We start from the raw sequence: 266,313 nt of genomic DNA on the forward strand, positions 1-266,313 counted from the left end.
GTTAGCACAGCTGGAACCCAGGGCTGAGCAGCTCCAGTTTGCTTTTCCAGAGGGCTGTGCTCCCCACGAGGCCCTGCTGCAGCCCAGCAGCATCACCTCTGCCCCCAGCCTGGCAGCCTCACCCCAGCCTGGCTTTATGGCAGACACCCTGCAGCCCACATGTGGCCAACGAGGTCCTGGCTCCCCAGCAAAGCCTCTGCTGGAGCTGAAGCAGATTTGGGGTTCAGTGGCAGCAGCCTGCATCTGTGGAACACCACGGGAGAGGGAGAAGGTGGAGCTAGAGGCACTGGCAGGAGCTGGCAACCAGGCTGAGCCTGCATGGGAAGCCTGCACCGCTCTGTGCTGTGTGGTACAGAGAGCTGTGGGAGCATCTCTGCTTCGCTCTACCACACCTGAACAGGACAAGAAAGCAAGAAACTTCCCCAGTTTATGAACTTTTCCCAGAAAGGAGGCCTCCACTTGGTGTCTCAGCACCAGCTTTCTGCTGTGTGGTTATTGCCTGCTTCTTCTCTGCAGGAGGAGGCAGCAGGTGGAGCAGGAGATGTTGCTATCTCGGAGCCTTGGTAATGAATTCCCAGGGTTTGCTTCCCTCTTCCTTCCCCTGCTCCATCCCAGTGCTGGCAGGTGGATGAAGAGGAGCTGGGTGCCTTTATCTACCTTCATCACCTCAGCAGGGCCCAGGCCATCTGCATGAGGCACTGGCACAAGTGGTTTGTTCAGGACATTCTCCTTACTTCATCTTCTGGAGGGGGAAAGACCCTCCTGAACTGAGCTGACCCCCCTGAACCGAGCTGACCCTCCTGAACTGAGCTTAGGTTGGACATGATGAAAAATTTCTTCCCCCAAGGGGTTGTCAAGGCCTGGGACAGGCTGCCCAGGGCAGTGCAGAGTCTCCATCCCTAGACGTGTCAAAAACCGTGGTCCGGTGGCCACAGTCGGACTCGGAGGTCTTTCCAAGCGGAAGGATTCCCTGAACCCAACCAAGGAGGGGATAAGGCAGCAGGGGTAGCACCGGCCGCGCCACCGCAGCCTCAACGCGCCCCGGCAGGAGCGTGCCGCTCGCCCCCCCCCACGCACGTCGCCGGGGGAAGCCCCAGCAGCGCGCAGGCGCCGCCGGCCACCTCCTCTCGCGGCGGGAGCGCGCATGCGCCCTCCGCCCCCTCACCGCCCCCTCCCGCCCCGCTCCGCGGGCGCGCAAGCGCCGTGCGCCCCCCCGCCCGCCCGTCCGGCCCGCCCGGCGCATGCGCCTCGCCCCCTCCGGCGCGGGGAGGGGGATGCGGACGGGGGAAGATGGCGGCCTCGAACAACCCGCGGAAATTCAGCGAGAAGATTGCGCTGCACAACCAGAAGCAGGCGGAGGAGACGGCGGCCTTCGAGGAGGTCATGAAGGACCTGAGCCTGACCCGCGCGCACCGGGTGAGCCGCCGCCGCCGCTCGTCCTTTCGCTCGCTCTCCCGCGCGTTCCTGCCGCCGCCGCCCGTAGTGCGCGCCCCCGGCGGAGACGGGCAGGGAAGAGAGGGGAGGAGGAGGGGCGGCGCCCCCCGGGGGCTTCCCCCGGGCCGGGGGCAGCAGCGGCGGCGGGCGGGGCGGCGGGCAGCGCCCCCTGGCGGGGGCGGCCGGCGCCCTCCGGAGCGGGGCGGGGGGCCGCGAAAGCTCCCTCCTCACCCTCCCCGTTCATCCTCTCCCTCCGCCCTCCGCTTCCTCGCTACCGGGCCCGGAGCATCTTCCGGATAGCGGCACCAGCCGCCGGGCGGGCCGCGCCGGGTTAGCCGGGGAAGGTGCGCTCGGCGGGGCCCCGGGGCAGGACCCGGTGTGTTTGTGGCCCCGGTCCCTCCGGGGCAGCCCCCTCACGAGGCTGAGAGGGGGTCTCCGGCTCCTTACCCCGGGCCAGGCCCCGATCGTGTGTGGGGTCCCAATCCTGCAGCAGCCAGCCCGAGGAGGTGAGCGCAGGCCTTGCTTCAGGGCCCTGCGGAGCATCCCCGGCGCCGTCAGGGGCTGCGGGGCCAGCTCCTGCCCCAGCTGCTGCAGGCGAGGCCCAGCCTTGGGCCCGCAAACCCCGAGCCTGAGCGGAGCCAGGATCCGAGCAAACCGAGCCTGGACTCTGCTGCCGCAGGGGCCTGCGGGCACCGGGAGCTGCCGGGCTCGCTGTCTCCGCGGTTGTTGCTGTTAGGCTCCAGCTGCCGTCGGTGCAGATCGCTGCACACCAAACCCTCCCCTGCCTTCTGCGGTCTCTGCAGAGCCCCTCGGTAGCGGCGTGGGGAGTGCTCTGCCACCGCCTGCTGCCTGCCGTGCTGGAGGGATAGGGATGCCAGGGCTGCTCTGCCTGGCTCCTGTCTCACCTGCCTGTGTCCGCAGCTTTGTTTTGCTTTTAACCGTTTGAAGGAAACCGATGGGCGGGTTTGTGGCTGAGCCTTGGCAGGCGCGGGAGCGAGGGAACGTGTAGGGCTCAGTGTTGCCTTTTATTGCTCTGGGTCAGGACAGGGTAAATATTTGTGCTGAGTTGGTGATGCTGCTGCTCAGGTGTCGAGGAAAGACACACTGCTCCTGTCTGCTCTGCTGGGGAAGATGTGAGGCCAAGGCGTTGTCCATGCTGAACTCTGTTGATGTTTCCTAGAGGAGTTAGTTGAGAGCAGAGTGAGGATGAGCAGATGTCCACAGGTGCTGCAGTTGTGTTTTCTGTGCTGCTCTCCTGCCCCTGCAGCTCCGTACCCTGGAGTCTGGGGGTCACTGCTTGGCCGCCGCGCCGGAGCTGGGCGTCACTGACAGTTCCTGGAGCCTGCAGCTCTGGCTGGGCCTGCAGCTCTCTGCCACAGCAGCAGTCAGAATCCTGACTTGGTTTCCCCCCAGCTGGGTGTCACTAACCCAGGTTTTGCAGGTGGAAACCTATCTCATGTTCAGCAACCTGCTGGTGAAAGAAGGCCCCAAGCTGAATGAGTTGTGTGAGGACTGAAGTGATGGAAAGGGTGACTGAGGAGCTGAGGAGAATGTGCCCTTTGTAGCCTTTCTCTTCAGTTCCATGATGCCATCGGAGTGTGAGGCCAGGGGAAGAGCAGAGAGGGGTTAAGTGCAGCTTGGTGTCTGCTCCCATTTTCCCTTGGCAGGCAGTGCTCTGCTGCTGGGCTGAGCCTTACTCAGAGTGTGGAAGCAGCCCAAGGCTGCTGCTGCCTTTTCATTGTTGGTCATTGTCTCTGTGCAGTGTTTACCCTCAGCTCTGCTCTGCTCTCTTGGTAGTTACCAGCAGGAGCAGGGAGCTGCTGCTCCACCATTTCTGCTGCAGACACAAGCTGCTTGCTTTCCATCTTGCTCACCTTCCACCTATGTATGCTGCTGGGGTTTTTAAGTTGTGCTACATCTTTCTTGCCCAGGACAAAGCAGAGTATGGCATTAACTCCTCCTCCATTGCCCTCACCTTCAGCTGAAAAAAAACCCCAAGAACTCCTTTCAGAAATTGTGGCCTTGGTCTCAGCAGCAGCAGAGTCCTGCCTCAGCTGGCAGCTCCAGGACTGCATCTGAGCTCTGCAGACCTTGCAGAGCCAGGAGGTGGGTGGCTGAGCCGTGCAGGTGGGTGGCCGAGAGGAGCTGGAGCTGCTGCATTGTCTTGTGAGTGGGACCTTGGTGTTTGTGATCCAGAGCTTTCTGCCAGTCCCATAGTAACAAAGTGGGTGAGCAGAGGGGGAGGGTTGGTTGTGTTTTTTTCTTCTGGGTGCTACTGACTACCTTTTGCTTGAGGTTCTGCTGCTTTCCCTCTTCATGTGAAGCACCAAACGCTGGGGCTGGTCTCTGGTTTGCAGGAGCTGTCTAGCAGGACCTGCTCAGTGTCTGCTGTGGGGCAGCCCAGTGGTGCCTGCTCTGTGCTGGGGATTTACTCACAAGAGGCTGTTGCTGCCCCTCCAAGTTGTAAAGAACAAAAGGTGGAGGTGCAGGACAGCTCAGGTGGTGCTGAACCTCTCCCTGCATGACTCTCCAAATGTGAAAGAATGGAAGGTTTGGAAAAGAAGCCTTGGGCATGGCTGGTGACCTGCAGGCTCAGGGTTTCTTGTTCAGTTGGGGATGTTCTCAGCTTCCCAATTTTTTTTTTTGGTTTTTTTTTTTATGTGCATCACCCTGGAGGTGTTCAAGGCCAGGCTGGATGAGGCCTTGAGCAACCTGGACAAGTGAGAGGTGTCCCTGCCCATGGCAGGGGGTTGGAGCTGGATGATCTTGAAGGTCCCTTCCAGCCCAAGCTGTTCTGTGATGTTGTTGTTAAAGTCACTCAGTTTGGAGGGATTTCAGACAGAACTGTGTTTGAGCTCCCTCTTATGGACCTTGCAGTCTTGTCTTGGAGACACCTCCAAACCCTAACTCCACAAACCTGCCAGCCTGGAGAGCTGTGCTGCTGTTACTGGAGGGAGAGGAGGGCAGAAATCCAGGCTGGTGGAGGTGTTTGGAGATGTCCTGTGGAATTCCAGCACTGCTCAGTTTTTCCTGCAGACAGAAGCCTCCCATGCAGGTAGAGGTGTCTCAATGAGCTCCTGCTAGCAGCACCTCTCAGCAGGAGGGTCTGTAGCAGGCACCTGTGCCCCTCAGAGGCACAAAGCTTCTTGTCTGTGTTCCCAAGTCAGTGATGAAAAGTTCTGCCAAGCCCCCTGATGGTGCTGGGCAGGGCTTGCTGGTGTGCTTGTAGGAGGAATCCAGGCCATAGGAAGGACAAGTTTGGTGTCTGGGTGTTGAAGTGGTCCTGAAAGGCCAGGGCCTGGCTCTGCCTGCAGCTCCCTGCTGCAGCAGCACAGACCCATGGTGGTTGGTTGTGTTACTCACCTGTGCTGCTGGCTGGGCCACAAACTGCTCTGAAGGTGCTGGAGTGGTGCTGTGGTGCCCACAGTGCTCTGAAGGGATGATGACAGACGAAGGAGTGGAGCAGCAGAGCCCAGCTGCCCCATGGGCACGGAGGGCCCCTGGCCTTGTTGAACGCCTCCCTGAGCTGTCCAAGGTAAACATGGAGCCACTGCTGCTGTGCCAGGCTGGAGACCTCCTTGGTGCCAGGCTGGAGACCTCCTTGGTGCCAGGCTGGAGACCTCCCTGCCTCAGCTGGCAGCATGCTGGGTGTGCTGCTGGTCAGGTTGTGCTGTGGGTTGGTGCAAGGGGCAGGTTTTGTTTGTTATTGTTCAGTCGTTACCAGGCATTGCAGCTGCTCGCTGCAGCTCTTGGCCACAGGCTGGAGAGCAGCTTCGTGGAGAAGGACCTTGGAGGCCTGGTGCACAATAAATTATCCATGGGACAGCAATGTGCCCTCCTGGCCAAGAAGGCAAATGGTCTCCTGGGGTGGATTAAAAGGAGTGTGGCCAGCAGGTCGAAGGAGGTTCTCCTCCCCTTCTGCTCTGCCCTGGTGAGACCACAGCTGGAGTACTGGGGCCAGTTCTGGGCTCCCCAGTTGAGGAGAAATGGGGAAGCACTGGAGAGAGTCCAGCACACTGCAGTGAGGATGATGAGGGGCCTGGAACATCTGCTGATGAGGAGAGGCTGGGAGCCTTGGGGCTGCTGAGCCTGGAGGAGAGCAGCCGCAGAGGGGATCTGATCAGCCCCAAACTGATCCCAGTCCCCCAGGTGGGGCCTCAGCAGTGCTGAGTCCAGGTTGACATCACCTCTCTGCTCCTGCTGGCCACACCTCTGCTGTTCCAGGCCAGGCTGCTGGTGGCCTTGGCCAGGTAAGCACAGCCCTGGCTGCTCTCTGGCTGACCCCCAGCTTGAGGCAGGAGCCAGACCTGTGAGCAGCCAGCAGCCTGGCTGGGTGCATGCAGGAGGTGCAGTTCTACTTTGCTGTGCTTGAAGGGTTTGCTAAGCAGGGTCAGGGCTGTGGGAGTGAGACCCAGGGGGAGGTCTCTGTCAGGATCCCCAGTGGTGCTCATCAGGCCAGAGGAGCCTTGCAGAAGGGCCTGTGGCAGGCAGGGCTGTTTCTGCCTGAGCTCAGTGGTGCTGTGTCAGGCTGCAGCTGAGTGTTGATCACTGCCTTGTTTTGCAAATTATTCCTTGGAAACTGAGACTTCTTCCCCCTGGCCTGGGACAGCCCTGTGCAGTCCAACACCCATAAGAGTGGCTCTGGAATGATGAAGCAGGGGAGGGTGCAAGGAGCTGCCCTGGCTGCAGGCAGAGCTCTGCAGCACCTCAGGAGCCCTGGCTCAAGGCAGATTTTCTCAGTCTCTATTTTACTTTCCTGCCTGCTTGGTCTGACACTTTTCTTGCTGACTGGGAAGATCTTCTTGTGGTTGTCAGAGTGGCTGCTGATCACTCCCTGGCAGTGAGCTGTGAGTGGCAGATGCAGCCCTGGGAGATGCATTCCCCACTGATTTTGGTACCCAACCCTTACAAGTTGTGTTGGTGTTTTCCTTGGGTGGCTGAAGGCTCACAGGGGAGGGAGTTTGGGTTGGTTTTCCAAAATAGCTTCATTTGCAGGCAGATGGGGAGAGCTCTCAGCTCAGGAAGCAGCTCAGCTGTGACCTGCCTGGCTCTCTGTGGTGCCTCCTCAGCCCTGCTGGGGCAGCCACATCTTGCAGCCACGTGAGGCTGTGGGGAAGATTTTTCTAGCTCTGGAGTCCTTAAGTGTTTCAAGATCCATAAGCTGGATTAAGGGTGGAAAAAACAAGCTCAGTGGCCAGGGGGAAGACAGAGATTGTTCCTGTACAGACTTCCCAGCTTGTCCTTCCCTTGCAGAGTCTCAGCAGCTGCTGCTCACAGGGAGCTGAGCTCCTCCTCGTTCCTCCTGCACACGCAGCGGACAGGGATCCTTCCTCTTGCAGTCTTTCAGTCGCCCTTCCAGGAGCCCTCACTCCCCCTCACCACCTCTGTGGCATTTCTCCACAGCAAGAAGAGCATCTTGAACGCTGCCCAGGTTCCCCCTGGGCAGATGCAGAGCCCTTGTTGACCTCCTCGTTGTAATTAGATTTCCCTCCTGCGCACCGAGGCGGTTGTGTGGCACCGGCCCTCTGCCTTCGAAGAATCTGGGCTCTCCTGGCAGATCTGTTTAACACCCAGGGAACTGCCATCCTCAGAGCTGCTGGAGCTGTCAGAGGAGGGTCTGAGCTGCAGTGGGAGGAATTGTTAGAGGGAAGAACAGGCTGCAGAGGTCACTACGATCCTGGGTCATCCTGAAGGGCACTGTGAAGAGGCTCCCTCAGAGTGAGGAGAGCCCCAGCAGCTGAGTCCCATCCCTGCCCACAGCAGGTTTGTGCCTGCAGGAGCTGTGCTGGTGGCTGGCAGCCCCAGAGGAGTGCAGGCAGGCCCTGCTTGCCTCCTGCTCTCCCAAACTCCTCAGGTTACATAACCAAATTTTCATTCTTTGGCTAAAAATAAAAAATGGAACAGAAAAGCTATTTTTAGCTTGCTTAATGAGGGCAGCTCTGCTTGCATTTCATCTCTTCTGAGGCACTTCAATGGGAGGGCTGGAGATGGGGCAGAAAGTTTTGTTGTTATTGTTGTATTGATGGTTTTTTTAGCCTGGACATCCATTCCCTGTTGCTCTCTGAAGCGTTGTCACCAGCAGGCAGAGTTTGGCCTGCTCTGAGGGAGGGTTTTCTGTCCAAGTGCATTGGTAGCTGAGAGTGGAAAGAGAGATGCTGAGAGCCTCCTGCTAGGGTTGGATTCACCAGGCAGGCAAAGGCTTCCTTCTGCTATCAGGAACAAGCCCCAGGAGTGAGTCCTCTCTGCTGTGCTTTGTTGAGTGGTCAGCAAGGTGCCATCTTCCTGCTTTGGCAACCCTTGCAAGACAAGGAGGGTGACAGAACTGCCTCCAGCTGTGGTGTCCCCAGCACAAGAAGGACACAGAGCTGCTGGAGAGAGTCCAGAGGAGGCCACAAAGATGATCCAAGGGCTGGAGCAGCTCTGCTGTGAGCACAGGCTGAGGGAGCTGGGGGTGTGCAGCCTGGAGAGGAGAAGGCTTCAGAGGGACCTCAGAGCTGCCTGCCAGGACCTGAAGGGATCCTGCAGGAAGGCTGCAGAGAGACTTTTGCTGAGGGTGTCTGAGACAGGCCAAGGAGGAATGGTTTGAAGCTGAGGCAGAGCAGGGTGAGACTGGAGCTGAGGGAGAAGTTCCTCGGTGTGAGGGTGGTGAGACTCTGGCACAGGCTGCCCAGGGAGGCTGTGGCTGCCTCCTGCCTGGAGGTGTTCAATGCCAGGCTGGATGAGGCCTTGAGCAGCTGAGTCTGGCTGAGAGCTGTCCCAGCCATGGTGGGGAGCTTGGAGCAGATGATCTGTGAGGTGCCTTCCAAGGAGCCCTGCTGTGGCTCTGTGCCTTGCAGGGCTGCCAGGGCAGAGCTGGTTGGTTTCAGAGGCTGTGGTCGGTGCTGCAGCTCCGCTTGGCGCCCAGCCCGGCGCTGGAGCAGTGCTGAGGAGCTGTCCCTATTTTAAGGCTCTGCTTGTGCTGGATCCTGTTTTCACTTGCTGCTCAGTTGTGACTGCTGAGCTTTAAACAGTAAACCTTTGTCCCCAGAAATAGCAGAGTGTTTTCAAACAGCCAGTGACAGGCTGTGCCCTGGAGGTTATTCCTCACTCTGATGACTTTCTGCAGATCCCCCCAGGTGTGTCCTTAGCCATTCTCTGCCCTCCAACCCCAACAGAATCCTACAGTCACAGAGCAGCTTGGTTTGCAAGGGACCTTCAAGATCATCCAGTTCCAAGCCTCTGCTCAAGGAGGTTGCTCCAGGCCACATCCAACCTGGCTTTGAACACTTCCAGGCTTGGAGCCTCCACAGCCTCTCTGGGCAGCCTGTTCCAGTGCCTCAGCACCCTCCTGGCGAACCATTTTCCTCATGCCTCATCTCAATCCAGCTGCTTCCAGTCTGGAGCCATCACCCTTTGCCCTGTCACTGCAGGCCTTTGTACAAAGTCCCTCCCCAGCTCTCCTGTAGCCCTCTTCAGATCCTTGCAGGCTGCTCTGAGGTCTCCCCAAGCACATCAAACAGTTCAGATGAGTTTGGTTTGTGGAGCAGTTAAGTTCCTCCCCCTCCCTCTTTCTCTCCTAGAGCTAAACATTGTGGTTTGTTCTCTTGGGCTTCACAAGACAAAGGATTTGTGGTTTGGGGTGTAGCAGGGGGGTGGGGGGTTGGGGGTGAGCTCTTTTCACTTTCACATGAATTCTAGAAGACACCTGGGGGTGGAGGGCTGAGTCTGGCTGCAGTTTTTATGTCCCTGTTTCCTTGTGGTTTTATAGCTGAGGCAATCTGGGGAGTTGGTTGCAGCTCCTGAAGGAGAATCTAATGGTGCCTTGGAATTTGTAGATGACTCATAACAGGACAAAACAATCCCGTTAAGTGATTTGAGGTCTTAAATAATCTCTTCAACAGGAAGGTGAAGAAAACATCATGAACTCATGAGTAATAATTGGCTCTCTTGGAGTGCTGAGAGCGCAGCGATGGCTGGGAGTCAGCTGACTGCTGCTGAAGCTTTGCTGATCAATGTCCTGCTCAGCCCCCAGCCCTGGAACCTGCCTGGGCTGCAAGGCTGCTGGCAGAGCAGTCTGACAGTCCCCAGTTGGGAGAAGTTTGTCTGGAGTGGCTCTGGGGCAGTGACACTTTACGCTTGAGCTGCATGGGCTGGGGCTGGGCTTTGGGCTTTGCTTTTCCTCCCCTGTTCTGCTCATGGCTGCAGGATCAGTTGGGTGGCCAAGAGGGGTTTGTGGTGAGCAGCAGCCTGCCTCAGGCTGTGGTCTGTGCCCTGGCAGCTCCTTGCTCCGTGGCCATGCTGGCTGCAGAAGTGAAATGGCCTTAGAGTGCCCAGATTCAGACAGCAGGAGCAGCTTCCTCAGAGGGCTCCTCAGAGGGTGGTGCTGGCAGCTCTGAAATGAGGTGCTGGAGGAAGTTCTGCTTCTCCAAGCACAGAATGCTCTGGGACTGCACTTGGTGGAGGCTTTGAGGCAGCTGCAGGGGACCCAGGCAGCTGTTCCATGGATGCACAGACAGCAGAGCTCAGGGCTGCACTGGTGAGCAGTGGCACTGCAGCCTGTGCTACACTGGCAGTACCCTTGGAGTTAGGGAGGGTCCCAAACTCCTCTGCCCCAGCTGCCCAGCACTTGTCATTCCTCTGAGGATGAAAACCCCTCCTGCTGATTCCCAGTTTGCTTTTCCATGGCATCTGGGGGGATTCTGCTTCCCCTTCCCTCTCTGGAGATCCCAGTTCCTAGCTGGTGTGAGCTGGGATGCTCAGGCTGCAGCAGAACTCCTTCGGCTGTGCTCCCTGGAGGCCTCCCCTCCAGTTCCATGTCAGTTCCAGGTCTGAGGGGAAATGTGGCTGTTGGAGTGTGTTGGGAAGCCTCTCACCCCTTCAGCAGGGTGTTTGGTAGTGGCACAGCTGTGTTCTGGTGGCCTCCAGTTTGCAGCTCTGGTCTGAAGTGTTTCAGTGTGGCAGAAACAAAGCTGCTGCTCTGTGGCTGCTGAAAGCTGATGGATTCCCACAGACTCCTTCCCTACAGAGGGAAAAAAAAGAGACAGAAAACATTTTCCTTTTTTCTTGACTTGTTCTCAGGGACTGCTCCTGGTTGCCCTGCAGAATTTTGGGATGATGGAACTCAGCACTGCCTGAGGTGGCAGCTGGGCTGATGGCAGTCAGCAGTGATGGAGCAGTTCCTGGAGCAGGGGTACAGAGCCAGCTCGCAGCACAGGTCAGGGGTTTTGGTGGCAGTTTTCAGTTGGTTTGCAGCAGACCCTGGGCTGGGCAGCTCTGTGCTCTGCAGGGCCACTGCCCTGGGGTGCTGACAGCATGGGGAGGCCAAATGGGGTTGGCAGAGGCATCAAGGGAAACTTCTGCTCCCCTTGTCCACACTTAGCCCTGGCTCACCAGTGTTAAACTCTTCACTTCTATGACAACAAACCTCCTCAAATTTGTTAAAAAGAAACCCACTGCAAACCATTTTGCTCCAAAGCTGCTGCTGGAATATTTGTAAGTCCCAGGTGACCCAGCAGAGCAGCTGCTATCACTGTGGATTAGACCTTTCCTCTAAACCTCAGCCTTCATTTCCTTTAGCAGCCTTCCTGGGAGGAACAGCTGTGCCTTTGGATCCACTGCTGCTCTTGGAGCAGTACCTGAGCCTGCAGGAAATCAGCTCCTGCAGCAATCTGGCTCCATGGCATTGCTTCTGCTCCTGCCAGCCTGGCCGAGGGAGCTGAGCTGGAGGGGGGTAGCAGCAAGCAGGGAGTTTGCTCTTTGGTAGTGTTAGAAATGGGGACAAGGGGCAGGGGCAGCATTTTGAAGCTTCAGATTCCAATACAGGGTTGAGAATATTGACAGCAAAGAAAGGTAGAGCAAGGGGAGGCAGCAGCCAGGCTCCTGTGGTGGTCAGAGCAGTTACAGAGAGCATTTGCTGATGGGAGCTGGGGGATTTGTAACCAGCAGCTCTGGGTGCACAGCTGTGAATCACTGCAGGGATGCTCCCTGCTCTCAGACTGTTTGCTTTTCTCATCAACATGAGGATTGTGGATGGGAAGAGCTCTCCCTTTGAAGAAGATACTTCCACTGGGATTCCACTGAGGAGCTGCCTTGTCTTGAGGGTTTGTTTGACTTGGTGTTTGATTTGGGGCTGGAGAAGGAGGCCAGGGCAGCAGTGTGGGAGACTCACTGCCTTCTGCCTGCTCACTGGCATGTCTGACCTGCAGAGTTTCTCACTGCCCTGCCTGTGCAAGCTGAAGAGTCAGCTTCTGAGGATCAAGGGCACTTGGGCTCCACTGCCTGTCTCTGACTTCTCTGCAGAGGTGTCCAGCCAAGGGCCTTGCATTGAGACCCAACCTGCTGAGAGCTTGGCTGGGTTCATTCCTAGGGACACAGCAGGGAAGAGCAGTGACCTCTTCCTCCAGTCTGTGCTTCCCTGTGGCCAGTCCTGGCTCTGCCTGCTGCAGCAGGAAGCCTTCCTGAGGAATTTCAGACCTGGCCAAGTGGGAAACTTTGAGCTGCTTTGAACCCCAGGATTTACCTCTTATGCAGCCTCTAAAACTTGGAGTTAATCCTTTAAACAGAATCTAATTTCCATTTAAGCTTTACCAACACATTTCTGGTGTTAATCTCCACTTCTTTTGCTGCTTACTGAGCCCGAGGTGCTCAGAGCTGACTGGGGGGAGAAGCTGAAGGGGGGAGGAAGGCCTGGGGTGGGAAGTGGCAGGCAGCTAGAGAGCAGCTATCAGGAGATCTCATTTCCTGCAGCCATCAGATACCTGGAGGGGGTTTATCAGAGGACACTCCACCCTTGCAGGATCAGCTTCTGCTCTATCAAAAGAAGCCTTGAAAAGAAACAGTTGAAGAGCAGCTCTGGCTCCTGGCTGACTTCCTTCCAGGCTCTCATTTGCTGCCTGTCCCTCTCCTCAAAGAGGGAGGTTCAGAGTGGAGAGGAGGGAGAAATGTTTGACACTGAGGGTGGGGAGAGCCTGACTCAGGCTGCCCAGAGAGGTTGGAGCTGCCCCATGCCTGGCACCATCCCAGGTCAGGTTGTTTGGGGCTGTGAGCAGCCTGCTCTGGCTGGGGGTGGGGTTGGACTGGGTGAGCTGTAAGGGTCCCTTCCCAGCCAGGGCTGTCTGTGGTTCCATGGCAGCAGGTCTGACAGCACAGGGGTTAAACTGCTGCTGCTCAGCTGAGGAGCTGGGGCTGGGGGCAGGCCTGGCCTGCTCTGCTCACGCTTGATCTGCACAGATTGCAAGTGGCAGTTGTTGATGGTCTCCAATAAAGCTCCAGAGTCTGGGGGCCACTCAGTGCTGCAAGGCAGGAGGCTGAGAGGAGCAGCCCCAGCTCCCCAGGCTGCTCTGGGGGTGGATGATGGATGTGAGATGATAGCAGAACAAGCAAGCAGTTTGCTCACTCTCTGGCACAGGTCTCCAGGAGTGTTTCTGGGAGGTGGTGTTGCTGAAATTAGTGATGGAGCACAGGCACTGAGCAGGCTGCAGGCCTCAGATCTCTGCTGTGTCCTCATTCCCACCTCCAAGGCCAGTGAAAGACAGCTGGTCATGACCCCCCTGCTGCAGGCTGCTCTGGGGCAGGGTCCTGCTGGGGAAGCCCAAAACGTTCAAGTAGCAGCAAGCAGCTCCCCCACACCTCCCTGGCTGCCTCCTAGCAGGTTCTTCAGAAGAAGGCAGCACCTGTTGGAGCAGCTCCTGCCAGGCCTGGCAGCAATCCCAAGCAAGCCTTTGCTTTACAACAGAATCATGGGCAGGGGCAGGGGAGTCCTGGGGCCGTGCTTTTGGGAGGCTGTGACTCTGCAGGGTCCCCACAAGGAGCCTTCCTCTGCCCTGTGTCAGAGCTGGGCTGCAGCTGTGTCAGGGGAGCTGGAGGGCACTTCTGTGAATGAAGCTGGAGCAGATTTGTTGCTGTACACAGGACAGCAGCTTAGCAACCACTCTGCAGCCAGGCCAAGAGCTGAGCATGGAGGCTTCAGCCAGTGCTTTGCTGCCAAGCTGGGGAAGTTCTTGCACTGCAGGAGCAGCCAGGTGGCACCCAGTGAGCAACCAGGGCCAGAGTGGAGGTGTCTGCTCCTGCAGCTTCTGCAGGCTCCTTTCTTTGCTCCTTTAAGGGCAGTTTCGGGAGTTCTTGGCAGATGTGTCCCTGGGAGCAGGATGGTTGTGTTCAGAGCATTGCAGGCTCTGCTTTGTCCCTGTGGAGTGGGGCTTGGGTGGCAGCCTGCTGGTACCTGGGGGTGGCTAAGGGGCAGCACTGCAGGGTGGAAGGAGAAAGTCTGTTCAATACTAGTGCTGGAGAAGGGTCATCAGCAAAGGGTTCATCAAAAATCCTGCCTCTTACTAAGGAGCTGGTGAGCTGCTGGCTCCCCAGGTGTGCTTTGAAGAAGTGGCTGTGGAAGGAAGCTGCTGTCTGAGGAGAAGAGAAGCAGCTTCCTGTCCTGCCCAGCTCTGGCACACCAGGAAGGTGCCCTGCTGGGAGAGCCTCCAGAGAGGTGTCCCTCAGAACCCTGCAGGGGTACCTGCTGCTCACTGAGGCTCTGCAGCTGTTCCATTTGTGCTCTTGTGTGCCTGTGCCTGTGCCTGGCTCTTGGGTGCTTGTGGTGCTCTGGGTGCCTTTGTGTCTTTGCTCTTCCTCCAAGCCTTCCCTTGCTGCAGGGAAGCACAAGACATCCAAGTGTGGAAGGCTGCAGCTTGCTGCATCATCTCCTGATGGCTGAGGGGTTGGATGTTCATGGAACAATGTCCTCCAGGACTTCCTTACACACATGGACAGCTGCTCCACATGGATCCTGGAGTCCTGGGCAGGCTGGCTTCAGAATAGCAGCTGACCTAAGAGCCATGTGCCTCCAGGGGCATCTTGGTTGGAAACGGGATCCGGTCACTGCCTATGGGCTTGACTTTTCCTTCCATCACTTGAGGCCATCACACAGGCCCCAGGCTGCCAGCTCAGCTCAGCTCAGCACAGCACAGCTGGCAAACAGCCTCCCTGGGGCTTCTGTGAGAGCCTGTGGGGAAGGCTGGCCCTGGGTTCATGCTGTTTATAGATGGTGCCCATTCTTGGTGCTAACAGGGAGGGTGTTGAGCTGAGCCAGGTGAAAGAGCTGAGGTGTTAAGGAGCTGCCCTCACACCTCCCCTCTCCTTCCCTTCCAGTTACAGCTGCAGAAGACTCAGTACCTGCAGCTGGGGCAGAGTCGTGGCCAGTACTATGGTGGCTCACTGCCAAACGTCAATCAGATTGGGAACAGTGCCATGGATCTCCCCTTCCAGGTGAGTTTCACAGGGCCTTGCTTGCTTCCTGCTGGTGAATGCAGTGCTGGATGTTGGTTTTCCCTCCCAGGAGGCCATCAACCAGCTGCTGGTTCAGAGTGGAGCTCCACAGCCTCACATCTCCCCATGCTGAAAGGTTTTGCTCTTTTGGAACAGGTCTGTGGGGGCTGTTCCTGTGGTGTTAGAGCTTGGATCTCCTGGCCCTGGTTGTGATGCTTCTGTCTGTGCAGGGCTGATGCAGTTTTGAGCAGTGAGGGTTGGTGGTGGAGAGTTTGGTTTGTTCAGTACCAAACTTTGCAGGAAATCTGTGCAGGCTCAGGGCAGCAGGCAGAGGCAAAGAGTGCAAGGGGCTGTGTGGAGAGCAGGGGCAGGTGGGGTGTGGAAGGAGGGGGCCCATGGTGGTGTGCACCATCTGTGGGAGCAGACACAGTCAGGGCCTGCTGCTAGTGGGCATTGTTTGGGCAGGGAGTGCAGAGTGGGCAGGGTGAGGGCATGGCTGCTGCTGCTTGACTGAGGGTGCCCCAGGTGCTGCACATCTCTGCATGAGAGCTGCTGCTGCAGTGCCCCAGGGACAGTTCATCTCCCCAGGATCTGGGGAGGAGAAAATTTGGCACTTCCTGGTTTTGTGATGAAAGCTTAATTAACAGATCTGCAGAAATTGCTGCTGCCATCCCATAACCAGGCCTGAAACCCACAAAGGTGGTCCAAGGGCTTGAGCAGCTCTGCTGTGAGCACAGGCTGAGGGAGCTGGGGGTGTGCAGCCTGGAGAAGAGAAGGCTCCAGGGGGACCTCAGAGCTGCCTGCCAGGACCTGAAGGGATCCTGCAGGAAGGCTGCAGAGAGCCTTCTCCTGAGGGTGTCTGAGACAGGCCAAGGGGGAATGGTTTGGAGCTGAGGAAGATCTTCAGTAGGTGGGTGGTGAGTCAGGGATGAGTGCTTTCCAGGTTGGATATTAGGGCTGGGGGGGACCTTCTGGTGACCTTTCAGTACTTAACAGGACCCACCAGAGACCTGGGGACTATTTTGAGCAGGGCCTGTTGTGACAGGACAGGGAGGGGTGGTTTGAAACTGAAAGAGGGAGATTAAGTGTGGAGAGAAGGGAGAAGTGTTTGACACTGAGGGTGGTGAGACCCTAACGGCCCAGGCTGCCCAGAGAGGTGGGAGATGTGGAACCATTGCAGGTCAGGTTGTCTGGGGCTGTGAGCAGCCTGCTCTGGTTGCAGCTAGGGTTGGATTGGGTGAGATTTAAGGGTCCCTCCCAACCCAGAGCTCTCTGTGGTTCCATGACTTGCAGCTAAAGCAGGATGAAATTCCCCAAGGGTGGCTGAGTGGTGAGGTGGAGCCTGTCTGGTTGTCCCTGGTGAGAGCCTTGGTGTCTGAGAATCTTGGTTCTTTGCATTTGCAGCACAACGGAGCTGTGGCAGAAGCCTTGGGAGCAGTTCCTGTCTCTTTGGTAAAGCAGCCCTTAGGTCTGTGCAGATACGTATTGAGTGTCCTGCCAGCCAATACGTATTGCAGACACTGCCCCTGGTATGCTCAGCCCTGCTCTGCTCACTCCCAGCTCCACAGGACTCTGCTGTCACACACACCATGGGCTGATCCCTGTGCATCCTGGCCTGGAAGCTGCAGAGCCATCCCCCCAGGCTGTGCTCTGCTCTGCCCTGTGCCAGGGCAGGGGGCACTCATTTGAGGCGGGCACTGTCCTCAGCATGTGCACCCAGCCTGCATGTGGAGCTCCATGGGGCAGGGCAGAATGGCTCCCACGTCCTGCTTGGCACCAGGAGGCACCCTGGTCACTGGTCAGTAGGTACCACTCCTCTCCTCCCCCCTCATCCTCCTCACTCCTGTTTGTCTCTGGTGATGCCTTGCTGAAGGCTTTGGGGACGCTGCTGCCCCATGGCATTGAGCCCTTCCTGGCTGCATTCAGCTTTGGGGGTTGATGATGGTTTGTGGAGTTTGGGTTCTGAGCTCAGAGCCTTGGATGTCTGTCAAGGAAGCCCAAGGGTTGCAGTTGCTCCCTCCCAAAGCTGGGCTGCTCAGCCCCCTCCCACCCACCACAGCTCTCACTGCGTTGCCACCTCCCACCGAGGGCACATTGCCTGCAGCCCAGAGCTGGGGTGCTGCTGAGAGGAGCCAGAGCTGCTGGAGCTGACACTCCTCTGCCCAAGGATTTGCATCCTCTCCTCATTTCCCTAAGCAAGTCAGCCAGGGATCCACTTGGGATCTCTGTTCCTGGAAAGCCAGGGAACAGCACTGCCCAGACTTTGCTCCCTGTGAATTGCAGCCCTGTGGCAGGCCTGGGCCATGCTCTCTGCTGCTGCTGTGCTCACTTTAGATCTTTGCTATGTTTTTTTTTTACTGTGAAAATTGTGCCAGGGAAAGGGGAAAACTTAAACTGAACTATTTTTGTGTTCTGCTTTTTTCTCTGTATGCTCAAATTTATTGGCTCCCTTCTGCTCTGTGTGCCTCAGAGCCACAGCCCTTTTAGCAGCCCTGTGGTTGAGAGACCACTGGCATAGGAAATTGCTTTTCCTGTTGACCTTCCAAGCACGCATGGAGCTGCCAATTTGCTGCTTTTGGGGTAGAATTGATGCAACAAGAGGAGAAGGAAGAGTTTTGAGACCTTTTGTTGCTGTTTTGCAAGGCTGAACGTCCCCAGCTCTGTGTGGTGCCAGTTAGGTAGAGCTCAGGCTGCTGGGCAGTGTTTAGAGCAGAGGCTGAGCCAACAGCTCTCAATTCAATGCAAATGACTTCAGGTTGAGGGGAGGCTTCTGAGCCTGGCTGTGAAGGACAGAAGCAAACCAGGAGGAGCTCAGTGGCTGGGAGGCCAGTCCAAAGGCACTGGGCTCTCCTGCTAGTCCCACGTTGACTTAAGCAATATTCTGCTGCACAGAAAGTGTTGGCCCTGAAACAGGAAAATAAACAGCAGAGCCACTTTGCATCCATTAATACTAACAAAGATTTGCTGTGCTTAGAGGGAGAGGAGACTGCTGCTTGCTGAAGGGGAAAGAGTTTGGGCTAGCAGAAAGGCTCTTTGAGGAGTTATTGCAAACAAACCCTCTCAAAATAAATGTAAAACTTCTCAGAAACAAGAATTTAAAGCAGGCCCAAGCTGGACACTTGAAAAGCAAAGGCTGCAATTCAAAGCTTCCTGCTGGAGCCAGATGGTTTCGTGGCTTGGCAGCCAGGCCAGAGCCTTTGCCACGTGCAGCACCTGAATGGAGGAGGAAATTTTGGATTTCCAAACAGATGGTGTTGAGGGACTCAGCAAAGCTGTTCACATTGGCAAGGAGTGCAGGACTGGGAGCTTTTCTCCCCTCCAGAGACCCATCCATTGCTGTGGAAGCATGAGCAGGGCTCCACCATTCAGCACTTCCTCTCCCCCCACTGCAGGTATGCAAGGGAAGGGCTTTGGGGAGTGCAGGAGTTGAACAGCTCAGCCTGAGAATTCATTTGCTCTCTTTCTCTGCCATCCTCATTCTCTGAACTCCCTTCCTGACAAGCAATAAATAGCCCAGGATGCTGCTGCTGATAAGAGTGGAGGTGGAATCAGGCCACCTGGGTCTGCTGGAGGAGCAGAGGGAAAGGCAGAGCCCCTCGGGAGCAGGGGGCCTGGCCCTGCTGGGCTGAGGAAGGGAACTGCTCTGCTTTGTTCCTTTCAGTTCTCTCAGCATCTCCTTCAAACAGCCCTGCTGGAAGGCAGCTCTGAGGGAAGGTGGTGTGGTTTGGGTGGGTGTTAGGCTCCCTGTGCATCTCCTTCCTGCATCTCCTGCCCTTGTAGGTGCCAGCATGTTCCTCTGGATGCACGCTGCATGCTGCACCGAGGGGATGCCCAGGCAGTGGCTGGCAGGCTTCCTGCTCCCCCAGGGGTGGTGGGGTGGAGATGCAAAGGTTGGAGAGCAGGGCTGATTCCTGAGGGCAGGGCTGGCATGGGCTGCCTCTGCTTCTCCTTAGAGAGCCTTGGGAATTGCTCTCCACAGCCAGGGGGAGAGTGGAGGAGGAGCAATGGAGGTGTCTGCCCTTGTCCGTGTGCAGGTTTGAGTCTCGTTCCTTAGAGGCCTGCAGCCTGGTACACCGTGAGGGGGTTCTGGGCAGACTGCTCTCACCTTCCCCTGCTCCTGACTTTGTTGTCTCTCTCAGACTCCCTTTCAGTCCTCGGGGCTGGACACGAGCAGGACCACTCGGCACCACGGGCTGGTGGACAGGGTGTACCGGGACAGGAACCGCCTGGGCTCGCCGCACCGCCGCCCGCTCTCGGTGGACAAGCATGGCAGGCAGATATCCTTTGGGTGCTGAGCTGGCACAGTGCCACCAGAGCACAGCTGCCTTCTCCCTGCCCTCCTCACCTGCCACTCCAGCTGCTTCTCACCTCGGGGAGCCGTGGAATGGTTTGGATTGGAAAGGCCTCCAGGATCACCCAGTCCCCAGCAACCCAACACCACCGTGGCCCCAGCTGCCATGGCCGCAGGTTTCTTGCACACCTGCAGGGGTGGAGACTCCACCACCTCCCTGGGCAGCCTGTGCCAATCCCTGACCACTCCTGCAGTGAAGAGTCTAACCTAACCCTAACCTAACAACCTAACCTTCCCCTGGCTGTTTCCTCTCAGCCACCTGATACCAGGGAGAAGAACCCCATGTGCCCTGCTCCCCCTGAGCTGTGCTCTGGTCCCTGGGTAGCTGCTGCTGTGCAGAGCAAGGGGTTCCCCTCTCAGCAGGTGATGCCTTGGAGCTGGGAGGGGCTGAGATCCTTGGATAGAAAAGGCAAACAGCCTGGGTGAAAGTTTGCCTCCAGAGCTGGGTAAACCCACAGCAGGAGGATCTGTTGCTGCTCTGTGTTCATTACAAGTTGATTCATCAGCTCAGCCCTTGCCAAGTGCTGCTGGTGACAAGGAATTAACTGCTGATTAGCTCCTGACTGCCTTGGGATGTGCTGTGATCAGAGTGGCTTGAGGGGGCTGAAGGGGAGGTGTGAGTGCAGAGGTGACAGCTCCTCAGGGTAGAGCTCAGGAGGGCAAAGGAGGAGGGTTGCCCTGCCAGGTGACAGCAATCCAGAAAAAGACTTTGAATGTCCTGTTGAAGTCAGTGTGGTGCCCTTTTCCTTTCTCCTTTTCCTTTCTCCTGGGAGCTCAGTGCTTCTCACAGGGTCAGTTGAGTTACTCCTTAGGAAAAGATCTCCAGCAGCCTCCTCCTTCAGTGAGCAAGAGATGTTCTGCCCCTTAACTGAGGCCTCACGTGGACAGCTGTCCCTATGGCACTGTGTATCTGTCACCTCCATCAGACACCAGCTGGAGAAGGTGAGTGGCACACTGCTGGCCCTCAGGGGCTGCTTGCTTGGGCTTGGTGTTGGCCTTTGGCCTGCCCTGGGACTGCAGCACTTGGGTGTGCAGCAGAGGCCTTTGTTGTTCCCCCAGCAGCTGGGCACCCGAGCTGCCCTGCCCACTGCCATGCCCTCCTGGGCTGAGGAGGGACCTGGTTTGCTTTGCTTCTGCTCACCCTTGTGAAGCCAGAGCTGCCACCTGCCCTGCTCCTTCAGAATGCAGAGCTAGCCAGGGGCTGCTGTGCTCCAGAGCTGCTGAGGAGTCAAAGCTTTGGCTCCTTCTGCCTTGCAGGTGCTGCAGTGGGAAGCAGCACAGAGCTGCCTGTTGTGTGTGTGGTGCAGGTCCCTACATGGTCACCTGTGCTGATCCTGAGGGATGTGTTCCCATGGAGGTCCCCCTCTCCATCCTGGATCCCTTCCCCACCAGTCAGGGCTGCTTGCTTTGCAAGGACTGCTCTGACCACAGGATGGAGAAGCAGCTTCCAATTTGGAAGTAGCACTGTTTGATCAGGCCCAGCCCTCACAGGGCAGAGCCAGTCCTGTTCTAGTGACAGCACCCAGTTTGTCCTGCACCCCCTGCGTCCCCTGCACCCCAGCACCGAGGCAATTGCTCTGCAGGCTGCAGCTCACTGGTTCTGCAGCTTGTTTGCTTCCCCAGGAGGCTGTGCCTGCCCTGTGCCTGCCCCGTGCCAGGTGTGGGTTTGGGGGTTTAGTGCAGGCTGCTCAGGTTTATGGAGCTGTTACCTTTCTCTCAGGTTAATCATTCTTGAGAGCAGTTGGCAATAGAAATTTCCTTAGATTTCTGCCTTCCTTTCAGGACAAATTCTGACTCTGCCTTGCACCAGAGCACCATGGCCCCAGCCCAGCCAGAATCCTTTACAGGAGGCTCACAGGACATGCAGCAGAAAAGAGGTAAACAGAGGAGACCCAGCAGCAGTCTTGGTAACATTCAGAGCAGTGTCCTTCAGGAACTGATGGGCAGCTGCAGAAATTCAGCAGGGAGACAGCTCTGGAGCCCTCCCCTGCCGGCAGCCCCTGCCGAGGCTCCGGTGAGCAGCTCAGCCCCGCGGCGGTGATCGCGGTGCCCTCTGCTGGCTCCGGCTGTGAGCTGCCTGCAGCAGCCCGACCCCTACCTGACCCCGGAGATGGGAAGGTGCAGCACCCCTGAACCCCACCTGACCCTGGAGATGGGAAGGTGCAGCTCCCAGCTGCATGTGCAGTGTCCTGCAGCTCCTCCTGTGCCTGCAGAGCCACAGAGCCATGGAGAGCACTGGGCTGGAGGGATCTTAAAGCTCAGCTGGTCCAGGGGCAGTCAGCAGGGACCCCCCCAAACTCGAGCATTTCTTACTGAATTCCTTTTGTTTTCTGTTGTAGTTCTGCTACTGACTGTCCCTGGAATGGAGGAACCAACCTCTGAGGCAGACAAAACCCTCTCTAAGCAAGGATGGGACACTAAAAAGGTGAGGATCTCACATTGCAGAGTGCAGAGATTTGATATTTAGGCTCTGAAAGTTGTCAACCAAAGCAGGCTGCTGGCAGAGGTTAGAGTTTAAAAGTTGTGCTTAGCACCAAATCACCAAAGATGAGATCAGAGACATTTGATTTGTAGCTGTCTGTGGCCATGTTTGATCCTGTCAGGAAGAACTCTTCCATTTGGAGCCTTTTTGAGACAGTAAAGCAGCAGAGGTGCCAGATATCTTGTAAGGGCTTCAGGAGCTCTGGTGCAGAGCAGCTCCTGTGCAGGAAGGGATTCAGCTGACCAGAAGCTGCCAGTTTCAGCCCATCCTCGTTCCCAGCAGTATCTTTGCCTTTACAAATCTCTTCTTTCTGTTGCAGACTGGGTCATCAAGACCTAAATCTTGTGAAGTACCAGGAATCAAGTAAGTTTGGAGCAATTGTTTCTTCCAGAGCATTGAGATCTGTTGTGTGGTCAATGTCATCTTGCTCTTGAGCTTCCTGAAGAGCCCTTAGATGTCCTAACCCTGCAGGAGATCCCAGACAAGCCAGATCCTCTCTGAGTGCCCTGCTGGCTGTTGGCTCTCTGATTGGTGTATCAGAGAAGAAAGATTTCTGCCTGTGGCACCTTCTCTTTCTGCAGAGCTGCCCTCAGGAGCTGCAATTCAATTTGCCTCTCATTTTTGTCTCTCCCCTGTTCAGCATCTTCCCTTCAGCTGACCAGGAGAACACTACAGCCTTGATCCCTGCCACGCACAACACGGGCGGCTCCCTGCCAGACCTGACAAACATCCACTTCCCTTCCCCTCTCCCAACACCCTTGGACCCTGAGGAATCCACATTCCCAGCCCTGAGTAGCTCCAACAGCACTGGGAATCTTGCTGCCAACCTGACTCACTTGGGCATCAGCACTGCCAATCAGGGTAAGATGCCAGCCCTTGGGGACTTGACACTCATCTGCTGTGGGCCTCTCCTCTTGGGGTGTGGAAGTTGGGTGCTGAGTGTTGCTTTTTGGGCTGATGTGGGGCTGAGGGTGGACTTGCTGATCCTAAAGGCCTTCTTCAGCCTAAGTGATGCTCTGCTTCCAGCAGAGCTCTGTGAGGCTGCTGTGTAACAGCTTGCATGGAGTTAGGCCCTGCTGAGCTGCTGCCTTGTGCTCTCCAGACTTAGCAAAGCAAACAGCAGCAGCCCACAGAGATGAGGCTGTGACTGCTTTGCAGACCCCTCCTGGTCTGTCAGAGGCAGAAGAGGTTCCAGAGGTGCTCTCCTTGCTGGTTTTCCTGCCTGCCTCTGGAGGCCATCCTGTGGTTTAATCCTTGGCACAGGCAGTGTTTGGTGCTCTCCTGATCCTTCCAAACCTCCCTTGCACAACAGCCTGAAGGCTTTTGAACTTCTGTGCCCTCAGCAGCCCCAGGAGAATGTGGGGACACCAACTGCTGCCAGGTCACAACCAGCTGCCAGCAGGTTAGGGCTGCCCAGGTGTGCACTGGAGCTTCCTGAGGTCTGTAATGGGCACAGGGGCAGCCAGGCAGTGCCCAGGAGCTGCCTGCTCTGAGCCAGTTTGCCTGCTGGCTCCTTGGCAGCCTGGACTTCCTGGCTCCCTGGCAGCCTGCCTGGAGGCCTTGAACGTTTGCCAAGTGCCTAGGAGCTCGCAGGCTCTCCTGAATTCCTCCTTTCTGGCAGCTCTGGAAGAACAGCTCGCTGGTTGGATTGTCCTGAAATCACTTTCCAGGGTGTCTTGGTTCCTCTAGGGTGAGGCAGAAGGCAGGGGAGGTTTGAAAACTTCCAGGGTTTTGTGTTGGATTTGACCAAAATGCCAATCCTGCACTTGTTTACCCCTGCCCCCTGGCAGCTCCTCAGGGTATGAAGGATGTTTCCTGCCTCCCTGCTCACTGCTAGACCATTCAACCCAGAGCCCTTCCTGTGGAACCAGTTTTTCTTCTGCATTTTCCATCAAATAGGCTTTTGCTTTTCTAACACCCTGAGTGCCCTCAGACCAGTTCTGTTGCTTGAGCTGCTCTCCTCTCTCTGAGGCTGGAGCCCTCACAACTGCAGCAGAGCCTCTTCTGGGGCACTGCCTGCAGCCTGGCAGCCTGTGGGGGCTGGACCTCTGCTTTGGGTCACCTCTGAAGCTGCTCTGCCTGTTCCAGCCTCCAGTCAGTGTCTCTGCACGGACCTGGACAGCCGTGCCTGGCTTTGGTCCAGGATAAACCACAGGGATCTTCCTCTCATCCTGATGCTCTTCAGCCTGGCAGCAGTTTTAGAGCAGATTCAGAGGAGTCATGAAGAGGATCCCAAGGCTGCAGCACCACTGCTGTAAGGCCAGGCTGGGAGCATTGGGGCTGTCCAGCCTGGAGAGGAGAAGGCTCAAGGAAGACCTTAGAGCAGCCTGCCAGGGTTTGAAGGGAGCTCCAGGGGAGGGACTTTGCACACAGGCCTGGAGTGACAGGGGAAGGCGTGATGGCTGCAGAGGGGAAGAAGCTGGACTGAGATGGGACAGGAGGAAATATTTCCCCAGGAGGGTGCTGAGGCACTGGAACAGGTTGCCCAGAGATGTTGTGGAGGCTCCAAGCCTGGAAGTGTAGAAAGCCAGGCTGGATGAGGCCTGGACAAGCTGGGCTGGTGGGACCCATGGCAGGGGTTTGGACCTGGATGTTGTTGAAAGTCCCCTCCAAGCCATTCTGTGCTGCTGTGGCAGTGACTTGCAGCCTCGCTCATGAGTTCCAGCCTGGGTCCTGTTCACTCTTTGCACGCAGTGGTTTCTCCACTCCTGACAGCCGTTGGCATTGCCTGGGCAGTGAGCCCAGCTCCAGGCTCGGTGGGGCCCTGCTGTGTGCCCCCTGCAGCTGCTGCTCCCTTGCTCCCCGGCAGGAATGTCGCCGCCGGCAGCGCCGTCCCAGCACCGCCCCCCCACCGGCAGCCCTCTGGCCCTGAGCGCCGACTCCAGGCGACCACAGGCACAGCAGATGTCTCCTACACTGTCCCCTCTGTCACCAATCACTCAGGTAGGAGCTTAACTGCACAAGGAAAGCCCTTCAGCCACAGGGCAATGGGAAGCTCTCCTTTGAGTCTCTTTGTTAGGTCAGAGCCTTCAAGAGGGAGAGGTTTGTGGAGGGCACAGAGGGCATTTTCTGTTCCCCAGGCCTGGGGCAAAACCTCACCTTGGGGACACTTTTTTGGTCTCTCTCCTGGCATTGTCCCAAAGCCATTTCTCTGATTGCTGAGAGAAGCTTTTCCAGTTGTGGCTCTGGGTCAGCAGCCTCAGACCTGTGGAGTGTCTGGAGGTGATCCTAAGCCAGCCAAGCTCAGCTGGCACTGAACAAAGCCTCACCTAAAGGTTCAGAAGCAGCCTGCAGGCTGCTTTAGGTGAGGTTTTGTCCAGTGCCAGCTCAGCTTGGCCAGCTTGGTGTGGGCCCCTTGGGGTGCAGCTGGCAGTGCTTGGAGGCAGCCTGGCTGACTCTGGCTCTCTTTTGCAGGCCGTGGCCATGGATGCTTTGTCCCTGGAGCAGCAGCTTCCCCCCTACCCCTTTTTTACCCAGACAACTTCCCAGCAGCAGCAGCAGCCCCAGGTGGCCAGCACCCTGCCTCAGAACACTCCTCTGCTGCAGAGCTCTGGCTTGCAGCGAGGCCCTCAGCTGCCTCCTCTCTCTGTCACGGTGCCCTCCTCCATGCCCCAGTCCCCGCCGGGCAGCCAGAGCCAGCCGGCTATGGGCATCGACATCAACTCGGTAAGGACCTGGCCCTGCCTGGGCAGCCCCTGGGGTGCAGGGGGGTGGCCAGGGGGGAGCTGGGCAGCCCTTGGCATCAGCAGACTTCTGGCAGTGAGACTCTCAAAGGCTGCTTCGCTCTGAAGCTTCAGGAGGCCTGGAATGGTTTGGGTTGAATCCACCTTTAAATGGTTGTCTCTAGGGGAAAAGGAAGGTTTGGTGTCTGCTGGGTTTGGTGTCTGCTGGGTTTGGTGTCCCTGTGACCCCCCCTTTGATCAGAGCACAGCTTAAGTCCTCAGCATTTCTCTCCTGCCCCACTGCTGCCTTCTCAGGCTGTCAGAGGCAAGGTTCCCCCAGCATGTGGTGAGCTACAGCCTGGCACCTGCAGAAGGGAAGCTGCCAAGGTGCTTCCTCCAAAAGCTGGGGAGAACCCCAGGGGTCTTCTCTCACTTTAGAGCCCTTTCCTTTGAGGGACTGTAAGGCCATGCATCATTATATTCAAAAGTGTTTGTGGCTGCTCTCAGGTGCCCAGCAGTGTTCCCACACCCACTGGTGAGCTCTGACCAGTCTCTCTGTTGTGACAGGGTCTCAGTGTCTCTGCACCTGGAAATCCAAACTGCAGAGCAGCAGCAGGGCTCCAGAGCAGCTGGGGAAGGATTTCACAGCCCATTCTCTGCTCCCTCTGCCCTGCTGTGTCCTGCGCTGGTAGCAGCTGGTACCACTGGGCAGAAACTCTTCTCTGTTGCTCTAGCACTTGCCCAGGGGTTTCATTTGTGGGTGGAGCACTGAACAGTTTGTGCTGAGAAGAGCTCTTTGGAAGGTGCCACTTCCCTCCCAGGACTGGGAGGGGAAGAGGGAAGGACAAATCCAGCAGTGGGGAGGGCACCAACCTGCCTCAGGTGTGTCCCAGTGCTTTGACTCTAATCCCTGGCTGGGGATGATGCTGATTTTCATTCCTTGCTTTCTGTGTTGCTTTCCTCATCCAAAACTTCTTTATGACCTTAACTTGCAGGGTGCTGTGCTTCTCTCTGCAATCCTCTCCTCAGTTAACTGCAGTCTAGAGCTGGCTGGTCAAGGCTGGGCAGCCTCTCACAGCAGCACTGAAATCCTTTGCATCTGGGGAGCTGCTTGCAGAGGCTGAGAGGCAGTGCAGAGCAGGAAGGGGTAAACCACATTTCTGTGGAGATTCCCAGGGTTTGGTGTCCAGGAGCCCTGAGCTCAGTCTCTGCCCCACTGCAGAGCTGTCTGATGAAATCCCTGTGCTGTTCAGAGCTTTTCCACTGCAGGTTCTCCTCAGTCACCAGAGGAGGTGTGGTGAGGGAGCTGAGGTGGTTGCTGATGTTCATCAGTGCCATCATGGCAATGCCATCAGGGTGATTGCTGATGGCTTCCAACCCAGGGCTCCTCATGGCCCAAGAAAGGGAAAGCTCTGCAGGTTGTGCTCTCTGGACAGCTGAGAGCAGGCTCAGTGTCACTGCTGTGAGCTGCACACTGTGGTGGGAGCTCAGCCAAGGTCTGCTCCATGTCCTGGGCTCAGAAGCTGCTTTTGGAAGGCCTCAGTGACTTGAGTCAGGAACCCCCAGGCTGCCCAGCACTGGGCAGAGGGACCCAGGATCTGCAGGGCTGGGTGAGCACAGGGTGAGGAGGTGTGGGGATGGCAGCTGGACTGAAGAATACCCAAAGGAGTCTTGAGTTCTTCCCAGCCCTGCCCTGCCCTGCTGGCTGAGCAGCACTGCTCGAACTGGGCACAGCAGAGGGCAGGGAGGAGACCTCTCAGCTGTGGTGGTGGAGCAGTGCCCTGCTCTGGGCCATCCCAGCCCCCTAGGCTCTGCCCTGTCTGCAGCACTGCTCGCAGTGACCCTGCCTGATGCCCAGCCAGGAGCTGCTCCCCCAGCTGCACCCCCAGCCAGGGGCACTCTGCAGCCCCCCCAGTGCCCTGGTCTCTAACTCTGTGTTGTTCTGTAGGCCTCCCTCCAGCAGTACCGCAGTAATGCTGGCTCCCCAGCCAACCAGTCTCCCACCTCTCCTGTCTCCAATCAAGGCTTCTCTCCTGGCAGCTCCCCTCAAGTAAGGGACTCTCTGCTTCCACAGCCCTTCCTCCTTGTGTGTGTCTCTGGCTGAGTCTCCATCACTGCCCCACAGCTGTCTCATTCTGTGCCTCATGCTCATCCCCCTGCAGCCTCATTCAGCTCCACAGGTTCCCAGTAGCTTCTGAATTCCCTCTGGATTGAGCCAAGCTGCTGTTCAAACACTGCTGAAAACTCAGGGATTGCTCTGGGGGGGAGCTTGGGCAGCACCTCCAGCACAGCCCCATCAGTTAGCAATCATCCAGGAGCTGGCAGGTAGGGCTGAGAGGGCAGGGAGGAGAGAGAGGGAAAGCCAAGAGGTTCTTGCAGCAGGGTGACTCTGGTGGCACCAAACATCCCTTCTGCGGGCAGATGCCTTCACAGCAGGACACTAGAGTCCTTCACGAGGGAACATGCACTGAGAAATGCCCTGGAAGCTGTGGCTGGCAGGTGCTGGGCCAGGGAGCACTCTGCCCTCTCACAGCTCCTGTGTGCAGGTCCCAGCCTGGGCTTTGTGCAGCCCTGGGAAGGGGAATCTGTGTCTGGCAGCAGCAGGGCAAAGCAGAGCCTTTGGAGTACTCCTGGTGTGTGCCTGCTGCAGCAGCTCCCTGGGGCTGCCCTCTGAATCCCACCTGTAGAAACAAGGTGCAGGGAATTCTTCCAGAGCATCACAGCAGAGCCTGAAAATCCCTTTGCTGCCTCATCATTTGCTGCTGAGGCTGCCAGAGGATCCTCTCCAGATAAGTGCTGCCCCTTCTTGGTTCCAAAGCAGAAGCTGCCTCCCCCCTTGCCCTTAGAGGCAGGTCCCTGGCAAGCTCAGCCCCAGAGCCAGGACTGTGCATTTCCTCAACCTTTGTGTGACTGTTGCTTGTCTTCTGCTGCTCTGCCACTTCTGTGCTCTGTGTGGCTCAAGCACAAGGAGCAGACTGACCCCCAGCCCAGGCTGGCCTGCAGAGCAGAGCTGGTGCAGTTTTGCTGCAGATGTTCAGACCCAGAGCTCATCCAGTTTTGAGTTTTCCTTGATTTTCTTTCCCCTTTGACCTCTCCCTAACTCCTGTGGTCTTATCCACTGCTCATTCCCAAGGCCTGGGGTGCAGCCACCACTCCCAGTGCAGCACATCCTTGACTCTTTGGGTTTTGTCCCTCTTGGGCTTCTCTTGTCCTGCAAACTCCCTTTCAGTTTTGCTGTTCCAGGTGGCACAGCAGCACTCTGGGGAGAAGGCAGCAGGTTTCCCCTCTTCAAAATGTACAGTTAAGGACCAGGCAGCTCCCTGCCTCCAGCTAGCAGCCAAAAGCTGGTAGTGGCCAGCAAGCTCTCAGGGCTGGTGAACCTCTTGAGGCTGCAGAAGCCTGGGGAGAGGCAAGAAGAGAAGGAAAAAGACCTCACAAGAGTTGGGAAGGAAAATTTGGGCTGGTTGTGATTGTGGGGAGCAGGATCCATGAGGAGAGGCAGCTTGGTGCCACTTACCCTTTGTGGAAGAGGCTGGCCCTGGCTGCCAAGAGCAGAATGAAGCAGGTGTGACTGGGGGGGGTGGTCCTTGTGGCTGCTTTTCTCCCTTGAATTGGAGGTGCAGGGGATCAGTGGGAGGTGAGCTCCAAAAACACCAGCCCGGGGCTGCTTTGGGGTTATTTTATCACTTAGGTGTTTTTTCACCTTTCCACATCTCCCAGCCTCTGCTCTCGTGTCTCAGATGTGTCTCTGTGTCTGTGTGTGTCTCATGGAGGTCCTCCTGTCCCCCATGGCTTGGAAAGCTCTGCTCATAGCTGCCAGCTCTGTCTGCATGGGCAGTGGCCTCTCACCACTCTGCTTCTCTGCTTTGCCACCTGGCACACTGTTCCCATTAGCTAGAAATCTGCTGCTGGTAGTGGCTGTGCTGGACCCTGTGGTATGTATTTGGAGACCCATGGTTTAGGGCAGGGGGTTGTGGTTTGGGGGTGGCTGTTGGGTTTTCCCCTCCTTTGTTCTCTTGCAGTCACCACATCATTAACCCAAGAAGATGTACTGTTGGCAAAACAGACCTCATGCTCCTGCAGGAGATGCTGTTAGCAAGATGTTCTGCACAGAGCTGTCAATAAATTACCCCCAGGCCTCTGAAGTGTTGAAGTAATGACATTTGCAGCTGATTTCCTTTGGGAGCTGCAGGGCTCACAGATGGAGTGAGCAGAGCACTCCAGAGCAGAGCACTCCAGAGCTGAGCACAGAGAGGGCTCCAGGCTCCTGCCAGTGCTCACTGACACTGCAGCAGCAGCCCTGGGGCTCCTGCCTGGGGCTCCTGCCTGGGGCTCCTTGTGTCACCCACGCTGCTGGGGTGGGACAGTGCTTGCTGGAAGGCAGAGACTGGAGGTGTGGTGGACAGCAGAGATTTGAGGCTTTGCCCCACTTGTGGAAGGCTGTAAAATGAAATGTCAGAAATCAAAGGGCAATCCTGGAGCCTCTTTGGGGCTCTTGATCTGCTGGGACAGGTTTGTCACAGCTGTCTGCTGCCTGTTCTGCCCCTGCCAGTGTCACACTCCAAACACAGTGCTCTGAGCTCACCCAGCAGCACTTCCCTGCAGCTCTCTTCTCTCTTCTCCAAGTGCCTCCAGCAGACCCCCACACCCCCATGCAGCTGCTGGACAGTGCTTGGAGCAGTTCTTGGATCCAGCAGGATCTGCTCAGCAAGGAGTTGTGCAGCTTGTGCTGAGCTTCCAGCCTCCTTCCTGCAGGGAGTCCAATCCTCAGGCTGCCAGTTCCTGCCATGGTGCCCTGGCTGAGGGCTCTGCCTGGAGCTGGGAAGGCTTTGGGTGGCTTGCAGAAGAGCAGGTTGCTGCTGCTTTCTGATGGAGGCTGGGGGCAATTCAGATTTGTTTTCTGCAAGGCTCCATTCTTCCCCTTGCATGCAGCCTGCACAGCAGCTGTGCTGAGAGCTGCTGCTGGAGCAGGAGGTTGCTGGTGGTGGATGTCTTCAGGTGGTTTCTGGCTATGTTCAGTGCTTTTGACTAACTCTGGTCTGGTGTTTCTGGGGCTTTTGCTTCTATTTTCTGTGCTGCTGAAGGGGAGGTTTGTAGCCTTCCCCTCGTGACGTGCAGGTGAAGCAGCTGGAAAGGGCTGTGCAAGGTGTTGGCTTTTTCTCAGGACTGGAAATTGTCTGTCCCAGGCACCACCTTCTGGAGGTGCCCTGACAGTGGCTGTGGCTTTTCAGCTGGAGGATCAGCACCTGGACAGCTTTCCAGCAGCAGAGATCTCTCTGTACTTTCATTTCTCCCTGGCAGTTCCTTGGGACAGTTCTGAAGGGCAGACTCTGCCCCTGGAGTCCTCCTTGAGGTGACTGATAGGCAGTGGAGAGTGATTGATGGACACTTGTGCTGGAGGGACAGCAAAGCCAGCCAGGCTGAGGGGTCCTGCTGAGGTTCTGGCCTCCAAAGCACTGCTCAGATGCCCTCCCAGGCCTTCTCCTTCTCTTGCTGACCTGCAGCTCAGGGCAGATGACTTCAGGAGTCCCTTTTCCTCTGGCATGTTCTGCTCCTGGTGCTGCAGAGGCAGGGAGCTGGTTGCTGGGGAAGGGCTTTGCACTGCATCCTGTCCAGACATGCAGCTCCCTCCTGTGTGGGGTTTGTCTTTCCCCCCAACCCCTCCCCAGAGCAGCTGCAGAGTTCTCTCTGTGTCGCCCTGGCGTTCGTCTGTTCTCATCACCAGAAGTGTTGTGTCCTGTCCTCCCCAGGCAGTTTGTTTGGTCTGACCTGACTGTATTTCTGTGTCCCCCAAGGCAGGCTCTGTGCTGGGGGCTGGCTCCTGCCCCAGTTGCTGGTCAGTGGTGGTTGCTGGCTCAGGGCAGCACTGCCTGCCCCCGGGGGCGGCTCAGGAGGCTCTAGCTCTGCCCGCTGGGGACCCTCTGTCTGTGAGAGTTTTGCACCATAAAGGCTCTGTTTTGTTTTCAGCATTCTTCCATTCTGGGCAGTGTATTTGGTGACTCCTATTATGATCAGCAGATGACAGCTAGGCAGGCTAATGCCCTATCCCACCAGGTGAGCAAATTCATCTCAGATTTTCAGCTCTGTTTCGGCCACTGTCAGCTTAAGCTAAACAAAGAGCAGCTGCTGCTGTCTGTGGGATCCCACCCTGGCCACATGGATTTGCTTTGTTGGTTTCAGTTTGCAAGGCTCAGAGATTTCTCTACTTCTGCTGTTTTATTTTGCCCTCCACTCCTCCTTCCCATCTGTCCCTCTTAGATGTTCTTAAGGAGTTCTGCCCAAAGTCATTCAGATCGATGGGAAAAGCCCCAAAGTCCTTGGGCCACTTGGGAAGGGTTCACTTGCAGGTGGTGACAAACCCGAGTCCTGAGTTTGGCAAACAACTTCTGCATGGCACCAGATGGCAGCAGGCAGAGCCATGGCCTTGCTGGCTTGGCCAGGCACTGCCCTGGTTCATTCTGCTGGGCGCTGTGCTCTGGTAGCAGGAGATGGCTCCAGGGGGGCAGTGCTCGATGGGCAGAGACACCTGAGCTGGCAGCATGGATCCTGCTGGGCTTTGACTTTGGTTTGAAGCCTTTTCCTTTGTCCTTACATCACAAAGCATCACCTCTCTTGCTGCATCCACCCTGTCCTCATTCCCCTGCACCCCAAAACTGGCAGGAAACTCTTCTGGGGAGTTGAGTATAAAGGATGAGGGTTTGCTGCAGGAAGGCTACAGATGAAGTTGTGGGGCCTGATGTCTCTCTCAGCTTGGTCCCCCCCTAGAGCTGTGTAAGTTGTGTTGCTGTCTTTGCTGCTGCCCACAGTGACCTCTGCCCTGTGCCCTGTCTGCAGCTGGAGCAGTTCAACATGATTGAGAATGCCATCAGCTCCAACAGCCTCTACAGCCCCTGCTCCACCCTCAACTACTCCCAGGCAGCTATGATGGGACTCACAGGCAGCCATGGCAGCCTGCAGGACTCGCAGCAGCTCAACTACTCCAGCCATGGGAACATCCCCAACATCATCCTGACAGGTAGGCAGCAGAGCTCAGCCTCCTGCCAGACCTGCCCCAGGGGGAGGGGGGAGCTGCCCCTCCAGGATGGGTGCCACCTCCAGTGCAACCTTTGCTCTGCCCCCCTGGCAGCCTGCTGGCCCTGGGTGAGTCCCAGCAGACAGGGAGAGCTGCAGCAGCAGCCTGGGTTGTCCTCCAGACTCTGCCTCTGAGGGGAGGCATGGAGGGGCTGGAGTGGGTCCAGGGAAGGGCAACGAAGCTGGGGAAGGGTCTGGAGAACAGGGCTGGGGGGGAACAGCTGAGGGACCTGGAGGTGTTCAGCCTGGAGAAGAGGAGGCTGAGGGGAGACCTCATTGCTCTCTGCAGCTCCCTGAGAGGAGGCTGGAGCCAAGTGGGGGTTTGGGCTCTTCTCCCAGGGAACAAGTGGTAGGACAAGAGGGAATGGCCTCAAGTTGCCCCAGGGGAGGTTTAGGTTGGACATGAGGAACAATTTCTTCCCTAGAAGGGTTGTCCAGGCCTGGCCCAGGCTGCCCAGGGCAGTGGTGTAGTCCCCACCCCTGGAGGGGTTTCAGAGGTGTGGAGATGTGCTGCTGAGGGCCATGGGTTAGCAGTGAGCTTGGCAGTGCTGGGGCAAGGTTGGACTCAGTGATCTTAAAGGTCTTCTCCAGCCTGTGACTCCATGGCTCTGCTGGATCCCTGCTGCAGTGAGGGAGCAGCTCTGAGAGCCAAGCTCTGGGCTGGGCAGCAGAGGCTCATTCTGGTGGCACAGATGGTGGTGATCTGGTCACAGTTGGACCTTTGGAGGCAGTCCCTGCACAGGCCCCTGAGAGCTGCAGCCCAGTTTGTGTCCCAGCCAGGGACTGCTGCACTCTGAGGTCACTGCTCCTGCACCCAGGGCTCAGGAAGGAGACTCAGGTGGGGCCCTGGGTCTGCCCCTGTGTGGCTCTGCTGTGTGCTGGGGCGCTCTGAGGGGCAGTTGGAGGGAGATGTTTGTCCTCTGAGCTCCAGGCTGAGCTCAGTGAATCATTCCAGGATTGCTGCAGGCTGCTCCCTGCCTCTCTGCTGGCACAGGCCGGGTGCCAGGCCCTGCCAACGCCTCTCTCTTCCTCTCCCCCCAGTGACAGGAGAGTCTCCCCCCAGCCTATCAAAAGAACTGACCAGCTCCTTGGCAGGGGTGGGGGATGTCAGCTTTGACACGGATTCCCAGTTCCCCCTGGATGAACTCAAAATCGACCCTCTGACCCTGGACGGGCTGCACATGCTGAACGACCCTGACATGGTGCTGGCCGACCCTGCCACAGAGGACACCTTCCGGATGGACCGGCTGTGAGCGGGCACCGAGCTGGCACGAGGCTGCCTCCTGGAGCCAGCTGAACTGCAGAGCCCCGTGGGTCAGTGCTGGTGGAGCAGGAGCTGCCAGGAGCAGCAGCTCTGTCCTGCCCGACCTGTACCATGAGCAAAGCTTCTGTCCTAGGCTTGCAGCGCTGCAGACCCCTCCCGCTGCGCCCCTCGCCCACTGCCGTGGAGGAGGCAGGAGGTCCCCTGGGCCCCTCCCTCTCCCCAGCTCCCCCAGAGTCCCCCTGGGCCCCCGTCGGTTTCGTCCTTTGCACTAGAAAGGGGGTGGGGATGGGCAGGGGAGGGAGGCTGGGAGCCCAGGCTGAAGGAGCTCTTCCTGAGCCGCCCACCGTGGGCTGCCCTTTGAGCCGGGGAGGGAAGCACCAGAGGGCCTCTCCCTCCCCCCACCGAATGCTCTGAAAGCAAATCCCTGCTGGGCAGCCTCGGGGGCGCCGGGGGGGCTCTGGTGGCGCTGGCTCTGCTTCGTGACAGCTGCTTTGTAGAGTTAAAAGCTTCTCCCTGAGTGCTCTGCCCTGGCTGTCCCCAGGCCCCTTCCCTCGCCTGCCCCCTGCCTGCTGCCTCTCCTGCCCCAGCCCAGGCGCCCAGCAGCACCCTGCAGACAGCCTCTCAGGGCAGGGGCCTGGGGGCTTGGGGAGCCCAGGGACCTGTCTGTGCTGTGTGTGTGGCTCTGTGCATGTGGAGAGCAGCTCTGAGCACACTGCAGCACTTGGGGCTCCTTGCCTGGGGAGCAGGGAGGGAGCAGCAGCAGCTGAGAGGATCTGGGGAGGCTTCACCCTGCAGAGCCCTGAGCTCTGCTTTGGGAGAGGCTCCTGGGCACAGGAAGGGCATCTCTGCTGCCAGGCCTGGCTCCAGTCACAACTCTTTTTTTATTTTGTATTCATTATTCTGTTACCATTATTTATGATCTTTTTTTGTGGTTTTGTTCTGTTTTTTTATTTAAATACTTGGATGTTAGGGCAGTAGCTGAACTGCACAGAGCCAACAGGAGCACCCCACAGACTCCTACAGGACAGCCTTGGTGTGCTCCCAGCCCAGGAATCCATCCTCCAGACTCCAGACATTTGGTGTTTGTAACTAACTGGAATTTTAAACGAGATGTTGAGCAGAAGAGAGGAAGCCTGGGGCAAGTCTTAGATGTTTTGCTTTTCTCCAGCCCCAGAGGGTGGCAGGAGCTCAGACATTCCTTCCCTCACCCTGGGGAGCTGCAGCTGGCTCCGTGGGGTGAGGCTCTGCCCCAGCCAGAGCAGACTTGCTGTGAGTTGGCTCTCTGTGTGCTGAAGGACACTTGGCTGTGGCCGGGGGACACCACCCCCCAGCCCACTGCTGACCTGGGGTTGGTGGTTTCATGTGAAGACTCTGCCTGCACTGGTGGTGGCTCCCAGATCCCTCCTCTAGCAAGTGGGGAAAAGGAGTTTGAAGATTTGTCAGGCACCCAACAGGCCCTTGCTGGGCACTGTCCAGGTGTTGGCCTCATGCTCAGTACAAGGACTCCAAGCACAGCAGCCTCCACCTGCAGCAGGAGTTGGGGATCCTCCTCAGTGTGCTGGAGGTGACCCCAAAGGTGAGCTGAGTGGTGGCTGCTGGAGGCCAGGGTGCAGCAGGGCTTGGAAGTGCAGCTGGCCTTGGCCCAGCAGTGTGGAAAGGAGCTGGGGCAGGGGGCAGCCAGGAGGGGCTGTGTGGTGCCAGGTTCCCCTCTCTGGCATGGTGCTTCCCCCATGGCTCCCTCTGAGCTGCATCAGCTGGGTTTGCTTTTTGCCTCCCGCTCCTCCTCACCTGGCAGGACCTTCTCCCCACCCCACTCCCCTCTAGGAGTGCTGAGGAGTGAGTTCCACTGGATCCCTGCCTGCTTCCAGACGAGGGTGGGATGTTGAGATCCACACAGACACTGCTGGGCAGGAGCCTTGCTGGGATCTCTGCTCTGGGGCTGCTGCTCACGTTTGTGCCATTAGTTGACCATTTGCACTAACAATGCTCTTGTTCTGCCACTCTCTGCTTCTGTCCCTGCCCCCTCTCCCTCCCCACACACTCCAGCAGTTTTCCTGCCTGTGTTGAAATTGGTTTTGATTAGGATTTGAGCCCTCAAGTGCTGGTGTCTGCTCCTGGCAGATTGTTCCTGCTGCCTGGAGTTAAGGAGGGGAGGAAAGGGAGCAGAGAGCAGGGGCAGGATGGTTACAGGTGGTCAGAGTCCTTTGCAGCATCAGGCACAGTCCTGCAGCTCCTGTGGCCGGTGCTGGGTTTGTGTCCTGCTCTCACTGGGTGGCTCTCAGGTGTCAATCTCATGTGTGAGCTGTTGTCAAAGCCTGAGGCAGCTGAGCAGGGGCTGAGCATCCTGCCAGGGAGCTGCTGCTGAGCACTGCCCTTGGGTTTGTTCCTCACCCCAAATGTGTAAATAAGTTCCTGTCTCTTAGCCTTGTCAGCAGACATTTCACATGGCCTTAACTTACCCCTCTGGGTGCAGCTGTCAGAGCTGGGACCACGCCGTGGAGAGGACCCCATAGAGAGGGTTTGCTCCCTCTGGGCTGGAGTGCTGGTGGCTGTGGGAGGCACCAGGCTGTGCTGCAGGCTGTGGCAGTGGGCAGCAGAAGGCTGCTTTGAGAACTGGAGCAGCTCCTCCGGCAGCTCCTGGCCTGTGCTGCCTGGGAGGCTGCTTTGCTGCAGCACCCTGAGGAGCTGCCCCTGGAGAGGACTTTTCCTGCCCTTGTCCCCCTCAGAGGTGCTCAGGGCTGAGCTGTGGAGCGAAGCCTCCCGTGGGCTGTCACTGGAAACATGGAGCAGATCCCTGCTGAGTTCAGGACAAGGAATCTGGTTTGGGAAGTTGCTGGTTTCATGTCAGGTTGTGTGTGGAAGGGGCAGGGCTGCTGGGAGCAGCAGGAGCAGGGCTGGAGCAGAGCAGCAGGAAGGAGCAAGGAGCAGAAGTGTGCCTGGCTGGGAGGGTGCAGCTGCTGTGTCTCAGGGGTCCCTGGCCCAGCAGAGCTGCTGAGTAAGCCCTGCCCCCTCCCCAGGCCTGCTCTGGAGGTGGCTCTGTCACCCTGACCCCAGGCTGCACTTTGCATGTGCCCACACAAAGGGGAAATGGGAGGAGGGAACCTGCAGTGTCTCCCATGCTGTGACCCCCTGAGGACCCCCAGAGCTGCTGCTGGGGGCTGCTGTACATAGAGCTCGGCACCCCCAGCCCCTGCTGCCTGCTGCTCCCCTCTGCTTCTGCATGGCCAGGGCACGACCCTTACCTCTGCACCCCCCTGGGGGCTCCTCCTTTGGCTCCTTTGCTTTGTCCAAGAGGGGAGGAAGCTTCCAGAAAGAGGCTGCAAGTGAGCTTCAGAGCTGGTTGGTGGTTGTGCATTTGTTCGTTCCCAGAGTGGGTTGGGTTGGAAGGGACCTCGGAGATCATCCAGCTCCAACCCCTGCCATAGGCAGGGACCCCTCCACCAGCCCAGGCTGCTGCAGGCCTCACCCAGCCTGGCCCTGAACACCTCCAGGGAGGGGGCAGGCACAGCCTCCCTGGGCAGCCTGTGCCAGGCTCTCCCTTCCTTTCAGCCTCCCCTTGCTGTGCCAGCAGGCAGGAGCTGGGATTGCTGCAGAAACCACAACTGAGGCTTGAGCTCTGCCCCCTTAGCATGGGCACCTCCCTGGCACACTCCAGCAGGCAGAGGAGAGCCCCCTCCTCCCCCTGGAGACCAGGCTGTGCTGTCAGGAGCCCCCCAAGCAGGAGCAGCCCCCCCGTCCCTGTGATGGCCACCCCAGCACGCAAGAAGCCTTCAGTCCCTGCCTCTCCTTTTTACAAAACACAACAGCAACAAAAGCTTAAAAAACCCCAACCAGCCCCCAAGAGCACCCCCAGCTGTCCTTTGTACCCCCAGCTGCATCTCCCCTGCAGTGTAGGCATGGGCTGCATGTGGGGTTTGTGTGCAGGCACCACGAGGCCAGGACTCTGCTCTACACAAAAACCATTTTTACCTTTTTAAACAGAACCATGGGGGGGAGGGGGGGAGGGGGTTTCTATACTGCAAAGCCAAACAGACACTACGTGGCCCCCTCCCCTCTCTGCTCTTATTTATTTTATTACCCGGGGGCAGGGGGGGCTCTGGTGTGTATTTGCCTTATGTGGGCTTGACCAATTTTATCAAAATAAAGGCCTGAAAGGGGGAAAACCCTCGGAGTGCTTTCTTCAAGTGGAGGGACTGGGGGCTGCTGGAGGGGCAGCTGGGGCAGAGCTGCCTGGCAGGAGAGGACAGGGAAGGTGAATGCAGAGCATGGAGGGCAGCAGAGGTGGCAGTGTCCTGTGGCAGTGCCCTGTGGCAGTGACAGTTCCCTGCTGCAGCAGAGCCTGGGCTGGGTGATCTCCAGAGCTCTCTTCTGACCCCCAGCGTGCTGGGTCTGGCTGCAGGCAGCAAGGAGGCCTTTGTCTGACAGAGTTTGAGCTGGGGGTTGTGCAGGGAGTGTGGAGAGCCAGGACTGACCCTCCTGGGGCTCTTTGCTTGTGCTTTGTTGTAGTTGTTGGTTCAGGTGGCAGAGGCTGGGGCAGAAAATCCATGTGGCAGGAGACAGCTGGGGCCAAGCCCTGCTGGTTCCTGACCCATCTCAGCCACCAGAGGCCTGCAGGACCCCAGGAGCAGGTTCCCAGGCTCCATTCTGCTGTCGGTAGCTGGTCCTGAGCTCATCCAGGTGCTTGTGCTGCTTCCCAAGAGCTTTGCTGTGCTGCTGCAGCAGGCTGGGGGAGCTCCAGAACTTCTGGCAGAGGGAGACTTGAGGCAGGCTCTAGGTTTGGAGGGAGGGAGGAGCTCCAGAGCTGTCCTGCTGCTGCTGCAGGACCTGAGGCTGTGCAGAAAAAGCCTCTGGAAGTGCTGAGTCTGCAGCCAGAAGGAGCTGCTGGGGACCTGTTGCTGCAGTGTAGCTGTGCTCCCCAAGTGCTTTGCCTGCTGTAGGTATCTCTGTCACCTCTGTCACACACACCAGACACTGCTCCCAGCAGTGACAGCAGCTCCAGGAGGGGCTGGAAGCAGAGCTGACAGCTCAGGGTGGTCTCATTTTACCTGCTCTGGCTGCCAGCTGCTACTGCTGCTTTCTGTCAACAGTTTGCAGAGAGAATTCACTGCCCTGGGTGGCTGCTGATGTGCAGGCAGCAGAGGGAAAGCAGCAGCTGCAGCCTGGTGTTTGAGGAAGCCTCAAACAGGGCTGCACAGCCCTGGGGTAAATCCTGCTCCTGGACTGAGAGGGGCACAGGATGGGCAGGGTTGGAAGGGACCTCAGAGATCATCCAGTCCCAACCCCTGCCATGGGCAGGGACACCTCCCACCAGCCCAGGCTGCTCAAGGCCTCATCCAGCCTGGCCTTGTACACCTCCAGGGAGGGAACATCCACAGCCTCCCTGGGCAGTTTTCTGTCCCTCCTTATCCCTGCAGCTCTCAGGCATCCCCCAGGATCTGCCACAGCAGCTGGGCCGTGGTGCAGAGGCTTGTTTGGGGCGTGGGCACTGTGCTGCTTAACTTCTCACTGGTTTAGTCTCTTTTTTTATTGAGCTCAACACTAAAAATAATAATTTGAGCAGTCAGGCTGCTGATGGATGTTAATTACCCAGTGCCAGAGCTGCCTTGGAAATGAGCAGCTCAGCCCCTGTGCAGCAGGGACCACGCTTCCCAGGCTGCTGGAAGGATTCCTCCTCCTCTTTCTCCTCCTCCTCCTCCTCCATAAATCAGGTTTCAGTACTGCCAGTACAGTGTAGACCTGAGCTCAAGCCTTGCCTCAGCCCCAGCAGACCTGAGCTCCCTTTGGCCTGGTGCAGAAAGCTCCTAAGGCAGGAGCTGAGCAGCCCTTCCCTGGCTGTGGGTGCAGGGCTCCTGTTGGCGTGGTGCTGTTGGTCTGAATTTGCTGGGGTTTAGTCCATCTTGGATCATCTCTTTGTAGTATTTTTCCTCATGTTGTGCAGCAGATGAGTCAGAACCAAGTGGGCTTTGCTGTGCTGGCAGCTGGTGGGTGTTGGAGGCACTGACAGTTGCTGTCTGATGGTTATTTGACTTCTGCTCAATGTTTTCAAAACCCTGAGAGGCTGGAGGGGGAGGAACAGGCAAAGTGAACAGCTCCAGATTCCATCTCCTGCTCTATCTGAGGCACAAGAGAATCCTTCAGTGAATACCTGGGGACAAACAGGGCAGGGGTCTGGGCTGGCTGCTTTGCAAGAGAGCAGCTCCCCAGTGTCCTCACTGATGTCTGAAGGCAAAGCCTCTGTGCAAAAGGATTCAGCTTGGCTCAGCTTGGGGATTCCTGAGGCATGCAGTGAGAGAAGATCAATAGGCAGAGCTCCTGCCCTTGCAGGGTACCAAAGTTAGGTATTAATATGGACAGGGGAAAGGCTCTGGGGGCTGCAGGGCTCGCTCAGAACTTCCTTTCCTTGCTGGGTGCTGCCTGTTCCTGGCATCAGCAGCAGCAGGGTGGGCACTGGGGGTAGGAATCCTTGCAGCAGAGCCAGGCCAGCCTCACACAGTCACTGCTGGCTACCCAGGCAGTGAAGAGTGAGGGTTTCTTTGGGGGAGGAATTAGAACTCTCAGAGGCTTCTGAGTCCAGCAGAGACTCCAGCTGCAGCAGGATCCCTGTGGAAGCAGGGCTGGGATGTTTCAGTGCTCGCTAAGGGGAAGGTTGATTTGCATCACCTTAAACCAGCTGCTCCGGGCAGCTTCACTCACAGACTGGCAGCTAAAAACACCTTGGTGTGGCTCACCGAGCCTGGGGGGTCTGATTTATGCATTTCCAGAGGCAGTCTGAGGGACTGCCCCTGCCAAGCTGACCTTTTTCTATGCCCACCCTCGGGGGCTCCTCTCACTGATTCTGATATATGCAAACCCCTGCAGCTCCCGCGCGGGCGGCTCGGGGCTGCCAGCTCCCTGCTGCCTCCCACTTTTATTTATTGTGATTTTTTTCTCCAGGTGAAGTGAAAAGCTGAGGTTGGCTTTAAGTGTTTGCAACCTGAGACATGATGTGGAAAAAACAAAAAAACCAAAACCACACAAAACCCCCAAACAACAAACCCAACCCAACCACCAAACAAAAGCAGCTCGACTCAGTGTTCCTTCTCTGACTCTTCCCTTCTCGTGTGTGTGTGTGAAGGCTTCTCTGTCTTTGTATCTTTGCATTCTTTGTAAAGGAGATGTAATAAAAGTTCAAATGGTTTTGTCTCTGCCTGCTCAGCTTCTCCTTGCCTTGGTTTTGGACTTTGTTTGGCTCCTGGCTGCTTTTCTGTGTGGGGTTGCTGGTGTGGTTCAGTGCAGTGGGGTTGGGTACCTGGTGTCCTGCAGCTCTGCAGCCTGAGCTCTGCCTTGCTCCTCCAGGTGGGTCTTGAAGCTGCAGAGCCTCTGAACTGCTCTGTCCCCAGCAGTGCTCCCTGTGCTCTGCAGTCTGGTGGTGGCCCTGTGCTGCCTGTCTCTGCTTTTCTCAGCTTGGAGCCTTGGTCATGTCCTGGCTTTAGAGCTCTCAGGAGGAAGGAGTCTGTCTGAGCTGCTGGCTTTGGGAAGGGGAAGAGAGCAGAGCCCAGACCTGCCTGAGGAGGTTGACACCTGCAAGCTGCAACAGCTTGAGTGTAGCTTTCACCAGAGGGAAGCCTGTGGTAGGCTGGAGGTGAAGTGGTGAGAGAAGCTGGGGCAGAGCAGCAGCTCCCTCGGCTTGGGCAGTGAGGTCAGAGCCCTTCTGAAGGGAATGCAGCTGCTGGCACCATTTTGTGCCTCTCTGGGGGAAGGATTCATCTGCAGTGTCCAGTTCTGGGCTCCTCAGTTCAAGAGAGACAGGAAACTACTGGAGAGAATCCAGGGGAGGCTGGGAAGATGCTGAGGGGTCTGGAGTAGCTCTGTGAGGAGCAAAGGCTGAGAGCCCTGGGGCTGAGTGTCTGGAGAGCAGTCCCAGAGGGGATCTGAGCAATGCTCAGCAAGAGCTGAAGGCTGGGAGGCAAGAGGATAGGGCCAGACTGCTCAGTGGTGCCCAGGGACAGGGCAAGGGGCACTGGACACAAACTGGAACCCAGGAGGTTCCATCTGAACAGGAGGAGAAACTTCTTTGGTGTCATTTATTGGCCTAAAGCTAATTGTCACTTGAAGAACCAGGCAGGAAGGGCTACCTGGAGGAAGAGTCTTGAGGGTTTCTGTCCCATAGGTACATGGCAGCAGGTTTAAAGTGGAAGAAGCAACATGCCCCTGACCAAGGAGTAGTATTTATTATCCCACATTCCAAGTTTTTATTATCCAACATTCCAGAGCAAAGATAACTCCTTCAAGTCCTCTTCCTAATGTTCTGTGAGCAACTCATAACCTAGGCTGCTCTCCAGGCCGCTGCCAGGGGCAGTTCTGCAGCTCTTGGCAAGGAGAAGACTCCCAGCTGAGAGCCTCCGAGCAGGGCCAAGGTTCGTGGGGCTCACCCACGCCGAACCCAGCTGCTGCGGGAAGCTTCTCAGCACCTTGGTTTCCCACCTGGTGTAGGGAAGGAGGTTCTGCAGCAGCTCAGGCTCCTGCTCACGCTTGGTGTCTGTGCCTCAGCCCTGCCGCGGCGCTGGGGAGCAGGCAGGGAGCTGCTGCGGCAGGAGAGCTGCCGGGGAGCGGGAGCGCAGCGGCAGCGGCGGCGGCGGAGCGCCGGGGGCGGCCCCGGAGGGCTTCAGAGCAGCAGTAGGAGCAGAGCACGGCTGGGGAACAGAGTGGGCTGCGGGGGTGTGCTGCAGGGCAGGCTGTCTAACTGGAGGTCAGTCTTGCTGAACTCGGAACGTTTCGTAGTCCTCTGGGATGGTGTCTGAGGAAAAGGAGATGAAGGGGAAGAGATGAGAAGCAGAACCAGAAATGGAAAGCAGCAGAAGCTGCTGCCCTCCCTTCAGGCTGGCCAAGAGCAGCCCAAGCTCTGCGGGGCAGAGCGTCCCCCAGGGCTGTGCTGGGCTGCCCAGGGCTGCTCACCATTGCAGCGGTACCGCAGGTTGGACCAAATGATGTTCTCCTGGGAGAAGCAGAAGACTCCCAGGCGCCCTCCTCGCATGGTGGTATCCAGGACCACTCCTGTGTCTGCCACCACTTCAGGGCCTTCGTAGAAGCGAGCTCTGGAAGAGAGGATGCCTGGGTGGGACATGGACTGCCCTGGCTGCTCGCCAGGCAAGCACTGCCCCGACCACAGCAGAGGTCGAAGAAGGGGTTGGGGTGGGAGGGACCTTCCCAAGACACCCAGCTGATGGGCAGGGACACCTCCATGCCCAGCAGAGCTGCTGCTTGTGTGTGCTCAGCCCCCCCGAGCTGGGGTCACGAAGGCCTCACCTGATGTAGCCGACCTGGGGCCGGTGCTGCAGGAACCAGCGGTAGGAGGTTTTGTCCTTCCAGCCAGAGTTCCGAGGGTCCTTCCACAGCAGCTTCACCTGGTCCGTGGTGTCCCCTGTGTGCCACAGGGAGTTGCGCAGGTACTCGCCTGGACCTGTCTTGGACTTCACTGCCTGAGAGGAGGAGAGGCTGGGAGAGCACCTGGCTCCCAAGGGCCATGGCCTCACAGTGCCTGTCCAGGCAGCACAGCTGAGGAAGAGGCCAAAGCCCCCTCCGGGACTCTCCTCCCGGGAGCTTTACCTTCAGCTGAATTCCAGGTTCTGCCACTGCTCGGAAAGGGTTTGCCTGCCAGTAGGTTTGCTCCATCTGCTTCCACATCACCACGTAGAAGCTGGAGCTGTCCTGGTAGCCGAAGATGAAGCCAGCATAGTCATCATCAGTGGCAGTGTTGACGTGGAAAGTGCCCTCAAAGTCCACTCCATTGAACGCTGTGTAACCTGCCGGGGTGGGAGAACATCAGAGAGTCATGGGATGGGTTGGCTTGGAAGGGACCTTAAGGATCATCCAGTTCCAAGCCCCCTGGTACTGTGAGACACTAAGTGGCTCCGTTTCAATTCTGGGTCCAGGTGGGGGAGGTGCATTTTGCTAAGGCTTTGCCTCCTACAGAACACATTTCCCCAGGAGGTGCCTGGAGGCATCCAGCAGTGTCTGAAACCCTCTCAGAGCTGCACTGAGCAGCTTATCAGTGACTATTTCCCAGCAGGACAAAGGGAAGATCCTCACCTACAGCCAGCCCAGGGTCACTGTTCATGGTCTGGACAATTTCCATGCCCTGAGAAAGAAGGAGGTGGACTCATGAGTAGAGCTGCAGAGCTTCATTTTTGTGAGGTGGTGGTGGGGGAGAGGCGCACCAGGGGTGAGACCCCAGGGTTAGGACACTCAAACAGCACCACTGAGCCTGCAGAGCCTTCAGCTGGCAACTGCAGGCAGTCTGGAGCAGGCTTTGCTCCCACCTGAGCAACAAGCAGGCCCCTACCTGATTGAGGACAATCCAGTTGGGGTCAATCTGTGCATCCCCCTCGGGGTCCAGCACCACTGTCTGGAAGGCTCTGAAGTCGGTGAGGGTCACCTCAGCATTCTCGGGGCAGACGTCGATGCGGTCGATCACCATGTCCCGGTCAAAGTCATCTTCACACAGGTTTCCCACACCGTCACCTGCCAGCACAGCACCAAGGCTCAGCACCCTTCCTTCATCTCTCCCACCCTTTGCACCCGGGCTTTGCTCAGCATTGGGCTGGGACAGTGAGAGGTGGCCACAGCAGTGCCAGGCTGGGAGGTGTTCAGAGCACCTCCTGCATGTCAGCTGCAGGGACTGAGGCTTCTCCTGCTTGCTGTAGGCAGAGGAATCACCTCTGGAGATTCTGCTGGAGGACAACTTCTCCTAAATGCCTCAGGTTAGCCCTGAGGAGAATTTGCTTCCTGGCTACGAGGTCAAATTGATAGGTGCTGGCCAGCAGGAGCAGGAGACTCCAGGCTAGAGCTATTGTGCATCATTGCCCTCACCATCTGAGTCTTCTTGGCCAGGGTTAGGGACAAGCCTGCAGTTGTCAGGGCCTGGAGGTTTCTCGTCTGGGATCCCATCATCATCATCATCATCATCACATTCATCTCCCAGCCCATCGTTGTCTGTGTCCACCTGGGAGCTGTTGGGCACTGTTGGGCAGTTGTCCCGTGAGTCTTGGTGGCCATCCCCATCACTGGTGGAGAAAATCACAGCTGGAGATTATTCACTGCTGTGGGCTTTTAGAGGAGCTTGCCAGGAGCTGGGGTCCTCCATAAGAACAGCAGCAGGTGGTGGTTTCAATCTTCTGGAGCCATTGGTTACACCAAAACCAGATCAGAAATCTTCCTGCTGAGCAAATCCCTGGACAGCAGCTGAGGAGCAAGTTCCCCTCCAGCAGCCTTTGGGCCACACTTGGGTGGTGGTTTGGAGCTCCTGTGGCCCAGCCAGGCTGCCAGGGAGTTGCCAGCTTGCCTTTGCCCCTCTCCAACCCCCAGATTTCATGCAGCCCAAGGATGATTCTTGCTGCAGGCTCTTACCTATCCTGGTTGGTGTCACAGACGTCTCCCACCAGGTCGTGGTCGGTGTCTTTCTACAAGATAAAGCAACAATCATTGAACCTGCCCAGAGCAGCAGCAGGGGTGGAGGGTGGGGAGGTGCTGGCCCCAGTGCCATGGCCACTGACTGCAAACAGAGCTGGCAGCCCTTGGAGGCTTCCTCCTGCAGGGCCCACACCTTGCCCTGCTGCCTTCAGCCTGACTTCCAGACTTAGCTGTGCAGGAAGAGAGGAGGCCAGAGGGCAGGAAGCCCTCTCTGACTTTTCCTCTACACCCCAGCACCTTTGATCTCCAGGGGGTGGGCTTTTGCACTGCAGGTGGTAATCTCGGGGTGGGGCTGTCAGCTCTGCACCCCCTGGGCAGGGGACAGAAGCTTTGTCTGCAGTGAGGTGAACCTAACCTGAGGAGTGCTCACCTGGTCTGGGTTACTGATTGTGGGGCAGCTGTCACAGGCATCTCCTACTCCATCTCCATCACTATCTTTCTGGTCAGGGTTAGGAACTCTCCTGCAGTTGTCCATGGGGTTTTTGATCCCTGCAAAGCAGGCAGAGTGGAGCCATCAAAGCCGGAGTTCCTTTCCCTCAGGGCTGCTTTCCATCACCTCCTCCGCCGGCCTGTGCTGACTGCGGAGTTGTTCCAACCCAGGCGCAGGACCTGCAGCCTCCTGGGGAAGCTCTGCAGCTCTCACCGTCGCCGTCCATGTCCTCGTCGCACTCATCCCCGCGGCCGTCGCCGTCAATGTCCTTCTGGTCGTTGTTCTTCACCTGGCGACAATTGTCGCAGGCGTCGCCGAAGTTGTCCTTGTCGGCGTTGTGCTGGTCGGCGTTGCGAGTGTAGACGCAGTTGTCCTGCGGGGCACAGGCACCGGCTGAGGGCAGCCTCAGCCCCTGCGCTGCCACCGAGGGGGCAGAGGGACCAAAGCCCCGAGGCGTGTGCCCAGCTGTCCCCTGAATGCACTTTTTAAAGGCAGTGGCTGTGTAGGACCTCTGGGTACATCTAGGGGGGTCAGGGTGAGGATCAGCCCTCAAACCTCCGCATTTAGGATCCCATCTCCATCGGCATCGTCGTCACAAGCATCTCCGATCCCATCCCTGTCCGCATCCTCCTGGCCGGAGTTGGGGACGGTCACGCAGTTATCCTGGAAGGAAAGCATCAGAGAGGGGCTGCTGGGGAGCTCTGCAGCTCGGGCAGGCTCTGGCCAGCTCCTGCAGCCTGTCCTCGGAGCAGGACTGCCCAGTCCTGGCTGAGCCCTCCCCTGGCAGAGCTCCAGCACAGCAGGATGCAGCGGGGCCTCACCTTGCGGCACTTCTTGTCGGAGCAGCGCTGCTTCTCGTCCGGGACCCCATCGATGTCTGTGTCCTTCCCACACACGTAGCCATTCCCTGCCCACCCCACGCGGCACTGGAAGACATCAGAGTCACAACATTAGGCTGCTGAGTGCCCCATGGGGGCATTGCAGGAGAGCCAGCACAGAGCACTGGAAGCTCAGGCATGCAGTGCCCTGCAGGGAAGCACTGGCTGCAAGATGCAGCTGTGCTGTGGGCAGCGTTTGAAACAGCTCGGGTGTGAACCCTCTGCTTGTTCCCGATATCATAAAGACAGCAGCAGCAAAGCCTGGCTCCAGCAGGTTGCTGAGTGACGTTCCTCCCTCCTTGGCTGTGCCTAATGCTCTGTGACTGACAGATGTGTACTGCTTCGGGCAGAGAAAACAAACCCCAAGCAAGCAGGAGTGGATCTGAAGCACCAGGAGCAGGCAGATCACTTCCACAGGGAGCACGGAAAGAGCTCTCGGTGCAGCTGAGGTGGTACTGGAGGGTAGAGCTGGGATAGGAGGGCAGGGCTGGGGCAGGCTGTGCCAAAGCCAAGCTGCCCAGGAGAGGGCAGCGGCAGAGCAGAGCAGGGCAGGGGGGATGTGCAGCAGGGGCAGCAGCGGGGGGCAGCGGCTGGGGGCTCACCGCGCAGGACAGGGACCCATCCCTCTCCACGATGCACTCCGCCTGCTCGTGGCAGGGACTGATCTCGCCGTTGGGGCAGCGCCGCACGTTCTGGCTCCTGCAGCCGCTGACCTGGTCGCCGACGAAGCCAGGCTTGCAAGCGCCGCACTTGTAGGAGCCCTGCAGGACAAAGCGGTAAGGAAATCCCAGGATCCCAGCACGGAGGGGTTGGAAGGGACCTCTGGAGCTCCTGGGGGAGGGGGAGCCGTGGGAGGTCCCTGCAGTCCTTACCCGGGTGTTGATGCAGATGGAGTTTGGGACACAGTTCTTGGCAGCTCCTGTCTCACACTCATTGATGTCAGTGCAAACCTGCCCGGGAAGAAGCAGCCAGGAATGAGCTTCACTCTTCAGCAGGTGCCACAGCAGGTTCTGGAGTCAGGGCACCACTGGGTGCAGAAGCAAAGCCCCTGACAGGCCTTATTGGGACCCACAGCTCAAAGCTCTCCTTCACACAGGCTTGAGGCAGATCCCAGCAGTTCTCCTGCCCCCAGGCAAGCTCCTCACAGAGCCACCAGAGGTTTTAGCCTGGCCAGACAGCTTAGCTCTGAGCTGAGCTGCCAGGTATCTCCTTACTGCGGGACAGAAGTGAGTCAATGGAGCAAGAAGGTCAAAGATGTGTCCTGTGACCAACCTGCAGCTCTCTAAATGCCACAGAGCAGGAGGCGCTTCTGCCTTGGGCAACTTCTGCTTGCAAGCCACTCTAAAACCTGCTGTGTTAGGGCTCCTCAAGCTCTAATCTGCCTACAGCTGTCAGAGAAGCGAGGAGAGGAGGAGCAGTAGCTGCATGAACTCTTCTGTGTCCCAGTGTGAAGGATTCCCCAGGCTGGCCTCATAGCCACAAAGGTGCCAGACACACAACGTCCTGCCCAGCACCAGTGCAGCAGAGGGGAGGGCTTGGAGTTTGCTTTGCTGCTGCTGTGCTGGGACACCGTTGGCAAGTCTGCACCAGGGCTTCCCACCAGCACCATGCAGCCAGCTCCCTCCCACTGCTTTGACGCTTCCAAGACCTTTGGATGACAGTTACAGAGGGGAAAGAGTTAACGGCTTCCGGAGGAGACAGAATAGTTCCTGGGCCTTACCTGCTTGTTGGCCCTGGCATAAACCAGCCCAACCCCCTCCACCATTTGCCCGGTGAAGCCGGGGGGGCAGGGGTCGCAGCGGAAGCCGGGGGAGGTGTTAATGCACTGGACCTTCGGGAAGCAGGGGGCTGCGTTGCACTGCAAAGAAGAGGGGGAGCAGATCGGTGAGGCAGCTGAGAGGGCAGCTCCCAGAGCTGGGTCACATCCAGCTCCTGTCCTTTTGTGCTTTTCGGTTTTAAAGCCTCCAACCCAAAACCCTGCGCAGAGCTTCCTGGCTCCCCTCACAAGTGGAAAATTGCAGCTCCTCCACCTCGGGGTTGCTCCCCAGCACCAGGATGTGCAGACAAGGAAAACAAATCAACTTTCAGCACTAATTCCTCTTAGGTGACATCAATTGCCCAGGCAAGGAGCTGCCCTCCCTTCACGCTTCCCTTCCTGTCAGTCTCCAAATCCAGAGGTCTGGATCATTCCTTGCACTGTTTTTGAAGGACAGGAGCAGTTGCTTGTGCCCTGCTCTGGCTGTGCAGGGCTGCTGTTAATGTTGCCTTTATTTCCTCCATCACTTTGTTTTCACTGCCTCCCACCCTGCTCTGCCAGATGTGTGACATGGATCCAGCAGTTCCCACGTTTTGGTGCCTGGCAGATTGTCACCAATCTCCACATCTCTCAGGGACCCTTTCAGCTGCAGCAAGGTTTCAGTCTGAAAGCCAAGAGAGGGGAGGGGGCTCTGCCAGACCCTTGGGGTAGCTTGGTGGATAATCAGGGAGCAGAGGGCTCTGGTTGGGGAACCACAGGAGTCTTTCGGACACCCGGAATCAATGGCTGAGGAAAGCTTTGCATGGCCACAGGGAGGGAACTTGATGGAATGCCACATTTCCTAAAAAAAGGACAATAAATCCTGCAGCCTCTGCCTAGTAAAGTTTGATTTAAGGGCAGGAGCAAGGCAGGGTGAGTGCTGTGGAGATGGATTGCAGGGAGGACGATTTGGGAAGCGTTTGATCCCATCCCACAGTCGTAAATCTTATCTCTAACAGCTCATCAGCTCGAACGATCGTGAGACCAAAAGGCACTGTGCTGCCCTTCCCAGCTCACCTTCCCATGTGGTGCAACCCTCAGGATTTATGTCCTGCAGCCTGTGTGGCTTTCAGAACACAGTGCCAGCGAGGCTGGATGGAAACCCAGCACGGAGCAGAGCCGAGGCTGAGACCCAGCGCCGCCTCCAGCAGAGCGCTGCTGCTGGGGAGCTTCAGCTCCCAGGGCCGTTGCCTGACTCCTGCTACCCACCAGACAAAGCTCCAGGAGGAGGCAGGCAGCTCTGCAGCCCCTGCCCTGGCTGTACCTCGTTGATGTCGGTGCAGGTGGTGCCGTTGCCAGAGTAGCCGGGGGGGCAGGGGCCGCAGCGGAAGCCGGTGGCAGTCTGGGTGCAGGACACGCCAGGGAAGCAGGGGTTGGGCAGGCACCTGTTGAACTGAGTCACTGTGATTCCAGGGCCTGTGACCTCGGGGCGAATGCCTGCAGGACAAGAGGGAGGTTAAGCACAGAGCTGCCATTGCCAGGCCAGCATCAGGTGGTCCTGTTGGCTCAGAAGGTATCAGGGCAGGGTCCGGACACTCTTGGAACAGGCTGCCCAGAGATGTTGAGGCTCCAAGCCTGGAGGTGTTCAAGGCCAGGCTGGATGAGACCCTGAGCAATCTGGGCTGGTGGGAGTTGTCCCTGCCCACGGCAAGGGCTTGGAAGTGGATGATCTTGAAGGTGCCTTCCAACCCAAACCAGTCTGGGATCCTAAGACATCTCCTCACAACCACCACAGCAAAATCTTCACTAAACCCAAGGCAAACCGCAGCCTCCTCCCCATGCTTCTCTTCCTGAGCACTAATGAGCAGCACACAGCTGCTGTGAGTCACCTTCAGTGCATGGCTAAAGGAGGCTCAGGTTCTGCAGCAAGGAGCACGGGAGGGGAAGGCACAGAAAGCAGAAGAGAGAGTGGGGAAAGCAGAAAGCAGCACAGAGGGAAAGCTCAGGGCAGGTTTGTGCAGGAATTAGCATAAGAAAAGCTGTGAATGGCTGCAGCTCCCAGAAGCTTTGCTGATCTCTTTTCCAGCAGAAGTTCTCCCCACACTGTGTGGCTCCACCCTTTGAGTGCACTGGCAAAGAATGGAGCCCCTCCAAGGACCACACTGCTGAAAGCCAAATCCACTGGAAGTGAGCCCCAGTCCAGAAAAAAAAAAAAAAGCAAAACACAAACCCAAAACATATCCTGGGGAGCAGAGGGCAAGATTTATGGGGGGAAAATTGCTGCTGCTGGTTACTGCCTCTGTAAACAAGCTTGGGTGGTGGCAGCATGGGGAGGGAAGGAGCAGCAGGGCAGAGCCTCTCGGGGCTGAGGTTCTCTTCCGCTTGCAGCTCAGGAGGAGCCAGCTCGATCCCATGGGATATCCATCTGCTTTCCCAGGCAATTCCAACATCAGCCATGGGCTGGGTTGTTAGGAGATGTGCTTGGGCAGCTTTCAGCAGCTAGCCTGAGCAGCTCATCCTGGCAGGTCATGGAGCTGCTAACCAAGCTTACTTCAGAGGGAGTGGGAAGTTGGCTGGGAAAGAGATCAGCTCTGGGGGCACCCCACAACCAGGGAAAGGGCAACAGCTTCAGCTGCCATTGCACCATGGCCCACATGTGCAGAACCTTCTGGGGAGGCCACAAAAGCATCAGGGCTGTTGAGCAGTGCCCTGTGACACCCAGGGTGGTGCTCAACCAAGCTGTGGTCACAGGCAGCCTTGCCCTGCTCATTTGGACACGAAGCCAGGAAGGACTTGCAGGGGGCAGCTGAAGACAGGACTCAGCTCAGTCACTCACCACAGGCATCACACTCCATGACTGTATTCTTCAGGAATGTTATCTCCTTAATCTGGAAGAAAACAAGAGCCACCACTTAGCCAAGGGCTGAGCTTGCTCCCACGCTGGGACCAGCCCCACTGCCAGCAGTCTGAGGGTGTCTGAAGCTGCACATCTCCTCAGCCACCACTGAGCCCCCAGCTTCACAGAGGGCACTGGACTCCCAGAGCCTGGCTGCAGCCTCCCTGCTGGCTCCTGCTCCCTGCTCTCAGTCACTGCCTGCTCCTGCAGCCTAACTCAGGGATCCTCTCGCCGATGTGGGAAGCACTTGACTTGAATACACAGAAACAAGTGGGGCAGAGAAAGGGAAATCTGCTTGGTTTGGGTCTTCCACTCCAGGAGGTGCTGAGCCAGCAGTGCTGGAGGAGTCAGCTGCAGTCCAGGCACTGCACAAGGCAAGGCAGGAAAAGATGGGGCAGCTGGAGGAATAATCTGACACTGTTTCTGCCACTCTTTGGCCCTTAGCATGAGGACACTTTGAGTCTGTTCACAAAACCTCCTCCCTCCAGCGTGGAGCTCACCTGCAGCACTGGCAGGGCAAAACTGTTGCTGCTTTGGTGAGGAAAGGAAAGCAGCAGGCACAGGGCTGTGTGTCTGGAGCTGACAATTTACACCACTCCAGCAGGCAGCAGCTCCTGCAGACATTGTTCCCTTCAAGAGCCTTGCTGCCATCCACAGCCCAGGCTCAGGCCCATCCCTCCACACCCTGGGCATATATTTTTTTTCATGCTCAGCTCATTTCACTCAGCCAAGAGCTGCTGCTCAGGTCTCTGTCAGCTCCCAGGTACAAGAGAGAAGCTTTCCTCCCACCTTAGGCTCTCTCTTCCCTCTCGTGCAGCCTGGGGCCATGTGTGTGGAACAGTTGATGCAGAGAGAGCTAAAAGCCACCCCAGAGCATCCCCCGTTAGAGGTGGGTGACAGGGAGCACAAGAGAGGCTTCGCAGCACTGCTAACGACCCTCAGCATCTCCTTTGTGCCCCGAGTTTGGCTCAGGGGAGGGGAGCTGCCCTTCCTGGTTGTGCCTTTTGCCAGCATCCCCAGAGGCTGAATCAGGGAGAAGTGAAGGGTCAGGAAAATCTTTGCACAGCCTGAGGAATCCTGAGCTGCCACCTTGGCTCTCCATCTGTATGTGCAGGTTTGTCTTGCGGGGAAGAGCTTTCCCCCTGGATCAAAGCCCCTCCCAGTGGGGAGATGGCAGGAGCAAGAGCAAACAAAAACCTGCGTGGAGAAGCTTTGCTAACCTGGAAGGGAAGACTGGAAATCATTGCTGGGAGCTGCCAGGAACCATGTCTGACCTGGTTCCTAGTAAACACTGAGCATTTATGCAGCAGCCTGAAATGTGAGAGGACCCAAGGCAGATGTTTGTGCAGATGAGAGGCCGCCCAGTCTGCCCTGGCACAGACACCAGGCTGCCATTCCTGTTCCCTGGCAGGCAGAGGCTGCTGCCCGCAGCTCCCACAGTGGAGAGAGGGAGAAAGGAGCCTTTCTCTGTGCTTCAGAGCAGAGCTGCCCAGCCAAACCACCACCTCCTCGTTAAGATGGGGAGAGTCTGAAGCACCCAAGAAGTTCCAAACCCCCTCAGCAACTGCTGGAGCCAGGAAGGCTGAGGATGAACACAGCAGGAGTGAATACAGAGCCTGCTTAGACTCCCTGTGACCTCCCCTGCCAGGACCCTAATAGATGGCTGAAAGCTCTCCTCCATTTTCCAAGTTTGGACTCTCCACTGATTTACTGAGCCCAGGAAACCAAGGAGAAAGTGACTCGTGGGTGCAGGTAGATGTGACCCCCCCTGCCTGTGTCCCCTCCCCCTGTATGCTGCTTTTCAGCAGCCCCTGCTCTAAGCAGCAGAGTTTGGGATCCAGACTTCTCTCCTCAGGACAGACCTGGTGGTGATTCCCCCTCCTGCTGCTGCTTCCACTGAAGGTAGGCAGCAGCCCCCTCCCCCCGAGTGCTCAGCAAGGCAGGCAGAGGACTCAGAGCTATCTCCCGTGCAGAGCAGCAGGGAGCAGGTCCTGTTCTCACCTACCTGCTGCTTCAGCAGCTCCCGAACCTCCAGCAGCACACGGTTGGTTTCTCTCATCTCCTGCAGCATTTCTGGCCCAACATCACCTCCTAAAAACCCCCAAAGGGGTTGGGGGAAAACCAGCCCAGAGCCATTAGCAGCACAAACCGAGGGAGGTTCTGAACTGCAGCTTCGCAGTCAGGATCCAGCCTCCTCCATACCAGCTTCTGCCAGGTCCTGGCTAGAAGCTTGGAGGCCTTCCCAGGCTTGCACAGAGGGTAGGGTTTGCTGTGGGCAGTGCCCATCAGCTGTGCTTGTCAGGCAGGTAACAGCCACCCCTCAGCTAACAAATGAGCCTGGCAGGCTGGCAGCTGTGGGAGCTGCTAACCTGGCACAGGCTCTGCAGTTCACACATGGGGAAGTCCTGCTGCCAAGAGCAGCAAATTAATAATGCAGTGCTGTGGGAGCTGCTGGGAAGGGCAGAACTAAAGCAAAGCTCTTTGCTGAGCCCATCCCAAAGGTGCTGCCAAGCACTGGAGCTGGCACAGCAGCCGTGGCCTCGCCTGCTCCCTTTCTCTTGCTGGAGTCTGGAGGCTTTTGGGGTTGTGGCAGTTTGGAAATGCCCTGTGGTGGCTGTGGGGCATCTGCTCCCCCATACAGCACTGCCACATCCTGCCTGGGCTGGGATAGGAACCATTGCACAAGGTCATCTCCAGGCCAGCTGAGCCTGAGTGAGGAGAAACTTCTGCACTGGAAGGGTTCCCCAAGCCTGGCACAGGCTGCCCAGTCAGGGGGCTGGATCCCCACCCCTGGAGGGCTCTCAAGGAGGCAGAGATGTGGTGCTGAGGGCCATGGTTTAGCCCCAGCCTCGGTAGAGTTATAGAATGGTTGGAGTGCATGATCCAAAAGGATTTTTCCCACCCAAACCATTCTATCATTCTGTGACTTTTCCCTTCCAGCCTTCCCTGCTCCCTCCAGACTAAAATCCTGCACTCCAGCTTTGCCCCAGCAGAGTGACTGGAAGCAGCTCCTGGTTTCTGGAGTTATTTAAGGTACAGTCAAAACCTGAACCATTTAAAAGAGGACTGGACCCAAAGCTCAGCTCTGGTGCTCTGCTGCCTTCCAGGAGGGAGCCCAGCTCTGGTTTCTTTCCTGCATTCATCGATCCTCACACCTTGTAAATGACAGCCTGGGTGTAAAGGAACCTTTATAAAGAGAGAGAAACAGCCAAATCCTCTACAAACAGCACTCTGTGTGCAGGGCAAAACCACCTGGAGCCGGGGGGCTGTCTCCTTGGGGAGCCATCTGCCACCACCACAGGATGGGAGCCCCTGCTGCTGACACCCACCCAGCCTGAGAGCCTCATGAGGCAGAGCCTAGAGATCTCCTGACCATTTGCAACCTCCCCAACACACTTGGGGTTGGGAACTGACTTGGAAGTGCCACAAATGTGGTGTTCTTGGGCAGGAGGTCTGAATTCAAGAGGCATTTCTTGGTCTGTTGAGAACAAGAAGCTTGCACATCACTTCTCCCTTCAAAGGGAGGGTTTGAATCAGCTCTGCAGGAAAGCTTCAGGCAGCTGCTGGTTATTGCTAGGAGGAATTTTCCATCCCTAGTAGCAAGAAGCAATTGAAAATAAAAGTTTGGTTTGGGTTTTTTTGGTGTGTGTTAATATTCAGCTCCAGATGAATGATGATCCCAGCACTCTGCAGCCTTCCCAGAGGAAATCGATGCACTTGCAGACATTTCCACTCCTGTGCCTCCTCCTGTCTCCAGCAGCACACATCTGAGTGCCTGGTGCAGAGGCTGAGCTGCCAGCTCAGGCTCCCAGCCCCTCCTGGGCTCGAGCATTCCCCTCACAGGCTCTTCAGGGAAGGGAAGCTTTGGCAGTGCCCTTTGCATGTCCTCAGTTCCTAGAAGTTTGAGTGTCCCTGGGGTCTGTGTGTGCAGAGAGACTCTGCAAGGGTCCTGCACAGGACATTTAACCTAAACCCCATGCAAAGTGCAGATGAAAAGTGTCTCTTGCAGGTCACTGCAAACCACAATCAAACTTCCACTTGCCCTAGGAGAAACCTTTCTCCCTAAAATACTTCACAGCCCAGGAGGAGGACTGGGGGGAAGCAGAAGGCTGAAGATTTACTCAGCTAAGCTTCCAATTTCCTATGAAGCTACAAACTCCCTGAACATTTCCCCTAGGCTTCAGGAGATGCAGTTGGCATCTTAACCTCGCTCCTCGTGCCCTGCTGCTGGAGAGAAGTTTGGTAGGAGCCCAGAAAGCAGAGGAGAGCCCAAAATACAGAGAGAATGAGCAGCCCTTACCTGCCCTTCTCTGCTGGCACGACGAGAAAGGCCAAGAGAAGCAGAGCAGAAGAGCAGCGGCGAGAGCTGGGACCATCGTGGAGGCTCCAGGCTGTGTGGCTCCGTGGGCTCCTCTTGCAAGGGATTTCTAACCTGCAGGTCTGCCTCTGCTCCCCATTAGTGGCTGTGGTTTGCTATTTATGAAGCTGCATTCCTTCCTCTGAAGTCCTGATGCTCTGATGCTGGCCGGGGGCTGGACGTCATCGCTGGCTGCCGCTCCGCACAGAGCGCTACAAAAGTAAACAATATGAGAAAGTCATCAGGGCAGGAGGGGGCTTGGGGCTGGCCCTTTCTTTTTGCCTCATTTGATTTTTTGGGGGAATTTTTTTCTTTTTTTTTAGACCGACTTGCACCAAAATAGGTCAGAAAATTCCAGAATTAAATGGATTTTTGGGTGGTTGTTGTTAGTGGTTTTTTTTTTTCTCTCTCTCTTCCTGGACACACAGGAGAAGTGATTCACAGCCCCTAGCACCAAAGCTCAGAGCCATCTGCACCTCACTAGGATTTCAGAAAGGGATCTCCAAGCTCCCCAAAGGCACTTTCACCACTAGTGGAGTGGTAGAATCATCTCCCAGCTCCTGAGAGGAGCCCTCACATCCTGCTTCAGAAGGGGACTGGCCAAGTGGAGAAGCCTTAGAGGTTGATGTTCTTGCTCCCCCCCAGCCAGGCTTGCCTGAAGGATGCAGTGCAGAAGGGACAGCAGGAAGGGGAGGTGGATTGTGCTGCTGCTTGTCTCTGAGGGGCTGAGTCTCAATCCAGCCTTTACCACCAGCCTCAATCCAGCTCTTTCCACCAGGACACACAGAGTGGGCAGAGAAATGCTCCCAGAGCAGCCAGAGAAAAGCTGCCCAAGGAAAGGGCTGCAGCAAGGCAGTGGCAGCTGGGAGCTGTGAGCAGGGTCAGCCTGCAGGGCAGGGAGGTGCTGGGTCCCACAGCTCTCCCTCCTGGCTGTGAGAGCTGCCACAGTGCTGGTCACACCACAGCCCTGGGCACAGGAGCTGCAGCAGAGCTTTGGGTGTTCACCCAAAGAGGCTTTGCTCATTTTGATCTCAGACTTCCCATGTTCAGGGTGCAGCCAGGAAGGTGCTGGTGAGCAGCATGGTCACTGCAGTTAGCAAAGGAGGGTTTGAAGGGCAAGGGAGGGTCTCAGCTCCTTCTGCTCTGCCCTGCTGAGGTCACAGCTGCAGTACTGGGTGCAGGTCTGGGCTCCCCAGTTCAGGAAAGGCAGAGAACTGCTGGAGAGAGTCCAGGGGAAACTACAAAGCTGCTGAGGGGCCTGGAGCTCTCTGTGAGAATCAGCTGAGAGCCCTGGAGCTGAGAGCCTGGAGAAGAGCAGCCCCAGAGGAGATCTGAGCAATGCTCAGCAAGAGCTAAAGGGTGGGGGGCAAGAGGCTGGGGCCAGACTCTGCTCAGTGGTACCCAGGGACAGGGCAAGGGGCACAAATGGGAACCCAAGAGGTTCCATCTGACCAGGAGGAGAAACTTGTTTGGTGTGAGCCACTCTGTGATGCTGTTTGTCTGGGCTGCAGTGCAGAAGGGGCTCTGCAGTGCCAGGTCTCTTACACCTTTTTCCCCTGACTGGAGCTGACATCACAAATGAAAGCAGCACACAAACAAACAAACAAACAAACAAACCAAAACAAAACAAAAAAAAAAAAACAAAAACAAACAAACAAACAAAAAAAAACACAGAAAGAAAATTCATCCCAGTTTGAAGTTTAAATATTTTCCATCCCCGTGTTTTCAACAAATCTTTGCCAAATGATGGACAAAAGTCAGAAGGAAAAAATGAATTTTTTTCCAGTCTTGTAAGGTCAAGCTCTAAAAATAACTGAAAACCACCTACAGGTTCTGGGGTGTGTGCAGAGAGGTTGGCAACCCCTGGGCAACCCAGTCCAGAGCCCAACCACCCTGGAACTGAAGAACTTCTTCTTCAGCTCCAGTCTAACCCTGCTCTGCCTCAGCTCCAGACCATTCCCACTTGTCCCAGGCACCCTCATGCAAAGTCCCTCTGCAGCCTTCCTGCAGGATGCCTTCAGGAGCTGCAGGGCTGCTCTACTCCACCCACACCTCAGCAGGATTCCACAGCACAGCTTCCAGCTTGGCCTTACTTTGTCTGACATTTGCAGACTCCAAGGACACTCTGTGAAGGGCACAGGATGCTGAGCTCCGAGGCCCAGCTCCAGCAGGGTCTCCAGTCTGGTCCTCCCTTTGGCCATCTGCTTCCAGACCAAACAAAAAGCTGCTCTGGGAAGTTTGCAGGCCATGATTTTCACAGCTCCAATCTCTGCAAGCCCTGATTTCAGCTGTTGCTAAAGCACAGAAATCAACAAACAGGGCTCCCAAATCCTGCATGCAGGAGCTGGTAGCAGTCCTGAGGTGTCAAACCTTGGCCAACAACTAAGCAATGTAAAGAGAAGCAGCAGTGCTTTGTGCCAGGCAAGAGTCAGTGCTGGACACCAGCACCAAAGCTGCACCAAAGCCACCAGCCCCTGGGTGAGGACACCCCCAGCCCCTGCCCCTGTGCCTCCTGCACTGCAGGGTGGAATCATCCACCCCAGCCTGTGGTTTCCTACATGTCTGAGGAGTTACAGCTTGCTGCAGTCTGGTTTATGTCTCTGACTCTGGATTCCTCAGGAAAGCAAAGCACTCACTGAAGGTCACTGAAGATCTTCTCTAAGCCCTTTTAATGAGTTGGGGTTTGGGGTTTCTCCTTCATGTAATCAGTGGCAAACTGCAGTGCCAGAAGATGTCTGCAGAACACAACAAATGGAGATGGTTCCACCCAGCATCACTACTGATGGTTCCACTGAGGGCATCACTACTGCTCTTTCTTGTGCTCTGCCCTCCCAGCAGAGCTATGGAGAAGCTGAGACCTGGAGCTGACCTCTGGAGCCCCAGAGGGATCTGATCAATGCTCAGCAAGAGCTAAAGGGGCTGCAGGGGGCAAGAGTCTGGGGCCAGACTCTGCTCAGTGGTGCCCAGGGACAGAACAAGGGGCACTGGGCACAAACTGGAACCCAGGAGGTTTCCAGGAAGAGAAACTTTCTTGGTGTGAGGGTGCTGGAGGCCTGGGGCAGGCTGCCCAGAGAGGTTGTGGAGCCTCCTTCTCTGCAGAGCTTCCAAACCAAATTCAGCAGACCCCTGAGGAGAAGTGATTCACCTGGAGCCAAAGTGCTTTTGTCAGGACTGAGAGCAGGAGGTCAGTCAAGGGCCCCACACATTCCCTAGCAGCCCTCATTCAGTTTTGCTTTACCTCTCATCTCAGCCTCCCACAGACAAATCAGAGGTGCAAGAGGCTGGAAACAGTTGGATGTGCAAGTCAAGAAGAGCTGGCCCCAGGCTCCTCCTCCTCTCAAGTAGACAGGGGGGTGCAAGGAGCTGGAGCTCCTGCTCCCCACCACCACCACCCTGCTCAGAGCTGCTCCCCTAACCCCCATCACCACCCTGCTCAGAGCTGCTCCCCACCACCACCACCCTGCTCAGAGCTGCTCCCCTGACCCCCATCACCACCCTGCTCAGAGCTGCTCCCCACCACCCCCACCCTGCTCAGAGCTGCTCCCCACCACCACCCCCCTGCTCAGAGCTGCTCCCCTGACCCCCATCACCACCCTGCTCAGAGCTGCTCCCCACCACCACCACCCTGCTCAGAGCTGCTCCCCACCACCACCACCCTGCTCAGAGCTGCTCCCCTGACCCCCATCACCACCCTGCTCAGAGCTGCTCCCCACCACCCCCACCCTGCTCAGAGCTGCTCCCCACCACCACCACCCTGCTCAGAGCTGCTCCCCACCACCCCCACCCTGCTCAGAGCTGATCCCCCAGCTTCTGTAATAATCTCACCCCCAGGAGAGTTGTGAAAATCCTGCAGGAAGCAGCTCACATTTTTTCCTCTCCTATTCATGCCCTTTGCTAGCAGGGACAATAAAGTCTCCCAGCTCTGAATTAACCTCATTTGCAACAATGAGCTCAGGCTGATGGAGGGAACTGGGAATAATTAACTGAGATGTACTGGGAAAAAGGAGAAGACTGGAGGCTGTTTTGACCAAGAGAGAAGCAAACTGCTGTGCTGCTTCAGCCATCCCATCCTGCTGGGAGCTCTTGTTGGGACTCTCACTAATGCTATTTCAGTCAAACTGCTCTGGCTCTGCTCTCCCTCTCGGGGTTTGGTGCTGAAAGGCACCTCCCCAGGTGCTGATGACAATAACACAGCTCCACTGATGGCTTCTGCTCCCTGCTCAGCAGACACCAAGTCACTTCCCAAAACTCCCAGGGCTGGCAGACCTTCCAAAACAAAAGCTCTGGATTTTCTCTCCCTCTAAGTGATGGATTTCATTCATCTCTGTGGTCAAACCTCCTCGTTGTGCAATCCAGGGGTCTCCAGCAAGAGGCTAAACAGGAATTGTCTCAGCCCAGAGGGACTGCTCAGTGCTCAGCTCCCACGTGGAGGTGGGCAGACAGCACAGACATTTCCTACAGCCCAGGGGCCTCTCAGGGAGCACAGACTTGGGCTGGATCCTGTACCAAGACCTGACTCAGAAGACATCTGGCACTGACCCCTTGCTAGGCAGAACACTGAACATGAGGGGCCCTGGAAGTCTGCTCTGAGCTATTGCTGCAGCTGCCTGCAGGCTACTGGTGTGGTAGCTACAGATCAAGCTGCATGGCCAGCACCAATCCTGTGGCACAGGACAGGCAGGGCTGAGCATCTGCTGGCCTCACATCACTGCTTGTCCCCCAGCAGCCTTTGGACATTGCAGCTCCAAAACCACCTCAGGTTTCCATCCTTCCTCTCAGCAGGGAAGATCCCAAGGAGCTTGACAACCTTTTCATGCCTAATGGCAGCAGAGCACAGCCACCTCTGGGCCAGGGAGCACAGCCAAGCACACAGCCAAGCCCAGGCCAGCAGGGGAAAAGGGAAGCATTTGGCTCAGGCCTCCAGAGCAAACCTTGCTCTGCACAGGGAGTGCCCAGGGGTGGTCAGCATCCATCCCTGGCAGACAGAGCCAAGCTTTCTGTGCTCACATGCCAAAGCCCCACAGGCAAACCCAGAGTTTGTTCTGCCTCAGAAGCATGCAGTGCTGGAGTCCCCCTTGCCACCAGCAGCTCTGCTCACCCTGTTCAGCCAGCCCACACAGCTGCCCTTCCTGTGGGTCACCTCAGGGGAACACCAGGATGTTTTCCACACCAAAAGTTGCATTCAGCAAACCTCTTGAGCTGTCCTGGACAGAGGCAGCAAAGAGCTGGAGCTGTTTGAGGAGGTTTGATTCAAGATCAATGAGACTTCTCTTGACATTTCCTCTCCTGACTGCAACTGAGGCCATTTTTCTTCCCTTCCCATTTGCTCTTTCTCACATCATCTCCCCACAGCAATTAGCTCCACTGCTTACATTTCAACCAACCCAGCAAGAGCCAGCAGGAAGGTCTGGAGTGTGGTGGGCAGCTGGAGCCCAGCAAAGCCAGCACCAAGCACCAGGTCTGTTCAGGACAGCAGCAATCAAAAGACCACTGTGGAGGTCCTCCTCAATCCTGTCCTTTGCAGGCAGCAGCCTGCAGGAGACAAGAACCCTCTCCCTGCTGAAAATCAGAGCTCCCTGCAGCAAGGGGAGGGAAGATCTCCCTGATTTCACCCTCCTCACATCCTCACTGCCTGTGGGGAGCTCAGAAGCCTGATCTTTGATTTCTCCAAACTCAACTCTTCAAAATCCTGGAAGGAACAGAGAAAGAGGGGAAAGAAGTTGATCACTGAATGTGTGACTCTTTGTCTTGCCTTGGGAAGAGGCCCCAGACCTCTCCCTTATCCCTTGCTCTTCCTTTTGGGAAGGGGTTCATGGAGAGCCTCTGGCACTCAGGTCACTGCCCAGCCCTGCCTGTGACAGAGGTGCAGGTCAGAAGGATCAGTCCCAGAAGCCTTCAGGCAAAGAGCTCCACTGGTGGAACTGCTTCACCAGCATCAGGAGCCGTGGAGACACAGAGCCCCTGGCTCCCAGGCACTTGCTCCTGCTGGCAGCCAGGCTCTCAGCTCCCTTCTCAGCCATCTCTGCTCACAGCCACTGCTCCTTGTCACCAGCTATCAGACTCTGCAGCTGAGACACCCAAAAATGGTTCCTCTTTGGACAGCCTTTGTGAACCCAGAGGAAAACACAACCTCCTCCCAGCCATGGGCTGCTGGGTTTGGGTTTTTTTCCCAGTGGAAGAAAACGGTTTGTCCACAGGCTCACAAGTGGTGGGAAGCCCTCCAGGAAGATGGAGCCTGGAGACTAATCCAAACCTCTTGAGTTTTCAAGAAAATATCAGAGCAGAAATCTCAGAGGAACAAACTGGCTCTGGAGACTTCTGGCAATTGCCTCCCCTGACCCCACCCAAGGCTGAAAAACAGCCACAGAAGCCAATCCAATCTTTTTTTTTTTTCCACAATATTTTTCAGTATTGGGGACTGTGTAAATAGCCAGAGGAAGCCCTTGCTTCATCCCAACTGCTCTTGCTTCATCCCAACTGCTCTTGCTTCATCCCAACTGCTCTTCCATCCAAGGACTGCAAGGGCACAGGCTGAGCCTGGCTGTGGCTGGTGGCCACAGGGTTCCTCTGATTTGAATTCCACATGGAAACTCAGGGTCTGATCCTCTGTGCTTTTGCAAGGCAGCCTTCAAGAGAGGCCAACTGCTCCTGGCTCCAGCTGCTCCCAGTAACCTTTACTCCAGCCAAAACACTTTGGGTGTAAGCAACACTGAGTTCCTGAACCACTGGTGCCAGAGCAGTACCTGTCATGAGAGTGGAATCCAGGAGCTCTCCCCAGGCTCCAGCTGCCTCCCCTCTCCCTGACACCCCCTCAGCCTCTGCAGGCTTTCTGCACAACCCCTTCCAGCCTCCCCACTCCTTCCAGGAAGGCGAAGACAATTCCAGGAACCCCACGCCTCAGGTGAACAAAGAGCCAGGACCAAAGCAGCTTTCTCCTGGCGAGGCAGGAGGCAAGGCTGAGCCTTGGAGCCTCTCTCCGTGGGGCTCCCCTGAAGGCAAATATTTCCAAGGAAATCACAGCTCCATGCATGCCTTGGACAGGAGACCTTCTGGGAAGAGTAATGAACATGTCCAGCCCTGTGGACTCAGCAAAACCTGATCTCACTCACAGCCTGAGATCATTTGCTGGCTTCCAGTCACGTCTGGGGCTTGGGCTGAGCACAGCAGCAAGAGAACTTCCTGGGGAGATCCAAGTTCCTCTCCTATATCCCCCAATAAAAGAGGAGCTTGTGCTATTTCGTGCTGCAGGTGCCCCCTCCCCTTCTTTTCTTCCCCCTCAGATGAGGTTTGTGGTGGCCTCCCGTGGCACCTGGAACAAACAGTGTGGGGAAGGGAAGGAGGAGCAAGGCAGCTGTGGCTCCTCCAGGGCTGAGCAGGCTGCACCCAATGGGACCTTGCTGACAGCTCCATGTGCAGGATCCCTGCACCCTGAGAGGGACCCAACAACTCCTGCAGCACCACAGCCTAGAAAGGAAACCAAAACGACCTTTGGGTTGATTTTTTCATGGTGTTTTTGGTGTCTCCTGAAGCTCTCCAGGTTGTCAGGGCTCCCAGAAGGAGGCTGCTTGTTCTCCTGCAGCCTCAGGGGAGGGGCTGGCTGCAGATTAGGGCTGGATTTGTTTTGAGCCCCAAGAGAACAGCTCAGGAGCTGTTGGGAATCACAGCAACCCTCTAGGCTGTTCCAGAGCCCTAGCTAGCCCAAGATTTGGCTTTTGGATCCAAGACTTCATGAGTGGACACACTCTGACTGGGGGCTTGCTCCCCTCCCTCTCCTAGCCAGCTCCTCACACTCACAGACCAGCCTGGGTTCTCTATCCTGCCTCTCCTCAGGGTGACTCCAGCCTGGCTTTCCCAGCATGACCTTGCATGCTTTGGGCTTTCCTCAAGCTCTTCACTGCACCATGCAGCATCTCCTGCTGCAGCACTTCTCCTGCACTCCTGCTGGTGGCTGCTCTGCATCCAGGGAGCTCATTGCCCCACAACTCCTTTTCTGTCTGAGTGACATCACTGCTGAGCTCCTGGTTAGAGTCAGCCCTCTCCAGACCTTCTCCACATCCTTTTTGCAATCACCTCATCCAGCAAAGTCCTCTCTGCTGCCAGGCAGGTGGCTTTAATATGTCAGTGTCTTGCCTGAGGTGGGAACACCACTCCCTTGCCAGAGAGCTTCCTGCAGCACCTTTGCTCTGTCTCCACACCAGAAGGAAGCTGCAGACCTCCAGCAACATTTCATCCTCTCCATGACGTTGCTAACAACCACACAGAAAAGGTTCCTGTGTTCTGGGTTTCCTCCACATGACCTAAGGGTGATGGATTTTCTGGACCAGGGCTGAAAAGTTGTTTGAAAACTTCTGTTTGGTCATAAATCCAGGCCAGTGATTGCCTCTGGAGTACAACCAGCCCCAGTCACAGTTTCCAGGCTCCACAATGGGTCTGTGGTGTTGCCATGAGCCTTGTTCAGGGGCCAGGAATTCCAGCAGGCTCCACCTGCAGCAGCTCCTGCAGGGTCACTCTCAGACAGCACCACTTGGTCACTGCTGGGCTGGGTGACCCTGGAGGGAACAGCATGGGAGGCTTCCTTATCTCTCCATCTTTTCACAGCTCTTCCAGTACCTTCCCAGCTCTTTTCTGGCTGTCCCACAGTGGGAACTCTGCCTCCTCACACATGGAGAATCCAAACCAAAGCCTAGCTGGGTAGATCATTTGGAAGTGCTGTTGGAAGCCCTGGTGGAAAGCAGGTTGGGTCCAGTCCAGAGAAGGTCCCAGGGTGTTGCCATCAGCTGCTGCTCCTAAGGCAGATCTTAAACCACAGACTGATAGGGGCTGGAAGGGATCTGTGGAGATCACTGAGTCCAACCCCCCTGCCAGAGCAGGTTCAGCCACAGCAGGTTGCACAGGATGGCATCCAGGTGGGTTTGGAATGTCTCCAGAGATGGAGACTCCACCACCTCTCTGGGCAGCCTGGGAAAGGGCACCCTCCAGGTAAAGAAGTTCCTCCTCACATTCAGATGGAACTTCTGATGTTCCAGTTTGTGCCCATTGCCCCTTATCCTGTCACTGAGCACCACTGGAAAAGGCCTGGCCCCATCCTCCTGCCCCCCACCCTTGGCTATTGATCAGCATTGATGAGCTCTCCCCCCCAGTCTTGCCCTCTCCAGGCTATAAAGCTCCAAGGCCCTCAGCCCTTCATCCTGGCCACAAATCACCCAGGAGGAGGAGGTCTCAGCAGCCAGCACCAGCAGCTAGGGATGAGAGGATCCCTCCAGCTCTGCCCTGCCTGAGGGGCAGGCTAAGGAGCTGTGCTGGGAAAGGCAAACCCAGGAACTGCTAGCACAGGGACTGCATGGAGCGCCCCTGGACAACCCCCTGAGAGGGGCTTAAAGCAGAGGCAAAGCAGTGGTGAGAGAGGAGGTGCCAGAATCACCTGCAAGGTTGGCTCTCAGCAGGGCTGCTACAGTCTGGGACCCCACTGGCCTCTTGCTCTTTTTCCACCAGTGCCCTGGGGACATTTCCAAGCAGCTTCTGACTTCTGGGAAGGCCTCACAAAGCTGCTCTGTAACCATCCATGACCTGTGCTCAGTGCTGGCTTGGTTCCTCCTCAAATCCACAACATGCTGCAAAGCAAACATTCCTTCCACCACGAGCAAGCTGCTCCAGCCTGAAGCCAGCCTGGGCCAGGCACCCAACCTTTCCTGGCCCTGCACTCTCCCCCAGCCAGCAGAGCCACAGCTTTGCTGCTGCAAAGGCTTCCATGATGGCAGGCAATGGATTTGTGTCTGCTCTCAGTTGTTCCATCCCCAGCTGAGAAGGAGGCTCAGGAAGAGGAGAGGAGACCCAAGGGGTTGGCATGAGAAGAGGTTCAATGAAACAGCTAAAGGAGAATGAATGCTGCTGCTGAGATCACACAGCCTGTGACAGCCCAGTGGATGTGCAGAGGGAAGAGGAAAGCAGGATGGGGACCCTGCAGAGGGGGAGAAGGAGCCCAGGGAAGAAGCCCCCTCAGCAAACTCCCCCTTTATGATGAGCCTGGTGATGGTCTGGAGTACTCCTGGAGCCAACTCAGAGCAGCTGCCTGGCATTTGCCCCTCCCAGCTTCAGCTCCTGGCTGGCTCCAAAGTCCTGAGGCTCTGCAGACCATAGCTGCCCTGGAAGCCCACCCCAAACACCAGGGCAGTTTGGTCTCCCTCAGTTCTAGGCCTGGATGTGTGGGTTTGGGGATTTTTGTTTGTTTGTGGCAAGAACTGAAGGAAATTGTCTCACCTACAGCTGTTGCCATGGAAGTCCTCACACTTGTGTCTGGTTCCAGCTGTGTCTGCAGGTGCAGTTGGGGCTGCAAAAAGGATTCCTGAAACGAGAGGTAACTTAAACCAGTGAAGGAAAAGCAGATCTTGACACCCCTTCAGGGATCTTGAATGCAGAAGGCACTCAGATGTGGAGGTGCTGAGTGACAGGAGCAGATAAGAGCAGCCTGTGGAAGCCAGCAAATGAAACCAGACACAAAGCCACAGAGCAGTTTCCTTTCCCTGCCTAAGCTAGGTGAATACTAAAAAGCTGATAAAGTGTGAAAAAGTAACTCAGGATTAAAACAGTGATTAAAACCACTTCATTTCAGTAGGAAACTTGCAATCCTCCTGTCCAAAAGGTTATTAAAATCCTCCCTCCCTGCTGCAGTGTGAGGATAGCTGCAGTGTGTTCATCCCAAACAATGCCACGTTAGCACAGAGTCTGCCTCCAAGGCACCAGCACAGGGAAAAGCCTTTTCCTGAGCACAGCTCCTGCCTGTCTGCACCATGTGAAGTGTTCTGCTCCTCTCCTGCTGGCTGCAGAAGGGTGAAGGCTGCCAGCAGAAAGGTGCAGCTCCTACACTGCAAGGCAAACCTGGCTGGAGTTGGTGACTGTGCTCCAGAAGAGATCTGGGAGGATCTGCTCCCTGTTGAATCTGCCTTTGGTTGGGGTTCTGCAAGGAGCAGGCTCAGAGTGCAAAGGGGCAGCAAGGTTTCTGTAAAAGGGATTTGTTCAGAGCAGATGTTGGTGTAGCTGAGCTGGAAACCAAAGGCTGAAGCTCTTCTCTGACTACAAAGAGTGTCCATGTTCCTTTGTTTTCCTTCCTGGCAGCTCTCCGAGGCAGATGGAGCAGCACTGAGGTTATTTCAGTGTAATGTAGAATCCAGAGCTGCACAGAAGGGTTTGATGTGTGCTTGAATCTTGGGCACTGCTGTTCCTCCCTCTGTTTTAGCAGGGAAAAGAGGAGAGTGGTGGATTTCCAGGTTATCCCTGGTGTCTCATCGAAATTCCTAAAGACTTTGCATTGTAGCAACACCACCTCTCATGTGGCAGCAGCTGCTCTCTGCTCAGAGCTTTGCAGCCTGATGATGTTTAAGTCTTGGGGAAGGATTAAACTGAGGTTGCTGCTGCAAAGGATCCCAGAATGGCTCAGGTGGGAAGGGACCTCAGAGATCATCTCCTCCAACCTCCCCTGCCCTGGGCAGGGACACCGCTCAGCTAGACTCAGCTGCTCAAGGCCTCATCCAGCTTGGCCCTGAATATCCCCAGGGAGGAGGCAGCCACAGCCTCCCTGGGCAGCCTGTGCCAGAGTCTCACCACCCTCAGGCTGAAGAACTTCTCCCTCAGCTCCAGTCTAACCCTGCTCTGCCTCAGCTCCAAACCATTCCCCCTTGGCCTGTCTCAGACACCCTCAGGAGAAGTCTCTCTGCAGCCTTCCTGCAGGATCCCTTCAGGTCCTGGCAGGCAGCTCTGAGGTCCCCCTGGAGCCTTCTCCTCTCCAGGCTGCACACCCCCAGTCCCTCAGCCTGTGCTCACAGCAGAGCTGCTCCAGCCCTTGGATCATCTCCGTGGCCTCCTCTGGCCTCACTCCACAGCTCTGTGTCCTTCTCCTGCTGGGGACCCCAGAGCTGGAGGCAGTACTGGAGGTGAGGTCTGAGCAGAGCAGAGGGGCAGGATCCCCTCTCCTCTCCCAGGGTCGTTGCTCAGCTCCCTCAGAGCAGCCTCAGTGGCTGTGCCTCTGCATCCCCCAGGGCTGGGAGTGAAGCTTTCTGGCACCAGGGATGAGCAGATGCCCATCCCCAGACACACACAGGCTGCATGACATCCAACCCAGCAACGTGAGCTCCACCAGGGCCCAATAAGCCCTCCCAGTATTTACTTCAGGGCACTTTATGGTCCTCTTGATCCATGGAGACCTTTCCATGAGCTCTGAGCTCACACTGGTTGCACCACCAGCCACTAATCTGTGACAACTGAACTCAAGTGGCTCCATAGCCTTCTCCCAACAAACCCTGCAAGGTTTGCTGGTCCAACAGCTTGGGCTGCAACAAAGCCACAGCCAGCACCACCACTCCCTGCCCTGACACCACCACAGGCATTCCAAGAGGGAAAAGCTGAGGAGAGATGATGAGCTGCAGGCAGCAGTCCCACTCCAGCTCTCTTTCTAAGGGCTGCGAAGCTTCTGAGAGCTTCTTTGGGATGGAGCTGCGGGGAATGCCGTGAGCCCGGGGCATCTTCCCAAAGGAAAAGCAAAGGGACGTTGCTAGGAAGCCGCCTGGGGGTGTTCTGGGGATGGTTTTGCTCCCTTCGCTTTCCTTCTATGTCCCTCTCGTGGTGGCTGAGCAGAATTGTCACAGCCCCAGCGGAGCAGCCTCGCAGCCTCCCGGCAGCTGCGGGGCAGTTCGGTCAGCACCAGCGAGCCCTGCGGCGAGATGCTGGCGGCAGGGCAGGGAGCTGCTCCTCTGCCGCACACCGCCAGCAACAGGTTCCCTTGGCTCCTCCGTTCCCTGCCTCCAGCAGGTGACTCTGCCCTGTAGTTTCATTTGCAGGTTTGTTTTAGGGCAGGGGCAAGGAAAAGGGAAAGCAGAGACAGAAAATGAAGAACTTGGAAAGCAGCAGCAGCAGCTACCTGAACACGGGGAAGGGCCAGAGCAGGGATCCAAGGAGCAGCTCCTGCTCGCCGGTGTGTGGATGTGCTGCTGAGCACAGCACTCACTGCAGGCATCACCATCAGAGGGCTCCTTGTGAGCACTCCTGCAGGCTCAGCTGATCCCTGCTGCACCCTCGTTTCCCCCCAACCCGAATCGTTTCATCCCAGGATAAAAATACACATTTCTGGTGGTTTGGGGTTTTTTTACCCAAGGCTGCTTTGCAAAGGTTTCTCACAGCCACTTTGATTGGCTCTGAACCTTCACGTCACTGTGACACTTCTGAGCACTATCTCCATGGCTTGGAGTTTGCAGAGACCAATCCAGTGCTCTGCAGCACAGCTTGCCTTCAGCACCTCTTGAGCAGCCCTGAGTGGAGGATGGGATCAAACCCCAGCCCTGAGTGCAGGATGGGATCAAACCCCAGCCCTGAGTTTGATCCCTGAGTGGAGGATAGGACCAAACCCCAGCACGAGGGTGGCTTGGAACTGAGATGAGTCCCCAGGAAAGCCTCCTGGCAGAGCAGTGATGTGCAGTCAGGGCTGTGTTGTTCCTACCCACACCTCTGACACAGGTAATCAGCAGGAGCAGAAGCCCAGAACCCCAGCATAGAAGGGTTGGAAGGGACCTCTGGAGCTCATCCAGTCCAACCCCACACTCCTAAAGCAGGGCACCCAGAGCAGCTTGCCCAGGAGCACAATAGCCAGGGGGCGTTGGAAGCTCTCCACGGAAGGAAACTCCACAACCTCCCTGGGCAGCCTGCTCCAAGCCTCCAGCAGCCTCACCCCAGAGAAACATCTCCTGCTGGTCAGATGGAACCTTCTGGCTTCTACTTTCTGTCCCTTGCCCTGTCCCTGGGCACCACTGAGCAGAGGCTGGCCCCAGCCTCTTGCCCCTCACCCTTTAGCTCTCACTGAGCAAACCCTAGTTTGACTCTGACCTGCTGCAAAGAGTGGAGCAGAACCAGCAGCATGTGGTGTTGAGTTCCCTGCAGCTTCAGCACCTCAGACAGCAGCACACGCCCCCCCCCGGCCCCGGCCACTGCCAACCCTCCCTGAGGCCTCCAGAGCACAGAGCCACCTCCTGCTGCCATGCTGGGCTAAGGACCTGCCACTGCCAGCGAGGCTTTCACACAGCCCTGCAGAAGCCCTGCTCTGTGCTGTGCTGTGCTGTGTAGAGGACAGGCACAGAAACCCAGCAGCACATCAAACCTTTGATCCCTTTCCAAAGTGATTCCTTTATTGATAACTGAGTGCTGAGACTGAGCTGCCTGCCCTCTTCTCTACCCCTCGAGGAGCATTTCACCTTTCCTCAGCATTATCACAGAGCAGCTTTGGTTGGAAGAGACCTTCAAGATCAGCCAACCTCCCAGAGAGCCTTTCAGCTACAAGCCAGTTAATTCCTGGCTTCAGAAAACAGCATTTTAGCTCCTCCAGGGATGCTCTGGTGAGTTCAGCTGCAGGAACCCAGAATCTTTCCACCCCAGCTGTCCTGCAGCCCCGATGAACTCACTGATGTCACCACCTTACACTGGAGCTGCTGTGACAGTTAATAATTTTCCATTCTGCCTTTTGATTTTAGTGCCTTGTTTGATTAACCTACTTCAGTCTGGATTCTGAACTGGGATATATTTATGATAAACTCTTTACAGCCTCTTCTTCCTAGAGGCTTAGAGCTACAAAGGCAGTCTGCACACAGAAGTGATGACTCCTGTGTTCTCTTGGTTTGTCCTTTCTCCTCCTGTGTTTGCTGCACAATATTCCAGGAGGAGTGAGGATGCTTTTCAGTCTTCATCTGGATCTTTTCAGCCAAACAGCTGCAAAGCTGGGACATGCCGCTTCAGTTCCAGGCTTTACCCTGCACCAAAAGGAAGAACAAAATTAAGGTTCCTTATAAAAGCAGAAACCAATTTGCATCTCCCAGCTGAAGGCTTTCACAGGGGTGAGGGATTGAATATCCAGCAGCTCTTAGCAGTGTGGCTCACAGCACACACAAGTTATCTTAACAGAGCTTTGCTGCTGAAATGAGGGCACCCAAACCCTCATTTATTTATGGGTACAGACACGTGCCCTGCACAACTCAGGCACTCACCTCCCCTGACCTCTGTGGCCTGCTCCACCAGGCTCACCTCACAGCAGCTCAGCTGCCTCTCACCCTTGTGTCAGGCACTGCTGGTGCCAGGGGCACTGCAGCTGGATCAGGTGTTCCTGCAATGCCAGACCCCTCTTAAGTGGCACTTAAAGCCCCTCATAACCCCCTGACCTCGGTGATGTCTCTGTGAGACCTTTCACACTCGTCTCCAACAGGACCACGAGTCACGCAGGCCACAGAACCAGCAGCTGTAGCTGCAGCAGGCACAAGGAGATGATGAAGAGGCCTCCGCCGGGGCAGCTGCCCCCTGCCTCCCCTCACCCGAGTTTGGAACCACCGCAGGGCTCCCAACACCACCACAGAGGATCCAGCCTCCTCAGGGGCCATCTGCCACCCCCGCAGCCTCTCTCCCTCCAGCCACCCCAGGGCCCTTCCAGCGTTCGCTGCCAACCCAGGCCGCGGCCAGCAGGCACCCCGGCCCGCCCTTCCTCCCGATCTCGAGGACCTAATGGCCCACAGAGCTGTCACTCACAGGCAGGCTCCACCCCTCATGGAGGAGATGTGACCGTGTGCCCCCTCCCCCCCCCCCCCCCCCCCCCCCCCAATTTCCAGGTGGCTCGCGCCGCCTCCCCCGCACGCCGCCGCGAGAGCCCCTTCGCGCCTTTTTCCGCCGGAGCCCCGCCCCCCTCCCCCCCGCGTGCCCTCCCCAGGTGTGTGCGTGCTACGTCACCGCCCCACGCGCACGGGGCGTGCTGGCGTCGCCCTCCCCCGTGCGCTCCGCGTCACCGCTCCTGGCCTGGCGCGCGGCGGCAGCGGCGGCCGGACGGTTCCGCTCGCAGCGCCTCGGGCTTCGCCTCTCCCGCGGCGTCCGCCCGCCGCTTCGGCTGTTGCTTTCCGCCGTTTAGGCTCCAGCCTCGTGTGGACGCTCTGAGTGGGACGGAGGCGGGTTCGTTGGCGGCCGGTTGGTACGCGCGGCCTGGTGCGCGCGGCAGATCCTGCCGCTCGCGTAGCGCCGCGTCCGAGTTTCCTGAGGTGCGGCCCGGCCGGCTCGGGCTCGGAGAGCGGGGCACGGCGGGGTGGGTGTTGAGGAAGAGCCGCTGCTCCTCGCCGTCGCCGCCATGAGCGTGGAGGCGTACGGCCCCAGCTCGCAGACCCTCACCTTCCTGGACACCGAGGAGGCCGAGCTGCTCGGTGCCGACACACAAGGCTCCGAGTTCGAGTTCACCGACTTCACTCTCCCCAGCCAGACTCAAACCCCGCCCGGGCAGGCGGGGCCGGGACAAGGCCAAGGCCCCCCCGGAGCGGGACAGGGACCGCCGGGACCGATCGAAGCGCAGGTGAGACGGCGGCCGGAGGCGGGGTGTGTGCAGGGTGGGGGGGGGTCAGGGCGTCTCCGCCACCGGGGTGAGGCGCGGGGGGGGGGTCCGGAAGGGGCGGGCTGGCCTAGCCGTGGGGCCGGCGAGGGGAAGCCCTGGGCGGGCTGCGGGGTTGGGCCCTCTGCCCCTGATGGGGAAGTGAACGCCGCGTGTGGCTGCTCGCCTGCCCCGTGGAGTTGAGGCTGCTGGCTCCGAGCGGCGCGGCCCGGCGCAAGCGGGGAGCGGGCCTGGAGCGGGCGCTTCGCTCCTGCCCTGCAGATGCAGGGGACGCTGGCCGGGGAGGAAACTTGCCGTCGGTTGCCTGCCCGTTAAGCCGGTGGGCGCCGCGGCTGTATCGTGACAGTTGCGTCGCTTCTCGGTGCCGTATCGGAATCGGAAATGCGCCTGGGGATTATTTCTGCTTTTTTTCGCCTTTAAAGCAATATGGCTCTGGAAAGCGTTTGATGATCGGAAGTTGGATTCCGAGGAAATCCAGCGTCGCTTACGTTAATTTCTCTTTTCCTATAACGAAACGCAAACCGCACGATAAATCTCTTAATTTATTTTTTTTTACCCTTCTTTGCCACCTTTCCTGCTGCTGCACGGTCGCCGGGTTGGCTTGTTTTGCGTCTGTATGGGAATGACAGTCGATATGGCCCGGGGTTGAACTTCAGAGGTCTAGTTCCTCGTGACTTAAACCCAGGCGATTTATTTCTTTCCTGCAGCCTGTGGATGGTTGGGGTGTACACAGTCATTAAGTTGTATTGCCTTAATTCAAACAAAATAAAGAAGGGCCTCGAAAGTTATGCTCCCAAGTGAAGAAGACTCTCACTGTGTGCATCTTGACTGTAGTGAAAAAAAAACTCTGAAGAACTCTTTCATGTTGTTTCAATTCATACTTTACTGAGAGCTGCTGGAACAGGCTGCCAAGTTTGGTTACCTCTAGATAAACACTCCTGCAGTCCCATTATTGATAGCTGAATGTTTTGATATTCTCCATGCTTTAAAGGATGACTTTAAAGAGGAGCTGAAATGCTTTAGGCAAGTTTTTAATCTTGAACCAGGACTTGATGTTTACCTTTTGCTTGCAAAAGCTGAAATGTTGGGGACAGAAGGGAGCAAGCTGGAAGCATCTCAGTGTGTCTTGCAGGTGTGATTGCAGGGCTGGAGGTGGAATGATCCCACTGGAGCTGTATCAGGTTTATCCCAGCAGGAACTGAGTGACTCTGGTGCAGGGGGTGCTCAGCACAGCCTGGGTGTAGCTGCTGCACAGTGACTTGCTCCAGGTTAGGCTGTTTGCAAGGCAGCAGAGACCTGACACCACGGGCTGCTTGTTTTGTGGTCATTTTCAGTGTGGGTTTGTGGAGTTGATCAGGTTTGGACACTGTGAAAGAAGAGAACTAAGGAGGGAAATGTTAGGTTTGTGCAGTCAGGCCATGTGTCAATTACAGAGCCTGGGTTAATCAGAGTTTTGAAAGCTTTCATGGGTTGTGATCCTTCCAGAATGTGGCCAGAAGAAGTGAAACCACCCCAAAATAAGCCTCCTAAGCTAAAAGAGCAGAGGAGAGGATTAGTTTGGCTTTTTTTTCCTTTTTTTTTTTTTTTTTTCTGTCCAAACATGTTTGAAAAGCCTTTGAAGTAGAGAGAGGAAAAAAAATCTGGAGAGCACCTTCAGGTACTCATCTGTCTGCAACCATCTGTCCTGGCAGGAGGGGAGGAATTCTCTTCCTCTTGTCTTACCCTGAGTGTGTTGATGATGTTTCTACGAACTCCCATGGTCATCCTTGGTCTTTGTTTTGACTAAAACTGCAGGTTTGGGGGGAGGAGGGGCAGAGGGGCTGGACCAAGGACCGGGAAGTGTGGTGTCCTCCGGAGCTGTTTAGACTTGTGCAACTCGACTGGCTCGGGAGATAAGATCAGAAATTAGGCATTTTTCTTAAAGATTCTGGGAAAAGTTTTGCTGCCTTCAACAGATAATTTAAACTTATTATGTCTTTTGGCAAGGAGCTAAACATTTCACTTCTGGGGCCCCACAGTTGATCCCATTTTGTTTAACTCCCTGTCTGTCTGATTATAATGAAAGCTACTGAAATAAATAATTCTTGTTCAGAGCTGATAACCATTGGAGGTAAATCACTTGGAGGTATTTTATCTCTAGCTCTGGTGTTTCATATTCTGTCTTTTTAGTGTCCCAGTGTTTGAAAAGCTCAGTGCAGAGCACCTGATTTTAACTTGGATTGATCTGGGCAATCCAAGACAGTTTCATTTCCCAATGCACATTCAACTGATGGTTAGAGGATGTTGTTACAATTGATTGGTGTCCAGTTGACAAAAGATAGCTGAGAGGCTACTAGTGGAGAGGCAACATCCACTGATTCCTCTTCAGAAGAATATTTTCCCATTCTTTGCATGTTATAAGGAATAGATTAGGTTTTGTTTTTTTTTTTCTAAGTATTGCAGCTAAATTCTGATTTCTGCCCTATTTTTTCACTCTTCCAGACCAGGACTTAGTTGGGTGTAGGAAGCAGTCACATGCCTGATGGGTGTGATGGACAAGGCACATGGTGCTAATGTGCTGGAGTGGCTGAAGGAGGCTGGATTAGCCATTAAGTTTTTGGTCCAGACTTCAGGGGCTGGATTTAATTTCCAGCCCTAACAAAGACTTTTTGTCTTAACAAAATGACTTCTCGTTGCTGAGGTCCCCATCTGGAAATGCAGCTCCTTCCACACGCCTTGGAGGTGTTGTGAGGGGGGAATGTTCCTGGTAAACCCCTGCTGCTTGATGTGAAAGTGGGAGAGATTCTGAAGAGCTGCAGTGAACACTCTGGAGCTTCAAACTGCAAAGAGTTGGGTTCCCCAGGCAGGTCCAAAAGGTGCATTTTTCCTGGGGCATGAGGGAAAGCTGCTGGGCTTGGGGCAGTGTGATTGGGTGTCCTGTGCCTGAAGTGCATTGCCACCATTCACTGCACTTCAGGTGTGGAACCAGAGCACTCTGCCAGCAGAGTAACTGCTGAGCTGCAAGGAGTTCTCTTGTTAAGGCTTGAAATGTGCCACTTAGAAGCAGAAGTAGGCAAAGGAGCTGTAGCTGCATTCACCTGTGGATCAATCAGGTGCTGCTGTGGCTGGAGGGGGTTAGCTAGAAGCAGCAGGAGAAGCTGAGGTGGTGCTGATTGTGCTGCCACTGGTGTGGGGTCTCACACACACATGGCCAGGAGAAGGCACCACATAAATTCCACTGCCTGATTTACTGTCCTGTAACTCATTCCTGGAGCTTTGCTGTTGTCTCTCACCAGTGTTTTAGAGGCCAAAAAAAGGAGGGAGGGAAGGCCCAGCACCTTGGTGGAAGTTCCAGAGCAGCTCAGGCTGCTGTAGCTGTCGAACTTGCTGTGCCAGAAGTTTGTCAACACTTTGAAAACAGAGAAGAGAAGCCCCCCCCTCCCCCCTCACCCTTCCCTTATACAACAGCTGCTGGTGCCAGGTCTTTAATAATATGCACATAGGTGAACATCACAGGAGGCTTGCAAACACTGCTTGAGTCACTTCCTCGCTGTGTGCCTGCCAAGGCCTGCTGCTCATGCTGGCAGGTGACATCACTGCTGCCTGGTGGCTCTCAGAGGGCAGGAGCTGCCCAGGCTGTGAGCAGGGTCACCTGCTGCAGGACTCAGAGCTCGCAGTTGGAGCTTGTGGGGTTTCTGCCATTCTAAAAAAGCTTCACAATTTCATTACTGTTCAGCAATCCCAACACTGATAAACCTGTCAGCTACTGGGGACTGGAAGTGGATGATCTTCAAGGTCCCTTCCCATCCAAACCCTTCTGTGAGTCTCTGGTCTGTAGAATGAGTTCTGGTTGCTCTGACTGCCTGGTGCTCTACTGCTGAGAGCTTCAGGTTAGCTGCAAGCTGTAGGACTCTGCCTGTTCCTCAAGTTCTCTTTGTGTCTGCAGTGGCACTTTGCTGTTTACCCTGAGTGTTTATCTTCAGACAGCTGTGAGATGCCACTGCACAGGCAGCTGATGGGGTTTGGCCTGGGACGTGGCTACTGCAGTTTCCTTTGGGTTTCTCTTTTTGCCCCTTGGCTGCCTTTGCCTATTCCCTGCTAAGGGCTCTCCTTGGCTGCTCCCTCTGCTACAGAGCAGTGCTTGGAGGTAGCATCGACACAGACTCAGACCATTGAGAGAGCTTTGCAGAGGAGCCTCAGCTCATCTGAAGAGAGGGAGGCAGAGCCTGTACCACCAGCTGCAGTTCCTCACTGCTGAGGGCAGATGTGAAGTGGCTCACTCTTGCAATTGGCTGTTAAACTTTAATGTGCAAGCCTGAAACTGGCCTGTGTGGAATCCAGATGAGGCTTCCAGGAGTAGGCTTGTTTGGATTTGCTTAGCAGTTGTAGCCTTAAAATGCTACAGCAACTACTTTTAATTAATTTTCCTTTAATAAAGATTAAATGTCCTCACTGTGGGCAGCTTTCTCTTCTCGGAGAGTTAAGTTACAGAGGGCAGATGAGTTGCATTAAATGTCCAAGTGCCAAGGAGTTATTCAAATACTCTGCTGATAGACAAAGCCCTTAAGTGATTCTGGTGCTCCCATTTATCAGCTACTTGAATTTTCCACAAATAAATATTCCTTATCTAACTGAATACCTGGAGAAACAGGTGGAGGTTTTAATACAGCTGGAGATTTAGCTTTGATGGGGAAACCACCTCCCAGCTCCATGTGGTACATTAATGCTGTGCCAGCTGCTGCTGTGGTCCCTTTCCTGCCTTCTCCCACTCAGTAATGGTGATTGTGTTGCTCGGCTTTTTGGGGAGATCTCCCTGAACAGGTCAAAAATTGTGAGCAGGGTTTTGGGGGGTGTGGGGAACCAACCATCTTGCTCCCCGTGGCTGTTACCCTGTCGAGATGCAGCAGTGGAACTGAACCCTGAACCTGTCAGGGGCAGTGGCTGCTCAGCCACACCAAAATCTGCTTTGTGACATTTGTCACTGCTCCTTCCTGGTGGGAGAGGCACTGTGCTCAGCACTGCCAGAAAGGAGCTATTTTTGACATCAGTCAGGCTTGGGCTGTCAGAGTTGCTGAGGCAGCACCAAATGCTGCAGAAGTTCCTGGTTCTGGCACTGAATCCTCAGTGGAAGGAGCACACCTGGGCTGTGCTGTGAGCTCCCGAGCTCAGGGGGGGCTTTGCTCTCAGAACTTGAGCTGCATTCCTCATTTTAATGGACTTGTGCAGATTTCTTGGCTGGCTTGCAGAGAGGCCTCATTCTCTGAAAGGAAATCCTGTTGCAGCTAACCCAAAGGTGGAGTAACACAGCAAGGACTGTCCCCGGGGTGTGTCCTGCCAGTGTGCAAATGGTTGGCACATCCTGAGCAAGTGATGCTGCCCCAAACCATTTCTGCTCTTCCTTGCCCCATTTCAGTGGTCTTTGGGAGGCTGGCATGAGGTTATGTCTGTTCATGACCTGCTCTGTTGTGCAAGTGTCACAAAGTTGTGGTTCTCATCTCCTGGGGGGCTGAAACATGGATTTGCTGGAGAGAGAGGAGCAGAAACAGGTGGGGGAGGTCCCATGCAGCCAAGCTCCTGTTTTCAGGTAGATCCCTGGAACAGCAGCAGGGCTGACAAAAGGCTGTTTGATCCTGCTGGAGCTGTTCAGACAGAGCTCTGTGTTGTGTAAGGCTGCATGGAAAAATGTGAGCTGCAGAAATGCAATCTCCTTTGAGTGACTTTTTTTTTTTTTTGCTCCTTATCTGTTGGAGTTGAAATGGTCCTGTAGAATAGGAGCTAATGAAGCAGATAGTGATTATGTAACCAGGCTGGGGCTGAGCTCTTGCCAGCCTTTTGCCTGGTGAGTTTCTCTCCATTCAAGACAAGTTCTGCTGTAAGGAGTGGGGATTGCTGGCCTGGGCTCTTACATTTTAGAGTCTGTTTTGCTTCAGCAGTGCCCTCTGTTTCAGGTCAATGGCCCTGATGGCATTCTCCAGAATGGAGCTGTGGATGACAATGTGGCTAAAACCAGCCAGCTCCTGGCTGAGCTGAATTTTGAGGAGGATGAAGAGGACACCTATTACACAAAGGATCTTCCTGTGCATGCTTGCAGGTGAGAGCCAGTCCCTGCTGCAGGGGACAGGAGCACTGAGGGAGGGCTGCATGCCTGCGGGGGTTGAGAGCAGCTTCCTTGGGGATGTGCAGGGATGTGGAGCCCTCTGCTGAGCTCTTGTCTCTGTACAAGGCAGCAGCCATGGGATGTGGGGCTCTGACCTCCCTGGGAGGTGGGGAATAGAAGGCTCAGCCAAGCTGGGGATGGTCCTGGTGGGAAGTGTCCAAATACTCTTGAGACAAAGCAGAACTTCAGCTCCTGTTTGATGGTTTTACCAGCACTCAGGGTCCCTCATTCTTACTTCCCCTTCCTTGTCCATGCTGCTGGGCAGTTGAAGTCTTCTGTTGGAGTTTTCCTGTAGGCCAGCACCCAGTCACTTCCTGTTCTTTCTTTTCCACCTGCAGTTACTGTGGTATCCATGACCCTGCCTGTGTGGTTTACTGCAACACCAGCAAGAAATGGTTCTGCAATGGGCGTGGAAATACATCTGGCAGGTAAAGGGAAACAGTGATGGCAGCCCCACTGTAGTGTTGGTTTTGAGGTGGTGTGATGGCTGGGACTTAGATTTTGGTGGTAATTGAAGTCTAGTGCCATTAATGTGAGCCTCCAACCTCCTTTTGTTAGCTTTTTCACTGTTGCCACCCTTGGCTTCCATCTCAGCAGAACCTGAACCCCTCCTGTGAACTGAGCTTGCTGCTTCTTCCTCTGCCCTGGCATCCTGCAGGGCACAGCAGAACTGCTGCTCTTGGCCTGTGGAGCTCTGGGAGGCTTCTCTCAATGGCCAGCAACATAAAAAAGAATTTTTAACATGGTTTCTGTTCTTCCATCCTCACCTGCCACAAAGCATTCATGCACTGAGGAGCTACTGGAGCTGTTAGCACTGGGTCTGCTTGGAGGCAGAAAGAATCTTAGCAGTGTCTGCCATGCTGTAAATGCATTTGGTTTGTGCCTTAATTGTGATTTTCTTATTAACTGGCTAGAAATGGATGTCCTCTCTGTTTGCAGCCACATTGTTAATCATCTTGTGAGAGCAAAGTGCAAAGAAGTGACTCTGCACAAGGATGGACCTCTGGGAGAGACTGTCCTGGAATGCTACAACTGTGGATGTCGTAATGTCTTCCTCCTTGGCTTCATTCCAGCCAAGGCAGACTCTGTGGTGGTTTTGCTGTGCAGGTGAGAGAATGCCTTTGTTGGAGGCTTGGTGCCAAGCCTGCTGCTTGACTTCAAAGGGTGGCACTTGCTGTTGATTCAGTAAAGGGCCTGAGAGGAATGCTGGGGACAGACTTTTGAGCAGGGCCTGTTGGGACAGCGCTGGGGGTGATAGTTTGAAACTACCAGAGAGATTGAGAGTGGAGAGAAGGGAGAAATGTTTGACACTGAGGGTGCCCAGAGAGGTGGGAGGTGCCCATCCCTGGAATCATTCCAGGTCAGGATGTTTGTGCCTCTGAGCAACCTGCTCTGGTTGCAGATGTCCCTGCTGACTGCAGGGGGGTCGGACTGGATGGGCTCTGAAGGTCCCTTCCCACCCAAACCCCTCCATGATTTTGCACTGTTTAGACTTCCTGAGCTGTGTACAGGTAGGAACTGCAGTGCATCCAGCTTAGTTCTAGGGAAGAGTCATTCTCCCAAATCCTTGAAGGGCAAAGAGGGGTTTCCCCTTCTTTTAAAGTGTGCTTTTCAGATCTCGGAGAGTAAGAGCTGAGGAAATGCCTCTGGAGCCCTGTGGGAGTGGTGTCTCCATTACACTGTTTTTGTCAGAATCTTTTGAAGATGACAGCAAATTGAGAGCTTTTTTCCCTGACAGCTTCTAGCAGAACCCCTCATTTCCTAATTGTATTAATTAAATGCTGCCAGCAGCTGTTGGAGAGTGTGTGTGTGTGTGGGGGGGTGTTGCTGCAGAATGAGCTCCTCAGGTTGTTTGAACAACAGCTGGAGAGGTGAATCCCCAGTGTTATCTGATGGGTTCTGTGTGCACAGCCTTCACAGACTGTAGCCATTTCCTAAAGTGGCAGATTTGACATTTTGGGTGCTGACATTTCCAGTTCTAGAAACCCCCGAGAAATCTTCCTGATGATACAGAACCTTCCCAGTGCTGAGATGCAGGACCTAGGAAGGAGCTGCCCCACAGGCTTCAGTCGTTTGGTTTTTTTTCCCCTTTTAAGTGAAATACTTGAGTGGTGTCAAGAGCACAACCAGCTCATTTCCACCCTGCACAGCAGACTTCTTCTTACACTTGTCTAATTTAATAATTTCTTCCAATGTTTTGGTTGTGCAGGCAGCCATGTGCCAGTCAGAGCAGTTTAAAGGATATTAACTGGGACAGTTCTCAGTGGCAGCCTCTGATCCAGGACCGCTGCTTCCTTTCGTGGCTGGTGAAGATTCCCTCTGAGCAGGAACAGCTGAGGGCAAGGCAGATCACAGCTCAGCAGATCAACAAACTGGAGGAGCTGTGGAAGGTTTGTGCTGCTTTGCAAGTGCTGATTGTGTTTGACCAAGTGCTGGAACTCTGGGAGAAGGAAGGAAGGAAGCACAAGAAGGTTTGAGCAGCTGTCTGAGGCAGGGCTCACACACATGTGGGGCTCAGACCCTGCAGGTCACAGAATCACCCAGGCAGGAAAAGACCTCAGAGAGCATCAAGTCCAACCTACTACCTAATGCCTCCTGACAACTAAACCATGGCTCCAAGTGCCACATCCAGTCTTTCTTTGAACACTTCCAGGGAGGGTGACTCCACCACCTCCCTGGGCAGCACATTCCAATGGCCAATTACTCTTTCTGTGGAGATCTGACAAGCAGTGCAGCTGGGAATCGATCAAAGGATTCAGGACGTTTATCACAGGAGGAAAGTTTCACCTTTGGGTTCTTCATCTCTGTTCAAACTGCACTGTTGGGCAAAGATGAAAAAAACAACCCAAAACCAAGCAACTTTCCTTGCCCAGCTGAGCCTTGTTTCTGCTTTACCTGGTCCCTAGTTGTGTAGGGAGCTGCTAGGTCATACTTGGTATTCAGTTACTGCTTCCTGAGAGCTTTTTTGGATATCCTGTAGCACCCAACAAGCCTGACTGGGTGTGTGAGCATGACAGGATGTCCTTGTGTGGTTTTTAACTACTTGTTACACTTCATGTAATAGCAAACCACAGTGCTGGCAGTGCTGCTGCACAGTCAGAGGCTGTCACTTGGTAGTGTGGAGCCCTTGGAAACAATGTGTGCTTTGGGTTGCAGGAAAATCCATCTGCAACCCTTGAGGACTTGGAAAAGCCTGGTGTGGATGAGGAACCTCAGCATGTCCTGCTTAGATATGAAGATGCTTACCAGTACCAAAATATATTTGGTCCACTTGTCAAGCTGGAGGCAGATTATGACAAGAAGCTGAAGGAGTCTCAGGTAATGGCCTTGAGAGAGATCTGAGGAGGCTTCTGGCTGCTGCTCTCCTCTCAGACACATGGGCACTGAGAGCAGCATGGAAGCCTCAAGCGAAAGGATGTCTTTGATGTAAGAGTGATGTCATCATTGCAGTAGTAATGGGGAAAGAACAACTCCCAAAATGAGGTCTTAAGGAGCTGAGAACACGTGGGAGCTTGCATCCCTTCTGCATCCAAAGTTTATCCTTCCAGGAGCCATGTTCTGTGCAGCCTGGCCTTTCTGTTCATAACCTGCAGTTACTTTTGTTCGTTACAATTTCCAATCCAACTTGAATTCTGTGGGGTCATGCAGGCCCTTCGTGTTTTAAAGGTGGGCATGAGGCAGGTGGTGCTGAGCCTTTGTTTCTCATTAAGCAACTCTTGTAGAAGGGAATGGTCTGCAAGTGCTGTGGCCTCAGTCCAGAGCAGTAAATGCAGATAGCTGCCTGTGCTGTGGCACTGGGACAGGGCTGTTAGTAGTGTGATAGGGGAACAATGAGGGCTGTGGTGCTTGGCAAGCAGCTCTTGAGGAACCTCACAGATGCCTTTTGTAAACCCTTAGACCCAGGACAACATCACAGTCAGGTGGGACCTGGGCTTGAACAAGAAGAGGATTGCTTACTTCACCCTGCCAAAGACTGATTCAGGTAATGGCAGCTTGGTTGGGGGTCTGTGTGTGCTGGTGAGCAGCAGAGCTGGGATCAGCTCTGTGTGTCTGTGTGTGTGCTGGTGAGGAGCAGAGCTGGGATGAGCTCTGTGTGTGTGTGCTGGTGAGCAGCAGAGCTGGGATCAGCTCTGTGTGTGTGTGTGCTGGTGAGGAGCAGAGCTGGGATGAGCTCTGTGTGTGTGTGTGCTGGGGAGCAGCAGAGCTGGGATGAGCTCTGTGTGTGTGTGTGCTGGGGAGCAGCAGAGCTGGGATGAGCTCTGTGTGTGTGTGTGCTGGGGAGCAGCAGAGCTGGGATGAGCTCTGTGTGTGTGTGCTGGTGAGGAGCAGAGCTGGGATGAGCTCTGTGTGTGTGTGAGCTGGGGAGCAGCAGAGCTGGGATGAGCTCTGTGTGTGTGTGCTGGGGAGCAGCAGAGCTGGGATGAGATCTGTGTGTGTGTGTGCTGGGGAGCAGCAGAGCTGGGATGAGCTCTGTGTGTGTGTGCTGGGGAGCAGCAGAGCTGGGATGAGCTCTGTGTGTGTGTGTGTGTGCTGGTGAGCAGCAGAGCTGGGATCAGCTCTGTGTGTGTGTGCTGGGGAGCAGCAGAGCTGGGATGAGCTCTGTGTGTGTGTGTGTGTGCTGGGGAGCAGCAGAGCTGGGATGAGCTCTGTGTGTGTGTGTGTGCTGGGGAGCAGCAGAGCTGGGATGAGCTCTGTGTGTGTGTGCTGGGGAGCAGCAGAGCTGGGATGAGCTCTGTGTGTGTGTGTGCTGGGGAGCAGCAGAGCTGGGATGAGCTCTGTGTGTGTGTGTGCTGGTGAGGAGCAGAGCTGGGATGAGCTCTGTGTGTGTGTGTGCTGGTGAGGAGCAGAGCTGGGATGAGCTCTGTGTGTGTGTGCTGGTGAGGAGCAGAGCTGGGATGAGCTCTGTGTGTGTGTGCTGGTGAGGAGCAGAGCTGGGATGAGCTCTGTGTGTGTGTGCTGGGGAGGAGCAGAGCTGGGATGTGCTCTGTGTGTGTGTGTGCTGGGGAGGAGCAGAGCTGGGATGAGCTCTGTGTGTGTGTGCTGGTGAGGAGCAGAGCTGGGATGAGCTCTGTGTGTGTGTGTGCTGGTGAGGAGCAGAGCTGGGATGAGCTCTGTGTGTGTGTGCTGGGGAGCAGCAGAGCTGGGATGAGCTCTGTGTGTGTGTGCTGGGGAGCAGCAGAGCTGGGATGAGCTCTGTGTGTGTGTGTGCTGGGGAGCAGCAGAGCTGGGATGAGCTCTGTGTGTGTGTGTGCTGGGGAGGAGCAGAGCTGGGATGAGCTCTGTGTGTGTGTGTGCTGGTGAGGAGCAGAGCTGGGATGAGCTCTGTGTGTGTGTGTGCTGGTGAGGAGCAGAGCTGGGATGAGCTCTGTGTGTGTGTGTGTGCTGGGGAGCAGCAGAGCTGGGATGAGCTCTGTGTGTGTGTGTGCTGGGGAGCAGCAGAGCTGGGATGAGCTCTGTGTGTGTGTGTGCTGGTGAGGAGCAGAGCTGGGATGAGCTCTGTGTGTGTGTGTGCTGGGGAGCAGCAGAGCTGGGATGAGCTCTGTGTGTGTGTGTGCTGGGGAGCAGCAGAGCTGGGATGAGCTCTGTGTGTGTGTGTGTGCTGGAGAGCAGCAGAGCTGGGATCAGCTCTGTGTGTGTGTGTGCTGGGGAGCAGCAGAGCTGGGATGAGCTCTGTGTGTGTGTGTGCTGGTGAGCAGCAGAGCTGGGATCAGCTCTGTGTGTGTGTGTGCTGGGGAGCAGCAGAGCTGGGATGAGCTCTGTGTGTGTGTGCTGGGGAGCAGCAGGGCTGGGATGAGCTCTGTGTGTGTGTGCTGGGGAGCAGCAGAGCTGGGATGAGCTCTGTGTGTGTGTGTGCTGGGGAGCAGCAGAGCTGGGATGAGCTCTGTGTGTGTGTGTGCTGGTGAGCAGCAGAGCTGGGATGAGCTCTGTGTGTGTGTGTGCTGGTGAGGAGCAGAGCTGGGATGAGCTCTGTGTGTGTGTGTGCTGGTGAGGAGCAGAGCTGGGATGAGCTCTGTGTGTGTGTGTGCTGGGGAGCAGCAGAGCTGGGATGAGCTCTGTGTGTGTGTGTGCTGGGGAGCAGCAGAGCTGGGATGAGCTCTGTGTGTGTGTGCTGGTGAGGAGCAGAGCTGGGATGAGCTCTGTGTGTGTGTGTGCTGGGGAGCAGCAGAGCTGGGATGAGCTCTGTGTGTGTGTGCTGGTGAGGAGCAGATCTGGGATGAGCTCTGTGTGTGTGTGTGCTGGGGAGCAGCAGAGCTGGGATGAGCTCTGTGTGTGTGTGTGCTGGGGAGCAGCAGAGCTGGGATGAGCTCTGTGTGTGTGTGTGCTGGTGAGGAGCAGATCTGGGATGAGCTCTGTGTGTGTGTGTGCTGGGGAGCAGCTGAGCTGGGATGAGCTCTGTGTGTGTGTGTGTGCTGGTGAGGAGCAGAGCTGGGATGAGCTCTGTGTGTGTGTGTGCTGGTGAGCAGCAGAGCTGGGATGAGCTCTGTGTGTGTGTGTGCTGGTGAGCAGCAGAGCTGGGATGAGCTCTGTGTGTGTGTGTGCTGGGGAGCAGCAGAGCTGGGATGAGCTCTGTGTGTGTGTGTGTGTGCTGGGGAGCAGCAGAGCTGGGATGAGCTCTGTGTGTGTGTGTGCTGGTGAGGAGCAGAGCTGGGATGAGCTCTGTGTGTGTGTGCTGGGGAGCAGCAGAGCTGGGATGAGCTCTGTGTGTGTGTGTGCTGGGGAGCAGCAGAGCTGGGATGAGCTCTGTGTGTGTGTGCTGGGGAGCAGCAGAGCTGGGATGAGCTCTGTGTGTGTGTGTGCTGGTGAGGAGCAGAGCTGGGATGAGCTCTGTGTGTGTGTGCTGGTGAGGAGCAGAGCTGGGATGAGCTCTGTGTGTGTGTGCTGGTGAGCAGCAGGGCTGGGATGAGCTCTGTGTGTGTGTGTGTGTGCTGGTGAGGAGCAGATCTGGGATGAGCTCTGTGTGTGTGTGCTGGTGAGCAGCACAGCTGGGATGAGCTCTGTGTGTGTGTGTGTGCTGGGGAGCAGCAGAGCTGGGATGAGCTCTGTGTGTGTGTGTGCTGGGGAGCAGCAGAGCTGGGATGAGCTCTGTGTGTGTGTGTGCTGGGGAGCAGCAGAGCTGGGATGAGCTCTGTGTGTGTGTGCTGGGGAGCAGCAGAGCTGGGATGAGCTGTGTGTGTGTGTGTGCTGGTGAGGAGCAGAGCTGGGATGAGCTCTGTGTGTGTGTGTGCTGGTGAGGAGCAGAGCTGGGATGAGCTGTGTGTGTGTGTGTGTGCTGGTGAGGAGCAGAGCTGGGATGAGCTCTGTGTGTGTGTGTGCTGGTGAGGAGCAGAGCTGGGATGAGCTGTGTGTGTGTGTGCTGGTGAGGAGCAGAGCTGGGATGAGCTCTGTGTGTGTGTGCTGGGGAGCAGCAGAGCTGGGATGAGCTCTGTGTGTGTGTGCTGGTGAGGAGCAGAGCTGGGATGAGCTCTGTGTGTGTGTGTGCTGGTGAGGAGCAGAGCTGGGATGAGCTCTGTGTGTGTGTGTGCTGGTGAGCAGCAGGGCTGGGATGAGCTCTGTGTGTGTGTGCTGGTGAGCAGCAGAGCTGGGATGAGCTCTGTGTGTGTGTGTGTGCTGGGGAGCAGCAGAGCTGGGATGAGCTCTGTGTGTGTGTGTGCTGGTGAGGAGCAGAGCTGGGATGAGCTCTGTGTGTGTGTGTGCTGGTGAGGAGCAGAGCTGGGATCAGCTCTGTGTGTGTGTGTGCTGGTGAGCAGCAGAGCTGGGATGAGCTCTGTGTGTGTGTGTGTGTGCTGGTGAGCAGCAGGGCTGGGATGAGCTCTGTGTGTGTGTGTGTGTGCTGGTGAGGAGCAGAGCTGGGATGAGCTCTGTGTGTGTGTGTGTGTGTGCTGGGGAGCAGCAGAGCTGGGATGAGCTCTGTGTGTGTGTGTGTGTGCTGGGGAGCAGCAGAGCTGGGATGAGCTCTGTGTGTGTGTGCTGGTGAGCAGCAGAGCTGGGATGAGCTCTGTGTGTGTGTGCTGGGGAGCAGCAGAGCTGGGATGAGCTCTGTGTGTGTGTGTGCTGGTGAGCAGCAGAGCTGGGATGAGCTCTGTGTGTGTGTGTGCTGGTGAGCAGCAGGGCTGGGATGAGCTCTGTGTGTGTGTGTGCTGGTGAGCAGCAGGGCTGGGATGAGCTCTGTGTGTGTGTGTGCTGGTGAGCAGCAGGGCTGGGATGAGCTCTGTGTGTGTGTGTGCTGGGGAGCAGCAGAGCTGGGATGAGCTCTGTGTGTGTGTGTGCTGGGGAGCAGCAGAACTGGGATGAGCTCTGTGTGTGGGAGGGCTGGTTGCTCATTGGGGAGCATCCCAAAAGCTTCTTTTTCCCTTCCTTTGTAGACATGAGACTCATGCAAGGAGATGAGATCTGCCTGAGGTACAAAGGAGACCTGGCCCCTCTCTGGAAAGGCATTGGCCATGTTATCAAAGTCCCTGATAGTATCCTTTACTGAGTGAGCCTGCAGGAAGGCTGCATCCCAGGCTCTCAGAGTTCCAGCAACATGCACAAAAAAAGTAATTCTGAGCTGATTTGAATTTGCTGTGGGGGATCTGCTGAGAAAAAAAAAAAAAAAAAACAAATTGGGAAGAATCAAATCCAAAGGTTTGCTCTGGATTACCACTTAACGAGGTTCTACAGATTATGGTGATGAGATAGCCATAGAGCTGAGGAGCAGCGTGGGAGCCCCCGTGGAGGTCACTCATAACTTCCAAGTGGACTTTGTGTGGAAGTCTACTTCCTTTGACAGGTACTGAGAAGTCCTTGTGTAGGACACTTGTGGAGAGTCCTCAGGTCATCCTGATCCTTTTCTTCTTTCCTGTCCTTCCTTCATGTCAGAATGCAGAGTGCTCTAAAAACCTTTGCAGTGGATGAGACCTCAGTGTCTGGGTACATCTATCACAAGCTGCTGGGTCATGAGGTAGAAGATGTCATCATCAAATGCCAGCTGCCCAAGCGCTTCACAGCACAGGGACTTCCTGATCTCAACCACTCTCAGGTAACCTCATCTCCAAAGGAAGTGACAGAGGGTTTGTGAGCAGAGCTTGGACAGCTTTAGCTTCCCATGCATTGAATGCTAACCAGCACCAAACCCCCTGGCCCTAGGTTTATGCTGTGAAGACTGTCCTGCAGCGTCCCCTGAGCCTTATCCAGGGTCCCCCTGGCACCGGCAAGACAGTGACATCAGCCACCATTGTCTACCACCTGGCCAGACAGGGCAATGGGTAAGAGCTGTGTCCTACCATCTCTGGGGTAGGGCACTGCCAGTGGCCAGAGAATCAACCTGCTTTGAGAAAGGAATGAAGGGGCTCTGGAGGTACTGTGCTCTGGGAAGGCTTCTGCCTAGGCACAGTTCTTCCAGCTGTGTTCCTGGGGGCTGTGCTGTAACATAGGAGTGAGTTAGAGGTTATTAGAAAAGGTTCACAGCTTGTTGGCACTGACCTGGTGCTGCCTCACCTTTCTCCAGGCCTGTCCTAGTCTGTGCCCCAAGTAACATAGCTGTGGATCAGCTGACAGAGAAGATCCATCAGACCGGCCTGAAGGTGGTTCGGCTGTGTGCCAAGAGCAGGGAGGCAATTGACTCTCCTGTGTCCTTCCTGGCACTGCACAACCAGATCAGGAACATGGACAGGTGAGAAATGGTGGAGGGGTCAGGGAACCCAACCCACCCAATTTCACCCCAGCTAATGCCCTGTGTCATGCTGGCAGTGTGTGTGCTTGGGAGCCCCTAGTTCCACACACGTGTACTGAGCTTTACCAAAGAATTCCGCTCTCAGCCTGCCAAGTCCTTCTTCAGGCCATGAAGCAAGAACTCTTGGTGTGGTGTTTTTTTTTTTTTGCAGCATGCCAGAGCTTCAGAAGCTGCAGCAGCTGAAGGATGAGACTGGAGAGCTGTCATCTGCTGATGAGAAACGTTACCGTGCCCTGAAGCGAACGGCAGAGCGAGAGCTGCTCATGGTGAGGGCTCTGGCAGGGATCTGCTCCCGCCTGGGGGAGCTCAGAGTGTAACTGAGAGTGGGGGAGGCTCCTGCAAGGGTGTTGAACACTCTGCTGCTGCCCTGTGTGGTTAATTGTGGACTGCTTGTGTCTCAGAATGCAGATGTGATCTGCTGCACGTGTGTGGGAGCCGGGGACCCCAGGCTGGCCAAGATGCAGTTCCGCTCCATCCTGATCGACGAAAGCACCCAGGCCACTGAGCCCGAGTGCATGGTGCCAGTCGTGCTGGGGGCCAAGCAGGTAGGGCACAGCTTGGCAGCAGAAGCAGCATTCCCAGTGCAGGCTTGTGGGGATACCAAATCCTTTCCTTCACGGGAGACCCTTCCATACCCTAGACCTCAGGGGTGGTGTTTGCTGTTAGTTTTCTGATTCTGTGGAATAGTTTTGCTTGGGACACTTTCTGGTCCTGTTGGGACAAGCTGAAGGCTGAGTAGGAGTTTATTTGATCAGATGAAAAGATTTGTAAGCCACAGATGAGATTGGAAGTTTAGTGGAAGTCAGACTGATTTGAAGGGACCAGACTCTGCCCAGGGACAGGGCAAGGGGCACTGGTCACAAGTAGAAGCCAGGAGGTTCTGTCTGACCAGGAGAAGATGTTTCTCTGGTGTGAGGCTGCTGGAGGCCTGGAGCAGGCTACCCAGAGAGGTTGTGGAGTCTCCTGTGGAGAGCTTCCAACCCCCCCTGGCCTTTGTGCTCCTGGGCAAGCTGCTGTGGGTGCCCTGCTTTAGCCAGGGGGTTGGACTGGATGAGCTCCAGAGGTCCCTTCCCACCCCTGCCGTGCTGGGGTTGCTTCCCAAGACATTTTCTAGGCAGCTCTCACTGCTGCTCACTCTGAGGGGGGTGACTTTCAGAAGATAAACACTCAGGTGTTGACCTTTCCTATTCCACAGCTGATTCTGGTGGGTGACCACTGCCAGCTGGGCCCCGTGGTGATGTGCAAGAAAGCTGCCAAGGCAGGGCTGTCGCAGTCGCTGTTCGAGCGGTTGGTGGTGCTGGGCATCCGCCCCATCCGCCTGCAGGTGCAGTACCGAATGCACCCCGCGCTCAGCGCCTTCCCCTCCAACATCTTCTACGAGGGCTCGCTGCAGAACGGCGTCACTGCAGGTAGGGCTGCCCTGGGGGTGCCCACACAGGGTGCCCACACACACCCCAGGTGTCTGCTTTGCCAGCCAGGGAGGGGCACCGGCAGGATCCTCTCGCCCGCAGCAGATCTGCGCTGTGCCCGCTCAGGGCATTGCCTCTGCACTTCGTTTGCAGTCTGAGAGATGCTTTGATGGGAAAAATAGCAATAGGGCTCCTCAGCCCAAGGGAGGCCACAGGTGGAGGCCTGGGGACAGTTCTGGGCTCCCCAGTACAAAAGAGACTGGGAATGACTGGAGAGAGTCCAGCAGAGAGGGGCCTGGAGCAGCAAAGGCTGAGAGCATGGAGAAGAGCAGCCCCAGAGGGGGTCTGAGCAATGCTCAGCAAGAGCTAAAGGGTAGGGGGCAAGAGGCTGGGGCCAGACTTTGCTCAGTGGAGCACAGGGACATGGCAAGGGGCACGAAGTAGAAGCCAGAAGGTTCCATCTGACCAGGAGGAGATGGTGTGAGGCTGCTGGAGGCCTGGAGCAGGCTGCCCAGAGAGGTTGTGAAGTCTCCTTGTGGAGAGCTTCCAACCCCTCCTGAGCCATTGTGCTCCTGGGCAAGCTGCTGTGGGTGCCCTGCTTTTGGCAGGGGTTTGGACTGGGTGAGTTGCAGGGGTGCCCTCCAGCCCCTCCATGCTGGGGTTCTGTTGGATGTTGCCAGTGAAGCAGCTCTGACTGGAATTGGGTTTCACCCTGCAGCAGACCGTGTGAAGAAGGGCTTTGACTTCCAGTGGCCCCAGCCAGACAAGCCAATGTTCTTCTATGTCACCCAAGGGCAGGAGGAGATTGCCAGCTCGGGCACCTCCTACTTAAACAGGTAAGCAAAGCTCAGCACTGAGGGCACAAAACATTTTAAAGATCTCAAATGTAAGGGAGGTTAGAGGAATCTTTTAACCCTGTGGCATCCCTTGGGGACAGTGGCTGAAGTGTGGTGTGCAGCGCTCAGAGCCAGGCTGGATGAGGCCTTGAGGAGCCTGGTCCAGTGTGAGGTGTCTGCCCATGGCATGGGGCTGCAATTGGATGATCCTTAAGGTCCCTTCCAACCCAACCCACTCTGCAGCTCTGTGGTGACATTTGTGTCATTCTGAGACCTTTGAGCTGCTGGCTTGTGCCAGGGGTGGGGAATGCTCAACCCAGCTGCAGCTCTGCAGGATCCAAATGCCTGAGCAGGGGAGAGTTGATCCTTTCCCTGAAGCAGCCCCAGGTGTGCAGTAGCTTGGAGCCATGACCCTGCAGAAGTGAGGCTGATGCCTTGGCTCTCCTGAGCTGAGCCAATCTCTCTTCCTAGGACGGAAGCTGCCAACGTGGAGAAGATCACCACCAAGCTGCTGAAGGCTGGTGCCAAGCCAGACCAGATTGGCATCATCACCCCCTACGAGGGCCAGCGCTCCTACCTGGTGCAGTACATGCAGTTCAGTGGCTCCCTGCACACCAAGCTCTACCAGGTGTGCAGAGCAGCTTGGGTGCAGAGAAGGTGGAAAAGGCAAATGTTGGGAAACTTCCCAGCAGCTTCATGTTCAGTCTGGCTCCTCAGGCGTCTGTCTGTGTTTATTCTTCAGTCGGTTTTGAGTTGGTTGTGGTTAAAATAGAGCAGGGAGAGAGGTTTAGGAGGGACTGAGTGCCAGTGGGTGTCTGGGGAGCAGTTAGCCAGAGAAAGGAGGAAGCCTTGTGAGGGTCTCTGCTGAGGGGAGGCTCCAGCCCTCTGAGGCACAGAAGGGAGAGTCCTGGCTTTGGGAAAGCATCATGCAGTTTATGGCTTGGCTAAGAGCATCCTGCCAGGAGACACACAGGACGCCAAGCTCCATAAATCCTGATGGTCCTGCTGCTTGTTTGTTGGGAACATGGAACTCCTCTACCAACCTTGTTGCCACAAACAATGCAGTTGTGTGTTTGACCTCCTGAGGACCTGGTTGGTGTTTTCACTGAAGGAAGGCTTGGTGGAAATACTTTGTCTCCTGCCAGGAATGATCTGTCCCTCTGGTTGAGGTTTCTTGGGAGCAGCACTGCTAACTTGGACCTCTCTTACTCCCAGGTTTTGGGAGAGTCAGAGGGGTTTTGGCAGCATTCCTGGGAAATATGCTTTCCATAGTGCAGATGCCAGTTTGGGGGAAATATGAGAACCACAGAGCAGGGAACACAACAGGAATTGGTGCTGGACTGAGGCTCTCTGTTCTCCTGGAGGGAGGCTGCTCAGCGAGCAGCAGAGTGACCAAAGAATTTCTCACTACAAAAATAACAGTTTTGGGTCAAATGCTGGGAGCTGCTGTGCCCAGCCAAGGCCTTGGGGCTGCCTGGTGGCAGCAGAGCTGTGGTTCACTGTGCTGCTGTCACTAACCTGGGTTCTTCTCTTCCAGGAAGTGGAGATTGCAAGCGTGGATGCCTTTCAGGGCCGAGAGAAGGACTTCATCATCCTGTCTTGTGTGAGGGCCAACGAGCACCAAGGGATTGGCTTCCTGAATGACCCCAGGAGGCTCAACGTGGCCCTGACCAGAGCCAGGTAAAGGGAAGCTGTGCAGCCCTGATCCCATCTGCTAAAGCAGCTCTGGACCCATTCCCAACCCCACCTGGGTCACTGGAGCCTGGAATGGTTTCCATGTTCCCTGCAACTGCCAAGAGCAGTCTCAGCCTGAGTGGTGCCACCATTTGGCATCAGGAGGTGGTAGAATCACAGAACTGGTTTGGGTGGAAAAGTCCTTTCAGAGCATCTGGTGCTGAACCATGGCCCTCAGCACCACATCTCTGCAGCTCTGAAACACCTCCAGGGTGGGCAACCTCCTTGGCAGCCTGGGCCAGGCTTTGAGAACCCTTCCAGGGAAGAAGTTTTACCTCATGTCCAACCTAAACCTCCCCTGATGCAACCTGAGGCCATTTCCTCTCATCCTGTGTCTTCTTAGTAGGGAGAAGAGCCCAATCCCTGTGGCAGAAGCCACCATGTCCCTGCCCTTGGTTTGCAGGGCAGGACTCTTCCCTTCACCTGCTGCTTTATCCCTTCCAGCAGCTATTTGCTTGCCAGTGTTCTGCTCTAGCTGGGTTTGGTTCTGGGAGTGGTGCTGTGGAATCAGCCCTTGGTTGGCTGCTTTGGTGCCTACAAAGCTCCCCAGCCCATGCTGGGTGGTGCTGCTGGGCTGAGTTCCCCACATTTGGCCAGGCTGCAGAAGGAAGCTTGTGATGGCTGAGAAAGTGGCTGCAGCAATCCCCTGCCCAGGCTGCTGCCATCCTCTGCTGTCAGCAAACAGTTGCAGCTTCACCTGCAGCTGCCATCCTGAGCTTCTGCAGGGACCTTGGTTTGCTGCAGGAGGATGGCCCCGGGGCTGTCCCAGCACTCACAGCAGTGTGGGTTCAGTTCCAGTCCAGGCTGAAGGCCTCTTCTCTGCTGTGTCCCTACAGGTATGGGGTCATCATTGTTGGGAACCCCAAGGCTCTGTCCAAGCAGCCCCTCTGGAACCACCTCCTGAACTACTACAAGGAGCAGAAGGTGCTGGTGGAGGGACCCCTCAACAACCTGAGGGAGAGCCTCATGCAGTTCAGCAAGCCCCGCAAGCTGGTCAACACCATCAACCCTGTGAGTTGCCCTCTCCTGCCTCTCGGGTGCTGCTGGCATGAGGCTGCTGGAGCTGCAGTGCCAAGGTGTCCCTGACTGCCCTCCTGACTGCCCTCCTGCCCGCAGGGTGCCCGGTTCATGACCACTGCCATGTACGACGCACGTGAGGCCATCATCCCAGGCTCTGTCTACGACCGCAGCAGCCAAGGTGAGGAGAGGCTCAGCACCAGCACCCTCCTGGATTGGGTTGGTGTGCCCCAGCCAGGCCCTGGGGCATGGGGTCCTGCAGACTTCACTTTTAAACTGCAGAAAAATGGGGAATTTAAGAACTGAAAAGTCATGGAATTATAAACTGGTTTGGGTCGGAAGGGACCTTCAAGATCATCCAGCTCCAGCCCCCTGCCATGGGCAGGGATACCTCCCACCAGCCCAGGCTGCTCAAGGCCTCATCCAACCTGGCCTTGAACACCTTCAGGCTTGGAGCCTCAACATCTCTGGGCAGCCTGTTCCAGTGCCTCAGCACCTCCTGGGGAAGAACTTCTTCCTCCTGTCTCATCTCAATCCAGCTTCTTCCAGTCTGTCGCTGCAGGGCTTTGTACAGAGTCCCTCCCCAGCTCCCCTGTAGCCCCTTCAGGCACTGCCAGGCTGCTCTAAGGTCTCCCTGAAGAGCCCCAAACCTCTCAGCCTGGCCTCACAGCAGAGGTGCTCCAGCCCTTGGATCACCTTTGTAGGCCTCCTGTTTGTGCTGTGCCTGGCTTGGCCTTGTAGTTCTGCTTGATGCTGCTCTCAAGTCCCCTCCTGACTGTTAGAGGCAGGAGCAGCAGTGGGGGGGGGCTGCAGTGGGTACCTGCAGTGCCACTGACTCTGGCTGTGTCCCCCCAGGCCGTCCCTCCAATATGTACTTCCAAACCCACGACCAGATTGGGATGATCAGCGCTGGGCCCAGCCACGTCACTGCCATGAACATTCCCATCCCCTTCAACCTTGTGATGCCACCAATGCCACCCCCTGGCTACTTTGGCCAGGCCAATGGACCAGCTGCAGGTATGGGGTGAGACTGGGGTGGTGCAGGAGGCCCCAGACTGGGGTGAAGGGGGGCATGAGGAGCAGTGCTGATGAGAGCAGGAGGCACCAATGCTGCAGCCTCCAACAGCTGTGCTTGGAGGCTCTGCCTTTGGACTTCTCTGCACCTGCTGCATCAAGTTACAGAACCCTGGAATTGTCAGGGTTGGAGGGGGACCTCAAGGCTCATCTAGTTCCAACCCCCCTGCCAGGGGCAGGGACAGCTCACACCAGATCAGGTTGCTCAGAGCCACATCCAGCCTGGCCTTAAAAACCTCCAGGGATGAGGCTTCCACCACCTCCCTGGGCAACCTGTGCCAGTGTCTCATCACCCTCATGGGGAAGAACTTCTTCCTAACATCCAACCTGAATCTCCCCACTTCTAGTTGTGCTCCATCCCCCCCAGTCCTATCACTCCCTGACACCCTCAAAAATCCCTCCCCAGCTTTCCTGTAGCCCCCCTCAGATACTGGTTGGCCCCAAAAGGGTTGGCCCCAAGGAGCTGGTCCCAGCTGTTGCCTCCTGAGTGCTGCCTTATGCAGGAGCAGTCGGTTGTGTGTCAGACTTTTCACCCTTGCTTGGCACCCCCTCTTTTCTAGGCCGTGGGGCATCCAAGGGCAAGACTGGGCGTGGTGGGCGCCAGAAGAATCGTTTTGGGCTTCCTGGAGCCAGCCAAGCAAACCTTCCCAACAGCCAAGCAAGCCAAGATGTGGTGTCCCAACCTTTCTCCCAGGGGCCACTGACTCAGGGCTATATCTCCATGAGTCAACCATCACAGATGAGTCAGCCTGGGCTCTCCCAACCAGAATTATCCCAAGTAAGATCAAGCAGCTGGGGGGGGAACCTCTGGGGTGTTACCATGAAGCTCAGCTGCTTCATGGTAACACCCCAGAGGTACAGGTTGGTTTTGGGGGGCCATTTTTTGGGCTCTCTGGAGCTGGGTGATGAGTTGGAGGCTTGACACAGGCTCTCACTTGCAGGACAGTTACCTTGGTGATGAGTTTAAATCCCAGATCGACGTGGCACTGTCACAGGACTCTACTTACCAGGGTGAACGTGCATATCAACATGGTGGCGTGACAGGGCTGTCACAGTATTAGAGTGTAAGGCCTCCAGCTGGGCTCCTGGGGGTGGGGGCTCGTGGATGGGGGGCTCATGGGCTGGGGGTTTGTGGCTGAGGTCATGGATAGGGTTCATGGATGGGGTTCGTGGCTGAGCTGGGTGAATTGGGGGCTCCTGTAGGGGGGGGGTCATGGATGGGCTCATGGATGGGGGGGTCATGGATGGGCTCATGGATGGGGGGGTTCATGGCTGGGCTGGTGGATTTTGGGGGTTCATGGCTTGGGGGTTTGTGGCTGGGGGTTCGTGGCTGGTGGATTTGGGGGTTTGTGGCTGGGGGTTCCTGGCTGGGCTGGTGGATTTGGGGGTTCCTGGCTGGGCTGGTGGATTTGGGGGTTCATAGCTGGGCTCCTGACTGCACCTCACAGGCTCCTGTCCCTAACTCGCTCGTTTCGCCTTCCAGGTTGAGGAAGAAGAGCTAAGCTTATGTGGAGCTTAGTTCATCAGCATTTTATTCTGGGTAATAAAAAAAATAAAATAAAATGGATACCTGTTTTCCACTGCTAAAACTGAAGCACCACTGTGTGAGAGCAACAGGAGAAAGAAACCAACCAACGGAGAGGAGAAGAGAGAAGGAGAGGGAGAGGAGCGCGAGAGCCAACTGCTAGCTCCCTGCGACCAGGAGCCTGCCCGGCGAGGAGAGAGCGCTGCAGGGCTCAGCTGAGCCCTGCTCCCCCGGCAGACACGCTCGAGAGAAGGGCCTTGAGCAGGTTTCACTTCATTCCACACTTCTCTGTGCGAGCAGGGCATTGCTTTTCAGAGCAGATGGGGAGAGGAAAACCCTCATCTCAGAGTTGTTCTCTTTGCGAGGGTACGAGTTTAGCAGAACTGTTCACGTTTTAGAAGCAGAGTATCTGAAAGAGAGAGAGAGGAAAAAAAGAGAGAGGGGAGAGAGAGAGAGAAAGCTCCTGACCAAGTGACAGCCAGCCCAGCAGCAACCCAGCAGGACATAGCTGATGCTCAACTCTGAGATGCAGGTTTTGTTGTCCAACACTGGCTCTGAAATCCAAGTGTCATCGTGTCGCCCACATCCTGAAGGGGTCTTTCGTGGCGAGGTGGCTTTCAAGAGATTCTGGCAAAGGAGCACTGCATTGATTCTGTTCTTTTACAAGTTTGTCTCTGAATTCTTAGTGGTGGACCTGGGAGATCCTTGTTCTGAGAAGCTTAAAAAAAAAAAAAAAAAAAGACAAAAAAAAAAAGGCAAAACTTACAGAAAAAAAAAAAAAACCACAAACCACCAACCAAAACCAAACCAAGTTGCAATTAGAGCACCAACCTTGAGAACTCTGAGTGTGATTTCCAGTGGCAGCAATCAGCCTCTTCTTCCTCCCAGGGGTAGCAGTTAGAGCCGGAGCCTGCGTGCTTGAGCAGGAGGAGGGTTTCCAAGCGTTTTCTGTCTGCTTTAATTGGCTACTGTCTGGACTCTACTCTGTGAAAACAAAGCCTTGCTGGCAGGTGAACTTTGTGCTTGAGGAGGGGATGGGTTGCTGTGCCCTTCGGCCCTGCAGGAGGAGATGCTGGCACCTGCTTGCCAGGGGCGGATCCTGAGCGTTGTTCGGGGTGTGAAGAGTTGACGCTGGGAGCAGGTTGGAGACGTGGACGAAGCAGGCAGGTGGTGGAAGGTGGCCTCTTGTAGCTGGGGATAAGTGGAGCTAAGGGGTTAGGATTTGGTGTGGCTTCTTCTGGAGGAATCCAGGCGTGGAGAACCAAACCCAGAGCCCGTGTGGCAGGGGGTGGGCACAGGGCTGTGCCAAGGCTGCTGGCTGGGAGTCAGAGCTGAGAGCAGCACCGAGAAGCCATCCAGCTTCTGAGTGGTACCCACGTCTGCACCCAGCCCTTGGGGAGCACTGGGAGCATTTTCTTTGTCTAAACCTTTCTAGGAGCAGTGCAGCAGTGCAGAGAGCTGAGGATTCCTGCAGCCCCCAACCCTCAGAGCAGCCTCGACGCCCCCATTGGCACCGAGCAGCAGAGGGCTCCGGGGGGGTGCAAGGTGGGATCCAATCAGCTTTGTACTCAAAGGGCTCCAAGTGTTTCTAGGCTTTTTTTGGGGGGGAGGGGGGAACTCAAAATACCTCTCAGATGAATGTACTTAACTGATGTACACCCCACTTTTTGTAGCTGGAGGGGCAGCCCCTCCATTCCTGTCCTTCCTGTAGAGTGTTGCCCTCCTGCCCCCCCTGTCTGCTGTACTTCCAGGAGTGTCTCTGCCCCGGTGCAGCCCTGGGGTAGCAGCCCCCAGCCCCTGAGTAGCTGGCAGCTGTTCGCCACTTTGGTTCAGTCCAATGTAGTTTGAGAACTGCAAGAGAAACTTCTTCTTTCCCAGAGATGAACACCCCCCACCCCCCATCCGTTCTTTTCTCATGTAACAACCAAACCAACAAAGCCTCCAGAGCTTAGACTTCAAGATGTGAAAGGATGGAGCCAGGCCACCTTCCTTCCTCAGAGGGCCTTTAATTTATTACCATTGCCGAAGGGCTTTCCTTTGTTTGCCTTCCCTAGGTAGCTGCTTCGCCTCCTGCTGGCTCTGAGCTGTAACCCTCTGTGCAATGCAATCCAGGAGTGCCCCCACCCCTGCCCTGCCCTCCCCCCTTGATTTCAGGGCTGGCAATGCTTTGCCTCTGCTTCCTGCTGGCTTTTTTTCCTTTGTAGCAGTTCCCCAACCCCAGCCATCAGTGCTAGCAGGCTGCTGACTCTGTTCTGATTTAGTTCTTCTCATTTTTTTTCCTTGTTTTGTTTTTTCTTTTTTTTTTGTTGTCTCCAAGTTTTTGTTTTGGACCTGTTTGTCATCAATAAAGTATGAGTAACAGCTCTTGCATTCGAGGTGGCCCCTCACTGGTCAATGACCATGCACCCTTCATTAAAGCTTAGTCTGATTCTACAAACTTCAACTTTATTATTCTTGGGTTTGTTTTTTTTTTTTTTTTCCCAACACAGATTGGTACCAAAGTAGGGAGGGGGGGGGTGGCGCACAGGGGTGGGAGGATCTCAGCTGCCCTGCTCCTCTTCTCTGGCTCAAAGGGGACTGCTCTGTGCCCACACAGGAGTGCAGGGGATGACCAGTCCAGCCTGGAGCTCTTCCCTCTCCTGGGAGGATGAAAATGGCTTTTACCTGCCCCCAGCTCAGCAAGGCTTGGCCTGCTCCTGGGGCTCTGCTGGCCTGCCACCAGCCTGAGTCTCAGAGCTCCTCCCAGCTCCTGTCCCCATGCTTGGACAGTGCTGTAGCCCCCAGTGCTGGGACAGGGTGGTGGATGGGGGCAGGTCCCTCCATCATGCTGGAGCAGCAGGTGAGGAGTTTGGCTGAGCTGAGGCCTCTGGGCTGTCCCAGCACCTGTACAGACCCCACAGCACCTCAAGGTTCTCTGCTCCTGCCCAGGTGAAAGTGGCCAGAAAGGGCTCCTGGTTGCCTTAATCCTACCCTGAGCCTGGCTTCAGCTCCTGTTGAGCTGCTGGAGCAGAGCTGCTCTGCCTGGAGCCCTGCTGGGAACATTTGGATGTGACAAAGGACCAGGAGCTGCTCCAGCTCTGCATGGCTCAGGGGGAGTCAGCAAAAGCTGCCAGAGGGGACAGGAGCCCACCAGTGGTCAAACCTTCAGTGCCTCCCTGCAGGGAGGAAGCTCAGCTGAGCCTGGGCACTTCATCAGCCCTTGGAGAACACAGCAGAGGGTGGGGGGAAGGCAAAATCGAGTCTAGCTCAGAGTCCTTCTCTGTCCCCCCCAAAAAGCAAAGCCAGAACTGCTGGGGTGTCAGGAAAGCCTCACCTGAGGGGTGCTGGTGCTAGACTCCAGCCCAGGGCCATGCCCACGGTGGGTGGGTGGCACAGGAGCTGGCACAGCCCCTGTGAAGCAAAGCAGCAACCCCCTTGGTGTCACCATTGCCCAGATGAGGCAGGGCCAAGCACTGGGCAAGAGCCTGGCCCTGCTGCTGGGCTCCACAGCCACCCAAAAAAACTCCAACAAATAACCAAAATAAACCCAAATCCACCCTAAAATGCACCCCAGGTGCCCCTGGTGCTGCCTTGGCAGGGCTGTGCCTGTGCTGCTGGTGGCTGATGCTTGGCTGCCATCTGGCTCCAGCCCTGGCTCAGGCTGCTCCTGCAGGGACTCCTCCCTCCCTGCTCATCACTTTGCTAATGAGGGCAATTAATGACTGATCACAGGGGCCTGGAGGGACTCCACTGCCCCAGCCTGTGCCCACCTCTGCACCAGGGCGCCACAGCCTCCTGCTTTGCCCAGACAAAAGCCAGCTCTCACCAGCAGCAGTCTCCTCCCAGTGCCACCCCCAGCACCTCTGGGCCACCACCATCCTCAATCCACCCCCTGCCAGCCACAGCTCAGCCCTGAGCTGCTCCTGCAGGAAGGGACTTGGTCATAGGGAGCTGCAGCACCTCCTGCAGCAGGACCAAAGCCATCACCTCCCCTCCTTCCTGGCACTGCCACCCCCTGTCTCAGGGCACTGAGGAGCCCCCAGCACCAAAGTAAAAAAAAAACAAAAACAAAAACAAAAAAACTAAAAATAATTTCTTAACACTGAGAAACCTAAAAAAAAAGCCAAAAAGCAGCAGCAGCTCAGCCAAGCACAAGCAGGGGCTGGGGTTCACAGCCTGGTGCCGCCACTGCCCGTGGAGGAGGGAATGGACACCCAGCACCAGGCATGGTCATGACCCCAGGGCTGCTTGGAGGGCTGAGCACCATCCCCCAGCTCCAGGAACGACCCCTTCCTGCCCGACCTGCTCCCAGGGGCTGTGTGTGGAGAGAGGACAGCCCAGGCGAGAGCTCCACCAGTCCAGACCCCACCAGGAACCTCCCTGAGGAGCAGCACCGAGGGAGCAGACCCTCAGCCCGGCTCCAGCAGGGGCCAGGAGCAGGGCCCTGCTACCTGCAGCCACACTCATCCACCACCATGTCCTCGTAGTGCCTCAGCACCACATTGTCACTGTTGTCATAGTAGAGGATGGAGATGGGGGAGAGCCGGACGGGCACGCAGCAGGGCTGGGGGGTGCCCTCGGGGTCCAGGGAGTGCACCATGGTCTGCAGGATGGCATGGTTGGTGCTGTTGAGCTCTGCTGTCAGGGGGAAGGGGCACTGACCCAGGCAGTAGTTGGCCAGGTAGCCCTGGGGGGCGATGATCCAATTCTCCCAGCCCACGTCGCTGAAGCTGATGTAGAGGCGCCGAGGCTTGCAGAGGGCACTGCCAGTGCCTGGAGGGTACTGGGCGCTCCTCTTGCTCCTGGAGGCCTTGCACTGCTGTGGGCTGAGGCTCACCACCAGCAGAGAGGTGTCCAGGAAGGAGCTGATGCTGCCACAAGGGCTCTGCAGCCCCCTGCTCGCCAGAGCCACTGGATCCTCGCTGCTGCTCACAGAGATCTCCAGGACCAAGCCCAGGTTCCTGCCAAAGCTTCTCCAGTCCTTTGCCACTGTGCTGAGGTTGAAGAGCAGAGATTTGTGCAGCTGGGCGAAGGATTGCTCCAGCAGCAGCTTCCGGCTGTGCCCCTGGGGGGACGTCCCCTGCAGAGCCAGCTGCGAGCTCCGGTAGAGCCTCAGCTCGAAGAGCTGCCCCTGGCCGGAGGGCTGATAGGAGCTGTGGCTGAACCTGACCTCCAGCCGGGCCATGGTCAGCAGCTCGTCCTCTGCCAGCACCGAGAGGTTGAAGTAGAGAAGCTTCTGCAGACACAGCAAGCCCTGGGGCTGCCCCTGATGCAGGAAATGGCCTGACAAAGGAGAGACAGAGGTGGTGGTGATGGTGACCATGGCTGAGCCCTGCCGGCTGAGCAGGATCAAACCTCCCAAGGCTCCCATCTGGCTGCACAGCAAGAGGAAGCTGGGGTTGGCCCAGGGGGCAGCCAAGCACCCCTCTGGTGGTGGATCAAAGGTGAGAAAGCTGCAGTGAGGGTTGCCAGCCCCATGGCAATGGCCTTCAGGAGGGGCTGGGGGCACAAATGTGAGCCTGGGCTCCAGCCTGTGGCACTGGGATGCCAAAGCCCCTGCCAGCATCTCCTATGGATCCTATTTCACACTTTGGGGCATTCTTTTACCCCAGCTGGGGACATCTGCCCCAGGACAGAGATGGAGGGCGAAGAGCAGCAGCTGCCTGCTTTAGCCAGCCCGAGGTTCCCATCAGAAACCTGGAAACACAAAGGAATGAGATCCTGCAGGAACCAGCTCCGTGTGGTCTCCAGACCGAGAGGACATCGACCAAACAGTTTCAAGTAGCTGAGAACAGCTCCGAGGGACCTCAGGCAGCTCCAGAGCTGCCATATGGTCAGGCAGAGGACAGAAAGGAGGAGGGGGGGACACAGCCAAACGGCCAAGCAGCCGACCCCTGCCCACCCAAAGCTGGGTGCTGCACCCACAGACCCAGGAGCCACCTCCAGAGGCCAAGTCAGTCACTGGGATCAAACCAGCACCTCAGGACTGCATGAGGCGACTCCAGCAGAGCCCTGCACAGCTCCACACCATCACTGCTGCCTCTGCTGCCTCCCTTCTAAGTGACCAGAGGTCCCCGGAGGGACCAAAGCTGACACCCAGCAGTGACCTCTCCTGCAGACCAGTCCTGGCCCTGTCCTCCCCCAGCCTCTCCTGCCTACACTCAAGAGCCTGCGAAGGAAGGACTTGGAGCAAAGTGTCCCAGCCCAGGGACCAGAGGAGCTTCCAAAGGGCAGGACCCCGGCCGGGGGGTTTCTGTACCTCGGTCGGCGAAGACTCGGATGATGTTCCCGGGGACATTGAACTCCTCCACCCTGCAGCCGTCCCTCGGGGCTCGGTCTGCCGCAGGCAGTGTCCTTCTCTGCTGGAAGATCTTCCAGAGCACCGAGGGCACAGGAATGGGTGCTTTGGGGCTGGGCTTGGCGCTCAGACCCAAGGACTTCAGGAGCAAACTCTCCTGCAGGCTCAGCTCCGTGCCCAGGACCAGGCTGAGCAGAGCCCAGGCGAGGGCAGCTCTGAAGCTGGGGAGCAGCCACATTGCCCCTCCGCTGCTGCAGACAAAGAGCAGCCTGGGCTGGGGAGCCGGGGCCGGGGGGGGTGTTGATGGCCTGATTGGAGCCTTTGATCCGGTTAGTGGTCAATTAGCACCGAGGGATTCCCGGGATTGGGCAGAGGGTGCGAACGGCCCCAACAGGCTCCCCGGGACCTGTTAACCCTTTCAGGCTGCGTGGCCAGAGGGCAGCTGCCCTCCTCCCCCAGGGCTCCTGCAGCCTCTCTTGCATCTCCACACCACCCAGGCCCAACCACAGAGTCCTTGGTGGCAGGGAAGAAGTTGCTCTTCCCCACACAGCTGCCAGCAAGCCGAGCACTGCTGCCACCCCCTGCACACATCCCCCCCAGGCCCGGGGGGGAGCAGATCTGAGTCTCCTCTTGTTCCTTCCTCCCAAATCCCTTTGTTCAATCACAGCCTCCAACACCTCCATCTTCAGGCCATCAACTTCCAGCTCCAAACCATCACACACAGCCCTGCCCACAACACACAGCCCCAGGGCCAGCATCCACCACACCCCCAGACACTGAAGCCAGACCAAGCCCGAGCTAGAGCATTGTCCATCCACACACTGCCTGGGCACTGCCATGCCCCCAGCTTGGCACCATCACTGCCCCAGCTCTGCTCTGACTGAGCAGAAAGAGGCCTGGGACATTGCTTCCCTTCATCTCCACCTTCCTTCAAGCCTCCTGCTTGAAAGCCAAAGAAGCAAAGCACTGAGCTGCACCCCTGAGACCCTGCACAGAGCAGCTGGAGCCTTTGGAAGCCCTGCAGGGGACAGCTGCTGCCCCCCAAAGCCCTGCTGGGTGAGCCAGGAGGTCCCACCACAGCCTGGGCCAGCTGCCCTCAGCCCAGGGCACATTTTGCTCTCTTTCACTGAGGAACTTTCCCTGTGGCTCACAGGAGCCTGGAGTCCAGTCCACACCAGAGACCAAGCACAACAAAGCAGCAGTGACCCCCCCAGCATTGCTGCCCTGAATCCCACCCCCAGCACCTCCAGTCCTGGGCTGGGAGGGAGCTCTGCTGCCCTGGGAGCACACAGAAGCTGGAGGGGTCCTGCCCTGGGACAGGCTGTGTCTGGGGTCAGGGATTCCCAACCCAGCCTCGGGACCCTGCAGGGCTCAGGGCTGCTGCTGCCTGGAAAACCAAGAGGAGGAGCAGGAACCATTCTTGACTTGAGCAGGTTGGGTGACATCCAGAGACCCCTCAGCAGGGGACCCTGGGGCCTGGGTTGTGGAGCAACTTGAGGACTTGCAGAGGCTTTTCCAGCAAATTGAATCTCCTGACCCCCATCCTGCAGGACAGGAGCTGGAATAAAGCTGCAGGACTCCAGTGCTGGGGCTCCAGGCACGAGGGCAGCTTCACGGCGGTAGACCCCTCCTGAGGGGGGAGGCTCAGAGGTGCAGGGCATCACCTCCCCAGTCCCTGCTTGGCAGCTTTGGGCTCCTCTCTGGGGTGGTGATGCCAACAGAGAAGACATTTCCCTCTCCAGTTTAATGCTGGGGCTCAGAACCGTTCAGTGGCTGCTGAGGAGGGGTCGGTGGGAGGGTCCAACAACGAAGAGAAGAGAAATCACCGAGGGATGCAGTGGCAGAACAAACATCAGGGGGCCTAAGGCCAGCTCCAAATCCTGCCTGGCCCAGCAAAGCCACCACAGCCTCTCAGCTGCCCCAGCAGGGGCTGGCTGCAGGAAGCACAGCAGCAGCAGCTGGCATCTGGACACAGGCAAGCCCCAGGAGGGGCCTGGCCCTACCAGGGAGGTCTCTGCCCCAGCTCTGGGCAGGGGCTGAAGGGGGGCAGGGGTGGAGTCCTCCTGGTGCCTTTGGCTCTCTGGGTTTGAGCACAGGGCCCTGGGTCAGTCCCCAGATCCAGCCAGGCTGCCCAGGCCACAGCAGCTCCAGGTCCCTTATAGCCTCTTGTCCTTCACCAGTCCATTCTTCAGGTGCATCCTGCAGGGGAGAGCACAGCAGAGGTCAGCTCTGGGCTCTGCCTCTCCCCCTTCCTTTCCCCAAGCACTGCTGAGGTCAGCCCTGGCTTGCCAAGCTCACACAACTTGTCCCCAGGGAGCCAGACCTGCTCTGGGGGGTCCAGCATCAACCCGGGCTTTGTGCTCATCACATGGAGATGCCTCAAGCAAGGTCCTAAGTCCTTGCTCTGAGCAACCTCATCTAGCTGGGGGTGGCCCTGCTGCTGCAGGGGGCTGGACAAGATGACCTCTGAAGGTGCCTTCTCTGCCTGTGTGGTGAGCAGGGGAAGACTTCAGAGGACAAAGATGGATGGACAGCCCCAGCCAAGCCTGGGCATGGACAAAGTCCTCCCTGCTTCCTGCAGCAGTGCTTTGCACTCTGTATCAAGGTCTCCTGCTCCTCTGCCTCCTAGCCCAGTTGCAAACCCTTGGACAGAGGCTCCAGATGCTGCCCAGGCATCCCCCCCTGCCCACCTACCCTTCTTTCAGGGCAGAGGGCAGCTGCAGCTCAGCCTCTCTCTTCCTGCTCTCCTCCACATCGTACTCTCGGACGTCTGTCACCTCCTGCATCTGCCCCAGCAGCACCTTGGCCACGAAGAGGATGATGTACTGCAGGGCACAGACAGCATCAGCCAGGGGCTGCAGCCAGGCTCCCAGCACCTTCCTCTGCTGTCCTCAACCCCCTGCAGCAGTGGGGATGCCCCTCCTACCCCCACCTTCACCGACCCCATCCCATGATGGGATCATCATCCCGTGGTGAACCTGATGCTGCCCTGCCCAGGCTGAGCTTCCCCAGCTCCACCCTGGGCAGCCTCTCCCCAGAGCCTGAGGAGTTTCCACCCACACCCAGCTCCAGCCTGCCCCAGCTGCTGCTGTCATTCCCTCCCCATGACCGCTGGGTGTGAGACACTCTGAATTCCAGCCCCGAGGAGCCCCCCAGGCACTTCCCTACTCCCTTTCCAAGCCATCCCCCAAGCCCTGCAGAGCCTCCTCCAACCCTGCAGCCCCCAGGACAGGCAGGCAGCAGAGGGGGGAGAAGCCACTGTGGGGGCTGCTGAGCCCCCCCTGCTCACCAGGAACCAGTAGATGTTCATCAGGGTGAGCACAAGCAGCAGGGCATTGAAGAAGAAGTAGAAGGGGATGTCAGGCACCAGCTGCAGGCTGGAGTGGCAGGTGGCATAGAGCACCTTGAGCGGGAACCAGTAGAGACGGAACCAGAACCTGCCAGGGAGAGGGGCAGGGAGGGATTAATGGCCCCCAGGGACCCCAGGACAGGCTGAGACCCAGCAGAGCTTCCCCCAACACAACCTCCTGCCTCCACCCAGCCCTGGGCCAGCTCCCCCTGCTTGGGCTGCAGGTCAGGCTGGAGAGGATTTCAGCCTGGGGGGGGCTGTGAAGGGAGAGCAGAACCTCCATGGGCAGAAAAGGCCTGGCCCAGAGGCAGGTCCACACTGCAGGTGGTCTCAGCTGGATGGGGGACAGGAGAGGAATGGAGCTAGGAGGTTCTCCTGGTCCTGTCCATCCCTGGCTGATCACCAAAGCCCTTTGCTGCTCTCCCCCCCTCACAGAGGGCTCGTGGCCACCTCTGCTTCTCCTCAGAGAGGGGACAAAGGGACAGATGAGGCCTGACAGCCTGCAGGCTCCACATCTCTGCTCTCCATCTTTGGTTTTTCTCTCCTGCCTTGCCCCAGGAGGAGCAACAAGGCTGGAATCTGGGTCAGCCCCATGCTGCCTTATGCCAGAGTGCAGCTTCCAGCTAAAACCAAGTGAGAGGGAGAATGGAAGCAGCCCCTCCTCCCCGGGGTCGTTTGTCATGCTGCAGGGAGGCTTCACAGGCACTTCAGTGGTGACAGACAGCAAAGTGACTACAGAAGGATTCCAAGCCCAGCATGGGGTCAGGCTCTAGTGCCGGTTCCCAGGCACACAAACCCAGCCGGCTGCACCCCGGGGGCACCGGGAGAGGGGGGAGGCTGGCAGCAGCTCACCAGCTGATGCTGAAGGTGAGGCAGCCAATGTTGGAGATGATGTCGTTGAGGCGGTGGTAGACCCCTCCCCGGTGCTTGAAGTAGACATTGAGCTTGGTGAACTCCAGCTGCACATCGTTGACGTCGTGCAGGAACAGCACCAGGATGCCCACGTTGTGGTACCTGGTGGGCAGAGCAGAGGGGGAGGTGCTGAGCTGATCACAGACTGGGCTGGGTGGGAAGGGAACCTCTGAAGCTTATCCAGTCCAACCCCCCCAGCACTCAGCAGGGACATCCCCAACCAGAGCAGGCTGTTCACAGCCCCAAAGAACCTGAGCTGGGATGGTGCCAGGCATGGGGCAGCACCAACCTCTCTGGGCAGCCTGGGCCAGGCTCTCACCACCCTCTGCATCAAAAACTTATTCCTTAGATCCAGTCTGACTCTTCCCTAAATCCACTTTGGATGTGAGCAGCCAGCCCCACAGTGCATCAGGCTGGGAGCAGACTGACCCCTGGGATAATCCAGGCAGGCAGCCCTAGCACAGCTCAGCCTGGTGAGGAGCTGCAGGTGGCTCTGGCCCTGGGTGACAGCTCAGGAGCAGGAGGGTTGCTGTGGGAGGCAGGGGACAGTCCCCAGCGACCCGCTGCAAGCTTGGGCTCTGAGGCTGCCCAGGGCAGGTGGCGGGGGAGCAGTGCCCCGGGGCAGGTGGTGAGGGGGGCTGGGGGGGCAGTGCCCCAGGCAGGGACCTCACCTGAAGGCATAAGAGGAGGCTATGAGGGTCAAGGTGACCACATGGTGCAGCAGCATCACCACTGAGTCCTTGCGCCACGTGTCCATGTAGGCTGTGGCGTAGATGGAGTGGCCATAGAAGCTGCACTGCAACAGGTAGGCAATGGCAATGTCCCTGGGCACTTCCATGCCCTTCTTCCAGCCTGGGGGGCACACAGACACCTGGGTGAGCCCAGAGCCACCAGCACAGAGCCTCCACTGGCCGCAGAGGGACAGCAGGACAAGGACTAGAAACCCTCCAAAGGCCTCTTCCAACCTAAGGCATTCTGTGGGTCTAAGAGCAGGGAGTGAGCAGCAGCCCCAGCACTGCCCCCAGCACCCCCACAGCAGCATCCCCACCTGCTGCCCACCCCCCAGCATCATTCTCACCTGCTGCCCACCCCCCAGCATCATCCCCACCTGCTGCCCACCCCCCCAGCATCATCCCCACCTGCTGCCCACCCCCCAGCATCATCCCCACCTGCTGCCCACCCCCCCAGCATCATCCCCACCTGCTGCCCACCCCCCCAGCAGCCCCAGCTCCCATTCCCTTGTCCAACCCAGACACCCTACAAGCCCTGACAGCCCACTCCATGCTCCCCTCTCACTGTACCATAGAAGACAGAGGGAGGGTCGTGGAAGAAGGGGTAGTCAGTGAAGAAGAGCAGGTAGATGCCATAGGACCAGGATAAGCTGTAGAAAAGCAGCTTCCAGGCACTCTCAGGCATCTTGGCAGCATCTTTGGGCTGCAGATTGCACCACTCCCCAAAGGGCTGCAAGAAGAGAGGAGAAATATCACAGAATGGAGGAGCTGCTGGGATGGGAAAAGCTCTCAGAGGTCACCCAGTCCAACATCAACCCAACCCCACCACAGCCACCCAGCCATGGCCCCAGGTGCCAGGGCCATGCAGTTCTTGAACCCCTCCAGGGCTGGGGACTCCACCACCTCCCTGGGCAGCCTATGCCAATCCCTGACCACCCTTGCAGCAAAGAAATTGTTCCTCATCTCCAACTAACCCTCCCCTGGCACAACTTGAGGCCATTTCCTCCCTCCTAGGGAGAGGAAACCAATCCCCACCTGGCTCCAGCCTCCTCTCAGGGAGCTGTAGAGAGCAATGAGCTCTCCCCTCAGCCTCCTCCTCCTCCTCTCCAGACCCTGGAGATCACAGCACAGCCCCAGCACCAAACAGCTCCCAGAGCAGCTGCTGCCAGCCTTCAGCCCATGAGCTGCAGCAAGAGCCATGCCCCCAGCTCAGCTGGAGCCCAGCCCTGGCTGTCCTCCCCCCGCGGCAGCTGAGCGACACCAGGCACCACCTCTGCTTCTGCTCACCAGCCGCAGAGCAGCCTCAGCCCTGCCCCGGCCGCGGGGGAGCTCAGTGCTGGGCGCTGCTGCTGCGGGTCTAGGGGGAGTCATCCCTGCCTGCAGCCCAGATAACAGCCAAAGATTCCCCCCCGGCTGGGAGCTCCCCAGGGCCAGAACAGACAAGCTGAAGATGAAGCCCAAATGCCTGCAGGGTAACTGTAGCCTGCCCCAGGTCAGCATTTCTGCAGCCGCCGCTCGGCTCCGCCATGCTCAGAGGCTAAATTAAGGCTCCAGCTGTCCCCAGGCAGAGGCTAGGCTGGCTTCGGGCCCCCCCTCTGCATCACACTCTCAAAGGACTCCGCTCCAAGCATTGTCCCAGCCTTAAAAACGCTTTGTCCCAGGTTCTGAGGTTCCCAGCACTGCCCAGCCCTGGGAGCAGCAGCCCCACAGAGCTCTGCCAGGCTGCCCATGTCCCCTCCGGCTCTGGCTGCCCCAGGCACATCCCCACGGAGAGCAGGAGCAGGCTGCTGCCAAGGCCTCTTCCAGCAGGAGCCAGAGGAGGAAAAAGAGGAGGAAGCTTGAGGGGTGAATGAATAATGCAGAGACAGAAAGCCCTGAGCCCAGAAGGCAATGAATTATTTGTGCCACCAGAGAGGGGAGCACAGCAGCAGCTCAGATGTGGGGACAAGTTCACCACTTCCCAGCACAGAGCCCCCTGCCTGGGGCTGAACCATCAGAGAGAGCTTGGAAGGGACCTCTGGAGCTCAGCCAGCCCAAACCCCTGCTCCAGCAGGGCACCCACAGCAGCTTGCCCAGGAGCACAATGGCATGGGGGGGTTGGAAGCTCTGCAGAGAAGGAGACTCCACAACCTCTCTGGGCAGCCTGCTGCAGGCTGTACCCCGAGTGCTGCAGAAGCTCTAGAGCAGACATGGGACAGGGCTGGAGGGGAATCAGCACCATGCAGGGGGCTGGGAGGACAAATTCATGTCCCTGGGGAAGCCTCTCCAGAGCCTGGACGGCTTGCAGAGGGCAGCACAAGGCAAGGAGATGCTGGGAGCAGCCTACAGCAGGCAGGAGGAGGCTGCCCTGCCCCGGGGATGGGAGGTGCGCCAGGCGGGGGATGTCCTCCCATCACCGCTGCCGTTGCCATGGCAACCCCGCAGAGATGCCTGTTGCTAGCGGTGACAGAGCAGCTCTGGCTGGCAGAGCCCAGGGCTCTTGGCACAGGATGCAGCAGGGCTCTGCTTAAAGGGCACCCAGCTCTTCCTCCCTCCTCCTCCTCAACCCCACGCAGACCTTCCCAGGCAGCTGCTGATTCACTCACACAAAGGAGGGGTGGGAGGGACCTGACTGTGTCTCCACAGCCTTGGGGGGGGGGGGGGAGGGGGAGGGAGCAGGGGAGGGGAAGGGGGGAGGGTGGGAGGAGCAGAGCAGGGGTGAGAGAAGCTGGGAGCTGGAAAGAGAAAGCCAATGGCAAGGGTGGCTGCCCACAGCCCCTGCTCCAGGGCAGGACAATGCTGCCAGCAGAAAGCAGACCCAGGCCCAGCACCAGAAGAGGGCAGGCAGAGCCCTGAACCTACAGGTGGGCAGAGCAGTGGCACCCAGCCCACCACATCCTCCCAGCAAGCTGGCAGCTGGGCAGCGATGGGGCATGAATGGAGGCTTGGCACAGAGCACTTCTGTCCCCAGACCACACCCATTGCCTCTGCCACCCCCTCCTACCCAGCCTAGGGAGGAGGCCAAGTCCCTGGCCTCTGGCTGCTGGGCACCAAGAGTTTCCCAGAGTGGCATAAAGGAGTGGCTGGCACCAAGTGTCCTTGGCCCAGGAACTGGCAGCTCTGAAGCAGCCTTTGCTCAGTGCTCAGGAGAATGCTGAGCAAGCAGAGCTCCAGCTCAGGACCTGGCCAGCACCACCAGCTCCTGGCCCTCCCGTGGGGCACAGCACAGAGTGTGCCTGCTCAGAGCTGGGACAGAGCTTTCCCACCCCAAGGGACCACATCCCCTCCCCATCCATCTGCTCCTGGGCTAGCTGCCACCCACCACCCCCTCTGCTCACCAGAGCTGGGGCACAAAAGCCTGCAGGAGGAAACGCCCAGGGAGGGCCTCTGAGCCCAAAGAAATGAATCCCTGGAGCACCTGGACCAAGGGCTGAGGTGGCTGCCCCACTAGAAAAAGAGAATGAACCAAGCATGGCATGAAGAGCTCTGCTCCCCCAGCCCTGCACTGGCCTCAGTTTCTCTGCCCACACAGCAGCCAAGGCACAGGGAAGAGGCTGCCCCAGGCTCTGGGCAACCCTTGCCAGCTAAAGGTGCAGAAAAAGGCTCTGTGGCAGCAGCACCAAACCAAGACCCTGATGGCTCCCTGCCACAGGGCAACCCCAAGCACAGCCCCAGGCTGGGCAGAGAATGGACACAGTCCTGAGGAGGACAACTTGAAGGTGCTGGGTGAGGAGAAGCTCAACAGGAGCCAGCAACCTGCACCCAGGTGACCTTCAGACTGGCTTCAGACTGGAAGATGGATTGGGATGAGACATGAGGAGGAAATTCTGTCTCAGGGAAGGTGCTGAGGCATTGGAACAGAGGCTGTGGAGGCTGCAAGCCTGGAGGTGCTGAAAGCCAGGCTGGACTGGGGCTTGAGCAACCTCCCTGAACAGGGGGTTGGAACTAGGATGAACTCAAAGGTCCCTTCCAACCCAGACCAGTCTGGGATTCCATGATCCTGCCTTGGTTTCTCTGCCAGCAGCAGAATTTGCCCCTAAGACAGAAAGGCAACAGAGGAGCTCCTCTGAAGCCAGGACAGAGCTGCCCACAGGGCACTGCAGGGGCTGAGGAGCCAACTGGTGCCCAGCTGCTGGCACAGGGAGGGCAGCCCCCACACAGCTTCACTCCCTGGGTGAAGAAAGGAACCATTGTTGTGGCCTTCTGCCCTGGAGCTGCCAGGGTTGGTGCTTCAAACAGTGGCCAGGGCAGGGTGGGACTGGGAACCAGTGGCAGAGCCCTCAGCACCCCTGGGCTCAGTCTGTGCCCTCTGCTCGCTGCAGAGGCTGTGGTGGGAGGCTGGTTTGGGGCTCAGTGAGAATCCCTCACCTCAGGTCACCCAGCCAGTGCTGGGGCTTGGGGACAAACCTTTGGACAACAGTAAAGGGTGTGGGAAAGGGACACAAAGGACCTTTGCTGTCCCCAGCCCTCCTGGGCCATCACCCACCCAGAGCCCTGCCTCCCGCAGAGGGCACCACAGTGTCCTGCAAACTCTGACACAAGACAAGGAAGCTGCCAGGGCCCAAGGCAGGGAGCATTCACCCACTGCAGGGCCTAAGGACAGAGGTGGTCCCTGGTGGACAGCACCAGACCCAGAGGCAGCTTTTAGAGAGGACTTTGCTTGCCTGGGGACTTCATCTCCCCACAGCAGGTAAGGGTCAGAGTCCTTTAGGGCTGCAGGTGTCCTCCTGAGCTGAGCACAGCCATCCTGGATCACCTTTGAGCAGGAACCCAGACATGCTCTGGGGTTTATCTCTTCAAGTTCACTCTCAAGACCTGCTCAGGAGAGGAGGCTGCCAGCCTGGGCTTGCTGAGCTCCAGGCACTTCCCCAAGCCTGGTCCCATTCCAGGGGCTCTTGGCCTGGGTGCTGCTGGGCTCAGCTGCCCTCAGGATGTTTCACTAATGCAGAGATGCTCAGGTTGCTGCTTTTTAATCAAACTGCTCAGAGCCTGGCTGCAGCTGCTCCCCAGGCAGGGGACACACCAAGGACAGTGGCTTTCAGAGACTCCTGGAGCTCAGGCACTCACTGCAGCAGGACAACAGCCACAGATGCACTGAGAAGGCTCCCAGGGATGGGAACTCCTGCATGGAACCAGCTTGATCCTCACTTTTGAAGGTGGCTGATGGAAGAACCACATCTAACACCCACCATCCACCTAGCTGTGGGACCAGCTGGGAGCCCAACACCTCCAGACCTTCAAAACCACACCAGGCACAACCTCTGCTGCTCCTTCAACCCAGCTGTGAGATCTTTTGTGACAAAGGTGTTGCTGCTGTGGGCCCAGAGGAGACTGAGCAGCCCCTGGCTCCTCTGCTCCCCACACCAGGGGTGGAACTGGGGCCATGCAGGGAGCACAGGAAGAGTGGTCATGGCCAGAGCTCAGCACGGTGCACGTCAAACCCCCAGCTTCAAGGCCCTTGTGGTGAGAGTCACTTCCTCCTCAGAGGCAGAGAGGCACAATCCCAGCAGCAAGATTTGTTATTAGCAAAGAGCAAGCAGGGAGGCAGCATCCAGGGGATGCTGAGCAGGTTCCTTTTTATCCCCAAGAGTGGTCCAGCTCCGGCAGGGAGCACGGAGGGGATGCTCTTGGGGTCTGTGTTGGGAAGTACTGAGCATGGGAGAAGCTTCCTCCCAGGGGCAGACAGGACCCTCCCCTCCCAAGGGCAGACAGGACCCGACCCCGACCCTCCCCTCCCAGGGGCAGACAGGACCCGACCCCGACCCTCCCCTCCCAGGGGCAGACAGGACCCGACCCCGACCCGACCCTCCCAGGGGCAGACAGGACCCGACCCTCCCTGACTTTCCTCCTGAGTGACAACTCTCCACTGCTGCCTGTACTGGAGCCATGCAATGCAAAGTGATTCCCTAAGTGTTACCTGAGGGTCTGGAGCCACCATCTCCATCCCTTCCCACAGCAGCTCCAGCAGAGCAGAGCTCAGCTCCTGCTCCTCTTCCAACTCGCACACGGAGCTGTCCCTCCCTGCGGCTCTGCCTCCAGCTGGGAGGAAGCTGATGCTATCGCAGCTTCACTCAGCATCTCCTCACTACAACTCATGCAGATGGAGCCACAAGAACCAGCCCCAACCTCCCCTCCCCCCTCCTCTCCTGCCATTACAAGTGTGACCTATTTCTCCCAGGGACACCTTGGCACTGCTGCTGAGCACCTCCCAGGGCACCAAGAGGCCTCCACAGCACGAGCTTTTTTCCCCCCAACCCCCAGGCTCTGCAGAGCTGAGCCTTGCACAAGGAGAAAGGGAAGCACAAAGCAAATGACCTCCAGTTTGTGAGCACAGCCCCAGGGCTGCCCCCAGCCCCGTGTGACCCACAGCCAACACTGCCCCTCAGCAGGTAACAAGGAGAGGTTCAGCCCCAGCACATCCTCCCCCTCCACACCACCTCAGCAGCTTCCAACAGCTCCAGAGCACTCGGACTGGGACCTTGCACAAGGTCAGGACCCACCTGGCATTAAGTAAAGGCAGCAAAAGGAGAGCCAGGCTCAGCAGCAGATAGAGAGCAGTGGCTCCTGAAAACCAGATTATGGGATGCAAGGCAGCTGCCCTCAGCCTGTGAAGCAGCCTCTGAAGGAAGCAGCTCCCACAGGGCTGCAAAGCTGGAATCAGTAAGGTTGGAAAAGCTCTCCAGGATCATCAGGTCCAAGTATCTTTGCTTAGAGGGAGGTGGAGCATGGGCTGCCCAGGGAGCTGGTGGAGTCTCCATCTCTGCAGTCATTCCCAACCTGCTTGGACACCATTTTGTGCAACCTGCTGTGGGTGACCCTGCCCTAGCAGAGGGGTTGGACTTGATGACCTCCAGAGGTCCCTTCCAGCCCCTATCAGTCTGAGGCAGTCAACCCAGCACTGCCATGGCCACCAAACCACATCCCCAAGTGCCATGGCCACAGGTTTCTTGAACCCCTCCAGGGATGGGGACTCAACCACCTCCCCGGGCAGCCTGTTCCAAGCCCTGACCACTCTTGCAGCAAAAACATTTTTCCTCATCTTCAACCTCAACTTCTCCTCGTGCAATTTGGGGCCATTTCTTCCCATCCTAGAGGAACTGTGCACACTCTGATGCCACCATACTCGTGAGCAGGTGGGAAAAAGGTCATCGCCGTGTCCCAAGGAGCATAGGACCGATCCCAAATCCCACATCTCTGTTGCTTCTGCCTTGCAGGTCCTGCCAGGGCCAGTGGAGAGCTCAGGGCACAGCATCCCTATAGGAAAGCAGCGGGAAATCTCCCGAGCTGGGACTGAGCCAGGAGGGGGAGGTCTCTCTCCGTGGCAAACGCTTCTCACAGTCAGAAACCAAACGGAGACACCCTGCTCAGCCTGGCCCTGGCGATCTGCTGCATCAGCGGGGAGGGGGACAGCGGCCGGCGGAGGCGGTGGGAGGCTGCCAGGGTCGGATGCTCGCAGCCCTGAACCCCCCCCCATGCTCCGGAGAAGGTCAAGCCCAGCACCACAGTACAGCAGCCAACCCCACGCCACCCCCTCCGCCACTGCACCGTGGTGGGGGTTGGGGGAAAAAAGAGAAGGACATTTTGCATGCAAGCCACGGGTGGCACACAGATGGGGACCGCTCCTTCCCCCCGTGCAAGAGAAAACGCCGAACCCAGCCGCTGCCGGGATGCAGCTACGGGAACATGGCGGGGAGCGGCGGGGAAGCACTCCCGGTCCTCCGGGATGCTCGGTCCTCCGGGATGCAGCAGCCCCAGTGGAAGGAGAAGGAAACAATCTCACGTCACAGCCCCGGGGGAAGGGGAACGAGCGCTGCCGTGCAGCGGGGCCTGGGATGCGATCGCGGGTGGGGGAGAGAAGCCTAACGGTCCCCAGGATGCCACCCCGGGTAGGGGAGATGACCCCAGCGGTCCCCGGGATGCCGGAGAGAAGCCCTCCTGTACAATAGGGCACCCGGCACGCAGTCCCGGCTGGGAGCGAGCAGCCCTCCCGTATAACGGATCCGCGGCAGGCAGCCCCGGAGGGAGGTCACGGAGCCTTCCCGTGCCCATCCCGCAGTCCCAGCGCCCCCAGTGCCTCCCCCCGCCCCCCAGTCGCTCCCCGGCGGTCCGGACTGACCCGAAAGAGCCTGCGGGCAGCGGCGCGACGCAGCAGGGTCCAGCCTAGGGCGCAGAGCCCGCAGAGCAGCACCTCCGCCCAGCCCAGGTGAGCGTTCTCGGCCCAGGTCCTGCTCGCCAGCTCCCAGCCGCAGTCCCGGCAGTCCCGCACCGCCGCCGCCACGCTGCCGTAGCCCTGCCGGAGCAGCTGCCCGTAGCCGGGCATGGGCTCGGGAGGCGGCATGGCTCCCGCCGAGCCGCTTACCGCTGCCCGCCCATGGCCCGGCTCGGCTCCGCGCAGGCTCCACACGGGGCGGGCGGGCGGCAGGACTCCCCCCGCCCCAGCTCCGCCGCTGCCGTTACCGGGCCCTAAGTGCCGCCCCCAGCCCGGCCCCCTCGAGCTCTGCCTGCTCCCGGAGCCGCTCACCCCCCGCGGCACGGGGCTCGGGCAGCCTGCCCGCGGCGGCCGCTCATCAGCGCGGAGCGGAGGCTCATTAGGTGCCCGTTAATGAGCGCGAGGAGGCGCCGGGCGGTTGGGTCGCAGCTTGGAATCACCGAACCGTGCAGGCTGCAGAAGCCCTTAGAACATCCAGAACCTGACTCCAGCAAGGCTGGGGCTGAACCATGGCCCTCGGCACCACGGCTCTGGGGCTCTGAAACCCCTCCAGGGATGGGGATTCAACCTCCTCCCTGGGCAGCCTGGGCCAGGCTTTGAGAAGTGAGGAAGTTTCTTCTAACATCCAACCTTGTCCTGTCCCTGGGCACCACTGAGCAGAGCCTGGCCCCAGCCTCTTGCCCCCCACAGGTCCTTTAGCTCTTGCTGAGCATTGCTCAGATCCCCTCTAGGACTGCTCCTCTCCAGGCTCTCAGCCCCAAAGCTCTCAGCCTTCTAGACAATGAGGTCTGCCCTCAGCCTCCTTTTCCTACACAAAACCCTCACACCACAACTGCTCTCTCAGACCAAGAGCTGTGACAATAGCTGGAGCCCCTCCAGCTGCAAGAGCCCAAGACAAATACTAATATTTCAGATGACAGCTGGTGATGTAAGAGTGGAAAAGTGCTGGGCCTGCCAAGGGGCACCCTTTGGGTGGCCTTGGGGGCTGGGAGGTACTCACAGAGCCTTGGCAACGTTGATCCAACCACACAGAGCTCCTTCAGCTCTCACATGCACAGCACAAAGCTAAACATCCACCCTGGAGGGACGTTTTTCCAGACCTTCCCTTTTTACCTCATCAGCAGAAGCCTCCCAGCTGCAGAAGCTCTCTCCCTTCCTTGCAAAGTGATCAGGTGTCTCCACTTCCCCACCAAGGCTAAACTCCAGCACCTGTGGAGGTTCAGAAGGCTCTGGAACAATGAGATCCACCTGAAACACCCTGCCCAAAGGCCACTCCTGTGCTGGAGGGCCTCTGCAGCAGGCAGGCAGTGGGCAGTGATTCACACAACAGAAATCTTGTGCTGTGCGTGTTCAGAACTCAGATCAGACCTACAGACACTCACAGACCAGCAGACACTGGCAAATTCCAAGAAGATCCTCCCAAAATCCCAGCATTTGCATTGTCTGCTGGTGAAGCACAGCAGGAACCTCAGGAGCAGCACAGGAGGATTTGGTTTCAGACATGGAAGAGTAGATGGAGCTGGGCTGTGTCCTAATGCACCAGAGCTAAGGGCTGGATGGCAGCTGAGGGATCCTTGCTACTGGAGATGGAGAACCCAACCATCATCATCATCACCATCATCATCATCATGGGCACTCAGGGAGCTGTGACTTGGCAGGGAAAGAAACTGACAAAATACAAAGAAATTTAATCTCATTTAAAGTTCCTCTGACTGAAGCTCCTCTACCTTGGAGCTCTGTGGAACCTCTCAAACTGGCCTGGGGCAGTGGGGAGAAAACACAACCTGATTGCACTCAGAGTTCCCAACAAGAGGGAGAACACAACCTGGTTGCTCTCAGAGTTCCCAACAAGAGGGAGAACACAACCTGGTTGCACTCAGAGTTCCCAGCAAGAGGGAGAACACAACCTGGTAGCTCTCAGAGGTCCCAACAAGAGGGAAGACACAACCTGGTTCCTCCTGGAGCATGATCTCCTTCCCCCATTCTCACGCTGCCAGCCCTGGCTCCTGCTATGCCACTTGCTTTTATTGTTTACATTTTTAAGTCAATTTATCATGGCCCATCAAGTGGGGAATGGCTGCCCCTGCACACAAGCCCCTTTCACATCTCCCTCAGACAGCTCCACAAAGGCCACATTCATTTGCAGCCCAGGCCATGAATAACCCTCGCTGCAAATCGCTGCTGGCTAACCGGGACGGGTAGGGGACAATGAAGCCTTTCAGAGCCATGGCGGCGAGGTGGGCACAAAGGAAACACCACTGAGACACATTCACAGCGCAGCAGAAACCCCTCTGCCCCCCACGCACAGCCCGGAGGAGAGCTCAAAAGAGATTAGAGCTCAGGAGCTGAGGGCTCCACTCGGCCATCTGCGGAGTGTCCCTGCTGCGGCACTTGCTCCGGGTGGCCTGAAAAGCCCCGGGGGAGCCTCAGGCAGGCTCGAGAAGTGCAGGAGGCACTTTTTGGTGCCGCAGAGTGCCAGGTTGGAAGGGTCCCCATAAGTCAGCTGGGACAACCTCTGTAGGTGATGGTGCAGCTGAAAGGAGCTGGCCCAGCCCCCTGAGTCTGAAAGCTATCCCACGGAGGGGGCTCCACTGCTCCCCTTGGCAGAGGAGTCCAGTGTCCAACTGTGCTCCTGTGGAAACATTTCCTTCTGGAGTCCCACCAGAACGTCCCCAGCAGGAACTTGTCCCCATCCCCCTTGGCTCCACCAGAGAGGCTCTGCCCCATGCTCCCCAGCTGGATCCCCTATGCTCCAGGACAGCTCAGGCCCAACCCCAGCAGCCTTCAGGAGGGACCAGTGAGTGTCCACATGTCCTGCAGGATGCACCTTCCTGGCTCAAGGACCTGAGCAGCTGCCACTTCCCCAAATTCAGATTAAGGCTGAGCCTATTACAGTTGGATTAGTTTATTTTTGTCACCCCTGCAGCTGTCTCCCAAGGGCTGCTGAAGCCAAAGCCAGAGGCAGGCTGAAGGCAGATCCAGGACTCAGGATTTCAGCCCTGTCCTCAAGGCAGGTGCCTAAAAATCAACCTTCCTGCTCTTCCCACAAGCACAGCCTCAGCACAAGGCTCAGTTCCAGACTGGGATTAGTTGGATTCCAGGAATTAAGGGGCACAGGGATATGGAAAAGGCTTTATTAGGAATGTTTAATGTACAGTGGAGCCACAGCCCAGGGGCTCCGTGGTACAGACAGGTTTAGCTCCAGTGTGCTGCATCACAAGGCCCTGCCACAGTGCCTTAAGCAGGATCAGGGTGCAGGGAGCACTTTTTGGTGCTACCAGAGAGGCTTTGCAGATGAAGCTCAGTTCCCAGGGTAGCAGAGAGCAGCTCCACAGCCTCCTGCCCCTCTCCTCAGGCACTGGGGGCATACTGCATGGCCAGGCGGTCAAAGTCGTTCTCCTGCAGAGCAAAACCAAACAAGAAAATGAACAAATGGAGCTGGATGGTCTCCAAGGTCTCTTCCAACCCCAACCACTCCAGACATCTATGAAATGATCTTGAACTTCACTGAGAATTCAGTAAAACCTGTCCTGCTGGATGAGAAAAGCACTGCCACAGCTCCGCAGGGCAAGCTCGCTGCTGTCAGCTGTTACCTTTCCCCTTCACTGCCAGCCTTGTCCTTCTTCCCCCTCCCCAAATTCCCTCTCCCCCAGGGATGTTTCTTCTCTTTAAGCAGCATCTGACAGCAACAAACTCCTGAACCAGCACTTCAGAGCTCTTCTGCCAGGAAGAATCTTTCAGTTCTGGCTGATGCCTCCCACCACCAATCATGACGACTAGGAAATGGGACAGAGGGAGACCATGGAGCTGCCCCCTCAGGACTGGTCAGGTTTGCTGGGAAGGAATCCACTCAGACACTGGTTGGAGGCATGAGAAGCTGAGCTGTAGATGAGGAAGTGCTGAGTACCTTTGCCTGATACTCCTTGATGAAGGGATGGGTTCTGTGTGCATCCCTCAGCTGGGACAGGTAGCGACTCGTAACCTGCAGGGGTCAGACAGAAGCACTTCAGTGCCCAGGGAAGATGAGGAGCAGCCAAGAGTCTGAACTACCACATTTCAGTGTGGTGCTCCACACTGAGCCAAGAGTGTTAGCAGCCCCAGTTCAGAGCAGTGAGACCTGTTCATGCTCTGCACTTCAGAATTAGACCTCAGAGAGTTGGGTCAAGAGAACCATCAGGGAGATCTGAGCCCAGAACTCCACAGATTTCCTCCTCTGCCCACTGCCTCCTGCCCAGCACTAACCCTTGCCAAACCATCTCTGTTGTCCCCAGCAGAGCTCCCCAGCACTGTTCTGCTGCCAGGTGCCCTGGGGACACACAACTGCCCTCAGCAGCAGGAGCAGGCTGAGGGCATCTGCTGCTTGAGGACACCAAACCCAAGCTCACCTCTGGTGCTTTGCCCAAGTGCTGTGACAGAACAACAAAGTTGATGAGGGTCTCAGGGTGGCCACTGTCCTGCAAGCAAGAGCAAGAACCTTTAGCTGACATCTCTCCTGTGCAACCACCAGCCCAGCTCTGCCAGCCCAGCTCTGCCAAGCCTGCAGCTCCCTGTACCACCACCAGCCACGACCACCCTCAGTGGGGGTTGTGAAGTTCTGGTCCTTGCTGTCCTGCTCTACCCCCTGACAGCAAACCTGCCTGGCCAGAGCAGAAGGTACCTTGTCCAGGGCCTCCTGCAGCACTCCCTCTGCATCATCCCACTTGCCCTGAGCCATGTAGCAGGCTGCTTGTCCATTGAGCAGGAGGAGGGTGGGGGAGCATTTGTCTGCCATCTCTTGGAAGATGTAGTAAGCATCCTGGAGCTTCTCCCCACCCTGCCAAGGGAGGAGATGATCAGCCACAGTTTCACTGCTAAGGAGCCTGGGTGCCATGGCTGAAGGAATAGGCACTGAGTTAACATCTGGGATTATAAAGCAGAGGGATGAAGAGTGTCAGAACAAATGGTGCCAGCTGCTGGCATCTCCTGCACCACAGGAGATCAGCGTCAGACCACAGAGAAAAGAAAGGCAGAAATATTAAATATTAAGAAGCATTTAAATGATCAAAAGCTCCAGGAAGGAAAAAAAAAAAAAAAAAAAAGAAGACTTCAAAAGGACTCCTTCAGCTGTTTGATGTCATAAAGGATGCTGAAGGGAGAGGTTTATAACTGAACATTTGGACCCTTGATTTTCAGAACTTCCCAGCTTCAGGAAGGTTCCACTTGCAGCAGCTTCCCCACTTCAGACTCTCACCATGGCCAGATTCACCCAGGCAGTGGCCAGCTGAGTCAGGGTTGCATCCTCATCCTGCTCTTGCATCTTCTTCAGTTCCTTGCTGCAGAAGCAGAAGTGGGAATCACACAGCAGAAAGACAAAGCAGCTCCCTTCAGCTTGGAACAAAAGGCTTCAGCTTGTCCTCTCAGCTCTTGCACTGCTGAAGCACAGCAGCCACTGCAAGCTGCCAAACACAACCTGACTGAAACCAGCTGTGAAGAGCCTCCTGGGTTTACTTCCCTGTGGGAAGGCAGAAAGCCAGAGGCTAGAGACCCCCATTCTGCAGAGGTAAACCTTGAGGTCCAGCTCTTCCTTTAGCTCTAGCAGCTCCATGATCTGCACACCCATCCCCACACAGAGCTGCTCAGGCCATGGCAGGTGTTAAACTGCCTCCCATGGGGGATGAACATTCCCCCTCCAGAGTACTGCAAGAAGCAGAAGGACCCAAACCTACCGAGCCAGGTCCAGCCTGTCAAGCTTCAGAAGGATCTGGATCATCATGGCTGTGCTGCAAGGAACAAAAGCAAAGTGATTTCCACAACTGCAGGCCCTGCACTCGGCCTGGGAGCCTGCTGCTCAGCAGAGAGGTGCTGCCAGTGCCCAGGGCTAAGCTTCAGAGCACGAGCTGGAACAGGGGAGCTTGCTCTGAGCTCCACAGGCTCACTGCTGTGTGGACACAATGCTCAGCTCAGCAGCTCTGGACTCAGAGGGATCAATAACTCAGGATCTTAAGATTCACAGGGGAGCAATAGGAGGTTGTGTAGGAAGAGCACCAAATCACTTACTGCCTCGAAGGCAAACCTCTAAGGAGTTCTCAATGCTTTCAAGGCTTTCAGAGGTCAGCTCAGGAGGTCCCTGTGGTCAGGAGCAGGGCTTAGCTGTGCTGCACTCACCACTCCAGGCTCTCCCCCTGGTGCAGCGTCCGCAGCGCCGCATCGGGGTTCTGGTCGTGGAAGTAGATGGAAGCTGCCATCAGCAGGAAGGTTGTGTTGGTCACATCAACACTCTTGGCCATTTTCTTGTCCAGATCAGCCACAATTGCATCCCTGTGGAGAGCCAGGGTGAGAATTTGGGTGTGCTTTGGTATTAAGCAAGGTAAAAAAGGTTCTGACCGACTCTGCACTTTGAGATCTACTCTGAACCTACAGAATGTGAGGATAGTGAGCAGGGTTTGGCAGGAAGCTGCACCAGGAAAGCTGTTAGGCAGGGCTGGAGTTGCAATTTGTAATCTGACTTACCTCTGACTCTCATTTGAAAGGTATTCTGCAAACATCCTCACTGCCTGGAGCTCAGGACTAGCATTGGCTTTGATTTCATCCAGGACAACTCCATATTTTCTCTGTTGAAGGCAACAGAGGAGGATCTGTAACTTGGGGATGCTTCAGAAGGCAGGAAGTGAGAGTTTGCATCCCAGCACCTCAGTCAGAACAACAGGAGTGACAAACTTCTGCTTCCTGCCTCACAGTCTGCTCCACAAACACAACCAAACCCACATTTTATAACCCCAAAGAGGACTAAGTGCCCAAACATCCTTTTAGAGATGACAAAAGGCCTCTCAGAGAGGTCTCATCAGGACATTCTGACCCTGCAAACAGTGTGGTGCCTTGCCATGCCACCACTGTCAGGCAGTGCAGTGCTCCAGTGCTGAAGCAGGATTTATTCATTAACTGCCTGGCTCTGTATTCACAGGGCTCAGATTCACAACCTCCTTAGCTCCAGCCCCACACTCAGATGCTGCTGCAGATGCAGCATTTGCGACCTCACCTGGGCGATGTAGGCTCGGAACAAGAAAACATCCCTCTCCACTTCCTTCTCGGGAGCAGACAGCTGAAAGCATGACAGGAAACAAGGACCTCTCTCAGGGAGCTGTACAGCCATGACCCAAGCCCCCAACAACAGAACTCCACACGCGAGACTCCCCCAGAGAAACGATGCCACCCACCCCCCCCACATTCTCGGGCCCCACCGGGAGCCTTCCTTCCACCTCAGCGCCTCTCTCCTAGAGCAGGGAACTGCGAACACCGGAAACAGAGTAGGATGAGGCGGGCAGGGCCGAAGCGTGCTCGGGGAGCCCCAGACTCGCTCCTATAGACACCGAGGGGAGCGGAGGGGAGGCGGCTCCCTGGGAGACGCACCGGGCGGTAGGCCAGAGGTCAGCCTGTGCCGTCTCGTCCCGCTCCCGAACCGCCCCTACCTTGACTCGCTGCGCCTCGTTGATAGCGGCCTGATATGCACCGATATAGAAGTTGTTCTTCACATCGAAGAGTTCATCAGCGTCGCTGCCCTGCCCGGCGGAGCCCGCAGCCGCCCCGGACGCCATCTGCCCGCCTCAGACACGTCTCCGGAAGCAGCTGAACCCCGGCGGCCGCCGGGAGCTGCGGTCTCTATGGAGCTCTCCCGCGCCAGCCAATAAGAATTCGAGTTGCTGAGGACGTCACCATGGCGCCGGAAGTAGAGGCGGAGCAAGGTGCCAGCCAATGAGGGGTGGCGCGCTCCGTGACGTCAGGCCGAGCCCGGTGCCGCGGGCCGGAAGTGCCGGTGCATGCGGGCATCGCCATGGCGGAGTTCAGGGCGCTGGGGTTGGCGCCGTGGCTGGTGGAGCAGGCGCGGCAGGTCGGGCTGACCCGGCCCACGCCCGTACAGGCCGCCTGCATCCCGGCCGTGCTGCAGGGTGAGTCCATCTGCTCCCGATGTCCTTTCTCCGTCTCGCTCCTTGCTTCCGTGCTCCCAGTTCTGCGGTTGACGTCCACTCACCGTCCCCGTCCTTCTGCCTCCCTCTCAGGCCGCGATTGCATGGGCTGCGCCAAGACGGGCAGCGGGAAGACGGCGGCTTTCGTGCTGCCAGTGCTGCAAGTGCTCTCCGAGGATCCGTACGGCATCTTCTGCTTGGTGCTGACACCCACCAGGTACGGAAGCGAATTCGGGAGCCCCCGGACCGGATGAGCTGTCGCGGAAAGCCTCCCTTCAGCTCTGTCCTTCCCGGCAGGGAGCTGGCATACCAGATCGCCGAGCAGTTCCGTGTCCTGGGGAAGCCGCTCAACCTGAAGGACTGCGTGGTGGTGGGTGGCCTGGGTGAGTGAGGGTCGCTGCTCAGGGCTGGTAGCATCCAGCCAGCCCCTTTGGCCCTGCTGTGGCTGGGTTGGGATGGAGCAGAGTGCCTGGGGAGGAGCTTCTTGTTCCACAGGGTTCTCTTCATGCTGAGCAGCTACCCGAGGCAGTGCAGGGTGGTAGGAGCAAGGAGGGTGCTGGCTGGGGGGTCCATAACCTGGCTCTTGCCCCTCAGACATGGTGGCTCAGGCTCTGGAGCTCTCCAGAAAGCCTCACGTCGTCATCGCTACCCCCGGCAGGCTGGCAGATCACCTCCGCAGCTCCAACACCTTCAGCCTCAAAAAGTTAAAGTTCCTGGTGAGGCAGGGCCCCAGGGGAGGCTTTTCCATCCCTCTGCAGGCTGTGAGGGCTGCCTGCAGGCTGAGCTGTGGCTCTGTGCAGGTGCTGGATGAGGCTGACCGGCTCTTCGAGCAGGGCTGCTCCGACTTCACCCCGGACCTGGAGGTGATCCTGGAGGCTGTGCCAGCTCGCAGGCAAACTCTGCTCTTCAGTGCCACCCTGACTGACACACTGCAGGAGCTGCGGGGGCTGGCTGCCAACAGGCCCTTCTTCTGGGAGGCTGAGGCCAAGTGAGTCTTCACCCTGGGGAAGAGTCTTGTGAGGGAGCTGGGGGTGATCAGTGTGGGGAAAAGGAGGCTGAGAGGAGATCTCGTTGCTCTCTACAGCTCCCTGAAAAGAGGCTGCAGTGGGGTGGGGGTTGGTCTCCTGTCCCAAGGAACAAGGGACAGGACAAGAAATGGCCTCAAGTTGTGCCAGGGGAGGTTTGGGTTGGAGATTAGAGAAAATGTCTTTGCTGCAAGCTCAGGGATTGGCACAGGCTGCCCAGGGAGGTGGTGGAGTCCCCATCTGTGGAGGGGTTCAAGAAACCTGTGGCCATGGCACTTGGGGCCATGGTGAGGTTGGGTTGAGGGTTGGACTCAGTCTTGGAGTTCTTTTGCAGCTGGGACAATTCTGTGCTTCACTCTGATGAGCAGGTGGGACCCTAGGAGAGTGTTGGTTGGAGTCCAACCCTTCCCTGACTGTGCCAGGCCTGGTCCTAAACCATGGCCCTCAGCACCACATCTCTGCAACTTTGAAACCCCTCCAGGGGTGGGGATTCAACCCTCTCTCTGGGCAGCCTGTGCCAGAGGAGGACTCCTGTTTCTCCTCTTCTTGGCATCTGGCTGCCTTTCATCTCCCTGGGCTCCACCTCCCTCACCAGCTGCTGCCTCTTGGTGCTTTGCCTCCTGACAGGGTGCGGACAGTGGATGAGCTGGACCAGCGCTACCTGCTCGTGCCTGAGGCCATCAAGGATGCCTACCTGGTCCATCTGGTCCAGACCTTCCATGATGAGCATGAAGATTGGTCCATTATCATCTTTACCAGAACCTGCAAGTGAGTGTCTGTTCCTCCTGCTGGCCCTCAATGTGCTGTTTCTGGGTGAGGTTCCCAGTCCTGGCTGGGCTGGGCTGGGCTTTGCTTCCTTGGCTCTGAAGTTTGGTAGAGAAACCTCTTTCCTTCTTCCCACATCATGAGGTCTTCTTCAGGAGACCCAGATCTGTCCTGAGCCATCAGCTTCCCATTGCCCTCTGACTGTCTTTTATTTTCCCTCCCTCCTTCCAGGGACTGCCAGGTCTTGAACATGATGCTGCGGACGTTCAGCTTCCCCTCTGTGGCCCTGCACTCCCTGATGAAACAGGTGAGGGATGGCCCCAGCTGGGAGGTGAATGCTTCCAGCTGCATCCCCAAGACAGATGTGTCCAAGTCCTGCAGCTCCTCACATCTGGCTTACAACATCTGGGCCCCAGCTGCCTGTGGTGGTCAGGGCTGCTCTGTCACCATGGTCAGGGCTCCTCCTGTGTCACCATGGTCAGGGCTCCTCCTCTGCCACCATGGTCAGGGCTCCTCCCGTGTCACCATGGTCAGGGCTGCTCCTGTGTCACCATGGTCAGGGCTGCTCCTGTGTCACCATGGTCAGGGCTCCTCCTGTGTCACCATGGTCAGGGCTCCTCCTGTGTCACCATGGTCAGGGCTGCTCCTGTGTCACCATGGTCAGGGCTCCTCCTCTGCCACCATGGTCAGGGCTCCTCCTCTGCCACCATGGTCAGGGCTGCTCCTCTGCCACCATGGTCAGGGCTGCTCCTCTGCCACCATGGTCAGGGCTGCTCTGCCACCAACAACATCCCCCCCACAGCTCCTTCTCTTTACAGCGGCAGCGATTTGCAGCCTTGGCCAAGTTCAAGTCCAGCATCTTCAAGATTCTCATTGCCACAGATGTGGCTGCCAGGTGGGGAGAAACCTGCTGGGGTTTGTTGTCAGGGGTCTGAATCCTGCTGGGGTTTGTTGTCAGGGGTCTGAATCCTGCTGGGGTTTGTTGTCAGGGGTCTGAATCCTGCTGGGGTTTGTTGTCAGGGGTCTGAATCCTGCTGGGGTTTGTTGTCAGGGGTCTGAATCCTGCTTTTTAAGCCCCCAACCCCCTGTGGAGTTCAGGCTGGGTTTAGCAAGAGGAGTGCTTTAAATTCCCTGTCCTGGGGGGGCAGTCTGGGATGTTCACCTGAGCTGTGGAACATCTCTGAGCCATGTTTTGGAGCCCAGCTGTGTGTGATGGAGCTCTGAGCCTTTGGTGCAGCAGGAGGAGGTTTCTCTGGGGCTTTCTGTGCCCTCTGGGTGTGGGAGGGTTGCCAGCTGTGTCCTGCCAGGACCAGGCCAGAGCTGCTCTCAGTGGTTCTGCCCTAGGAGGCAGCAGAGGAGAGGAGCTGCAGCTCTGAAGAGGATTCCTCACCTGTTCTCCATCCCTGATTCCAGAGGCCTGGACATCCCTGCAGTGCAGGTGGTCATCAACTACAACACCCCAGGCCTGCCCAGGATCTACATCCACCGCGTTGGCAGGACCGCCCGAGCCGGTGGGCAGGGGGTGCCAGGGCAGGGGGTGCCAGGGTAGGGGCTGCCAGGGCTGGGGATGGCAGGGCAGGGGCTGCCAGGGCTGGGGTTTGGCAGGGCTGGGGGCTGCCAGGGCAGGGGCTGAGCCCTGCAGTGCTTCAGGAGCCTCCACAGCAGCTGCAGTGCAGGCTGCCCACTCCATGCCAGCTCCACTCAGGGCACTGACAGCTCAGCCTGGCTGCTCTGCAGCAGTCTGCTGTGTTTGAAGGGCACACAGGGACCCTTCTGAACACCTCACTCCCAGCTCGTGCCAGGCTGGCTCTGGGGGTGGATGGGACTGGGCATGGGTTGGGCCCCAGCTGCCTGTAGTGGTCAGGGCTGCTCTGCCACCATGGTCAGGGCTCCTCCTCTGCCACCATGGTCAGGGCTCCTCTGTCACCACTCTCCTCCTGCAGGCAGGACAGGCTTGGCCATCACCCTGGTGACTCAGTATGACATCCACCTGGTCCACGCCATCGAGGAGGAGATCAGTGAGTGGCTGCTGAGCTGTGCCCACCTGCTGCCCCTCCTGCTGCCAGTCCAGGCTGACCCAGAGCAGCAGCACAGAAATGGTTTCTCTTCCCTGCCTGGGTGTGCCAGGGCACAGCTCCTGCTCTGGGGAGGCAGAGGGCAGGAAACCTCAGAGTCACAGACTGGCTTGGGTGGGAGGGGACCTTCAAAGGTCACCCAGTGCCACCCCCATGCAGCCAGCAGAGACAGCCCCAGCCAGAGCCCCAGCCAGCCTGAGCTGCTCCTGGGGCAGCTCCAACCTCTCTGGGCAGCCTGGATCCCACTGGGGTCAAATCCTTGACCTCAGGGTCAAACATTTCTCCCTCCTCTGCACTCTCAGTCTCCCTCTCTCGGGTTCAAACCATTCCCCCCCAAGTCCTGCCCCAGCAGGCCCTGCTCAAAACTCTGTCCCCAGTTTCTGCTCAGCCTGTGAAGCACTGAAAGGCCACCAGAAGGCCTCCCTGGAGCCTTCTCCAGGCTGCACAGCCCCAACCCTTGCAGCTCTCAGCTCATTCCCACCAGGGCCCTGTCCTTGTCTGAGGGCTCCAGAGCTGTGCAGTGCTGCAGGGCAGGCTTCCCCAGAGTGCAGAGCTTGAATCCTTTGCTGTAGGCTGTAGAGGTCAGAGGGGTCACAGTGCAGGACCCTCAGCTGCAGGGGAGGAACCAAGTTTGGCTTTCTGAGCAGCTGAGAGCCTGCCCCTTGGGACCAACCCTGGCCTGGCTCCTTCTGCCCTGCTGCAGAACTGAAGCTGCAGGAGTTCTGTGTGGAGGAGAGGCCTGTGCTGGACATTGTCACCCAAGTCAGTGTCACCAGGAGGCAGTGTGAGATAGTGAGTGGCGGGCAGGGGGCACAGGGGGTGGGGAGCAGGGGTGGGGGGCAGGGGGACACAGGGGGTGGGGAGCAGAGGGAGTGCAAACACAGAGCCCTGTGTTCAGAGCTTGGGCAGCTGGCTGTGCCCAGGGCCCCTTGGGCAGCTGGCTGTGCTCAGGTGGTTCAGCACAGTCTGCCCTGCAGCCCTGGCCCTGCAGCTCTGCTCCTCAGCACCCAAGTGAGGCTTTCCTTTACCCCTTCCTTGACTGGGGCTGGGCAGGGTTGGCTTCATTCTCCCCTGGCTTTACTCCACTGCTACTCCTTCTGCACACTGCTGAGGGCTGGGGCTCTGGGCAGGGCCTGCAGGGCACAGGTGTGTGGGCACTGGGGGGGCTGTGTGCCCCCTGTCAGAGGTTGGTCTCTGATGGCCTCTCCTGGCTGTGGCAGGAGCTGGAGGGGATGGATTTGGATGAGAAGAAGGAAATCAACAAAAGGAAGCAGCTGATCCTGGAGGGCAAGGTGAGAGCTGCTGGGCACTGCCTGGCTGAGTGCCTGGTGCCAGGCCCTCAGGGTGGGAGGAGGCTGCCAGCTCCTTGCTGCTGTGCTGGGGCTGCCTGGCTGCCCTCAGGGCAGTTTGTCTCACAGAGTGCCTGCTGGGAGGGCTGCTGAAGTCCTGCCTGACTTCTGCTGCCTGCTCAGCCAGGGGTGGGCAGCCAGGATGGGCAAGGGGCTGGCACTGCCCAGGGGCTGGCACTAACTGGCATTTGGCATTTCAGGATCCAGATCTGGAGGCAAAGAGGAAGGCAGAGCTGGCCAAGATCAGGAGGAAGAACAAGCAGTGCAGGGAGAAGGTCCAGCAGGTGCTGCTGCAGAAGAAACAGCTGCAGCTGAAGAGGAAACTGCAGAAGAAGATGGAGAGGAGGAAGAAGCTGCAGGAGAAGCAGCAGCAGCAGCAGCAGGCTCTGGCCTGACCTGCTTGGCTTGGACTGCCCCAGCTCTGCTGCTGCACTGCGGCCTGCTGGGGACACTTCTGCCCTGAAAGCAGTGGTGGAGAGGGGGGGGGAAGGACACTTTGCCAGCCCAGCTGTGCCCTCCCTGCAGAGTGCTGCTGGCTTGGGCCCTTGCTGGCAGCCTGGCTCAGGCTCTCCAGAGAGGCTTTCAGGAGCTTCTTTCCTTCCTCCAGCAGAGGAGAGGCTGAGGCCAGCCCTGGCTTGGGGGTGAGGTGAAGGGAAATAAAGCTCCTGCTGCTCCCCTCCCTCCAGGCCCTGCTCTTTCCCTGCCAAGGGCTGGTGCTTGCCACTCACTCTTGTTTGCAGCTCCCCCCCTGAGCCAGAGGTTAAAAATACTGCCCCAGGCTGAGCTCAGCTCCTGGCTGCCACAGCCCAGGGAGGAAAATCCTGCAACAGGTGGGGAGGTTGCATTGTGGGGCTGCTCCTGCCCTAGGCCCCTCAGTGCCAGCCTGGCCTGGGCCTGTCTGCCTGGACTGTGGGGGGCACAGCCCCCAGGCCCTGCATGCAGCTTCTCCTGGGGCCCTGGGGTGCCTTTGCCTGACTCTGGTGTGGGCATGGTTGGGTCTAGGTCAAAGCCCTGCAGGCAGGCAGGGCAGGGCAGGCTGTAGTGAAGCTCTCAGGTGGGCTTGGGAGGTGCAGGGCCATGGGGGGGCAGGGGAGAAGGGATGTGGGACCACAGAGAGGTGCCTGAAGGTCTTCCCTGGAGCTCCTGGGTGCCCTCCAGGAAGGAAGCAGCATTGCCCTCCCTGCCTGCAGCCCTCCCTGCCTGCAGCCCTCCCTGCCTGCAGCCCAGGTTGCTGTCCCTGTGGCAGCTGCAGCAGCAGCAGGGGAGGTCTGGATCAGCCTGGTGCTTGCTGAATGCTCAATGCTGCCACAGCCCTCTGCATGCTGATTTGTGCAGCTGCAGGTTGCAGTGCAGCTGCTGCCTGCATGGGGAGGGAGGAGGCTGCCCCTGCCCCGCCCCTGCCCTGCCCCTGCCCGTCACTTGTTCCTCTCCCAGAGCCTTCTTTCTGTGCTGCCTGAGGGCTCTCTGCCCCAGCCTGCTGGGGTCTGTGGTGGTCTCCTGCTGCATGGCACACCTCGGGCTTGATCAAGGCTCTGGAAGCTCTCTTGAGAGCTGCTTTGAGTAGCTCCTGTCCGGAGCAGCCTTCCCTGGCAGGGGCAGTGCTGAGAGAGAATCCAGGCGGGGAGTGGCTGAGGGGAAAAGAGGAGGTTGGGCTGCTTGGGAGGTACAAAGCTGCCTTCAGTGCCCACCTGCAGCCCCCAGCCCTTGTCCGGGGTGAGGGGACACTTCTGGCCATGCTGTCAGTGCTGCTTCCCCCCCTCGAGTGGGGAATTCTCTTCTGGGCTCTCTAGACACTGCCAGGAGCTGTTGGCACCCCTGTGGAGCACCAGGGTTTGCCTCTGCTCACAGCTGCCTGGCATCTGGGCTGCAAAACCTCCCTCCTGCCCCTCCCCAGCCGTCCCTGGCTGTGCTGTCCGAGCTCTGTTGCCCTCCCCCAGCCTGCTGTGCCCCAGCACCTCCAGCCCTGTGCCCCTGCCACGTTCTGCTCTCTGCGAGGGGACAGCCCTGCAGCTGGGGCAGCCCTCCTCATCCTCCTGCCTCCTCTGGGTGTGAGACCAGCCCCTGGGCCCTGCTGCTCCGAGGCTCCTCCTCACCCGCCCAGCCTGCAGGGCAGTCCCCTGCCCCCCGTGCCAAGCCTGCCTGGTTTGGGGCATGCTGGAGGGGCTGCTCCTGGAGCCTTTCCCTCCCCCTCCTCTGGGGCACCTGGAGCTGCCCCATCCCTGCTGCCTCTCCTCACCACCAGGGTCTCATTCCCAGCCTCATCCCAGCTGCTGCTGTGGAGTGCAGGTCAGCTGAGCCCTGTGCAGAGAGGAGGAGCTGCTGGCTGGGGCTCAGCAAAACCTAATCATGAGAACGACTCTGAGTGGCTCTGGGAGAGGAGGCTGTGCTCCTCCCTGGCTCTGGAGGGGTATTTCCAGGGCACACCTTTGCTTTGCCTCCTCTGCTGCACGTGGCAGGGGCCTGGCAGTGTGTGCAGGGGGTGCCAGGCTCAGGCTGTGCCCTGCATGTGCTGCCAAGTGGAAGCAGCCCAGGGCTGCACTAAAAATAACCCCAGCAAGGCAGCAGCTCAGCTCTGCAGCCCAGCTGCAGCAGCTCCCCAGGCTCAGGTCACCTCTTCTTCATTAGTTTCTCTCATTAAGGCTGTGACTTAATTGCAAACCCGCCAGGGGGGAGCCTGGGGAGGCTTTGCCTCCATCCAGAAATGGCTTCAGCTGCTCTCAGACAGAGCTCAGGGAGAGCCTGGCTGGGGGGTGCTGCCTGCCACCCCCCGCACATGACCAGGGGGTTCTGAGGCAGCTTTTGGGGGAGGAGGAAGGTTTTTACCTCTTGTTTCAAAGCACTCAGCAGGCTTTGGGCAGCAGCCAGCCTGGCCTGAGCTGAGCCTCTCCTCTCCTGGCTCTCCAGGAACTTGGGCATGGCAGTGACTGAGTCCAAGAGGCCTTCAGGGAGGTCATTATCTGCCTTGTGGAGGAGGAATCACAGCCTGCAGGGGTGGGCAGAGAGGGCTGCTGCTGGTCTGCCCTGGAGCTGCTTCCTGTTCAGCCTGGACTGGCAGCTCCCAGGCAGCCTTTGCTCTGCAGCCATCCCTGCTCAGAGGCTCCCAGGCACATCCAAGCTTCCTTCCCTCTTGCTGAGCTGCTCAGGAGGTCCTGCTGCTGGCTCTGGATCCAGGGCAGAGGCTCAGACCTTGCTGCAGGCTGCAGTGCAGAGGGGGCAGCTGCAGGGTGGTTTATTTGCTCACCCTCAGCTCCTGCAGGAGCCTTCCTCACGCACTCCCTTCATCCATGCTCTGTCTGCTGTCTATGAATAATTAAGATGCTCATTTGCCAGGAGAGGGAAGTCTCCAGGTAGCTGCAATCAGGAGCAGTCCTCCAGCAAGGCAGCTCCTGGCCCTTGGCTGCTGCCTGTAGCTGTTGGTGTGAGACAGAAGCAAGCAGAGAGAAGCAGAGGGGCCAGGGGCTGGGAAGCAGAGGGGCCAGGGGCTGGGAAGCAGCTTCCCACTCCTGTGTGGTGCCTCCCTCAGGCCCTGCTCACCTGCCAGTAGTAGACAACCTCTACAGGAGCTCCCAAACTCCTGCCAGGGCACTGGTCCCAGCATGCTCCCAGCATCTCCTGCTTTCCTCTCATCTGGGCCAGGGTGGCAAGCTGGGACCTGCAGGCTGTGCCAGGAGCACTGCTGGGCTGACAGGGAGCAGGACACCTCTGGGGGCTGATTCCCAAGGGAAAGAAGAAAGGAACCAAGAGCAGCTGTGGTTTGCTCCATTTAATTTCAATTAACTGCAGCCCTCAGAGGCTGGGAGGGAGGCCAAAGGAGCAGTTTGTTGTCCATCCCCTCGGGGCTGTCCCACTTCTCAAGTGCCTCTTTGCCAAGCAAAGCCTCCAAATCTTGAACAGCTCAGCCCCCAGAGCCTGAGGAGCTGCAGGGTTGCTCCTGTCTGCTTGAGCCATGGGGGAAGGACACAGGGGCAGGCAAGCAGCTCCTGACAGGCACCAGGGCTGCTGCATCCTCTTAGAAAGACACAGGGGGGTCAGGGCTGGGGAAGAGGAGAAGGAGCAGCTGCTGCCCTTGCTGTGCCAGCAGTCTTTCTCCCTGCCTGGGTAGGGCACCAGGCAGCTGAGCTGCAAAAGGCAAATGGTTTCCTAAAAATCTACTGGAGACAGAAGGTGAAGGCTGCTCAGCCCCTGCCCTGGAGAACTGTAAAAAGGCTGGGGGCAGGGAGTGGCAGCAGGGAGGCTGGCAGGCAGCATGGGCAGGCAGCATGGGCACAGCTGCTGTCCCTGGGCAGTGCCACAGCCACGGCAGGGCCCAGAGAGCTCTGGCTGCCACTCGTGGGTGCTCCCTGCAGAGGATGGAGGAGCTCAGGTCCCCTCTGGGTGCTCAGTGGGCAGGCAGTGGCTGTGGCTGGTCTGCACAGGCCCAGGCAGCTGCTGGTGTCTCTGCATGCCCTGCCCCAGCTGCCCTGGAGGCTGTTCTGTGGCTGTGGCTGCTGCCAGGGACCAGTCCCGGCTGGGGTCCCCTCCTGGGGGGAGGTCTCCTCAGTTGCTCTCCACCAGCTTGGCCAAGCCCTGCCGGATCTCCCCCAGCTCAAAAATCTTCACATCCATGATCTCTGCCACCTTGGTGACCTCGTTCTGCATCTTCTCCCCCTGGGCCAGGCTCTGGGCCAGGCTCTGCTCCGCCAGCTGCAGTCTCTGCTCCAGCTCCGCATTGCGCTGCTCCAGCTCCTGCCGGGGGGCACAGGGCACTGGGGGGGCTGCCCTGGCACTGGGGGGGCTGCCCAGCCCTGCCCTCATGCCCCACCCCTTATCTGCACCAAACAGTGATGCCAGCACCCCCACAGCCTCCCCCCACACCCAGCCAGCCCAGGCTGGGCTCCTCCAGCAGCTCCTCCACCAGTGCCTGCGAGGACGTTCCTCAAACCCATGGATCTGCTTTGCAGATGCCCTCCCATGCCACCCACCCCCGGGGCTGATGCCATCTGCTGTCTGGAGCCATTATTCTGGGCAGCAGAATCCCTGTTCAGCAGCTCAGTGCCCCCTGAGACTGCAGGGCAGATCCTGCTCCATCTGTGCCCTTGCCCTGAGGCGCAGAGCAGGTTGCAGCCCTCCTGCCATCCAGGCTGGGTCAGAGCTCAGCTCCCCAGCCAGCCCTGGCCAGCAGCAGGCTGAGCAGGGCTGCAAGGAGGGCCACAGGACACCACAGGTCCTGCTGCAGAGCCATGCAGGAGCTGCTGGGAGCAGAGCAGGTGAGGGGTGGGCTCCTGCCTGCTGCTGCTGTCCCAGGTCACAGCTCTGAGGGGTGCAGGGACGCTGCAAGGAGGCAGAGACACAGAGGAGGGATTGCTCCCATCACCCAGGGGCAAAGACAGGCCTGGAAGGGGGAAATGGGGAGGGGTCCCTCTGCTCTGAGGGGTCCCAGCTGTGCCCCCCTCACCTGCAGCTTCTGCAGGGTCTCCTCACGTTCACCCTCAGCCTCCCAGTGGCCTCCACACTTCTGACTCTTCAGCAGTTGGATCTCCTGGGGCAGGGACAGCACCATGGCAGAGCCCAGGGCTCAGCTCCCACCACCCAGCCCCAGCAAGGCCCCCAGGGACCACACAGCCACACTCAGCTCCATGGTTCCATAGCTCCCTTCCTCCTCTGCCTCCCCCTCAGCCCCTGGTCTCCAAGCAAGGTGGGTGGCAGAGTGCCAGCCAGGCTCAGGGCTCCCTGGCTCTGTTGCATCCTTGCTGAAGAACAGATCCCAGGCTCCTGGGGCCAGGCTCCACTCAGCCTCTCCCCCAGAGTTTTATCCCCAGCCTGAGGAGCTCTGGGGAGGGGGCAGAGCTCTCCTCTCACTAAGGATGAGGAATCCTTTCTCCATCTGCCCTTTGGGGCTCCATCCCCCCTCCCCTGTGGCTGTTACCTCATCTTTAGCCTTGATCAGCAGCTCCAACTCCTCCAGGGTTTGGCTCAGCTCTTCCTTGTTGTTCTCACTGGGGGAATCCTGAGCTCCCTGTGCCTCCAGCTCTGCTACCTAGAGGGAAGGAGCAGTGAGACACAGGAATGTCCCCAGCCATGCTCTGGCTCCCTTGCAGACCCAAGCAGGCTTGCAGCAGGACAGCAGCTCCCACCCTGGGGCTGTTTCAGTTCTCTCCTCCTGCTCTGCCTGGACCATGGCCAGGAACACAGTTAGACTCAGTCTAGAGATTAGAGATTAGGTTAGACTCAGTCTAGAGATTCTCCAGATGGAGATGGGACAACAGACTGACATGTTTCGCTGAGGTACAGCTTCTTGTGACTCTACAACGTCCCCAGGGGGTGCCCTTCACCCCTGGCTCCTGGAATCCTCACCCCTGGCTCCTGGAGTCCTCACCCCTGGCTCCCAGCTGTGAGGGAAGCCACCCAGCAGCTGAGCACCCACAGAGCAAATGCAGCCCCCAAAGCCAAGATCTCTGCCCTGCCTGGGCCAGGCTCCTGCTGCAGGGATCAGATCAGTTCCATGCAGCTCTTCCACTGCCTGGCTGCAGCCCTGGGCACAGTCCTGGGGGTGGCTGCTGCCTGCAGCCTGGCCAGCAGCAGCCATGGAGCAGAGGCAGCTGTGGAGGGCTCTGACTCCTGAATGTGAGATGGCTTCATGCCTTCATCTCCAGGGCTCCAGGAGCCTTTCCCAGCCAAACCCCAACCCAGCTCTGCCCTCCCAGCACAGCCAACCCTGTGACTGTCATCCCCCTGCCCTGATGCCTCCTCAGATGATCTGTGCCCTCTCTGGCCCTGCCAGGTCCCATAGTTCTCATTATTCCAACCACACAAGGCCTTGTTTGTCAGGCACCTCCCTGCTCTCCTGCTGCTGCAGCTTGCACCCAGCTCATGGCAGCAGCCAGAGCCATGCCCATCCTGCCAGCCACAGCCAGCACACTGCCCTGATGCCCGGCTGGGGTGAGCCTCCCTCCATGCTGCTGGCAGCTGCAGGTAAGCTTCCATCCCTGCCCTGGGGCTCTGCTTCCCTGCCTGTCCCCACAGGGACCCAGCAGGCTCCCAGGTGGCTCTGCAGGAAGCAGCTCCTGGGCAGCTGCCCTGCTCCCTGCCCTGCTCCCTGCCCTTAGCCCTTGACACATCCTCCCTGCCAGGCTCATGCAGCATCCTGGCTTTTCCTCCCTTCTCCTGCTGACACCCATGGCAAAGGAGGGGAGGAGAGGGTCCAGGGCAGCATCTGGCTCTGGGCTGGGGCTTCCTGGGAGCTGTGGGGGCCCTGAGCTCTCACCCTCTGCCGCAGTGCTTCCGTCTCCTCCTGGTACGCTGCCAGCTGCTTCTTCCACTGGTCCACGTTGGCATTGGCCTCGTGGAGAGCAGCCACCAGCTTGTTGTTGTTGTCCTGCAGGCTGAAGAACTCAGCCTCCCACTGCACCTCACTCACTGAGCTGGGGGAGGGGAGAGGAGAGCAGGGGGCAGGGCAGTGTCACAGCCTCAGCCTGCAGGCTGCTGCCCTGCCTGGAGGCTGCTGCCCTCCCTGCTGCCAAGCACCAAACCCAAGCTCTTGGAAGGGCTTCCCCAGTGGAAATGTGTCTCCCAGCCCTGGCTCTGCATCTCTTGCCTCTGGCCCTGGGTAATATCTGGCCTTAGGGCCATGTCTGCTTGCTTACAACCGCAGAAGCCACTCTGGAGGCTCACAGGGTGGGAGGTGGGGCACAGGCAGCTACCAGAAAGTAGCTCTGTGGTGTGGCACCAGGAACCCATCCTCAAAAGCTTTGTTAGAGCTGAGCTTGCTCTGAAGCAAACTGCCAGCCCAGACCCAGGAGAAGGCAGCAGAGGACCTTTGCTTCTGCTCTTGAAAGACTCCCAGTGTGCAGCAGGGCAGAATCCAGCCCAGAGCCTCCTGAAGGGACAGAGGGAGGAAGCAGCAGGGACACTGCTGGAGACTCCAGGGGAATGAACACAGCCACAGCCCTGGGCAGCTGGAGAAGTGAGGAATCTCCTGCCATGGAGCCCCCTGGCATCAGCTCAGCTCTGCTGTGGGCACAGAACATTCTCCTGCCCACAGCACCTGGAAGCAGACTTCACCTCCACGCTGGACTAACCTTCTGCTGAGGAAGAGGAGAAGCAGGGCTGGGGGAAGGCTGGGGGAGCAGTGGTCATGGGGCATCAGCCAGCTGCCAGAGCAGCAGCCTGGGGCAAAAGCAGCTGGGGGATATGCAGCAGGGGGGCCCTGGGTCAGCCTCACCCTTCAGACAGCATCTTCTTCAGCCTCTCCTTCTCCGTGCAGATCTCCACATCTGCACTCTGGCTCCGGAACAGTTTGTCTTCTCCTGGCCCATTGGAGCTGATGATGGGGCTGGGGAGCACCTGGAGAAGAGCAAGGGGAGGCTAGCAGCCAGCAGAGGGAAAGGCCACAGGGCCACAGGGCCACCAGGCTCCCCCAGGCTCCCCTGGCACTGCTGTGGGGCTCTCTGCCCCCGGGCCCAGCCTCGGGTGGCTCTGTGGTGCTCTGCACACCACAGGGGGCAAAGCCCCTGCTGGGGGGCTCAGTCCTGGCACAGTGGTGAGCTCAGGTGGCCACAGGGCTGTCTCCAGGGTAGGGAGGTTGGCACTTTGCTCTCCCAGCAGCTGCCCTGTGCCATGCCCTCCCTGTCCCTGTGCCCTGCTGGGGCAGTGCCCCCAGTGCAGCCAGCCCGAGCAGGAGGGCTCACAGCTTGCACACAGCAGCTGCTCCTCCTTCTGACCTGAGCTCCTGAATTCTCTGGCCCTCAGCTTGCCCCTGGCAAATGCCAGGGATGCCACAGCCCTTGACCCGAGCCCTGCAGCTCTGCACAGCACTGGGGCTGCTCCTTCCAGGCCTTGGCCTCATTCTGAACAGGATTTTCTTGCTGGCTCTCAGAGCAGTGGAGAGACTCAAACTGCAGCCCCAGACCTGCCAGGCCTCCTGTGCTCAGCTTCTGTGCCCTGACCCAAGCCAGCAGGGGCCACTGGCATGGTGTCTGCCAGGCTCCAGGGAGGGAAACTCTGCTGCTGTTCAGGTGGGGGAAGAACTTCCCAACCCCTGCTCCACAGAGCAGCCTCCCCTGGGGCTCCATGGCCCTGCTGAGACATTCACCCCCAGGCTGCTGGGGGCTGCCAGGGGGGCAGAGGTGACTCTGCAGAAGCCTTTGCCTCCCCCAGCACCCCCAGAGGACCCTGGCTGCAGTCTCCTCTCACAGCAGGGCAGGAACTTGGCCCTGAGGGCAAATTGAGCTATAAAAAGCAGCAAGTGCCTGGGCAGTGAGGCTCTGGGGGCTGTGAGCCCAGCTGGCTGCTGGGCTCTGCTCAGGGGTAGCCCTCAAATGCCTGTGCCAAGGACAACCAGGAGTCTGCTGACTTCTATTAATAGAACCAGGCAGGGCCAGGATCTGAGGGGAGGCAGCTTCAGGAAGCCTTCCAGAGAGTGGCTGAGAAGTGAGAGCTGCAAAACACAACTTGGCCTCACCCTGGGGTGGGAAACAGAGGCAGGGAAGGGACAGAAGCTTCCTGGTGTGGTGTTCTGAGCCCCTGCAAGCCCAGCTGGAACTGGGACCAGCTGAAGAGGCTGCAGAGCTTCCTGGCTTGCATTCTGCACAGAGCCATGCTCTGGGAGGGTGGTGTGAATGGGGTGGGGGTTGGCTTAAAAGCTGCCAGAGAAGAGAAGAGAAGAGAGCCTGGGGACCTTCCCAGCTCTGAGCAGCTGCAGCCTGAGCTAAAGTAGAGCAGATGCAGAAAGTGAGGGAGCCCTGACTTGATTTCAGGAGACAGATCTGCTCTCTGCTCCCCTGCAAACAGGCACAGCATCAATTATTCAGGATGAATCCAGCTCTGGAGCTCTGCTAATGCTGGGGCAGGAAGGACCTGGGCTGCTGGGAGCACAGGGCTGGGGCAGACAGGAAAAGCAGGAGCAGATCTGCATGGCCACAGGGCAGGGGACACTGCAGGTGGCACTGCCAGCTCCTAGCTGCTGGGTGGGGGCTGGCAGGGGCTGTGCATGCCTGTGCCCAGCTCTCCCACTGCAGGATAGGGCAGAATGGGCAAGGGCAGTGTGGCCTCACTCTGCTGAGCCAGCTAAGGACAAACAGAGCCTCAGGGCACATCCCTGCCCTGGGCTCAGCCTTCACCTTCTGACCTCCTCACCCCTCTGAGTGCACAGGGGAGGGCACCAGTCCTGTTCTGGCACCTGAGCTCTGCCTGCTGGGAGCTCTCTCTGCTCCCAGCCTCCATCACTTCCTGCTCAGCCCAGGGAGGGAAGGAAGGAAGGAAGGAGGCTGCAGATCAGGGAAGGAAGGAAGGAGGCTGCAGATCAGGGAAGGAAGGAAGGAGGTTGCAGCTGAGGCTGCAGCTGGCTGTGGATCTGTCTTGGGCTCATCACTGACCACACTTCTCACCTGAAACTTCAGTTCTGCTCTGGACACCTCACTCCCTTCACCTGCTGGCCAGCAGGATGGGGCTTTAGAGTCAGCAGACAGCCAAAGCCAGGCAGATTCCCCCCAGCTTTGCAGCCCACAAGATGTTTCCAGTCTCTGCTGAGCCACCACCTCCCCCTTCCCTTCTCTTCCCTGCAGGCCAGGGTGCTGCTCACACTCCTCCTCCTCCTCCTCTGCTCCCACTCCATCTGTACTCAGCCCAGAGAACTCAGTGCCCTCCATGCTCCAGCTCCAGCCCTGCTGCCAGGAGCTGTGGCAAATGCAGGATCATCTCTGGAGTGATCTGGGGGGGCACAGCCTCAGCATCAGCAGTGAGCTGCCCCCACAGGAGAGCTCTCCACAGCTTTATCCTCCCCCCTCGGTGCCAGCTGCTGCTGGGGCTGCTCCAGCTCTGCAGGGAACAGCTGCAAGCGCAGCACATGTGGCAAGGACCTGTGATGGGCTGCAGCTTGCTGCCTTGGTCCCCTGGGGGGCAGGAAATGGGTTGGCTGTCACACATGCAGTGCTGCCCAGCCTGGGGAGGGGGGTGGTGATTTCTGCTCTCACAGCACAGCTTCTCCTCTGCCCTGGAAGCAGGACACAAGCAGGAGCTGTCTGGCCAGGGCTCCTCAGTCAATAGCTCTCAGAAGTCATTTTGTCCTTCCATGGACCCCCACCTAGCAGAGACACTTGGAGAACCCTCTGCAGCCCTCCAAAGAGGGAGGAAAATGCTTGGAAGTGCCTCAGGTCAGATCTATGACACTGCTGTGTGCCACTCCTGCACTACTCCTCCTAGGTGCTGCTGTTGTGGTCACACAGAGCCCAGAGGGAGTCAGCAGCTCTGAAGAGAAAAAGAACCACACCAGAAACCACCAACCCAGGAGCCTCCACACCTCCAGCATGGCCTGCAGGGCAGCAGACTGCTTTGGCAGGTTAAGTGGCAGAGGTGGAGGAGGGAGAACCCTCCCAGGAGCTCCACTTCAGCACCAGTTCCTTAATGCTCTTCCTGGGCATCAGCAGAGTGACCTCAGGGCCACAGGGAAGCTCCAACCTGGCAAGGAAGCACTGGGAGAGGAAGGGCTGGGGGCAAAGAGGTCGAGAGAGGCTCAGCTGGCAGCTGCCTGCAGGGAGCTCTGCTCCTGCCTCTTGCCAAGCAGTACCTGGTGGGATGTGATGCTCAGGGCAGGGTTGGTCAGCTCTGTCTTGTCCTGGGACTTCTCCCTGGCCAAACGTGCTGCTTCCTTCACCTCCTGGAACTTCTCTGCAAACTGCAGGCAAGGGAACAGTCACTGCAGGGCCACATCACAGTGGGGAACAAACTGCACCTGAGGAGCTGAGCTCCTGCTCCCTTTGCACCTTCTCTCCACCCTGAGGCTTTTGGGCTCCTCTTCAGCCCCCAAGGGGATTCAGGGAGCAGCCCCTGCCTGCCCCTGGGGTTAGCCAAACAGCAGCCACACAAGCAGCCCCAGAGTCCCATTCAGGTTGTGATCAGGGAATCATTCAGGCTGCAGAAGCCAGCTTTGCCTTTTAGCATGGTGGGAAGAGCAACCCCAGCAGGCTCCTGAAGTCCTCTCCCCAGAGGCTGAGCTCCCCTCCAGCGCTACCTGGGAGAGATGCTGCTCAGAGGCAAAGCCCAGCCCATAGACAGTGTTGGCTCTGCTGTCTGCCCACTGCCCAAACTTCTGGGAAGTCTTTGTGAAGGTCATGTTGGGGGTGATGGTGCTGTTGATGATGGCCTGGAGGGAGAGAGAAACAGTGAGAGAGCAAACAGAGAGCAAACTGCAGCCTGCAGCCCCAGGGGCTGGGGGGGGTTGGTCACCACAGTGCTCCAGCAGCTGGGGGCAGGGAGCTCTTGGGGATTAGTCTCCAAGAGGGCAGGCTGCTGGTGACCAAAGGGCTGCTGCTGTGTGACACATCTCAATCATCTTCCCTGATGAGAAAGAGCCTCAAAACCCCAGCAGAGCATCAGCAGCTTCCTCCGCTGCCGGGGCAGAAGGTAAGGGACAAAATGTCTCTGGGGACTGAGATCCTTCCTGAGGGTTTCCATTTTCCTGGCAAGGCTTCAGGAGCAGTCAGGACCAGCTGGTGTGAAACCTCCCTGCTGCTGAGGGCAGCAACCAAGCAAATTGCCTGAGGAGATTGCAGAGATTCAGCAATCATCAGCTGGAGGCCTTCAAGAAGAAGCAGAAGTCCACCAAGAGCAGCTCAGGGGCAGCTGTGCTGGGTGGGAGTGGGAGAGCTGCAGCCCCTGGGACTCTGCAGTGCCTGCAGGGCTTGGCTTTGGCAAAGGCTCTCAGGAAATGCTGCTGCATGCCTGGGGGTGAGGGCAGGGCAGGGAGGGACAGCACCAGGCCCTGGGGACAGGCAGGATTCTGGTGCCCAGCACCAAACACACCTCAGCACAGAGCAGCATCAGCCCTGCCCTGCCGGTGCCCAGGCTGAGAACCACCCCCCTGGCACCCCCCAGAGCAGGCTGTGGCTGCAGAGCTGCCGCCCTGCAGCTGTGTGCTGCTGCCAGCCCTGTGCCCCCTACCTTGGTGCCCCCCACGCTGATGATCCTGTAGACACTGCGGGTGGCATCGTAGAAGTAAGAGACGGTGAGGGCATGCTTGCTGGCAGGGATCCAGTTCCTCTTGGTGGCAGGGTCGATCTGGAACACGTGGGCCCTGGTGCTGAAGATTGGCTGCTCCCTGCCACACACAGGACCAGGGCTGTCAGGGCAGAGCCCCAGGGGCAGTGCCTCCAGCTCCTGGCACTGCTGCTGCAGCAGCTCCCCTGCTCTTTGCCTCCTCTCCGGGGCTCTGAGGTGCCAGGGGCTGGCACTGCAGCACCCTCCAGGCCACTGCCCTTCACTGAGCCTCTGCCCAGGCTGGTGCCTTCTGCTCAGGGCAGGCAGGAACCAAGAGTATTCTCTTCCAAGACCTCCTGGGCTTCTCTGTGCTCTCCCCAGGGGCATTCCACACCCCTGGCACTCTTCTGAAGCCCATTTCAGAAGCTGGGGGGCCAGGGGCTGATGCCTCTGCAAGCCTCCAGCTGCTTTTGCCTCCTGCTTGCCCACCAGCCAGGCAGCCTGCACTGCACACCACTGACCCTGCCCTGCAAAATGCCCTTGGCACACCAGAGCTGCCAGGGGACTTTAAACTACAGCTGCAGGATTCCACCTTCCTCTAGAGCTCCTCTGTCCTCCTCTGCAGAACTCAGACACTTGCAAAGCCCCCAGGCTGGTTCCTGCAGCAGCAGCTGCAGCCTGTGCCCACAGGGCAGGAGAGCTCCCTGCACACCACACAAGTGGGCACCAAGCTGGCAAGCAGAGGCACAAATAGGACATCACAGCCTGGGGTTTGGGGCCACCCAGGTGGCTCCTGCACACCACAGCCATGGAGAGCAGCACTGGCACAGGCTGCCAGCGAGGGGCTGGAGTCCCCATCCCTGGAGGTGTCCAAGAAACCTGGGGCCATAGCACCTGGGGCCACGGTTTGGTGGCCATGGTGGTGCTGGGTTGATGTGGGACTGGATGATCCTGGAGGCCTTTGCCAACCCAAACCATTCCCTCTGTTATTTTTAGCCTGGCTTGCAGCTTGCTTTCACCATCCCTCAGCACTTCAGTGCTCAGCTGATGGCAGCTTCACCAGGTGCTGACGTCTCTGGTGGCTGATGGCTTGTACCTGAAAGGATCCCTCCAGGCTGGAGCTGTGGGGAAAGGGAGGGATGGAAGGGATGGAAGGGGTGGAAGGGGTGGAAGGGACATGAGCATGAAAAGTGCCTTCCCCTCAGCACAGCTCTTCCTCCCTTGACTCATGCTTGGGATGTGCATCCTGCAGGATTCTAAGCAGGTCCCTAACAATGGCTGAAAGGAAACAGCTCAGCACACAGCCAGCAGCTGCTGCAGGACAGCTCTGCCCCAGGCTCTGCCTGCACTCTGGAACCAGCAATGGCTCAGGAAGGGAAGGGTCCACGACACAGCAGCCCAGGTGCAGCAGGGCCTGGGGTCTTGCTTTGCCTTGGGTTAAACCCCCAGGGAGTGGCCTCTGCCTCAGCCAGACCTGGTGATGTCTGGGGGGCTGCAGACACCCCCAGAGCCCTGAGACAGCTGCAGACAAGGCACAGGCTCAAGCCTGCTGTGTTCAAGCTCCCCAGATCCATCCATTCACACTTCCTCCTCCTTCCCATCACTCCAGACAACTGTGCCTGCTGCTTCTGGAACCCACCAAAACCTGCACAACAAAATGCTTCCTGCTGTCAGCTTTAAGGTCCCTTCCAGCCCAAACCTTTCTATGCATCTCAGAGTCTCAAGCCCAGGCTCCAGCCCATGCTCCAGCCCTTGCTCTCTTGCCCAGAGGCAGACTGCATGAGGATCCAACCCAGCTCCTCACCATCCTCTCTGGCTGCTTTTATTCACCTACAACACAGTTTTGGGATAAGATTCCAATTTCCCCAGGCTCTACCAGCAGCCACCAAGCTCTGCCTGGCTCGTGGCTTCTCCTCTGAGACACAGAGAAGGGAAGCTCTGGATGCTTGTGCCCCTGAGCCCCCACATCATGGGCTGGTGTCAGGGAGGCAGAGGAAGGACATTACCTAGCTGTTGACATTTGTTAGTAGGGGTAAGGACTACAGGCAGGAGCTAGTGCAGAGCTCTTCCTCCAGCAGCTTCCTCCTCAGGGCTCCCTGATGGGCTGAGGCTCCTCTTTGGTGTTGCCCCCAGAGTGATTCATTTCCTAGCAATGGAGAATTCAGCTGTCAGCACACACAGCAGGGACACAGCCCTCAGCCAGCAGCCCTCAGGGCCTTGGGCTGGCCTCAGCTCCCTCAGCCTGGCGTTTGCCAGCACTGCACAAGCTCTCCTCCCAGCCATGGAAGCCTGGAAGGGCTCAGGTTGGTTGGAAGGGACCTCAGAGATCAGCATCCTGCAGGGGTTCACAGCCTGTGCAGGCAGGGGGCAGAGGGTCTGATGGCCACGGGGGTGTCAGTGACCATCAGGGACTTGATGGCTGGGCTTGGGGACCTTGGAGGTCATTTGCAGCCCCACTGGTGCTGTGCTGAGCAGGGTGGGCAGGCAGCAGGGCTGCAGGGGGTGGTGCAGAGCGAAGCTCAGAGGAGGAGTGCAGGCACCAGGAGCCGGAGCTGAGATGCTTGAGTGGAGCAACCTCTGAGGAGCATTTGGCTGCACTCAGCTTGCTGCTGGCCAAGCTGCTGACCTCCTGCTTCCAGTGCATCTACAGAGCGTTTAAAAACAGCCCTGAGAGTGCCTGGGATGCAAACTGTCATCTTCTGTCTCCTGCTCCAGCCCTCCTCTCCCCGGTGCTTGCAGGGTGTGCTGGAGCCAGCCCTGAGCGCTGGCGATTCCCTGCCGTCTCCCAGCTGGGAACTCCCTGCTCCTGCCTGGGGTCTGGGTTCCCAGCAGGACACAGGTAGATAAAAGCCCTCCCGCCCCCCAGGGCTGCCCTCCCCAGGTGATTAAGGCAGAGCAAAGCAAATGACTGCAAAGATAAGGATCAGGCTGAGACGCAGACAGGAGCCCCAAGTGCCTGCTGGCAACTGGAAGGGCTCCAGGTCTCCTCTCTCACCACAGTTTGTTCCCAGCCCAGGGGGGAGGGCAAGGTCAATATCTCAGTCCCACGACTTGATCCCCCCTCCACGGATGTTCCTCAGCCCTCCAGCTGCAGACTTCCAAGCACCCAGGGAAAGCCAAGGAGCTGAGGGTGCAGCTCCAGCTGTCCCCAGGGTGCTCTTCACAGCAGCAAAGCTCCCAGCTGCAGGGTGATGCCAGAGCAAGGCCCCAGCTGGCTCCTCTGGGGGCTTCTGCTGGCAGAGAAGCTGGAGGAAGGTCAGGGGGGGTCTGGGATGGGGATCAGTCACCTCTGGCTTGCTCACTGCCTGCAGCCTGACTCAGAGCTCATCAGGATGTCTGGAGCACAGGCTGCTCTCATTCCCACCTTGGCTCTTCCATTATTCCTCTCTCCACAGCATCCCAATTGATTTCAGGAACAAAGAGAGCTGCTGGTGGCACCATTGCCAGCACAGCAAACTGGGTTTTGTTCTCTTGATTTCTGGTCTCAGCAGAGCAGCCATAGACTGAGAGGCCACAGAGGCAGTGTTTGGGACTGCCCAGGGCCCAAGTCAGCTCAGGACATGCTGAGGAGCTGCCAGGCTCCTGGAGAAGCACAACCTGCAGGTCCTGCCCTGTGCCAGGGAGGTGCAGATGGCACCAGCTCAGTCCCCTGCACCAGCACCAGTGCCAAGGAGGTGCAGATGGCATCAGCTCACTCCCCAGCACCATGGTCTAGCCAGCAGGGGCACAGCGGGCACAAAGGTGCCAGGGAGAGGAGAGGACTGAATGCAGCCCTGCCCTGCTCTGTGCAATCTGGGCACAGGTGTCACAGGCAGCAGGGACTGCCCCTGAGTGCCCTGCCTGGCCGTGGGCTCTGCCCCCTCCTCACCTGGGCCTCTTCTCAAGGGATCTCCTTGCAATGAGCCAGGGGTGCTGCAAGAGAGAGCACCAGAGGTGGGCACCTCTGCAGAGGGCTCTGCAGGAGGCACTGCAGCTCCTCCTCTGCCTTGCTAAGAAGAAATTCTTGAGAGTGAGCTTGGGGAGACCCTGGCACAGGCTGCCCAGGGAGGCTGTGGCTGCCTCCTCTCTGGAGGAGTTCAAGGCCAGGCTGGATGAGGCCTTGAGCAGCCTGGGCTGGTGGAGGGGTCCCTGCCCATGGCAGGGGGTTTGGAGCTGATCTTTAAGGTCCCTTCCAACCCATTTTGTGATGATCTCCCATGAGGGGACACCACCAGGGTCCATCCCATGACTCCTGCAGTGTGTGGGATCCTATGGATCAGTGCAGGGACCCCAGGACTACAGCCCTCCTGCAGAGGGAGGACCCAGGGGGTTATTGTTGCTTCAGATCTTCTCTTGCATTGTCTTCCCTGCCTGTGGGGAGGGGTCTCTGCCTGCCTGCACAGCTGCTTTGTGCTCCTTCTCCTCCCACTCTCTCAGCAACCTCTAAGCTCTTCCCCACTGAGATCCTCTCATTCTTTTTCTGCTCAGCAATTCCTAGCCCTGTCTGCCTGCCTGTGACAGCCTCACTTAGCCACCTCCACCCCTGATCACATCCTGCTCACCTGCCCCCACCCTTTGCTGCATCACCAGAGAGGAGAATCCTTCTGCTTGCTGGGGGGAGCAGCTCTCAGAGCCACCCTTCCCCAGGCACACCACTGCCTCTGCCCTGTTGGCAGTGCCAAAGCTGAGAGCTGCCCCAAAAGAGCAGGATCCAAACCCAGCCACAAGCACAGAGCTTGAAGAGAGAGATCTGGGGGGAGGCGAGTCAGAGTTCAAAGCACTTCAGGGACACAAATGAATAGTTCTGAGGTTTAGGATAAAATCTTTTAGCCACTTAAGGCAGCAGCTGGAATGAGCTGGGGAAGATGAGCTGGGTCCTCATTAACTGCATTTGCCTTGGTGCTCCTGGATGGGGTTCAGTCAAAGACATCTCTTGAAGCCCTTCAGCTGCTCCCCAGCCTGCACCTCCTCACTCACTGCAGCTTCTCTTTGCAGGGACATTCATCTGCCTGCCAGAGAAAGAAGCCTCTCTGCACTTGGACACAGAGAGGATCATCACTTGAAACACTGCTCAGCATCCAGGCAGCCTCTGGTCCCTCTTTGTCCAAAAGCCAAACCAGGAATCTCCTCTGCTCCAGTTTCAAGTCCTGGTGCTGCCTGCCCTCAGACACAGTCCCTGCCCAGCTCTCCTGGAGCCCCTTTACCTACTGGCAGGCAGCTCTAAGGTCTCCCTGGAGCCTTCCCTTCTCCAAGCTACACAACCCCAGCTCCCTCAGCCTGTTCTTGCAGGAGAGGCTCCAGTCCTTGGGCCACAGCCTCCTCTGGACCCTCTCCATCAGGTCCATGTACTGAGGACCCCATAGCTGGACACAGCCCTGCAGGTGAGGTCTCAGCAGAGCAGAGCAGAGCAGGAATGACCAAGTCCCAGCTCCTCAGAATCCTTTGTTTGTGTGGGGCAGGGGCAGGAGGGTGCTCAGGCACAAGGGCAGGGCTCTTGGGGGTGCCATGCTCCTGGTGACAGCTCAGAGACCTAGGGATGTCCTTTTGCACTGCAGCTGTGCTCAAGGAGCTGCTACAAGCCCCCCTACAAGCCCCCCCCCCCCCCCCCCCCGAGGTCATCTTCTGCTCCAGGCCCACTGCCAGCCAGGATTTCCTAGCAGCTGCGGTGGGAACTTCCCCACCCTGGCTGCCATCTCCCCCAGAGCCCTTTCTGCCTGTGTCCCTGGGCGGGTGTGCATAGGCAGCTCGCACCCAGCGTGTGAGCACAGGAGATGTGGCTTAGCCCTGGCAGCCAGCCCGGCAGCAGCTGAGTCAGCTGGAGCTGGAGCTGCTGGCCCAGGGCATTCCCTGCCGCTGCGGCTCTGGCCGGGGCTCGCAGGCTGGGCAGCCTCCGATGCCGCAGGGGCAGGGCTGGTTGGAGGGGGGGTGCTGCCCTGGCAGCGCTGGGGAGTGAAAACGTGTTGGAGCCAGAGCCTCGAAAGGCAGAACTGGAGCACGGAGAGGGCCTGGGAAACGATCTCCTGCTCCTCCTCCACTGTCTGTTTTCGTTTCCTTTTATCTTCCCTCAGCAGCTTGAACAGCTGCTGACGGCAGCCAGGGCTGGCTGGAGAAGCAGTGTGGGTTAGCAGCACTCCAAAGCCTCATCTCTGCATTTCTCCCCCGAACCTTCTGAGCCAGGGACTGGGGGTAACCCCTCCCTGCCAGACCACAGCTGCCTTGCTGTGGATGGGTGCAGAGCCTGCCCTGATAGTGCCTGCCCAGGACCCCAGCACAAGCCCCCAGGACAGTGACTGTTCGACAGGGAACTGCAAAACTGCTCTGGGAACAAAGTTTTGGAGAGCCAGGACTGACTCCCAGCCCCTTGTCCTAAGCACCAGGCAGGTTTTCAAGCCCTCTTAGCTGCAGCTTCAGTTTTACTCTAACGTCACCTTGGGAAAGAGGCAGGGATGCTGCTGGTGTCCAGATGGGACTGCAGGAGGCCAAACCTCCAGACCTTCACCTCCCAGCCACAAAGGGAAGGTGGAGTCCTGCAGCTCCAGCAACAGGAGCTGGCTAGGGGCTGCTTTCCCTTCTGCCTCCCGCAACTCCCATGAGATTACCCAGCAGGGCTTAGCAGAGGAATGAAAAGCAGCTGCCTCTGGCCTGTCTGCAGATAAAGGGCAGCAAAGGAATCCTGGCTCAGTGTGCTCCTGCGGGATCAGCCTGGGGAACAGCCACAGGCATGCAAGGTCAGGCACAGGGATGGGGATCAAGAGCATTTCGAGATGCAACACAGCTGAGAGAGATTTCTTCTGGCAACCAATCTCCACCTCCAGAGCATCTCAGCTGCTGAGCACTGTGCTGCTGGGTGTCTGCAGCACCATCTGGGCATTCACCTGCCTGGACAACTGTCACTGCTGCTCCTCAGCTCCAGCAGCTCTTTCTTTGGAGACAAACACAGTTGCTGGAGGCCTGTAGAGTAATTAAAGCTCAAAGAAACCCAACAGAGCCAGGCTGCAGCTAAGTAATTCTTTATACAGTCCAGGAGATAACATCCAGTGATCACCAGACCCAAAGCACTGGAGGTAACAGGGACCCTGCAAACTGCTCCATGTCTCTGTCACACTCTGCCTCTGCAGCCTCATGACAAGCTCCTGGCCCCACAGCACTTCCAGGCACAACCTGCTGAGCTTCACTGGGAAAGGTCCCCGAGATGTGCTGCTATTTTCAGCCTGCCCTTGCCAGAGCTCCAAAAGCAGAGGACTTCTGACAAGGACACTTCAAATGCTTCCTTTAGCAGAGGTCAGGGGGGTGGCAGCTGAGGAGTGGGAGTTCATGTGCTTGACAGCTGCAGCAAACTGCAAACAGCTGAAATTAGGAGCCAGGCACTGCACCCACCTGCACTCCCTGGCACTGCTGGTAGCAGGGGCACAGGAACCTCACTGAGGTGTCCCCCAAAGCCTCAGCTGAGCCCCGACTGAACTCCCTTCCCTCAGAGTCACTTGGCCCCAGCTGTCCCCTTCAGAGGGGAAGTGCTAATGCAGGAATCCCTCCATCTCTGGGCACAAGGAGGGCCCAGGGAGGGATTGGCTCATGGAAGCCAGGAGGTAATGTTACAAAGAGACTGAACATGGAGGAATGAGACCAGCACCCCTGTGCCAAGAGCACCTACAAGCAGCTGCCAGGATGGGATGCAAGGGGTGGTGTGCTTTAGGTCTCCTCTCTGTCCCCAGCTTACAACCAGAATCACAGCTCAGGAGTGAAGTGAAAACAAAGAGCTGTGGGTGGAAGGATCCTCTCTGCTCTACCCCAAGTTTTGCTGCTCCACCACTGTAAATAGACAGTGGAGTCCAAGCACTCAGGTGGTGACACCAGCTCCACATCTTCCACATCTCTGAAGAAATCACATCCCTGCTGAGTGTCCAGGAAGGGGCCAGCTCCCCAGCTCTAATCGAGTGCTAGTCCCAGGCTCTCTGCCTGTTAAACCCTTCCTGGCAGCCCCAGAAGTTTCACAGCGACTCTGTGGGTCACAGGAGAAGTTAGAGGAGAACAGAGACACTTTCTGATTTAACTGGGATCAGCTCCAAAGGGGCTGTGACAGTCACACCTCAGCCACTTCTGATCCTTCACCTCGACCTTTTCTGCCTCTTGAGTCTGGCTTTGACTGTTCACTCATGTACTCCAGGAGGAAAATGAGCAGCAGGAAAAGCAGCCCCTAGGAATGTGATTTATTTTCCCTGCACTGTCAAGCCCACACGTTTGGAGGGAGCTGATCAGAGGCTTCCTACAGATCCAAACTGCCAGCAGGGCTTCAGTGCACAAGAAACTCACAGCAACACGACAGGTCCTTCGAGTTCCATGACTGAGGCTTAGAACTGGGGCATCAACTAAACCCCAGACTAAGCTCCCATTTCCAAGCCCAAATCCACAGCCACGCAGCATTACTACACTCCTGGAAAAGCTGAGGTGGGGGAGGAATCACAAACGAAATCCTCAGGGATTTGCAATCAGCTCTTTCTCCATTCAGAAACACAAACAGGATCCCTTGTGCCGAGTTGCCAAAGTCACAACTGCGGAACAAAATCCCTAAATTCCTAACTCCTGGAAAAGTTTGCAGGCACAACCCCGGCTCCAGCCTTCCCAGGCAGCCTCCCAGTTTGGGTTCCACACGAAGTACAGATCGCTGGAGGCTCCCCTTGCAGAAGAGTTTATTTAAAGAAGTTGCAGACTCGCAATTTTCCACTTTCTCACCCAGAAAATCAAAGGCGAATCGAAACTTTACAGCTCGCAGCGCGGGCAAAAGGCGATTTAAACCCTTCCCTTCTTTTGCTATTACCTTAAAAAACAGCTCCGCGGCCATGAATAAGAAAATCAATGCAAGAACAACAAACTGCCAGGCTCACCCCATCGCCGCCGGTGCCAGCTTTGCTCTCTCGTCCTTTCCCTTGCCGGCCGAGGTCTCTCCGCGCTCTGATTTCTTTCTCCCTTCCTCTTTCTTTCTCTCCTTCTCCGGATCCGGATGCTCTTTAAATTTCCTCCGGAATTTCACTTTGAAATCTTGCTAGTTCGGGCTCTTCAGCTCGAAACGCCCCAACGATCCTCGAGCGTGCGGGGCAGAGAGTGCAGAGGCCGCCCGGATCCCTTCCCGGCTGCGGCCGCCCACGCCCCGCAGAGTCCCGAGCGCTCCAACCGGGACCTCGGGGCCTCTCCCCGCCCCGGCCGCCGCAGTTCCCCTTCTCCGGCTGCCGGGATCCCTCCTTCCCTTCAGCATGGGAGGGAGCGGCAGAGCCGAGCCGGTGCTTCCCGGGGTCCGCTCAGACCAAGCCGCCCGCGGCAGCCCCGCAAGTTGCCGCCGCCCGCTCCGCGCCGCTTTGTTCTCGGCGCTCAGCTCAGCTCAGCCCAGCCGCTGCCGCCCGCTGCCCCATCACGCTCGCAGCTCTCCCCTCCTTCTCCAGACTTTATTCCCGGGGCCGGGACCGGCTCGGCGGCACCACCTGCCGGGCACAACCGGGCAGAGCCGGGCCGGACCGAGCCCACCGGCACCGGGCACCCGGAGGGGCAGGGCGGGACGGGGTCCAGCCCCGCGCTGGGAGCTTCCTGAGCGTTGGGTACCCAGGAGCGGAACAAAGTCCTGGTGCCCTTCAGCCTTGGCACAGAGAGCTGCTGCCAGAGCGCTTTGTTCTGGCTTTCATGAGGTCGTTTGGACAAGTGGGAGATGAACAGAAAGCGTGAAAGGGTTGGAACGGGAAGGGGAAAACGCCCCCGGGAAGGAGGGAGGCTGCGGGGAGCAGGGTGGAAAATCAGCAGCCAGCCACTGCCAGCCTGCTGCACTCGTGGAGCCAGCACAGCCCTCAGCCTGGCAGCTGGGCACTGGGCAGGAGAGGAGATGGAGAGGAGAGGGAAAAGAAGGAGAAGAGAGGAAGGTGAAAGGGAATAGGAAGGGGAAAATGAAAGAGAGAAGCCCCTTCCCAGGTCAGGTTCCCATGTTTCCAGGGTGCTGAACAACCCTAGAGGGATAGTGGGAGAGCCATGAGAGAACAAAACCTGCTCTGAGAGTGTAAAAAAGCTTCAGGTGCTGCTCAAGGGCTGTGGGGTGGCTGATCATAACCAGAAAGGTTTCCTGGCAGACAGGAATTGTATCCAGGAGTGCTCTGAGCCGAGCCAGGATGGGTGCAAGGAGCTGCAGGGGCTGGGGGCAGAGGCTGCACAGGTTGGGCTGGGAGCGAGACACAGCAGCAGGAGCAGAAGGCCAGGCCTGGAGGGTATCTTTTCCCACCTGCTCCTTCTCAGCATTATTCCCAACAGCTGCTGCTCCAGGTGCTGCTCATGTTGGATCCCTTAGGCAAAGGTGCCTCCATCCTGGTGTCTCCACACCTAATGAGGGCACAATGGGCCCACAGGTGGCCACCACCTCTCCCCCTGTGCCTGTGAGAACAGAACTGCCCAGTGCCACCTGTGCTGGGCAGGGTGAATCCCTTCCACTGCCTGTGGCTATTCAGGGAAGCTGTGGACAAGTTCTGCCCAGCTGCTGGAGCAGCTAACTGGGCAAAGCCTCTCCCACACACCTGCCTAGAGAGCAACCTGGAGCTTGGTGCTGGCAGGGACCTCATCTCCAGCATCCTCACTGTCCCCATGGGTTGGGGACATGCTGCTGGGGCTCTCAGGTGAAGGTGAGCTCTGAAACAAAGGCAGCACAAAAGGTTCTGGCACTGAGAGGAGCAGAATTGAAGTCAGAAGCAGTGGGGAAGCTTTGGGCTTTCACAGCACCGTGGGGGCTGCTCAGAAAAGCCATCACAGGGTGGAAGTCAAGCAGAGCTGGGTGGCTGTTAGGTGCTGGGTGGTGTTCAGAGCTGGGTGATGGTCAGAGCTGGGTGGCTGTTAGGTGCTAGGTGGGGTTCAGAGCTGGGTGGCTGTTAGGTGCTGGGTGGGGTTCAGAGCTGGGTGGCTGTTAGACACACAGCTCAAGGACTACCTGCCTTGGTCCCAGTGCAGGCCACCAGCAGTCTCCTCTTGCCCCATATCCTTTGTCCTTCCTAGGTGCAGGGTAGCAACCAATGACAAAAGGACTGAAGCTGCAGCAGAGGCAGTGCTGGAAGTAGGGCACGGAGCCTTCCAGCTGACCTGGTCCCTGCATCTCATCTATGGCTCCTCTTAGCACCTAATTATTTGACACGTTTCAATTAGGGTAATTAGATTAGCAGGAACTGAAGGAAACCCAAATGCTGGGAGGCCTGTGAGGATGTTCTGAACTGGGGCCTCCTGCTCCACCTCCACTGCCTCCCACTACAGGGAGAGAGGAGCAAGCAGAGCAGCAGCCATTGGGCAAAGGAGCAAAAAGAGGCTCAGGACAGGTGCTCAGCTTCCAGCAGCCTTTAACAGAAGGAGCTTCAGTGTCTGAATTTTGATCACACTCAGAACAGCAGTGCAGGACCAAAGCTGATTTGTAACATTTCAGGACAGGGGAAGTGCAAAATGTGTGGAGAATGCTTTGAAGGCCTCAGTGAAGGGAGAGGAAAACTGAGGGAGACAACTCAGGGACCTTAACAAAGCAGCAGATGTGACACCAATCCTGACTGTGGTCAGTGAGAAGTAATTTAACCTCAGATGTAAAAGGAGGAGAGCAGCAGCCTCCTGGGGCAGCAGGAGCCTTAATGAGTTGCTATTCACAGAGCAGGGAGGTGAGAGCAGTGCTCAGGGTGAGCAGCTTCTGGAGTGCTCTAAGAGGGCAAACCCAGCCCTGCAGGAAAGTGGATCAGTGCCACTTCTGGAAAGAAATGGCTCCTGATGCCTCCAGCCTGTCCAAAAGGGACCCAACCCAAGGAATTTGGGGTCTGGAAGTAGGATTTGGTAGTGGAGGGATGGTTACAGCCATGCCCAGGGCAGCTGCTCACCCTCAGAGCTCCTGACTGCTGCCCAGGTGTGCAGCCCAGGTGGGAAGAGAGTTTGAGTGGTTTCAAGACAGTGCAGCAAGAGGCTCAGAGAGGACAACCAAGTCCTGGGCTGTGTGAAGGAAGGGCAGGACTCCTGCATGCTGCCTGGGGTTTGGTTTCCATGTGGGAAGCAGCACTGCTGGGTAGGGATTGAATGGGCTGGAAGCCAGGGGAGCAAACCACCAAGAAATGACTCCATGGGAACTGCAGCTGAGACATTCAGCAGCACAGGAGAGGACCCTTCCTCCCCTCACCCACCAGCAACCCCTGCTGTAGCTTCCTGCATCCTCTCCCTTCCACTTCCTCAGTGCCCCAAATGCTGTACATCCCTTCCCAATGGCCCCAAATCCACAAGGCAAACAGAACATTCCCACCAGGACTTGTTCAGCTCAACATTTATTGCAGCTAGGAAAAAGATTAACAATGCTAACAGCTTTCTACTTCCACTGGAAAAAGAAATGCCAGAGACCCCCAAAACACAAGCAGCTCATCATGGCTGGTTGGGTGCTGCTGCCAGTCTGCACCAAACAGAAACTTAGCAAATTGGCAAAGGAAAAAAATCAAACAAACAACCACCCCCCCCCCCAAAAAAAAAAACCCAAACAAACAAACAAACAAAAAACTAACCCAAAAGACAGTAGACACAGCACTGAAGTTAGTTAAAATGTTCACTGAAGCTTGAAGTCTTCATGGAAGAGAGCCTGGAACTAAAATAACAGAAAAGAAGCTGTAAACCTTCCCCAAGGCAAGGAGGCTGCACAACAAAATGTTTCACATCTACAACTTCACCCCTTCAGAGCAGAGCTGCCTGCAAAAGCAGGGCCAGAAAGCAAAGGCAAAGTCCTTTTGCCAAAGGAGTTTGAGGTCACCTCGAGGTCAGAGGAGAGGGAAAAAAAAAAAAGGAGGGGAGGGGGGGCAAAGGGGAACCCTCTGGGAGAGCAAAGCTGGAATCTCAGCACCAGCACTGCTCTGCTGGTGGCTTGGCCACAGGGGCTGGCACCAGCCAGGCTGGCAGGGAAAGGTTTGCCTGCTGGTCACCTTTCAGCTGAGCTCCCAGCTGGGTGCCAACAACTCTCTCCCAGCCTGGGCAAGCAGCTGTTTAGCAAATGCACCCCCAGGGGGGTGCCCAACAGAGTGGGGTTCAACCAGAGCAGCACAGAATGCTGAGGTGGGGTCTGAGAGTGGATTTCAGCCCAGGGAGACTCCACTCTGCCTCCTGCCCTTCTGCAAAGGGTGCAAGAGAGTCAAGAACCCTTCCAGAACGTCCAGGTGAAGGAAGAGGTGAACTGGAAGCTTGCAGAGACATCCAGAGTGTGAGCAGCAACACTGGGAGGGTCACCAAGGACAGGAAAAAGAGGAGGAAACCCTTCTGGGTGGGTCTGAGAAGCAAACCCCAGGCCAGCAGGACTGGGTCCAGGGGGGCCTCAAGCAGCCTGCCTGGGAAAGGCTCAAGGTTTACACTGCAACAGGGAAGAAGAGAGGCAGTGAAGAACAGACCCAAGGAGCAGCTTAAGAGGGGAACCCTCACTGCCAGGCACTGCCTCCCGGCAGCTTCCAAGCAGCCTGTGGGCCACGGTGGGGGAGGGTTTGCAGCACCTCCAGGTAAAGCCTAGGAGAAGCATCTGGGCTCTCAAATGTCCTCAATCAACCAGAAGAACTTAGCTGCAGTTACAGCCTTGGTGCTTCAGCTTCCTGCAGAGTCCAAGAGGAGACACCTCTGCTGCTCCTGGGCCACCAGAGTGCCACCTCACTGTGCCAACCCTGCCACCAGGGCTTGGCCTGGGGCTGATGTGCTTCAAGGCCACCAAAAGTGACTCAGGGAGTTCCCCTGCTGTGGGGTTTTGCCTCTCATGGTTGCAAACATTCCATGCAGTAAAGGAAAAAAACCAACACCCAACCTGACTTCATCAACCAGAACTGGTCCTCAACAGCCTGCAGGGGTTGGGATGAGAAGGGATGGCATTTGGCTCCTCAACCAGCAGGCACAGGCCAGGTAGGGACTGAAGAAGACATCTGCTGGAGTATTTGTCAGTGAGGAGCTCGAGGTGCTGCCATCTTACTTGTGGGGTGCTCTTAGTGGTCTACCACAAGCTCTTTGCTCTTCAAGAACATCAGCAAGACAAAACTCACTGCTGGGAGGCAGAACATGCAGCAGCAGCTCAAGATCAGCTCTGAAGAAGAGAACTCCAGAGGAGGAGGTTTTGGTGCTATGCTGTTCAAGTGAAGACTTCTGAGGAGTGCTAGGAAGGGAGTGATGGAGAAGGAGTGCACCAAAAAGTGTGCTGTGAGCTTCTGCCAGACACAGCAACCCCCTCACAGGCCCTCAAGGTGGGACAAGATGAATGATCAAGAGCTTGGCTGGCTGGTGGTGGTAATGCTGCTGCTAAATCTTTCATGTCTTCAGAGCTGCTCCACCAAGCAGAACACAGGAGCCCAATCTTCTCTTCCAGTAACTTCTGGAACAGTGCCCTCAAAGCAGAAGTTTTTGGTCTCACTCCTCGGGATGTTGCAACAAAAGCAGCAAATGTTGAACAGAAACAGGAATGGCTCTAAACTGATGCTCTTAGAAAACTGAAGATCCACTTCCAGATGGCCTCCAGACATCTGCCTGCCAAGTGCTTCCTTCACAGGCACATGAACTGCACCTTCTCATGGCTTAAACTTTGCAGAAGCCAAGAAACTACTCAAGAACTGGTTGGAGGAGAGCTGCAAATTGGTGCAGACCCAAGAAGGACACTGGAAACGTGGCCTGCTGGCTGACTGCCAGGAGAAACCCTTGGCAGCTGAGGTTCTGAAGGAAGGATTCAGTGTTCTCAGGCTCAGAGGGACTCATCCACCCTGCACTTCAACCCTAGAATTCTGTACAAAAGCAGCACACAGGGAGAGCCTCTGACCACTGGTGTGGGCAGGGAACTGCTTGATGCAGACTCCAGAAGCAGAGGAGAAGATTTAGCCCATCAATAAAATGCACTACAAGAAAATCTCTGCTGCCTTGCAGGAAGATCTGACTGGGAGAAGAAGATTCTTGACTTCAGAAAGGACTAGAGCCAAGCCAGGCTGCTCAGATTGCCTTTTCCTGTTGCTTATTCCATGTTTTGGTAGCCAGCTCATCACCAACCAGGCAAATGTGGCCAAAGGGAGAGGCAAAGAGGCACTGCTGAGAGCAGACTGAGCTGGGTCCTCCTCAGCAGATGACATCCAAGCTGTTAGCCTGCACAATTAAACACAAGACTGACTTTGGTCTTGGGGAAAGGTTTTAATATGTTAGGATTGGGCTCCACCAGCACAGAACAGAAAATGTTCTTCAGCCTGGAGTCCCCCAAGCACAGAACAAAAATGTTCTTCAGCCTGGCACATGCTGCCCAAGCCCTTTCCCACAGCAGCCTCCAGGCACTTCCTAGCCAAGGAGTCTCTTAAGTCAAGCCTAGGAGGGAGGATCTGGGGCCACTGAGCAGCTCAGAGCAGTTCACCAGAGGGCTGGGTTCTCAGGAGAGGTTAAGAAGCCAGAGACACTCATGGCAAGAGGGACAATCCCTTGGGAAAGGAAGGCTTAAGAGGGCCTGGTGGTAATGTTGGAGCATTCCATGGCACATACCTATTTACTGGCTCTTTTCTGCCTGTACATTTGAATCATTCTCTGTCGGAAAACATCAAATGCATCTTCTTTATTCTCTTCCCCTGCAACACCCAAGCCCTCCCCTGCAGATGTAGCACCCCTAGGGAGCAAAATGAAGAGTTAGAACACTCTGGTGCTGGTACATTTGACAACCTTGCAGAAGAGAGAAAAAAAAAAAAAACCAACAAAACAAACACCAACCAAAAAACCCCAAACCAACAGCTTCCAACACAGCACAGATCAAGGGGAAAGCAAATTCTGCTCCCTTTGGGGGAGGGGGAGCAGAGCTTTGGGATCTGCCACAGCAGCTCAGCTCCAAACCAGTTTCCACCTCCCACTGCACATGCAAGTCCCCACCAGAAGAAACAGCTCCTGTGCTAGTAAGGGAGCAGTAAAGACACAGCTGGCTTCCAGGTGGAAGGGTTAGAGGAACTTGGACCACTTCATTCGTAGTAGCTTGGATGCTCTGGTGAAAAGATGGCCCCAAAACTGCCTTTCTTACAGGAAAAAACCATGGCAGGAGGCAGAGACCTTGGGAAATGGAGAAGAAACACCATGGAACTCTGGAGGAACTCAGGAGGAGCTCTGGAGGGAAGAGCAGTTTTTAACCAAGGGAACACTGTGCTGCTTGCTCAGCATCTCCAGCACCCAAAGCAAGCTGAAGTCTTGTAGGACACAGAGCACAGACAGCAGCTGAGCTCCTGCTGTCCCAGAGCAAGGCCTCAGCTCAGCTCTTCATCCAAATCCAGCAAAGAAAACAGCCACAGGAGCAGCCCTGCCTGCTGTGCTTCCTCAGAATGACAGAGTCTGACCTGGACCTTCAGGATCAGCCAGTTCCAGCCCCTTGCCATGGGCAGGGACACCTCCCACCAGCCCAGCCTGCTCCAGGCCTCATCCAGCCTGGCCTTCAACACTTCCAGGCTTGGAGCCTCTCTGGGCAGCCTGTTCCAGTGCCTCAGCACCTCCTATCTCATCTCAGTCCAACTTCTTCCAGTCTGCAGCCATCACCCCCTGCCTTCTCACTGCAGGCCTTTGTGCAAAGTCCCTCCCCAGCCCTCCTGGAACTCCCTTCAAACCCTGGCAGGCTGCTCTGAGGTCTCCCTGGAGCCTTCTCTTCTCCAGGCTGAACAGCCCCAACTGTCTGAGCCTGGCCTCACTGCAGAGGTGCTGCAGCCCTCTAGAGATGGTGAGGACCTTCTGGAATGGGGTTGCCTGTCAGACCAGACAGAATTAAACAGAGTGCAGCAAAACTTGTGCCAGGAGCTACAGCAACACAAGGAAAGGACTCAGATCTTTGGTCCCAGCAAGTCTGGATGTTAAGAACCAAGGCTGTGACCCTGGTGAGCACAAGAGAGCTACAGGTGAAGATGCTGCTCACTGTCCCTTTGCTGCTGATGAAGGAAAGGGAGAAAGCACAGCAATGGCCACTGGCCAACAGGGAGCTCTAAAGGGAAGAAGAAAGCACCCAACCAGCAGTGTCCCACCACCAGTGCCCACCAGGGCTGCCCAAGGCATGAAGAGAACACAGGGACCCCTGGAGAAGGAAGCTTCTTAAACCACAAATGATGTGGGGACTAGAGAGCTGCTTGTGAGTGTTCAGAGAGGAGGGAGCAGCTCCTGCCTCCCTGCTCAGCCAGGGAGTGGAGGGGCAGCTGATCCACTCCCTGTGATGGCAGCAGTCAGCACTGGGAACAACAGAGAAGATGAAGACTGGAGCCCAAAAGTGCCTTTCAAAGGCCAAAGCAGACTTACCTCCTGCAGCTGCACTTACCTCCTGCAGTGAGCACTGGGACCCATCACAGCAGTAAGAGGGGAAAGAAATTGGCTGCCTAACCCTAGGAGCTCCATGTGGGACATGCCCCAACTTTAATATCTACCTGACATGGTAGCAAGGAGATCCCCAGGATACCACCAGGTGTTAACAACCCCCTGAACACATCAAACCAAGCAAAAAAAACACCTCCTGGAGACCAGGGAGAGAGTGGCCACAGCCCACAGCACTCGTGCTGCAGCCTTCAGTGCTGACAAACTGGATGGCAACAAAGAGCAACCCTCCAGAGCAGGCTGGGCCCAGCCTGGCCAGCAAACTGCATGACCTGAGCTGGGCCAGGCCAGAGGCCACCACCAAGGAGGTCAGGCACTGAAGTGGGTGAGAGACAGGGCTGCTGTCAGCATGCCAGCCTCTGCCAGGGCTGCCTCATCCCTGCAGTCTGCTCCCCTTACATACACTTTTACAGGCTCTCTGATTCCTTTTCCTCGTGTCCCAAGGCCATGGCCCTCCTGCCAGCCCATCTTCTGCAGCATCTGGAAGCCCACATTCCTGTTTGTCAGCTTCTTGTGGGGGAACTCTAAATCTTTGGGTTTCTATGGAGAGGAGAAGACAGAAAAACAAAGGGGGTTTGGTTATCTGGGGTGATCCTGCATTAAAAATCCCTCAGACTGGGCTGTGGGAAGAGGCTCTGAGGGGTTTTTAATACAGGATCAACCCTAAACTGTGCCTGAATTTCTGGACAGGCAGAAATTGCCTCAGTGGTTACTCTCACAGAGCTCAACACCTGCCTTGTCACTTGGAAAAGAAACCACAGCTGGATTTCAGGGTTTCCAGCTGCTTCATTCCATCATCAAACCAGCAAATTCCTACCAAAAGGTACTTCTGGCCCTCAATAGCAAACAGGGAAGCAGCTGATGGCTGAAGCTCTCTTCCCAGTACAGACACAGTCAACTAACACCAAGTTTGGACAATTCTCTAGATAGCAATGCACTGAGTTTGGTATTGTTGATGGAAAATGAAAGCTAAGATGAACACCACAGCTCTAACCCTAAAGCACTTGACACAAGGAGCTCAGGAGCCACCAAATCTCCTCAGATTCAGCTCAGGACCAGGCTCTTCAGGTTTTCATTTGATTTGATGACAGTGGAACCTTTCCAGAGGCTGCCTCATGCCTTGGTGTGGCCCTGGGCAGCCTGCTCTAGTTGGAGGTGTCCCTGCTGACTGCAGGGGGGTTGGACACATGAGCTTGGAGGGTCCCTTCCAGCCCAGGGCAATCTGTGAGACAGTTGACACTCAATGCAGCAGCAAAGCAGAGGAGTTCTTTACCTTCTTCTTCTTTGTAACTGGGCAGCCACGAGGTCTGTCATAAGCAATTCTGACAGGTTCATGCACTGCAAGGCAAAGCAGAGACAAAACTCAGCTGTAAAGGAAAAAGGATTTGAATACAGAACTCCAAAAGCACATCTGAAGTGAGATCCCAACTCCCTGTCTTGACCTAAAATCAAGAAAGATCAGATTTAAAAAAAACAATAGAAGAGGAATGGTAGAAATCCTTCTGCCTCCAGCACAAGAGGGGCTGGAGCAGCTCTGCTCTGAGCACAGGCTGAGGGAGCTGGGGTTCAGCCTGGAGAGAAGGCTCCAGGGGGACCTTAGAGCTGCCTTCCAGTACCTAAAGGGGTCCTACAGGAAGGCTGCAGAGGGACTTCTCATGAGGGTGTCTGGAGACAGGCCAAGGGGGAATGGTTTGGAGCAGAGGGAGAAGTTCTTCAGTCTGAGGGTGGTGGGACTCTGGAACAGGCTGCCCAGGGAGGCTGTGGATGGCTGCTCCCTAGGAATGTCCAAGGCCAGGCTGGATGAGGCCTGGAGCAGCCTGGGCTGGTGGGAGATGTCCCTGCCCATGGCAGGAGCTTGCAACTGGATGATCTTGAGGGTCCCTTCCAGCCCAACCCAGCCTCTCAATCTCTCAGTCTCTGAAGTACCTCCCAGGCAGCCCTCACCTTTTGGTTCCTCTATGAGGCAAACCCTTTTAGAGGCAGGGATCAAGCCAACCTTCAGGGACTTGCTGCTGACTCTCTTGCGGGGGAAGGGGGCCCCGGGCGCAGGGCTGGCTGCCTGTGTCGACAGAGTGGGGACACCACCGTCAGAGCCTGGGGGCAGCTCCACTTCCCCTGCTGCAGTCTCCTCTCCTCTTCTGGAAACCAGCTCCTCAGCTAGGTCTGCCACACTTCTACCTGCTGCCATGTCATCCTCTTCTCCCTCCTCTGCCTGCTCCATCTCTTCCAAAGGCTGGGAGATATCCTCCTCAAACTCAGCTTCCTCCTCATTCTCTTCTTCCTCCTCCTCCTCTTCTTCTTCTTCTTCCTCCTCTTCCTCTTCTGAGACATCCAAATTTCTCTCTTCAGGTTTAACACTCTCCCCAGCCTCAGCTGCTTCTGCCACAGCACTGAAGTTGATGGAGGGACACAACTCATAGACCTTCATCCTGTAGAACTTGAAAGCAGAACTGTTCCGATCCTGGAGGAACCTGAGCAGAGAGAGAAACCCTCAGAGAGAGCTGGCCCTGAGCTGGCACACAGCAAGGCATTAGAAAGAAATCTCTCATTGGTCTGCAGAAGGGCACTGCAGGGGGGTTTTGAGGAGCAACCCCACAACATCCTCACTCCCCTCAACTCTTGACTGCTTTTCCTCAGCCCTTGCCAGAGTGGCTCTGTGCAATTCTCTCCATCATACATATGGAGAAGCTCAGACAAGATGCTGGCTCTGGATGACCCAGAAGGCAAAAAAGCAGAGCCCAGAGCTCAGGGCTTGCCTGTTTCAGACATGTGGCAATGGCTGTCATGATTCTGAGAGGCAGAATGAGGCTCCCTGGTGGTTGGCATAGTGTGAGCAGAGGAGAAGAACCTCTCCACAGAAGGAGACTCCACAACCTCTCTGGGCAGCCTGCTCCAGGCCTCCAGCAGCCTCATACCAAAGAAGTTTCCCCTCCTGTTCAGATGGAACCTCCTGGGCTCCACTTTGTGTCCACTGCTCCTTGTCCTGTCCCTGGGCACCACTGAGCAGAGTCTGACCCCAGCCTCTTGCCCCCCACAGCTCCTTTAGCTCTTGCTGAGCACTGCTCAGCTCCCCTCTGGGGCTGCTCTTCTCCAGGGCTCTCAGCCCCAAGGCTCTCATCCTTTGTTCCTCACAGAGCTGCTCCAGGCCCCTCAGCATCTCTGTAGCCTCCACTGGACCCTTTCCAGTGGTTCCCAGTTTCTCTTGAACTGGGGAGTCCAGAACTGAACCCAATACTCTAGATGTGGCCTCTCTGAGGCAGAGGAGAGGGCAGAAGTGGTTTTCTTTTTTAGGTGTCCACCAGTGATGGAGGTGCTGAGCAGGACAGCAGGGAGCACAGCTCCAAATCCCTGTTCCCAAGCAGGTGGACTGCAAGCAGAGAGCTGCACAAACACCAGAGGAAAGTCCTCCCTGGGGACTGTTTGGCTGCATTTTGAGTTTGGCTGTCAGGCCATGCCAGAGGAAGGTGCAGTTTACTCACCAGAGGTCTGGGTTATCTGCACTGTTGTCTATGCTGAACTGCTCGATTTCTGGTCCTACCTGAGCAACAAACTTGGCCAACTTCTCAGCAGTTTCCATTGTTTTAGCATCCACTGCAAGACAAGAAAGCTCATTGCAGAATCACAGAGCCAGCAGGGCTGGAGAAGCCCTTTCAGAGCATCCACTCCAACCCTTCTCTAACTCTGCCAAGGCTGGGGCTAAACCATGGCCCTCAGCACCACAGCTCTGCCTCTTTGGAACCCCTCCAGGGATGAGCATTCAACTCACTCCCTGGGCAGCCTGTGCCAGTCTCTGGGAAGCCTTGCAGTGAAATCCAGAGCCTCACAGCCAAGCTGCAGCACTGCACAGTCAGACCAGCTGAGGACAACCTGCCTGAGCACCATTACTGCTCTCCAGGTTTCCAGCAGGACACTCAGATGGTTCTTCTCCAGAGAACTGACAGCTGGAATCTTGGCTCTGCACTTACCATCAGGAAAGTGGGAGGACAATGGTGGGAAAAGTTCAGGTGGGGCCAACAAATCCTCAGGTTCTGCCTTCTCTTCTGCTGGCAGAGAGAGCTCTGAGCTGGTGGCACACTGTGAGGAGGAGGCTGGCTGGAGGGAAGAATTCTTCTCAGCCAGGCTGGTTTGTGCTGCAGAAGGCTTTGACTGGGCTGAGCCCTGCGGGGGCTGCTCTTGGTGCTTCAGCAGAGTGCCAGCTGACAGCACAGTCTGAGTGCCTGTGGTTGTCCTCCTCACCCTCCTGCCCCCAGCACCACGTGGGCTGACAGTTCCAGGCCTTTTCCTCTTGAACAGCTTTCTCTTGATGCTTGCAACCTTCCTGGCATACAGCATGGCCCTGACTGATTCTGTTGCAGCTTCCTCCAGTGCCCTGCCCTCAGCACCCTCTGCCATGCCAGCTGATGCTCTCCTCTGTCTCTCTGCCAGCCTCAGCCTGTAGTATTTGTACTCCAGACTGTCCTCAGCAGACAGGAACCTAAAGAAAACAGAGAAATGAAAGCATAGCTCCCCTCCTATGCTCAGGTCAGGCACTCAGCAGCAATGGCTCCATTTCTGCTACATTAATGTCACCCTGCAGAGGTTGTCCTCAGAGCCAGTTCCACTGCTAAGGCAGTGGCTCAAGTGTGCCAAGCAAAGAAGGGAGGGAGGGTTTGGACAGGAATCATTTGGTCAGTAATGAATCAGCCATGCTGCAGCTCACAGGGGAGGGGATGCTGTCCTGTAAGAGCTCACTGCACCTGCAAGAGTCTCAGCTTGCCCTTTGCAGACCCCAGACCCCCAAGGCTGTTCCCTTGCTCCATGTCTACAGTAACTGCTTACTGTGTCCATGGGGTAAAGGGAAATTGACAGCTTGTGCTGGGAGTGACAGAGTCATAACTGATGGCTCAGAGGCCAACACTGATGGCTCAGGAGGAGTGTGGCCTGCTAGACAGCAGACCAACCTGCAGGGCTCTCAGGAAGCTGAGGAAGCAGCTTCAAGAAGCCTTATTCAACACACAAAAGGCTTTGCTCTGCCAGCCTGCAAAATGCTGAATGGAATGAAGCAGATCCCCCAGACACCCTCTGCAGGGAGCAGTGTCCCAGCACCCTGCCCAAATACCTACCAATACTCAGGGCAGCTCTTCTGAGCACTCCTCTCCTTGGCAGACAAGGTTCCTGACACAATGCTGCTCACCAGCTCCTCAATTGTCTCCAGCACTTTGGGATCTGCTCGCTGTGGGGCTGGAGGAAGCAATAAAATGCACTCCTTGTAGTATTGTCATGCACAGAGCACCAAGGCCTTGCTCTTTTCTTCCTCTTTGGCACACTGACATTGGCAATTTTTCAACAAATGAACACAAAAAAGGCTGCACTTAACACTGGGATATGGGAAAGACACCTCAGAAACTCAGATTCTTATCAGAAGCATTTTGGTTTAAGGAGCTCAGCCTTGGCCATCCTGGGGGAGTGACATCAGCCTTCAACAGGAAATGATTGCAGCAAAAGCATTTGGGGCAAATTTGGGGATATCTGAGCTTTGCTCTGAAGGGGGAGTTCCAAAGTATTCACCACTCAGTGTCAGTGCTGGAAGAGCTCCCAGAGGAAGTAACTGAGGTTGAGTTAGGGAAAACCAGGTGAGTTTAGTGCTGGTAAGAGCTGCAGCACAGCAGAGGTGGTTCTCCTGTATGAACAGGGTCAAAGAACCAGACAATGCTTTGGGTGGGAAAGGAGCTTTAATGTTCCCTCAGTCCAACCCCCTGCAGCCAGCAGGGACATCCCCAAGCAGAGCAGGTTGCTCAGAGCCCCAAACAACCTGAGCTGGGATGGTTGCAGGCATGGGGCAGCTCCCACCTCTCTGGGTAGCCTGGGCCAGGCTCTCCCCACCCTCTGTAAAAACCCCAAACCTCTCCCTTCTCTCTAGTTCAGCTCTCCCTCTTTCAGCTGCAAACCATCATCCCTTGTCCTGTCACAATGCTCCCTGATAAAGTCCCTCCTCAGCTCCTCTAAGCACTGAAAGGCCACCAGAAGGTCTTCTGGAGCCCTCTCTTCTCCAGGCTGAACACCCCCAACTCTCTCAGTCTGGCCTCACAGAAGAGGGCTTCCAGCCCTGCCAGCATTGCTGTGGCCTCCTCTGCTCCACCAGGTCCCTGCCTGTGCTGTGCTGAGGGGACTCCAGAGCTGTCAGCAGAGCACAGCAGAGGGGCAGAATCCCCTCCTTGCCCCTGCCGCCCACACTGCTGGGGATCAGCCCAGGACAGGGCTGGGGCTGGGCTGGCAGCACACAGTGCCAGCTCATGGCCAGCTTTTCACCCCCCAGCACCCCAAGTCCTGGTAAGCAACCAGCCTGCAGCTGCCCAGAGCAGCAATGGCAACACCTCTGACTTTGCTCCCATCCAAATACTTACTCTGTGCTGTAGCCAGTTAGAGCTGTGGTCCTGGCCTCCCTACCTCGAGGTTGTGAAGCTGCAGCAGCCAAGGGCAGAAGGACACAATCCTAGATTTAAAGTATAAGCACGTGGAGCAGAGGGGAGGGAGGAGACAACACTTCCACCCACAGGGCTGCAAGCAATTGCTCCAACAGGTAGTTACTTACTACCTGCCTCAGGGACTTCTGTGGCATTCCCTGAGTTAGGAACTCCTGCCCTAATGAAGCCACACAGGTTAAGATCAAATGGGACAAGTGAGAAGTTAAGAGAGAGTGCCAAGCTCGCTCCCTTTTACCTTTTGTGTCAGGAGAGGCTGCCTGAGGCTGCAGGGTGGACTCTGGCTGGGTTCTTCTCAGCTGAATTGGGTATCCACTCTTCTCCAGCCAAGCCTTCAAGTTTTCAATGTACTCCCTTCCAAACAAGGTTGAATCATCAAAGTTTGGGAACAGTGTTGGTGCTGGAGCCATTTCCTGGAGCCCTACAGCTTCAAGTATCTTCTCTTGCCTGAAAACAGAGGCTAGAGCAAAGGTTTGCCCCAGGAGTGCTAAAGACTTACGACAGAGGGAGACAGTGGTCTCGAAAGCTGCTGCTAGCTCCCTGGGGTTCCCAAAGCCACTTGTCTTGAGGCTCAGCTCGTAGGCATTGCAGGCCATCAGCAGAGGGGTCACCCCCTTCAGCAGGCGGTCCTGGAGCCTCATGATGTACTTATCAAAGGGTTTGATGACCTCGAAGAAGCAGTTCTTGGTCTTCACAGCACCCTTGGCCAGCAGCATGTTCAAGAACTCGTTGTCCACTTTGGGGGTTTTCAGGGCAGCGTGCTGCAAGCTCTTGATGGTAAAGAAGCAATAATCTCTGTGCTCTGGCTTCAGGGAGCACTTGAAGGAAGCCAGCATCTTGGCACAGGTCTCTGTCTCCAGCTCGAAGAGGGCCCCGAAGAGCCGGGAGAACTCGGCGTCGCTCTTGATGGCGTGGAAGCCAGCCCACTTGATGATCTCCACCCCAAAGGTGGAGAAGATGTCTGACTTGTCCACCAGGTCGAGATTGAGGTTTCTGAAAACGTGGGCAGGCTTTGGGAGCCTGAGGATAGGCCTCTGGCTTGGCAGCATGGCTGGCCTCTGGTGAAGTCGGGGAGGCAGCTTGGGGTTGTGGCGCTGGCCGGGTGCTGGCCTCTGGCTGGGTTGCTCGGAGGGCTCTGCCATTTGGTCACCTTCCATACCTGGCTTCTGCTCAGGGCCTGGGTGCAGCCTTTTAGTGGTCCACTTCCTGAGGTGGGGGTTGAGCTCTCCTTTGAAGATCTTTGTCTTGACAAGCCCCCTGGCAATCCTCTTTCCTCGCAGCACCCTGCCCCTGCCCATGCTGCCCCTCCGCAGCGGGGGCCGGAACTCGCTGTCAGACTGAATCTCAAAGTCCCCCTCATAGTCCTGATCTTCCATGCTGCCAAAGTCCTCCTCCATCAGCCCTGGGGATCGAAAATCACCTAAAATATCCGAGGAACTAAAGTCAGTCTGGTGTGCTCCTGTGGATTCCCAGGAGTCAGCAGGGCCATACTCCTGCTCCTGAGGATCCAGGCCCCCATACTCCTGGTTGTGGGGAGCTGGGTGCCCATAGTCCCTCTCATGGGCAGCTGGGTGCCCATAGTCCCTCTCACGGGGAGCTGGGTGCCCATAGTCCCGGTCGTGTGCAGCGGGGCGCCCATAGTCCCGGTCCCGAGGTGCTGGGCGGCCATACTGCTCGTGGTAGTAGTTGTCCTTCCTCAGGAGAGGGCTGGCAGGTCTGTAGGAAGGCCCTGGGTAGTCCTCTCTAGGCTCCTGGCTCCAGGCATCGTGTGGGAGGTGCTGGGTGCTGTCGGGGGGGTACCTCCCATCGTCGTGGAAAGCGTCACCGTACCTTGGCCTTGGGACTGGCCTGGAATGGGCTGCAAGGACAGGGACACCACTGCAGCAAGGCACTGCCAGAGACCTGCATACACTTAAACCCCAGAATGGCTCAGGTGGGAAGGGAGCTCACAGCTCATCTCCTCCAACCTCCCCACCATGGGCAGGGACAGCTCTCAGCTAGACTCAGCTGCTCAAGGTCTCATCCAGCCTGGCATTGAACACCCCCAGGCAGGAGGCAGCCACAGCCTCCCTGGGCAGCCTGTGCCAGAGTCTCACCACCCTCACACTGAAAAACTTCTTCCTCAGCCCCAGTCTACCCCTGCTCTGCCTCAGCTTCCAACCATTCCCTTGTCCTGTCTCCAGACACCCTCAGGAAAAGTCTCTTTGCAGCCTTCCTGTAGGATCACTTCAGGCTGCTCTAAGGACCCCCAGGAGCCTTCTCTTCTCCAGGCTGAACACCCCCAGCTCCCTCAGCCTGTCCTCAGAGCTGCTCCATCCACCTCCAACCCCCTGCCATGGGCAAGGACACCTCCCACTAGCCCAGGGTGCTGAAGGCCTTCAGGTACTGGAAGGCAGACACTCAGCAGAGTCAACACATCCAAAGCTCTGAAGAACAGCACAAAGACCTCACTGCAGGACATCCCCTCTGGGTGTCTTACATAGCTCAAAGTGACAAATGAGCAACAAATGATTAACCCCGCAGGTGACAAAACCATTCACTCACTGTACACTCCCTAAAGCTGAAGCCCAGGTTCTGTCACCTCCCAAATTTTCTGCTTGCTCACAACTTCCTTGCTCTAGCAGGCTGATTTTGTGCTCACAATGCTCCTACTTGGGTTTATCAGATGTAAAAGATCTCAGAATCAGGCATTTGATGTGTGCAGGCAGAATTCCACAGCTCAGCAGATGATCCTATTTGCTCCCAGCTCACACACAAGCATCTCAGATAATGCTCACACCAGAACTGCCTGCAATGATCCAGGAGTCCCCCCTAAGCCCAGCAGTTCAACTCAGAAAGTAAAGAATAAATATTAAATAGCTAAAATAAAGATTTTTTTTTTTTTTGGAGCTTAGACAACTGTAAGAAACCAGGAGAGATCTCATCTGAAACCCCTTGGTTTCTTCTGAATGATCCAAGTTGATTTTCTCTTTCCATCAAACTGAGAAGATCAAATCATCTGCAGATTGTTTGGGTGCATTCAGCAGGTTAATGCCCTGCTTTTAGCTTTTTCATTTTCTTTTTTTTTTTTAATCCCAAAATAAGATGAAATCCAAGACCCAAAGGCTTCAAATGGACTCCTACATTTATTTAACTTATCAGACCATCAACACAATTCCATCCTGCACCAATATCTCCGGAGACCTCCCTGAAACTGGAGCCCGAGCAGAATTCCTTTGTTTGAAACTGAGTTTATTGCCTGGAATTTGCATCCCACATGGAAACGCTGTCAGTCACAGGCAGCTATTAGCCTCTTCAACAAAAATGGATGTGGAAAACCAGCAGCACAAGCCCAGCTCTGAGGCAAACAGAGGGAAGTGGAAGGCACGAAACCGGCCGCGGCTGGTAGTAAGCGGCGGGTGCCAGCCCCGGCCCGCCGCGCCCGGGTTCCGTTACCTTTGAAGTGATGGATGGAGTCCTCCATCCCCTCGCCCCGCTCCACGCGATACCGTTTCACTTTGTCCTGCACCACGGCATCAAACGTCTCCCGTGTGATCCGCCGAGAGGCCATTTTTATCCTGTACCGAAGGAGCACAAAGCCGTCCCTCACCGGGGCACGGCCGCCGCCGAGGGTCCTCCCGCCACTCCCCCACCGCTCCCGGCACAGCTCCCGGCCCTCCGCCAGCCGCCCGCGCTGGGCTCAGCCCGGGCGGATCCCCCGTGAGAAGGGTGCGGGGGGGGCGTGCGAGTGGGCAGCTCCCTCCTCCGGTGCCCCACACAGCGTAAGGGGGAACCACGGCACCCTCCCACCTTGCCGCCCCTCACCGGGTGAGTAATCCCCCCCCAGCAATCCGTTACCCGCTGCCACACGCGTAAGGAGCGGGAGGAGGCGGTGCAGGAGCCGCCCCCGGCCTGGCCCGCCCCGCGGCCCGCCCCCGGCGGGAACCCGCCCTGCCCTCACCGCGGCGGCGCCCCCCGCCCCGGGCCGCAGCACCGCCGCCGCCACACGGGAACCTCCCAGCAGCCCCCGCGGGGCGCCGCTCGCCCGGCCCCGTTCCCAGCGCCTGCGCAGCGCGGGCCCCGCCTGCACCCTGTGCCGCGTCTTCATCCGCTCCAAGCGTCCGGTTTCGGGGCTGTACTAACGGTGAGGGCGCGGCCCGGGACCGGACGGCGCGGTGAGCAGGAGGGGAGCGGGCGAGGGGGATTCGTAGTCTCCCGCTCCATCGGCCGTGGCCCTGGGGGTGCCGCCGGCCCGCAGGTCCAGCTTAACAGGCTCCCCCCCCCCCAGTCCACCCAGTGCCCAGCTCCTGTGCGTGGCGGGGGCCGCGCTCTGCACATGCGCAGTCCGGCTCCCAGCGTTGTTCTTCGCGCGGCGTTTCTGCCCCGCGGGAGCGAGCGGCGCCAGTTTCGGCGCAGGCGTGGGTGTACGGCGGCCGGGAAGGGCCTTTTCCCTCAGTCCGCGGCTCTTTGTTAGGCGGGAGGAACCCGTCAGGGAGCGGTGCTGCGGGAGGCCGAGGACGGAGGTGGGTTGTGAGGAGAAGCGGAGCCCGTTGTGCACCGGGGAGCTCCCCCGGGACTTGCCCCCGACTTCTGGGTCCTGCTTCGGGACAAGCCCGGCTGAGAGCTGAGGAGTGGGATCCCCCCGGCCGGTTGGGCCCGCTGAGGGGGATGCGGGAGTAAAGCGGGCATGAAGCGGGCCCTGCTGTGGGAGCAGGGGCGGGGGGCAGGCTGAAGGACTCTGGGCCGTGATAGCTCTCGAGTGTGGGGGGTTCAGGGCCGTGTGTGCCCGGGCAAGCTGCTCACCCTGCCCCTGCGGCAGGCGAGGTGCAGTGAGCTCCGTGTCATGGTAACACCCATCTGCGGCAGAGCAGCAGCGGCTTCCCCAGCCCGACCCTCGGAAATGCCTCCTTATTTCCTTTAATTGGTATGTTTCAGTCCGTTAAAACAACCCAGTCATCCCTTCGACCATGTATTTTTGGTCTCGGGTTCTGTGCTTTTGGTCTGAAAAAGAGCAAGTCCCTTCCTCTGTGGCTGCTGAGCATCAGAACGTTTTGCACCAAAGCTAGTTGTGGATTATCTTTGTGACAGGGCAAGGAGGTGACCTATCCCAGGCGGGTAAAATGGGATCCAAACAGATTGCCCAGGAGACATTTGATGATGCAGTGCAAGAAAACATCACAGAATTTGAAATGGATCCAGAAGAGGCTGTGAGAGAAGCTGTGCAGCAGTTTGAGTCTCAAGGTATTGTAAATTCATCTGCTTTTGCAATTTGGATTGTTGCAGGCTGAGGTTTTTGCAGATCTTAAAATTGAAAGGGACCTGCCTGCAAAGGCTGATTAACCAGAACTGAAAAGGAGCCTTTGTGAAGTGGAACACAGCCAGTCTTAATGCTAACCCAGTTTCATGGAGTAATTATGACTGAAAAACTGCTTGGAGTGAAGCTGCAGGGTGAAATTTAGTCAAGGAAATTAAACTCCTTTTATTTTTTTTTCTCCCCAGCTGACATTTAGCTGGAATTGATGCTTTGTTCCAGGGGGTATTTAGCCATTGTAGACAAACTTTAGCAAAGCTTCAGCATCTTTGGGCACTGATCCACTCAGCACAGTGACTTCATCTCTGTTTGCTGTGGTTAACTTGACAGATTGGAGCTGAGCTCCCCTCGCTGACACTAATCTTGGGTTTGTTTTCCCTTCCAGGTGTTGACCTAAGCAACATTGTGAAAGCTGTGAGGCAGCCTGCATCTGAGAATGGGCAGAGGCAGAAGCATCAAATCCTGCTGGTAGGAGCAAGACTTTCTGTTGTCTTTTAAGGACCAGGGTTAGATAATAGTTGAAGTAATAGCCTAAGGATAATGAAAGGTGCCTTCTGCTCCTGCCTCTGCCCCATTTCTGTCAGCTCCTCAGCAAGCAGCTAATCTAATCCTCTCTATTCTGCAAAATGGGAATATCATAAACATTTAAAACCAGCTTACATTTCTCAGTGGGAATATTTCAGTGCAACATTTCCTTCCCAACAAATGCAGAGGCTGCCCTTCAGAACTTAGAAGCAGATTCTGCTGTGGGAAGTGCCCCGTCCCTGGAGTCATTCCAGGTCAGGTTGTTTCGAGCTGTGAGCAACCTGCCTGAGTTGGGGATGTCCCTGCTGACTGCAGGGGAGTTGGACTGGATGACCTTTAAAGGTCTCTTCCCACCCAAGCCAGTCTGTGACTCTGTGATTCCCTCCCGTCTACATCCCAAAAGCTGGAGCTGTGCCCTGGCACACTCAGGAGCAGAAGCCAAGCTGATGGAGATCCAAGTGCTGCTGCTCCTTGCCCAGCCTTAGATAGGGAAGAGAAACCATTTCTGTGCTGATGTTCTGGATCAGCTTGCTGACCCAGAGGAAGTATCTGAAGTTCAGTTAGGAAAAGCCAGGTGAGCTTAATACTCAGAGTGGTGACCTGGTGGCCTGAGACAGCAGAGATGTTGTTGTCCTACCAACCCTGCTGTAAGGGTTCTATCCAGTCTAGGGCATTCCATGATTCTGTTGGAATAAATAAACCAATGTGAGTGACTCTAAAGGGCTGCTCTTGATCCCCCCCAGTGCAGAGGCAAAGCTAACTCTTGTTCCTTCCTCTAGACCTTGGACTCCCTGGGGAGAGCTGTTGCTGACTCTGACCTTGCCGCTGTGGCCGAGCAGCTGGAGGTCTTTGGTGAGCAGTGCAGAGAGCAATTGGCCTTCCGCTACCTGGCTGGGCAGAACGGGGCCTACTCTGTGGTCTTCTCTGCCTGCCAGCTGGCTTCAGGAGACAGAGACACTACGCTGAGAGCCTTCTCTACCCTGTCTGCCCTCTTGGATGGGCAGCCAGACCTGCTGGACGAAGCTGGGCAGGACTTGGTGCTGCAGAGCCTGCGGCAGGGCCGGGAGGACGCGGAACTGATGCTGGCAGGGCTGCGCTGCCTGCGCCAGGCCTGCCTGAAGCACGAGCAGAACAGGCAGGACTTTGTCAAAGGGGGGGTCCTGCCCCTGCTGACCGGAGCCATCCTGCAGCACGGGCACCACGCTGAGGTGGTGCGCGCGGCCTCGGCGGCGCTCAGGGTCCTGACCTTCGACGACGACATCCGAGTGCCCTTCGGCCACGCTCACGACCATGCCAAGATGATAGTGCTGGAGAACGATGGCCTGAGAGTGCTCATCGAGGCTGCCAAAGGTAAAGGGAGCCCTGGGGCTGCTGACCCCGAGCCACGGAGTCCTTTAGCGTGGCAAAAGCCTTTAAGATCATCCAGTCCAACCAGTCTCTGGCTCTGCCAAGGCTGGGGCTAACCCATGGCCCTCAGCACCACAGCTACAAGGCTTAAGTCCCACCAGAGGTGATGATTCAACCACCACCCTGGGCAGCCTGTTCTAGGCCTTGACAACCCTTTCAGTGAAGGCATTGTTCCTCACAGCCAACCTAAACCTCCCCTGCTGCAACTTGAGGCCATTTCCTCTTGTCCTGTCTCTTGTTCCTTGGGAGAAGAGACCAACCCCACCTGGCTCCCACCTAGTCTCACCTCAGCCTTCTTTCCTCCAGGCTTAACAATCCCAGCTCCCTCAGCTGCTCCTCAGAGTTGTTCTCTAAACCCTTCACCACCTTTGTTGCCCCTTTGGACCCATGTTGTCCTTTTCTGGACCCAGGTTGTCCTTTTTCTGGACCCAAACCCACCTGTGCTTTCTCAGCTCAAAACTGCTTTGTTGTGACTCAGAGCTCCCTAGAGCTGGTCTAGGAGTTTCTCACTAAAACAATGTTCAATTCTTTGGATGAGGCAATGTGCCCTGAGAGAGGAAAATGACTGCTCCAGAGGCTGCCAGTAACAGGCTGGTGGTTACCAGAGCTGCTTGTCAGCCTGTCTGGGAGGTGCTTTCCAGCCCACTGCAGGTTTGCAGACACATTATCCCTGTATTCTTGCCAAGGGAAGATATCCTGCCTCTGTCTAGAGAGGGTGAGCAGGGCAGCTATGCTGTGTGTCTCCTGCTTGGTTGGTGATGGAGCAGAAGAAAGCAGCCTGCTCCTGCAGTGTTCCTTCTTGCCCCTGGCTACTCCATCCCTTCTTTCTCCTCTGCAGCCTTCACAGACAGCCCTGGAGTTCTCAGTGAGCTCTGTGCCACCCTCTCTCGGCTCTCTGTCAGGAATGAATTCTGCCAAGAAATTGTGGACCTTGGTGGCTTGAATCTCATGGTGTCCCTGCTGGCTGACTGCATCGACCACCCAGTGAGTGCCTGGGGATCCTGGAGTGGCTCGGGTTGGAAGGGAGCTCAGAGATCATCTACTCCAACCCCCCACCATGAGCAGGGAGACCTCTCAACTAAACTCAGCTGCTCCAGGCCTCATCCAACCTGGCCTTGAACACCACAACCTCCCTGGGCAACCTGTTCCAGAGTCTCACCACCCTGGTACTGAAGAGCTTCTTCCTCAGCTTCCAACCATTCACCCTTGTCCTGTCCCTAGACACCCTCAGGAAATCCCTCTGCAGCCTTCCTGCAGGATCCCTGCTGAGTGAAAGTGTCTGAGGTGTGAGCAGCGTGAGTGGTGCTGTTCAGAACTGGGAGTGACAGCTGTTTGGGTGGAGCTGCTGGGAGATGTTCTGGTTGCCTTGCAAGCCTGTGAAAGCCTCCCTGCAGGTCTCTGAGCTGGTTTTGTTCCCCTTGGTGGCTGCAGGACGTGGTGAGGCAGGTGCTGAGTGCCATCCGAGCGGTCGCGGGCAACGACGACGTCAAAGATGCCATCATCAGTGCTGGGGCAACAGACCTCATCGTGCTGGCTATAAGCCACCACCTTGGCAACCCTCAGGTAGGCACCTGCCTGGCTGAAGGAGTCTCCCTGGGGCTGGGAGTGGAGGTGAGGCTGGGGCTGTGTAATGGAGCAGTGCAAGTTGTCCCCTCTAGGGAACCAGCCCACGGCCTGGCTCTGGCTTGTGCTCAGCAGAGTTGTTCTAAGTGCAGTTGGTGAATGATTGCAGCTCAGTGATGTGTTCAAGCTCTACCACTCAGCTGTAGGGGGGTTCCTTGGGGGAATGTTTGTGGAAAGATCTCATTAGGTCTTTTTCTTGTTCCTGGATCATAGATTGGTTTGGGTTGGAAGGGACCTTAAAGATCATCCAGTTCTACCCCTCCTGCCATGGGCAGGGACACCTCCCACCAGCCTAGGTTCAGATCAGATGGATTTTGGTACAGGCTCTGATACCTCTTGGATTTACCTGCCAGGTGAAGGAGGAAAAAAAAACACCAGAAAAGGAACCAAGGCTCAAATATTTTTGTTCTTTTTTCTCCTTGAAGCAGCATCTGCAGGCAGTGAATTTGTGTCCCCCTTTGTCCTGCAGATCTGTGAGCAGGGCTGTGCAGCCCTCTGCATGCTGGCTCTGCGCAAGCCTGAGAACTGTCACATCATCATGGAGGGTGGAGGGGCCCTGGCAGCTCTGCAGGCCATGAAGGCTCACCCCCGGGAAGTGGCTGTTCAGGTACTTGCCTCAGAGCACCTCGTGGTCCCTTGCAGGGTGCCTGGGGCTGTGCTCACTGCTGGCCTGGGAGTTTGCTGGCCTGGGAGTTTGGCCTTGACTTGGCAAATGCCAAAAGGTTCTGAGTGTGTTGTGAGTGCAACATCTGAGTGCAGGACTCCTTCCATCTGTCACTGATGTGAGCAGAGCAGGGGCTCAAACCCACCTGAGCTCAGGTTCAAGCAGCTCTGGAGTCCTTCTCTTCCAGACATTCCAAAGAGCAGGATGAGGATGGGCTCCTGCAGCCCCAGCCTGTGCTAGGATCTTATCTCCTGTAGGAGATGTGGCCATTTCCTCTCCAGAGTCTAATCAAACACCTACACAGCAAGAAGTTACCTTCTGGCTTCTTGTGCAAGCCTGAGTAGCTTCTGTGTCCACTTTGTGCTCTCCAGAGTATTAAAAACCCATCACAGATATCCTCTGGAAGAGCAGCTTAAGCTGGGTGCCAGGGATGGGGCCTGGGACAGCATAAAGGGGGTGGAAGGAGGGGTTTGGTCTAACAGAAGAGTTGGGAGTTAGCATTATTTAAAGGACTCGGGGCTGCCTGGGCTGGGCTGTGAGGGGTCCTGGGGTTCTGACAGAAGCAGGAGGTTTTGTTGTCTAAACCTGAAGGAGAGCTACCAGCCACAGCCAGGGAATAGCTCATCACTGCCTACGGCACCTCACGTTTGGTCACCCAGGAAAGGTTCAAGGTTTGGGGGCAGATCTGCTTTGTGTGTGCCACCACCCTGTGTGGCAGAGGTTTCCTGCAGGCCCCTGACAGCTCTCCTCCTCCTCCTCCTCTCTCCTCTCTCAGAAGCAGGCCTGCATGCTGATCCGCAACCTGGTCTCCCGCAGCCGGGACTTCTCTCAGCCCATTCTAGAGATGGGAGCTGAGAACCTGATCACAGAAGCTCGTGCAGCTCACAAGGACTGTGATGATGTGGCCAAAGCTGCTCTGAGGGATCTTGGCTGCAAAGTGGAGCTCCGAGAGCTGTGGACAGGTCAGAAGGGAGGCCTGGCTCAGTGAATCGTCCCTCCACAGAGCTTCAAGACATCCCTGAAGGCTGAGGGGGCAAACAGTGACATGGATTAAGCTGCAGCTGCACTGAACTGGGATCTCTGAAGCAAATGCCTGGCTTGTGAGCCTGCAGTGGACTTTTCCTTGGGAGCTCCAGCTGAAATGGCTTTATGCATTCACAGGCTGCAAACCAGCTCTGTAGTTACCATCCCTGCATCATCTAATGCCTGAAGATGATCTGCTCCCCCTGTGATCCCTGCTGCTTGTGTCCAGAGCAGGGCTGCTCCCCACCTGCTCTGCTCTCCACAGCAGAAGTGGCTCTTCTCTGGTGGTACCATGGCAGCTGGTCCTGCTTTGTTCCTCTGCTCTCTGCCTGTGGAGGCTGCAGCCCCATTGGGAACAGGATGGATAAGGAAGAATCCCATTGTGTTTGGATGTGTTCTGTCCTGCTGTACTGTCCTGCTACCTGTTCTTTTACTGCTGACCATGTGCTGTGCTGCTGCTTTGTTTGGGATTTTCAGCGAGCCTAATGCTTTAAACAAAAAAGCAAAGTGAGGATTTGGGATAGTGTGGCCCAGAGCAGCGTCCTCAGTGGTGTTGCCCTCTGCATCCAGCAGGAAAGTTCATGCTCTGCTTCAAAGAGATGAGCAGGCTGGGGGCTGGTAGTGAGGGTAGTGGTACCAGTGGGCATCCCAGGCCTTGGTTGTCTCAGCAGGGCTGCCTGAGAACCTGGGAGAGCTGGAGGTGATGAAGAGGCTGTGTGCCTGCTGGACTGAAGACAGCTGTGGAATTAGGGGTGCAAAACAGGAGGTGAAGCATCCACAAAGGCTCTGAAGTGTCAGCTAAAGGCTTCTGTATGTCCCTGATCCCTGCTGGGCTGCGTTGTTACCACCTCTGCTCTGGTGCTGAAGCTTCCTCCTGCTGCTGTTGTACTGGAGTAGATGTTTCCTAAGGTGACATTCTCTGTAGAAACCTCTGTAAACCATCCACCTGGAGAAGGGTGGTGGGCTCTTGATGGAGCCTTTCTGACCAAGGCAAAGAAAGGTGATGAAATTGCCTCTGTGTTATGTTTGTAAGTAAAGCCCTCCTGCGGCCCTGTGCTTTCTGCCAGCAGCTGGCAAAGGTCATTGTGTCCTTCAAAGTCTTCTAGCCCCCTCACAGTGTTTGAGGCCCTGGGTCTCATCTCTTCTGCTGTGTCAAAAGCAGTTTGGGCTCTGATCTGGCCTTCTCACCACTGTCCTCAGGTGACAGTGCCCCGCTCTGGCAGAGCAGGCAAGGAGGTTGATGAAGAGACTCTGAAGGCTCCAGCCCTGGGAGGGTGGAGAGAGACTGGGAGCTCTGGGGACCTGGCTGGGGAGGGATGTTGTGGTGTGGATGAGAAGCAGCAGCAAGGCTTAACGTGGTGCTATGAGAACCAAAGGTGAGCGGGAGAACCTGGGTGGATTTTTCCTCCTGTATTCAGTAAGCGCTGGTGTTGGGCTGGTATCGCAGCCTCCTGCTTTAACCCCCGCAGGGACAGGACCCCCGAGGCGCAGGGGCAAAGCACAGGCAGGACACGGTGCCACAAAACCGTGCCGGACCGGGAGGTCAACGATCACCTGGGAGAGCCCAGGCAGGGCCGGTGCTGGAGCCGAGCCGGGCCCTGCGCGTCCCAGCGCCGGCCGCAGCCGCTCCTCCGTCTCGCCCCATACCGACACCACGCGCTCCGCCCCCTGCCGCTCGCTCCGCCCCTTCCCGCGAGCGATTGGCTGCCATCCTCGCCTGTCTGCCGCCACGCAGCCACTCCCCGTGCGCAGTGCTGCTTCTGGCGCGGTGATTGGCCGGCCGTCAGGGCAAGACCCGCCTTCCCGCGGGCGCAGCGGAGGAGGGAGGCGGCCAGCGGGCGGCCGCGGGGAGTCGGCGGCTGAGGCGACGCCGAGCGGAGCGGTGCCGGTGAGTGCAGGCTGGCTTCGAGCCCCTCCACCTTGCGGCGACCCTGACCCCGCCCCGGGTGTCCTCCGACGTGCCCTTGCTGCCTGAGCAGCGGGCGGACCCAGGCCGTGTCGCGGCGTGCAGGGCAGGGTGACATTGCCGCGGCCTCCCGAGGGGTCACCTCGCGTCTCTGTGCTGTCCCTGGGGAGCGGCGGGGATCCGTCTCCTTTGGACGGGCCTGGGAGTTCTGGGGAGCGGTTGGACCCGTGCTAGGAGCCGGCCCAGGCTGCAGGGGAACGGCCGTTGGCCTTTGCCATGGTCAGCACCGGGCTGCGGCACGGCGCTGGAGGCCCAGCCCGCCCCCGGGTCTCGCTGCCCGGCTGCCTGCGGCTGCCTGCGACTGCCAGCCCTCCCTGTCTGCCCTGCCAGCCCTCTCTGCCTGCCATCCCAGTCCCTGTCTGCCCCACTGCTCACATACTCCCCACCTCCCAGCCCTGCCAGCCTGTCCCGCTGCTCCTCTTGCCTGTTCCTGGCCTCGCTGCCTGCCTCCTGCCCGCAGCCGGTCCCTGCTCTCCGGGCCGGGGCAGGTGTCAGTGCCAAGCTCCAGGCTGCTCCTTCCTTCAGAGTCTGGTGATCAAAGCTCGGATCTGCGTGTCCCCAGCTGTGTGCTTAGATGCTAGATGTGATTTCTCCGTTTTGTTGTTGAAGCTGCTGTGAACCCGAGGATAAGACAGAACCCTCTGCTGCTGGGTAGATACCAGAGGGTGTGGAAGGTGTTAAATGCAGATCCCTTGATGCCTTCTTTTGCTTCTCTCCTTCTTCAGCATAAGCAAAAAGTTGCAGAGCAGGGCTGACTTTCCTGCTTTGCCTTCAGATGTGGAGATGGAAACAGCGGCTTGGCTTGGGTTTAAACACAAGAAAAAGACACAGGGAACGTGCTGGAAGGGATTGTGCAGGGTTAACAAACCCCAGGCCACCTCTGCTGCACACAAACCTCTGAATGGCTGCTCCACAGACCCAGCCCTTGGTGCTGCAGTTGCTTTGTTGACCTTAAACTTGCACTCTCCCAAAGCTTGGAGGAGCTGGAGCTGGGTTTGCCTCCCTTGCTGTGTTTTTCTTCCTGGCTGTTAATTTAGGAGTGGGTTTGGAGGCTGCTGTCACTTGGCTCTCATTTGGGTTGGGCTCTTGAATGCTTGTTGATGGTTGTGTTGGTTGCAAAGTTTTCTCTGGAGCTTGTCTGCTGCCCTGCTGTTTTCCTGTGGTTTGGTGAATTTGTAGTGTTTGGAAAACATTCTGGGTTTTAAATGGCTCTGTGCTGGGAGAAGGGAGGGCAGAGAGGAGCAGCAGAGGTGTCTGTGGGTGTTGGAAAACAGCTGGGGGAGGAGAGAGAGTCGGTAATGAGGGTCCCAGGGGGGTTGGTTAACCTCAGCACCGACCTGTGAGTGGATGTGCTTCAAAATAATTGTGGCCTTGGGTGTCTGAAACTGCAGGGCTGGGTTCCAGGTTACTCTGAGCATCTTTACATTCTTCCAAGAGCTGTGGATACTCAACCCTGCTTTTTCTTTCCCACCCACCAGCAAGACAAAAGCCATTGCTTAGGGCCTCTGGATGCTGGTCCTGAGGAGAGCTGCTGCAGTGGAGTGGCCTGGGACTGTCCTTGGTGGTGGATTTCTGCAGGAACTCTCTGGCCCTGATGATTGCTTCAGGCAAGGGAGTTTTAGCTCTTGATAGCACAGCAAGGGTGAGTCAGGAGCTGCAATCATTGCTGTTTGCTTGACCTGCAGCTGTAGCTGTCTCCCAGCTTGGGCAGTCCCTGCTGTAAGCCTGTCTCAGACACTTCTGCTGTGCTCAGCTTTGCTTCCAGAGGTTGCATAAAGCATCAGGTGAGCAGCAGTGCAGCTGTCAGGCTGTGGTTGCCTGCTGAAGCAGATGGGCTTGGTACAGGTCAGACAGGTTTGCTGTCAGAAAAGAGCTCAGGAACCAGAATGAATCTCTTCAGGTAACTTTGCTGCTCGTTGTAGAAAGCTGCGTTCAGCTTTGTACCTTCCTGAGGGGAAAATGATGTCAGTGCTTGAAGTTCTCCCCCTGCAGTGCTGCTGCTCTCTGTCTTGCAGGTGATGCATTCCTGGCAGCTGTCACACATGGGGACATTCTGTTCTGTGTGGTGGGGAAAGGTGAACTGAAACACAAACAGCTTGCTCCAGGTCATAACATAACTGAGTGCTGGGAGGAGTTCTTTGCTCTCTACTTGTACTTTAAATCCTCTTATCCCTGGTGTACAGTTCATGGTGATGTGTCAGTGCCATGGGAGTGCTGCTGGCTCTGAGGTGGAGTCATGGAAGGGTAGGGGTTGGAAGAGACCTCTGGAGCTCACCCCCTCCAACCACCCTGCTCCAGCAGGGCACCCACAGCAGCTTGCCCAGGGTGGGTTGGAAGCTCTACAAAGAAGAAGACTCTACAGCCTCTCTGGGCAGCCTGTTCCAGGCCTCCAGCAGCCTCACACCAAAGAAGTTTCTCCTCCTGCTCAGCTGGAACCTCCTGGGTTTCCCTTTGTGCCCAGTGCCCCTTGCCCTGTCCCTGGGCACCAGTGAAGAGAGCCCAGCCCCAGCCTCAGGACTTCTACCTTTAGCTGCTTACACATCCAGATCCTCTGGGGCTGCTCTTCTGCAGGCTCTCAGCCCCAGGTCCCTCAGGCACATGCTGCTGTCCCCTCACCACTCCACTCCACACATTTGTCTGGGTGCTTGCTTGGTTGTTTTTCTGCCTTCTGCTCCTGAAGGAGGCTGGTGGCTGCCTGCCACATGGAGAGGGCCCCTGGGTTCAGTCCCCTTGTTCCAGTGCTCCCTTCTCCCTCAGATAAAGCTGTTATCTGTCTAGCAGATAAGAGCTGGGCTTCAGTTTTTGGCTGTGGAAGGCCTGGTTGAGGTGTTCCCAGCAAGAGCCTCCTTTCAGCAGCTGAAGAATGAAGCCCTGTTTTGCCTTGCCAAGATTCTCTCTGTTCTCTGCCTCCCTTCCAAGCTTCCTTCAAACCCTGAGTCTCTCGAAGCCTGCTGAATAATGCAGCTGGCTCTGCTGGCAGGGGCTGGCATTTAACCATTTCTGAACTGCCTTGGTTCAGGTCAGATCCTCTGAAACCGTGCAAAGAATTTGGATCTTCAGCCTTGGCTTTTATTGGCAGCCTTGAGCTGGGTCTGGCTGAGGGGGGCAGGAGAAGGATTGATTTTGTGCTTGGGAGCTAAGGAAGCATGGAGGGGGAAATGAAACTCTTCCAGGTACTGGAATTCAGGGAGTCTTTGACTCTCTCAGATCTTGCTAACAGCTTCTGTGGAGACCTTTAAAGGCAGAAGTGCAGGGGACTGTTCACAGCTGATGTCCTGGGAGCAGATTTGTGTGCAGCTGGAATATGAATGTGGCTGGAGAGAGCTGAGTCTGCAGGGCAGAGCTGTACTGGGTTTTTAATGGCTTAATCAAACTGAAAGACAAAGCTGGACCTCAAGGGGCCACCTCCTCCTCCTGGCCCACCCCTCCTCTTCTGAGTGTTCCAAGCCCTTTCTGCTGTGGTTTTCTGAGATGCTTTTTCTTGCTCCGAGGGTGAAGGGAAGGCTGCAGGAGCTCAGCTCTCACCACAGCTCTCTCTCTGTGTCAGGCTCAACTGCTCAGTTTAACAATTGAAGGAAACCTAATTGAGCAACTTCCCTGTGTGCTGCTTCTTAGCCTCAGCCTGCCTGGGAGATCCTGGGAGCACTCCTGCAGCCACCCCCGGGGCTCTGCCTCCCTCCTCATTTCATTACAGGCCCTCATTAGTGATGTTAATGACATAACAATGCAACAAATTAGGAGCTGGGGAGCTGCTGAGTGATGAGGGAAGCTGCTGTGCCTGGGTAGGGTTGGACAAAGTCATTGGTACCTAAGTGAAACCAATTCTGCCCCACAGGTGACCTCTGACTTCAGCAGGTTGGTGCCACAGGGAGGGCTGGCAGCTGGCAGTGCAGGAGGTGCTATGCACAGCTCCCAGGCCTTGAGTCAGAGAATCACTGAGGTTGGAAATGGTCTCTTAAGATCAGAGAGGTTGGAAGGGAGCTCTGGAGATCATCCAGTCCAAAGCCCTCTGCCAGAGCAGGGGCACCCCCAGCAGCCTGCCCAGGATGTCTGCTCCCATCCTGACTCCCACCCACACTCAGCACTGTTGAGATCCCTCCTCAAGCTGCCCTTCTCCAGCCTAAATAACCCCAATCCTCTCAGCCTTTCCTCATCAGAGATGTTCCAGTCCCCTCTGCATCTTTGTAGCCCCAGTGATGACCTTCTCCAACCTCAGTGCTTCTCTGAGTGCTTCCACCCAGATGCTTCTGCAGGGGCAAGACACCTCAGGGGAGCCCCAGGGCTCAGGGGACCATCCCAAACCTGAGCACTGCAGCTGAGTTCATCCCTTTAAGATGCCACAAACACAGGCCCTGAGCTTCCCTGGTTCACAGCTGGGGAAAGGATCTTTGTGACTGTGAGGTAAGGAGGGCAGGCTCCAGGCAGAGCCTTCAGCTGGAGCTGGATGCTGGAGCCTGTGCTTGGTGCTTCCAGTAAAGCAGCAGCAGTTCTGTGGGCAGAGCAGAGCATCTGTTACCCATTAAACCTCTTTAACTTTTGAACTCTCCTTCTCCAGCAGTTTTTCTTCCTGGTTATAAATTCTCTGAGGGGAATGCTTTGCTCTGAGAGAGGAGGCTGGAGGCAGAAGTGTGTGCCAAGGACTTGTGGAACCCCAGAATGCATCACACAGGGGTGGTAGAAAAGACAAATCCAATCCTCAGCTGCCCTTGAAGGGTTTGGCTTTTTTTTTTCCTTCTTTCCTCAGAACTAAGGATGTGTGGAGGGCTCCACTGAGGGTAGGGAGACCCTGGAACAGGCTGCCCAGAGAGGCTGTGGGTGTCCCCTCCCTGGAGGTGTTCAAGGCCAGGCTGGATGAGGCTTTGAGCAGCCTGGGCTGATGGAGGTGTCTCTGCCCATGGATGATCTCTGAGGTCCCTTCCAGCCCAACCCATTCCGTGGATCTGGGACTTGAGAGGCTGTTTTGATGTGGAGGGTGTGGGCAGCTTTAGGGTGTAAAAGAGCAGACAGCCAGGTGTTGGTGAGATCAGGGCACCAGGCACTAAAAATAAACCCAAACATGCCTGAGTGGGATCAAAGAGAACATCCCTGGGTAAGGGGAGGTCATCTTTATGCATGAGGCAGCTCTCAGATCAGCACAGGCTTCCTGCCATCACTTCAGTGCCTAAAATTCTCTTCCTCAATCATCTTTCAAAATCAGGCTTTAAACCCAAGTTGCTTTTGCCTCCCTAAGCTCTTTAGCACGAGTTCTATTTTGGAGGAGGGGGGGTTGGGGTTATTTTTGGGAGAGAGATAAATCTGATATCATGACCTACATTTCTTGGTTTGAGACAGCCAGGGATGGCATCTCCACCTCTGATTTCTTTCAGGCTTTTGCTGAGAGCCATTGTTTGGCAGGGCACTTCCCAGGGTAAGAGCAGAAGGAAAGGAAGAAACTGCAGCTAGTGATGAGAAACAACCAAGAGTCTGTGCTCTGCAGAACCCCAGCAGGGAGGGCTGGGAAGGGACCTCTGCAGCTCACCCACTCCAACCCCCCTGCTCCAGCAGGGCACCCACAGCAGCTTGGCCAGGGGGGGTTGGAAGCTCTGCGCAGAAGGAGACTCCACAACCTCTCTGGGCAGCCTGCTCCAGGCCTCCAGCAGCCTCACACCAAAGAAGTTTCTCCTCCTGCTCAGATGGAACCTCCTGGGCTCCACTTTGTGCCCCTTACCCTGTCCCTGGCACCACTGAGCAGAGTCTGGCCCCAGCCTCTTGTCCCCCCACAGCTCCTTTAGCTCTTGCTGAGCATTGCTCTGGGGCTGCTCTTCTCCAGGCTCTCAGCCCCAGGGCTCTCAGCCTTTGCTGCTCACAGAGCTGCTCAGCAGCTTTGTTGCCTGTCCCCAGATGTCACACAACCTGCACTGCTTCCCCAGCCCTGCCTGATTCACTCCAGGTGCTCTAACAGGGGGTTGGGCTGGATGAGCTCCTGAAGCCCCTTCCCACCCTGCCGGCACCCTGGGGCAGGCAGCAGTGCAGCTGTGAGGAGCTCTGGAGCCAGCAGCCTCAGCAGGCAGCCCCTGTGGCACGTGTGAGGCACTGGATCCCCCTTCCTAAAATAGCCTCCAACTGCTCCTGCCAGCCCTGCAGCCCTGACTCCTGGGACTATTTTTTCCTATTTTCCAGGGCTGGGGTTTAAATTTCTGGATGCCTTCTCCCATGTCTGGATGCTCAGCAGTCACCTCCTGACTGGTAAGGGAGGGAAGAGCAGGAGCTGCTCCTCCTCTCCAGAGCCCATGGGTGCCTTGGCCCTGGGCTCCTCATGGGCTCCAGAGAGTGTTTGTTTGGCACAGGCTTTGCACAGCATCCAAGTACCCCAAGCCTGCACCTTAAAGGAAGGAAAGGATACTGGGAGTGCTCTTCATAGGTTCACAGAATAGGTTGGGTTGAAGGAAACCTTAAAGCTCATCCAGTTCCAAGCCCCTGCTGTGGGCAGGGACACCTCCACAAGCCCAGGCTGCTCAAGGCTTTGAACACCCCCAGGGAGGAGGCATCCCTGGGCAGCCTGTGCCAGAGCCTCACCACCCTGGGACTGAAGAACTTCTCCCTCAGCTCCACTCTCACCCTGCTCTGCCTCAGCTCCACACCATTCCCCCTTGGCCTGGCTCTAGACACCCTCAGGAGAAGTCTCTCTGCAGCCTTCCTGCAGGATCCCTTCAGGTTCTGGAGGGCAGCTCTGAGGTCCCCCCAAAGCCTTCTCTTCTCCAGGCTGAGCACCCCCAGCTCCCTCAGCCTGTGCTCATGGCAGAGGTGGATCCTGGAAGTGTTCTTCCTCCTGGAGGTGGGATGGGACTTTTCCTACTGAAAATGGCCCTGGAGTAGGCTGCTTCTCCCTGTACCAGCTGAGTATTTCCTACACCTGATGCTAAATGCTGCTTTTTTTCCCCCTTTTGTCCCTTCAGGAGCTGTAGCTCTGCTGCCCACTTGCAAGTGCAACTGGTATGGGTAATGGTGTGAGAGAAAGTGCAGTGGATTTCAAAGGGCAGGATGTGGAGCCAGTTCCATCAACACATCTCCCAGCAGAGGTAAGGGCAGGAGAGTGCTGCCTGTGGCTGCTCTGCAGAGGAAGCATCTCAACAGGCTTGGAGCTGTGGAGCCCTGAAGGAGCTGCAGTGTGTGTGGAAGCCTCCCCCATGGCTACCTTCTGCTTTCCCTGAGGGTGGCCAAGCAGCTCCAGCCCCCCGAGCAGAGCCTGGGCATCACCCCCAGCTGGCAGGGCTGCCCAGGGCTTTGTCTTTGGTGGCTGGGAAGAGAGCCCTGCAGCCTGGGCTCTGGCTGCTGTTAGAGGCAGGGAGAGGAGGTGATGCTGACCTTTGGTCTGCCCAGAGCTCAGGCTGAAGTTCACCCAGCCCTGCCCCTCTGCATGGCTGCCCCTTGCTTTGGCACCAGGCAGGCAGGGGTTGGGAGGGAGAATTGAGCTGAACCACAGCTTTTGGTAATAAAGATTAACTTTGGAGCTGGGAAAGGTGCTGGGAAAGGGAGAAATGTTAACTTCTGTGGGAGATCATCAAATTAATGATCCTAAGCCTTGGCTTGGCTGCCAGGCCACAGCCTTCATGGGCTTAGCTTTCAGGTCACTCACTTGCTTTGTGCCCCTCTGTTGGCAGAAGGCAGCTGTGGCAGGAAGATCCATGAGAGAACCTCTTCCATTCCGTTGGGAGTAGGAGGAAGTCTGCCTTGCTCTCTTGTTGGGACCTCAGGAGCAATGTGGGAGTAGGGCTTGGGTGTTACTGTGAGGGCAAGAAGGAAACTTGCTTCACCTGCCCAAGCCACAGGCAGGTGGTGGCTTAGCTTTTAGGGACCATGGAGGGAGGGGGCAGACCTTGGAACTTCACAGCTGGACAGACCAGTCCAGGCTTGGTGCTTCAGGATCTGAGCAGGACCTCACTGTGCTGCAGGTTCTGAGGAGAATTCTGACCCAAGTCCTTGAGAGGTGCTAAAGGCTGCAGCAAACGTCACAGAACCCCAGAAGGGCTCAGGCTGGAAGGGAGCTCAGAGCAAATCTACTCCAACCCCCTGCCACAGGCAGGGACAGCTCTCAGCCAGGCTCAGCTGCTCAAGGCCTCATCCAAACTGTCCTTGAACACCCCCAGGGAGGAGACAGCCACAGGCTCTGCTTGGTGCTGGCTGTGTCCTCCTGACAATGCTTTTGTTCCAGGGCATCCAGGAGAAGAAGAAGGTCCTCAACTCCCTGATGTCTGGGGCCCTGGCTGGTGCTGTGGCTAAAACTGCTGTAGCTCCACTGGACAGGACAAAGATCATGTTTCAAGGTGAGGGCCCTTGGCTTTTGCTCCTGGTTGTTAGGAGAACCCAAACCAGCTCCTCTGCTCTGCTCAGCCTCTTCTGCAGAGAGCTGGCAGGGTGCAGGCAGAGCAGTGACATCAGCACAGTGAACTGAGTCTAAAACCTCTTCTTTGATTCCTGGGAGGGTGGTGGCAGCAGCTGAGGGGCTGGTTGGTAACACTCCAGAGACCTCTGCTCACTTTGGAGCAGCCTAAGGAGCTGTGGTGACACTGGAGGGAGGTAGCTGAGCTGTTGGAGTTCCTTGCTGAGGGCTGGGGGTGAGGCTCTGCCTGCTCAGGGACTTTGCTTTGGGAAGAGTTAAGAGAAGCTCTGCAGGAGGCCCTGGAGCTGGAGCACCTCACTTGGTGTTACAGAGCCCTTCCTGGAGCTCCTGAAGTGTATAGCTGAGAATGAATTCAACTGGAGCTGAAAATCCTGAGGTGCTGGGCAGGGTTGGGGGTTCAGCCCCATGGTGTTGAGGTCCTGGTGTCAGTGCAGGATCTGCCCCCCAGCAGTGGTCCCACAGAGGAGTGCAGGTGGTTAATCCAGCAGGCATGGGGGGAAGCCAGGAAGCTTCAATCTGGTTAACATCCCAGTTTAAATGCATGGAGGGGGAGTTAAGATAATCCCTGGATGAGATTTGATTTTGAGTTGACTCTCAGCTGTCCTGGGTTTGGTTCCCAGAAGCCAGCAGCAGCAGGGGATGAAGCTGTGGGCAGCTAAAGCCTGGGCTGGCTGCAGCTGGGGCAGTGCTGGGCATGTGCTGTGCTTGCTTCAGCAGAGTAGACTCTGGGGTTGAAAATGTCAGAGTCAGGGGTGAGGTGCAGGCTGCAGGAGCAGGGTGAGTCACAGCTGTCCATGCAAGTCACCTGCCATGCCTGCAGACCTGCATTTGTCCCAGCACTGCCTTGGGCTCATTGAGCTCCCTGCCAAGGATGGGATTCAGGTGTGCCAGTGCTGACCAGTTTGTGACTTCTCATGGGGGTCAGAGAAACACTGAATGGGTTGGGTTGGAAGGGACCTGAGAGGTCACAGAGAGGCTCAGGTTGGAAACGACGTCAGAGCTCATCCACTCCAACCCCTGCCATGGGCAGGGACAGCTCTCAGCTGCTCAGGGCCTCATCCAGCCTGGCCTTCAACACCTCCAGGGAGGAGGCAGCCACAGCCTCCCTGGACAGCCTGTTCCAGGGTCTCACCACCCTCACTCAAGAATTTCTTCCTCCTCTCCAGTCTCAATCTCCTGTTTCCCAGCTCAAAGCCATTGTCCCTTGTCCTGGCACCCCAAGCCCTTGTCACAAGTCCCTCCCCAGCCTTCCTGTAGCCCCCATGCTAAAGAGAGTTTGGGAGCACTTAGAGCCTTTGTTTATTCTCAAGCCTCTCTGTTTTCTCTTGCATTCATTCTTGTGCTTCTGTTTTTACTCCCCTGTGGTTTGTTGGAGCCATCTGACTGTATTGCAAGACCTAATCCTTATTTTTCCTTCTCCTTTCAGTGTCTTCAAAACGATTTTCTGCCAAGGTGAGCTGCTCTCTGTCTCCTGTTGACCTGAGGTGTTTGGTTCATGGCAGTGATGCCTCTCCCAGCATCTTCTGCCTGCACTTAGTGAATTCTTTTGCTTGGGTTTCATTAGCAGCACTTGCAGTGAGAGGGCAGAGAGGGCTCTTTGCAGTGCTCCTTAGGACACTGCTCCTCCATGGCCATGTTTGTGCTCTGTGCCTGCCACAGAGGAGCCTCAGTCCCTCTTCATGCTCCAGCTTCTGCCTGGGACAGACACTAAACCACAGAGTCACAGGAGACTGAGTCCAACCCCCCTGCTCCATGGAAGGGTAGGGAAGGGACCTCTGGAGCTCACCTACTCCAAGTCCCCTGCTCCAGCAGGGCACCCACAGCAGCTTGCCCAGGAGCACAATGGCCAGGGGGGGTTGGAAGCTCTGCACAGAAGGAGACTCCACAACCTCTCTGGGCAGCCTGCTGCAGGCCCCTTCAGCACCTTCACAGCAAGTCAACAACCTCCCTGGGGGTGTTCAAGGCCAGGCTGGAAGAGGCCTTGAGCAGCTGAGGCTATCTGAGAGGGTTGGAGGCTTGTGAGCATATCCAGCTGCTTTCAGCTCATTGCAGCTGGGGTGGGAAGGAGGATTTGGAGAGGTTAAGCTGCAGGGTCACCTTTTTGCCCCCTTCTATTGTTTTGGCTCCCTCTCACCACTGTGTGCTCTTTGCTCCTTGCCTGCAGGAAGCCTACAGGCTGATTTACCACACCTACCTCAACGAGGGCTTCTGGAGCCTCTGGAGAGGGAACTCAGCCACCATGGTCCGGGTGATCCCCTACGCTGCCATCCAGTTCTGTGCCCACGAGGAGTACAAGCAGCTCCTGGGCAGCTACTACGGCTTCCAGGGAAAGTAAGATGCAGCCTGGCCTGGGTCCTTGCAGAGGAGGAGGAAGCTTGGAGCAGTTTGTGGGAGCCACAGAGCTCGGGGAGGGAGCAGCAGGCTGCTGAGGTCCTGAGCTGGCATCTCTGTTGGGACAGGGCTGTGCTGGGCCCTCCCTCGAGGGGGCTTGGCAGGGTGTGTGAAGGGAGCCAGGCGAAGGGCTGGGCTCCCCTCTTGCACAGGGGAGAGCTCTGTGAGGAGCAGGCCCTGTCCCCTGGAGGCATGAGCAAGAAGTGGCCTAGACACTGAGTGAGCAGCTCCCTGTGCAGGCAAAACAGAGAGGGAGAAGAACAGGCTGCAGCCTGGCACTGAGCTGTGCAGGTGGCCTGAGCCCCTGGCTCTTGGCCAGGTCATGTCAGAGCCAGCCCCAGGCAGCCTTGCTGCCCTCATCACAGCTTTCCTCTGAGCCTCCCTCAGGGGTGGCCACCCCCAGCCCCTCCAGCCCCCAGCGGAGCATGCAGGCAGGGCAGAGGTGCAGCAGGTGACAGAGCTAGAGCCAGGCTGAGGAGCCAGGCAGCATTTCCATCTCCAGGTGATGTGTTTGGTCTCTTCTCTCACCCCAGAGCGCTGACTCCCTTCCCTCGATTCATTGCTGGCTCTCTGGCTGGCACCACGGCTGCCATCCTAACCTACCCCCTGGACATGGTCCGTGCCCGCATGGCTGTCACGCCGAAGGAGATGTAAGTGCCAAAGCAAGCAGGTACCAGCACCACCCCCACCACCCAGTGCAGACCTTGCTCTTCAGGTCAGATGGATTTTTATTCCCATTTTCTGGGTCACTTCTTGCTCAGAGCCTTCGGTGTCACCAGACCCTCAGAGCTGGGCTCTGGGCGCTGGTGCAGCAAGCAGTGAGTGCAGGGGCTGGGGGCTGCTCTGCCCCAGTACCACCTGGGGGGGGTCTTCAGGAGGCCAGCTGGCAGCATGGCTCTGCAAGAGAGCAGGACAGCTTGTGGTAGTAGGGCTGGAGAGAGCTGGTGCCTGGCTTCCCCCAGGTGTGGCCAGGCTCCTGCACTAGTTGGTGATTCCTTCAGCCACTAACCAGCACAGCTTTGCTCTTCCTCTGCCCTCCTGCCAGGTACAGCAACATTGTCCACGTCTTCATCCGAATATCCCGAGAGGAGGGGCTGAAGACCCTCTACAGGGGCTTCACACCAACCATCCTGGGAGTGATTCCCTATGCTGGGCTCAGCTTCTTCACCTATGAGACACTGAAGAAGCTGCATGCAGGTAAAGGCAGCTTGGGCTGCTTGCAGGGGGGAGGGCAGGCTGTGGGCCAGTTGGAGATCACAGCATAGCAGGGGCTGGAGGGGACCTCTGGAGATCACCCAGTCCAATCTCCCTACTCCAGCAGGGCACCCACAGCAGCTTGGCCAGGACCATAGAGGCCAGGTGGGGATGAAAGCTCTGCAGAGAGGGAGACTCCACAGCCTCCCTGGGCAGCCTGCTCCAGAGTCTCACCACCATTGTACTGAAGGATTTCTCCCTAAGCTCCACTCTAACCCTGCTCTGCCTCAGCTCCAAACCATTCCCTTTGGCCTGTCTCTAGACAGCCTCAGGCAAAGTCCCTCTGCAGCCTTCCTGTAGGATCCCTTCAGGGACTGGAAGGCAGCTCTGAGGTCCTTCTGGAGTCTCCTCCAGGCTTCTTGGCTCCTGGGACTTGGACTAGATGACCTCTGAAGGTCCCTTCCAACCCAGCCCAGCTGGAGGACAGAAGCCTTCCCCTCTCCAGCTGCAGTAGTGCTGAGTAGCAGCCCCCCGAGCCTTGCAGGGCAGCAGCCCCCGAGCCTTGCGGGGCAGCAGATCCCGAGCCTTGCGGGGCAGCAGATCCCGAGCCTTGCAGGGCAGCAGATCCCGAGCCTTGCAGGGCAGCAGATCCCGAGCCTTGCAGGGCAGCAGATCCCGAGCCTTGCAGGGCAGCAGATCCCGAGCCTTGCAGGGCAGCAGCCCCCGAGCCTTGCAGGGCAGGGCAGCAGATCCCGAGCCTTGCAGGGCAGGGCAGCAGATCCCGAGCCTTGCGGGGCAGCAGATCCCGAGCCTTGCAGGGCAGGGCAGCAGATCCCGAGCCTTGCGGGGCAGCAGATCCCGAGCCTTGCGGGGCAGCAGATCCCGAGCCTTGCGGGGCAGCAGATCCCGAGCCTTGCGGGGCAGCAGCCCCCGAGCCTTGCGGGGCAGCAGCCCCCGAGCCTTGCGGGGCAGCAGCCCCCGAGCCTTGCAGGGCAGCAGATCCCGAGCCTTGCGGGGCAGCACCAAGGACCCATCCTGGCTGCAGCAGCCTCGGGCACTGGCCCAGCCGGGAGGGGAATCTGCGGCTGCCTGGCACTCGGAGCTGCCTTTGGCCCTCAGCCCCCTTTGCCCCGGGCGCTGTGGGTGCTGCAGGAAGCTCTCTCCGCTCAGCTGCTCTCTCCCCTCCCCAGATCACAGCGGCAAGGCTCAGCCCTCCCCCGCCGAGCGGCTGCTGTTCGGAGCCTGCGCCGGCCTCATCGGGCAGTCTGCCTCCTACCCCCTGGACGTGGTCCGGCGCCGCATGCAGACCGCGGGGGTGCTGGGACACACCTACAGCTCCATCCTCCTCACCATGCAGGAGATCGTCCGGGAGGAGGGACTCGTCCGGGGCCTCTACAAAGGGCTCAGCATGAACTGGGTCAAGGGCCCCATCGCGGTGGGAATCAGCTTCACAACCTTCGACTTGACTCAGATCCTGCTCCGCAAGCTGCAGCACAGCCCCGGCCTGCAGAGGTAGCAGCTGCAGCCCCTGCCAGCCTGGCACCTGTAGAAAGAGCAATGCTAACCTCCCCTCACCTCACACCTGCTCTCCTGCAGCTGACATCTCACCTTTCTTGGTTGGGTTTGGGTTTGTTCTTCTTGGTTTTTGGGTTTCTTTTTCCTCTCGTTGTTGGATTTTTGGGCTTGGTTTTGTTGGGTTTTGTTTGTTTGTTTAATGAGCCTCTGAATTATTTGGAAACCTCAACCTGAAGCTAACTTCTTTCCTGAGCCAAGTATCTTCTTCCAGTCCTGCAAAAACTGAGTCCTCTAAAGCAGCTGCCTCAGCCTCCTGGTTTGTTCTGTGATCCCCAGGAGTGGAGCCTCTTACACAAACCTCTGCTGCTGCTGGCTCCTTACCTGCTCTCTGTGGATGATGAAGGAGAGGACTCAGTGCTGCTGGGATGAGCTCCTGAGGCTGCCTGCTGCTCCTGCTGCAGTTTTGAGTTACTGACCATGTGTGAGCTGGAGGCAGGCTGCCAAGTGCAATATTCCAGGCAGTCCTTAAGGAATGGCAGATTCCTCTGACCTGGGAGCAGAGGTCTCCATAGAGCAGGACACAGCAGGATCCAAGGTCCAGGACAGATGTTTTGTTCTAGAAGCTGAATGTGAGTCACAGCTTGGAACTGCTGCCCTTTTCCTGCTGTTCTCCTGGTTTCTGGCTTGGATTCCATCCCCTGCCCCTTGCTGGCAGTGTGGCTCTGAGCTCCCCAGAGCCTGCAGGCAGCAGGCAGGGAGGTTGTGAGTGGTTTGCAGATCCATTCTCCTGCCTCTGGTCAGTGCTGGGGAGCAGGGGCAGTGCCTGCATTCACAACCTGCACTGAGTGGAGCTGCAGCTGTGCTTTCAGGGGGCCCCCAGCCCCCTCCTGGGGTCAGTGTTCCCTCAGCCTGGGCAGTGTCCATGCTGCAGCCTGCAGCAGTGTTCTCCTGTCGGTGTCAGTGCTGCTGCTGCTGCACCATGCAGGAGCAAACATCTCCAGCCCTGTGGCTGCAGCCTGGGAGTCGACTCCAGCTGCTGGCTCTGCTTCTCAGCAACCTTGTTGGCTCTTGGTGCCTGCTCTGGAGGTTGTGTCACCTCCATTTATTTCTTCTCCACACCCAAACCCATTTGTTGTTATTCCTGGAGTTCTCCTGGACCAGCTGAGTCCTTGGGAGAAGAGGGCTCACACACACACACACACACACACACACACACACATCCCCCCCCAGAAATGCTACCTAGTGCCAATCCTTTCAGTAAAACACTTCCCAGTCTTTGGTTCAAGGCAGTTATTCAGGGAGATTTCTGGGGGGGTTCTTTTGTTTGCTCTTCCACTGCTCTGTTCAGTTTGGAGCACAGGAGAGGTCATAGCAAACTTCAGGCTTCTCTGAGGCTCAGATTACATAACCCAAGATCACATAAATCCCTTTGCAGCTGACAGAGTCCACGGCGGAGAGAAGGAAAAAAAAAAAAAACAGGCAGCAATTCAAAGCTGCCCTTTCCTGGTGGTTGTTTCTTAGCTGTTGTAGCCTGAGCCTCCTCAGGCTTAATGAATGGGCCTGGAGGTAATTGCACAGCTGGTAGGAAGAGCTTTCCCCTCTCTTTTCTCTTTGCACTTGCTCTTGGGAGCACTGCTTGCTTCTGATGCCAAATATTTCCCCAGGGATGGAGGCCCTGCACTTGCCTTTGGTGGGCAGGGGCAGTGTGCTAAGTGTTGGTGTGTGTGGTGCTCCCCAGGACCCCTGGGCTCCATCCTACTCCAGTGGTTGGGCTCTTGGCCTCAGCCTTTTTCTCCTCCTAGTCCCCCAGATGCTGATCTCTGTTCTGAAGTCACTGCTTGCAGCCACTGCTCGACCTGTCCTTGCAGACCTGCTGGGGGGTGGTGTTCTGAGAGCCTTTAGAGGTGAGAGCCATGAGAGTTCTGCTCAGGCTGGGGCTTTGCTGCTGGTGGAAGATGCTCACAGCTCTCCTCTCTGCTTGGATGAAGTTTTGTTCAGTCCTTTGCAAGAGCTCTCATTTCTTTTCTCCAATGGAGAAGCCAATTTACTTCTGCTCTTGTCTTTAGCTTGTCTGGCCCAGTGAGAAAGGCCCCAGGCAGCTGCACCTTGCCCCAGCAGCAAGGTCTCAGGCCCGTGCCTGGCTGTGCCCAGCCCCTGCCAGCTTGGAGGCTGCCAGCTCAAAGCTCAGGGCTTTCTGCACAGCCCAGGGGTGCAGTATGAAGGCCAGAGGAAGCTGAGCTGTGGTATCCAGGCTAGGGCAGGCTGATTGCTGCTCAGCACAGGAGGTCATCTCAGAAGCAAGCTCAGCAGACCTTGGCTTAGGAGCTGCTGAGCTTGGCTGAACCTGACAGCATCAGAGGTGGCTTCCCTCCTGCTGGGTGCTGGCTGGAGCAGGGCTTTACCCTGGCTGACTGCCTCTTGTGTGGGACTGAAGGGCAGGGCAGATGTGTGCAGGGTCCCCACCTCAGGAGTGTATGAAAGCCAGGGGGAGCCCAGGAGGAGACATCTTCTGGCTGGCTGCCCCTGCTAGCACCCACCCTGCAGCTGCAGCTTGGTGCAGGCAGCAGATCTTGGAGCCTGGGGACTCTGAGCTGGGAAAGCAGCCACGGGGCACAGGCAGGTTTGGAAGCCCTGAGCTCAGAGAAGTTGTTCCTTAATTATCAGCTGCACCTGATCTGAATTCAGTGGACTTTGGGCCAAGTGCATGGTTCCAAGTGCTGCAGGCTGAGTGGTAGTCCAGAGGCAGAGCTTAGAGTCCAGGCTGTAAGGGTTTGGTGCCTTTGTTTCCTGGGCAGAAGTGTTTAGTAGCTGTGCTGCTTTGGGGGGGAGTTCAATAGCCTTGGGGGGGTCCTTGTTTGGTTTGAATGTAGAAAAGGAGGAACAGAATGTTCCCTTCCCTCCTCTTAATCCTTGCATGATTGCCACATGTTGCAGATCTCTGCTGCCTGGAATGAGAGCCTGAGGAGATTTGGGCTGCTCTGGAAGGGAAGGTGCCTGGGGGCTGGCCAGGAGGGTTCATTGCCTTTAGCTTGGAGACAGAAGACAAAGCCTAGGAGGAATATTCCCTGAGCTGTGCTCTTCACTACCACAAATTCCCTCATTGTTCACTTTCTTCTTCTCAGACCCTTTTATCTCCATGTTTCTCATAGTTCCTCAGTGCCTCACCACCAAACATTCTGTGGTTGGTTTTCTTTTTTGGCTCTTGGCTGCTCTCCTTCCTTCCTTCTGCACCTTCAGCCCTGCACTTAGCACTTCCAGGAAATCAGCTCCAATGAAATGCATCAAAAATGGCAGATTTCCCTCTTTGATAGCAGCACCCAAGCAGCCCAGTGAGGCTCCCCCCACTCACAGGGGTGCTGGGGAAGGGGGAGGGAAGGGTTAGGGGCACTAAGGTGGTAGGGGCAGAAGGTTTGGTGAAAGGATCCTCCACATCCAGCCTCACTCCTTGGCTTCTCCCGGCACTTTGCCTTCAGAAGTTGTGGAATGCTGCTCCTTGTGTCCTCTCCTGGCACCTCCACCTCCTGCCCACTTGCTGCTCCTTGTGTCCTCTTCTGGCACCTCCACCTCCTGCCCCCTTCCTGCTCCTTGTGTCCTCTCCTGGCACCTCCACCTCCTGCCCCCTTGCTGCTCCTTGTGTCCTCTCCTGGCACCTCCACCTCATGCCCACTTGCTGCTCCTTGTGTCCTCTTCTGGCACCTCCACCTCCTGCCCACTTGCTGCTCCTTGTGTCCTCTCCTGGCACCTCCACCTCCTGCCCACTTGCTGCTCCTTGTGTCCTCTTCTGGCACCTCCACCTCCTGCCCACTTGCTGCTCCTTGTGTCCTCTTCTGGCACCTCCACCTCCTGCCCACTTGCTGCTCCTTGTGTCCTCTTCTGGCACCTCCACCTCCTGCCCACTTGCTGCTCCTTGTGTCCTCTCCTGGCACCTCCACCTCCTGCCCACTTGCTGCTCCTTGTGTCCTCTTCTGGCACCTCCACCTCCTGCCCACTTGCTGCTCCTTGTGTCCTCTTCTGGCACCTCCACCTCATGCCCACTTGCTGCTCCTTGTGTCCTCTCCTGGCACCTCCACCTCCTGCCCACTTGCTGCTCCTTGTGTCCTCTCCTGGCACCTCCACCTCCTGCCCACTTGCTGCTCCTTGTGTCCTCTCCTGGCACCTCCACCTCCTGCCCACTTGCTGCTCCTTGTGTCCTCTCCTGGCACCTCCACCTCCTGCCCCTTGCTGCTCCTTGTGTCCTCTTCTGGCACCTCCACCTCATGCCCACTTGCTGCTCCTTGTGTCCTCTTCTGGCACCTCCACCTCCTGCCCACTTGCTGCTCCTTGTGTCCTCTCCTGGCACCTCCACCTCATGCCCCCTTGCTCTCCACATGGCTGCTTGCTGGGGGGGTGTCTTGGAGAGAGCTGCTGCAAGTCTCAGCGGGTGGTCAGTAAAGGAACTTGGAGCATGTGAGAGGTGGGACCTGAGCTGGCTTCTTGTGACCCCCTTGGCCCTGCGTGCCCTGTGCAGACCCCTGCCAGGTCCCTGGGAAGGTGGAGAGCTGCTGGTGGTTGGCAGGGCTGAGGTGGAAGGATCAGGGGCTGCCTCCTGAGGCATGAGGGCACTGGGTGGCATCGGTGCTCCCTGGGAGCTCTCCTAGAGCAGCTTCACAGCTGCTGTGCAGAGGCAGTGGTGCTCCTGTCAGCTTCCCTTTGCCTTCCTCCTGGAAGGACCCCAGCACCATCATCTTCACCTTCTGCTGTCTTTTAGACAAAAGCAACTGAGGCATGAAAGGAAACTTGGAGCAGAAGCACTGTGGCAACCCCAAGCAAGCCTGGTGCCAGTCCTGCGTGGGCAGGAGGAGCACACAGGGTGGACTCCTTCCCATGCCAGTTCCCCAGTGCCTACCTGGGCACTCAGGCTCTGTGGAGATCCAAGACATTCCCTATGGACCCTCCTTAGCTGCACTGGCCCAGAGGAGGAGGTGGTCTCCCTCCAGCCTTTCCTTTGCTTCTGGGTCTTGCTGCCTCCCCTTGTGCCCCTCCAGTGCCCTCTGCTGCAGGGTCCCCACTGCTTCCTGCCCCCCTGGTCTATGCACCTCTGAGCACAAACCTCTGAACTGCCTTCTGGCCAGCTGTGTCCTCACCAGCCCCAGGTGTGTGTGGCCCTCAGTGTGTGTCTGTTCTGACTGCTTCCCTTTGGAGCTGGAGTTCTATTTTATTGCAGTGAAGACACTTTGGTAATAGAATTAATGTTTCTATATTTGAAGATTTGTGCCAAGAGAAGGAAGTATATTTAATAAAAAAGTGCCAGCCACTTTGCAGGCTCTGGAGGCTGTCTGCTGCTCTGAGGAGAGGGACACTGAACAGGGGGGGCTGGGATGGGGGCCCTGACTGTGTGTGTCCTGTGCCAGGGAAGGGAAGGAGGAAGCAAAGGGGGAAAGGAAAGGGGGGGGGGGGGGGAAGGAAGGAAGGGGGAAGGAAAGTAAAGGGGAAGGGAGGGAGGGGGAAAGGGAAGGAAAGGGAGGGTGGGAGGGAGGAAAAAAACAAGGAAGAAAGGAGAGGAAGGGAAGGAAGGAGAGGGATGGAGGGGTGAAAGGAAGGAAGGAGAGGGAGGGAGGAAGGAAAGGAAGGAAGGAGAGGGAGGGAGGGAGGAAGGAAAGGAAGGAAGGAGAGGGAGGGAGGGAGGAAAGGAAGGAAGGAGAGGGAGGGAGGGAGGAAAGGAAGGAAGGAGAGGGAGGGAGGGAGGAAAGGAAGGAAGAGGGAGGGAGGGAGGAAAGGAAGGAAGGAGAGGGAGGGAGGGAGGAAAGGAAGGAAGGAGAGGGAGGGAGGGAGGAAAGGAAGGAAGGAGAGGGAGGGAGGGAGGGAGGAAAGGAAGGAAGGAGAGGGAGGGAGGGAGGAAGGAGGAAGGAAGGAGAGGGAGGGAGGGAGGAAGGAAAGGAAGGAAGGAGAGGGAGGGAGGGAGGAAGGAAAGGAAGGAAGGAGAGGGAGGGAGGGAGGAGGAAAGGAAGGAAGGAGAGGGAGGGAGGGAGGAAGGAAAGGAAGGAAGGAGAGGGAGGGAGGAAGGAAAGGAAGGAAGGAGAGGGAGGGAGGAAGGAAAGGAAGGAAGGAGAGGGAGGGAGGAAGGAAAGGAAGGAAGGAGAGGGAGGGAGGAAGGAAAGGAAGGAAGGAGAGGGAGGGAGGAAGGAAAGGAAGGAAGGAGAGGGAGGGAGGAGGAGGAAAGGAAGGAAGGAGAGAGGGAGGGAGGAAGGAAAGGAAGGAAGGAGAGGGAGGGAGGAAGGAAAGGAAGGAAGGAGAGGGAGGGAGGAAGGAAAGGAAGGAAGGAGAGGGAGGGAGGAAGGAAAGGAAGGAAGGAGAGGGAGGGAGGAAGGAAAGGAAGGAAGGAGAGGGAGGGAGGAAGGAAAGGAAGGAAGGAGAGGGAGGGAGGAAGGAAAGGAAGGAAGGAGAGGGAGGGAGGGAGGAAAGGAAGGAAGGAGAGGGAGGGAGGGAGGAAAGGAAGGAAGGAGAGGGAGGGAGGGAGGGAGGAAGGAAGGAAGGAGAGGGAGGGAGGGAGGAAGGAAAGGAAGGAAGGAGAGGGAGGGAGGGAGGAAGGAAAGGAAGGAAGGAGAGGGAGGGAGGGAGGAAGGAAAGGAAGGAAGGAGAGGGAGGGAGGGAGGAAGGAAAGGAAGGAAGGAGAGGGAGGGAGGGAGGAAGGAAAGGAAGGAAGGAGAGGGAGGGAGGAAGGAAAGGAAGGAAGGAGAGGGAGGGAGGAAGGAAAGGAAGGAAGGAGAGGGAGGGAGGAAGGAAAGGAAGGAAGGAGAGGGAGGGAGGAAGGAAAGGAAGGAGGAGAGGGAGGGAGGAAGGAAAGGAAGGAAGGAGAGGAGGGAGGGAAGGAAAGGAAGGAAGGAGAGGGAGGGAGGAAGGAAAGGAAGGAAGGAGAGGGAGGGAGGAAGGAGAGGAAGGAAGGAGAGGGAGGGAGGAAGGGAAGGAAGGAAGGAGAGGGAGGGAGGAAGGAGAGGAAGGAAGGAGAGGGAGGGAGGAGGAAGGAAGGAGGGAGAGGGAGGGAGGAAGGAAGGAAGGAAGGGGAGGGAGGGAGGAAGGAAAGGAAGGAAGGGAGGGAGGGAGGAAGGAAGGAAGGGAGGAGGAGGGAGGGAGGGAGGGAAGGAAAGGAGGAGGGAAGGAGGAGGGAGGGAGGGAGGAGGAAGGAAGGAAGGAGAGGGAGGGAGGAAGGAAAGGAGGAAGGAGAGGGAGGGAGGGAGGAAAGGAGGGAAGGAGAGGGAGGGAGGGAGGGAGGAAGGAGGGAAGGAGAGGGAGGGAGGGAGGGAGGAAGGAGAAGGAAGGAGAGGGAGGGAGGAAGGAAAGGAAGGAAGGAGAGGGAGGGAGGAGGAGGAAGGAGAGGGAGGGGGAAGGAAGGGAGAGGGAGGGAGGAAGGAGAGGAGGGAAGGGAGGAGGGGAGGGAGGGAAGGAGAGGAAGGAGGAGGGGAGGGAGGAAGGAAAGGAGGGAGGAGAGGGAGGGAGGGAAGGAAGGAGGGAGGAGAGGGAGGGAGGAAGGAGGAAGGAGGGAGGGAGGGAGGGGAAGGGAGGAAGGAGAGGGAGGGGAGGGAGGAAGGGGAGGAGAGGGAGGGAGGAAGGGAGGAGGGGAGGGAGGAGGAGAGGAGGGGAGGAGAGGGGAGGGAGGGAGGAAAGGAGGGAGGGAGAGGGAGGGAGGGGGAAAGGAGGAAGGAGAGGGAGGGAGGGGAGGAAGGAGGAAGGAGAGGGAGGGGAGGGAGGAGAGGAAGGAGAGGGAGGGAGGAGGGAAGGGAAGGAAGGAGAGGGAGGAAGGGAAGGAAGGAGAGGGAGGGAGGAAGGGAAGGAAGGAGAGGGAGGGAGGAAGGAAGGGAAGGAAGGAGAGGGAGGGAGGAAGGGAAGGAAGGAGAGGGAGGGAGGAAGGGAAGGAAGGAGAGGGAGGGAGGAAGGGAGGGAAGGAAGGAGAGGGAGGGAGGAAGGGAGGGAAGGAAGGAGAGGGAGGGAGGAAGGAAGGAAGGAAGGAGAGGGAGGGAGGAAGGGAAGGAAGGAAGGAGAGGGAGGGAGGAAAGGAAGGAAGGAGAGGGAGGGAGGAAGGGAAGGAAGGAGAGGGAGGGAGGAAGGAAGGGAAGGAAGGAAGGAGAGGGAGGGAGGAAGGAAGGAAGGAGAGGGAGGGAGGAAGGAAAGGAAGGAGAGGGAGGGAGGAAGGAAGGAGAGGGAGGGAGGAAAGAAAGGAAGGAAGGAGAGGGAGGGGGGAAGGAAAGGAAGGAAGAAAGGAGAGAGAGGGAGGGAGGGAGGGAGGGAGGAAGGAGAGGGAGGGAGAAAGGGAAGCAGCTCTGGAGCTGGTTTGTGCCACCAGAGATGCCTTTTCCAGCCTTAGTGATGCCAAGGCCACCATCAAGCCCAGCTGCCCACCATGTCCCTACCACTGCACCAAACTGGCCTCAACCCCTGTGACTGCCCCCAAGGAGGCCTCTGCTGTGCCAGTGCCCTGTGCCCTGTGCTGTTCCCAGAGCAGGACAGGGAGGGGGAGCAGTGGCAGCAGGTGGCACTGTCGGCTCAGCCATGGCCTGGTGGCTTCCCTCGACTTGGGGGTCCCCTGGCTGCTGCTCAGCCCTGCTCAGGACTTGTGGCTTTCAGCTGTGCTCCAGGTCCGGCGTGGAGGTGACACTGAGAGGCTCTGCCAGGTAGGAAAGGTCTCAGCAGGGAGGACAGGGCCAGGCCTCCCAGAGTCCCTCCCTGCAGCCTGCTGACGGTGGGGGCAGAGCTGGAGTCCTGGTTGCCCTTCAAGAGAAACAGATCCGGGGCTGAGACCTGCACTGGAGCCTGTAGCAGAGCTGAAGAGCAGCCCCTGGCCACCTCCCCTGGACCAGCTGCTGGCTGGGAGCATCCTGCCCTTGGGCTCTGTGGCTCCCTGTGTGCAGGGGAGCACCCATGGTTAGAGGTGTGCCAGCTGCTCCAGCTGTGGAGTGAAGGCAGTGAGGGCAGCAAGGGGGCATAATTCGGGGTGGAAGGACAGAGCTCACCACGGCACTCCCTGCCAGGGCATCAAGGAAGAGCTTCAGGAGCTGCCCCAACCTTCAGGCTGCTGCCAGGTGTGGCTTGGTGCCCACAGAGGCAGGTGTGGAGCTGCCATGCCAGAGCTGGGTCACAGCGAGGACTTTTGGTGCCAGTCTGACCCCTGGTGCCAGCAGCTCCTCTGCACCAACACAACTGAGAGCCCCAGGAGTGGCCCTTGGCAGAGCCCAGCCCTGTGCCCTCTTCTGAAAGCTACCAAAGAGTCCAAAGGGTTCGGGGTGGGGGCAGGAGGAAAGGGCTGGGTAGGGCTCTCTGATTTTATTTGATGTGGCCCAATTTCGGTGCCCGTGGAGCTGTCTCCTGCTCTTGGCTGGGCCATCAGTCATTGTCCCCGCCGGAGAGGGTCACGTCTGGGCAGATCTCAGGGGAGGAACTGTCTGCATGTCTGCATGCAGCACAACCCCAGGCCCTAGCAACCATCCCCCTGCCGCGGAGGCTTCCCTGCCCCTCAGCCCCCGCCCGCCGCCGCCGCATGCTTGAGGGACGTGAGATAAATGAGAGCCATCAGTGAGAGCCATCGATGAGAGGCAGCAGTGAGAGGCAGCAGTGAGAGGCAGCAAGGCAGGCGGAGCGCTGAGGGCTGCAGCAGGTCCCCCCGCGCAGCCTGCTTCTGGCAGGGCTGTGTGCTCCAGGGGGGCTGTGTGCTCCAGGGGGGCTGTGTGCTCCTGGGGGGGCTGTGTGCTCCAGGGGGCCTGTGTGCTCCTGGGGGGGCTGTGTGCTCCTGGGGGGCTGTGTGCTCCAGGGGGCTGTGTGCTCCTGGGGGGCTATGTGCTCCTGGGGGGCTGTGTGCTCCTGGGGGGGCTGTGTGCTCCTGGGGGGCTGTGTGCTCCTGGGGGGGCTGTGTGCTCCTGGGGGGCTATGTGCTCCTGGGGGGCTGTGTGCTCCTGGGGGGCTGTGTGCTCCTGGGGGGCTATGTGCTCCTGGGGGGCTATGTGCTCCTGGGGGGCTGTGTGCTCCTGGGGGGGCTATGTGCTCCTGGGGGGCTGTGTGCTCCTGGGGGGCTGTGTGCTCCTGGGGGGCTGTGTGCTCCTGGGGGGCTATGTGCTCCTGGGGGGCTGTGTGCTCCTGGGGGGCTGTGTGCTCCTGGGGGGGCTATGTGCTCCTGGGGGGCTGTGTGCTCCTGGGGGGGCTGTGTGCTCCTGGGGGGGCTGTGTGCTCCTGGGGGGGCTGTGTGCTCCTGGGGGGCGGTGCCTGGGGCTGTGCTCCTGGGGGGCTGTGTGCTCCTGGGGGGCTGTGTGCTCCTGGGGGGGCTGTGTGCTCCAGGGGGCCTGTGTGCTCCTGGGGGGCTGTGTGCTCCTGGGGGGGCTGTGTGCTCCTGGGGGGCTGTGTGCTCCTGGGGGGGCTGTGTGCTCCAGGGGGCCTGTGTGCTCCTGGGGAGCTGTGTGCTCCTGGGGGGCTGTGTGCTCCTGGGGGGGCTGTGTGCTCCAGGGGGCCTGTGTGCTCCTGGGGGGGCTGTGTGCTCCTGGGGGGGCTATGTGCTCCTGGGGGGCTGTGTGCTCCTGGGGGGGCTGTGTGCTCCAGGGGGCCTGTGTGCTCCTGGGGGGCTGTGTGCTCCAGGGGGCCTGTGTGCTCCTGGGGGGCTGTGTGCTCCTGGGGAGGCTGTGTGCTTCTGGCTGGACTGTGTCTTCCTGCCACGTTTCCACCCCCGGTGCCAGAGCTGCTGCAGCATCTTCCCAGAGCTCAGCCATACTCCGGGGGCTGGTGGCAGGAGGGTGGCTCCGGTCTCTGCTCGGTGGTGCCCAGGGGCAGGGCACAAACTGGCACAGAGAAGTTGCACCTGAACGGGAGGAGGAACTTCTGTACTCAAAGGCTGCTGGAGCCCTGGAGCAGGCTGCCCAGGGAGGTTGTGGAGTCTCCTTCTGTGCAGAGCTTCCAATCCCCCCCCCCAGCCATTGTGCTCCTGGGCAAGCTGCTGGGGGTGCCCTGCTGGAGCAGAAGGGGGTGGACTGGGTGAGGTCCCTTCAACCCCCACCACTCTGTGAGCCAAATCCCTTCTGGTCCTGTGCTGGTTAATGGTCCTGTGCTGGTCAGTGCTGCTGCCCTGGGTCCTGCCTTCCTCAGCTGATTGCAGGTCGAATTTTCCTAATTTATTTTCTTTTTGCCATTCTGTGTCCCCAGCTTGGACACTTGGGAAGCAGGAGAAGGAGGAGGAGGAGGAGGAAGAGGAGAAGGAGGAGGAGGAGGGTGTCTGGATTAGCTCTGTTAACACCAGCAAGGGGCTGCCTTATCTCAGCCCTTAGCAAGAGGGAATTAAAACCATTACAAGGCTATCAAATAGGATCAGAGCCCCTCTCCCTTTCTCTGAGCAGCCCAGACCTGCTAATCCTTTTTCATGCAGCTGGACCTGCACCCACCCTGCAGTGGGGGGAAGAGCTTGGCTGACATGGACAAGGGGTTGAGATGGACAAGGTCCCCTTGTCCCCTGCCTCCCACGGCCATGGCTGGGCTGAGCCTGGTAGCAACCTGGCAGTGACCCCTGAGGCAGGGCAGAGGGACAGCAGAGAGCTGGGCTGGGGTGAAGCTGAGGTCTCCTCGAGGGGGATGAGGTTGGGCTGCAGGCTTTGCTCAAGCACAGTTAGGCCAGAAGTGGCTTTGCTGCTCATCCTCCTCCCCATGGCAGCTGCCCTCACACCCTGGGACCCCCTCCCCAGCCCTGCTGGAAGGGCTTCATGGCCACAAAGTGCAATCAGCAGCAGCTCCTGCAGAGGCCAAACAGACTCTGGGTGATTTCTTTATTTCTAAAAGCCAACAACCAAGGCTGCTGGACCTGAGGCCTTCACACGAAGCAGAGGGATGACCCCAAGCAGCTCTGAGCCAGCTGGCCAGAGCAGTGACCCCACAAAAGCAGACTCTGGAGGCAGACACAGGGCAGAGCAAACCTCCAGCTCTCTGCTGGCAGGAGCTCCAGCCTGGCTGTGAGGTCTCCAGTACCCAAAGGTGATGCCAGGGCTGGCTGGAGCAGCAGTGCCCCAGGCTGGGTGAGAGCAGGCAGCAGCAAACCCATCTGTGGGGCTTTGGCTCCTCCATCACCTTGTGGGGCCAGGAAGAGGAAGAGGGTTTGGGGGGGGCGAGAGGCACGGTGGTGATCGGTGGCAGGAGCAGGGCGATGCCCACACTGGCCCAGGAGCCACAGAAGCCCTCATGCCCAGAGCTGGTGGCAGAAACGTCCCCATCTGTGTCCCACCAGCACATGCCAAGGGGCAAAGCAGCCAGGGCAGGAGCAAGGGGACCAGCAGCCGGGCACCCACTGTGCCCAGAGCCACATCCCAGCTCCCCCCAGTCAGGAGGCTGCCAGGTACTGGTGGAAGTAGAGGCCAAAGAGGCTGGTGACCACCTGGCAGGCAGCCACCCACCAGGTGAGGAAGGCAAAGAGTCCACGGAGGAAGAGGGGAGTGAAGATGGTGCCCAGGATGCCTGTGATCTGCTGCACTGCCACATGGACATCCTCCTGTTCCTGCCCCTGCCCTGGGGGATGCTGCAGTGACACTGCCACTGCTGGAGACACAGGAGGGGGCTCTGGGTACAGCCCCCATGAGTGCTGCCCTGTGGGACAGAGGGCACAGCAGGGGGGGGTCAGCCACCATGCTGCAGCTCCCTCCCCATGCTGCAGCAGTGCTGGGGGCTGGGTCCCAGCAGGCTCAGTGCCTCTGCTGGCTTCACACCAACTGCAAACCATATCCAGAGAGCCCCTGGGGACACCCTTGAACCATAGAACCAGGGAATGGGTTGGGTTGGAAGGGACCTCAAAGCTCATCCAAGCTCCAGCCCCCTGCCATGGGCAGGGACACCTCCCACCAGGCCAAGGCCTCATCCAGCCTGGCCAGACAGGAGTCATCCACAGCCTCCCTGGGCACCTGTGCCAGTATTTCCCCACCCTCACGGCCAAGAATTTCTTCCTCCTCTCCAGTCTCAGTCTCCCCTCTCCCAACTCAAAGCCATTGTCCTCATCCTGGCATTCCCAGCCCTTGTCACAAGTCCCTCCCCAGCTCTCCTGGAGCCCCTTCAGGTACTGTAAGGCAGCTCTAAGGTCTTCCTGCAGCCTTCTCTTCCCCAGGCTGCTGCTGCTGCCTCGCAGGTGCCACCCTGCCCCTCCTGAGCCCCATCTGCCAGCTCCTCACCCAGTGTCTTGAGCAGCAGGGTGCAGTGCAGGGTGAGGACGATGGGGCCCAGGTACTGCAGGCTGACCACGGTGACGTAACAGTAGATCCTGGTGACCTGTGGGCACCTGGGGGTCAGCAGGAGCCTGCTGGCCGCTGGCCAAAGCTCTGCTGCCAGCCCAGCTGCTGCCAGCCCAGCTGCTGCCAGCCCAGCTGCTGCAGCCAAACCTTGCGCTGGATCTCCAGGGCAGGGATCCTGCCTGCTTCCCTCCTCATCTGCTGCACCCAGCGCTGGGCCAGGCCCAGGTAGGCCTGCAGGTGCCAGCGGGTGCCAGCCAGGCGCAGCAGGCACAGCCCCACGATGGCCCAGAGCCGAGCGGTGTTGTAGGCTGAGTCCGACATGCTGGGCAGAGAGGGACTGTCAGAACCCCCCCACCAGAACCCCCCTGTGCCTCACGGGGTGTCTGATGGGAGAGGAGGTGCTGCTGGTGAGGATGGGCAGCTGCTGGTGTTGGGAGAGGGAGTGGTGCAGCCCTGCCTCAGTTTCCCCTTGGAGCCAGGGTGCTGGGGCAGGGAGCTGGCTACTTACATCTGCACTGTCTGCTTGCCCATGGGTGCATGGAGGAGGAAGTCCCTGGAGAGAGGCTTGATCCACATCACCACCACCAGCACGGGCGCCAGGAAGCTCAGGTGGAGCAGGACCCTGCAGCAGAGCTGTCAGAGACCCCCCTGCAGGCTGCTCCCCCCAGCTCCCCCCATGCCTTCACAGGCTGAGGCTGACCCTCACCCACGTCCCTTCCACCTTCTCCCATCACCCAACCTCCTCAGCACCCTGCAGCCAGAGAGCCAAGGCAGGTCCTGGCCCCCGAGATGCCAGCACCGACCCCCTGGCCTCCTTGCCCACACTCAGAGTTCACCCAACTGGATCAGAGGCTTGTCAGCTGCCAGCTGCAGGGCATCCAGGTGGGTCTGTGCCAGGCGCAGCCCTGGGAAGGTCAGGCAGGCACCCAGGAAGGAGCAGAGGGCCACCAGCCCCAGCTTGAAGGCCAACTTGGCCAGGGGCAACCTGTGAAGAGAGAGAAGGTTGTGTGCTGGGGACAGGCCAGCCCCATCCCCAGGGAGCCCTGGAGGGGTTCCCACCCCAGACCTCCCAAAACCCTCCCCCCCAGTTTCCTCCCTGCCCAGCCCCCAGCTCACATCCACTCCCAGCCCTGCTGCTTCAGCATCTTCTCCAGGTTGCTGCTGACGCCAGCCAGCCCTGCAGGGAGCGATCCCTCTGTGAGTGAGGTGCCCACAGCCCCCAGGGGCCACTTGCCCACCCACCTCTCCCCACCCTGCCTCACCCACCGGGCTCCAGGCCAAACTCCAGGTAGTCCTCATGGATGACCAGGGCCACCATGGCGAGGAGGAGGAAGAAGAAGGCGAAGGTGAGGCAGACGGAGCGCTCGCCCCCCTCCTCCGAGCGGAAGTAGTGGCACATCAGCATGAAGAAGACCTTGCTGAGGGCAAGGGGCTCCTGTCAAGGAAACTGGAGGCTTTGGGACACCCCTCAACACCAGTGGGACCCCCCCTGCCCTGGCCCATTAGCATCCACATGGTGAGGCCACTGCCACCTTCTCCTTGGGAAAGTTCTCATCAGGCACCCCTGGAGCTCGTGGCTGAGGGATTCTTAACTCCCCAACTCTGAGTCTTTCCAACTCAACTGGGGGAAAAAAACAAGGATGGGAGATTCCTCCTCCTGCCCATCACACCCTGGGAGTCAGCAGAAGGATACATGGAGAAGACAACTGTCAGCAGGCACCAGAGCACTCCGATGTTGGTCTCCTTCTGGGCGTCCACCAAGCAGTAGTAGCCCTCGGTGAAGATGTAGACAGCAGTGGAGTAGACAGCAAAATCCACAAACCATTGGTAGTCCAGGAAGTAGCGCAGCACTGGGGGCACAGGGGCCATGGCACCACACTCTGGGCACCTGTGGGGCACAGCCAAGGGTCCCAGGGTGGTGCTGGGTCCTGTGTGCAGAGGGTGCATGAGGGGGTACCAAGAGCATCCATGGCGGTGATGGGGCTGGTGTCCAGCTGCAGGTCGATGTCCCTGGGCACGGACAGGGGTTTGTCATCTGTCACACCATTCACCCTCCTGCAAGGGAAAGCCAGGCTGGGGGTGGCAGGAAAAGAGCTGCCTTGGCCCCTGCGTCCCACGGTGCCTAAAGCTCCTTGCGTGGGGGCACGTCCCAGGCTTGGGGCTCCTCAGCACCAGCCCCAAGGCTGTCACTGCCACACTCCCCAAAGCACACCAGGGTGACCTCCATTAGCACCAGACCCAAGCCCTGACGATGGTCTGGAGGTCCTCCTGCCCACCAGAGCTGACCTGTCCCGCTTGCTCTTGGGACGCTGCTTCCCTGCCAGGGTGCAGAGCTCCTCGTCCGAGGGGTGCTTGTAGCGGTGCAGGCTGGAAGAGAGCCCTGGGGTGTCAGCAGTGCCAGGCGTCCCCAGTGCCCCCCACGGGCACAAGAGGGGAGGGACCAGCCCCGTACCTGCCGTTGCAGAGCAGCCAGCGAGCGAAGGAGCAGTGCGGGGCCATCCTCTGCATCAGGCTGGCCGCCAGCAGGCTCACCACCACCTGCACCCCCATCACCGCCTGCGCAGGGACACCCTCAGGGGGCACCCAACCACTCCGAGGCAGGGAGACCCCCCGGCCCCTCCACCGTTCTGCAACACTGGGGCCGTCTGCTACTCGCCCCCAGCCCCTGTCACTGCCATGGGACAGCTCGGGAAGGATTCTCCAAGGTGTGCAACCTCCTGGGACATGCTGGGCATGAACCCTCCGGGCATGCACACACCCCGCCCCGGAACACCCCAGGCATGGACCCCTTGGGACATCCTAGACATGCAACCCCCGGACAAGCACCCTCGGCATGGACCCGCGGCCATGCACCCTCCTGGGCACGCACCCGCCCGGGACATGCAGCCTCCGGATATGGCCGCCCCTTAGGACCCCTCGGGCATGGAGCCCCCGGACTGGGACACTCCGGGCGTGAACCACCCCCGAGAGGGGACCCCCCGGACATGCACCCCCGGCCCGCACGCACCATGCTAGGGTCAGCGCAAAGGCGGCCGCAGGAAGCAGGCTGCCCGCCGCCGCCGCCCCGCCTTCGCCAATCCTGGACCGTTCTTGCTTAGATTGACAGGATGATCAACCAATAGCAAGGAGGCAGTGGGTGGGGGCGGGTGCTCCGCAGCGGCCGGTTCCGCAGGCGCTGCCTCCTGGGAGCTGCGGTCCGGCCAGGCGCTGGGGTTGGAAGTTCGAGTCCCAGTGGCGGCCTCAGGGCTGTGCGGAGGTGATTGTATGATCCTATATTCATTGGGAGGGTGGCGAGACCCTGGCCCAGGTTGCTCACAGAGGTGGGAGATGCCCTGTCCCTGGAACCATTCCAGGTCAGGTTGTTTGGCGCTCTGAGCAACCTGCTCTAGTTGGGGATGTTCCTGCCGACTGCGGGGGTGTTGGACTGGATGAGCTTTGAAGGTCCCTTCCATCCCAAACCAGTCTGGAATCTTGTGAGTCAATGATTTTTCCCCTGTTGCTGCCGAGCTGCATCTCCCTGTGAGCACTGAAGGAGCTGAAGCTGGACGAGACCAGGGCAGATCCCACTGAGTGGGTAAAGAGCTTCAGGGTCCACCAGGTGCCAGCATCACGAGGGGGATCTGCAGGCACCTAGGCTGAGCTCGGAGTCATTTATTGCTGTGACAGCCCTGCCCTGCAAGGAGCACCCACTCGCCTTGCTGGGGTGCTCCAGGGGTGCTGGTAGGTGGCCCTGGTCCCGGCAGGGCGCTGGTGGCCCCGAGGGGTTGCCATGGATATCGATCTCCCAGGCGACAGGATGGCTTCCCACTAGATGTCGCTTTTGCCCGCGCCCCGAGCATCCACGGGGGTTGGGGTACCCAGACTTGAGGGGTACCACATCCCCCTCCCCACCCCAGGTACCCCTAGGGCAGCCTGAGGGTGCAGCTCCCCTTATGCCCCTCACGCCGGCCTTGACCAGCAGCCCCTCAGCCAACAGTGGGGGAGGACTCAGGGAGTCTGATGCCAAGAAATCCCTTAGCTCCCCAAAAGTGGCCCAGTCCTGGCTGCTCCCCGGCTAGGAGACAATTCTGCTTTCCTGGTCGGGCACTGCCCTGGTGTATGTGTCCCCCACCAGTGTCCCCCAGCCCTTGCACTGGTAGGCAGCATCGGCTGCAGGGTCTGCACAAACTGGTGGCTCTGGAACGAATGCACAGCCCCAGGACCCTCACAGCCCCCACAGCGTCAGCTTTCAGACGCAAAAAAAGGAGGGAAAAAGATGGATGCTTAGTGCCCCCCCCCCCCCTAGCCCGGCTGCCCTCCTCCAGGACACAAAAGCCCTTTGAGGGCTGATTTTACACCGCGGCTGCCGAGCGCCCGAATTAGCATCAGCATCAGCAGCTTCTGCAGCCGGCGCTGTCGCTGCTGCAAAGTCAGGGAGTTAAGGATACGTCCTAGTCCCGCACCCAGGGAGGGGGTGCCAGGCCCAGCGTGGTCACCATACTCCCCGTGGGGACCCTTCCTTGAAGGGCTGCTGCTTGGCAGCCACTCAGTGCCCACCGAGGCGGAGCCGATGCCCGGACAACCAGCCCTTCAAGGCGGAGAGGAACCCTATGGGCAGCATGGCGCAGGGATAGATTCGGGGTCTTCCCCACCTCTGGGTGATGCTGGGGGGTGGGCAGCTGGCACTCTGGGAGCCGGGCTGTGTCCGTGCCCCCCCTGAGAAGTTTCCCATTTCGCACAAAGGCGGCGGCGGCGGCGAGCATTGTCCGGGCTGCATCGCATTACCCAGGGCTGCCGGAGCAATCCCTTGTATTTCACCCTCCATTGAGCAGCTGCCTGTATATATTTTCTGTGTTGCACTTTTAGCATGACAAAAGGAGAGGGCCTGTGAACTCCTTGCTCTTCAGACCTCTCCGACATGTCCCCTGAGCGGAGCCCCCCTCGGTTAGCATAACAAACTGCCACGTTCCCTCCGACCTGCTCCAGCTCCCCCCTCCCCACCACCCCCGGCCCCCTTCCCCCGGGGTAATTTAATGTAGAGCTCAATATTTGGGCGTCTGGGTCGCTGGCGGTGGCTGGCGAGCGTGTGCTCGGAGGGGTTTGGAGGCTGGGGGGTTTCGGTGGGGAATGTCCTCTGGATGCCTGCTCAGGTCCCCACGTCACCCACCCTGCGCTGAACCGGTTGCCAGAGGCTGTGGTGGGACCTCGCAGCCCTCCCTGGGGAGGGGACTGAGCCGCGGCAGCCCCAGCGGCACCCAACGCCAGCTCCGCGGAGCCGGAGTCGTCAACCTCTGTGGTGCCACTGTGCGTGGTCCCCCGTCTGTTCCTGCAGCTGCAGGGCTCCAGGCTCTGGTTTTGCCTTGAAGTTTTGACTTAAAGATGGCAAAATGGGATCCGTGGGGCCGGAGTGAGCTCCAGAAGCAGCGGCAGCAGCCGGGGTGGAGCAAGCAGTGAATGAGCTGGGAGCTGCTGGTGCTGACTGGGTGCTTGTCCCTCCCGAGTCCCTCTTGCCCCAGCCTGTCCTGCCCTGACCCTGGGCTGCTCCTGCCTCCTCCCAGCCTAAAACAGGGACAGGACATTGTTCCCTCCAGGGCTGGGACCCCTCTGGTCACCCCTCCTCTCCCACTGCAGGGCAGCATGGGGATGGGGAGATAAAGCCTCAGCCTGCTGGAAAGGAAACAGAGCAGCTCAGGAAGGGGTCTGGGAGGTAGTCCTGCAAGAAAAAGAAGCAAAATTCTGCTCAGACAACAGCGGCATGAGGGAGACCAGGCAGGACACGGCCCGGGGGCTTTCAACACCTTTAATGCAGGGATGGATGCTGAGGGGACAGGAACGTCTGTGAGGAAATGCTGAGGGACCTGGGGCTGAGAGCCTGGAGAAGAGCAGCCCCAGAGGGGATCTGAGCAATGCTCAGCAAGAGCTAAAGGAGCTGTGGGGGGCAAGAGGCTGGGGCCAGACTCTTATCTGTGGGGCCCAGGGACAGCAAAAGGAGTACTGGGCACAAACTGGCACTCAGGAGGTTCCATCTGAACAGGAGGAGAAACTTCTTTGGTGTGAGGCTGCTGGAGGCCTGGAGCAGGCTGCCCAGAGAGGTTGTGGAGTCTCCTTGTGTGGAGAGCTTCCAACCCCCCCTGGCCATTGTGCTCCTGGTCAAGCTGCTGTGGGTGCCCTGCTGGAGCAGGGGGGTTAAAGTGGGTGAGCTTCAGAGGTCCCTTCCAGCTCCTCCATGCTGGGGATCTGTGAGTTTTTTCCTCTATTCTTGATGAGCTGCAGACTTCATCCTCCCAACATCTCAGGCTTGCTGACAGCAGATCTGTGTCCCTCAGCTTCTTGGGAGGTCATCTCATGGTCTGTGCACTATGCCTCGCACCGAGGTGTGGGGGGACACCAGCTGGGACTCCCTAGGCACTTCTGGATTCAGCTTTGGGGCTGCTCCTATGGGGAAGGAGGAGCAAGCCCTTACCCTGGAGATGGGAGCAGCATCTGCACAGATCCTTCCCATGCTTCAGCCTGAGGCTTGGCTCCTCTCCAGCCTTCCTTGGGCACCCCTCGGTGTCTGCCCATCTCACCTGACAACACAAGGAACTGCTGTGAGGCCAGCCTCAGCCTGGTGAGAGCTGGACACGATGGCAGCTCCTCACTCCTGTCCTTGCTGCTGGTCTCTCTGGGGGGGGGTCTTGATGCCCCAGCTGTGGGGTGCAGTCAGCAGAGCCCTGATGAGCCTCTGGTGATGTCTGTGGATGGACACACACAGTGTTAGCCTGCAGCAGGTCTTTTCCATCCCGGATGATTCCATGGTGCTATGACCTTTAAGATCACTGAGTCCAGCTCTCAACCCAGCACTGCCAAGGCAGCACCAAACCACAGCCCTCAGCACCACATCTCCACAGCTCTGAAACCCTCCCAGGGATTAGGACTCCACCACCAGCCTGGGCCAGGCCTGGACAACCCTTTGGGGGCAGCAATTGTTCCTCATGTCCAACCCAAACTCCATCTGATCTTTCCCAACCAAAACAATTCCATAATTCCATGATTCTCTTCCTCTGGGATGCTGCAAAGCTGCTGGGACACAGAGAGGATGCTCACTGAGGGAGGGTCCCCTGCAGACCCAGCCTTTCCCACCACAATCCCACGTCAAAGGCTCTCCCCAGGTCCCCTCTCGGGCACTGACAATGCTCCATCTGTGTCCCAGCTCAAAGGAGCCTTGTCCAGGGGCTGCAGATGCCCCAGATCCCCCTCTCTGCAGCCAGCTGCCTTGCTTCCTTCTGGGAGCAGGGGCACAAATGGGGGCTGCCCACCCTTCCCAGGAGCTTGGGGGTTCACTGTGGTGCTTTCTCTGCAGCCAAGGGGGCCCTGCCTGCCCCCACCCTCCCTTATCTCATGGGGTGAGACCACTCAAGACGAGCAGTGCTTGGCACAGGGATAACCAGGGCTGGGGTAAGGATCTCTGCAGCTCTTCCAGAGCAAGGAGGAGGGGAAGGGCTGGATCCCTGCCACACACAGGGTGAATTTCACTGATAACCCAGGGGGAGTTGGGCAGGAAACCCTGCTCCAATCTGGGACTAAACCAGGAGTGACTCCCCAGGAGCCTTGGGAAAATTTGTGGGCTCAGCACCTTTTGTGATGGGAATAACCCCCATGAGATGTGTCTGCAGCAGGGGGAATTGGGGTGCCCAAGGGGGGTCTGCACTGTCTCCTCCTCCTCCAGCTGCCCTGCCCTCACCAGGCTGGGAACAGCTTGAGTGTCCAGGCAGGGAATTCATTTAAATAAATTTCCATAGGGATTAATTTCCCCTTCTCCAGCAGTGTCTGTGCATGGGAAAAGCTGAGCCTGTTTTGGGGGAGCTGGAGGGAGGAGGGGGCTGGGGGGGGCACCTTTCTCTCCTCTTCATCCCTTCAGTTCCAGATTCAGGAAGGTTTGGAGCCCATCCTCCTCCACAGATGTGCCTGACCCAGTGGGTGCTCAGTGCCAGAGATGTTGGTCCTGAGTAGGGGAAATCCTCAAGCACAAATCATCCAGAGCCCCCCAGATCTCTCCACTTTCCAAACAGAGCTACAGGGAGCCTAGAGGTGATGTTGGGTCCTTGAAATACCCTCAGAGACAGAGATGTGGGCTGGGAAATCCGTGGGATTTGTCACAAGTGGAAGTCTTTGGATGGCCCCCAGCACCACGAGCCTGGTCCTGGCCATGTCCCAGGATAGGGTTTGCCCTCTGGACACCTGGCCTGGGTCTTTCTGCACCACAGGTCTGCAGTTTGCTTTTTGGTGCTCCCCAGGCACAAAACCGTGGTGGGATTGGGATGAGGAGGAGGGACATGGCAGGAGCTTCCCCATCAACACTGATGGCACAGAGAGGGGGGGCATGGGGATGGCACCAGCAATCCTGCTGCCAAACATTCCCACACCATGGAATCATTCAGCCCACGGGTCCCCCTCAGCTCTGCTCACCCACAGCCTCCCCCACAGAGGGATACTGAGGACTGGGAAAAACACTCCTGGAGCAGCCACATGGTCTGGAGGCTTGGAAATCCCAGGAGCTGATAATGCCATGAGGTTTTCCAGCCTTTCCCAGGAGCCCCTGCACAGGGGGGAACCCTTTGAGTGGGGAGAATTTGCAACCCCCCCCCATCAAGTGAGCTCAAGAGCATCAAAATGACAGATACAGGGTTGGGTTTTTTTCCAATGCTGCTTGGGGTTTGGGGTTCAAAGATGAATTCAAACAACAGCAGTAAATAAATCAGGGCTGGTGAACACTTGGAAACAAGCAGAGCTGTCAAATTTGGGAGGTTTTAAGGCTCCTTCAGGGCACAAACTGCTGCAAGAATTCGTTAGCACTGCAGCAAAATGAAAGTGTGGCAGGAAGGAGATTCCCTCCTGCTCCTGGGCAGGTGGAGTAGGGCAAACCCACCCAGGTCACATCTGCCAGGGGGCTTGCACCCACAGAAATGCTCATCTGGGGCTCTGGGGTGGAAAATGGGAACCTTGGGTGATTCCTGGAGGGAATGTTCCCATGGAAGGTCTGTCCCAGGATCCTGCCATTGTCTCCAAGTGGAGACAGCAGAATTAAATCCCTTGCTGGGTCTCCCTCACCCATCAACAAACCACTGCTGCCTCTAGCTCTCAGAAGATCACTGAGATGTTTTGAAATCTAAACCCAAAAGCTCTTTCCCTTTGGATTTTCTGCAGGAATCCCAATTCTGAAGTGACTCACAGCCCCTCTGGTGCAGCCAGGCTGCAGCAGGGCAGCTCCCTCCACGCACTGCCCCCACCATGGGCTCAGGAACCCGCTCCTCATTAGGTTTGGTGCTGCAGCACCCAGAAGCACCCAGCTCTGCCCCAGGGCCCTGCACATTGTCTGTGTGAGTTCATGGAGGGGCTTGGAGATGTGGAGAAGCAAGGAAAAGCCTACAGTCCCCAGCCTGCAACCCAGAACAGGCACCCAGGGTCCATCCCAGGGTGGACAGCCCCATGGGTGCTGAGGGCCTGGTCCATGAGGGCAGCACCCAATTAAAAGGAGCTGAATGAAGGATTTAAGCTCAGCATCAGGATGGAGGTTCCTGCTCTTTGCCATGGAAACAGCGTTGCTAAGGGATTGCTAAAAGGGAGTAACATAGGCTGAAAATCTAAGTTTCTGTGGCAGCAGGATTGAACCCCCAGCCCTGGGGCTGGGAGGGGGCTGTCCTGGCAGCAGTTGCCACAAGCAGCTGAAAGCTCTCCATCTATATGGAGAAAGTCATGGCACAGTGAGGATTTGGCACAGGGCAGGGTGGGTTGGGGTGGGCATAGGCTCCCTGGGTCTGCTCCAGCACAGAGCCAGGCAGGTCACCTGTGGCCAGCAGGTCAAGGGAGGTTCTCCTTCCACTCTGGTCTGCTGCAGAGAGGTCACATCTGGAGATTTGGGTCCAGCTCTGGGCTTCCCAGCTCAAGAGACAGCGAACTGCTGGAGGGAGTCCAGGGCAGGCTGCAAAGCTGCTGAGGGGCCTGGAGCAGCTCAAAGACTGAGAGCCTGGAGAAGAGCAGCCCCAGAGGGGAGCTGAGCAATGCTCAGCAGGAGCTAAAAGGTGAGGGGCAGGAGGATGGCTCTAGACTCTTGTCAGTGGTGCCCAGTGACAGGACAAGAGGCACTGGGCACAAACTGGAACCCAAGAGGTTCCCTCTGAAGAGGAGGAGAAACTTCTCTGTTGTGAGGCTGCTGGAGGTCTGGAGCAGGCTGCCCAGAGAGTTTGTGGAGTCTCCTTGTGTGGAGAGCTTCCAACCCCCCCTGGCCACTGTGCTCCTGGGCAAGCTGCTGTGGGTGCCCTGCTGGATGATCTCCAGAGGTCCCTTCCCACCCCTCCATGCAGGGCTTCTGTGCCATGTTAGCATCTTCATCCCAAGGGATTACAGACACCTGCATTGCCCTCTGGCAGCAGGTGCAATGTTAGGCTCTCCCTTACTGCCTCAGTTTCCCCTTCAGCAACACCAAAGTGGTTGCCACCACCACGATCACCTTCTCCTCCTGGCACCCTCCCTGGGCACTCCTCCCGTCGGGGGACACCCACTGAACTTTATTAATTTTATGGGCATGGGGAGAGGGGCTGGGTGAGGAGGGGTGGCGGGGGGGGGGGGGGGGGCGGGAAATAATACAGGCAGGGCCACCTCTGACCTTGACCCCCGTCCCGGCTCCCCGCGGCAGCTGGGCCGTCTCGCCTCCGCCGCAGCTCAATGGGAGCTTTGTCTGCGCCCGCCGGCCCCGCGCGGCTCCGTCGCCCCCAATAATATTTATGGAGTCGGCAGTCACCTTCTCCCCCCTGCTCCCTGCAGCTCAGCAACAGCCGGGCTCGGGCAGATCCAGGGAATCTGGGGATTTATCGTCGGGATTGTTGCTGCTCCCCAGCCCCGTCGGGCGCCGAGCGCCGGATCCTGCCCCTTGCAGGGTGGTGTGAATGGGGAACACCTCCGGCCCCGGGCTGCGTCCTGCCCGCAGCCCTCAAGCTTTGGAGGTTTTCCCTTTCAAAAAACCTTAAAAGAAACAAACAAGTGGGGGAATTTTCTCTCTTTTCCCAAATCCAGATCCCAAAGCTGCTCTCTTCCCAAACCAGCCTGAGTCTGGGTCCTACTCAGAGCCCTCAAGCTTTGGCTTTTTCCCTTATAAATCCCAAACATTTTAAAGCAAACAGGTAGGGAAACCTTCCTGCTTTTCCCAGATCTTCCCAAGCTACTCTGCTCCCAAACCAGCTTTGAGGAGCTGGAAAAGGTGGTACAAAGCAGCTGCTGATTCAGAGCACTGGGGTTTTGCTCTTTGTCCAAATCCTCCATCAATTAAAACAACCAAAAGCTCTTTTCCAGAGCTCCAGCAAAGGATATTTTAGATGCTAGTACCCTGCCCACGGAGGGGTTTGGGGTCTGCTCTGAGCCCATCAAAGACCCTGGAAGCTCCCTCAGCATCCCAGGCCCCAAAGCAGAGGATTTAAGCAAAGCTGCTGCTTCAGGAAGGGATGGAGCAAGGAAACCTTCACATCTGGGAAAGAAAGAGGAGGACTGGTGATGTCAGGGCACAGAAATGACCCCGGGGTGCTGGGATCTGGAAGATCCTGATGAGGGACAACTTCTCCCTGAGGGGTGAGCTGGGGCAGGAAGGGACCAGCCATGGATCCCTGTCCCTGCAGAGCTCTTTGAACTGTACCCAAGCCTGGAGTGAAGCAGAGGGACTCTTTGGGTGGGGAATTGGACCAATATGGACCAATATGGACAAATATGGACTGCTTTGGTTGTCTCCAGATGCTCCAGCGGCATAGAAACTGCTCAGAGGAGTTGGATGCTGACACCACTATTCTCACATGGATAGGGGTGAGAGCCTCTGGATGTGGATCAGACACTGAGTGATGGGGAACCACTCTTGTCCTGCCCTGCTTCATGGAGGGAAAGCCAGTCCAGAGGGGATCCAGTAAAGCTGCCCTCATCTGCTGAAAAATCCTCCAGCTTGGAGCAAGCCAGCTCCTGGCTGAATCCAGCAGGGAGTGGAGCAGCCCTCCAGTACCCACAGGTGCAGGCTGGGTGCTTCTTTCTGCTGACTGAGCTGGGAAGTGACAGGCAGGACGGTGCCGGGATTCTGGGCATGTCCACAAACATTCCTGCCTGGAAAATCCTCCTTTGGGGTTGTTCCACCCCAAAGCTGCATTTTCCCTGGAGCTGGGTGGGGAAATTGAGCATCCTGAGCCACAAACACAGCACAGGACAGAGGGGGAGGAGGAGGAGGGATGCCGAACTCCTTTATAGCTGATCCATAGGGGAACAACCTTGGTCCCCCTGTTCCCACTGCACTGGGACAGCCTGGGGAAACAGGAGCATCCCTCAGCACCACTCTGGATTGAACTGGGGCAGCTCCCAGCCTATTTAAAAGAGAGAACCGTTTTCTTTTCCTCCTCCTGCACTGGGTCTGGGTCAGAAGGTGCCACGGAGCATCCTGCTGATGCTGGATGCCGGCTCTGCCTGCACAGCCCGGAGCCGCCAGCGCTTCCCTACGCTACGGCGCGGGGGCTGCCCCTGGCTGTGCCGCATCATGCAGTTCATTCCCATTCCCATTCTCATTCCCATTCCCATTCCTATTCCCATTTCTTCCCCAGGGCTCCTTCAGGGAAATGCTGCCTGACACCAGCCTTTGAGCACTGGTGGCTGGAGATGGATCTGGAGTGTCAGCTCCTGCCACCGCCTCCCTTCCCAGCCCCGCGGCGGACGCGGAGGAGATAGCAGAGCCTGGTGAGTGGAGGAGGATGGGAAAGGGAAGGTCCTGGGAGGAAAATAGAAATAGATTTGGGGGAAGCTGGAGCACCAGAGCTCCATGTAGTGATAGCATGAGAAGGAATGGATTGAAACTTGAGGAGGGGAGACTGAGATTGGAGATTGGGAAGAAATTCTTGGCAGTGAGGGTGGGGAGACATTGGCACAGGTTGCCCAGGGAGGCTGTGGATGTCCCCTGCCTGGAGGTGTTTAAGGCCAGGCTGGATGAGGCCTTGAGCAACCTGGGCTGGTGGGAGGTGTCCCTGCCCATGGCCGGGGTCGGCACTGGATGACCTTTAAGTCCCCTTCCAACCCAACCCATTCTGGGAATCCAGGAATCCATCAAAGCTTTTGTGTTGCTCTCCATGCAGGACAAGAGCAGCCAGGTGCTGATGGGATCATCAGAAGTGTGAGGATGGTTTCTGGAGATGCCTCGGACACCCTGGCTTTAGTCCAGGGGGGAGATGGGAATTTCCCTGCAGCCTAGCTGCAGGAGGAAGGTGCAGGGAAGCAGCTGGGGCACTGCGCGATACCCAACAACGATGCCACCAAGCCACGAACCACCTTGCAAAGAGCCGAAGCCAGCAGGACAGGATGAGGCCACAGCTCCTCACCAGCCTCACCCTCCCTTCCCCAGGGTGGAGGAGCTGAGGCTGGGAGCTGCTCCCCGCGGGCGGGTGGGCGCCCCCAGGGTGGAGGAGCTGAGGCTGGGAGCTGCTCCCCGCGGGTGGGTGGGCGCCAGAGGGTGGCTGTGTGCTGAGCTCGGCATAATTGTGGCCCAGCCGCCGTGCACATGCTGAGCTCCATAATTACCAACCAGGCTCTGCTGCCAGGCCCTGCCCCCCCAGCACAACGGCAACTTGATTATGATTGTGGTGGCTAATTTTGTCTGGTGCATCCTGGGCATATGGGCCCCCACCTGCTCTGAATATGCAAACGCTGCTGATTTGCTCCTTGGCGGCTGCTCGGAGCCAGGGCTGTGGGCAGGCAGGGAGGGGGGAACCTGCCCACAGCTGGGAACAAAGAAACCCCACGTGATGGCGTGGGCACAAAGAGCTGGCGGCACCAGAGCTGCACGTGGCATGGCGTGGCATGGCATGGCGGGGCATGGGATGGCATGAAGTGGCATGGCATGGCATGACCTGGCTTTGTTGCCCAGGAGGTGCTGGAGTCCCCATCCCTGGAGCAGTTCAAGAACAGTGTGGCCATGGCACTTGGGGCCATAGTTTAGTGGCCATGCTGGTGCTGGGCTGATGACCTTAGAAGGCTTTTCCAACCAAAATGGGCACTTCCCTGCTCCACCCTGGTTTTCCCACTTCACCACTGGACACAGCCCTCATCCTACATCCCTCATCCTGCATCCCACAACTCTCATTCCACATCCCTACATCCTGCAATCCCACAACTCTCATTCTATATCCCTACATCCTGCATCCTACATCCCCACAGCCCTCATGCTGCATCCCTCATCTGACACCCCTACATCCCTACATCGCTCATCCCACACCCCTACATCCCTACATCCCTGCACCCCTACATCGCTCATCCCACACCCCTACATCCCTACACCCCTTCATCCCTACATCCCTACATCGCTCATCCCACACCCCTACATCCCTACATCCCTGCACCCCTACATCGCTCATCCCACACCCCTACATCCCTGCACCCCTACATCCCTGCACCCCTACATCCCTACATTGCTACACCCCTACATCCCAACATCCCTCAATCCCTCATCCTTCCATCCCTTTCCCTGCCCCCAGGGCACGTTGCTGCGTCAAGCCCTGCAGCGTTTGCTCAGCGCTGCCTCTGAAAGCCTCCACCCGTGGGTGAGGGGCAGCTGAGGTGGTCCCATGTCTGCTGCCTGGGGGGGAGGGGGGATGTGGGGGGGCTCTGTGCCATGCTGATGGATAATTGGACAGGCAGACAGACTGACAAGGATCCAGATGGATGGATGGATGCCACGAGGAGCTGGTGACAGATAACTAGGCAGATGCTAATGGGCAGCACAAACAACAGCTCAGGCTCTGCTAATTCCCACTGTAATTTTTAAGCTCTCTCTCCATCCTCCCCCCTATTTTCCCCCCACCCCCAATTTTATCCTTCCCCCCCCTCCCCAGCTCCCACTGGTGCAGCCATCACTTGGAGTTAGATTTTTTTTTTTATTATTATGCACAGAAGTAGCAGAAATGGCTGGTGAGGGCTCCAAGGAATAAGGAGCAGCAGGGAGCTGAGGTGGGCATCGGGGAAGGGGAGGGGGAGGAGGGGGGAGAAACCCCTGGGGTCACCCCGGGAGCAGCCAAATCTAGGCTGGGTTGTTTGGGACATCTCCATCCCTGCTGCCACCTCCCCGGCTCTGATTTGTTTATCAATTAAAAAAGCCACAGAAAGGAAAAGGTTTCTCCCTTTTTCGGGGTTTTTGGTTTTGTTTTGTTTTTTCTGAAGATGGGAGGAAAATTGTGAATGGAGGGGAGGAGGCTGAGGTGGCTCCGAGCCGGAGAGAGAGGCTGAGGAGACAAAAGAAAGCAGTTCCGCTCCTTCCCTTGCCGCGGGGGATCCACGTGGTGGGTGTGGGCAGGCTGGGAAAGTGGGAAGGGGAGAGAAATCCTGCTGGAAGGCTTTGGGCAGCGCCCACACCCAGCGGCTGCAGCCCTCTGCTTCCCAGCCACCTGCTCCCCGTGGGTGCAGCTCAGCCAGGACAGGCATTGGGTCACCCATGACGGGTGCTGCTTGCTTGTGATGGGTGCTGGGCACCCGTGGTGGGTGCTGGGCACCCAATGGTGGGTGCTGGCCCAACACTGATGGGTTCTGCTTGCTCTTGATGGGTGCTGCTAAACTGCCATGGGTCCTGCTCACCCACCGTGGGTGCTGCCACCTGCAGTGGGTGCTGCTCACCTGTGATGGGTGCTGCTCACCTGTGATGGGTGCTGTTCAGCTGTGATGGGTGCTGCCACCTGCTCTCTGGGGCCAGGTTCGTTAGCCAGGGCCCTGCTTAATGAGACCTGGGATGCTCCTCTGGTTGTAGACCTTTAGGTCTTTCCAGCTGGGCAGGGACACTGCTGCCTGGGAGGGGCTGAGCCTTGGTGCCAGCCAGAGCCTGGAGCATCCTCCCATGGGTACCAGGTCCATCACCTCCTGCCTGGGCTCTTCTCTCTCCTCTCTGCCCATCTCTCACTGGTTTCTTTCCTCCCCTGCTCTCTGGATTTCCCTCCTCTTCCTCACCCTGTCTCTTTTCCTGCCCCTTGCCCTCTCTCCAGGGCATTTTCTCTCCCCTCTGCCATCCCAAGAGCGATCCCCCTTGGAGGAGAAAGCCACAATTCCTCCCTTCTTTCACCCAAACTGAGGCCAAGGGGGCAGCTGGGGACAGTCCATGTCCCTCACTCAGGCACATCAGCCTCGGGGACAGGGTGGCTGTAGCAGCTGCTGGGGGGGGCACATCCTGCTCTGCTATGTAGGTCAGGACCAGCACAGGAGGGAGCCCAGCCCTGGAAGTCCTCTCTTGAGCTGCCACCCAAGATCAAACGCTGGGAGCCTCCTGCCCCCACCCCATACACCCCCTCAGCACCACAGACACACCCCAGCACCACGCCCCCCTCCCCCAGTTGTGTGCCTGTATCCACCCCAGCCCTGTCCTGCTCTGGGGCTGCCACAATTCACATTTTTCTCAGGAATGATCCCAAATATTCCCATTCCCCTGGGGGCTGCTCTGAGGACTTCCCAGCAGTATTCTCCCAGCACCTTCCTTAGCTTTAGGAGGCAAATGGGGAAAGAAAGGAGAAATATTTTCCTTATAAATATAGGGAGGTGCAGTAAAAAATATTCCAGGGATATTTTTTCCCCTCTCCTTTTTTTTCTAGGTGTTTTCCGTCATCCACATCAGGTGGAGAAGGACTCAGCAGTGCTGGATGCTGTCTGGGTGCTAGGCAGGGATGTGGGAATGGTGAAAGCTTTCATTCCCAGTTCCTTCCCCAGGTGCAGATGTTGGAAGTTCCTTCAATTCTTGATTCTTTTCCTTCCCATCCCAAAATACCCTGGGAGCAATTCCCAAACAGCTTCACCTATCCCTGCTCAGCAGCCAAGGGCAGCACCTGGGTGACACCAGGACCTCCATGGCCCATAGCCATGGGGAAAAAAAAGGGATAACGTCGGGAATGGGAGGCTCAGAGAGGCTGCAAATGCAACCCAGCCTTCGGGAGATTCATTTTGGACCAATTTCTTGCTCCCCAGATTTCTCCTTTGGGATAGCCAGCCCTGCACTTGGCTTTTGACACCAGGACGTCCTCAGCCTGTATCCATCGGGATAAAAGGGATAACACTGGGAATGTTAGAATCAGAGAAGCTTCAGACACAGCCCAGCCTTCAGGGAGTTCATTTTGGACCAATTTCTCACTCCTCAAATCCTACTTAGCCCTTTGGGGAGCTGCCTTCATCCCTCCAGGAGCATTTGGCTTCCGTGGGGGGAGGCTAAACCAGTGCAGAGAGAGGCCTGGACACAGCTGCTGGGCCAGGACAGAGGGATGGGAGCCTCGGGCTGGGCAGCACTGGGTGTGGGAAGGGGGTGGCCATGGCAGTGCCCACACCAGGAGGAGCTTCATTGAGATGCAGCAGAGGCTCCTTGGGTGCAAAGAGCGGAGGGGGAAGGGTTAAGGGGCGGCGGCAGAGAGGGGCGAGAAGAAAGCCTGAAGAAAAGAAAGGACCTGGAAGCACTCTGCCGGCCCGGGGCTTGATGGCTTAATTACCATATTCAAATCTAATTAATTCCCCTTTGCATAAAAAGGCCACGGCGGGCGTGGGACCAGCCTTGCAGATGGCGTCTCATGCTCAGCACCATCTTGGGGGCTGCCAGCCATCTTAGGGGGAGGAGGAAGAGGAGAAGGAGGAAGAGGAGGAGGAAGAGAAGGAGGAGGATGGTTTCACCCGCAGCACCAAGCATCTGCTGGCGGCACCCATTGGGCGCGGGGCTGGGGTGGGTGCTGGCACCACTGAGCCCCATAGACCATCATTGATGTGGCTCTGAGGAGGAAGAGGCTGGGAGAAAGCAGGAATGAAGCCAAAATGGGTGGGGAGGGGGGGTTCAGTGTGAGGAGGCAGGCTGGGTGTGGCTCTGCTCTGGTCCTTGCCCATGGCAGGGGGGTTGGAACTGGATGCTCCTTGAGGTCCCTTCCAGCCCTGACAGTTCTGTGGTGATTTGGGGCTGCTATGGGTCCCAAGCCCTTCACTGGGGCTCTCCATCCCATTCCTGCATCCCAGGATATCCAAAGGGGTGGTGCCAGTCTCTGTGGATGGGCATGGATTTACTGGGGCAGATGGGTGATGGGGAGCCCCTAAACCCCAGCACCAGCATGGCCCTGTGCCAGGGGAGCATCCCAGATGCACCTCCAGAGGGTGATGCCATGGGGGTGCAGCTCACAGACCCCTTGGGGGGGAGAGAGAATCCATCCCTGCCGAGCAGATACCCAAACACTCTCCTGCACTGCTGTTGTCTTGGGGGGAAATGGGAAAAAAATTCCTCATCTCCTCCTTGTGAAGCAAATCCCTGCCTGAAAAGCAGCCCTGAGAGCAGAGGCTGCCAACAGGCACCCCTGCAATGCCCTCTCCTGCTGCCAGCCCCAGCCTGGGAAAGGGGAAGGTTCTTTTTCCTGATGTTTTAGACATCACAGGAGAGACCTTGGAGGAGTGAGGAGCACTGGGGGCTGTGGAGTGGCTCCTGGGAGGAAGTTTATTGTGGAGACCTCAGTGCCAGCTGGCTGGGCTGGTGGGGAGAAAGAGGAAAGCAAGAAAAGCCCAAACTTACCCCATCCAGGAGATCCTGGAGCGTCCTTGGAGGAGCAGAGTGAACTTCTCTTGCTTGGCTGCTCTGGCACTGCCCATGCCATGGAGGGATGGCACCAAACCAGCCTGTCCCCAACGGCCACCTGTGACTTTGCTGCTTCAAAGTCATGTTGGGAGCTGCCTCTGCCCAGTCCAGTGGCTCCCACAGGCAGCAAAGCCCAGTCCAGGATATCCAGGGACTCCTCCAGTCCTTGACTCCCAGGGTGAGGCTGCCATGGGTGGGTGGGTGGTGGCCCCAGGGCTCTCTCTGTGCCAGCCTGGCTGCTCCCCTGCTCTGGCTGCTTCACCCCATCCCTGTCCCTCCTGCTGGGCCATGGTGATCCAAGCAAGGTAGGGATTTATCTCCTGCAAAAAAACAAAACAAGCAAAGCTGTCACCTCCAGAACCACACCAGCCACCTCCAGAACCACATCAGCCACCTCCAGAACCACACTGATCACCTCCAGAACCACACCAACCACCTCCAGAACCACACCAACCACCTCCAGAACCACACCAACCACCTCCAGAACCACACCAACCACCTCCAGCACCACACTGATCACCACCAAACCCACATCAACCAAGACCAAAACCACCCTGGTCAGCTCCAAAACCACCCCAGTGAGCATCCCACCCAATATCCCACCCAAGGCCACCTCCCCCCCAACCCAAACAGGAGTTATAGGGTGGCAGAGGGTTTGTGTCCCCCTCATCCAGCTCCAGCCCCTCCAGATCACCATTCCTGAGGATGGGATCAGCAAAATCTCCAGGAGATTCATTCTGGGGCTCTCTGTCTCAGCCTGTGGAAGGCTGCTGGGATAATCCCTGACTCCAGCAGATCCAGAGCAGGATTTATCCAAACTGGGCTCTCATTTTGGCAGTCCTGAGCAGGTCTCTTTTCCTGCAGTATCTCCAATTCCAGCACCTTGGATGACTAAGGGATGGGGTTGACATGTGGATGACAGCAACATCCTAGCTGCTCTGGGAAAGGAAATCCAGCCCTGGCAGCATCCAGCTGGGAAAAGCTCTGGAATCCAGCTCAGTCAGGCAGCCAGCTTGGGAACATGCTAAGGTCATATGTGTGCCCCATGGCCTCACGTGATCCATGGCAGCAAACCCTGCTCAGGGAACTTCCCATTCATCCCATAGGCTGTGGAAGGGCTTTGGGTGCTGAAGTTCTGGGATCTGAGCTCAGCTCTTTGCCAATGTCAGCATTTCATGGAAACAGGGAATTGCTTCCCAAAGTCGCAGCCTGGCACTGGGCTCCTGGCTGTGCTGCTGGGTCTGTCCCTGCTGCCAGGTGCTCAGGGCACGACTGTCAGCCCAGACTGCCCCCGAGGGCACCAAGGTGGGGACGTGAGTGGAGGCAAACTCAGCCCCACTGCACCATGAGGGGGCTGATCCCACCCTTGCTTCACCAGCACGGCAGCAGTGACACTGCCAGCCCAGCACCACCCCCACCCCAGTCACCAGTGGCCTTTGGAGGTGACACCAAGCACAGGGCTGGAGGTGGCATCTCCACAGCACATCCCTCCCCACCCCCCCCTTCCCCAGGGTGTTTCGCTGCTGTTTTGGGGGGTTGCACACGGGATGAGCACCTCCAGCAGCAGCAGGCAGAGGGGATCCCAAACCCAGGTCCCGGCTGAGGTGGGGCTGAGCCGGGCGGCTCCTGGCTGGCCGGGAAGAGCTGCCGGGATGGTTGGGATGGGATGGTTGGGGTGGCCTGTGGAGTAATTATCTCATTGGGCAACTAATACCCTTTCAGCGGGAGCGGGGTAGGAGGCATTGTTCGGGCTGGGGGATTACATCAACCCGGCTGGAGCAGACAATGTCCTCCCCCTGGGAAGAGGCAGCTCAGCCCCAGGGGAGGGGAGGGAGGCAGAGGCTGAAGCTGTCTCAATTAGCGAGTGTCCCAGTGAGGAAGAGGGTGGTGGGGGCTCATGGAGAGCAGGGGGGGAGAAAGAAAGCATCATTAACCCTTCGGGCTCCTTCTGTGAGGGGACCCAGAGAGGTGGTGGAGTCTCCATCTCTGGAGTCATGGACACCATCCTGGGCAATCTGCTCTGGGTGATCCTGGACTGGATGATCTCCAGAGGTCCCTTCCAGCCCCCACCGTGCTGGGATTCTGTCACTTCATCCTTCACCCCTGAGGGGACAAGGAGCTGCCAGGAGGGCTGGATGTGTCCCCTCCTCCCTCTGATGCTGAGGAAAGCAAACCCCCAGCAGTCCTCTGCTTTTGATGCCTTTGCCTGTGTTTCCCCCCCCCCCCCCTCCCCCTTTTTGACAGCCCAGTGCCAGCCCCTGCCAGCCTCCCTGGGCAGCAGCAGCACGTTGGCCACTTTGTCCTTGTAGTAATTCACAGAATTGGTTTGGATGGAGAAAATCTCAAAGATCATTGAGTCCAACCTTCCACCCAACCCCACCGTGGCCACTAAACCATGGCCCCAAGCAGCATGGCCACAGGTTTCTGGAACACCTCCAGGGATGGTGACTCCACCACCCCCTTGGGCAGCCTGCCCCATGCCTGACCACCCTCCCAGCCAGGCTGCAAGCAGGACACCTCTGTACCCCCGACCCCAAAAAGCCACAGGAGGTGACAACCTCACGCACCTCCACCCCACAGCAGGGGCACAGCCAAGCCTTGGCACCCCTCTGAAACACCACCACAGCCCCAAAGCCAGTGGGCAGCACCTCCTTGCTCCGAGGGCTGTAGGCTCAGGGTTACTTTTGGTCGGGTTGATGACAAATCAAGCGTGAGGCTGGCAGGCTGGTGGCAGCCACTACGCCAGGCTCCTGGCGGAGCTGAGGGGCTGGCTCCACCTGGCCCTGGCCATCCGTGGGGTGGGTAGGGGCAGGGACTCCCAGCTGCCATACATTTTTAAATAAATGAATAATACATGGCAGGGGTGATAAATAAATAACGGGCACACATTTGAACTTAGCCTCTGAGAAACATCCTCCCAGTTCAAAAGGAGAGGGGTGCATGGGAAGGGGGGGGCATGCATTTTGAATAGGCTGCCATCAAGTGTCAGGGCTTGGCAAGGGAGAGACTGAGCAAGAGGGAGGGGGGAAGGGATAAAACCAGCCCTGACAGGACCCAGGGAGGGATGAACATGAAGGTTCTCGGCCACTCCCAAGAGTGGCTTGGGTGGGAGCAGGCAGTGATGGTACCCAGGGCTGTGGATGGCCCCGTGCTAGGCATGGAGGGCAGAGTGTGAGCCTAATTCTTTGGAAGGAGGAGGAGGAGGATGGAGGGTGCCAGGGTAGGAGGTGAAGGAAGCCCCCAAGAAGGAGGAGCAGTGCATGAAAGGTCCCAGCCCTGGCTGTGCTGAGGAGAAGTCCTCATTTAGCACAGCAAATGCAGCATTTGTGGCCCTGTAAAGAGGTGGATGGCCCTGGAAGGTGGCCCTGGAAGCTGGCCCTGGAAGGTGGCCCAGACAAATAGAGGAGGTTTAGAGAACTGAAATGTGTGAGCTGGGGGTGAAGGGCAGGAAGATGCTTAGAGAAAGCTCAGCAGAGGCATAAGGAAGCATCCCAAGCAGGGGGGAGGCAGCCAGGCAGAGGTGGGTGGGAGGTTGGTGGCGAGGGCACCACATTGTCACGGTTTTGGGGGGGAGAATACAGAGACCCCATGCCAGAGGAGCTGGGAGGGGCTGGGATTAGCTCTGAGGCTGCCTCAAGTCCCTGCATGAGGTGGCTGACAGCATTGTGGCTACCCTAAAGTGTGTCCCTGCACACACATGTCCCAGCCATGGCCCAGCCATGCACACAGGTGTCCCAGGACAGGCTCCTGCTGAAACTCTCTCCCTGAAGCCCAAGAGCCCTTTCTGAAGCCCAAGAACCCTTCCTGAAGCCCAAGAGCTACAGAAGTAACTTGAATTGCTCACCCAAAGAGCTGCTGCTGGCTCGCATCACTAAGTGGCTGCTGATTTATTAGGCTGTGATTTAAGGCAGAAGGGTTTCAAATGAACTCAACCACCAAGCCCAGGCAGCAGAATAAACAAGACCCTGATTTATTTGCTACCCATCTCTTGGCAGATGCCTTCCCAGGCCAGCAGCACCACAGGGGAAGGGGAAACAGGGAACCACTGGGAAATGGAGAGATCAGGAGGAGAGCATCCCCTTCACCCCTGCACATCCCTCTGAGAGGGCTGCAGAGCAGCCCCACCTGCAGCCTGCATCCCCCAGCAGCACAGAGCATCCCCCAGAGCCTCTCTCTAGTGGTGGGGTGCATGGGGTGGTGACAGCAAGAGCAGGGGCAGATGTGGCCAAACCCAGGCTTGCTGCCTCATACAATGTCCTCTGGATCCTCTCCCAGCCCTGGGATGCATGGGATGGTGACAGTGGCAGCAAGGACAGGAGCAGCACTGGAGCTGCAGAGCTCACTCTGAAAACTTCAGGCTTGGTGAGGGGAGTGAGATTTGAACCAACTCTTTAACCTGTCCCCAGCAAAGACCTCAACTTCATCCTCCCACCAAGCAGCCCCCAGGCCAACCCTCCGCCGGCATCGATCAGCCACGCTCCCATGAATGCACAGAGCAGAACTGGGAGGGGTGGGGGTTAGTTCATCCTCCTCACACCCCAAGCTTAGCATCTCCCCCACCCCCCTCCCCCCTCCATCGTTCTCCACCAGCTGAGTCCCGGGTGTCAAACCCCCGCCAGGTCCCATCTGCAGGACCCGGCCACCACCAACGCATTCCTGCGAGCCAGCCCCGGCGCAGCAGCTGCTGGCCAGAGCCGGCGGCCACCACCACGGCGCAGCCAACTCCTCTTGACCTTACTGGTCAGGTGTTGGGTGGCTGCCGGGGGGGGGGGGATAGATACAAAAAAACCCCTCCCCATCCAACCCCCTTCGGTGTCGCCAGCCGTCGCCGGGGCATGGGGAGGGGTTTAATGCAGCAGGGACCATAATGGGGCCGGCTGGGGGAGCGAGGGGCGAGGAGAAATTAGTGTCAGAGTGTGTGCGCCTTAAACAAACCTGCAGCGGGGTGACGGGAACGAGGGCACAGCCTGTGTCTGTGTTAGTGATGGGATCTGACCTCGCTGGGAGGGCTCCTTCCCTCGCTCCGCTCCTCTGGGCGTGGGAAAAAGGCCTGGGCTCTTTTCACAGCTGTTCTCGCTGCTGCACTGAGCTAATGGAGGGGCTGCCCAGCTCCCTCCTCCTCCTCCCCCTCCCCTGCCGCCTTTTCAGTCCTTCAGCAGGGAAAAAAAACTACCAAAAAACCAACACACACACACAGACAGAGTGAAGAAAAAAACCCAACCCCAGCCCCTTTCAGAGTCCCTTAAAAACACACCGCATTGTTCCCTCCTGCAGCCCATTCAGATGCCACTCGCACCCCGGCGGCTCCCAGCCCCTGCTCAGCTCCACGTGCACACGTGTGTGCAAGCCCAGGCCTGCGTGGGAGCACACGTGTGCGCCCCTCCCCCCCCCACACCCACCCTCCCGCATTGGGACTGGGGTCGGGTGGGGTTTCAGCGCTAAAGTTCACTCTGGATGGGGATGGTTAGAGCTAGGGAGGGAGGAAATGTGGAGCAAAAAGAGGATTTCCACAGCCCGGGCAGCCAAGATCAGAGAATCACAGAATGGGTTGGGTTGGAAGGGGACTTAAAGATCACCCAGTGCCAACCCCCTGCCATGGGCAGGGACACCTCCCACCAGCTCAGCTTGCTCAAGGCCCCATCCAGCCTGGCCTTGAACACCTCCAGGGAGGGAGCATCCACAACCTCCCTGGGCAGCCTGTTCCAGTGTCTCCCCAACCTCACTGTCAAGAATTTCTTCCTCATCTCCAGTCTCAATCTCCCCCTTCCAGTTAAAATCCATTCCTTCAGCCCTAAAGTTCACACTGCAAGGGTTTGGTGGAGCTGATGGGGGAAGGAATGTGGAGCCAAAGAGGCTTTCCACACCCTGGGCAGCCAAGATGCTGTTGGTGCCTCCAGTCCAGACCCTCCCAATCTCTCCAAGCTGGCGCTGATACCACCAGTCCCAATGTAACCTTCTCTCCAGGCTGGTGCTGATGCTCCCAGTCCAGACCCTTCCATCTCTCCCTTTTACCTCTGTGATTCAATTCTGACCTAAGAAATGAGCCCAAACCAGCTCCTGTCCCTGATTCACAAACCCAGAGGCTCAGAGCAGAAGGGACATATGGCTGATGGCTGCACCCCCAGCCGTGGGGGCTGATGGAGACCCTAAACAACCCAACACCACCTTGGACTCCTCCTCCACCCTGCCCTGATTTCCCAGCCAGCCTTTGATGCTCCAGGACCAAATGTTTCACATTAAATCCCTGCCTGACAGACAAAGTGATGGAATTCCTGGGGATGGAGGTGTTTGGGGGGCATCCCACCTTGATGTCCTCCAACATCCAGCCCGTGGGTGCCCCAAAAATCCTCCCCAAGCTTGGCAGAAAATCCAAGATTCCCAGAAAACAATGAAGAGCCACACAAGGATCAGTCCTCGCCTGGTTTCCCAGGGAATTAGGGCAGAGAAAGTCTGGGCTCAGCCTCTTGGGGATGGCAGAGCTGGGGGGGGGGCTGCTCCTCAATGCTAGTGAGGCACAAACACAGCCCCCACCCCCCCCAGCCCCCCCAACCACCTCCTCCTTTGTCAAGCCCCAGCCCCAGAATAACCTCAGGATCCTGCTTTTCATTCCAAATAAATCAACACACTTCTGCTGCCGTGAAAACACCATTCCCAAAGGCTGGAAAACCCAAGGATGAAGGCAGCCAAGCCCACAGCTGGGATTTTTAGCAGCAGTTTAGATTTTTGGGGGAGCAGTTTGGATTTTTGGGGACCAGCTGGGGTTCCTTTGGTGGGGAGAGCAGTTGGGATTTTTTTGGTTTTGGTTTTTTTTTTTTTTCGGGGTGGGGGGAGGCAGGAGCAGTTTGAGATTTTTTTCCTGGAAGTGGATGGGATTTTTTGGGAGCAACTGAGATTTTGGGGATCAATTTCTTTTAGAAATTCTTTTGGATTTTTCAGGGAGTAGTTGGGGATTTTGGGGGTCGGTTGGGATTTTTTGGGGGGGAGCAGCTGGGATTTCTTTCTTTGGGGGGGGGGGGAAGCGGCAAAGATTTTCTGAAAGGAATTGGGATTTTTGGAGAGCACCTGGGATTTTTTGGGGGGAGCAGTTGGGACGTTTTTTGAGAGCAACCGGGATTTTTTGGGAGCAGCCAGGATGTTGTTTGGGAAGCATCACTGCCTGGCGCTGGCGGCAGGACAGACAGCAGGACAGCATCGTGGGGGCCCTCTCCTGCCTCCCCACGTGTTTTTCCCGCTGACCTTTCCCGGCCGCTCTGACGAATCCCTTCTGACAAAGCCGGGACCGCCGCACACCTTCCACCCTTGCTCCGCGCCCGGCGCGGGGACGTCGCCAGGAGCGAGTCCCTGTCACCGGCTATTAGGGCGAGAAGGTCTCCGCCGCCACCCTGCTCTTTCCGCATGAGCACCAGCGCCGGTGCCAGGCAAGGGGCGGGAGGGTGGTGAGGGGAGGACCCCTCGGCCCCCCAGTGCCCCTCATTTCTGGATGCAAATCTGCTCCAGGAGCCACACGCGGGGCCGTAGCGGCTGAGGATCAGCCCCAGCGCTTTGAAGCCACCGTATGGAGATGACGCTGCAGAGCCGTGACCTACATTCGGCTCTTCCCGCGGGTGGGTGATGCCCACGCGTGCCCGAAGCGAGGGGACTCAGCCAACCTTCCCCCACCACCCAATCCCCCAAAGGGCTTTCCCTGCTCCGGCGTGGGGAAGGGGAAAGGCTTCGCTGATTGCTGCTGGGTTGGAGCCATCCAACACCCACCTCGCTCCTCGGGCTTTTCAAATATTGCCTTCTCCTGACTGGTTTTGACTTCTACACCCAGCGCAGCCATGGAGTTTCCATAGAAACATGAAGATATTAAACTATAAATAATAATTTCTCCATTAAAAAAAAAAAAAAAAGAAAGGAAAGGGGGAAAAAAAAGAGGAAAAAGAGGCAAAGCCTCAGCACATTGCAGGGGGTTGGTGGGGCTGGGGGACAGATCCCAGTGTCCCCAGCGGAATTTTTTGGGGAGCAGTTGGGATTTTTGTTTAAGCTGGGACAAGGAGGTATCACTGCCTGCTGTTAGCAGTTGGGATTTGGGGGAGCAGCTGAGGAGTTTTGGGAGGAGCAGTTGGGATTTTTTGAGAGTATTTTGGATTTTTTTCAGAGCAATTAGGATTTTTTGGGAGCAGTTGGGATTTTTTTTTTTTTTTTTTTTTTGTGTGTGTGTGAGAAGTTTGGATTTTTCGGGGGGACCTGTTGGCATTTTTTGGGAAGCAGCTGTCTTGGGCTCCCAGCCCTGCTCGTAGGTTCTGATCTCAGCCCCCCCAGCCTGCATCCAGCAGCACCCCTCCAGCACTGGAGGAGGATCAAGTGCTCTCACTCTCCTCCCACCACTTCCAGCACCTGATTTAGGCAGGTTGGAGCTTTCAGGCTGACATCTATGGAAATGAGGAGCCGAGGAGCCGGCCGGGACCTTCTCCAGCAGCTCCGGTAAATAAACAGAAGCTTCCCCAGCGCGGTGACACCTGCCTGACGGGAGGGAATTGTTATTTACTGGTGCCCGATCGATAGTTGGTTTTAAACTACCTAAAGTTAAACACATCAGCGGTTTTCATTCTCTGCTGCCCCAGGGATATATTTTTGTCTGGAGCTTTTACCCTTCCTGTCGCTTTTAGTGATACTTTTTATCAGAAAGGGCTCTTTCTTTCTTTCTTTTCTTTTTTTCCCCTCTCCCTGCTCTCAAGTTAGAAAATCATCACCTTGTGATGGGAAGAGAGAGAAAGGCTGGGGAGTAGGGGGTGACATGAGGACCCCCTCACTCAGGGATGGGTTTAGCAGCCCAGGCTGGAACCACCACCTTCGTGTGATGCCAGCAGCTGGCATGGCTGCAGATGTGGCTCCCAACACTCATCCCCAATTCAGCCTCCTTGGCAGTGGGAGGCAACCTTAGGTGCTGATATTCTTAGGGCTCCAGCAGGCGAGGTGCTGGCCCCAGCTGAGCTTGGTGGCAGTGGTGGGGAGGTGAAAATGCAGTCGCTTCCCAAACCCAGGGATAGATCCTGCCCACCCGAGCTGGCAGAGCCAACACAGGGCACACCACCAGCCTGGCATCCTGACAGCCAAACCAGTCATGAGCTCCCTCTTCCCATCTCCATGGGGAGCACCCCATTGCCCCCAACTCTCCCTGCTGTGCTCTTTTCCTGGAGCTGGGGCTCAGGACTGAGCCACCACCAGCAAGCCCAGGGCTGCAAACCAACCCCCAGCCTCCCCCCTCCCCCCCAAAGTAGCTGGGCAGAGCACCCAGGATTATCCCCAACACAGCATCCCCCAGGAACAAGATTGCAGCTTAGGGCCTAATGGAAAAGAGGAGAGAGATGGGATTAAAGGGAAAATAATGACAATTTCCTGAGTGGGGCAGGGGAATGAGACAGGGATTAGCATCCTCTTTGCCAGCAGCTCCCAGTCCCACTGGGCAGTCCTGGATCCACGCTCAGCATCGCTCCCATGGTGGCATCATGAGGCCTTGAGCAACCTGGTCTGGTGCAAGGCATCCCTGTCCAGAGTGGTGGCTTGGAACCAGGGAATCTTGGTTATGGTTGGACTCAGTGATCTTGAAGCTCTTTTCCAACCTTACTGATTCTACCATCCTATGATCCTATGACTCAGAGTCCCTTCCAACCCAAACCATCCTATGACCAAACCCTGCAGGGATGAGCCCAGCTTGTCCCAAGCATGAAGCTGTATTCCCAGCACTGCATCCAGCCTAAGCACCAACCACATCCCAACCGCATCCCAAACACTTCCCAACCACAACCCAATCACATCCCAAACACTTCCCAACCACGTCCTAACCGCATCCCAACCACGTCCCAACCACATGCTAACCACATCCCAACAACAAACCAACCACATCCCACCACAAACCAACCACATCCCACCACAAACCAACCACATCCCAACCACATCCCACCATAACCACTTCCCAATCACATCTCACCACAACCCAACCACATCTGAAACACATCCTAACCACATTCCAGCCACATCTCAACCACTTCCCTCTTTCCCCCTCCCGCAGCCGGCGCAAAGCGAAGGCTTCAGCACAAATATTTGCCAAGTGGGTGATTTTCCTCTCCTTGCAGATATTGGCTGGGAGAAATCTACCAAATATTCTGCAAGGAGCAAACCACTGCAAAGCCAAACTTCACTTGCAAAAGAAGCACAAACCCCCAGAATAAACCTGAAAGGCTTCTTTCTGTTGCCTTGGGTTGCAGGCACCGCGCGGCGCAATTGGCTGCTTCCCGGGAATAGATTCAGTTGCTATGATACCAAGTTTGCTTTTAACGAACCCCAGAAAATTAATGGTATTCAGCAGATAAGTCCTTAAAGTGGAACCTATTTTAAGAAATTCTTGCTGAATGGTTTACAAGTAGTCAGGAGGGAGGGAGAAGGTTCCCCGAGCGTGGCCGCAGCCTTTGCGGCTTCCCTTCTGCTCCGCAGGCTGGCCAGGGTGTGTGGTGGGGGTGTATTGGGGTACAGCTCAGCCTGGGACTGTGAACAGTAAGGGTAGGATTAGGGTTAGGGTCATCATCTCATGGTGCTGTGCATGCTGCATCCCTCCCACTGCTGCTTGGCTGCTGCTTTGCATCCTCCCAGTTGTCCCCACACGGCCTCGGTGCTGCTGAAATGCTGCCAGCGGCATCCTCCACTGAGCCACAGAACCGAGCCTGGGCAGGTCAGTGCCCAAACCCTGCTCAAACCCTGCTCAAACCTTACTCAAACCCTGCTCAAACCCTGCCCAAACCTTGCTCAAACCCTGTCCAAGCCCTCCTCAAACCCTGCTCAAACCCTGCCCAAATTCTACTCAAACCCTGCTCAAACCTTGCTCAAACCCTGCCCAAACATTGCTCAAACCCTGCCCAAACCTTGCTCAAACCCTGCTCAAACCCTGCCCAAATCCTGCTCAAAGCCTGCCCAAACCCTACTCAAACCCTGCCCAAACCCTACCCAAGCCCCCACACATAGCCACAGGATTCATGTCTTGGAGAACCTGAGCTGCTCAGAGTGGCTCTGGCACAGGAAACCTGCTCCAGCACAAACCTGCCATGGCTTGGAAGAGCTCAGGAGCCATCCCTTGCAGGAGCTCAGGGCAAAAAATCAAGGATTTGGGGAAGTTTTTCCTTCCTCCTGGCACAGTGCCACATCCATCCAGCCCTGTGAGCAGAGCTTGGGGTGGCACTGGCCATGGGATGGGACACATCTCCTGCTCCAGGGACCTGAGTCTCCACGAGGGAGACAAGCTGGTGGCTCTGTCCACCACAACAGCTCCACATTGTGCCGCAGCAAAGAATCTCCCCCAGCTCAGCACCACCATGGCTAAAGCATCCCAGCTCCTGTCCCCATCCCTGAACCACAGATAGTGCACAATGGACCATCTTCTCTTGATCCCACACCGTATTTTGGGATGCACAGAGGTCATTCCCACTTTATTCCACACCACATATCAGGTCCACCTCCTCCCTGCCTAGAAAAAGGCCCAAACTGACTTAATCTAAGCTGGTGATGCAGCTGGGCATGCAGGATCAGTGTCAAGGATCACAGAGACCCAGGAGAAGGAATCTGACCAGGAGGGCGGAAGGGAGGAAGGTGCACCTTGGCCTCTTGCATCCCAAATTCCTGCTCAGGTGAAAGAGAAGCTGCAGGCCTTGTGTAGCAGTCAGGATGCACAGGGCAGGGAGAGGCTGCTGGAGTGAGGGAATATGAATATTTGGAGCTGGGGCTCTTCCCTTTCTCCCACCCCAGCCAGGGAATGGATTCTGAGCAGTGAGGAGGGGAGACCTGCCCTGGTGCTACTTCTTTGCTCAGACTGCTGGCCTGGCAATGTCAGGGCCTGATCCTGCAATGGTCCAAGTACATGGGTGCCTGGGTGCATTTGTGGAACCTTCTCACTGACCACTTCCCAACACCCAAGAGCACACAGCTGGACTCTTGCAGCCACGGAAGGGCCTCCCTTGCTTCCCACTCCAAGCTGCACCCCAAAACATTCTGTAATGCACCACTCCTCCCTTCCCTGAGTGTCCCAGGGAGAACTGGGAATCACTCAGCCTTTGGGGTCACCACTTACAACCTTTCCCCTCTTCCAGCACCAGCCATGAGTGCTGGATCCAGCACTCCTGCATGACCCAGGAATGTGGAGCTCAGCCCCACACCGCCAAGCCTCAGTGGGCATCACAGGCACCAAGAGGAGCCAAAGGGAAGGAGGGAGCTGGCTGCATGCAACACGCCCAGTCTGTGGGTTTGAGGAGCAGAGGGAGGGCCTGTGGGGGAACTGGGGAGAAGGCTGAGACTGGAGCACCCTTGGAGTGATGTTCCCAAGTGCCCAGCTCCGAAGAACAAAGCTGCAAGCTCTCTGCAGGCTCAGAACCACTGAGCGCCGATGATTTATTTCTCTTCCCCGGTAGAGAACCTGGCCTGAGGAAGGGGTCTGAGCTCAGTTCCAGTTTGCATCTGGTGATCTATTTAAGCAACTTCCCTCCTGCTTGGTTACAAAGAGGGTTTCTCTGGGGGGGTTATTTCTCAGCTGCCCCCATTTCATCTCATCTCCAGCACACCCAGAGCAGCTGAGCTGAATTGTCGATGTGGCAATGAAAACTGCAGCCAAAAAAAAAAAATCCCCAAAGCACTAAAAAAACCCTAAAAAAATTAGTAAAATCAGGGTGCTGAGGAACCTTGATGGTCGCCTGAGGAACATCAATGGTGGCCTGAGGAACCCCAGCACAGGCGCTAGCTCTGGGCCTCGCTGAAAACGACTCAAGACAAAACCCCTCTGCGATTTCCAAGCCACGTTTGGCTTCCAAGAGCTCTTTCCACTTGCAAAGGCAGCTGGGACCAGTGCTACGGGGAGGCTGGTGGCCACTGAGCCCTTCTCCTGCTGGGAGGGCAGGGCTCTTCTGCTGGAGAACAGCGAGTGGGTTTTTACATTCGGTTCTCTAGCTTTATGATATCACATACACTCATACAGCTAGATAACCAAAGAGAAAAACCAACCCAGGTCCTTCCTGAGCGGGCCCCGGCCCTGGCCCTGGCGTGTGCCCAGGGGTGTTCTCCTCCAGCGCTGGAGCCCCCCCCTAGGGTAGCCACAATCTGTGCCTCCTTGCCACCAAGGATAGAGAAACCGAAAGGTTTGGGTGGGAGAGCAGCAATCTGCTCCCGGCGCCTTGAGATGTAAAATGCAGCCCCAGAGCTGCCCGAGCGCCCCACGACTCGACGTCTGCACCCCAAAAGGGACCTGCAGCCTAAAAGGGGCTCAGCCTCTCGCAGCCCCACCACGGCCCAGGGGCCATCGCAGGGCAGGATGCTTCCCCCAGGATCCATCCTGCGGCCCGAGGGATTTGCTTCCTTCCCAGCCCCAAATTCGCCCCAGACCCACCCGGAGCCTGATCCCACTTCACATTTGCTGTAAATCACTGGCACGGAACTGCTGAGTCATGAGAGTGGTTGGGGAAGGGAAGAGTCCAACCAAAAGGCCCCCCCCGGGGGTTTCCACCGCACCCCCACTCTGCCTTCCTCATCCTCCTCTTCCTCCCGCAGCCGCTCCCCGCAGCCGGGCTCGCACCCCCGGGAGAGATCCCAACGTATCCTGGGGTTCCAGGCAGTGAATCTCACCGCGGGGTCCACCCTGCATCCCCTGGGGTGGCCCCGTCCTTGTCCGCAGGGACCCTGCCCCCCGTCCGAAGCTGCGGGCATCGGCATCGGGCACCGGGCCGGCCGCGGCGGGGGAAGCTGCCGAGGAGGCTCCTCGCGGCAGCTCGGGGAAAACTCGGCGGAGAAGCTGCTCCCGACCCGCAGCGAGGGACGGGGAGAGGACGGGGATACGGGGAAGAGGACTCGGAAGGGGTCCCGGGGATGGGCGATTGGCGGAGGGGGAGAGAGGGGATACCTGCTCGCCCCGATGGGGCCGGTTCTGCACGCTGTCGCTGTCGGCTCCGAGTCGCCGAATCCTTCCCAGGCTGACAGAGTGGGGAGGAGGCTCGGCCCGGGATGGAGGCTGGATGCTCCCGCTCGGTGCCAGTGCCGGTGCCGTGTCCCACTCCCCGGTGCCTCTAAAGTTGAGGCAGAGCCGGCGGCGGGGGGCTGGCTGGAGGGCGGGGGAGGGCGGGAGGAGGGACGGGGCGGCCGGCGGGGACAAAGCCCGAGCGGCGGGGCTGGGACAGCCCGGTCGTGGGGCCGGGGCAGGGGTCACCCCTCAACCCCTCCTCCCCTTGGAGGGGTTGTGCCACTCACCACGGCTGCCGCTGTCCCTGGGGGCCCGCCCGTCTGCTCACCCCGGGCCCCCCCAAGACCCAGCCTCCCGCAGCAGCCGGCCCGCCCCGTCGGGGAGGCGACGGTGCCCCGGGGGTAACCCCGCTCGAGCAGGGCTGCGGAGGAGCCAGCCCCCTCCCCCGGTAAGGGCTAAGTTAAACCCGACGTGCCCGGAGAGGGGAAAAACCCGGGAATGGGTGGTGGGGGCGGCCGGACCCTCCCGTCGGCGCTGCGCTCACGGGCCCTGCAAAGGGGAAATTTACGACTGCTCGGGAGCAAAACCGGGCTCGACCCACCTCCGTCCCGGAGGGTAACGGGGTCCCCCGATGTGTCCAGCCTCGGCTCTGCCCTCCGAAGGGGGACATGGGGCCCGGGACAAAGCTGGACCGCGGCTCGGGTGGGCGGCAGGGCAGAGCCCGGGGCGCGAGCCGAAGTCCGGCTCCACGTCCCCCCCGTGCGGCCGGTCCCGGACGGTCCTGTCCCGGTGCGAAGAGACTTCGCTCCTCTGGTAACAGCGGGACACCATCGGCCAAGGGAGAGGGAGGCGAGGAAGCAGCGGCCTTTCCCCGGTACCCCCATCCGCCTCACACCGGGAGCGCACAGGTGGGCACAGCCGTAACCCCCGTGTGCACACACCCACCTCGGGGTGCCTGGGCACTGGTGGCACCCCCTCAAACCCCGGTGCACACCCAGGGACGTTCACACTCATGCCCACACACTACTGGGCACCCTCATCCTGCCTCCCGCATGGCCCCGCACTCCATCCACCTATACCCACGGCCCCGCGCACCCCACGCAGGACCATCCTGACTCTCCCCAGTATCCTGCATGCCCCTGCTGCCTCTCCACACCCCACACCAACCCCCCCCCCCCAACCTTGTCCCGGTCGTCCGGGCTCCTCATCCCTCCTGGGGCTGTCTCGTCGCATCTCGCTCTGGTGACAAACGGTGGAAAAACGAAACACCCAGGCGGGCACAGCACCAGCCCCTGGCACAGCACCAGCCCCTGGCACAGCACCAGCCCTGGGGCATGACATTGACCACGGCAACCAGCCCCGGGTTCGGTCATGGCAACAGCCCTGGGCACAGCACTGGCCCCAGACACAGCATCGTGCCAGTGCCCTGGCTGTGAGCAGCAGGGCCGGGTGGGCAGCGGGGCCCGGTTCCCCCTCACAAAGCTCCTCGTTTCGGGAAGAAGGAACGGATCCGTCCAGGTCCCCGTTGTCCACACCCGCCCATTGCTATACATCCACCTATAGATACAGCACATACGATCCTGCCTGTGCCTGCACGGCGACACTGGTGGCGATGCCAACCCGTAAGCACCGGGAGCTCTCCAGGAGCTTTTTACCCCGTACTGGGAACCCCTAGGATCGGGGAGCCCTTGGCAGGAGCCCCGTCCGCTCCCGGCTGCCTCAGCATGACCGGGAGCGGGCGGAGGCTGCTCCCGCCGGCACCGGGAACCGGGGGCACCGGCTCCGCCGCTCTCCGTGGTGCTGAACCGCGGCCGACACCGCGCCCCTGGGCTGGTCAGGGTCGTGCCTCCTCCGTCCTTCTCTTTCTAAACCACTACTAATTAATCGTTATCATTGCTATTAACTATTGTTATCATCCCTACGATTCCCGGTGCTCCGGTGCACCGCTGAAGGACCAACCATTCCTAGCGGGAAGATGGTGCCAGCGAAGCCTCCAGGTGCCAAATGAACAGATCGTTTCCCCCGTAACACCCCCGGTAACTGCCGCCTGCGCTTCCCCACCGTGGGTCCGCACCGAGCGTGGGCCGAACCGGTGCAGTTATCTCCGCTGTCGAAATGTCTCTTTTGCCCGGCCCCGGCGGGCTCGGCCCCACTGCCGTCCACACTGCCCAGGGCACAGTCAGTTCCGGTCCCGCTCCGTCCCCACGATGGGTTCCGTTACCGAGCGCCGGGCAGGTTCCACCCCAAAGGGTAAAATCCAAACAACGACTGCGGCCCCAAAGCTCCGACCGGGTCAAGGAACGGCACCGGCGGAGCTCCGCCGCTGCCCCGGCAGCACCCGCCAGCCTGAGCCCGGTTCGGGAAAGGGTCAGAGGTTGTTTCTCCCTCCGCAGCATCCTCACCGGCTCCGTTACCCTGCTGTTCCCGGGGCCGGTATCCACCGCGCAGGGCCCAGGCGGGCCCCAGCGGCCCGGTTTGCCCTCTCGAGTTGCCGGTGCCCTCTCCCCAAGGCTCCCTGTGCCCGAGGGAGCGCGGGGGAGCTTTGGCAGCACCGACACGGGAAAGGAGGCGACCCACGCGTGTCCGCGGAAGGAGCTCTACGGGGGCCGCCTGGCTCCGTTCCTCCCTGGCACTTACCGAGCTGTCGCCCGCCTGTGCCCTCGCCCGGGTGGCTGCGGGTGCTGGCACCAGCCCCGGTGCCTCTCGTCCCCCCGATCTTCACCTCGTGTGAATCAAATACCTTCACTGCAGCAGCCATGTTGTGCTCCGGTACGAGCACGGCGCTCGCTGCAGGAGCCACCGGCCGCCTCGGCGGGAGGCAGCTCGGCTCCGAGCGGCGCGGCGGCCCCGCTTCTTATCGGAGAACCGGAGCCCGGCCAGCCGTCGGCCTCCCTTTCCCCATCGTAACGGGTGATGCCGCCGTGTGCCACCTAACTTCCCACCGTTACCGGTAACGCCACTAACTGCGAGTCTCACACCTGCCCCGGCAGAACCGGCCGCGTCTCTTTGGAAAAGAGATTGGAGAGGGGGATGGGAAGTCGCGGTTACCTTCGCCTTGCAAGGTGTGTCGGTGTCCCCCGGTGCCGTCCGGTCGAGCCTACCTGGGGAGGGAAAGAGAGAGAAGAGGCGTCAGGCGGAGCCGCCGCCATCGCTCCAACTTGGAGCAACTTTCCCGGCGAGGCTGGCAGCGGGGGCGGGGGGGTGGGCGGCGCTGGAACCCCTGCCCGGTCAGCCGGCACTGGTCCCACCGACGGGCAGGGCGTGGGATATCGCTAAACCCATCTCCTCCACCCGTGGAGCAGGGATGCCCACCCCCCGCGCCCCGGCCCTGCCCGGTACACGGCCTCTGCTGCGGGGAAACAGATGAACGATGCCCTTCGATGAGGGGCAGCCCCACATTCAGAGTTTTTCTGTCTGTCTGTCAGTCCATCTTTAACGGGTGAGGGGCGGCCTAGCTACCCCCGCACCGCGGCCATCGAAACATCCCCGGGCACCAAAGCGTCGCACTGGGCAGCCGCTGCCGCTCCCCGGGCAGCGAAGCTGCTCTCGGCCCTGCGCCCTTCGAAAAAGCATTTTTCAGCTGATTATTTCTCTCCTCTTTCTTCCCCACACTAAGATTTTTTTCCCCTCTTTTTCTCTTTCTTCCTTTTTTTTCCTTTTCCCGCCCTATTTAATTTTTCCTCGTTTATTTTTTCCCCCTCATTTGCTCCTAGAATTAATTCCATTTAAATCATGACGACTTCTTTCCCTCCACATCCCTTCGCAGCTTAATTCAACCAGCACCGCTCAGTGTGGGGCTCGTGACCCTGAGGAAAAGGGGTCCCCAAATCCCCCTCTAAATCCGCCAGAATTCCTGCCAGCCTGGAAATATCGATGTGGGCGAAATCTGAATATTTCGCCGATTTTTTATGATTTTTCTTTCCTCAGCCGCTGGCACCCAAAGGTTTTGTGGCAACAAAGAGCGGGAGGGTATTTGACGCTTCAATTTTTGGCCTGTTCCTGTGCAGAAACATCCTCCCCAAAACCTTTTAATGCTTTGGGAATGATCCCCCCCAAACTGATCCCATCCTTCCGCAGAAAATCCCAGTTTATCGGGAATATTTTTTCCCCCCGTCCCTGCTAAACCCGTCAGACGACGCAGACACTCAGCACCCGCTGTAATTAATAGTGAGAAGGGTGACTGGGAATCAACCCACAGCCTCCCCAGTCCAAATTGGTTTCCCTTTACGTGCACGGCAAAGATTTTTTTTTTCCCCGCTCGGGAAAAAACAACGGCGTGGAGATGCCTGCCGTGCCCACCCGGGCAAAGCCAGGAGATCCAGCACAGCAACAACCCCCCTGATTTTTTTAGACGGGGAAAACTCCTCATAAATCAAAATAATTGATATTTTTTGATCCCGAAACGACAGGTTCAGCCGCGGCCCTTTTGCGTGGGGAATTTTATTGATTTATTTAACATTTTTCCCCCTGTTTGGTTGTTGGTTTGTTCGTTTGCTGGGTTTTTTATGGCTACAACCTCGCACCGACGGGAGATGCCCACACAACACAGCACCCCTAAACCTCCATCTCTCTGCTTCTTTTCGCCACCCTCTCCCCCCTCCCCCCAGTAAAAAAGTATAATTAAAAAAGAATAGCGGCACAGAGGGAAACGCGGCTCCGGCAGCCCCTTACCTCGGGCACCAGGCAGGACAGGGCTGTCGTTCTTACCGGCCCCGGGGGCTCTAAATCCCGGGGGTGGCTTTTGTGAGTTGGTCGGAGTTTCCCCGGGCTGTCCCCTTTTGTGTCCCATTGCCATCTAGAGGCCCTTGATTAATTAATTTCACACCGCAGACTCGGCGAGAAAATTTTCCCACCAAAATAAAAATTAAAAAAAAGAAAAAAAAAACCTCAACAAAAACCCCAAACAAAAAAACAAGTGACCGAAGAGATGTGAAACCCACCCCTCCCCCCTCCCCCCCCCCCAAAAAAAAAAGAAGATAAAAAAAAAAAAGAAAAGGAGTCAACATCAAGTTCAACAGCATGCGGGGAAAGGGGGGGGGGGGGTGTGAAAAAACCCAACACATACAACAACAAAAAAAAAAAAAAAGAGGGGAGGTTAAAAAAAAGAGCTTATTTCCATCACAATCGCGTCTAGAGCGGGGCCGGGCGGGGGGCGGCGGGCGGCGGCCCCCGCGCCCCCTCCGCGCGTTCCCAGGCTCGGAACAATCGCGCTCTGTTTGCTTCGCACATGCCGGCGTTTGGGCACGGAGGCTGCCTTGGGATAACAGGAATAATGAGGAACGGGGAGCGGAGGGGAAGGGGGGGCGGGGGCTGGGATAGAAGAGAGGGTTGGGGGGGGGGGAAGTGATGAAGTGTTGAGGGGAAACTTGGGATTTGGGGGATTTAAGGACGGAGGGAAGAGGAGATTGAGCGCACCTGGGGGACCGGTCGGTACCGACCTGTTGAGTCCCAGGTCGGCAGAAGCCGGTGGAGTTTATGGCGAGAAGTGGGATGGGAAATGGGAAACGAGAGGGATGGGGTGGTCCCCAAAGCTGGGAGGGGATGGAGCTGGGCCTTGAGGTGGTGGGATGACACTTTTCCCTAACTTTGGTGCCTCCTGCACAGCCCCAACCACGCATTTTCCCACAGCACAGGGGGAGCTAGGGGTGCTTGTCCCGGGGGAACGGGGGGTCCCTTCCCCTGGGGGGAGCGGGGTGCGGGGGTAAGGGGGGGGGTTGAAGCCCGGGGTGGCCGAGGCGGTGGTGGACGTGTCCTGCAACCCAAACAGCTCGACTCCGCCGGGCATTGTCCCCACGGAGCCCGTGGCCATTGTTCCCGACACTGCGGGAGCCAGAGGGAGGGCAGCTTTCCACGCCTCGCACCCCCCCTCTCCCCCCCCCCCCCCCCCCCCCCCCCGCCGCCCCCCAAACCTTCCCTCCACCCCCGACACACCGGGCTGATGGGACCCACGGTCCCTTAATCCGGGGAGGGGAGCAAAAAAACCTCAACACCCTGAAAGGAAAAAAAAAGCCAAAAACACTCCCTCCCCCCTTAAAAAAAAATAAAGGCCCGTAAAGAGAACCGGGGGGCTGTGGGTGCTGGGTGCCCTCCTTTCAGACTTCCTCCAAGTTGGGAGAAGCTGGAGCAGGGGGGAAGCGAGGAGGATGCCGGTACCCGTACAGCCCGGCCCCACCGGCGGGCAGTGCCCGCTGCCCGCTGCCCCGGCCCGGGGAGTTGAGTGCGGGGCAGGGAAAGAGGAAACCAGAGATGGAAAAGGGGAAGGAAGAGGGGGGGGGTGGGGGAAATTATTTACCTCCCTCCGCATATCTGCATCCATTAATGACTTAGCGTGAGCCGGGACACCGGCGACCATCGGGGTGGGGGCTGGAGGTGTAGGGGGGGAGAACGCGGTGCCCGGAGTCATCTAGGCGATGCCGGGTTGTGTCTCCCGGAGAAAATCGGGAAGGAGAAGCAGGGGGTTGCGGGAAGAGGAGCAGCCCCCCGCCATCACGTTGCCTTTACGTGGGGTTAAACAGATAACGTCCACCGGGGGCTTTAACACCGGCAACCCTCCACACACCGAGTCCGGGTAGCCCCGACCCGTCGCCTCCGGGCTCTCGGTGAGGTGTTGGGGGGGTGGGGTGGGGGTACGGGTTGGATTCCACCCAAACATCCATTTTGTCCCTTTTGGAAATGGAGCTGGGAGAGAGGAGGGGAAAAAAAAAAAAACCACCTTTTTTTTTTTTTTCCTCTCTGCTTTCTCCATATTTTCCTACGTAAGGAATGACGTCCTGACGTCGGGAGCGGGATAGGTTAGCCCTGAGCTGGGGGGAATGCACCGGGATGAGCGGAGGGGGCGATGGGAGGGGGGAACGTGGGGGTGGTTCTAGCAGCAGAACCTAAAAATAACGGAGATTTTATTATTAAAAAGAAAATAAAATAATAATGCGCAAGCCGGTGGCACCAAACCGGTAGCGAGGACGGATTTGGATCACCCACCCCACCCCACCCCGCGCCGCGCACCCATCCGGCCCCGGGGACCGCGGGACCATCAGAGCATCCTACGGATCCAGTGGGAAGGTGTCTGGGGTGAGGGGGCTGAGGGTCCTCCTTGCCTTTCCCACCCTCCTTGTCCTGGATGAGGCTGCCGCGGGATGCGGGGGGCGGGTAGAGACACCCCCTCCTTCCCCGGTGCGGGATTATTCCGTGGAAATGAAGCAGAAATGGGCTATTTTTCAATTAAACCAAAAATTTTGGTTACACTACCCCCGGTATTAACACCTCCAAGCTCCGAAATGACCGGGAACGGAAACTCCACGTACCCACCCCCTCCTCCGGCTCACCGGGATTTTCCGAGCGCGTTAAAATAAGGGGGGATGCCGGCGGGGTTTGGGCCCCAAATCTGGTCGGGGGTTGGGAGGAAAACCCCTGCTTATACCGAGCCGCGGGACCTGGGTGGCCCGATGTGGCTGCAGCCACCGGAGCCACCAGGATGCGCTTCACACGCGGCGGAGCCGGGACCGGGCCAGTGCCCCATGCCCCTGCACTGCCACCCCGCAGCCCTGCCTGTCCCGGTTAGCGGCAGCCCTCGGGCCGGTGTTGCCGGAGAAGCCGCCGGCTCCCTGATGAGCTCCGATTGTGCATTTCTACCTCAACGAATATATTCTCCCGGTGGGCCTGCAGGGAGTCGGGACGTTCTCTTGCCGTCGCCCACCGCCCATCCCATCTAACCGGCGCTTCACGGGGTCCCGGACGGTCGCTTCTGGTCCCTGCTGGCCGGAATCTACACGTCGGGCACCCCAAATCCTAGGTCTGGTCCCAGGAAAACCACCCTCGAGAGGGGGCTGCGACCCCCGCTCTCGGTGGTGGTGCGATTCCCGGGCTGCTCCTTCCCACCTTCCCCGGTAAAAGACTCTGGGGGCCGGGCCTGGCTCCTCCAACCCCCCCGTGTCCGTCCCATTGCCCCCAAATCCGGCGATGGGAGTTTGAGTCGGGGGAGTTATTTTGGCTCCTGGTACCGTTTTGATGAAAAATTCATTACGAGGTGCTCGGCGCAGCGCCATAAATATTTCAGGGCCTTTGCAAAAAAACAAAGTGGGGGTTTGGGGAGGATACGGTGGAAGGAGGGGCAGCCTCCGTGTACCCCGTTTGGTCCCAGTTTACTGCGGCGGGGAGGCGAGGCGGGCCCGGGCACCTCCGTCCCCTCGGGGTCGGCGCTGCGATCGCTCGTCCCTAGCCCGAGGCTCGGTCCTGCCCCGTTATTAGGGCGTGAAACGGCTCTAGGAAAGCCGGAAGAGGGGATCGGCTCCCGGTTGGAGCGGGGATCGGCTCCCGGTAGCGGGTGGCTCGACCCGTCCCGTCGGATCGCTGCTGGGACAAGCAGCGCCCATCCCAGGGGCCAAAGTGACAATCCGGAGCCGCTCCGGGGTTGCTCCGTGGTCACGCGTGGTAGTGGGGCTTTAAAGGACCACCCACGCCCGGCTTCCACAGTCCGGGACGGGCTCGGTGCTCTGCTGGGCGATGGCAGCGGGCGGACCCCATCCCCACCCAGGATGTCCCCTCGGGGACATTCTGAAGGACACGGACCATGAACCCACCGCCCTCTGCCCCGGCTGGGATCCGGCGACACGGGGCTCCTTCCCCCCGGCTTTGAGGAGAGGTCGGTCCCTCCCAAACCAACCCATCCACCTTTTCCCCAGCGCGGGGGTACCCTGACTACCAAGTCCACAGCCCCCCCCCCCCCAAATCGGGGTGCAGAGCCCCGACAGCGCATTCCCCCTCAAGCCCTAGCAGCGGGAAAGGAACCGGCACCGACCATGAGACAAAGCCCCACAGCCCCGAGCACCGGAGCCCACACCCTCCCGGAGCAGCGCAGCCTCCCGCCATGCTGGGCCTACAGGTAACCGGGCTTCATTGGGGCAGCTCCCTGTCCAGCTGGGAAGGGGATGTGGAGCCACAAGGGTGGGGAGGTGGCCCAGAGGCCTCCCCAGTGGGCTGGGGCCCCGAGGGACAGATTGGGGAACACAGAGAGCAGATGCTCTGTCTCTTCCCATTATCATTCTGCACACCCCCCCCCCCCCACAAAAAGAAAAATCTGGGGGGTCGTGGGTGCCACCTTTGGGTCCAGAGAAGGTGGCATCCCACTGTCTCCACTGAACTAGGAAGATGCTCAGCAGATAGGCAGGGGACATGAGGATAGGGGCAGCGGGCAAGAGCAACCTCCCTGCATGACCAAAGTGGGGCTGGGGGCATCCCAAGGCACACCCCCCCACCCCCCTAGTTTAAGCCATGTCACAAGGGGGTGTTACTGGACCTGCAGGTCGCTGGGGGGGGCTGCTCGGCTCCGGTCGGCTCCCAGCTCTCCCACTGCTGCCCTCCGCATCCCACCGGCCGCTTCCGGGTCCCTAGAGTGGGATGTGAGCAACCCCCCCCGAGCCCCAACCCCTCCCCGGGGGCTCACCTCACCCTGACATTTCCTGGCTCTCCCCTTCCATGCCAGCGGGTTGCCATAGAAAATCTAAACCTTACAAACAAAACGAGGAGAAAAAAAGGCTGATTAGCATATATTCAAATGAGCCCTGCCATAATGCACACCATAAATCATGCAGTCATTGCTATTCAATCAGTGCCTCTTACCCCAGCCCCCAACACTTGCACCCTCTGTCTCACCTCTTCTTGCCTTCCAAAGCCCCTTCCCAGCCCCAAAGGTGACCCAGGAGGGGATCCACCAGTCGGGGCTGAAGGGGAGGGGGCATGGACACCTAAGCCAAAGTCAGCCCCACCCCCAAACAGGGCAAACTCTGCCTAGGATTCATCTCCCACCTGTGTTTTAATCCTGGGGCTTGGCCACTGGTGATGCCCTGCTGCGAGCGCTGTAGGAAGGGGCTCAGGTCAGTGCTGGTGAGCAGCCAGCGCAGAGCTAACCCCCGCCCAGATCCCCACCTGATCCCAACCCATGGGTGCCCAGGTAGTGCTGGGGGGAACCCACACACCCCCAAAAAAGCCAGAGGATGTTGGCACTGCAAAGCTCTGGTTCCCCATTTCACCTCTCAGCAGTGTGGCCAAGACCTCAGTCATGATCATGGTCATGGTCATGGTCATGGCCATGGCCATAGTCAGCACACCTCAAGCCTCAGGAGATGCTCCCCCAGCCCCAAGGAGCAGCAGGAAGCCCAGCCCCAGCCTAACCCTCAGCTATAAGAGACTCAGCTCAGCTGGGCCAGGCCCACCCCCCTAAATCACCAACCACCCCTGTCCCCCCCCTGCCCCGGGCTGGTCTTAAGAGCACAGAAGGGTTTGTCCTGCTCTAGGCTGCAGCACCTAGGCCTTGTGAGCAGATTTTTGGGGGTGTCCCAGAGAAGTGAGGGGTGGGAGCAGCACGGCTGGACCCCAGAGACCTGGCCAGGGCTGGCAGTGGGACCAGGCTGTCACCTTCTTTGCTGGTTGGTGACACTGGAGAGATGGCTCTGAGCCCAGAGGACAGCAATCCTGAGCTGAGGGTGGGGGGAGGTCAGGGGGTGTGCCACTCCTCCCCCCGGGGACATTAATGATTTGTCACCTCCTTAGATACCCCAAGAAGCTCACAGCAGACACCCTGACACCCCCAGTTCTTTATTGGTGAGAAGATAATAAATAGAAAAAAAAAAGCCCCTGGGCTGGGGTCGGTGGGAGCAGCACCCCTCACCCCCAGCTGCCTGCCTCCCACCCTCTGCCATCCTCCCGCCTCGCTGTGGGATTCTGGCAGCTTCCCCCCGCTCCCCCACCTCCCCCCGCCAAATAAAGCTGGGTGCAGGATTGGGCCAGGGGGCGCGGGTTGGACCCTGCCGGTGCTCTCCGTCCTGCTGCCACCCCGTGGCACTCCGCAGCCATTCCCACGCTGGGAACACGCTGGGACAGACGAGACCGGGGTCTGGGATAGCTCTCCTGGCCCCTGGGGTCCCGGCCTTGCAGGGCATCGCGGGGGGGGGCTGAGCTGCAGGGATGGCATGTTGAGGGGCATGGGGGTGAGGAGGGGGTTTGCCAGGAGATGCAGCCCCATGGTGTGGGGCCAGGACCCCATCACTGACACCCCCTCACCCCCAGCAGCATTGCAAAAGGCACAGGGGGGGCTTTGCGGGGGTCTGAGGATGGGGGTGAAGTGGGGGGCTGCTCCCCCAAGCTCGTCCCCCCCACCCCCAGCACCCTGCTGTCCTGTCCTCGCTATCTCTGCCAAGTGTCCATGGCCTGTGCCCGTCGCGTGGGCACCGGCACCCTCTGCTCCTCTGCCAGCGGCCGGGGGGTCCCCAGGGGGTAGGGGTACCCCTTGGCATAGTCGTCCCGGGGCTGGAGCTCTCCAGAGCCTCCTCGGGAGGCATCACTCAGGGAGGCCAGGCTGGCCAGGGGGTGCTGGGGGGTGCCCGAGGGGCAGCCCAGTCCCGGGGACACTCGCTCCGACTTGATGCTGATGGTTTGGTGCTGCGGGGAGGTGCTGGGGGCGGGGCTGGGCTCCTCGATGGAGACAATTCTGCTGCTGACCCTGCGGTAAGAGGGGAGGAGGAGTGAGGCTGGGGCTCCACACATCGCCCACTGGGGTGTGCAGAGTGGGCAGAGGCTGAGCTTACCCCCTATAGGGGCTGAGACCCCCCCAAACTCATCCCATGTGCCAGCTCTGAGCCAGCTGGGCACTGCCCATCTGGCTACTGGGAGCCTGGGGTGTGACTGGGGGGCACATGGGGACCAAGTCCCCTGAGGAGCCAGGCTGGAAATAGGCTCTGCCAACAGTGTGTGTGGGGTCCTGGGGTGACCCCATGCACCCCAGTTTTGGGCTGAAGCTGGACAGACCTCAGCATGGCAGGTGGGCAGCAGCCATGGCTGGGAGGTGGCATCCATGGGTGCAACAGCTCTCTGTGAACAGATCCATCCCCATCCTGTGTTCCCCCCCTATCCCTCACCCCAGAGCTGTGCCTCATCCTCACCCCAGTGCTGCCATGTCCCGGGGGTGCTGCCACGCTGCTGGGCCAGGCTGCAGGAAGCTGGGGGCTGGGGGGGCCTCGCCAGCCCCAAATTCTGCTGAGCAGGAGAACAAGGGTGAGCAGAGGGGGGGTCTGTATCTGTAGGCAGGGTGGGGGTGTCCATGCTGCCCTGGGGCCAAGAGGCAAGGACTCACCTGCTTGGGATGGGGAGAGGAAGGAGAAGCCAGCGAGGCTGTGGCCTGGGACGCCAGAGCTGCCCGAGGTGAGCAGGGGGCTCAGGGGCTGCAGAGTGGGGTACAGAGGCCGCTGTGGGGGATCAAGGTGCCCCCCGTCAGGACTCCTGCTGCTGACCCTCTGGAAGGTGCCTCCACCCCCACCCCCCTCACCCCCACTCCCTCACGAGGACCTCCTCATTGAGTTTGGGAAGGAGATGTCTGCATGTTCCTGGGGACGCTGGTCACAGCCCTCACCACCAGCCCTGCTGGCCCCTCCCATGGTGACCCTGCTGGGAAGGGAGTGCCCAAGGCCACCAAGCATCCTGCTGGCAGCGACCCCATGGCCCAGGGTGTCCCAGCCCCCAGCCAGGGCATCAGGGACACCCCAAGGACCCAACCCCAGGGGCAGGAGCTATAGATTTGGGGGGGGGAGGGCTACCAGCATGCCAGCCTAGGCAGTGGGTGCTATGGGCCTGGTGCCCCCCTCCATGGCACTCACCCCTGCACTGGCACCACTCCTGCTGTTTGCCAGGCTGCCATGGCCCTCACCACGCCGAGCCTCTGCCCCCAGATACAGCGGGGGGGGGGTCTTGGTGGCCAGGGCCCGGTTCAGGCTGCTGGTGGGGAACAGGGGGTAGCTGAGACCTGGATGGACAGAGGGACAGGAGGATGCACAGGGTGGCCTTGAGGGATGCAGGGTGCTCTGGCCCTCGGGGGGATCCCCCTGCTGCCCTGGTGGCTGCGAGTGGCCACCTGTGCCAGCTCGGTGCCACACTCTGGCAAACCCACATCCTGCTGGAAGCCCTTGGTGCACCTGGGCTGTGATGGCCACACTCTGTGAGAGGAAGTGATAGTGGTGACCACATCCAGCCCTGGGGCCAGGAGGCTACAAACTTCCCCAGATGGAGCCTCCTGTGGGGAGCACCCTCAGCCTGGCTCCCCACAAAGCAGCCAGGACCTGCTGGGGGGATGTCCAGAGTGCCTGGAGCCCCCACACTGCTCCTGTCCGAGGAGATGGGGATGCTGCATGCCCACATCCTGCACTGGGAGCATCAAAAGGGCCACCCCAAGCCACCTCCCTCCCACCAGAAGGTTTCCATTGGTCAATTTCCATCATCATCCTTCCTGCATGGTACTGCCACCAGCCTCAAGCTGGTGCCATCCTACCTGGCAGGATGAGTCCCTCGTGCCCAGCTCTGAGAGAGGCCCCACAGGGAGGGAGCTGTGGGCAAGAAGTGCTCAGGGTGCTGGGGGCGGTTGGGTTCTGTGTGCAAGCAGGGTGCAGGAAGCAGATGGATGGTGGCAGGGGATGGTGCAGCAGTGCTGCCAGCCCACGCAGCCAGCCTGGCCCCACTCCTGGCGAGTCCCCAGGAGATGCTGTGAGAGCAGCTTTGCATGTGGGGCCTGGCTGGGGAAATCCCCACGGGGCTGGCCAGGACTGGGTGGCCATGGTGGGGGTGGCACGGCCAAGGTGGGGCCACAGGATGTCCTTAGCAGGGACAGGATGCCCGTGACAGGGATGGGGTACTCATGGTGGGCACAGAGTGCCCACAGTGAGGACAAGCTGTCCACACGAAGACAGAGTGGGGTGAAGGGGGTGCCCATGGCAGGGATCGGGTACCCATGGTGGGGAGAAGATGCCAGCACCCCTGGGTGGTGAGTCCAGGCCTACCTGGGGGCAGTGGTCCCGGTGAGCGCCCCGGTGGCTTTGGTGCTGGTTTGAAGGCAGGCAGGCGGCCCTGGCTCTGTGGGGAGCTGCTGGCACTGCCCAGGGACAGGTCGGTGCCCGGCAGGGAGCTGCTGTAGGCTGCTTCGGGCAGCGGCGCTGGGCTCTGCAGGGTGGAGTGGAGGTGAGAGACAGGGAGGGGACCCCTGGGGACCCTTGGGGACACAGTGGCACAGCAGCAACTCACATAAAACCTGGGCCGTGCCACTGACAGGTCCATGCCCTCGCTCAGCCTTCCTGCCTTCTCCCCAGGGTCCGGCCCCTCGTCCAGCTCCAGCTCCTGGCTCTCCAGCCCCAGCCCCTTGCGCTTCAGGGTCTGCAGGGAGCAGGGTGGTGAAGAGAGAATTAGAGAGAGGATCCCAGAACCATAAAATCATAAAAAAATCAGAGAATCCCAGAATCAGAGGATTATAGAATCATAGAATCACAGAACAGTAAAATGGTAGAATCCCAGAATCAGGGAATCATAGAATCCCAGAATCATAGAACCATAAAATTGTAGAATCCCAGAATCATTGAATCATCGAATCATAAAACCTCACAGAGAATCAGAGAATTATAAAATAGTCACAGAATCACAGAATTGTCAGGGTTGGAAGGGATCTCAAGCATCATCCACTTCCAGCCCCCTACTCTCCACCAGATCAGGTTGCTCAGAGCCACATCCAGCCTGGCCCTAAAAACTTCCAGGGATGAGGCTTCCACCACCTCTTTGGGCACCTGTCCCAGCATCTCCCCACCCTTGTGCTGAAGACCTTGGTGCCGAGGTGGGGGATGCCCAGGAGCCAGCGCGGGCTGCCCCTGCCCGGGCTGCCCTCTGCCCAGGCTGCCCCCTGCCCGGGCTGCCCCCTGCCCGTACTGCCTCCTGCCCGTACTGCCTCCTGCCCGGGCTGCCCCTGCCCGGGCTGCCCCCTGCCCGTACTGCCTCCTGCCCGGGCTGCCCCCTGCCTGGGCTGCCCCCTGCCCGTACTGCCTCCTGCCCAGGCTGCCCCCTGCCTGGGCTGCCCCCTGCCCGTGCTGCCCCCTGCCCGGCGGCACCTGGAGGATGTCGGAGTTGGTGCGGCTCTCGTGGGGCTCGCTGTACTCGGTGTACTTGAGCAGGACCCGGTCCATGTCGCTGCTGGCGTACTGGAAGAGGCGGTTGGTGCTGTTGAAGATGATGAGGGCGATCTCGCAGTCGCACAGCACGCTCAGCTCGTAAGCCTTCTTCATCAGCCCGAACTTCCGCTTGGTGAAGGTCACCTGCGGGGCAGGGAAAGGCCATGGGGGTGCTGCAGTCCCCTCCCAGGCTCACAGATCCATTGCCTCGGGTTGGAAGGGACCCTCAAAGGGCATCTTGTCTGATGCCCCCGCTGCGGTCAGCAGGGGCAACTCCAACCAGAGCAGGGTGCCCCAAGACACAGCGAGTTTGACCTTGAGGGTCTCCAGGGATGGGGTCTCCACCACACCCATGGGGTCTCCATCACATCCATAGGCAGCCTGCTCCAGTGTTTTACCACTCTCGTTGTAAAGAACTTCCTCCTTAAGAACCTCCTGGATACAGCCCCAAACCCTCCTCCTGGACCTCCAAACCCTCTCCATCTGTGGAGGACCAAACCAACCCCTGGATAAGGCTCCAAACCCTCCTCCTTCGGGCTCTCCAAACCTCCTCCAGCTCTGAAAGACCAAACCAACCCCTGGATACAGTCCCAAATCCTCCTCCTTTGTACCCCCTCAAAGTCCCTCCAGCTCTGGAGGACCAAACCAACCCCTGGATACAGCCCCAAACCCTCCTTCTTCAGGCCCCTCAAACCCCCTCCAGCTCTGGAGGACCCAGCACCCACAAGGAAGGTTGGAGCGGAGCAGCTTTGCCTCCTCTTGTGGCCTCGTGCTCCCTTTGTCCCCTCCTTGTCCCCAGGAAGCTCTCACCTGCCGGTTCCTCTGATCCAATATTCTGCTGATTTGGATTTTTTTCCGACCCATTTTCCCCTCCTACACTTGAGATGGGCCTGGAAGAGAACAAGAAGCCCCTGAGCTGCTGGGGCTGGAACCCCAGCACCACACACACCTCCTCAACCCCTCCAGCCACCAGAAATAAAGAAGTTTTACTAAAAAAGAAAAAAAAAAGAAATTTTGGGGAGGAAATTTCAGCTTTTTGTTGTTTTGTTTTAGCAGAGCTTCTGCTAAACTGGAAAATAAAAGTGGAAACTCTGCTGGGGCACGTGGGGAAAAATCCCCTGAGCTCTGACCAGCCAGCTCCACCACCCCGGCTCCAGCCCCCTCATCCCACCCCAGCCCCAGCACCTGTGTGTGCCAGCTGGGAAACCTCAGTGCCACGGCGCCAGGAGCCTTGCTGGGAGCAAGGCATCAGCCTGAGCATCACCAAGTGGCCACCCAAAGCCGAGGGGGCTGCTCGGAGCCTGCCTCATGCACTGCTGCTCTTTACCTTGGCATGGGGAGAGTGGTTTTGAGGCAGGCTGGGCTGGCTGTGGGGAGGGTCCCTCAGCCCGAGGGGCTGGGTTCAGCCTGGGCCTTATTTTAATTTTAATTTTCTTTTCTTTTTTTTTTTTTTTTCCTTTCCTCTCAACCAACACCAAGAGACTAAATTTGACCTCTGCCATTCGCAGGCCAGGAAGTGGCTGCCTGAGGAGAAGCAAAGCGAAACCACCCACCCCTGCCTGCCACCAGAGCCAGTGCCAGGAAGGGCCAGGGGGCAGCAAGGACCCCCACATCTCACCCCACTTTTGGGGTGCTAGCACCCATCATAGCCTGCCACTGGGCTGTGACACCCCCACCTGCTGCCAGAGCGACCCAAGTCTTGCTCCTCTGGTCATGCTCCAGTTCCACTCACCCCCAAAACCCACCCTGGAACACCCCAATGCCACCACAGCCTGGCACAGAGCCACAGCTGGCATCATGCCGCTCCCAACAGGACCCTCACCCCCAGCCTCCCCTCCCCCAGCTTGGGTGCAGGCCTGGCCCAGCTTGGTCTCCACACCACGGCCACGGGGCAAGAGCCGAGCTGGGAGCACGGTGGGGCGGGGGTCTCTGTGCTGAGGCTCCCACAGGGACAGCAGACACCCCCAGAGCCCTCTCAGGGCAGGGATGCAACTGGGGGGTGCAGGCTGGGGACCAGCCAGGCCCTCTGCTCCCGTGGTGCCCCAGCCTGTCCTGCTTCCCCCCTCTCAAGCACGTTGCCATTTACCATCTTGCTCAGCTGCTATATTTAGCTGATCAAAACTAATTTTAATTTATGGAAGGAAATTGCTCTGCCGTTCCCACGGCCCCGCTGCCACCCTGCGGCCCTGGGCCCACGCACGGCACCAAGGTGCAGGGGTGGGGGTGGCTGCCAAGACCACCCCAGCTCCCCCCAGCCCAGCGGCTCCCTGCTGAAAAGGAGAAGGTTTTCCCAACCATGTCTGCTGCCCATGCAGGGCTGGGGCTGCTCCTGCTCTCCTGGCACTGACACCTGTGGCATGGCATCGGGGCAGGGCATTTCCAGGTGGCTCAACTCTCACCTGCCCACCCCCACCCTGCAAGCTTTAATCTGGGGTGCAGGGAAAAGAGGTGTTCCTGGAGGGGCTCTGGCTCGCAGCTGGATTTGGTCCTTTTGGGTCAGGGGCTGTGGGTTCCCATTTCCCTGCACAGCCTCAGCCCAGAGGGGATTTTTCAGGGCGCTGGGGATGGCAGGATGGGACCCCCCCTGCAACTCTGTGGTGCAACTCTGTGGTGGGCACATGAAATGCTTGCCAAGGGTCCCCTCATCAGCTCCTTGCATGCTGTGGCAGCCAGATCCCCTGCCCCAGCACCCCGATTTCCACCTGGGTGGAGAACCCTGCACCAGGACTGATCCTGCAGGTCCCTGCCTGGCCCTGCCTGCCCCAGCGCCTGGCTGTGTCCCCTTCTGTGTGCTGCTGCATGGCAGGGGACAGGGGACAGCAGCCACCCTTGGGTACCAGCACTGCACTGAGCCTAGGAGTAGCCACATCTGCCCAGAAAGGGTGCTTTGGGAGGCCCAGCACCCATGGGGTGATGCTGTTGGGGTCCTATGGGGACACCAGCACCCGTGGGGTGATGCTGAGGGGATCCTAGGGGGATACCAGCACCCGTGGGGTGATGCAGGGTGGGGGCCAGCCCAGAACAGCACTCAGGGGGTGGGAAGCAGCAGCCACAGCACCACTGGGGACAAGCTGGGCACCTGCCGTGGCCAGGCCACCACCATGGGGTGCTGAGGTGATTCTTTCCTGTCCCCTCCTCCCCGTCCCTGCCACCAGGGACAGCACCAGAGGCCTGCTGCAACACCCGGGGTGGTTTCATCAGCTGCTTCCCCATGCAGCTCCTTCGGGCTCCTCTGCTTCTCCCAGGGCACCTCCTTGGCTCCTCACCCACCACGGCCACATGGCACCCACAGGGACATGAGCAGGGCCTGGGCAGCAATGTGCCACGTGCTGGGGGCTTGCTGGCAGGTGTAGGATTTGGGCAGGGGAGGGATGCCCTCCAAAAATGGGGGGCAAGGGGACTGATGTTCTCCTGGAGCAGGGTGCAATGAGAAGGAGGCTCACCAGGAGCAGGGTGCCAGGGGAGTGGAGCTCTCTGGGAATAGGGTGCCAGAGGTGCAATGCTCTCTGGGAATGGGATGCCAAGGAACAATGCCCTCCAGGAGCATGGTACAAGGTGCCTCAGCTGGCTGCCATGGCAGGTCCTGGTGCCTCGGGCACTGCAGTGTGGCAGGACACAGGCACTTGGTTCCCCTCCGGGCAGGTATTAAGGGCTGGGAGGGGAGGGGAGGATTTCACTCTGGATTTTAATTGCTGCAGCAGGAGATTAGGTGATAAAGCAGTATTAAGGCTGCAGGAGATTATCACAGCCTGCAGTGCTGGGCAGTGCCACCTCCAGTGAGATGGCATCGTCCCATCCTGTCCCCATGGCCAGGGCCAGCATGGAGGGAGCAGCCTGGCTCCCATCCAGTGAGGGCTCATGGCCTTGACCAGGAAGGTGCAGAGCTGGGGTGCTGTCCCCCCACAACCTCTCATCAGAATGCAGGCTCACAGGATCAGAGGATGTTAGGGCTTGGAAGGGACCCCCAGAGATCATCCAGTCCAAACCCCCTGCCAGAGCAGGAGCATAGAATCCAGCACAGGTCACACAGGAACACATCCAGATGGGGCTGGAAAGGCTCCAGAGAAGGAGACTCCACTCTGGGCAGCCTGCTCCAGGGCTCTCTGACCCTCACAGTGCAGAAGTTCCTCCTCATGTCGAGGTGGAACCTCCTGTGCTGCAGTTTCTATCCATTGCTCCTTGGCCTACCCCAGGGTGCAACTGAGCAGAGCCTGTCCCTGTCCCCTGCCTCTTGACCCCCAGCCCTCAGATACTTACAAGAAAGCTGGGGAGGGACTTTTGAGGGTGTCACGGAGTGATAGGACTGGGGGGGATGGAGCAAAACTAGAAGTGGGGAGATTGAGATTGGATGTGAGGAAGAAGTTCTTCCCCATGAGGGTGGTGAGAGACTGGCACAGGTTGCCCAGGGAGGTGGTGGAAGCCTCATCCCTGGAGGTTTTTGCAGCCAGGCTGGATGTGGCTGTGAGCAACCTGCTCTGGTGTGAGGTGTCCCTGCCCATGGCAGGGGGGTTGGGACTGGCTGAGCCTTGAGGTCCCTTCCAGCCCTGACAATTCTATGATTTATTAAATCCCCTCTCAGTCTTCTCCAGCTTCACCTCCACGAGGTCCCACCTTGCACAAACAGCTCCTGGTGAGCCACGGCCTGGCTGCAGGGATGAAGCAGCCCTTCAGCATCATCATTATGAAGGAACTAACTCCATTTCCTGCTAAGGAAAGAGCGCTTGAGCCTTACAAAACCTTCCAGAGAGGAAAAGTTTCCTCTCCTGCCTGTGCTGGGCAGAGGCTCCAGTGCTGCCTGGCATCCTGCTGGTTTTCCCTGCCTCCCACTCACATTTATCTTTAGCCTGGGCTCTCTGCTCGCTCGCACGCACCCAGCTCACTTCCACACCCTCACCATCCCCTTCACAACAAGATACCACCCTTGGGCTGGGACAAGCTTTCTGGTTAACCCCCTGGATCCTCTCCATCTTTTGAGAGTCATTTGTACCCCTCTGGAAGCTGGAAGCTTCCCATCCCAGCTCCTAATTAACAATGAGAGCCCCTTGAGATGGATGTGGCACAGCCCCAGAGTGAGACTGGGAGGGTTCTGCCACCGCCACCTTTGTATCCATCTTCATCCCTGATGCATCCCAGAAATGTTAAATCCATCGAGTTTATCCTAAAAAAATCAAAGCATGAAGGGTTATTAGGGGAATGCTGGGACCAGCGACCAGAGGCCGCTCCGGGGTCCCAGCACTCCCCTAATAACCTCAGTTTAGGATCCCTGAGCCCCCCAATGTTTCATCCACCCACTGCTGGCCTTCAACATCTTCCCAGAAGTATTTTGTTGGAGAAGGAAAAAAAAAAAAGCCCTGATTAAAGTGAGAGAAAGAGTTTCCACACCCTCCCCCCCTTTTTTTTAAAGGGAAAATCTGAGCCAGGAGAAGCAAAATCCCAAGGGGAAACCAATCCAGAGGCTGCAGCACTGGGGACTGGGAAGGGCTTGAAATGGAGCTTTGAGGACCACTCTTTATGGTGGGACCACATCCATCCCTGGTTGGTGCTGTCCTTCTCCATCTTCCCAGATCTCAGGGGTTCCCTAGGGTGGGAGAAGCATCTGGAGCAAGGGAAAAGTCAAAGCTGACCACTTTGTGCTGGAGGACCTCCTGCTTTTTATAGGTTGTTTAAACAACTAACCAGTAGAAGCCAGAACAGGGCTGCCAGGGGAGTGGGGAAGACAGCAGGAGGGTGTTGGGAAGCAGGGGAAAGGAGAATCTGGAGGGGACTGGAGCCCAAGAACACTTCAGGGTGCTGGGGCCAAGCACTAAGACTTCCTTCACGTCATGAGCATCACTCAACAGCCAGCAGAATTCCTTGGGGGGAGGGGGGATCATAAACCATCCAACTCCCTCCAGCACAGGCCATGCCTGCCCATGGCATTGCCTTGTGCCCCTCCAGAGCCAAAGCCAGGCTTGGCTGGGCTCAGGCCACCCTCCAGCCTCAGCTCCATCCCTCTGGGGGGTGACACAGACCGAAAGTCCCCCAAGTCCCATGGCCTGGTGCCGTGGGGTGAAGCATGGTGCTGGGTGGAGGCTTTTCGGTTCCCAAATGACTGTGTGGAAGGGGGGAGGATAGAAACGCCCCCAAAAGCCATGGCAGCTCCTGCCATGGATGCCCCTTGGGGACCAGACCACCTTGGCGTGGTGTTGGCAGCACTGTTGGCTGCCAAGGGAAGGATCAGTCTGATCCTGTGGGGCTGGGCTGCAGCTGGACATTTGTGGTGCCCCTTTGCTGCTGGAGGCTCTGCTGGGGGCAGCCAGAAGTTGCTGGCAGCTGGCCTGAGCCCATCCCTGTGGCCGGAGGGCTTTGTGGCCACAAACCTGGCTTGCTCCTGACAATCCCAGTGTAATCCTTGTGAAGACGAAGGAATTCCAGAGCTCTCAAACACACTAATTCCCTCACCTCCAACCCTTCTGGGCACCCCCACAGCAGCATGGCATGCCCCATGGCAGCACAGACTCTTCTTCTGGGTGCTAGCAGGAATTCCTTTCCCTCTGCACCACTCAAAGGCTCCCAAATCTATTCTCCTTCCCTGCTGCTGCCCTGCCCAGCTCTCAGCGCTGGGATATCATCAGGGATCCGAGTTTGGAGACAAGCAGGGAATTTTCACACCCTCAACCAAACCTGGAGCCTGATCTACATCCTCTCCCCTTCCCCCCGAGCTACCCAGGTCTCCCTCACACATCACCCACGTGTGACGTGTCCAGCTGGCAGCCAGAGCCCTGGGACAGGGCCAGGATCCGGCTTCATGGGCGGGTCACCCACGCTGCCTTCCCAGCTGGTGCCCCCTGGGGTGTGAGTGAGGGGCCACGGCCCCATCACCCCCCGGGGCACATCTCGGCCTTCCTGCTCCCCCACCAGCTGCCAGGTTAATGCCCTCCCTGCAGACTCCCAGCTCCAGAGCCAGCAGCTCTGGGAAACTTTTCTCTCATTAAAAGAGCAAAGCCCCTGGGATGGGAGCCGCTGGAGCAGCCGTGGTGTCCCCGCGGAGACAGTGACGGAGAGCCCCACGTGTGCTGGGGCAGAGCCACGGCCGTGCCACATCCTCACCGGGCAGCGTTAAAGCTCCGTGTGCCATGGAGTGCCAGACCCCTGTGGCACCCCCAGCGACGCCACGGGGACACCAGGGCCGCCGGCAATGTTACTTCTGGCCGAGCCGACAGCCCCGCGCTGCCGTGCCTCAGTTTACCCCCTACACAGTGGGCTCGGGCCTAGCCCCAAAGGCTTCCGTGAACCCCGGGGGTGGCGGAGGTGGGGAGGGGACAGCGGCGGGACAGGGCGGCTCCAGCCAGGCTGCATTTTGGGTTCAACCCGGGCGTTCCTCGCTGCTCAGACACCAGTAAAAATAACCGCCCCGAGCTAACCACAGGCTTTTTATAGCCAGCCCGGGACGGCGGGGCGGGGAACGGGGCTCTGCCGTACCCAGGCCAGCCCGTGGGGCGCCAGTTCGGCCGCACCGGCATCACCCCAGCACAGACACCACTCCCCAGACCCCGTGAGCCCCGACGGTGCGGCCGCTGGGATGCTTAGGGCTTCCGGAACCTCCGTGGAGGGAACAGAGACGGGGCTAAGGGTGCACGGCCACCACTGTCCCCCCTCTTTGTTACTGGTGATACTGAAGAGCGGCCGCGTCCCGGTGGCCCCCCCGTCCCCCATCACCGCCCATCCCGGGACACTCACCTGGACACCGGCTTTTCCTCCTCGGCAGCTCCCCACCGGCCCGGCCGCAGGTTACCGGTGCTGCAGCAGAGCCGGCACAGCCCCGGTGCGGCCCCGGTGCTGTCCGGTGCCGGTGTCAGTGCCGGTTCGAGTCCCCCTGGAGCAGCCGCTGCCCGCCGCCTGCCCGAGCAGTGCCGGCTACATTTGCATAGCCCTGCCCACAACCGGTTTATATTTGCATAATCACGCCCATTGCACTCATATATTTGCACAGATGTGTCTGGCTCGCTGGCTATTGGCTGCAGGTACAGGGCTGATTTGCATAGCCACGCCTCCAGCGGGGATGGGGAGAATTGGGGGGACTGGGCTGGGAGGGATGGGGTGAGGCTGAGGGAGATTTGGGGGGATTTGGAGTCAGAGATAGGACTGAACTTAGGGATAGCTGGGGGGTGGGATGGGGTGAGGCTGGGGACACTTGGGGGGCTGGGATAGAGGTGAAATTGAGAGAACCTTGAGGGGGCGTGAAATAGGGTAGAGGGTGGAGGAAATTGAGGGGAACTTGAGGAGTGGGATGAGGGTGAAGGTGGAAGGACTTGGGAGGACTGAGATGGGGATTTGGCAGAGGAGGGCATGAGTGAGTTTGTGGGAATTTGGGGGGCTGGGATGGGGGTGAAGTTTGGGGGATCCCAGGGATGCCTTCACTGGGGGGGGTTCAGGCTGAGATCGAGGGCTCCAGTGCTGTGGTTTCCTGGCACTGTTCCCACTCCCAGCCTGGGAAGGATGGAAGAAAAGTGCTCTGCTCTGGAGCAGAGACTGGAGGATGGAGGTGGTAGTGGGTCCTGTGGCTTGAAGCCTGTGAAGATGACACAAAGTGGTCTTTGCAGAGTGGAGGGAGGCAGGAGCTGCACTGGCACACGGTGACAGACACAGAAACCGCTTGGGGAACCTCACAGCAGAGCTGGAAGCCAGGATTTTGGCTGGGGGGTACAGAGTAGCCAGGCTCAGAAGCTGCTTTTCCCTGGGACGAGCAGAACCAGTGCTGGTGGCAGAACCAGTGATGTGCCCTGGTTCTGTGCCTGCCTCCAAATCTGGCCCCAAATCCATTCCTGGAGAAGGCACTGCCCAATTCATGCCCCTGCTCTGCTCCTGTCCTTGTGTGACCTCTGTCTGGGTTGGGACAAAGCCAAGGTGCCAGGAGTGCCCGTGACCACCCCTTTCTGCTCTGGTGTCCCCAGGCCCATGCTCTGCTGGGTGCTGCGTGCCATGGGTGGGTGGCCATGCCAGGGGGGGTCCTTCTTCCTCTGGACACAGCATAGAGATGCTGAAGGGGTGTCCAGGAGCTGCTCCATGTGGGGTTCCCACTGGGAGCATCCTTGTTTACAGCAGCCAGGGGGAACTGATGCAATTCCCAAGCTCCCCTTACGTGAGCAGAACCTGGGCAGCAGCTGGGAAGGAGGTTGTGGAGGCCTCACTGGAAATCAGTTCCCACACCAGACCCGTGGTGGGGACACATCCAACCCTGGGCTTGCTGGGGGTCTGATCCCAGGTGGGCAGTTTGGGAAGAGGGGATGGAGAGACTGGGACAATCCCAGAGAAGGCTCTTGGTGCAGGCTGGGCTGGCAGGAAGGGGAAGGCATCTTCCTTAGAGCTGCTTTTAATGCTCCTGATTTATGGAGTGCTTCAGAGTGCAATTAGCAGACTGTTAATTAGCCCTGCTCATAATCCTAATTGATCCTGAGAAGGAGGTGTGAGGGAGGGCAGAAGACCCAAAGCATCTGCAGAGCAGTGTCCTGGCAGCTGTGGAGTCACAGAGTCGGTGTCCAGATCACACATCTTGGCACGGGACACGGTTTGGGGACACACAGGGTGGCCCTTTGCCAGCCCAAGGCATGGCACCTCCCTTCACCTCGGGCTTCCCAGGGACTTAGCCAAAAGTTGCTTCTAGCAGCTGAACCTCCTCACTGGGGGCAGGGGGCGCCCAGACCCCCCAGGTCAGGATGTGCTCAGGCTGGGCTCTGCCCAGCTGCTCCCTGCAAGCTCCAGGTCGGCAGCTTGAAAGCTTTGAGCTCCCTCTTGAGGCCTTTCCTGCCCCCGGATCCGGGGGTTTTGGGGACCCAGAGCCGCTGAGTGCCCCCCGGCACTCCGCACCCCAAGTGACACAGCCCACAGGACACGGCTGAGCCCTGCCACTCCTCCCAGCCACAGGGAAGGGACAGAGACTCCGTCACCAGGAGCTGCTTTGGGGACGTTATGCCAAGCACCAGTACCATGGACCAGTGGACTGACTTTCCTCCCTGGACAAAAATGTGAGGGGGGTTGGAATCAACCCAGGAGCCAGCCCTGAGCTGCCTGCCAAGGCCAACACAGCAGCGTTCAAAATAGCGCCGTGTCCGGCACGGCTCCGGCCGGCAGCGCAGGGTGCCAGCGGGCACCACCCACGCAGGACGGGCAGGCTCTGCCCCACGGAAAGGTCACCCCGTCCAGATCCCACAGCCGGCCCTGGGCACAGGCCCAGCTGCTGATGCCACCAGGCTGGGGGAGTCGATGTCACACCCGGTCCCTTGGCGTGGCGCTGGCGCAGTGCCAGGGAAGCTCCATCCCAACGTCCCCTTGTCCCACACGCAGGGAAATCGGGTGTGGAATTTCGGAGGGGGAGACTCTGCCTCAGCTTCCCCGCTGCGCCCAAGGCACAGGGGCTTTCCCGAGGTACCAGGGGATCTGCAGAGCGAATTTCCCTGCATTAACTCTCCTTGAATCCGCCCAGTTCCCAAGGGAGGATCTGCTGGCGGGGCAGATCCCAGGGGAAAGGCGCTTCAGCTTCCCAGGATATTTATAAGACACGGGAAGCTGGGGACAGCCACAAGGGCCGGTGGTTGACGGCAGCCCCTCGAGGGTCCCTCCTCAGCCGTGTGAGACTGAGAACATTTTGGGTGCCAAAAGTGCCTCTCCCTGGGCAGAAATGGGAAACAGGAGGAAGCCGCCGCCGTGTCCCCTCCTCCCCGGGTTAGGTTGGGGGGGATTGATCCCAGGATTTTTTCCAAGAGCAGGAAACCTATGACTGAGCCTGGGAACGGGAAGAGCCGAGGGGAGGGCGGGAGACACCGCTCGCAGCAGCTGTAGCGTCCCTCTGTCCGTCCACCCTCCCGTCCCTCCGTCCATCACTCTGAGCCCAGACTCCCCTGGTCCCGGTCCCGTCCAACCCCCTTCAAGTCCTCACCGACCCCAGGAGCTCCCGGGGCCCCGTCGGGGGGTTGGATGTTGGGCGGAGCCTGGGGGGGCCCGGCCCCGGCGGAGCTGCCGTTCGGCTGCGGCCCCTGCGGCGAGGGGCTGTACCGGGAGGCAGGACCGGCCCTCCCCGGTCTTCCCTGGTCGGGCAGCGGCGGAGGGAGGCGAAATTCCGACGGGACCACAGCTCCCGCCGCCCCGAGCGGCGCTCTCGGCTCGGTGCCGGTTCCCGGTTCCCCATCCCGGGTGCACAGGGGACAAAGCAAACGCAACTTTGGCGGAGCGGAGGTGAGCGGAGCTGGTCTGCCAGCCCAGAACCCTCCCTAGTTCCTGCTGCCTCTTCATTTCCCGGTTTTCGGTGCCCCTCCCGGATCCCGGTTCCCTGTACCGGCCCCGCCATGCCCGCCGCCTACCCGCAGCGAGCCCTAACGGTGCTTCTGCTCTTCGGGACTCTGGCCGCTGCGATGGCCCTGCTCGCCTCCAGCCTCATCTTCCAGCTGCCGTCGGGAAGGGCTGGCACCGGTTCCGGTGCTGGTTCTGGTCCCGGTACAGGGAGAGGAGCTTTACCGGAGCCTGCTGCCGCCGTGCTGCTGCCGGTGTCGGCCGTGCTGGCCGCGCTCTGCCTGGTACTCAACGTCAGCTGCCTCCTGCTCTGCCTCCTCCACGGCTACTTCAGCACCGAGCTGTGCCGCGGGCAGCCCGGTCTCGACCGGTGAGAGCTGCGGGGACGCTGGTGGGACACCAGGGCTTGGGGGTATAGGGGAATTAGGGGGGCACCAGGGCTTGGGGATACAGGAGGGTTATAGGGTGTCAGGGGCAGGAGGAGTTTGAGGTGCAGGGAGACATGGTGGGCACTGGGAATTGGGGGTGCAGGGGGCTATGGGGGCACTGGGATGCTCAGGAGCCCCAGGGATGCTCAGAGGAGGCAGCAGGAAGTTGGGGGGAAGCAGGGAAAGGGGGGTGCTGAAGGAGCACAGGGTGGCATTGCTGTGGTCCCTCTCGGGGTGTGTAGGAGCAGGGGTGGTCACACCAGCCCTGCCAGCCCAGCCCAGCTCTGGGGCCAAGCAGGGAAGTTGTGCTGGGCCTGGCTACGGTGCCCAGGAAATTTGTCCCTTTGCAGGATGGGCTCCTGGGGTGCCTGCCAGGGTGAGCACAGAGCCCAGGGGTCTGGGGTCATTAACCACCAACATGTGTTGACTTAATGATTAGCAGCACATTTACACAGCAACAGCAGCAGGGCACCTGCTGCTCCTGGGCTGTGCCAGCAGTGGTGTGGGCAGCAGGACCAGGGCAGGGATTGTCCCTCTGGACTCACCACTGGGGAGGCCACACCTTGAATCCTGGCCTCAGTTTTGGGGTCCTCACTCTAAGAAGGACACTGAGGGGATGGAGCAGGTCCAGAGAAGGGCAACAAAGCTGGGGAAGGGTCTGAAGAACAGGGCTGGGGAGGAGCAGCTGAGGGAGTTGGGGGTGTTCAGCCTGGAGAAGAGGAGGCTGAGGGAGACCTCATTGCTCTCTACAGCTCCCTGGGAGGAGGCTGGAGCCAGGTGGGAATTACCTCTTCTCCCAAGGAACAGGTGATAGGATGAGAGAAAATGGCCTCAAGCTGCTCCAGGGGGAGGTTTAGGTTGGACATTAGAAGAAACTTCTTCCCTGGAAGGGTTCTCAAAGCCTGTCCCAGGCTGCCCAGGGAGGTGGCTGAAACCCCACCCCCAGAGGGGTTCCAAATCCCCAGAGCTGTGGTGCTGAGGGCCATGGTTCAGCCCCAGCCTTGGGAGAGTTAGAGACTGGTTGGAGTGAAGGATCTGAAAGGGCTTCTCCAAGCAAAACAAAACCACTCTATGATTCTACTTCCAAAGCAATTCCTCTCTCCTTCCTCCATGGACACCTGGGCTGGTTCCTCTTCCCCAACATCCTGGGTTGAAAGCAAAACAAAACCAACTTGTGAACAATCAGATTCAGAAGCATCTTGGTGCCAAGAGGTCTGCACATGGAGATCCCTCTGTGTAGCTCATACCATGCTCCCCAGGGGGCCAGTTTTGTGACCACTCTCACTTCAAGCCTAAACCCGATTGACGAGGCAGTGATAATGTTTCAGCAGCTCCTCTTGTCCCTAATTAGAGAACCCCACCAATGCCTCCAGCTCTGTGTGGAGCAGGGTGGCTGGAGCCTCATCAGGGAGCAGCAGCAGCTCCTCTCAGCCTCCTGCAAGTGAAGCCAACACTCAGTTAATGAAGGAGAGCAAAATATTTCTGCAGGACACAAAGATCCTCACAGCAAACTTTTTTTTTTTTTTTTTTTTTTTTTTTTTTTTTTTTGGTGGCAGTTTGGTTTCTGCTGGCAAACTGTGACAGCAGAGAAATTCCTCCTGGGCTGGAGAAGTTTGTCTTGAGAGCTGGGGTGGATTTGTGGGCTGGGAAATGCTCAGGATCTTGAAGCTGGGGGGGAGGGGTCAGCTTTGAAAATCCTGAGTGGGAAGCAGAAGCTGCAGTAATCAGGGAGCCAGATGCAAAGTCACAGGTAGGGAGGTGGCAGTGCCAGGGGTGGGACAGGCTCTGCTCCAACTGCAGCCAACTGTTCAAGGGCAGAGCCACCAGCCCTGCCCAGCTGCAGACCCTGCTGGGGAACTCTTCCCAAACAATTGGACTTTAAACAACATTTCTGAGCTCTGCTCCCCAGCCCCAGAGGCTGCTGGTGGCTTTGCTGCAGGTGATCTGTGACCTGGGCTGGTCTCCTTCTGCCCAGGATCCCAAGCTGCCCAGGCTGCTCCTCAGCTTCCCTGAGGGTTATTGTGTTTGGGAAGAAATGGCCTCAGGTTGCTCCGAGGGAGGTTTAGGTTGGACGTTAGAAGAAATTTCTTCACCGGGAAGGTTCCCAAGGACTGGAAGAGGCTGCCCAGGGAGGTGGTTGAATGTCCATCCCTGGAGGTTTTGGGGACAGGGGAGGCTGCTCTGGGGGCTGCCCCCGGGCAGGGGGTGCTGGCAGGACACAGCCTCTCTGCCCCGGGATGTGGGATGCCAGCGGCTGCCATCTCCTCGTGGCCTGGCCCCACCGGGTGCCCATTTCATTAGGGGACCTGCTCACGTCCCAGGGACCTTTCCCACGTTGGGCTTGTCACACTGAATTAGGGCTCCGCTGCTCAGAGCTGCACTCAATAGCCCGGGCCAGCTCCAAACAAAGTCCTTCTCCTCCCTGCTAATCCCCCTCGCACTCAGGTAATTAATGAAACAAAGCTGCTGCTCTTCCCCGCCGCAGCGAGGAGCGGGAGCGGCTCCAGGGCTCCATTAACGGACTCGGCAACGACAAACCGAGCCCGAGAGGAGGGGAGGGGGTCAGGACATGCCGGGAGGGGGCACAGCATCCTCAGCTGCTAAGTTCACCCCATGGAACAGAAGGAGCTTCTCTCCAGGCACTCACATTTCCAACCCCCTGCTCATCTATCTGCTAACCTCCACCTTGGCCACCCTCTGCTGTGTCCCCATATGACTACATCCTGCTCTCCCAGTGAGCAGAAGCATCCTCGGGTGCCAGCAGCCTCCAAAGCCCAGCGAGGGCTGAGGTTTGCCAGGTCAATTTGGCTCCCAAGATGCCCAAGGAGAGCTGCTGGTGGCCTGGGGGAGAGCCTGCAGGTGGAAAGTGCCTGCAGCAGGCAAAGGAGCTGGTGCTGGGTGGGAAACAAAGGTCCTGCTGGGAAGGAGCTGAGCTTTTGACATGTTGGAAGCACAATTCAAGTACTAAGCCCCTTGCAGACAAAAGATTTGCAATCTGAGCTGAGCACAGAAATCCAAGCCCAAGGGTGAGCAGAGAACCTGACCTTGCTTCATTCAGTGCCCAGCACCTCGCTTGTTCTTTCTGGAGGGAGGAGATTGGGCTCCAGCCTCAGTTTTGTTCCTTTTACTCTTCAGGGTTTGCAAACCACCTGCAGAGAGCCTCCAGCCCTTTGTTTTTCTTGAGCTCCTGCCCCTATCCCAGCAGGAAGGGCTGGAAATGTGAAGAGATCTCCAACCCTTTTGTTGCAGAGAGCTCTGAACCCAAGCTGAGCAGAGCTCCCTGGGCTTGAGGCCTGGCTCTGAACCTCTCCTCTGCACAGAGCCAGCCTTCAGCAGGGGCCAGAGCTTGGGTGCTGCTGTGCTGAGCCCAGGAGCAGGAGGCCTGACAGAAGTTGCCTTTCTCTGACACCCTGCAGGGCAGATTGGTTCCTCCTGGACAGCCGAACCGTTCGCCACGC

The 266,313-nt window shown here is 57.9% G+C and overlaps 14 protein-coding genes across 19 annotated transcripts in view; 6 read left to right on the plus strand and 8 right to left on the minus strand.

The window, feature by feature from the left end:
- The first annotated feature begins 1,290 nt into the window (after positions 1-1,290).
- CRTC1 (CREB regulated transcription coactivator 1) lies at positions 1,291-33,489 on the plus strand. 2 transcript variants are annotated; one of them, XM_054396191.1, is made up of 15 exons: positions 1,291-1,416; positions 14,554-14,670; positions 16,075-16,122; positions 18,810-18,947; positions 19,902-19,963; positions 20,804-20,898; positions 21,361-21,446; positions 21,823-21,866; positions 22,144-22,364; positions 24,313-24,446; positions 24,918-25,169; positions 27,114-27,215; positions 31,133-31,219; positions 32,000-32,180; positions 33,278-33,489. In XM_054396191.1, exons 1-15 carry the CDS (start codon positions 1,291-1,293, stop codon positions 33,487-33,489), a joined length of 1,905 nt encoding a protein of 634 aa, XP_054252166.1. The 2 variants fall into 2 exon arrangements, with proteins under 2 accessions (XP_054252166.1, XP_054252167.1); XM_054396192.1 differs by lacking the exon at positions 16,075-16,122.
- Positions 33,490-42,137: 8,648 nt separating this feature from the next.
- On the minus strand, positions 42,138-55,399 carry COMP (cartilage oligomeric matrix protein). The gene is made up of 19 exons (XM_054396118.1): positions 55,188-55,399; positions 52,893-52,978; positions 50,828-50,879; positions 49,316-49,488; positions 47,977-48,114; positions 47,129-47,206; positions 46,859-47,017; positions 46,200-46,304; positions 45,934-46,041; positions 45,592-45,751; positions 45,319-45,437; positions 44,886-44,938; positions 44,349-44,542; positions 43,822-44,000; positions 43,569-43,617; positions 43,086-43,282; positions 42,786-42,958; positions 42,435-42,574; positions 42,138-42,276 (listed from the first exon to the last, which is right to left on the minus strand). Exons 1-19 carry the CDS (start codon positions 55,261-55,263, stop codon positions 42,230-42,232), a joined length of 2,286 nt encoding a protein of 761 aa, XP_054252093.1. The 5' UTR covers positions 55,264-55,399; the 3' UTR covers positions 42,138-42,229.
- Positions 55,400-71,382: 15,983 nt separating this feature from the next.
- UPF1 (UPF1 RNA helicase and ATPase) lies at positions 71,383-95,789 on the plus strand. 2 transcript variants are annotated; one of them, XM_054396332.1, is made up of 24 exons: positions 71,383-71,601; positions 77,565-77,707; positions 78,112-78,201; positions 78,713-78,880; positions 79,983-80,163; positions 80,930-81,091; positions 81,671-81,755; positions 86,137-86,235; positions 86,426-86,543; positions 86,633-86,792; positions 86,900-87,018; positions 87,261-87,425; positions 87,637-87,751; positions 87,887-88,030; positions 88,681-88,894; positions 89,613-89,730; positions 90,202-90,358; positions 91,268-91,410; positions 92,301-92,475; positions 92,581-92,662; positions 93,337-93,498; positions 94,116-94,333; positions 94,497-94,619; positions 95,039-95,789. In XM_054396332.1, exons 1-23 carry the CDS (start codon positions 71,383-71,385, stop codon positions 94,614-94,616), a joined length of 3,357 nt encoding a protein of 1,118 aa, XP_054252307.1. In that variant the 3' UTR covers positions 94,617-94,619; positions 95,039-95,789. The 2 variants fall into 2 exon arrangements, with proteins under 2 accessions (XP_054252307.1, XP_054252308.1); XM_054396333.1 differs by having other exon boundaries at positions 86,435-86,543.
- A 3,717-nt stretch (positions 95,790-99,506) lies between these two features.
- GDF1 (growth differentiation factor 1) lies at positions 99,507-101,595 on the minus strand. The gene is made up of 2 exons (XM_054396058.1): positions 101,319-101,595; positions 99,507-100,342 (listed from the first exon to the last, which is right to left on the minus strand). The coding sequence occupies exons 1-2, from the start codon at positions 101,593-101,595 to the stop codon at positions 99,507-99,509; spliced, it is 1,113 nt and encodes a 370-aa protein (XP_054252033.1).
- A 1,918-nt stretch (positions 101,596-103,513) lies between these two features.
- On the minus strand, positions 103,514-114,666 carry CERS1 (ceramide synthase 1). The gene is made up of 7 exons (XM_054396296.1): positions 114,445-114,666; positions 106,920-107,079; positions 106,290-106,470; positions 105,559-105,720; positions 104,647-104,794; positions 104,052-104,182; positions 103,514-103,556 (listed from the first exon to the last, which is right to left on the minus strand). The coding sequence occupies exons 1-7, from the start codon at positions 114,664-114,666 to the stop codon at positions 103,514-103,516; spliced, it is 1,047 nt and encodes a 348-aa protein (XP_054252271.1).
- A 3,007-nt stretch (positions 114,667-117,673) lies between these two features.
- COPE (COPI coat complex subunit epsilon) lies at positions 117,674-122,108 on the minus strand. The gene is made up of 10 exons (XM_054396225.1): positions 121,983-122,108; positions 121,553-121,615; positions 121,027-121,127; positions 120,682-120,834; positions 120,243-120,296; positions 119,768-119,849; positions 119,195-119,350; positions 118,923-118,991; positions 118,445-118,519; positions 117,674-117,936 (listed from the first exon to the last, which is right to left on the minus strand). The coding sequence occupies exons 1-10, from the start codon at positions 122,106-122,108 to the stop codon at positions 117,889-117,891; spliced, it is 927 nt and encodes a 308-aa protein (XP_054252200.1). The 3' UTR covers positions 117,674-117,888.
- Positions 122,109-122,344: 236 nt separating this feature from the next.
- On the plus strand, positions 122,345-128,331 carry DDX49 (DEAD-box helicase 49). The gene is made up of 13 exons (XM_054396190.1): positions 122,345-122,459; positions 122,571-122,694; positions 122,775-122,860; positions 123,072-123,193; positions 123,278-123,465; positions 124,130-124,270; positions 124,499-124,574; positions 125,086-125,162; positions 125,681-125,778; positions 126,211-126,285; positions 127,046-127,134; positions 127,563-127,634; positions 127,892-128,331. The coding sequence occupies exons 1-13, from the start codon at positions 122,345-122,347 to the stop codon at positions 128,084-128,086; spliced, it is 1,458 nt and encodes a 485-aa protein (XP_054252165.1). The 3' UTR covers positions 128,087-128,331.
- A 3,791-nt stretch (positions 128,332-132,122) lies between these two features.
- HOMER3 (homer scaffold protein 3) lies at positions 132,123-149,663 on the minus strand. Of its 4 annotated transcripts, none has more exons than XM_054396112.1 (9): positions 149,504-149,663; positions 140,607-140,763; positions 139,678-139,809; positions 139,234-139,341; positions 135,892-136,013; positions 134,935-135,091; positions 133,597-133,707; positions 133,126-133,209; positions 132,123-132,416 (listed from the first exon to the last, which is right to left on the minus strand). In XM_054396112.1, exons 1-9 carry the CDS (start codon positions 149,506-149,508, stop codon positions 132,228-132,230), a joined length of 1,065 nt encoding a protein of 354 aa, XP_054252087.1. In that variant the 5' UTR covers positions 149,509-149,663; the 3' UTR covers positions 132,123-132,227. The 4 variants fall into 4 exon arrangements, with proteins under 4 accessions (XP_054252087.1, XP_054252090.1, XP_054252089.1 ...); XM_054396115.1 differs by lacking the exon at positions 149,504-149,663 and adding an exon at positions 142,649-142,662 and having other exon boundaries at positions 132,123-132,407; XM_054396114.1 differs by lacking the exon at positions 149,504-149,663 and adding an exon at positions 142,649-142,662.
- Positions 149,664-156,125: 6,462 nt separating this feature from the next.
- On the minus strand, positions 156,126-168,296 carry SUGP2 (SURP and G-patch domain containing 2). The gene is made up of 11 exons (XM_054396281.1): positions 168,269-168,296; positions 167,867-167,988; positions 164,670-166,289; positions 164,354-164,359; positions 163,073-163,190; positions 161,936-162,444; positions 161,450-161,561; positions 159,915-160,441; positions 159,244-159,308; positions 158,374-158,510; positions 156,126-156,246 (listed from the first exon to the last, which is right to left on the minus strand). Exons 2-11 carry the CDS (start codon positions 167,979-167,981, stop codon positions 156,126-156,128), a joined length of 3,330 nt encoding a protein of 1,109 aa, XP_054252256.1. The 5' UTR covers positions 167,982-167,988; positions 168,269-168,296.
- A 1,234-nt stretch (positions 168,297-169,530) lies between these two features.
- ARMC6 (armadillo repeat containing 6) lies at positions 169,531-174,946 on the plus strand. The gene is made up of 8 exons (XM_054396254.1): positions 169,531-169,651; positions 170,107-170,189; positions 171,026-171,596; positions 172,492-172,641; positions 172,885-172,896; positions 173,077-173,216; positions 173,746-173,883; positions 174,716-174,946. Exons 1-8 carry the CDS (start codon positions 169,531-169,533, stop codon positions 174,926-174,928), a joined length of 1,428 nt encoding a protein of 475 aa, XP_054252229.1. The 3' UTR covers positions 174,929-174,946.
- An 8,939-nt stretch (positions 174,947-183,885) lies between these two features.
- On the plus strand, positions 183,886-190,822 carry SLC25A42 (solute carrier family 25 member 42). The gene is made up of 7 exons (XM_054396226.1): positions 183,886-183,987; positions 185,121-185,232; positions 186,736-186,761; positions 187,474-187,640; positions 188,234-188,350; positions 188,746-188,897; positions 190,085-190,822. The coding sequence occupies exons 1-7, from the start codon at positions 183,904-183,906 to the stop codon at positions 190,408-190,410; spliced, it is 984 nt and encodes a 327-aa protein (XP_054252201.1). The 5' UTR covers positions 183,886-183,903; the 3' UTR covers positions 190,411-190,822.
- An 11,903-nt stretch (positions 190,823-202,725) lies between these two features.
- TMEM161A (transmembrane protein 161A) lies at positions 202,726-208,365 on the minus strand. Its single transcript, XM_054396059.1, has 15 exons — positions 208,289-208,365; positions 207,959-208,190; positions 207,314-207,404; positions 206,631-206,716; positions 206,076-206,179; positions 205,910-205,990; positions 205,581-205,678; positions 205,317-205,473; positions 204,890-205,041; positions 204,740-204,800; positions 204,465-204,608; positions 204,132-204,245; positions 203,771-203,945; positions 203,564-203,660; positions 202,726-202,988 (listed from the first exon to the last, which is right to left on the minus strand). The coding sequence occupies exons 1-15, from the start codon at positions 208,363-208,365 to the stop codon at positions 202,726-202,728; spliced, it is 1,932 nt and encodes a 643-aa protein (XP_054252034.1).
- A 39,006-nt stretch (positions 208,366-247,371) lies between these two features.
- MEF2B (myocyte enhancer factor 2B) lies at positions 247,372-252,026 on the minus strand. The gene is made up of 8 exons (XM_054396331.1): positions 251,973-252,026; positions 251,103-251,306; positions 250,252-250,380; positions 250,011-250,170; positions 248,838-248,983; positions 248,318-248,429; positions 248,127-248,220; positions 247,372-247,687 (listed from the first exon to the last, which is right to left on the minus strand). The coding sequence occupies exons 1-8, from the start codon at positions 252,024-252,026 to the stop codon at positions 247,372-247,374; spliced, it is 1,215 nt and encodes a 404-aa protein (XP_054252306.1).
- A 10,457-nt stretch (positions 252,027-262,483) lies between these two features.
- The window catches only part of TMEM221 (transmembrane protein 221), a 5,195-nt gene continuing 1,365 nt past the window's right edge, over positions 262,484-266,313 (plus strand). Inside the window, exons 1-2 of the mRNA XM_054396330.1 lie at positions 262,484-262,797; positions 266,272-266,313. The exon at positions 266,272-266,313 is cut by the window's right edge and continues 44 nt beyond it. Coding sequence (XP_054252305.1) covers positions 262,484-262,797; positions 266,272-266,313 — 356 coding nt within the window. The remainder of the gene's footprint in view (positions 262,798-266,271) is intronic.

This window comes from Indicator indicator, chromosome 36 (genome assembly GCF_027791375.1).
Source record: "Indicator indicator isolate 239-I01 chromosome 36, UM_Iind_1.1, whole genome shotgun sequence".
Lineage (NCBI taxonomy): Eukaryota > Metazoa > Chordata > Aves > Piciformes > Indicatoridae > Indicator > Indicator indicator.

What these genes read in the sequence shown, in the direction of transcription:
- CRTC1 (XM_054396191.1), top strand. Translation starts at nt 1,291, where the DNA reads ATGGCGGCCTCGAACAACCCGCGGAAATTCAGCGAGAAGATTGCGCTG. An exon ending in CTCTGTCACCAATCACTCAG is followed by an intron (nt 24,447 to 24,917) that starts GTAGGAGCTTAA and finishes TCTCTTTTGCAG; the next exon opens with GCCGTGGCCATGGATGCTTT. An exon ending in CTCCTGGCAGCTCCCCTCAA is followed by an intron (nt 27,216 to 31,132) that starts GTAAGGGACTCT and finishes TTTTGTTTTCAG; the next exon opens with CATTCTTCCATTCTGGGCAG.
- COMP (XM_054396118.1), bottom strand. Translation starts at nt 55,263, where the DNA reads ATGGTCCCAGCTCTCGCCGCTGCTCTTCTGCTCTGCTTCTCTTGGCCT. An exon ending in TGGCCAAGAAGACTCAGATG is followed by an intron (nt 44,001 to 44,348) that starts GTGAGGGCAATG and finishes CTGTGCTGGCAG; the next exon opens with GTGACGGTGTGGGAAACCTG. An exon ending in CCTGCGGTACCGCTGCAATG is followed by an intron (nt 42,277 to 42,434) that starts GTGAGCAGCCCT and finishes CCTTTTCCTCAG; the next exon opens with ACACCATCCCAGAGGACTAC.
- UPF1 (XM_054396332.1), top strand. Translation starts at nt 71,383, where the DNA reads ATGAGCGTGGAGGCGTACGGCCCCAGCTCGCAGACCCTCACCTTCCTG. An exon ending in AAGTCTACTTCCTTTGACAG is followed by an intron (nt 86,544 to 86,632) that starts GTACTGAGAAGT and finishes CCTTCATGTCAG; the next exon opens with AATGCAGAGTGCTCTAAAAA. An exon ending in CCCAACCAGAATTATCCCAA is followed by an intron (nt 94,334 to 94,496) that starts GTAAGATCAAGC and finishes TCTCACTTGCAG; the next exon opens with GACAGTTACCTTGGTGATGA.
- GDF1 (XM_054396058.1), bottom strand. Translation starts at nt 101,595, where the DNA reads ATGTGGCTGCTCCCCAGCTTCAGAGCTGCCCTCGCCTGGGCTCTGCTC. An exon ending in CCGAGTCTTCGCCGACCGAG is followed by an intron (nt 100,343 to 101,318) that starts GTACAGAAACCC and finishes CTCCTTTGTCAG; the next exon opens with GCCATTTCCTGCATCAGGGG.
- CERS1 (XM_054396296.1), bottom strand. Translation starts at nt 114,666, where the DNA reads ATGCCGCCTCCCGAGCCCATGCCCGGCTACGGGCAGCTGCTCCGGCAG. An exon ending in CTGCCCGCAGGCTCTTTCGG is followed by an intron (nt 107,080 to 114,444) that starts GTCAGTCCGGAC and finishes CTCTTCTTGCAG; the next exon opens with CCCTTTGGGGAGTGGTGCAA. An exon ending in GCCTCCTCTTATGCCTTCAG is followed by an intron (nt 105,721 to 106,289) that starts GTGAGGTCCCTG and finishes TCTGCCCACCAG; the next exon opens with GTACCACAACGTGGGCATCC.
- COPE (XM_054396225.1), bottom strand. Translation starts at nt 122,108, where the DNA reads ATGGCGTCCGGGGCGGCTGCGGGCTCCGCCGGGCAGGGCAGCGACGCT. An exon ending in ACGAGGCGCAGCGAGTCAAG is followed by an intron (nt 121,616 to 121,982) that starts GTAGGGGCGGTT and finishes TCATGCTTTCAG; the next exon opens with CTGTCTGCTCCCGAGAAGGA. An exon ending in TCCGAGCCTACATCGCCCAG is followed by an intron (nt 121,128 to 121,552) that starts GTGAGGTCGCAA and finishes TGCCTTCAACAG; the next exon opens with AGAAAATATGGAGTTGTCCT.
- DDX49 (XM_054396190.1), top strand. Translation starts at nt 122,345, where the DNA reads ATGGCGGAGTTCAGGGCGCTGGGGTTGGCGCCGTGGCTGGTGGAGCAG. An exon ending in TGCACTCCCTGATGAAACAG is followed by an intron (nt 124,575 to 125,085) that starts GTGAGGGATGGC and finishes TTCTCTTTACAG; the next exon opens with CGGCAGCGATTTGCAGCCTT. An exon ending in GCCACAGATGTGGCTGCCAG is followed by an intron (nt 125,163 to 125,680) that starts GTGGGGAGAAAC and finishes CCCTGATTCCAG; the next exon opens with AGGCCTGGACATCCCTGCAG.
- HOMER3 (XM_054396114.1), bottom strand. An exon ending in CGGAAGCACTGCGGCAGAGG is followed by an intron (nt 133,708 to 134,934) that starts GTGAGAGCTCAG and finishes CCTTCCCTCTAG; the next exon opens with GTAGCAGAGCTGGAGGCACA. An exon ending in TGATCAAGGCTAAAGATGAG is followed by an intron (nt 133,210 to 133,596) that starts GTAACAGCCACA and finishes TCCCTGCCCCAG; the next exon opens with GAGATCCAACTGCTGAAGAG.
- SUGP2 (XM_054396281.1), bottom strand. Translation starts at nt 167,981, where the DNA reads ATGGCCTCTCGGCGGATCACACGGGAGACGTTTGATGCCGTGGTGCAG. An exon ending in GCAGATAACCCAGACCTCTG is followed by an intron (nt 160,442 to 161,449) that starts GTGAGTAAACTG and finishes CTCTCTGCTCAG; the next exon opens with GTTCCTCCAGGATCGGAACA. An exon ending in CCTCATAGAGGAACCAAAAG is followed by an intron (nt 159,309 to 159,914) that starts GTGAGGGCTGCC and finishes TTTGCCTTGCAG; the next exon opens with TGCATGAACCTGTCAGAATT.
- ARMC6 (XM_054396254.1), top strand. Translation starts at nt 169,531, where the DNA reads ATGGGATCCAAACAGATTGCCCAGGAGACATTTGATGATGCAGTGCAA. An exon ending in ACCACCTTGGCAACCCTCAG is followed by an intron (nt 173,217 to 173,745) that starts GTAGGCACCTGC and finishes TTTGTCCTGCAG; the next exon opens with ATCTGTGAGCAGGGCTGTGC. An exon ending in CCCGGGAAGTGGCTGTTCAG is followed by an intron (nt 173,884 to 174,715) that starts GTACTTGCCTCA and finishes CTCCTCTCTCAG; the next exon opens with AAGCAGGCCTGCATGCTGAT.
- SLC25A42 (XM_054396226.1), top strand. Translation starts at nt 183,904, where the DNA reads ATGGGTAATGGTGTGAGAGAAAGTGCAGTGGATTTCAAAGGGCAGGAT. An exon ending in GACAAAGATCATGTTTCAAG is followed by an intron (nt 185,233 to 186,735) that starts GTGAGGGCCCTT and finishes TTCTCCTTTCAG; the next exon opens with TGTCTTCAAAACGATTTTCT. An exon ending in TACTACGGCTTCCAGGGAAA is followed by an intron (nt 187,641 to 188,233) that starts GTAAGATGCAGC and finishes CTCTCACCCCAG; the next exon opens with AGCGCTGACTCCCTTCCCTC.
- TMEM161A (XM_054396059.1), bottom strand. Translation starts at nt 208,365, where the DNA reads ATGCTCGCCGCCGCCGCCGCCTTTGTGCGAAATGGGAAACTTCTCAGG. An exon ending in GACACAGCCCGGCTCCCAGA is followed by an intron (nt 208,191 to 208,288) that starts GTGCCAGCTGCC and finishes TCCGCCTTGAAG; the next exon opens with GGCTGGTTGTCCGGGCATCG. An exon ending in CACCGCCATGGATGCTCTTG is followed by an intron (nt 205,474 to 205,580) that starts GTACCCCCTCAT and finishes CTGTGCCCCCAG; the next exon opens with TGCTGCGCTACTTCCTGGAC.
- MEF2B (XM_054396331.1), bottom strand. Translation starts at nt 252,026, where the DNA reads ATGGGTCGGAAAAAAATCCAAATCAGCAGAATATTGGATCAGAGGAAC. An exon ending in TGGCACGGCCCAGGTTTTAT is followed by an intron (nt 250,171 to 250,251) that starts GTGAGTTGCTGC and finishes TCCACCCTGCAG; the next exon opens with AGCCCAGCGCCGCTGCCCGA. An exon ending in ACCGGGACCACTGCCCCCAG is followed by an intron (nt 248,984 to 250,010) that starts GTAGGCCTGGAC and finishes CTGTCCATCCAG; the next exon opens with GTCTCAGCTACCCCCTGTTC.